The sequence below is a fragment of the Haliotis rubra genome, unplaced genomic scaffold (assembly GCF_003918875.1).
Source record: "Haliotis rubra isolate DU_JTF1 unplaced genomic scaffold, ASM391887v1 Scf651, whole genome shotgun sequence".
NCBI lineage: Eukaryota > Metazoa > Mollusca > Gastropoda > Lepetellida > Haliotidae > Haliotis > Haliotis rubra.
Genome location: NW_025767359.1, coordinates 318,921 through 607,278, shown reverse-complemented (window position 1 = coordinate 607,278; position 288,358 = coordinate 318,921). Strand labels below are relative to the sequence as shown.

The window sequence follows — 288,358 nt, the reverse complement described above, 5'->3', positions numbered from 1 at the left end:
GGCTTTGGTTTAGGTGGTACAGGCTTGGTCTTCTGAGAGTCGTCTGGCAAAGATCCGATGAGTAGAAGCAGATTTCGAGGTAGGGTCCGAGACCTTCGATCCCCTCGTTCTTTCTTCACAACAAACACCGGGATGTCCATGTTAGGCTGAGAAACAACGATGTACGGGTCCTCTTCCCACTTATCAGAAAGTTTGCAATGCTTGCCATCGAAAGCTAGGATCTTTACCAGAACATGCTCTCCAGGCTGTACTGTAGCTCCCCTGACCTTGACATCATAACCTGTCTTCTGATGCTCCAGTTTAGACATAAATTTAAACGAACATATATACTATGATTAAAAATGAGGTGAGATAACCTCTCAGGGGGACAATAAAATCACACTGTAATATATCAAATGCAATCAAACGATTCACCAATCTGCACACATGTCAACTCCACCCTTACTGTGCATGCCATGCTTAAACTATGCCAGCCTTTAATTGAAAACAAAGATATCCATGTAACAAATAAACTTACCTAGACTCCTGAATGGGCCAGCCTGAAGACTATGCTGTGACAGCTGTTTGGCAGGTATCCACGTGCTATTCATGCAGCATTGCCTTAGTGCGTTTATAGTCTGGGCATAGTTTGTGACATGACCTAGTTTTTGGAGTCACACAGCGAGTGTCGAGTATGATTATCCACGGCATACCCCATGTAACAGTGTTATCGCCATTGCCGAAAACGTTGTTTGTCACCGGAAGTACTAAACAACGTAATGTCTCGCGAAGTGCCGTGACCTACTTACAGGCTCTATTGGTTCCGATTCTGTTGCCCTTGTTTTGTCACCTAAACTAACCACCACGTATAAGCTGTCACAAAGATAATAATCATTTTAAAGGTCGATATTGCTTTAATTTGTTATGGTAATGGGGATTACAACATAAACTAAACTGACCCACAAAGAGTTCACATCCATTCCAGAAATTGCTTTGGGGTTATTTAAGGAAAGAAACGTGTTTAAGTCGCAAATATTGTGTACGTGCATGTGTTGCCCAAACAGACATCGCACCCAACAGAAACGTTGCCAGTGCCTTGAATCGGTTGCAAAGCGAGGACGATTCAGTCTCCGTTGCCGGGTAAACGAAATGCCAACAGCACTCAGTCGTCTCATCACTGTGTTTCTGTTGATGCACTGACTCAACACTGTTGGTGCTGATGACGTCACTGCGGGCTTCAGGCTAGCTATTCTCGAAACGTTCGTAGCCCTAAGAACTTCTTAAGCCCATTCTTAACACATTGGCTACGATCAAAATTAACAATTCTTATGGCTACGAACGTTTCGAGAATAAGGGCCCAGGTTGCGCACATGGATAATGCGATAGTCATCTTTGCGGGGTCGCCATTTCTGGGACAGTTTGGCTGACGTGTTTCATAAGTCTGGTGATGGTCTGCATGGTACAACCGAACGTACCACCATTATGGCTGTTTGAAGCCCCATTCTGAGACATTGCGATGACTCGTATTCCCTCTGTTAATGATAATCTTGGCATTTTAATTTTAAAGGTCAAGTTGGTTTTGAGGTTTTGGGGATGCCCTTTAAGCTCTTAACAGCAATTTGATGTTTAACTGGCTAACACTAAACGTCTCAACAAACATATCATGCACGTGTGATTGAACAGTTTCATGATTGTAAGCACAAAAATTGTAACTGATCTGATTTGTGTGTATTTCAGGTTAACAGATGAAGAGGTTCGTGGTGAGTGTGGGAAGGATATTACACATTCTTTACGAGCCAACATCATCTCAGACAAGCACCCAGTCGAGGTTAATGACGCTATGTTTGTCGTAAGACCCGGCTAATGGGGTGGGATGGACGCAGTCATTAATTTCCGGATTACCTGATCCAAATTATTTCTATTACGACATAAATCCCTCGGAATATCGCTGATTGAAGTGGCATTCAACATACACACATGTATTTAAACAATGCGACGTGGTTGTTTGACTTTTTTTTAACCATCTTAACAAATTATGAAATAATTTTGATAAGATGTCAGGGAGGAATGACTGTCATCATGACTTTACAATCCATATTGTGTTAGTACATCATCATAGAACACCTATTACCAAACAAAATGGGAGATCCGCAAAGAACGAGTGAGTTAATATCTATCGTCAAATCCGCAATATTTCAGCCATATCTTCAAAGAATAGAAAAATGACCCATCAAAGTTTTGGGTCGTCGTGTAGCATATATAAATAACCTGTAAGTCCTTCGTAAACCATGATAAAGTTGAGACTTTACTGCTTCGTTATTTGTTAACATGGAAAAAACGCCCTGTTTTACTCCACAGGTTGCGATGCTTGCCGGGGCATGAGTGAACGCAAGTATTCAATTCAAAATCATGTTGTAATCCACATTGATGTGGTAATGATGTTTGAAAGGAAAAAGATGGCTCGTCATCAAACAGATATAAGTGAGTACAGACGAGAAAAAAGAAGTGAAATGTCAAAGAAGGCCTCTGCTTTGAGAAACTCTGGAGGAGGAGCTATATTCTGCCACCTCAGTGGGAAAAACAAAATCAACAAATGCCTCGGACAATTCGATGACATGTTCTCAAATTCTCAGATCTTTTGCCTTGGTGAAGCGGAAATCTATTCTCATGAAATACAACGAGAGTGGTTTAAGGATACTGACTTTCTTGTCATTACAGTATCTCAGTGTATCTCAACGAGGGTATCTACAGCGAGTGTAGACAGTTACACTTCCACCCACAGATCTCTCGCTGCTGCTTCTCTTGCCCAGATAAAAACATTACTGTTCGGTAAACCCGGTGTAGGTCACAGACCCCCGGTTGTCAGAGGATTGGAGAATCTTCAGACAGGAGTAGATATTAAGCTGAGAAGTTTAAGACCCAAAGAACAGCTCACAATCAAAGCCAATATTTCTGAATCTTTGTACAATTATGGTTCACATAAGTATATTTCAGCATTTTCCAAAAACCCATCTGGTGGGTCTTTATATATTGGAGTTCTTGACGATGAAATCTGCCCAATCATGGAGGGTGTTCACATTACGTCTAAGGATCACAAAGCCTTTACAGAAGCGCTGAGTCACTTTGTTCGACTAAACCTGATGATCATACCAAACATTCACACTCACGAATCATATGACCTGGCAGACCTTGTGGATGTTACTTTTCATCAAGTCAGTAAAGACAAAAGCGTGATTGAATTCTCAGTCAGGCCAGTAAATGGATGTGTGTTCACAAATACAAGTGGACCGTCTGCTTACAAAATAGATGAAGGTTGTGTGCGTAGGATGACATGTCAGGAATGGATGCAGAAGATTCAGCCTGCAGAGTAGAGACCAAATGATGAAGGTGCATGATGGGGGAATGTCATAAAGGAAATCAGCAAGGTCTATAGTATAATGTTCATGGAGAAGTATTTGAGAAAGTTTTGTGTGGACGAAACTGAACTGTTAACGGGACTTGGGGTCTTGTGAAGACAGGAAACACAGGAAACACCCTGGTGGGTTTCTATACTGGTTTTGTCGTCCATAAACATTCTCGTTTAAACTCTGGATGCCAACAATGCATGGTCCTATCAACGTTCAAAGTCCATTCACTGTGGTTTGAACGTACCGTTACAAAATTTGTGTGTCATTGGGAAAAAAATAAGCAACAAACCATTAGCCTCACTGATTATATCATTTCTAATTAAGTATTGATTCATTAGCTCATAAGCAAGGAAATATGTGTTCTGAAATATTTTAATGGGGAACATGTACACCGACAGCACCTTGAGACTAAAGTATTCATCTTAAATGCAAGTGTAAGAACTTCATGGAAAGGTCATGGCCCCTGTGACAGGTTGCATTTTGCATATTTGTACACTGTATTGTATATTTTTATAATCGCAATACAGATCAGTACAACTGTGGTTTCATGCAACCAAACGTTGCATGGGCCTATGGCCTTTTCCCTGAATACACAGCTGTCTGTCTGTATAATTGTGGTTTGAGTTATATATGGACGTATTATTTATATTGAATTGTGTATCCTTATTTGTTGTTATTTGTCTCAAATGAGCTTCACGATCACTTAAGTATTTTGTCAGAAATTATTAGTCAGAGCTGTATGCCAGTAGTTAACTGGCTGGCTGGCTGTTTGAATCTGGGCGGTGGGGTAGCTTTGTTGTTAACGCATTCGCTCTGCACGCCAGAGTACTGGGTTCGATTCCCAGCATAGGATGATGTGTGAGGCCCATTTCGCATATCCTCAGCCGTGATATTGTTGGTATAGGGCTGAAGGTTGGGTAAAACCACATCCTCCACATTATCGCTCTGCTAGTGTAGGGTTTATTCATCTAGGCAAGCTGTATAACACTACTCTGGTAGCATTCCGCTTTAAATGTAAATGTGAGATGATTGATGATGATGATGAGGATAATATCATTCCGGTTTTAAATGTAAATGTGAGATGATTGGGTTGTTGAATATAATAGGATAGTGTTCGTGTCCAGTCGACTCTGTAGTGTTTGTCTGTTTTGTTTCTTTGTTATGAAGGTGATACTTTAATGTTCTGTAACTTGTTTGTAGTTCCGTCATCGCCCTGTCTATAGTTTAAGATGTATGGTACGTTATTAAGTTTTGAGTGTTTATTACAGACGACTGTTCAATGTAGAAATTGATTTTGTAGGTTACTTTGCCACTTTTGGGAGGTGTTTTTCTTTTGATATGCTTTTGATTTCGTTTTGAGATAATGGTATGTTTATGTTAACTTCTTGGAGTTTCTGCTTTTGGCGTGTTTAGGCGTGTTTATCTAATTAAAGACATATTTGTGGGTGGGCCCTTAGTGCCCACTTGTCCCTACCTAACCAAGCCGAGGTAACCCCTTCCACAGAGCTCGTTTACTCCAAGGTGATCAGTGGCCACAACCGACTTAACTGTTTGCCCATGCATCTGGGTCCCGATTGATTTTCGTAACATTACGACCTGTCGTAACTCTAAAGTTTATCATAGTCTTACGAATGTCGTAACGCTACCAAGGTTTTGTGGATGGTGACCCTGATCTATTGTCTTGTCGCCTGTCTTTAGTTACATTTAGCTGCTACTAATAAAAGGAAAAAGCCTTGTTGTCTTGCATTATTTTTGTTCATATTTAATGATTCTCTGATCTCCAGGACCTGTGAAGGTACAAGTTAGAAATGATCTTCAGTAACCTATGCTTGTCGTAAGAGGCGACAAACGGGATCGGGTGGTCAGGCTCGCTGACTGGGTTGACTCTTATCATCGTATCCCAATTGCGTAGATCGATGTTCATGCTGTTGATCACTGGATTGTCTGGTCCAGACTCGATTATTTACAGACCGTTGCCATATAGCTGGAATATTGCTGAGTGCGGCGTAATGCTAAACTCACTCACTCAGATCTTCAGCGGGTGGTGGGCTAGTCCAGTGATTAAAGCGTTCGCCCGTCACGCTGAAGCCCCCTACATAGATATAGTGTTTGAATCCCATTTCTGGTTTCCCCGACTGTCAGATTGCTGGAATATTGCGAAAAGTGTCGTGAAACTAAACTCACCACTCTAAAGACTTTAGTACAGCTTGTTGACATCAGAGAGCGCGAAAATGACGAAGGAGGGGCGTTTTGGACTATAGAGAACACCAGATTGCTTCACGTCGACCATACTAGCTTTCAGAGAGAAGTGTTGGACAAGGGTTTTACGAAAACGTCAGTAGCTCTAGTAAGTTCAACCCGGTGCTTTTAACCATTAGGCTACCCCACCACCCTCCAGACCCTTGGGGGTTAGAATTGGTCTTCAGCAACCCATACTTGTCGTAAGAGGCGATTAGTTGTTGCGTTGTGTTGTATCTTCGAGCTGAAAGTCGGTTAATATGCTGATCAGCTGCCTTGTTGAATATCATTGACAATACGTTCACTTTAGCGATACATACATGTGTACAACTGAATGAGTGAGTTATTATTTAACGTCACATCGGCAATATTGCAGCAATATCGTGACGAGAACATATTTGACATTGAAATGGAATATATGTAAATTATAAAAACCTGTAAGGACAGTAAAACAACTAGAATATCACAATTAAAATTAAAACTAGCGTGGAAAGTTAAAACTAATAGCACTATTTGGACAATACAATATAAAATCAGGCTATAGATCGCCAACAAGTGAAGGTAGATCACCTTACTAGGGACCGTGGGGACTAACAGTACCTTTGCTACCTGCATGGACCCTAGTTGGATTTACACCATCCCTTCAGCTGCTGGCGATTGTAAGAAATGTTAGCCACAATTAAAAATAACAAAAATACTACTTTTAAAAATCCTGGTAAGTTTAAAGTGACTTTGAAAATTTGGGGACTTACGTACCCTCTCAGGAGGACAATAATATTACAATACTTCAACCCCCCTTGAGGGTACAGCCACTACCAAGGGTTGCTATGGATTTCTTGCAACACCACAACGTTGACTGCCTTGGCCTGCAAATTCACCGGATGGCTCCCCGATAGAGCATGTTTGGGACGAGATGGATCGATGTCTACGCCGTCTTCCTCATCCGCCTGATAACGTCCTTGACCTTCAACAAAGCTTGAGAGAATCTGGCGTGACATCCCACAAGTCTTCCTTGCACGTTTGATAGGCTCTATGCGTCGTCGATGCACTGCTGTTCTCAATGCCGATGGTGGCCATACCCGTTATTGAGCTTATGACATGCTCATTTGTCCCCTGTCCCGCTTGTGGACTCGTGACGTCATTGTGGTTGACTTTTCAATTGAAATTCTCCCGACTTGTTATGGTCTCATGATCCCTCCATTAAAGTGTAGATGTATCTTTGACATTGTTATCGTACTTATCAACTGGGATAACATTTTGACAATGCACAGTTTCTTTATGTGGCTAGTATATTATCACATGGGGCTTTTGTCCGAGGGGCTTTTGTCTGTGGGGCTTCGGTCCTGTGGGGCTTTTGTCAGCCAACCTTTAAGCCGGATCGGTAAACTGCAGTGTATATACAGCAATTATGAAATGTATACCCCAACGTACTTGCCGCCTTCTCACCACGTGAACATACGTCACATAGCTTTTGAGAAATTGTGTGAAGCAGGTACTTTATATGCGTATTAAAGTATGCCAAGTATGATCGCCAGTTTGAACTAAACTTGTCAAAGTTGAATTTGGATTCAAGTTGGTGCTTAGATACTAATGCGCATGAGTATATAGTAAAGACGTCCATCTATATATCTTAGACGGACTCCAGCTTCAAAATTAGACTCGTAGTTCACCCGTGACGATCCGGGTTACAATTGACCTTTTGCAATCGGTATTCGGAAAAAAGGAAAAGAAAAAAAAGAAATGATTTTTGCTAGGAAAAAAAAGAAAAAGGAAAACAAGAAATACTTTTTCCATACTTTATTACGTGTGTATCTCATACTACATAATAATAAGCAAACTTTGGTAACTGATGTAGGACAATTTAGCACATTTTTCTGCTGAGTGACACACTGGCAAGTCATTTACTTAATTCTAAAAAGTCTGTTATTCTGGCCCACTGCAGTAAGGAAGTCTCGGATGGAAATGTCACTGCTGACCCATCTCTGGCACAGGTTCTTTCGTCTTTTGTGGGAGGCAACTGCTTTGGCATTGGTTCTGGAAAACTTAAATGTTAACTAATCCCTTGTTAGAAGTAACCACGATGAGAAGCCAATGTGAAGCCAATGAGAAGCCAGTGAGAAGCCAAGTTAACTCATTAGCTATTCAGCTACTCACCAATTACTTAAAAGTCTTATAATGTCTTGATTAACTGGTACATGTTGATACAAGAAACAGGTTCGCTTGTACAATACCTAACATCAAAGACCACAATCAAGGCTGGATACTCATGGTAATACCACTTCTTATACTCGTTAGACAAAATGTTGGTGAGATTTTTTTTGCCAATTATACTCTGACAACTTCACAACCAATTTCCCCATTTTTTTCTTTTTGTCCTTTTTCTTTTTTCCTTACTTTCTTTTTTTCCTTTTTCTTTTTTTCCTACATCTGCAATCTATGCTTGTCGTTAGAGGCGACTAAAAGGATCGGGTGGTCAGGCTTGCTGACTTGGTTGACACATGTCATCGTATCCCAACTGCGTAAATCGATGCTTATGATGTTGATCACTAGATTGTCTGGTCATGACTTAGTTATTTACAGACGGCACCATATAGCTGCAATATTGCTGAGAACACCGTTAAACAACAAACAAAAACAAACAACCCAGTTCAAGTTACCATTATTGTTTACTTATCCGCCCATAGGAATCCAATGCGGCATAAAATAGTCTTCTTTCACGAACTGACTTTCCAGCCTCCCTCCGGGTTTGGGATAATCTTTATAGTACACTGTGTGCCCATTGATCAGCCATGCCGCCCACCATCCAAACGTCCCAACCGTCATTACCATATGATCAGACAAAACCAGAGCCCCGAAGTCCACGAACGGGTTGGTGGTGGTCATCAAGATCATATCTTCAGAGTCCAGATTCCGCCGGCACCAGTCCTTATCATCCGTGGCTATCAAGAACACTGGATTACGAAACCTCTCCCTCATATGTTGAACAGCTTTGTATATGTACGAAACTGGGGCTTCGGTATAACCGTGTTCGTTTTGTACCGTCATATCAGTCCGACGTACATGCAGTCCTATCACTGTGCGATTTTTGTACGGGGATGTGTAAAGATGAAATATCTTTCTCCGTAGCATTTCATATAGATCTGAAAAACTGAACTCTTTAATAATTTTTCCTCTAAACGGTTCAAAATACTTCCAGGATTGGAGAAAGTGCCCCATGACATAATTTCCAGCTGGCAGATTTTCGAATTCAGGCGAATAGCCGGCATATTGTCTTTCAGAAATGTGAAGCCAATATTTCGTATCCCAATTTTCAACGAAAGACAGATTGAACACTGTGTTTAAGGTATTATCCGGGTTGATAAACGGCCTCTTCCCGTTACGGAAAGCTATACCGAGCAGAGAAGCATACTCAAACATCAGATTACCCAAGCGCCCAAAGGATTCAACCGTCAGCATGTCGCCATTCGGATCTCTTGTCCGCCATCTTGAAAAAGTACTTTCCACAAAACTGTCATTTACAGATCTGTTGTTTTCTGGTACGTTAATCCCAGTCTCGGATGAAACCAACTTTGGAGGAATTACCAATTGTGTATTTATATTTGACCGAAAACCCATAGGTTGAACATTAGGCTCCTTCGAAATAGTATGGTATGCAAAGATTAAAAAAATGTTAGTCAACAGAAGAGTTGCTACAATTCGCATATAGTTCATAGCGTTTGATTTTAGTGTTTGTATGTGCACGTTCATTAAGCTGTTTCATGTAACAATATACACATCTTCTGCCTTCACAATAAAGCGGTCAAAGCTGATGAATTTTCTTCAACGGAATTCCGCAGAAGAGCAGACTGAAACAGATAAAATAATCATTAAGTGTTGAGTGAGTTTAGCTTTGCGCCGCCTTTAGCAATATTCCAGTAATATCGTCGCGGGGGACATCAGAAATGGGCTTCACGAATTGTACCCATGTGGAGAATCGAACCCCGGGTCTTCTCATCGAGTGAACGCTTTAACAACTAGGGTACCCAACCGCCCAGAAATAACCATTAAACACACTGGAAGTGATTCTGTGTCCTAACAAAGCATTTTTTATACGTTTGTTTCCATTTCCCTTCTACAATAGACCAAGTCTATTCCCTACGTCTTCCTCACTGGCTGGTGTGTGTGTGTGTGTGTGTGTGTGTGTGTGTGTGTGTGTGTGTGTGTGTGTGTGTGTGTGTGTGTGTGTGTGTGTGTGTGTGTGTGTGTGTGTGTGTGTGTGTGTGTGTGTGTGTGTGTGTGTGTTAGCCTAGTGGAAAGCCCGGGTTCGATTCCCGACATACAATGTGTGAAGCCCATTTCTGGTGTATGCGAAGCGGCGTAAAAGCATACTCACTCACTCACTCACTCACTCAAAACCCACCCACCCTCTCTCCTACTTTGTCAATGAATTAGCAATGCAAATTGTAAATAATTGCTCTACACAGTGACTAAAAAGTGCAAACTTTACAGATAAACAAATATGCTCTGTGAAACGGCATATGGCTGAGTGTGAAAGGATTTTGAGCGAGTTAACGATCTGAATTTCCGATTCAAGGACATCAGCTTTAAAACCATGCTTGTCGTTGAAGGCGACTTGGTCAGGTCGTGTAGTCAGGAAAGGTTTCTTGGCTGAAGGCATCCCAGTTGCGTCTACGTGATCTCAGTCACTGGATTATGTGATCGACAATCGATTTTTTACAGCCAATCGTGATACAGTAAAAACTCCACGTCAGACCTATAAGCTGTGTTCCAGGAACAAAACATTATCTCAACGCCATGTTAATAGATTCGACACAATTTCGACATAAACGTAGATTTTCGGGCGACTTATTTGTCTGTTGCTACAATGTCAAACGGAAATTTCGTTAAGTTTATGGTAACACATGTTACATTTGGGATTGCATTTTCTCAATAAAGTACAGATTCTGGTACTTTCATTGGGCATTGTTGTATGTAATGGTAATAGTCCGCTAATATGGCTCTCATATCCATGCACGTTGTCTGCCCACGGCGCTACGTACATTACTTTATTACCCACGTGGTCAACGTATGGGTAGTTGCATACTAATCTCGTACGTCACACGGGTGTCGTATCACGTTGACCTTTGTCCTAACGACTTGACCTAAGCTTCTAACGATTTGATTGGATAACCGATGACCTCTCAATTAGGTCACATTCTGACGTAACTATTTTTTCATTCATAACAAACACGTGAATTCATTCATTCTACAACTTAAATGCATTGTGGGAAAGTAAACATTGCGAACGTTGCCGTGTCGCTGTTTAATTGTGAGTCGAACTGAGACATTATATCCGTCGAAAAACGTAAACGCAATGTTTCCACCAGTGATGTTAGCCGAATGAAGCAACTGCAAACCACGAAACGGGGTGCTACGGAGTAGTTTACTGTAGGAGGCTGTACGAGGCGATGACAACTGACATGCATCGTGACGTCGGTTACCAGGGCAGTGACGTCATTACAGTGTGACGTCATGCAGCTATTGTACTACAGTACAAAACTCTTCCGCAACCTCTTTATGAAACTGGTTTCGGTTTGAAACCATCAAAATATCAAAAATACGCTATTTTGTCAATTTAATGCATGTAAGACGTGGGTAATAAATAAAATACCACACTCGGTATCATTACATACGAATTATACGAAACTCGTGATACCATAGGAAGGACACTCGTTTCGTATTATTCGTATGTAATGAGACCTCGTGTTTTATTCTCTATATCCCCGGTCATAAGACACATATTTTAGTACTTGTGTTGGGATGAGTCCCATCTCGGATTCCAACTCACCCCTTTAGATTCAGGCACATAATTGCCAGCATAAATGGAGCTCAGTAGTGCATTGGTAAGGCGTCTGCCTATCACGCTGAAGGCCCGGGTTCGATCCCCGGTTGAGGCACCTATAGGTTCAGGTCCCGAGGTGGGCACATCTGCGAAGTATCCTTGGACAAGATACTTAGATCCACATTGTCTCAGTTCACCCAGCTGTAAAATGGGTACCTGTGAGGATGTGCTGGCAATGTGAGTGTTTAGTTCATTGTGCCTAACAGGCAGCATGGCTGTATGATCCCCAGGGAGTTGAAAAAGTATCGGAAAGTACGATAGTGTCCTATAGTAATGTACGTGGCGCCGTGAGCAGGCAGTGTGCCTGAATATGAGCGTCATATAAGCGGACTGATACTATACAAAGTCAGCCCTCTAGCCCACTCTGCCAGCACGACTACTACAAACAATGTTGGACAACTGGAAGTCTAGATCACAGACTTTGTGTACCCCTCTTACAAGTGGAAATTATGAATACACAATGCCGAACAAAAGTACCAGAATCTGTACTTTATTGAGAAAGTGTAATCTCAAATATAACATGCGTTACATTTGACCACTTTCAAAATGGCATTGTGTATTCGTGCTTAGGATACACTTAAAAAGACGCATGTGAAAAATATAACGTCAATGCCAGACAATAACCAGTCTCGGTTATCATCCGAAACACATCCAATAGGGCGCTCGGGTGTGCCTCTGCATGAACGGATTGGTAATGACAGCGGGTGTCCACCAAAAAGGTTAGCATGTTCTGTTATATCGAAAACAATGACTGCTCACAAAATTTGCATCAAAAAGGTAAGTGTGTCAGTCTTTGTTATCATCATGATGCTTGAGATACGCGTACAGCTTCGGAAACACGAGCACAATTATGCATGTAAGTCACAAAAATTTACTGAAGTCGTTTTGTATTTTAAAATAATCCTTTAAATATCTGCTAAGTATTTTCTTTTGTAACTAAACTTTTTTGACTCACTAAAAGCATTCTCTCATGAATGTATAATAACTTTGGGATGCTTTTTCAGCAGTTAATTCATACGTGTATTGTCAAAGTAACCCCTCCCACTCACTCACTCTATCTATCTATCTAAATATGGATAGATCAATCTACCTATATAACTCTCGCTCGCTCTCTCACTCTCACTAAAGTAACACAAACCCTCCCCTCCCTCTCTCGCTGTCTCTCTCTCTCTCTCACTCTTTGTCTCTCTCTCTCACTCACACACAAACACAAAAACGAAATACAAGCACCCTCACCCCCACCCCCACCCCCTCAATAATAGCGAGTGGTTGGTCCTTAGCATCAGGAACGTGTATAATGATACTCACAGTGTCTACAATCCATGTCCAACCGTTGCCATGGTACAGTGACTCACTGAAACTTATGAGCCTGCTATGTACCCATGCTCCGGCAGATGACAAAGACGCAGCTCTGACATACACGCAGCTGTCGATGATGCTGTCACGATGTTCACACAGCTGTTGATGCTGTCATGGTAGAAGTTCCTTTAGTTTCGAGTTATGGATTTATAGTCTAGTAACGTGTATTAAGTTTCATCACCTGGATGTGCCCGTGCCAAACTACATAGTCTGTGAAGGCCTTGGACACTTGAGTCCACATGCTGGTCCATAGACTAATCTCTGAATATATATTTGGATATAAAAAATAATTCCTTTTAAATGAAACTGAGCCCCAGTGAGATGAGAAATTCAGCCAAGTCTGAACCTGAGGAAAATCTAGACTCGCTTCATTTAGGTGAGGTGAGGTGAAATTGGGTTTAACGTCGTGCTTGAGAATATTTCGCTCCTATGACTACGTTCATGCGTGTGTATGTGCATGTGCGGCTGCTTGTACTAGCCCAGACTGAAGCTGGTTTTATAGTGCTAGCCCACTGAGACACCATGCCGCAGTGAAGCATGAATACCCCACTCAGACATTATACTGACTCCGAGCCGACCAGTCCTTGTTGTACCCATTAATGCCAAGCGCCAGGCAGGGACCAACAAGTAGCATATTTTAACGTCTTTTGGTATGACGCCGTCGGGGATCGAACCCACGACCTTCCGCTCTCCGGGCGGACGCTCTAACCACTACACCACGGATGCGGTCGCTTCATTTAGGGCTTTAGCATGGCAGATAGGGCTATGAAAATAATGCGGTTCCGGAATTGACTAACTGGTTGACATTGTTTTATAATATGTACTTCCCATCAAAGGTTTAGTCTCACTAGAGTAAATATAGCCACCTACCTCAGGCAGCTGTTCTAAACTAAATATTGCAAAATATTCCATACTGTTAAAAGGCACTGTTTACACTTGAACTGATGTATTGTAAAACAGATTCGTACAGTTCAAAAGATTAATGTCATGAGTTCAAGAAATGATAAAACTCGGTGAAAATTGGCGAAGTCTTAACAAAACTTTACACTAAAACGCAGCTGTTCACATGTATGATATTTGCACATGCTTTGAGCTATTTAATGATTGATCCTCGTGCAATTCATCTGCACAAGGTTTGCAGTTGATTCCTCCAAGTTAGAGGAGAAATTCATCTTCGATGCAACCATACATATATACATAACGTATAGTGAGTGTTTTCAGTGAATCTAAACCTTAGAGGGGAAGTTGAGAACACACCGTTATGGATAACAACTTCTTTTATTCGTGAGTGCGACGTTTCGATACAGATTCCTGCTTGACAACGGTACAAGAATCTGCTTGACAACGGTACAAGAATCTGCTTGACAACGGTACAAGAATCTGTATCGGAACGTCGCACTCACACTCACGAATAAAAGAAGTTGTCATCCATAACGTTTGTTCTGTACTTCCCCTCTAAAGTGTGTTCTATATTGTACTTCCCAACTTCTAAAATGCCACTCAAAGATATTCTTGTTTTTAAATATTTTTATTCGAATATATAAATATATTATTACAGAGAAGAGACCCATGCAAGGGTATCAGGGTTCTATGAAATAGTGAGTGAGTTTAGTTTTACGCCGCACTCAGCAATATTCTAGCTATATGGCGGCGGTCTGTAAATAATCGAGTCTGGACCAGACAATCCAGTGAGCATCATGCGCATCCATCTACGCAATTAGGATACGATGACATGTGTCAACCAAGTCAGCGAGCTTGACCACCGATCCCGTTGGTCGCCTCTTACGACAAGCATGGGTTACTGAAGATCAATTCTAACCCGGATCTTCTCGGGTAGACAAGCATGGGCTACTGAAGATCAATTCTAACCTGGGTCTTCACGGGTAGACAAGCATGGGCTACTGAAGATCAATTCTAACCCGGATCTTCACGGGGAGACAAGCATGGGTTACTGAAGATCAATTCTAACCTGGATCTTCACGGGTACTCACACTAAGCACCAGTACAGCTCACTGTTTGGATGTATGTTCGCAAATGTAAGAAGATTATGTTTCTAGAAATAAAAATATGATGAAACAGCTGAGAGGCGTAGTTTCTTTTGTCCCTCAGTTTTGTTCAGCGGTAGTTGGAGTGAGATCCCCAGCTAACAGGCGGCCATATGGATTGGGCTGTTTGCCGTGGCCGATATCCGCCTTTGAACTGTCTAACCCAGTCTTGATTATGAGTGAGTGAGTTTCGTTTTACGCCACACACAGCAATATTCCAGCTATATGGCGGCGGTCTGTAAATAATCGACTCTGGACCAGACAATCCAGTGACCAACAGCATGAGCATCAATCTGCACAATTGGGAACCGATGACATGTGTCAACCAAGTCAGCGAACCTGACCACCCGATCTCGTTAGTCGCCTCTTACGACAAGCATGGGTTACTGAAGGTTCATTCTAAGCCGGACCTTCACGGGTCCTGGATTATGAACAACAGATGATACATTGCTGCGAGCTGGTTTAAACAGCAATGAAACAAACAACATGACCTTGCATTTGTAAACACCAATGTGAGTGAGTGAGTGAGTTTGGTTTTACGCCGCTTTTAGCAATATTCCAGCAATAGCACTCCGGGGGACACCAGAAATGTATTTCACACATTGTACCCATGAGGGGAATCGAACCAAGGTCTTCGTCGAGACGAGAGTTAACCACAAGGCCACCCCACCGCATTGTAAATAAATCCTTCATTCATTTGTATGCCTCTTCGTCATCACTGTCGTCATCGTCAATGCCAAGACTGAAGTTCTGAACATGATTCAGCTTAATCAAATCCTTCAGTGTAACATCCACGGGGATGGTCTCTATCACAAAAGGCAATCTTGGTCCAAGTATAGTTCTGATCTTGAAACAGCAATGCTCCAACAAAGACCTTGGTTCTCTCCCTAATTTATCCCACCATCTCTTCCAGGTCTTCATCTAACCAATAAAGATCCCTCTCAACAAACGCGTCTTTTGCTATGACGTCATATCCGGCTTCTAGGAGGGTTTGAAGAGCAAGAAACTGTCCGCGAGCAATCAAATTATCAACAAAAGGTTTCTCCATATGATTTGTGTACAGCAAATCCAAAGAGGCATTTCTCTCAATCGCCAGATAATACACGATATCAACTTTACCATATAAGGATGCAGTGAAAAGAGGGGTTGCACCAGCCTTATTGCGCATGTTCAGATCGGCACCACGTGAGCAGACGAGACGAATGAGGTTGAGGAAATCTTCGGGATGTCTGTAATCGGGATAGCGTATGTCCTCTTCAGAAGAAAAAGCATCACGCCCAGGGGAATCAAGGACGAGGAGAAAAGGAGGACTTCTTCCATATTTGTCACGTGCATTGACGTCAGCACCACGTGACAGAAGAACGTCACACATGTCCATTTGACGAGGTCCTGGCGTCTTGACCGCAACATGGAGAAGTGAAAAATAGTCCAGCGACGAATGAGGCTTGTTCACGGACGCTCCCGCCTTGACAAGATAGTCCACGACGTCAACACGACCTCCGCGCACTGCAGCGTACAGTATAGTCTCGTTGTTGTTGTCACGTGATTCTACATCAACATGATGGACTTCCACCAGCGTTCTGACCACGTCCAGATGGCCACTGGCGCAGACTTCACGTATAGGCCATGGGCTGGAGGTGCTAAAGTTCAGGTCAAAGGCCTGGTGCCCAATGTCAAGGAGGGCGGTCATGATCTGGACATGGCCCGACATGGCTGCCATACAAACTGGTGACGTAAGAGACCCGATATGCGATCGCTGGGCGTCTGTCAGTTTACCTTGTTCCAGCTGAACCTTTTCAAACAGCTGAGGTGTGATTTTCATGCGACGAAAGTATTGGAGAACCTTTTCAAAACCGCCCTTCTGGATCAGCTCGTTGAGTCTTTTCCAGTTGTTGAGGAATGATCAGCTGATTGGCGATCCGAAAAAGGATAGGAAGGTAGCCATCTTGTATCGGTAACGGGAGGTGTGTCCAGCAGGTTGATGAAGTGTACGCCTATCACGTGCCTCGGTAAGACGATAGCATTATCTGACATTATCTGTTTGCGTATCACCTGATGTGTTATATAGAGCTGAAGTAGGTAGTGTTTGGCCTTGACAGTGTGGGTTGATGGTAGTGGGAGTAGATAACTTTGTGTGCGTATGTGTGTGCGTATGTGTGTGCGTATGTGTGTGTGTATGTTTTATATCATTATTATATTTTTCAGTACCGAAATATGTCTTATCTGTGTTTTGAACAAAGAAGTGTACAAATATACATACAAATGACGTGTGTTGTTCTTTTCCAGTACGACCCGTGAAGGTCCGGGTTATAATGAACCTTCAGTAACCCATGCTTGTCGTAAGAACGACAAACGGGATCAGGTGGTCAGGCTCGCTGGCTTGGTTGACACATGTCATCGGTTCCCAATTGCGCAGATCGATGGTCACGCTGTTGATCACTGGATTGTCTGGTCCTGACTCGATTCTTTACAGACCGCTGCCATACAGCTGGGATATTACTGAGTGCGGTGTAAAACTTAACTCACTCACTCACTCACTACCGATACTGGAAGGTTGAGAAAAGCAATATTTTACTGCGGAGACAGAAATTGTTCATTGCAGTGAAAATATCACTTTGTCGGAAGTACGTCATGGATTAAGTTTGTCCATCTTGTTACGCGGTGAGGTGAGGTGAAATTTGGTTTAACGTCGTGCTTGAAAATATTTCGCTCATATGACGACGTGCATGCGTGTGTATGTGTATGTGCAGCTGCTTGTACTAGCCCAGACTGAAGCTGGTTTTATACTGCTAGCCCACTGAGATACCATGCCGCAGTGAAGCATGAATACCCCACTCAGACACATTATACTGACTCCGAGCCGACCAGTCCTTGTTGTACCCATTAATGCCGAGCGCCAGGCAGGGACCAACACGTACCCTATTTTAACGTCTTTTGGGTATGACGCTGTCGGGGGTCATTCAGTACACCGAGTTGACATTTTATGTACAAGTGACTTTATTTCGCTCGATTAGCAACGGTCATTACCTGTATGTGTGTGTTCATTGACACTATAAATAGTTTTCACAAATGTTCAATCATTCTCTTCTCTTTCTCTCGGCGCGCCATGTTTGTTTGTGGTTGCTGGGTATTCGTGTTGCCAAAAGTATGTAATAACATTGTTATAATGATGGATATTCATAGAATGACAATAAGAAAATACATAGCAACTGATACAGGTGCGTGGTCTCGGTTTTGTATCATATTTTTCAGTATCGAAATACGCCTTATCCGTGTCTTTAGTTTACAGTTGGGAGAATTTTTATTTCGTTAATGAAAGTTTCTTGCATGAGTATTGTGAGGTGAGGTAAAATGGGGTTTAACGTCGCACTTAAGAATATTTCGCTCATATGACGACGTGCATGCGTGTCTATGTGTGGCTGCTTGTACTAGCGCAGACTTAAGAGCTAGTTCACTGAGACACCATGCCGCAGTTAAGCATGAACAACTCACTCAGACACTACTGACTCCGAGCCGACCAGTTCTTGTTTCACCCATTAATGCCGAGAGCCAGGCTGGGACCAACAAGTACCATATTTTAACGTCTTTTGGTATGACGCGGCCGGGGATCGAACCCGCGACCTTCCACACTCCGGGCGGACGCTCTAACCACTACACCACGAAGGCGGTGCTTCATTAATCGAAAACCTGGCGATAAATGATAAATAGACTATTCCATGTGTCTCGTGACATTTGACGTATCTGTCATCGAGTGACATTAAAAACGTAATATTATCCCAAGTGGCGTAGACACGTAAGCACGCACACACGCACTCGCGCGCATATTATGTCACATCGAACAATGAATAAGCCTGATCTATATGGACACATACGTGTGTGTGTGCGCGTGCGGGCGTGTTTTAAGATGCATATGTGAATGAATTGTGGCAATCTGACAATGAACGGGAAACTGACTAGCATCGCAAGTGATACATGCGTACGGGCATGCGCATAACACAATATTTGTCCATGCTTAAACAAAATTGTTTTTTGCGCTTAGATTTGCCATTTCATTATTCCATGAGGGTCAGTTTATCCAGATAAAAGTTAAATTGTTTCCCTTAGTATGGCTAATGGTTACATATTGATTCAATGAAAAAATATGGAGTGTAGCGGTATTTCATGCCATGTGCATAGTTAGAATACAGTGATTCAGTGGACTGGCATAGCCCTTTTCGAACATTAAACATTAATTCAGTGACCTATTTTGACCTCACAACCACACAGGAAGGGAAAGCCTTTTATTATAGAAATACAACCAGGTTGACAGGAACACGTGTCAGACCAAGGGGAGTTAACCCTGCTGTTTGGCTTGGGCTGCCTTGGCGAGTCTGGTGATTTCAGCGATCTCAGCCTGCAGAGCACACTTGAGGGCATCGGCTTGGTGTCCATTGGTGCAGGACTTGCAGGACTTGGTGATCTTGTTCTCGCATACTTCAGCCTTGCAACGTTCTTCGGCTATATCTAGGAAAAGGGTAGTATTTAAGAATTATGTAGGTGCCTAATTGCGTGACTGGCAGGCGCTAGGGCCGAATATGCTTACTCTTTTTGCGAGCACCTGGTGCCATCTCTGATTTTCAGTCGTCCATTCGTATACTTTTTCACACTTATTTTGACATTTGCACTAAATGGAACTTGTTTCTTAAAAAGTCAAGACTTGGGAACTTCCCGCTAACATCTGGTGTTCACACTGATTTTCCGTGGTCTATTCGTACAATGTTTCACAGGTATTTTGAAAATTGTAACACACGAAACCTGTATCAGAGAATACAGGAAACCGCCAACACATCGTGTCATCACTGATTTCCTATGGTTCATCCCTTTTTCACAGTTACTGCGACCTTTCCGTGAAATAGAATCTGACACGTCAAGACTGGGCATTTTATTGCACCAATATTTTATGCATACATGTGTCGCCAGATTCAATTAATCAACGCAAATATAGTATGACCAGAAATTATTGAGAATTTTAGGAATATGTTTAATTGGATTTCTGGTATAAACAACCTTGACCAGCTATCAAGTGCTTGGTTTCATTCAAGAGACACAACTCCGTTAATCCTTTTTCATTAGTTTGTGAAGAGTTATCCCCCTTTGTTTACTTGCTAGCAGACGACATGTCCAGTGATCCTCAGTATGGGTGATTTAGAGAAGAGGAAGTTGATTTTAGAGTATTATAACAAGGACATCAGATCAGCTAAAGTGATTTCAAGTAGAACAGGCATTCCTTTTTCCACTGTTTATCGTGTTTTGAAAAATATTGCAAATGGATATGGCATTGAGCACTAAGGAGGCGCAGGTAGGCCCAGAAAATTGACTGTCGGTGACAGAAGGCGGCTTGGTATTCTTGTTTCTAAAAACAAACGAAGGAGTTAAGACAACTTAAGGCTGGATATGATTGATAGAGGAACTGTGTCTGTATGTAAGGAGACAATTAGAACTGAGCTGCATGCAAGGGATTGGCAGAAAAGTCAAGGAATTCCATCACCGATCATGAAACCTGAACAAAAGGAGCGAAGGTGGAACTGGTGCTTACAGAACAGAAATTTTAACTGGGACAATATGATGTTCTCAGATGAAAGTTCTGTGTGGCTGTTTCCTAATATACTGAAATTCTGGACCAAACAAACTGAAAAAGTTTTGTATCAGCGCCGAAATTTAACGTGTGGGGTGGCATATCTGTGTTAGGGTCAACGCCCTTCTGTGTATTTAAAGGGAAGATGAGCAGTGAGTGGTACACACATATTCGCAAGGGACATTTACTTCCATCTGCTCACGTGTTCTAGGGAAATTTGTTGGATTTTCCAGCAGGACTACGACCCAAAACATCATTCAAACTATTCACAGGCCTGGTTTCGGATCCAAAATATGACATTTTTAGATTGGCCAAGCTATAGCCCTGACCTTAATCCAATAGAAAATGTTTGGGGACTTATGAAGGAAAGTGTCAATAAGAAAAATCTGACAAATATTGCTGAAATGAAAGAAGAGGTGGTCGGATATTGGGACAGCATGGACCACGACTTTCTAACTTCTTTGATCAGTAGTATGCCCCGCCGCATCGAAGCCTGCATTGCTGCCCATGGTAACTTGGCAAAATACTAACTGTTCACCTGTGTTTGAATCTGGAGTTATGTTCTGCTAATATTCACATTTAATACGTGAGTAATGAGTGAAAAATACAATCTTTAAATTCTCAATAATTTCTGGTTGTACTACATGTAAGTATATTATTACGGGTATATCAGTGATACTACTAAGTCCCTGTATAGATGTAAGTATCATTGGTTCATTTTTTATAACAAAACAATCTCAATATTTGTATGCAAATAATCCTCTAAAGTAAACGCAGTGAAAAGCATTATCTGATCATAAATAATCCTCTAAATAAACGCAGTGAAAAGCATTATCTGATCATAAATAATCCTCTAAGTAAACGCAGTGAAAAGCATTATCTGCATTATCTGATCATAAATAATCCTCTAAATAAACGCAGTAAAAGAATTATCTGATCATAAATAATCCTCTAAGTAAACGCAGTGAAAAACATTATCTGATCATAAATAATCCTCTAAGTAAATGCAGTGAAACATCATATCATAAAATCTAAGTTATCGACATCATATCATAAAATTTTTGACCTCGGTTTTAGTTTTCACGCAATTCACGAAGGCATTTGAAAAACGATTGTCCTACCTTGACTGTTTAGATTTGGACAGTTATACAGTACAGTCCTTGTGAAAATGGAATAACATAATAACATTCTGCGCGAATAGTATCTACATATTTACTCCCTTAGATTGCTCGTACACAATCTTATCTACTTTCCAAGTAAATCAGGCAACATAAATAATCCCCAAAAAGTTATAATATTCGTTCATCCGATGCTGACTAATCCTCAAAGCAAAAAGCATATCATTAAATAATTATTGACCGCGGTCGTAAGTTTTCCAGCAATTCACAAGTGCAATTGTGCAATGATTGCCTTACCTTGATTGTCCAGAATTTGAACGTCCTCACAGTCCTTGTGAAAGGAATAACATAAAATACACACCTTTCCTTAGAATGCTCGCACATAGTATTAATCTACTTTCCAAGAAGACCAGGCACCATAAATAATCCAGAAATTGACCTTCCCCTCTCTCCGGAACACCAGTGACTTCTCTAGCTTCCGATCAAAACTGAAAACTCACCTCTTCTGATGTCTTTCCATCTGTGCTGAACTCTTTGTATAGTGTAGCGCTTTAAGCATACTTCAGTATGGATATATGTGCGTAAGAAATGCCCTGTTATTATTATTAGTATTATTAATTTTAACATCCGTTCACACCTACACCAGGGAGGATAGAAGAGAGTATCCCTGCGTACATGAAGAGAGTCCGTGCTCTCACACAGTTCACAGTCCCGTAGGTTGGTAGTACATCACTACATGGTTATTCCAGTTAAGTTATTCACGTTTATCCACTGTTCCTTTGAAGTGTTTTTGTCTGTAGAGTGAGTATTATCCCTCTTTCCAAAATTCTTGTTTGTACACCGTCCTTCTGTCTCATCTCGTAGGCAATATTAGCGAGTTTTCCATTTTGCTTTTTTAAAGCAACTGGTAAGTCCGTTCGCACGGTGATTTTCTCCTGTCGAAGAACTTTTGATGATTTTATGGCTTCATGGTACAGTCGTTGTTTATTTTGTCCAAACACAAAGCGAATCAAATCACGATGTCAGCCCGGAAAGTAGTTGGGTCGCTACTCGGTCTTTTCAACCAATGTATTTTGTCGAGAATGATATCACTGGCGTTGTCAACCTGTAGAGTCATGGACAATAGTTCTTGATGTTGATCACTGGATTACCTGGTCCAGACTCGACTATTTACAGACCGCCGGCAAAAAAGCTGGAATATTGCTGAGTGCAGCATTAAGCAACAGATAAGCAAACATTTTGCAGTTTGTCTTCTTTTGTACCACATGAAACGGCCAATTATTGAAGCTTGTTGTCATTTTTAAATCTTGAAAGGATATTTGGAAAGACTTGAAAGACTGAGTCAGGGGTATGTATCTGTTGACCGGAACGGCTGTAGTCAAGCGACATAATGAAATTAGAACAATTACAAGGAACCAATACATCACTAGTTACAGAAAGGTACAGGACGTTTAATTATCTTCCGACATCACCTTGGCAAATAACATTGAACGGATGCATTTTGACTTTCTCACTTTTTTATGTCACCCCCGACTCCCAGTACAATGGATCCTGAGGGCATGCATATTCACAGTACAATGCATCCTGAGGGCATGCATATTCACAGTACACTACATCATGATGTATTGTACAGTGAAGCCTTTCGATGCAACTGTGATCCTACCATTATTAAAAAATGCTCGGGCTTACACATGCTTGTTGCTAAAAAAGATGGGCAAGCACTCCGTACTATCAAAATATATAGCTTTGCAACCTATCGGGCTTACACGAAAATATCTACGCGCCTGGTGGTATAAACAAGTTAATCTTTAATCCTCGCAAAGACACGAGGGTCTGTGATTTCTGTCAAAATTATTCCTAATGGAGTTGCCTCCCTTAGACAGTCCACCCATAGCACAGTGTCACTGTGAAACACGGAACACACCTGAGCAGTATACACAACAGGGGGTACGAGATCACTTCTGACAAAAGACTCTGTAAATCTTTATTTCATAAATAAAGCTTTTGTCAGGCCCTTATCTCTCTCCGCTAGTGTGCATACCACTTTTGAATCCACAGCCAACTTCCTGGTCACTACGACCGTGAATCGGCACTTTCCTGGTCACGCGGCCTATGACTCAAGCCAACACTTCCTGCACTATTGTGATCAGCCGACAGGGAGGTAAGTGTAGCAATAAATTTTCACATCAATAAACTATACAATGTTGATCTCAGCGAAACAATTTAATGTGAATCTCCTATGATTTCTTTGGTTTTCGTAATGAAAGCTTGTTGGGCTTGTTGTATCCCTTGTTCTATGTACTTTTTTTTCTCGTCTTCACTGATGGCAGTGCTTTTACGAGACTTGGACCGAATCTCTTTTTCATTCTGTGATATTTTGCGAGTTCAGAGAGGACCAAACGAAATTCTTCCTCTGAGATTTTATTGTCAGTGAGTGCGGTGGAAATATGGTGGTCTATTGTGTTTAACTTTGCTTCGGCCAGAATTCTGATTTCGTTGTGTTTCAATGCTTTACGATGTAATTTGCTGGATGCAAACTTAAACACCAACCCCACCAACCCTGACACCCCAGCTGTTATTTCAATGCCCAGCACTATGGTGCGGCTATGATGGTGGTCAACAAACCGTCACCTACTGCTCCTAATCCCTTGCTGGTTGCCATAAGGGTGGTATCAGACACATCCACGAAATTGAAAGCTTTATGGTATTTCTTACTTAATGACGCCCGTATATAGCGATCTTGTTCTAGTTGGCGTTTTACGTCACATAACTGCCTCAACCGAAACCCATCTACGGTTTCCAGTGTCTTCGCTACTTCTTCTACGACTGGGTACAGCCCCATCCTGTGTGTATAATATATTTTATAAGATATTTTTTAATTGGGTTTCATTTAATTTTTGCTCAGTGTATTTGAGGCTTATAAAGTTTAGATCCTCGTACAGGAAAATATGGGAAAGGCTAATAGGTAAATCTTGGTCTATACGAAACCTATGGGGGATTATTATTAAGGGTGGTATAAATCTCAGTAAGGGTTCCGATCCCAGTTGTATAACGATACGGCAACGTGTGGCCCCCTCTTTCCAATGTATTGTCACCCCAGGTAAAAGTTGTTGGTCTGAACCCCTCCAACTAGCAGCGTGTCCGAGAAAGACTTCTATGATCAGTGTGGAGCCTGGTTTCATAGTCATGAGATCTGATAGGTGATCGGGTAAGTCGAACCTTAAATTTGAATCCCCGTTTGATGCTGCTCGCGTGATGTGGTACTTGGTCAACCATTATATTATCAAAACTCAGAATGAAAGACGCGAGAAAGACACCGTTGTTCCTAATTTCTGAGACATACCTATTTTTGTTTAAAGAGATGTAAGGTGCGGTGAGGGTCACGTTGATCAACCATTCGGGCTCTTTAAAGTCTGCCAGCGGCACCCGCTCGTACACGTTGTCTTTCAAATGTAGGACGTACAATGTGTTTTCCTCACCAGGCAGATCGAACCCCTCCGTGTTTCCTAAATCATCGAGTGTGACGTTGGGATGATGATTGTTCATCGTCTATATAAAATGTTATAAAATAGTTTCCAATTGTTTTTCTGATAATTTCTCAGGTGTGCACTTCAACCCCATGAGATGTATGTTGTCGGGTAGGAAAACTTTGGTGAGTGATATCGTGTCTTCCACGGTCACAGTGACTCCCTGCAGACTGGTGTGGGAATCAATGTTCACCCGCACGTAAACAGAGCAAACGTGGTATTGTTGGTGTTTGGTCCACCGGAGTTTGATTCCTTTCACGATTTCGACTGGTGATGATGGTTCACAGAGGTAGACTTGGATGACCAGCGTGGAATTGTCCGGTAGATTTTCCAGGATGTTGACAACGCCGTTGAATTCAGACACTAATTGCAACCCCACGTTTTGCTCCCCTGGCTTACTCGATAGCATGTGGGCTGCCATACTTGAGACTGCGGTGATGATTACACTGCGCCTATGAGTCGGGATGTAAGCCACGAGCAGGGTTCCGTAGCTCACGACTTTGTTTAGTAGTGGTCTTTGTTTTCCGTGAACACGTAGGGAGAGCCGAGCGTGATGTTGAGAAACAGTCGACTCGAGATTGTGTTAAAATCCATTTGTTGTCATCGGTGAAGACGAGGTCATACTGCTTGTTTCGAACGACCATGGTCTCGACGTCATTTAAGTCAAACAGCTTTCCGCCGAACGCTGGATATATCATCCATTCATCCTCGTCATTGCGGACTAGGTCGTACCGAGTGTTGCTGACAGCTCTTGATGTATCAACGATATGGTCTAAGTTACTGCCAGATCCACCGACGGCGGGGACTTCAACGCGTTTGTAAATATTGTTTTCAGTTACAAGGCATACAGTTAACGGTCTATTCACAGAAAGTACAAGGGTTTACCTATTTATTATCAAATCAAAATACAAATTGATCACCGGTTTAGAAAACAAGGACATGTCAGTCATTTGTTTACATTAACGTTTACGATGATGTTCATGGGTGCACTAGAAGGTGTTGAAGTGGTCCTGCTCATGCTCGAGGTAGGGTTGCCCTGGAGAATGGTACTAATGTCCTTCTTCTGATTTTCTGCTGTGCGTTTGTAGTTCCGGACAGCTGAGGATCGGTGACCAGTTACTTCACAGGTCAACTGCTCGTCGACTCCTGCCTGGTAGAGTCGACTAGCTGCTGATGCCCGGAGAGAATGATTTGTGCGGTGTCCGGGCAGACCTGCAGTCTTGCATAGGCGTGAAACGACTGACGCAAGTTTATGTCTTCCCAATGGTTGATCCACATACCAGACATCCCCAGTAGGTTTATCCAGCGGATTTAAGTAAAATGCGTCAGTTTTGGTTGCTGAAGGGCAATGGGCTAGGTACTTTTCAAACAACGCCACCACGCACCTGTCAGGTTTCTCCACGTTTTCATACGCAACAACATATTTGTTCTGAACACGGCGGTGTTTAAGTCCTCCACTGTTAGATTTCGATGTGCGTTCCGTGTACAACAGGTATCTTCCACTGCTACTTTCACACACCTGAAGCTGCGACGCGTCCCCTCTACATAGATCTCTTTGCTCCTGCCCCACGCGTAAAGCAAAATGTAATCCAATCAGGTAGGCAAGGGTGTCCAACAGCTAAGCAGGCATGTTGCTGCCGAGACAGCATGCAGACCACAGTACATCCTCCTCCTCTAGTGTGATAACTTGAGCTTGTCTTTTAGTCTTGCACGTCCGACTGTTAGTCTTCATCACGTTATCCAGAGTGTTGCGAATCTGACTGAAAGAGTCGTCCGACAGAAGCTTGAAACACCTGTCCAGAGTGTCCATATACAGCTGGAGACAGATGACAAAACTGTACAAGGTATCCGGGGGATATTCACATCCGTCCACTTTCTTCACTTCACATATGAAACGTGAAATGGAATAATTCAGTTCATCGCAGGTCATGTCCTCTATGTCCACAAGAATGGGGCTAATGTTGCGCTGATCTGCAAGCCGATTTCTGTTATGTTGCCATTCCTTGAACGTTTTAACAGCCCATTGAATTTTGGTCATTGTGCTGTTGGCAAATCTGAAATAAGTAGGGTTGGTCTAAGTTAACCTCCTCACGTACCGCACGTGCATTTGTTTCACTGTTCCATCTACTGCGCTTACCCCCTTGTAATACAAACCAATTTGAAACTTTGATCTTTTGTTAAACAACTTTTATCCTAAGTTGAATAAAATTCTGAGATTGAAGTGTTCGATTGGCAAGGTAAAATTATGAGGATTCGCAATCTTAATATCGCTTTATTTGATTTACTTTTTTGTTTAAAGTGACATTCATCGGTACGTTTTCACTGCAAACAGACTATACTTGATATTAAAACCTGATAAAAATATGACGTTTAAAACGGAACCTTCTGCGACCGAGAGATGAAATTTCTGTATCCGTTTTCGGAGCCCTGAATCTCATGTTTGTAGGCTTCGATGTTGTTTTCACGACATCTTTTTCGACTATCTCGCATGTAGATATGAGTTCAGCGTCGCATATATCTCCAGCGAAGTCCAGCATGTCGTGGCCATTTTGGTGAAGGACATTTTGTTCCATGCGAGTCTCCAGCTGTTGGCATAATTCACAATCGCTTATGTCCGAAAATTCTTCAAAATAGGGTCTCGTATTTGAAGAGGTCTCAACAGTTTCTTGTACTGCGGTGGCGAAAACAATTAGGTTCTGCCATTGTTATACTTTTCCGTTTTCACCGGTACGGCTCTCAACAGCGTGGAAGGGTGTTCACCTTGAACGTTGTCCGTCATGCTCAGCTGATCGAGATGAATGCACAGTTCACGGTACTGAAAAAGATCAGGTAATTTCGTGCCGGTCACGGTGGTTTTTGGTGGAATGTCGTTCGAAGTAAACCTGAGTGTTTTAGTCAATGGCTTACTGAGTCTCAAGTCGTTTTTCCCGTTGTTGGCTAACACGACCGTGTCATTCGAGTCGTTCATTTTGAGTTCGGCTCCCACGGGTTTGAAGATTTCTTCGTTGAGAGAGCACACACTGTAGTAGCCATCCGTTATTTGGTTGTGTTTGCCGTTGACGAACAGCCTGTCGCTTTTGTTGTTGATGTTGGTCCATCGTGGGTAGAAGGTGATATCGCAGAGTGCGACTTCAAGCTGACTCGTGTTATCGATCCTGTGCAGCAGTTGAACGATCTCACCGCTCGTTATTCCCGGAAGCGTCACGTACATATTGAAAGTAAATATTATATATTATATAGCAATTCAACATGTACAAACTGGGAGTGTTTTATTCTAAAAGCAATACTTCCAATTTCACACACATGAAGATCGTGGTTGCAGATGGGTTGCATTTCAAAGCACCATTTATCGATGTGTTTAAAACTTACAGATTTTCGGTGACGAACGTTAAGATGGTACACGCTTGGTTTAACAACCCGATGCAGTTCTGGCAGAATCAATACAATTTGGCCGTGTGGTGCAGTACAACGGGGTGCGGTTTGGCATTGAGCGACACAGGACAAAGCATGGGATGCAGTAAACAATCCGTACGATCGACGTGCGTACGAACGAATTTGCAACGAATTTGAAATCCATCCAAAGACGGATTGGCGTTTGCCCGGTCCGAACCACGGTTTGGGCATTCCTTTTGTTCACAATATACCCCTCGTAGAAGCCAGCAAACAGCTGGTGAAAGATTGGGGTTACAAGTGAAATCATTACGTCAAGACGAACGAGTGGAATGACGATTACATGGCTTTCAAGGACAGCAAGGATTACCGCGTTGGGAGCTTTGAGCAGGGACCCATGGACGATTGGAAAATGTTCATGCTGGACACTTCGAAAGGGTTTACTTGTGCCGGTGTCATCAGATTGAACGATTCGATTCGAACGTACGTGTGGGCAGTGCTCGGCGCTCAGGCGCAAACGTGTTCCAGCATCATGGGTAAAGGGACGGCTTACGACGCGCAGAAACAGTTCGTGGTCAACCTTGAGGATGCTATCAATGCTCCAGTTGATCTACCGAGTGTTGGAATATGCCCCGGTCGAAAGTCGGAGTGGGACTGTACATGGCCCCGAGCGACATGCAACTGAGAATCCATAAAGTGGTGGGTTACAACAACGAAATAGTCATCGCCACCATCGATCAAAAGTTGAGTATCAACCCGGGTATCAATGTCTTAAACGTCACACCCATGGTGAATACTGGTGAAAGGGGTATAGTGACGTCATCCCCGGAGCCAAGGGTTCGACCCGCAACCCCACAGCCCCTTCCACCACACAAGGTAAAACAGCGCTAGTGGTTGGCAGGATCGCGTTTGGACTTTGCCTCATTTGGTTAAAAATTCCTTAGCGGCCACGTACACCAGCCCGTCCATGGCGATGATGAACGCCCATAGGTTTTGACCGAGCCACGTGACAGTTTTCGACAGCGTACTCAGTAGCCAAGAGACGATGCTTTACCCCCGAGTTTAGCGAGGGCTTCCCCGAGTTTTTTCACCCAGTCTCTGACGTCGCCACAACTTGGCGGGGTTGGGAGTGTGCCTCCACTGCCGCCGCCTGTCAGCTCTACGACCAGGGTTGATATGATGAAGCCCAATGCCGTAAGAACGCTGGCGATGGTGATCCTTTGCTCTCGGATCAAAATTAGGATCCTGTCGGCCATCAAGGTGTCTTCGTTCAGGACTCGATCGATGGTTTCCCTCAAGCGGCTGATCTGAGATCGGAGTCGTTCTCGATTCGAGGAAGCGGATTTCAATCGAGTTCATCTCTTGTCTTGTAAGTCGCGCAACCGTTTTTTGCGACTGAGTTCTAATTTCTCGCGAGCGATGTGCTCATCGATTTCCTTCAGTTTCCCCATATTGTTCACCAGTTCTCCACGAACGGTTCGCAATGCCCTGTATAGCCCTCGCAGTTCTCAAACAGGAAATTCGAAACCCGGCAAAGGCTTATTCCAGTACGTGTCTAACAGTTTTTCAATACTGTCCGACGTTTCTTTGGCGTCTCCGGCATTGCTGAGTTCGGCACTGACGTTTTGCAGATCATGAACTACTTTGGGTGGAAGTTGTTTGGGTCGTGCACCGCCGTTATCTCGCATGTTTAATTCATCACGGATCAGTTGCCCACCATGACGACTGTCTAGCATAGACAAGGCAAGCGGCTTTCTCGTGTGTTTGCTCATGAGATCGATCTCTGGATGAGCTTTCAATCACAGCGTCCCTTTGTTGTCAATATTGAACTTGGAATAGTCTCGTCCCAACGGTTCGACGTTAGTTTATCTCGCCTCAATATTCGTCTACGGTCCGCTTTAAACGTTCGTTGCTAACGGTGTCGCCCATGAATGAGGTGTCTTCAACATAATCCCCATCATCGAGCGCACCAGCACCCAAATCATCCATCGGAATGTCATCCATTATATTGATTATATTAAACTTCTATATTTCATGTATATAACAATATCCCAATACGAAAGAAAGTTAGATCCTTTCCGAAGATTAAGAGAGCCTCTCGGCATCAAAGCTGTGCGTCAGTCGGTGACCATCACCAATAATCCCAGCAAGATAGATCAAAATGAAACGCTGTTGGTTCGATTCCCCAACGTGGGCGAGAATGACCTTATCGTCCCCCGCACGGTTCGTCTGGCGTTTAACATCACGTTGACTTCAGACAACGATAAACGTGAGCTCGTGCGGAATGTCGGTCATGCCATTGTCAAGATAACCACCATCAAAATCAGCGGCAACGAGGTGTTGAGTATAGACAACAGTGATGTGTTTTACTGTTACATGGATCTCTGGAAAAGCAAGGGCGAACACGATAACGATGTGTACCCAGGCATCTGTTCACAGTGCTGTAAATCAACCCAGTTGCCCGTCAGGTACGGCTTCACACAAGACCAGCTCGACAAGATCCCGGCTGGTGAAAAAGCCATCGCTGAAGCCTAAGCAAACCGGTTTTGTGTGCCACTGAACTTCAAGCTGCTCACGGGACACGTGCCGTTTTACCAGGCATTGCTGGGCGATCGGCTGGAATACGAGCTGACGTTTAACGACTACAGCAAAGTCGTGCGTACGCCAAACGGCGATAAGGACAGTTACGCCATCGACAACATCTCTCTGGAGTTTGACATGGTAATGAGCCCGGAGCTGGCCCGGCAGATTCGAAACCAGTACTCGGGGAAGCTGTCCATCCTGTAGGATCGCATACTGCAGCATAGAACGATAGTACGGGACAAGAGCGACATGTTGTGGAACATCAACTTGAACGTGCCGGCGCGAGCGATGAAAGGCATCTTGATCATTCCACAGGAGGAATACATACCATTCGAAAGGGACAGCGAAAAGTTTTTCAACCCACGAAATCACGAAAGTGGAAGTGACCATCGAGGGTGTGCCCAACCAACTGTTCAGTCAAGGCAGGAGGGCATTCCAGCAATGGGACGAGATAAAAAAGCTACCACGACACCCACCGGAAGTCAACAACGTCGCCAAGGACCTGGATCTATCCTCCGTTCAGATCGGGGAATACCTGACCACCAAGTAGGCGCTGTGGTTGGACATGCGATCCACGGATAACGGCAGGCTACACAGCAACGGCCGCCGCGTCGACAATGGCAGCGAGGGGATCACCATCCAGATCACCAAGAAGGCTCAAACCGCAGGCAAATTAAAATTATATTTGTACATGATTATGGACACGCAACTTAATATAGACAATGGAAGATTCGTGCAGGCAGTTTATTGATCTACCTCGCGATCCACACTGTGCTATAGTGTGTGGGCAGACGGGTTGTGGGAAGACTGTTTTCGTGCTGAATATGCTGGAGGGATACTACCGGGATACCTTCGATAACATCGATTATCATGTGCCCTACTCTACACATCAACAAAACGTGCACGAAAGATCTTGGGTGATGACGGACCCGGACGTGCACAAAGTCGACCCGGGAACACGTCTGCAGGATTGGCTGAAAGCTTATCACAACAAATTTAAAGGGGAGTCGACGCTGTTTATCCTGGACGACTGCAGTGCAAATAAAGAGATAACAAAAAAGAGAGACATGCTATCGTATTTAGCGTTTTTTGGCCGACAGCTTTTGGGTGCTCACGCAGAAATTCAACTCGGTGTTGAAAGACCTCAGGGAACAGACGCGATGGGTTGCCTTATTTCACTGCAGGGATTCGTTCGAGGAATGTTTGAGAGAAAACGACGTTATGAGCAAACTAGAATGGGAACAAGTGAAAAAAAACGTGCGGTACGAAACCCACCAAACTCGTGCTGAAAACTGACCACCCCGTGGCTTATCGGGTATTTTAGTTAGCAAATGCTTTAATTTTTGGGTGGTTACATTGTGTCGTGAGGTATGATCAATAATTCCTCTCTGGCGAAATATCTCGGCTGCCCATCTTTCAAATAGTACAAGTTCGGCTCATCGGCCTTGATGTCCACTTTAAAGACGTTGTAAGTTTTGACCGACCATGTAGGATCGGTGGCTCGTTTCCGAGTGTCTCCTTCGTGTTCTCCTGGCTGATATAGGTACCTCACGAGAGCGCGGTCGGGTATTTGTTTCTCTTTCCCACGCGAGGGTGCAGCTGATTCAGCGTTCACTGATTTCAATTTAGTGGTGTTAGCTGTTTTTTTATCGGTGAGACGAGTGATTTCGTGATTGATAGCCGACACCACTTGAGGTAGTCCCGCGACCCATTCGGTGTTTATACTTATTTCCTGTGCGTACTGATGCCCGAATAAGCGCTCGGCCAAAGTCCTATTGAATCTCTCGATTATGGCTTGACTGCGATGAGCTCCGGCCGCTCCGTGCCTGACTTGGACGCTGTGCTTGGCTAGCAGTTGTGACACCGCACCCATGAACTCCCGTCCGGCATCGACTTGCAACATGGTGGGCCATGTCAGCGGACTGCGCTTGTATATGTGCTCGAACGCGTGAGCTACTTGTGTCGAATCTTTCGCATTTAAGGGCTCCGCTTCTTTGTAGCGGCTTGCCACATCAACAATGGTTAGGGCGCACTTGTATTTTTTGTCATGGGGTAGAAACAGGCGGTCGGCTTGGTGAACGCGATTCTGCGTTGACACATCAAATTTTCTTCTAGGTACGTAGCGGGGTGCCGGTAGGTAGATTTGCCACAGGGCTTGTTTTTCCAACCACGCTTTGGCTTCGGTTTGTGATACTCTTGCTATTTCGGCAAGCTTGTGTATGGCGGTCACGCCTTTCCAGTATCCACGTGGGCTGCAATAAATGTTTTCAAATTTGACATTGTCGTGACATTGTATATACATACATTATTTTAGTTCAATTTTCTTGCCCATACGCATACGTGTTGATTCCGTCGATGGTTATCCAACGTTTTGTGTCCATCGGCGACATGGACGTTTTGTTTATCGTCAGTCCGTATATCCTGTGTCCGTCGCTTCTCAGCGTATTCATTTGATGTTTGAAAGTGAACAGGGTTTCCTTGAATCTGGCGTGTTTGATGTGTTTTTCACCACATATTTTTTCACGCCTTTTGCTTTCCTGATTTCATTATCGTCTGCTTTCAGGATGGAATACATTTTGAGTCTCAAGCCGCTGTATTCTGCGATCCGTGTTCCGGCACATTCGTCCTTCATCTTGCGGAGCACTTTTTTATTCATAGTGTCATGCATCGGGTGGTCCTTGGGGTAGTCGCTGGTGTCGTACAAATCGATGTGTTTCTTCATGTCAATAGCTCGAATTTCCATCAGCAGGGAGTCCGTGTCCGTGTACAGCACTTGACACCGTTCGCCGTACTGTTTCTTCAGTTCATTGTAGTAAAAGTCATACATCAGGTGTTTGGATAAGTTGAGGATGCTCATCCTCACGTAAACAGGCTGGTTAAATTTGATGTGGCTTTTCCTCATGTGCAGGGCCACCAGATCGTCACTGAATATCTTGATCCGGTTGTATGCCGGGCTGACTATCAGTTTCCTATCTTCCTCTTTCGACCAGACTAGCTTGACGGTCATGCGTTTTCTCAAGTTCTCTTCTTACCGAACACCGAGTTGTTCATGAGCTTGTACAGGTTTTTCCTGAAATCACTGTTGGCCTGCTTTTGCAAGTCCGTGTTCATTCTAATGTAGGGCTCCATCCACGGACTCTAGTCGAACTTGAGCACTCTATGAATTTTCGTGAGATTCATTCCCAGTGACAAGTACAGTCGCAGGTTGCAATAGTGAACGATATATTTTTTCTTGTTCATCAAGTTGGGTACGAGTTTTTCGATGTTAGCCAGCATATTTTTCCCCAGCAAGTTTCATTGGTAGTCGGACATCCAATCTGGGTTAACTATCAATCGTTCGGGAAGTCCACTTCGAGTATGTAGCCTTTTTTCGAATCTGACACGATGCTCATGACGTCAATCGTCTCGTGTGTCCACTCCAATCCCCCGGTGGGTAGATACTGGCTCATGGCCCAGTAGTATATACAATGGGGGTTCTGGATCACTTTCAACAAAAGCCTCTGCAAAGCCTTATTTGTGAAATAGGGCTTTGGTAGGGCCCTTAGCTCTTGCTACCATTACCCCTACTATAAAAAAGTTTGGGACACTAGTCCGCACCACTGAGCTACCGGGGACATGGGTGAAGTAACGGATATTGCATCAAACAATACTGGGCTGCGTCTAACGTGCCGCTATGACACTATGCAATGTTTACCTCGATGAAACAGTTTAATGTGAATCGCCTATGATCTCTTTGGTGTTTGTAATAAAGGCTTGCTGGGCTTTTTTCACCCCTTGTTCTATGTACTTTTTTTTTTCTCATCCTCACTGATAGCAGCAGACTTACGAGACTTGGATCGAATATCTTGTTTCATTTTATTATATTTTGTGAGTTCAGAGAGGATTGAACTAAACTCCTCCTCTGAGATCTTACTGTCAGTGAGTGCAGTGGAAATACGCTCACTTACTGTGTTCAGCTTTGCTTCAGCCAGAACCCTGATCTCGTCGTGTTTCAATACCTTACGATGCAGTCTGCGTGATGCCAACTTAAGCGCCAACCCTAACACCCCTGCCACCCCAGCTGTTATTTCGATACCTAGTACTATAGGTGCAGCCACGATGGTAGCTAACAACCCAACACCTGCCGCTCCCAGCCCCATGCTGGTTGCCATAAGGGCAGTGTCAGCCCCGTCCACGATATTGAAAGCTCTATGGTACTTTTTACATAGGGCTTTCCCCGCGTGTCGCGGTCTTGTTCTAGTTGGCGTTTCACATCACATAACTGTCTCAAGCGGAACCCGTCTACGGTTTCCAGGGTCTTCGCTACTTCCTCTACGACTGGGTACAGCCCCATTCTGTGTGCCTATAATATATCTGATAAAATATCTTTTAATTGGGTATCAGTTAATAGCCGATCAACGTACTTGAAGTTTATAAGGCCTACATTCCCAGGTAGGTAAATAGTGGAAAGGTCAATAGGTAATGTTTGGTGCCTTACATCAAATACACAGGGGCTTGCTGAGTAATAGTCAGATAATATTAAGGGGGGCAGCAACCCTTCACCAGGCCCCGAGTCCCGTCGTATAACGATACTACAATAGCGGTCTTCATAGCCAATAAAACTTTGGGTTATTTGCACCCCAGATAAAAGGTCCCATGAGGAACTCCCATGGATGTTTTTTAAAAAGAGTATTATGATTAATGTGGAGCCTGGAGGCATAAACCTAGGAAATGGTAGGTCAGAGTATATCTTAAATGATAACTGTGCATTCCCGGGTGCATCTAACATGTAACCAGGGTGATTTGGGATTTGGGAAATTCTAATTTTTTTAGGGCCGTTGGATTGAAACCCCCCGAGTAAGATACCGCTGTTCTTAATTTCAGTGATATCCCTACCATTACGAAAGAGACGTAAGGTGTGGTGAGGGTTATGTTGAGCAACCATTTGGACTCCATAAAGTGGTTGTGCAGACTTCTCATAAAGTCGTCTGGCAGGAGCCTCAGCACGTACACACCACCTATTAATTGTAGGACGTACAAGGCGTCTTCCACACCAGGCTGATCGAATCCCTCTAGGTCCCTGAGTGTGGGTTTGGGTAGATGATCAACCATTGCTGCCCGCCTATACACGTTGTCTTTCAAGTGTAGGATGTATGAGCCACCTTCCTCACCAGGCTGATCGAATCCTTCCGTGTCCCCTAGGTCGTTAAGTGTAGTGTTGGGGCGATGACTGGTCATTGCTATAATACTATTACGAGATAATTTCCAACTGGTTTTCTGATAATAGGTCAGGGGTGCACTTCACCCCCATGAAGTGTATGTTGTCGGGTAGGAATATCTTGGTTAGTGATATCGTGTTTTCCACGACCACTGTGACTCCCTGCAGACTGGTTTTGGAGTCGACACCCACCCGCACGTAAACTGTGCAAACGTGATACTGGTGGCGTTTCACCCACCCTAATTTGACCCCCTTCACGATTTCAACATCACCCCGCGATGGTTCCCCTAGGTAGACTTTGATGATCAGTGTTGAGTTCGCCGGTAGACTCTCCAGTATCCTGACCACGCCTTCGAATTCAGACACCAACTGCAATGTCACGTTTTGCATGCCCGGTTTACTCGATAGCATGTGGGCTGCCATACTGGCGACTGGGCTGATGGCTACGCTACGTCTCTGAGTCGGGACGTAAGCCACGAGCAGGGTTCCGGTGTTCACGACTTTGTTTAGGTGGTTGTCTTTGTTATCCGTGAGCACGTAGGGGGAGCCGAGCCTAATATTGAGAAACCAGTCGTCTTTATCGGGTAACAACACCCACTTGTCATCGTCGGTGAAGACGAGCATATATGGTTTGTTTCTGGCGATGGTAGTGCTCTCAACATCGTCTAAGTCGAACAGTTTGCCCCCGAACGATGGGTATATTATCCATTTATCATCACCAGTGTTGACTAGGGTGTACTTAGTGTTGACGGTCGCTCCTGAGGTATCTACTATATCACCTAGTGTTCCACCGGAGGGGACTTCAACGCGTTTGTAAATGTTGTTTTTCAGTTGCAAGGCGTACAATTTACCATCTACTCCGGGAGCGTCGAATCCGCGTGTGTCCCCGAGGTCGGAGATGCCCACATTGATGCATTTTTTCACCCCGGGCCCTTGTGCGCTGGTCATTTTATGTGAAGGGTTAAGCTGAGGTATCCTATATTGACGGGATTATGATTTATATCTAACACCGATATTATCAGCTCAGGGATGTTGCCCTGGGTTAACCTCTTATACTGCCGCGGTGAAAACGACTCGGTTCTACCGTCGTTGTATTTCACCGTTTTAACCGGCACTGCTCTCAGTATAGTGGAAGGGTGACCCCCTTGAATGTTGTACGTTGTGCTCACCTGACTGAGATGAATGTACAGCTCTCGGTATGGTACTAGGTCGGGTAACTTCATGCCTGTGACGGTAGTTGTGGGTTTTATATCATCAGGCTGCATACCGAGTGTCCTCGCCAATGGTCGACCGAGCCTCAAGGATTTTCTTCCGTTGTTGATTAACACCACTGTGCCGTTTGAGTCGTTCATCTTGAGTTCGGCTCCCAGGGGTTTGAAGACCTCATCGCTTAGCGAGCACACGCTGTAGTAGCCGTCAGTTATCTGGCTGCGAGCTCCACTGACGAACAGCTTATTGTTGCTGGCGTTGATGTTAGTCCATTGCGGTAGGTAGGTGATATCGCAGAGTGCGACTTTGAGTTGACCCGACGTATTATCGATCGCGTGCGTCAGCTGAACGGCCTCACCGCTCGTTATTCCTGAAAGTGTTATGTACATGTTAGAGTATATATGCTCATTATATAATAGTTTTAAAATGTATTCCCAAGGAGTGTCTTACTCCCCTGGAGTGTTTTACCCTAAACTGGACGTAGATTTCTCACCCATGAAGATCGCGGTCGCTAATGGGATGTATTTCGACTCCCAGGTTTTAGATGTGTTCGGCATGTATAAGCTCAACTCAACTTCGCTGTGTGGTGCGCTACAACGGGGTGTGGTGTGACATTGGCCGACACTTGGCGTGGACCGCTGAGTCAGTCTGTGTTCACGTTCCACGTGTACTACCAGGTCAGGCGTATCCTCAAAGAGATCAGCGCTCCGCTCCCACAGGACAAAGCATATGCATGGGATGCAGTAAACAACCAGTACAATAGACGGGCCTACGAACGTATTTGCAACGAATTCGAACTAACCCGAGGACGGATTGGTGTTTGCCGGGGGCCGAACCATGGGTTGGGTATTCCATATGATGGGGCGTGACCCGTGAAAGAAGTCAGTGATGATTTACTAAAACGAGATGTACTGCGCCAGGACTTTGCTTTGTCGAGTAATGAATGGAGGGATGACCGTATGAACTTTAAAGGTGGTGTTGCTTTCAAAATTGGTTAAAAATTCCTTAGCCGCTACGTACACCATACCCACCACAGCGATGATGGCTACCCACAGGTTTTGACTGAGCCACGTGGCAGTTTTAGCCAGAGCGCCCAACAACCACGAGACGATGCTACCCAGGATGCCGGGTAGGGTTTCAGCAGCCTTACCAGCAAGTTTAGCCAGGGCCTCCCCTAGGGATTTCAGGTGTTTTTTTTATTCAGTCTTTGACCCCACCTGTGGGCGTACCAGCAGGTTAGGGGGTACCCTCACCACCGCCGCCGGCAGGCGTCAGTGACACCACCAGGGTTGATATGATAAAGCCCAATGCGGTCAGAATGCTGGCGATGGTGATGCCTTGCTCCCGGAACAGGATCCGAATCCTGTCAGCTAACGTGGTGTCTTCATTTAGGACTCGATCGATGGTTTCCCGTACGCGGCTGATCTGTGATCGGAGGGCTTCCTGGTTAGAGGAAGCGGATTCCAACCGAGTCCGTCTCTCGTCTTCCAAGTTTTTTATTCTCTCCTCAATACGCCGTTTAATATCATCGCCTTCAGTTTGGTGAGTTTTATTTTCTCATGCCGATGTGCTTGTCGATTTCGTTAAGTTTCCCCATGTTGTTCACGAGTTCTCCGCGTACATGTTTCAAGGGTTCGTCTAGGCCTCGCAGTTCCCTCAGAGGAAATTCGAGACCCGGCAAGGGGTTGTCATGGTACGTAGCCAATATTTTTTCGATACTGTCTGACGTTTCTTTAGCATGTTGGGGTTCATCGCCTTTGGGCCTGGCTGCTTGCAGATCTTGGACGACCTTCGGGGGAAGCTTAGATTGCGCGCCGCCGTAATCTATGAAGCCTAGTTCATCACGGATCAGTTGACCCCCACCAGGGCGACTGGTGAGTGTTGATAAAGCATACGGCTTCCCGTCTTTTTTTATGATATCGACCCCCGGGTGAGCCTTCAATCGCAGCGTGCCCTTCTTATCGACGGTAAACTTGGAATAGTCCCTCCCCAACGGCTTGATGTTGTCTCTATTTTCAACTGCGTTGTAATAATCGTCGACAGCCGGCTGTATAGGTTCAGTACTTAAGGGGGTAGTGAATGAGGTCTCCTGCTCGTCGAATGTCTGGGCACTATCATCCCACATATCATCCATAGGTATGTACTCGGCCATTATTTAGTATTAAAACTTATATATTTCATTTATATAACAATGTACGGTAGAAAACTAGATCCTTTCAGAAGATCGAGAGAGCCTCTAGGGGTCAGAGCCGTCCGCCAGTCGGTGACCATCACCAACAATCCCAGCAAGATAGACCAGAATCAAACTCTGCTGGTTAGATTCCCAAACCTTGGCGAGAATGACCTCATTGTACCAGGCACGGTTCGACTGGCGTTCAACCTCACGCTGACCTCCGCCAACGACAAACGTGAGCTAGTGCGGAACGTAGGTCGAGCTATTATCAAGAAAACCACTATCAAGATCAGTGGTAACGAGGTGTTGAGTATTGACGACAGCGACGTGTTTCACTGCTACGGGGACCTCTGGAAAAGTGAGGGAGAACGCGTCAATGACGTGTACCAGGGCATCAGCAAATCGACCCGGTCGCGCATAGGGTATGGCTTCACGGCAGACCAGCTAGACAAGCTATCGGACGGTGAAAAGGCCATCGTACGGGAACAGGTTCTGCGTGCCGCTCGACTTCGAGTTGCTCACGGGACACGCGCCGTTTTACCAGGCCGCGCTGGGTGAAAGGCTTGAATACGAGCTCACGTTTAACGACTACAGCAAAGTAGTGCGTACGCCGAACGGTGATGAGGACAGTTATGCCATAGACAATATCTCACTGGAGTTCCACATGGTCACTAGCCCGGAGCTGACCAGGCAGGTTCGAAGCCAGTACTCGGGGAAGATGGCCATCCTGTACGATCGCATACTTCGGCATAGATCAGTCATGCGAGATAAGAGCGACACTGTGTGGAATATCAACCTGAACGTGCCGGCGAGATCGATGAAAGGTATCCTGGTCATCCCCGTGGAGGATTACGAGGCGTTCCGGAGGGACAGCGAGAAGTTTTTCAACCCCGAGATTGAAAAGGTGGAAGTGACCATCGAGGGCGTGCCCAACCAGCTGTTCAGTCATGGTATGAGGCCATACCAACAGTGGGATGAGATAAAAAAAGCTACCGAGCAAACAACATTACATAACCAAGGACCTGGACCTATCCTCCGTGAAGATCGGTGAATACCTGACCACCAAGTACGCGCTGTGGTTGGACATGCGATCCACAGATGACGATAGACTACACGGTAGCGGGCGCCGTATAGACAATGGCAGTGAGGGGATTACTATCCAGATTACCAAGAAGGCTCAACCTGCTGGTAAGTTGAAATTATATCTGTACGTTATTATGGACGCGCAACTTAATATAGACAATGGGAGATTCGTGCAAGCCATCTACTGATTTGCCTGGCAGCAAGCCACTGCCTGCCAGCAAGCTATTCCTTCCCCGCGACCCACACTGCGCCATAGTGTGCGGGCAGACTGGTTGTGGGAAGACCGTTTTCGTGCTGGATATGTTGGAGAGTTACTACAAGGATGTGTTCGACAACATCGTTATCATGTGCCCTACTCTGAGCATGAATAAAACGTACACGGAAAGACCTTGGGTAATGACGGACCCGGACGTACACAAAGTCGACCCGGGAACACGCCTGCAGGACTGGTTGAAAGCTCTTCACGAGAAATTTAAAGGGGAGTCTACGCTGTTCATACTGGATGACTGCAGCTCTAATCGTGAGATAACAAAAAAGAGAGACATGCTATCGTACCTGGCCTTCTCTGGCCGACACGCAAATCACAGCGTCTGGGTACTGACGCAGAAGTTCAACTCGGTGTTGAAAGACCTAAGGGAGCAGACGCAATGGGTGGCCTTATTTCACTGCAAGGACAGGGATTCGTTTGAGGAGTGTTTGAGAGAGAACGATGTGATGAGTAAATTAGAACGGGAACGGGTGAAGAAACAGCTCGCTGAAACTAAACACGCTAAGCTCGAGCTCAAGACCGACCAACCAGTAGCCTATAGGGTGTTTTAGCTTAGCAAAGCTTAGCAAAGCTTAGCAATGCTTAGCAAAGCTTAGCAAATGCTTAGCAAATGCTTAGCAAAGCTTAGCAATGGTAAGTAAAACTTAGCACTTATAGCTATGGTATTTGAAGTGTTCGTCGTGTGCAACTTAACCTTCATTTCTCTGTGTTTCGCCTGCATAGGGTATTATATTGTTAAAACTAAAACTTACTTGTTACATTATAAGATGGAGTGTGAGGAATTGCTAGAGCAACTGTTGGTACCCCAATCACCACAGGTGGGCGATGATAAGCGAGAGAAACTGGTGGCGTTGGCTGTTGGTGGCAAAGCCAAACATTACTTTGGGGAGTACACGCCAGATAAAATTCACAAAATGTCAGCCGAAGAAATCGATAAGCTGTACGCTAGATACGAGTCCCGTCTCGGAGCAGAAATGACAAAAACAATAGGATCGGCTATGACCCAGATATACACTGGTATTGCGTCATACTTTCTTCCCATCCCCCAGGAACGCCGATTGTGGGAAGACCTCACGAAAGACCATTTTATTGAACACGCCTTGAGCTCTATTAGCTGCGAGCTGTATCACAAATACGGTATGTTGTTAGCCCCGGTGACGGCGGTGATTATCACGGCAAAGCATTGTCAAATTGAGAGGAAAAATAATAATAATAGTATAAAGGATGGATGCTGCACAGGAGACCCCACAACTGGAGGAGACCCCACCCCAACAACTGGGGGAAACCCCCACGTTGGGGAAACCCCAACTGGAGGTGAACCCAAGGTTGGGGGAACCCCAACCCCCTACAGTAACCAGGCAGAAGAATCCTAAGAGAGTAGCTGCTGGTTAAAAACGGTGGTGTAACCAACATAAAATTATCAGGGTGACTCACCTGGAGCGACTCTTGTTAGTTGTATGTGCAACTGCTGCCGTGGCTATCTCATGGTTATACACACGACCCAGGAATCCCAAGGATTCCGGGGAGGGAAACCCTCACAGTGAGGGAAACCCTCACCCACAATTAGAGGTCAACCCGCATATCATGTTATAATTTAATATTTTTATATCATATACATAATGTCTGAGGGGAAAACGTTCGTCAATGACGCATACCACGCCACCGTGGTCGCCAGTCTAGCCGTAGGGTACGCTCGGTTGACCAAAATGGTGCTTAAACAACCGACTATCAAGCTAGATTTCAACCTGCAGGATATGGGTATGCTTATAATGAACCTTGGTATGGCGATGGCTACAAAAGACATCCTAGTAAAACAAGGGATACTACCTGAAAATATTATGAAGTAAATATAGGATGGCCACGATTGCTATGATGGTTGGTGGGGCGTTAGTAAATGCCCTCGCATTTTCCGGGAGTAATTTCCTCTTCTCGAAACTACGAGAGTCACACGCGGCTGAAATACAGGAAGAGAGAAAACGGCATGATCTCGCTATTGAGAAATTACAGGCCGCACAATCCGAGTACGCTAAAAAAACGCCTCCAGAGGATCGATTACATTAACGAACAACTCAGGCATGAAAACCATGCCGTTCAAACATTCCACGATGTGGACGACGCAGCGAAAGAATACTACTTATTAACTGGTAAACAGTTGCAACCACTCAATAAACCCACACTCGCTCAGTACTACACACCATCCAAGGGGCAAATGGACCGTGAACTGGTCTTCATAGCGCTGGGTATAGCAGCTACTGCGTTGGTTGCGAAACAATTAGACTAAATACTCATATAAGTATGCTAAACATGAGACCTGCTCCATACCGATGCGAATATATACTTATGGGGAAGACCGAGACCTGTGGTAGGAAATGCAGGACTCAGGGGTACTGTTGTTTCCACATGGGAAGCCCTAACTACGCGTGTTCTGTGTGTGGTATCGGGTTAAAGGGCACTACTGTCTATGTAAAGCTCACGGGGCGAACGTAGTCAGACATCATCTCATCTACGAGAATAAAAAGGCCTACATAAAAGAACGTAGGCGACTTCTCAAGATAGCAGTGTAAGGCTGGTCCCTTTGACTGTGCCCAAATTAGAGATTATACACACCTACGTATAGCTATGTTTGTGGAAATTGACCCCAGGGAAGGTTGCCTGAGAAGCTGGCAGATGGATGTGGGGAAAAGTATAGATATTAGTGCCCTCAAACCCATGATTGTTAGTGAACTATATAAGGGGTGCTCGTTTACAATCATGGTAAAAGTAGGGTTTGATGTGCCATGGGCTGGGCACACTTGGAATTACTTTGATGGGGGACGAGTAGATGTGCATGGGGATATAGATATACTTGTTGACGACTCGTTGCAAGTAATACAAAACACCCTACTATGCTGCGCATATTCCGGGTGGGTTGAGGGAATAATCGATAAGGTGTATCTTGATTTTTTACCATACGGTGGCCCAATTAGACATTGGTTCTCTTAGGTGTGTACGCATTTATGACTACTGTTGGTGAACTTAAGCGGGTCGCCAGGCAGAGGGGTTTAATTGGGTATTCTCGAATGCCGAAACCAGCATTGTTGAAATTACTAGGTTTAGAAGCCCCTCCCACGGTAAAACAATTAAAAGCTCAAGCAAAACAGCTTGGGCTCACGGGTTATTCAAACCTGGGGAGAGCCGGGTTACTCGCATTGTTATCACATACCCCCGTAGCAAAACCTCCTACTGTAAAACAATTAAAAGCCGAGGTACGTGATTTGGTGTTAGGGGGATATTCCCGTATGAGGAAACCACAGCTTGTAGAACTGTTACGGCAGAATAGAGCGATTGACCTACAGTTCATACCCACTGAGCGCGCTGTAGGTAACTATTTGAGAGGCTGGCGCATGCATGTTGATAGGAACATAGATATCGCAGATATCAAACCTCTGATAGCTGATAAAATAAACCAGGAACTAAACAGTCTAGGAAGTATCAAATTTCAGATCACAGTTAAAATGTCGCTCGATAAGCAAGTGGGAGTGGGGGGAATCCCCACTGGGGTCACTGAGTACGTTCAGCCTTACTTCCGTGGTAAACAGCAGGTCGTGACCCATATAGAGACCATTGACGCATCAATCGATACCAGTTTTCAGCAGATACGAGAATACCTAGAACGCTTCACACACTTGGGGTCCGGGTGGACTGTAGATAAAATCGATAATGCCTATCTAGACATAGCTAACTACGTGCCATTCAGAGGCGGGTCATACCTAGACTTGCCCCCCTACTATAGGAAAAAACATGCCATGGTCAACGTCAGGAATAGAGGAGATGATTGCTTGAGGTTAGCTATCAGGTCAGCCTTGTTTCCAGCTGACACTAATTCGAACAGGCCTTCTAGTTATCCCAAAGACGATGGGCTCAACTGGGATGGTATAGATGAACCAACCCCCATATCCCAGATAACTAAAATAGAAAAACAGAATAATCTGGCTATAAATGTCTTCGGGCACAAAGGTAACACAACAATAGTGCACAGAGTAAGCTCAGCGTTGGGGAAACCCCAAACCCCCCCTCGCGTTATCAATATATTCATGATTCAGCGAGGTGACAAGTACCACTACACATGGATAAAACACTTTAGCAGGCTGTTGTATGACCAATCAGCACACAGAGAAAAGACCCACTTCTGCGAACGGTGCCTACATGGCTTCACACGAGCTGATTTATTAGAATCCCACCGGGAGGACTGCCAAGGTGTGGGGCAGACGGCTATACGGGTCGACATGCCTAAGGAAGGTGATAATATCCTAAAATTCGGTAACCACAAGAACCAAATGTCTGTGCCTTATATCATATACGCCGACTTTGAAGCCTTGGTCAAACCTGTTACAGGTGGGGTTGTTGGGGGTACTCCCAATGCTCTACCCACAGGCGGGGTTGTTGGGGGTACCCCCAATGCTCTACCTACAGGTGAGAGCTTCACACATAAAACACAAGAGCATGAAGCCTTTTGGTTTGGATACGTTGTCGTCCGTTGTGACGGGGAAACAAAAGCTCCCGTAGTGTATAGGGGTCCTGACGCGGCTGAAAGGTTTCTAAAGTGTTTGCAGGAGGAAGAAAAAATTATTAGGAACGCACTGTATAGAGTCGCTCCCATGCGTATGACCCAAGCCGACAGGCTAGCTCACGCCTGTAGCACTAATTGTCACGTGTGTGACTCACCACTTAACGGTGATTCCGTGAGAGATCACTGCCACACAACCGGTAAGTATAGAGGCGCGGCTCACAGGGCGTGTAACCTTAAGCTTAGAATCAACCCTAAGACAATAAACATTCCCGTTGTCTTTCACAACTTGAGAGGGTACGACTCTCACTTAATCATGCAGGCCATCGCGAAAATCGATGGTAATATAACGTGCATCCCCAACAACATGGAGAGATACATCTCCTTCAGCTTAAACGGCCTTAGGTTCATAGATTCAGTACAATTTCTATTGTCTTCATTAGACAGTCTGGTCAAGCCCAACGATACCTTCCCTATTACCGATCGATACACAGACGCCAAGACTAGACCCCTGCTTATGAGGAAGGGTGTGTACCCCTATGAGTACATGGATATTTGGGCCAAGTTCGCCGAGACCAGACTACCCCCATCAGAGAATTTTACAGCAATCTGACAGACTCGGAAATATCCCAAGATGATTACTCCCACGCTATTAATGTATGGAATAAACTAGGTTGTAAGAATCTGGGTGACTATCACGACCTGTATTTGAGGACAGATGTACTGCTGTTAGCCGACGTGTTTGAAACGTTTAGGCGGACATGTTTCAAGCAGTATAAACTCGACCCCGCATGGTATTACACCAGCCCAGGTCTGTCGTGGAGAACCTGAGGAAACGCGTGACCGTGAAGCTGGTTCGGTCGAATGAGGAAGACAAGCTCAGGAGACTGATAGCCAGTCCGGCATTCAACCGTAGCAAGATATTCACTGATGACCTGGTTGCCCTACACATGAAGAAAAGCCACATAAAATTCAACCAGCCTGTTTACGTGGGGATGAGCATCCTCGATTTATCCAAACACCTGATGTACGACTTTTACTACAACGAGCTTAAGAAACAGTACGACGACAGGTGTGAAGTGCTGTACCCTGACACGGATTCCCTGCTGATGGAGATTCGAACCGAGGATGTGTACGAGGACATGAAAAAACACCTTGATTTGTATGACACCAGCGACTACCCTAAGGACCATGCCATACACAGTACGGTAAATAAAAAGGTCCTAGGTAAGATGAAGGACGAGTGTGCTGGCACGCCCATAGCCGAGTACATAGGGTTGAGTCCTAAGATGTATTCCATACTGAAGGCCGACAATGGTGAGATCCGAAAAGGCTAAGGGTGTTAAGAAGTACGTGGTGAAACAACACATCAAACACGCCAGATTCAAGGAAGCCCTGTTCAAGACCCGCACCTTTAGGCATAAAATGAACACGCTTTTAGAAGTGATGGGCATAAGATATCGGACTGACTATAAACAAGACGTCCCTGTCGCCTATGGACACTAAACGTTGGATAGCTATTGATGGGATAAACACGACGCTGCATGCGGGCATGAGAAAAATTGAACCAAGAACATAGATATAAATATCGGACGACATGTCACGGAACCAAAGAAAGTTTGAGGCTATTTACTATAGCCCGCGTGGTACTGGAAAGGAGCTAAGCGCTGTAGATAAGCTAGCTAAAATGGCGCGAGTACCCCGGAGGAGGCCAAAGCGTGGCTTGAAAAACAAGCCCTGTGGCAGATCTATTTGCCGGCACCACGCCACGTGCCTAGAAGGAAGTTCGGTATTAACATACCTAATAGCCGCTCACCAGGCAGACCTACTGTTCCTACCCCACGACAAAATAGGTACAAGTATGCCTTAACTGTCGTGGATGTGGCTAGTCGTTACAAGGAAGCCGAACCCTTGACCACGAAAGATTCGGTCCCGGTAGCCCACGGATTCGAACGCATATACAAACGCAGTCCGCTGATGTGGCCAACAGAGCTGCAAGTTGACCCCGGGCGGGAGTTCATGGGTGCCGTGTCACACCTGCTGGATAAACACGATACAAGGGGCCAGTGGCGTGTTACGGCCGGATTCCATCGCAGCCAAGCCATAGTTGAGAGATTCAATAGGACTTTGGCTGAGCCCTTATTCGGACATCAGTATGCGAGGGAGATGGCCAACCCGGGGAAGCGATCGACTGAATGGGTCACGAGGTTACCTAAGGTGGTGTCGGCAATCAACCATGAAGTCAACCGCCTCACCGCAAGAAACCGCAGACGCTATCAAACTAAAAATCAATAGTGGCAGAATCGGCTGCTCCATTGCGTGGAAAAGAGAAACAGATACCAGATAGGGCCCTAGTGAGGTATCTATATCAGCCGGGGGAACACAAGGGTGATAGCCGTAAGCGAGCCACCGATCCTATATGGTCAGTCAAAACTTACAACATAGATAAAGTGGACATCAAAGCAGACGAGCCTAAGTTGTACTACTTGAGGGATGGGCCAGGTAGGGGGTTTGTAAGAGCGGAATTATTGATCGTACCGTACGGCACAGTGTTACCTCCAGTCAACACGGCATAGCGGCAATATCCGTTACTTCACCCATGTCCCCGGTAGCTCAGTGGCGCGGACTAGCGTCCCAAACTTTTTTATAGTAGGGGTAATGGTAGCAAGAGCTAAGGGCCCGACCAAAGCCTTATTTCACAAATAAGGCTTTGCAGAGGCTTTTGTTGAAAGTGATCCAGAACCCCCATTGTATATACTACTTGGCCCAGCCATACAGGTTGTTGGCGTCGAGATAGAGGATATGGGTGGTGGGTTGATTTGGATTATAACCCTTCACGTACTTGTTGTTGGCTTTCGCGTAACGTTTGGAAGCCAGGGGAAATCCCACCTCGCAAGCCTTTTTCGATGAACAGGTGCATGTCGTAATCAGTCAATAGTTTGAGTTTCACACCAGTCTTTTTCAACAAGGCATCCGAAGAGAGACCCGAGAAGGAGAAATACCATGCGGGGTCTAGGTTGTACTGTTTCGAGCACGTTTTTCTGAATATCTCGAACACATCGGCCAACAGGAGTATGTCTGTTTTCAAGTACAGGTCGTGGTAATCACCCAGATTCTTGCATCCTAGTTTATTCCATACGTTAATGGAGTGCGAGTAATCGTCCTGGGTGATGGTCGAGTCAGTCAAATTGCTGTAAAATCGGTTGATGGGAGGTAGTCGTGTCGCGTTGAACTTGGCCCAGCTGTCCATGTATTCATAGGGGTAAAAGCCCTTCCTCATTAACAGAGGTCGAATCTCGGCGTCGGTGTATCGATTGGTGATGTGGAAGTCGTTCGGGTCGTTGGCCTTGACCAAACTATCGAGAGACGACAGCAGGAATTGAACGCTGTCAATGAATCACAGACCGTTTAATGAGAAGGATATGTATTTCCATGTTGTTGGGGATGCACGTCAGGTTGCCGTCGACCTTCGCGATGGCCTGCATGATCAAGTGATGAGTCATACCCTCTCAAATTGTGAAACACGACGGGGCTTTGGATGGTTTTGGGATTGATTTTGAGTTTGAGGTTGCATGCCCTGTGGGTTGCGCCTCTGTACTCGACGGTGATGTGACAGTGATCTCTCACCGAATCGCCGTTCAGCAGTTCATCGTACACGTGGCATACGTGACTGCTATCGTGAGCTCGCCGGTCGTCAGGAGCATGGGAACGATAGTGTACAACCTTTTCCTGATGATTTTTGCTTCCCGTTGCAAACACATTAGAAACTTTTCAGCCGCGTTTGTTTTCCCATCGCATTGGACGACCACGTATCCGAATCCACAGGCCTCGTGCTCCTGCGTTTTATATGCGTTTTTGTCCATGGACGGCCCAATGTCAACGTGTTTAATTAAGGCTTCGAATTCTGCATAGATTATGTAAGGTACGCACCTTTGATTTTTGTGGTTGGTGAAGTTTAAGATGTTGTCGTTTTTGTTGGTCATGTCGATTCGTACGGCCGTCTGTCACACGCCTAGACAATCCTCTGTTCTACGCTCACGTGAAGCCATGCAAGGCACCATCGCAGAAGTGATTTTCTCTCTGTATTTCGAGTGGTCTTACAACAGCCTGCAGAGTCATTTCTTGCTGGGCAGTTTCGATCTTGTATACTATTATTATTATTTTTTCCCTCTTTAAATTGGCAATGCTTTGCTGTGATGATCGCCGCCGTCACCGGAGCTAAAAACATACCGTATATGTGGTACAACACACAGCTGACGGTGCTCAAAGCGTGTTCGATGAACAGACCTTTCTCGAGATCTTCCCACAGGTAAAGTCAACGTTCCGGGGGAATGGGAAGGAAGTACGACGCTAAACCGGTGTAGATCTGCGTCATGGTCGACCCTATAGTTTTTGTAATGTCGGCCCCGAGCCGGGTTTCGTATCTCGCGTACAGCTTATCAATCTCATCGGGAGGCATTTTCTGAATTTTATCGGGAGTGTGGTCGCCGCCCAAGCATTCTTTGGCTTTACCGCCAACCGCCAGCGCTACCAGTCTATCTCGCTTGTCTTCGCTCTTATCATCCGGCGACACCAACATTTGTTCGAGCCCTCCATCTTATAATGTAACAAGTGATTTTTAATTCTAATAATATAATACCTGATGCACACAAAAACATAGCGAGATAAAAGTTAAGTTACACATGATGAGGATTTCAAAAGTCAACATTTAATATAAAACCATATCAACATTATATAACTGACTTGAAAACAACATAACCGAGTGACCAGGAAAGTGCCGATTCGCGGTCATAGCGACCAGGAAGTTGGCTGGGGATTCAAAAGTAGTATGCACACTAGCGGAGAGAGATAAGGGCCTGACAAAAGCTTTATTGTGTAGACTACTCACCTGTTCATTGCCTATTCATAGCTATCAGAGCACACACTCATAAATAATTCGAGTGCGATTCGCTATGTTCAAATGAATGAGCCCCTGGGAATATTGGAGACTCGGTAGCTGAGGAAATTTTGACTTGCTTCATTTAATACCTTAACATTGCGGAAAGTACTGGGCGGAAGTACACGTGGTGAGACACACTACGGCGTCTGCGCAAAACAGTGACGTCACCGAAAGAGGCTGTTTCGATTCGATCCTGTTCTCTATATATAGTTCCTGGAACAGTGATCTTTAACACTAGACTGAACACTCTATCCGCCTTTTGTGACAGTCGGGAACTTCGTTCAAAGGTATGATGGAATACATACATCTTCTTATGTTACCAGTCTCATTGAAATGTTTTCGGGTTAAAACATGGCTGCGCAGTTACAGTTGTACATTGTTATGTCACTATGTACTGATACGATCGTGAAAACATCCAACAATTAACACGATGTGGCTTAGGTGTACACTTATATGAGAGTGATATACTCATTCAATAACAAGAATAATGAACTGACAACACACTTGGTTTATGGCTTTCGATTTGTGCTACCGCTGTTTATTCAAGTTACAACAAGAAAACCGGTATTTCCACTTCTTTCATATCTGTTACGTCACCGGTGTGGAGACATGTTGGTCCCTGTAACATTCAGACTATTTCAGTGTCGTCTTTTCTAGTGAAACGTATATCAGCGTACGTACACAAGACCGATCTTCATATACGTGTCGTAACTGGCGTTGGGGCGTTAGTAAACCCTACCACAGTTACCTACTACTTGTGGCCGTTCCAATTGTCAGGGGGAGATAGTAGCTCTGGCACTCCACTCGCTTGGTCCGTTGCAGGATGCTAAGTCCCGGAGTGAGAGGTTGGACGACCATGACTCCTAACTAACCACATGGCATTCATGTACTGGCACACATACATTCAAAGATAAACGCAGCACCAATTTTATACTCACATAGTTTACTCTGTCTCAGTCCATCTCTCTAATTACAACTTCATCAATAGACAGGGTAGTCTCGTACCACACGGGACACCTGAGTGGAGTGGACTGGCTTCCGTCACTTAAAAGTAGGGCTGTGCAATATTACCGGTAAACCGGTACATACCGATACAGTATCTCGCGATACGATTATCACGATATGGTTCAGATTCTGCAATATACTGGGTTATCCAGAGTTAGCCCTCTTTGAATTTTATGCCCTTGACTTCCATGGCAACAATACATACAAGTGCCAAATATACTTTTATTTCTGTTGGTTTCTTGTAACATTTTACTAGTGGAAGAACCTTTGTAAGTAGCTACCAAGTTTTGTGGGTTTGAATGGTTTCACATTTGACAGTTTGGAGGAATTCAGTGGCCTCAAATGGGCCGATGTTCTATTTGGCCTTATTAGTAGAGCCTCTGGCTCTGAGGGACCATTTCACAATTCAAAATATTTTATTATTTTTGTTTGTTTCATAATGGGACATATGTTATCAATTAATCATAAAGGCTTAAGTCTTATAGTGGGTAAGTTAATATTTAACGTCACATCGGCAATATTTCAGCCATATCGTGACGAGCTATCTTAAAATGAGGACTGTATTGACATTCTAGTCAAGGATCTAAGCACTGGAGGTTACATGAGTTTTTAAGCTCAAGTAGTTCACCTAAACCATGTTTTTGTTTCATTTTGCAGTAGTTCATGTTAACACATGTTTATATTGGAATTGAATCTAAATGAATCACTGACATACGAGGGGCGATCAAAAAGTATGCAGAATCACCAAGAAAACGATACAAATGCAGTTATATTTTTATGTTTTATTTTTCTACATATTATCTGTCAAGCTCAAGCAGTTTGGTTTTGCTATGTTCCAGTCTCACGATCCCCATTTTGTTTGACCTTTTATCTTGGTACCCTCAAAAACGCAAAGTCTACAATAAATGCATCAAAAACTTCAGGAAACAAAATATGCAAGAAATATTTTGTGTGTTTGAGATTGATAGAAGTCCCTTAGAATCACACTTAGATAGTAAACTTCATTAAAAAGCAATTTGAAATTACAATCGCTTGTTAAAGTGACTCCCCCTTTCATGTTGACTGAAAGAGCTTGTTTTGGAGACACTACCCACCCCCTTTCAGATGACGTAATCATAAGGGCATAACTTATTCTAATGTTTTCACTTATTCACACATGATTCCAAGGGTTCAAACTAAATACTGAATGGTCACACAAGTGCCAGCTCACAATATATTGTAAAGTGTGCCAGCTTGAATATCTGGACACAATGTTTTTGAAAGATTAAAATGGGGGTGTCCTTAACAAAATAGCCCCCGACTAAATATAAATCAGGCAATCCAAATCTTTGACTGTTGATCATGACGGGAAGTCATCCAATACTATACTGAACATATTTCATATGACATTATCTGAGGGCATACCATTATCCAAGAGGTACCAAAAGACAAATCGTTTTTCATTTTCTGCAATTTTGTTAGAAATATTACACACCAATGTGTTGTGATGACAAATATCTGGTAAACCACATTACCCACACATGTGAAAATTGGATATGGCTTTCCTAACGATTCCTTCAAAATGAAATGGAAGCTTTTCAAACATTGGACATCGAGAATATAGTTAGGCTACGTACTTTTTGATCGAACCTTGTACCCTTAACAATAAGTACATCCTGCATTGAAGTGCACTCCGTTGAAGAAAACAACACTGCCTTCGGCTAAACGCCATTCTCTCGAAACCTGTCTGCCTACCGTGCCTAACCATTATGACTCATGAGCACAACTGCAAATCTAAATACGGAATCTGATGTAATTCTCTCATGGTTTAGGACCCGTGAAGGTCCGAGTTAGAATGTGCCTTCAGTAACCCATGCTTGTCGAAAGAGGCGACTAACGGGATCGGGTGGTCAGGCTTGCTGACTTGGTTGACATATGTCATCGGTTCCCAATTGCGCAGATCGATGCTCATGCTGTTGATCACTGGATTGTCTGGTCCAGACTCGATTATTTACAGACTCCTGCCATATAGGTGAAATATTGCTGAGTGCGGCGTAAAGCTAAACTCACTCACTCACTCTCATGGTTTAGGGGTGCGTTTTTACCTTATAACAATAGCACAATCATGGATATTTGTTTGAAATGAGAGGCTTTCTCTTTCGGAATGTTATGATATTTTCTGCTTTTGTGACATGATTACGAAGGACAGTTATGGTGAAAATTGGAGCCGGTTTGCTTATTTTAAAACTTGTGATATGTATGGTTGCAGCATGGACGAAGACGTGGCAGAGGATAGGAGCTCAAGTCAAAGTATGTGTTTTTCGTCATGATAAATACAACTATCACCATATCCCGACTAATTCCCCTTATATTTCATTAAATGAAACAATAATTAGTACATACAACAAACACGCAAATATGACTCATATTCACGCGTAAAGACGAGTTAATGCAGCCCACACGTTGCTGATGCATATTTGACGTCGTCAACTTTATATTCTAATTTCTTGTCTCCTTGGCCGAACACCAATGTCGGACAATTGCGAACACTTTGCTTGGGCTATTCCGAAAACTCTTGTCGGGCTATTCCGAACGCTCTTGTGGGGCTTTTCCGAACACTGTTGTCGGGCTATTCCGAACGCTCTTGTGGGGCTATTCCGAACACTGTTGTCGAGCTATTCTGAACTCTCTTGTCGGGCTATTCCAAAACTCTCTTATTCTGAATACTCTTGTCGGGCTGTTCTTTACAATTTTACGGTGTGCTTTTCAAGTGTAGCAATGGCCTAAGTGTCAATACCTCGCCGGATTGTCGTCGTATTTGTCTACGTGTTAGGGAAGTTATAAACTCTTTCCTCATTCCTGCTACTGCAGTTTGAATAATAATGTCCGCGTATCTCGCGGTAATGTGCGATTTTTGACAAGGCGTCTATATATGCTAACACGCTCAGGAAGTATTTGAAAGGAATGTATGGCCAGCAATAAAATATGATTATAGTGAAAATAGAACTAACACAACATTCGGCACAGATATCGTTTGTTACAGCTGTTATCTGATAGTCACTCTAACCAATGGCCTGCAAGTGTGAGGCATACAATCTAAGGCTATTCAAAGGATGTTTATGTTAAGCTACAACGACGATTTGCACTTCATCAGTGTTTTGTGAATGAAAAGGATACGTTACAAGATTAATCTTATTCATGATATACTTGCAATACATTACTGACGATCGATTGACAAAGTGTGTAAACTTTTCAAAAGATACAAACATACGGCTTGTTCTGTTATATCAACATTTCTAGTAAACGTTTAAATACTTTTTGCATGGAAATATAAGGGTTTTCACGATTCATATCTACCCAGTTGCGGGTACAGCAACGTGCAGTAAACTTGGTCAAAGTACTATGACTATGTGTCCCAGTCCACCCAGCTGTGAATGGGCACCTCGTTAGGAGGAGAAAGCCACAATAACTCGGTTCGCCCAGTGGCAGCAAGAGTTGTATACTCCCCACGGAGTTGAGATTGATAATACGATGTGCCGTTGAGATTGACATCCAATGATCGAGGGGAAAATACCAGCGCCTTGAGCATGCACCAGTTGCGTGGATATGTGCGCTATATAAATATACTATAATAATATAATCTTACTGATAGATAATAATATCTTACTCTACGGATGAGGTAGTTATTACAAAATAGCAGTGCAAAATAGGGGTGGCAGTACACGGTCAGAGGAAGTATATTGCAAGAGCAGGGGTAACAGTAAATAGTCATATTCATCTCTCAGCAACAGTAAACTGTATGCCTAGGTAGGGTATATGGTCACCTCACAGAATGCTCGTCTCCTGCTAACTTCAGATGTAATGTTAGAGGATGGACAACATACAGCCTCCCTAAAACTTCTATACTATCCTGTGGGTCAGCCTCTGGATCTGAATATAGTGCAAGTCTAAATATAGCACACCACCGTAACGTACTGAACCCATAGGTACAATGTATAACAGTTGAAACCCTGAACAAACATTGCTTCATAACATCAGCACAAACCATCGTGGAGAAAAGATAACCTGTTTAATTCAGATGATGTAGTCAGGGCATGCATATTAACAAACAGTAAACCGAATGTTCTAACTCAACTTACAAAGTTGGTTCTTTAGTCCAACGTACAGAAACTAAGTTGTCTCTGCCTGTCGGTTCAACATATGATAAAGGAGCCGCATGGCTTGTAACACAGGTAGAACGCTCAGGTCAGTGCCTTTGGGTAGAATAGACAATCACAACACGAAACACCACACATGACATGCAAAATATGAAACACCACACATAACATACACAACATGAGACACAACACATGACATACAGAGCATTAGACACCACACATGACATACACAACATGAGACACCACACATGACATACACAACATGAGACACCACACATGACATACACAGCATGGGACACCACACATGACATACACAACATGAGACACCACACATGACATACACAACATGAGACACCACACATGACATACACAACATGAGACATCACACGTGACATACAGAACACAACGCCAGTTGAGAACACTCAAAGCATACACATTTACACCACAACATGCGACACCTCACTGACGAACACACATGGGACACTCACCATCCGACTCCACACTGCCGACCACACCACACAACAATATTGAGGAATACACCTCACCATCCGAAACATGAGAACACACTGCCGACCATAGCACAACAAAATAACCGCATCCACACCTCACCATCCGGACACCACACTGAGACACCACAGACATACACCACACACTCACACATCTGGACTCCACACAACGTCGACACACAACATCACCACAATAACCGCACCACCACTTCACCATCCGACTCCACACAGCATACACAACATGAGGACTACACGTCAATAACCACTCCACACAACATCACCATCCGACTCCTCACTGAGTCGACCACACCAAGGATACCACAATAACCACACCGCCACATGCGGATGTCACCATCGGACACCACACCTCAATTTCAGGGCCACACGTACACCACAATAACCACTCCACACCTCACCATCCGACTCCACACCGCCGATCAAACCACATCACAATAACCACACAACACCTCACCATCCGACACCACACTGCCGACCGCACCACACCACAATAACCACACCACACCATCCGACACCACACTGCGGACCACAACACACCACAATAACAACTCCACACCTCACAATTCGACACCACACTGCCGACCACACCACATCACAATAACCACACCACACAACACCATCCGACACCCCACGGCGGACAACAGCACATCACAATAACCACTCCACATCTCACAATCCGACACCACACTGCCGACCACAACACATCGCAGTAACTACTCTACACTTCTCTATCCGACACCACACTACCGACCACACCACACCACAATAACTACACCACACCTCACCATCCGACACCACACTGCCGCCCACACCACGCCACAATAACCACTCCATACATCACCATCCGACTCCACACTACCGACCACACCACACCACAATAACTACACCACACCTCACCATCCGACTCCACACTGCGGACAACACCACACCACAATATTGAGAACACAACTCACCATCCAAAACCACACTGCCGACCACACCACACCACAATAACCGCACCACACCTCACCATCCGACACCACACTGCCGACCACACCACACCACAATAACCAGACCACACCTCACCATCCGACACCACACTGCCGATCAAACCACACCACAATAACTACTCTACACCTCACTATCCGACACCCCACTGCCGACCACACCACACAATAATAACCACACCACACCTCACCATCCGACACCACATTGCCGGCAACAGCACATCACAGTAACCACTCCATACTTCACCATCAGACTCCACACTACGGACCACAGCACAACACAATAACCACTCCACACCTAACCATCCGACACCACACTGCCGACAACACCACACCACAATAACCAGCACATCGCAGGAACTACACCACACCATCCGACACCTCACTGCTGACCACACTCACACATCACAATAACCACTCCCACACCTCACCATCCGACTCCACACTGCCGACCACAGCACATCGCAGGAACTACACCATTAATCCCTCACCATCCGACACCACAATTGCTGGGACCACACCACACCACACCATAACTACACCACTCCTCACCATCCGACACCACACTGACCACACCACACCACACCACACCACACAACTACTCTTACAATTTCACCATCTCGACTCACATACTACCGACCACACTTCACACCAAAATAATGCATACCATTAATTTCACTATCCGACTCTAATACTCGCTGACCATGCTCACACTACAATATTGTAGAATACACTCTCTACTATATCTGAAACTACACTTTGCTGACCACAGTACAACATACAATAATAATTAATTATTAATTTCACTATCCGGGATACCACACTATCGACTACTACACACACTCACTATCTGACTTCCACACTGTCGACTAATACAATACACTACACACTGCAATTACAATCTGATTATTATTAAAGAATACGGTATTAATTCATTTTATTAATTTACTATCTTACTTTGCTGACCATAATTTTACTACATAACATACTACACTTTACTATTCATGCCTGTACAGTAATAATTATGGTAGTTAAATTCATTTCATAATTTCACTATCTGATTTACACTTTTGCTAATTAAACCATGGTCAAGGAATAGCTCATAATAAATAATTTTAACAGTCTGACAATTACATATATGGTCTGTTTCTACACTCTGCATTGTCTATCACAATGTTGACTATAGTATTATCGTAGTAGTCTGTATTTCTTATCTTGACAATTCTCATACTACTTACAATTACAATTCTGCAATAACTAAGCACTACTAATTTCACCATTTAAAACTACACTGCTGCCCACTCATACAATTATCATACTACCATTTCATCACACCATTTAATTATAATACCTATATTTACATTTCACTTTATTTGGATTCTTACATTGCTGACTAATACTATACTACAAATATTGAGAATTAGTTTCTAATGTTCAAAATTCATACACTAAGCGACTATGAATTATTACCATAATAATTGCATTATTTCCTTTACTATCTGGATACTACATTAAGCGCGACCATACTTCATACTACAGCGTACAATTATTCTCTGATTACAATACTGCTGACAATACCATACATATACTATTATTCCTACTATTCATTTCTACATATCTGACTATAGTATAACATAGTTAAATTTTACTCTAATAATTCTAAATTAAAACTTTCAGCTTGACAACAATTTCATTATCATTAAACGGTGTATTATTGTAAATCCATATTTCACAATGTCTGACAATTTCTACTGTCGACTGTATACTACAATAAATGTATTAATACCATTCCATCAGTTAATATCAGTAGAATGTATAATTTCATACTCTTGCCCATCCATACCACACTACTTTGGACTACATCACACTACATGCATACTATTAATTTCTCACTCTGTCTGATAATTTACATCATGACTTATACTCTAGCACTATTACCATAAGCAGTTCTAATTTCACTATCTGCAATACTGAATATACCACAATGGTAAATAATCTATAATTTACTTTGTACTTCTATCTGACTCTTACTAATGCTTTAATTCACAATTTCTATACTCATGGGTTAGATGGAGAAAACACAATTCATCTGTTCACTGCCAACAAGCAACAACTCCACACTTCTCACCTATCCATGTCTCATACTTGGCCTATTCACCATGTTCTACCATCCTCGACTCCACACTGTCATTCAAGCAACATACCACAATAAATCTAATTATACTTTAGTCTGGATCGCCCACATGAAGTTTGAATGTTTGGTAATAACTATCGACCACCTTTACCATCTGACTCTCACTGCCAGACCTTTCACACCACACCACAATAAATTCACACCACACCTCACCATTATCTGGATAATGTTTCTCAGGAAGCTATAGTACACTTAATAATCCATCACACTCTCACTATCTTGATCACACTTGCTAATCAAACTATACAATAACCACATAACAATTTCACTCATCTTTTATTGTCACATTGCTGACTACACCACACTACAATTACTTCTACCTATCAGACTCTCATGATCTGCTGACTACCACATTTGTACCATTTCTATCTGATACCATTACTACTGACTACACCACACCTGCATAACACTGGTCCAGATACCACATGCCAAGCACACAAACACCTCATTCTACCATCCACTCTACCACTTATTAATTATCAAGCACACCATAATTCATTAATTCTCACTATCTTGACTTAATATTGTTGATAAATACTCACACTTAAATATTAATATGTATTCTAAAACTAATTAAGGGACTACTAATTACAATTACATGAATTAAAATAATTCTCAATATTCTGATGTCACAATTTTGTTGACCATATGCCTTGAAGAATTAGACTATTAATCTCTTTTACTTTCTCTGGATACTGGAGATAGCATTACATAGTGAATGGTACTTTTGCATTCTTGATTGTATTATCTGACATAATTTCCATTATTAATTACTTCATACTCTGCAATTATCTGGATTTCATACTGCTGATCATACCACAATAATTACTTTACTATTCAGGCTCATGGGACTATTACTCATACATGAACAGATTTTATACTATCTGGATACCACATTGCTGACTACATAGGACATAGTAGCTATTTTAATACTCCTAACTATCTAGTTCCATGTCAATAAATAATGCACAATATCACAGTAACTATTTACCAATGGGTCTACATGCCCTACTGCTGGGATCACACCACACCACAATAACGCATGGAGTTTTCATCTGACTCTCACACTGCTGACTACAGTATTTCAGGGAATTAATTTACATTTTCAAATATCTGGGATATTTATTTGCTGGGATTGCTAATAATAATAATTACATTATGTATTCTATAACATACTTTGTTAGATACTGGCCATACCTGAAGTAGCCTGGCACTTACTACTTGACTACAACACACTGTATTAATTCATAATTTACACTTCACATCCTATTCTACATGTTTAGAAGGTCATTTAGCATAGAAGGCTTTATTTAAACAATGCTTGGTTTCATACAGAAACACATGGGGTCTGTGTTTCTTGCACTATCTGAGTTATTCATATTTATCACATACTACAGCCTTACCATTTCCCCACATTTAGTTAGACTACAACATACTCAAGCAATAAATTGTACACATTTCAATGCCATCTTGACTGTAGAAAGAATGCATGTCAATAACTACTCTACACTCTCACTCTGTCATGAGTCCCTCACTGCTTAATTACAGCTCTACAATAACCTACCACACCATCTAGGAATTCACAGGACCACAACACACTACAATACCTACTCTAATTTCTACACTGCACAGTCAGCACTGCTGGACTAGCACTTCATGTCAAGCAATGCCACTATACCTTCCTGAGACACTCTACTTATGGGATTAAGTACTTCCACACCCACCAATATCTCACAACTGATAACACGTTGGCCTACAACATCTTCAATAACTAGTCTACACTCTCACTATTCCATATCATACTAACAACACTACACTACATGCACCATACTAGATTCTCACCATCCATACCACACTGCTAAACACAGAATATCACAAAGGATCCACCCCACCCTTCATCCATCTGTCTGACAATTACTGCAACATTAGAGGTTGCCCACTGTCCGAAACCACACACTGCCATGTCTCAGCACAGCCACCACAACAACTGTACCACATTTTCAAACACCATCCAGACACCACACTGCTTGTAATTACACTACACCAAAATGACAAGTGCCCTGGCCCCTCAGAGACCCACTACACTGCTGACTACACTACACCACAATATTGAGAACACACTCACCATCCGAAACCACACTGCCGACCACACCACACCACACTAACCGCACCACATCTCACCATCCGACACCACACTGCCGACCACACCACACCAAAATATTCACACCACACCTCTACATCCCACACTACACTGCCGACCACACCACACCACAATAACCAGACCACACCTCACCCTCCGACTCCATACTACCGACCACACCACACCACAATAACTACTCCACACCTCACCATCCGACACCACACTGCCGCCCACACCACACCACAATAACCACTCCATACCTCACCATCCGACTCCACACTACCGACCACACCACACCACACATAACCACACCACACCTCACCATCCGACTCCACACTGCCGACCACACCACACCACAATATTGAGAACACACCTCACCATCCAAAACCACACTGCCGACCACACCACACCACAATAATGCACTACACCTCACCATCCGACACCACACTGCCGACCACACCACACCACAATAACTACACCACACCTCACCATCCGACTCCACAGATCCGACCACACCACACGTCAATAACCACTCCACACCTCACCATCCGACTCCACACTACCGACCACACCACACCACAATAACTACACCACATCTCACCATCCGACTCCACACATGCGACCACACCACACGTCAATAACCACTCCACACCTCACAATCCGACTCCACACTACCGACCACACCTCACCACAATAACTACACCACACCTCACCATCCGACTCCACACTACCGACCACACCACACCACAATAACTACACCACACCTCACCATCCGACTCCACACTACCGACCACACCACAATGACCACTCTACACCTCAACATCCGACATCACATTGCCGACCACAGCACACCACAATAACCACTCGACACCTCTCTATCCGACAGCATACTGCCGACCACACCACACCATAATTACCACACCACACCTCACTATCCGACACCACACAGCCGACCACACCACACCATAATAACGAGACCACACCTCACTATCCGAGACAACACTGCCGACCACACCACAATAACCAGACCACACATCACTATCCGACACCACACTGCCGAAAATCCCACATCACAATATCCACACCACACCTCACCATCCGACATCACACTGCCGACCACAGCACACCACAATAACCACTGGACACCTCTCTATCCGACACCATACTGCCGACCACACCACACCACAATAACCACACAACACATTACTATCCAACACCACACTGCCGACCACACTACACCACAATAACCACACCACACCTCACCATCCGATACCACACTGCGGACCACAGTGCACGAGTTTATACCACGCCACACCAGATTGCACAAAACATCAAACGCACACCAACCAGGACACGCTACGCCGCGGCACACCGCAGCACGGCACGCCACGCCACTTCACGCCACGCCACGCCTTATAAAACAGCAAACACACACCATACCACACACACACCAGTGTGTAATTGTCCCCATAATGCCATAAACATTGTTTGTCTTTAAGTTACACTCCTGATAAAAACTTTCATGTTTCAGGGTCGAACGTCAATACTACCGTGGTAAAGCACGGACAGGCCGTGGCAACCATAGCATTCGGCAGTTTTAACACTGGAAGCCTTAACGTTTCAAGTATTGATGTTATTGCTTTCATATATTAAATGAACCTTCAGTATTCATTACATGACTAATTATATTCACATTACTTTGAGATAGAATCAGAGAATATTATGGATGTGTAGAGTGAGTGAGTGAATATGGTTTTACGCCGCTATTAGCAATATATTCCAGCAATTGCTATTTCAGACATGTCAACAGAACATATACTCATGCCAATAATGGTTGTCAACCCCCCCCCCCCCACACACACACACACACACCACACCACAATAACAACATAACACCTCACCATCCAACACCATACTGCCGACCACACCACACCACAATAACAACACCACACCTCACCAACCGACACCACACTGCCGACCACACCACATCACTATAACCACTCCAAACCTCATCATCCGACACTATACTGCCGACCACATCACACTACAATAACCACTCAACACCTCATCATCCGACACCTCACTGCCGACCACACCACATCACTATAACCACTCCAAACCTCATCATCCAACACCACACTGCCGACCACAGCAAATCACAATAACCACACCAAATCTCATCGTCCGACACCTCACTGCCGACAACAGCACATCGCAATAACCACTCCACACCTCACCATACGACACGACAGTGCCGAACACACCACACGACAATAACCATTCCACACCTCACCTTCCGACACCACACTGCCGAACACACCACACGACAATAACCATTCCACACCTCTCCACATCACTTGAATATAACCACTCTACACCTCACCATCCGATACCACACTGCGGACCACAGCGCACGAGTTGATACCACGCCACACCAGATTGCACAAAACATCAAACGCACACCAACCAGGACATGCTACGCCGCGGCACGCCGCAGCACGCCACGCCTTCCACTCCACGCCACGCCTTATAAAACAGGAAACACACGTCACACACCGCAAATAAGGCCACAGACAGCAGTAGACAAAACAGCAAACACACACCATACCACACACACACCAGTGTGTAATTGTCCCCATAATGCCATAAACATTGTTTGTCATTACGTTACACTCCTGATAAAAACTTTCATGTTTCAGGGTCGACCGTCAATTTGACCGCGGTAAAGGACCGACAGGCCGTGGCGCCGATAACATTTGGCAGTGCTAACATTGGAAGCCTTTCAAGTATTGATGTTATTGCTTTCATATGTTAAATGAACCTTCAGTATTCATTAAATGACTAATTATATTCACATTACTTTGAGATAGAATCAGAGAATATTATGGTTGTGTAGAGTGAGTGAGTGAATATGGTTTTACGCCGCTATTAGCAATATATTCCAGCAATATCGCTGCGGGGGACACTGGAAATGGGCTTCAAACATTGTACCCATGTGAGGAATCGAACCCTGGTCTTCGGCGTGACGAGCGAACGCTTTAACAACTAGGCTACACCAGCGTCCCTATGTATGTGTAGATGTAACATTGTAATAATTCATTGTCAAGATGTACGTATGACAACAATGTGTAGCACTGTCAGCCTGACGATTTAGTGAATCAGTGACTTCCGTTAACCTTTGAACATTATTGCATGCTATTTCAGACATGTCAACAGAACATATACTCATGCCAATAATGGTTGTCACCGAAGCCGATCTTAATGAGTTTGTAACTTGAAGTAATACAAGTATAATGTGTGTACCTTCTTGGTTATATCCACAAGCACAGTGAAGATGACATACTATGAAGCATAATCACGGCTGGTCTCTATTTGGGCCCTACGGTCATAGCTTCCTGACATGCCTAAGGGGCGCAACTCTGCATAACGAAACGCGCCACTATACACCACAGGGCCATACGTGCCACAAACAGTAACAGTTATTTATTAACGGAATAATGAAGCAACTAAACCCTTCCACTTGAATCAGATATTTCTCTTAAAAGCAGAGTCTTTGTAGGAAGTACACTTCATATGGTTCTCTTACAAAGTATATCTTGAAAATAGGTGCTCGTGAAAAGGTGAGCGTTTCCTGTCTCATCGGTGGCACCTGTCATAAACACATGTAAAAGCAAGCCTGAAATGTGCAAGGGAAGATAGAGCCAATGTCGGGAATTGTATCAGACGTGGAACTGATGAGTCTAAGGAGACGTACTTTTACCCTTTCTCAAAGCTTGACGTACCCGTACCTTCAAGCAGATCATATTAGAGTGAGTGAATTTAGTTTTACCCCGCTTTTAGCATTATTCCAGCAATATCACGGTGGGGAACACCAGAAATGGGCTTCACACATCGTACCCATGTGGGGAATCGAATCCGTGCCTTCGGCGTAACGAGCGAACGCTTTAACCACTAGGCTACCCCACCGCCCACAAATCATATTGGAACCAATAATATAAGTGAAGACTACATATGTGATATCAGTGTTACCATGGAATGTAAATTAAAATAGTTGCATCTTGTTTTTAGTTTACCCTGCTCAACCAGGATCAGTGGGATCTGGACACTCCAGACAAGTGCCAGAGAATCCAGAAAGAGGTAAATCTTATACCGCATCATCACTATCTACGCCATATCACAACTCACCACATCTCTCTCCACACCACAGCACAGCACCCCTCACCACACCTCTCTCCACACCACATCTTGCCACATCCTCTCCACACCACATCTCACCTCAGCATGCCATACACATTTATCATCCAAAACTGGGTTCCACAGGAGATTTCGTATTGTCAATAGATTTTGTACAATGCCCTGACAATGCTATGACGTCATGAACTTGATGACGTTATAATGATATGACATCGCTGCACTGAAAGTCTAATGGTAGTACCGTGTTCAGAGTTGTATATTTTTCATTGAAAACCAATGAACAGTGATTTTTGATGATAAATAGTATCTCATCCTCGAGTCTTCTGATATCAGTTATATCAACACTCGTTGATAAAAGTCAAAATATACTCGGCAATCCTCGGATATTTGTAACTTTATCAACTCGTGTTGATATAATTGATATCAGTAGACACGTGGGTGAGATTCTCTATATACCACCGCAACACCTCACCTCACCTCGCCTCGCCTCGCCTCGCCTCGCCTCGCCTTATGTCACATCACCTCACATATCATCACATCACCTCACATATCATCACATCACATCACACAACTCACCTCAACTCACCTCAACTCACCTCAACTCACCTCCACACCACATCACATCACATCACACCTCACCTCAGCATACCATACACATATACCACCACAACACATCACCTCATATTTGTAAGCCATGGCTCTATATATCTCTGATGGAACATACTAGAACATGCTGGTTTACGCTGGATTATTTCGGTTGGTCAAAAGTCTAAAGAAAGCCATGTTAGTCTAAATCCACTGATCAAAATAAGAAACTTCACACTTGGAGAAATCAAATATTGAAATATAATTTATAACACACATCACTGCTCTCTATTACATCAGATCAGAGTCTTACAAATATGGATAACACACATCTCTGCTCTCTATTAGATCAGATCAGAGTCTTACAAATATGGACAGGATATAAGTATTTATATAAGGCTTCTGACATATATCTGTTATTTGTCATGCGTTTATACCGCAAGAATACTGATATCATTTAATAAGCATTGCTTGAAAATTGAGTTATGACTGTTAAAAATGAATGAGCTGATTTTGCCTCATTATTCCTGTTACATCACGTCGTGTCGTAGAGGTGAAACCAGCAGGCACGGCCGTGATGCAGAAACACCAAGCCTAAGGGACGCAACTCTGGTTTATTACAATTATAATACCTTTCTTCATACAGATGAATACAGGAATGCAGTCCAAGTCACTTCAAGAGGGGACACCCTGACCACAATCACAATTCCGGAGACGATCCCAGGTAAATACAACTGACAAAATCCTTTTTTAAAATCTCTTCTAAGAGCAGAGACCATTGTTCAATTTCGAAACTATCATGTGCCTACTTCAATGAAACCCATGTATGTAAGGGGTGAATATAACCCATTTAGCAAAAGCTATACATGGCGACAACCCAGGTCGTGGAAACATGCCCGTCTGGACTACTTTTTAATTTCCGATAATAGGTTGCCCACTATTATGAAAACGGAAATAGATGAAACAAAACAGCAGTATGAAAATGAAGATAACAATCGACGTTTTGGGAAATAAGATTAATCTCCAGAGCATTCGAGGACTTAAGGGATCTTAACGGGATACAAATAGTCACTTAAGAAATAGAAGAAGAAACAAATCTCAAATACAAACGCTAATTTTACACGAAAAACACAATGGATAGTGTAAAGGGTAACGCAAAAGTCTGGAATCAAGAAACTGTAAACCCATGAACAGGTAGATGGCAGAACAATTGAATCACACGATGATATACTAAAAGACCTGTGCCATCTACTAGAATGTTATTTCAGTGCTGAGTTCGAAGAAATGATTGGCTTGAATTATAAGAGTGCATTTGCACATTCTGAAACACTTACATATTTGGAGTCGTGAAGAAACGGAACCCCTATGGGACAATACAACCATATATTCCCATTCTACCACATCCATCAGATATTAAGCTTAAACGTTAAAGAAAGGGTCGAGGTAAAGCCCAAAATGTGAAGAGAGGTAAAAATATATTTGATACGTCAACTGGATGTATAAATGTCCCATTATAATAAAAACCTGCACAAAACACATTGATGATACACACAACTTCAAAATACAATGTCAGAGTGTGGAACATGATTTAAAGAATAACCCAAGTGATTACGGGAACTATGCCCTCGTTGAAATAATGTTCACAGTGCCGAGCCTTCGCCTTGGCGAGGCACTGAACATCATTTTAACGAGGGTATATTCCCCGTAATCACTCGTACCGAGTTGGTTATTCTATTTATTACCCATGATGTAATTTAAAAAGAAGAACCACTAAATAAAAACAACTAAGACTTGTGACGTCAAACAGCTGATTCGTATTCATGCGCGTATTAAACCTTACTTTTCCAGCGGTAATAACATAACTACGCTGTAGAAAATAGTACCTAGCAAAGTCGCTTTAAAATACAACAACAATATCTTTATGGAATAAGTTATTAACATATGTTAATATGATAAAAATGATCTTTTAATTGCAATATTATTTAACTTAATAACAGCTAAAACGTTATTTGATCAAGTTAGTACGCCGGAACATCGTTCATTCACGACTGACGTGTGTCTAGTGATGGGTGACGGTGTAGTGTTGAAACACACTTTGGCAAAAACCTGTCAAATTTTGGGAAAGTCAACGGTTAAAAGTTGGTAAATCTAAAAGACAACCATCCCACGAATACATCCAGAAAAGTCTTCTGTCAAGAAACTCAACAAGTTTGAAGATTAAACAACATTTTGTTATGTGGAAGGCGTGTTACAGTCACGTCACTGGTCACAGTAGAGTACAGCAGTTCCAAGAAGGATAACTCTAGTAGGAATCCGAGTAAATGGGAAGAATAAGCCTCTTTGGAGCAGATTAGGATTTCGGATTGATTAGGAATGCATAGATCAAAAAGGTAATCTTGAAGAGATCATTTAGCACTGATTCCGGTAAGAAAGCTGTTTTCTGGTTCGATGGCATTAGACGCCGTAGCAGACTCACTTGACACACTTTCAGGTAGCACCTTTAGTCGGTATCTTGCTGCTTCTATTTCCCCGAATTCAGTTTTAACAACAAACAGGTTGAAGGAATTCAAGGGCTGTAAAATTCTTATCACTCTTCCTATTAGATCGCCTTCCACTTTAACTAGGTCACTGACCTTGATCGGGATTTGCGTAATAGCGGCCATGTTTGTTTACAAACAATGCAAACAATAGTTTTTGTGTTTTTTAAAGGTTATTTATTTTAAAAAGACTATTATTTATGACGCAATTTTATTGCAAATTAATAATGTCTAAAAAAAGAGTATTCATATTCTTTAACCTTTATATTTTTCTTTTTGAAATCTCGGAATGTGTGAGTACAGCACGTTCTAATTATCAATGAAAGTTGTCAATGAACCTAGATCAAGAAAGGTAGTTCCGTCAACCAATCATATTTCTTCTCTGCTTAGCTGACCAATAAACGATGAGAATCACTGAAAAGCACGTGTGCGGTTATCACAAAAATAATCACCTGTGTATCCTACCCTATATGGGGAATACTCTCTTTTTAATACTTCCATTTCTGGACCCTTTGATGTTTTCACAATTATTTGCAAGATGTTAAGATTACAAATGATTACCGAGAAGAGTTTTGTCCACTATAAGGATTTACGAAGGGTCGGTGGAAATTCACACATAAACAATCCATCTGGAATATATAAATAAAAAGGGTATCCTTGTACAAAATATATGATAGTCTAGTTTCTTAGTACATGTTTTATGACTCATAAAACTATTTTGCACACAATGCAACCATTCCTGTCATTCGAAACGTTTAAAACTGTTGAAACTATCTTTTAACCTACACAGGAGTTCTTCACGCAATTATACAGCAGTTATCAACAGTCATGAACATTTGACTTATCCTTCAGCCTCCAGTTTTACCATTTCATGTATATCATGTGAACAAATATAATAAATTAATAATAAATATTTGAAACGTGGCCAGGTAATTAATGTTGGATCTTATGGAAGATCAGGACTACACCCATCTTGGAATGCAAGTTCGAGACAAGATCCAGAATGCCCAAATTCCCGACAAACTTCAGGCCGAGTATAAATGATGCTTAAATAAAAACTGGAGCTCAGAGCTAAATGCTCGAAACAAGATCAAAGCCACCAATACTTTTGCTGTGCCACTTTTTCTTTCCTTTGGAGTAGTTCATTGGACTAAACAAGATATCCAGAGTCTTGACCACCTGACCAGAAGGATAATGTCTGATAACAGAGCCCACCACCCTCGGTCCTCTCTTAATCGTTATATGCCAACCTATTCTGGAGAGCGGGGTTTGATTCATGTGGAACCTCTTCATGACAGAATTCAACAACTATTTTAAGCGTGTCATGGTTGTTGGTCATGTTCTGAAATTTGCGGTTGATTTTGTTGATGTCGATGTATCCCATCACTAGACGGTACAGTGATGGGAGCCGGTCATTTGGGGAGAAGATTTCTGAGGAATCACTTCATTGTGTGTACATGCAGTGTGTTGAACAGAACAGTAATCTACTCCTTCATCTGGATGAAGTCGGGTGGTCTAAACGTGAAACTGAGGGCTTTCCTACTCGCAATCTCCAAAATGTTCTGCTTCTAATGCGGCCTTCGCCATGCCTGTGGCTTTGAAATCGAGGTCCATCCATGGTACGACCCTGAACATGTCCAGTGCTTTCAAACGTCTTTGGAATAGGCCCACATACAGACAAAGAAAAAATCCAGCCAATAAACCTGATGTCGTCCTTTTTGATAAAGCCAATGAATCTTTTATTTCATTGAATTGTTTGTCCCTTTAGACAGTAACGTGATTGGCAAGGTTCAGGAAAAGCATGCTATGCACGAAATATCTCGCTTGCATCCAAAGTACACTGTCGTCAGACTCCCCATTGTTCTTGGTGCCCTTCGTTTGGTACCTCCTGATCTCTTGGTCACATTAGGAGAGTGCCCGGGTTCTCCACCAGGAGCACAAGCCTTCTGACACTCCGGGTAATTCAGAAGGCTGCAGTGATGGGGAGCCAACATATTCTCCGGAAAGTTCTTGGTGGGTTCGGCTAGGCAGCGCTTCCTAGAAGTCCCATTCGCTGTCTGTGAAGCTGTACGGGTTCAAGTATCAGATGTTACATCTGTTGTTGGCCGCAAACTTCTCAATAAATGGGAGTTGTAGACACTTCAAATTTAATTAAACAAAAAATGTTGTGTATTTGATCAGGGAATGCAACAAACTCATCTACATCTGGCGACATACGGAATCTTGGACATTGCATAATCTCCCTTAAACCTTATCATTATTATAAAACAAATAATTTTCGCCAATATCATAATAATAACAACAATTCTCCAACACTCCAGTTTGTACAGAAGGAACTTACTGATTTATATGAGCATACTTCCACCTATAATGGTAACAGAGATTCTTCCCTATAACATTAAATTAGACAATACCTATGACATTCCAATCAATAGTCTGTCAATTGTCGACAGAACAGATAAATGGTCTTGTATGTCTGTAAACCCAATGGTCTTTTCAAATCATGGTTACAATGGTTATGATATATGGTAATGACTTAGAATGTTACTGATGTGTTTAGTAACTATCACAAATGTCTTTATATATCAGTACACAATGGCAAGGTGTCGATACTTGGAGACTACGATGACCAGAATGTCAAGACGACAGGTAAATTGTTTAATATCACTTTTTCACATATATTAATATGTCATTTTAATTAGCATAAGCAACATTTTAATATTGAATGTGAAGATGTTTATTTACCATGTTAATTTCGTTCTTTTTGTGTATAGTTCTCTGCAAAATCAATAATATATTTCTACATTTGTTTTTCATAAAAAGCTACATGCGAACATGGAAAGATCGTGCATCTTGAAGCAATCTGTGGGAGACAACTAACTACAAATGCCGCCTGTCGAACAAAGTGGAGGCTGTCTAACATTGCGATAGGTGCTTTGTCTAAGTTGATGGTATTTTGTTTTAAAGGACTGAAAGACATAACGTGCGCCTTCATAAACAAATTCGGCGTGCTTTGGATGCATGCAGAAGAAGGAAGCTTAGTTTTAGAGTTCGGACATGGTACCAAACAAGATGCTGAGGAAATGGTCTCTAATAAGGATGAAGTGACCCATCTGCTTAAGCGGTTGCTTGGAAATTACAACATTCATGACGCATTCATTGTGGATAATGTTGAGGTCATGGACGAATGTGATGATGTCACTGGATTGCCAAGTACTTCCACAGGCAAAGGATGGAAAAGGCAAGATCTTAGTTTTGTCTCTTTGTTTATCTGTTTTCATCCACATTAATCCGGCATTTGACAACAGTCTGGAACTGAGGAAGTGTGGCAAACTATTGACTGAAAGCATGAGCATTGTACAAAGCCCTCATGGCAAGATGAGAAACATTAGGCAGTGAAACTGAGTAACCAAAGCAAAAGCAATAAAGTACCGTGGACATATTCTAATGCGAATCTCCACCGTTCATTGATATTAATACAGATCACAGTCTCTAGAGTAATAATGATAAAAGGCAATGCTATGTGATGTGGAAGAATATGATTTATAGCAAACTTCGGCTTTTCTTTGTTGTCTGGATGTTTTAGGGTTTTGTCTTACAGGCCCACGGGATATCATCATGCCACTTCACAAAGTGACTCGGGAATTTACTCAGCGTCATCTGGAGGAGCACATGCTAAAGCAGATCATCAAGAGGATCCTGATTCAGTGTTTGGGAAACTGTAAGTATATAATCATTAATTATGAATTAGGGTTTGAAGCGTCAACTTTATCAGAAAGTCTTTGTACTAAAAAAGCTTCTAGTGAAGTACAAAGGGCAAGACATATTGAGTAAAGTCATAACTTGTCGTAAGATTGCAAGGTGACCCAACAACAGTTACTAATGTTGCCAATGTATCCAATTACACAATGTTCGCCAAAGGACCGTTAACCCCAAGACTGTTGAGTGGGACGACCCTGCGCATTCCTCCAACAATTAACACAACAACAATACCGCTACAGTATCTCGCGATACGATTATCACGATATGGTTCAGATTCTACAATGTAATGGGTCATCCAGAGTTAGCCCCCTTTGAATTGTATTCCCTTCACTTCCATGGCAACAATATATCTTCTAAAAGTGCCAAATATACTTTTATTTCTGTTGGTTTCATATAACATTTTACAAGTGGAAGAATCTTTATAAGGAGCTCCAAAAGTGCCAAATATTCTACCAATATTTGTGGGTTTGAATGGTTTCATATGTGACAGTTTGGAGGAATTAAGTGGCCTCAAATGGGCCAATGTTCTATTTGGCCTTATTAGTAGAGCCTCTGGCTCTGAGGGACCATTTCATAATTCAAAATATATTATTATTTTTGTTTGTTTCATAATTGGACATATGTTATCAATTAATCATAAAGGCTTTAGTCTTATACATTTTGTAGGACTGTATAATGACATGAGTTTGTAAGCTCAAGTAGTTCACCTAAATCATGTTTTTGTTTCATTTTGCAGTTTTTCATGTTAACACATGTTTATATTAGAATTGAATCTGAATGAATCAATCACTGACATACGAGGGGCGATCAAAAAAGTATGCAGAATCACCAAGAAAACGATACAAATGCAGTTATTTTTATGTTTTATTTTTCTACATATTATCTGGCAAACTCAAGCAATTTGGTTTTGCTATGTTCCAGTCTCACGATCCCTATTTTGTTTGACCTTTTATCTTGGTACCCTCAAAAACGCAAAGTCTACAATAAATGCATCAAAAACTTCAGGAAACAAAATATGCAAGAAATATTGTGTGTGTTTGAGATTGACAGAAGTCCCTTAGAATCATACTTAGATATTAAACTTCATAAAAAAGCAATTTGAAATTACAATCGCTTGTTAAAGTGACTCCCCCTTTCATGTTGACTGAAAGAGCTTGTTTTGGAGACACTACCCACCCCGCTTTCAGATGACGTAATCATAAGGGCATAGCTTATTCTAATGTTTTCACTTATGCATACATGATTCCAAGGGTTCAAACTAAATACTGAATGGTCACACAAGTGCCAGCTCACAATATATAGTAAACTGTGCCAACTTGAATATCTGGACACAATGTTATTGAAAGATTAAAATGGGGGTGTCCTTAACAAAATAGCCCCAGACTAAATATAAATACTAAATAAATGTGTTGTGATGACAAATATCTGGTAAACCACATTACCCACACATGTGAAATTTTGGATATGGCTTTGCTAACGATTCCTTCAAAATGAAATGGAAGCTTTTCAAACATTGGACATCGAGAACATAGTTAGGCTACGTACTTTTTGATCGTACATATATAATCATTAATTATGAATTAGGGTTTGAAGCGTCAACTTTATCAGAAAGTCTTTGTACTAAAAAGCTTCTAGTGAAGTACAAAGGGCAAGACATATTGAGTAAAGTCATAACTTGTCGTAAGATTGCAAGGTGACCCAACAACAGTTACTAATGTTGCCAATGTATCCAATTACACAATGTTCGCCTAAGGACCGTTAACCCCAAGACTGTTGAGTGGGACGACCCTGCGCATTCCTCCAACAATTAACACAACAACAATACCGCTACAGTATCTCGCGATACGATTATCACGATATGGTTCAGATTCTACAATGTAATGGGTCATCCAGAGTTAGCCCCCTTTGAATTGTATTCCCTTCACTTCCATGGCAACAATATATCTTCTAAAAGTGCCAAATATACTTTTATTTCTGTTGGTTTCATATAACATTTTACAAGTGGAAGAATCTTTATAAGGAGCTCCAAAAGTGCCAAATATTCTACCAATATTTGTGGGTTTGAATGGTTTCATATGTGACAGTTTGGAGGAATTAAGTGGCCTCAAATGGGCCAATGTTCTATTTGGCCTTATTAGTAGAGCCTCTGGCTCTGAGGGACCATTTCATAATTCAAAATATATTATTATTTTTGTTTGTTTCATAATTGGACATATGTTATCAATTAATCATAAAGGCTTTAGTCTTATACATTTTGTAGGACTGTATAATGACATGAGTTTGTAAGCTCAAGTAGTTCACCTAAATCATGTTTTTGTTTCATTTTGCAGTTTTCATGTTAACACATGTTTATATTAGAATTGAATCTGAATGAATCAATCACTGACATACGAGGGGCGATCAAAAAGTATGCAGAATCACCAAGAAAACGATACAAATGCAGTTATTTTTATGTTTTATTTTTCTACATATTATCTGGCAAACTCAAGCAATTTGGTTTTGCTATGTTCCAGTCTCACGATCCCTATTTTGTTTGACCTTTTATCTTGGTACCCTCAAAAACGCAAAGTCTACAATAAATGCATCAAAAACTTCAGGAAACAAAATATGCAAGAAATATTTTGTGTGTTTGAGATTGACAGAAGTCCCTTAGAATCATACTTAGATATTAAACTTCATAAAAAAGCAATTTGAAATTACAATCGCTTGTTAAAGTGACTCCCCCTTTCATGTTGACTGAAAGAGCTTGTTTTGGAGACACTACCCACCCCGCTTTCAGATGACGTAATCATAAGGGCATAGCTTATTCTAATGTTTTCACTTATGCATACATGATTCCAAGGGTTCAAACTAAATACTGAATGGTCACACAAGTGCCAGCTCACAATATATAGTAAACTGTGCCAACTTGAATATCTGGACACAATGTTATTGAAAGATTAAAATGGGGGTGTCCTTAACAAAATAGCCCCAGACTAAATATAAATACTAAATAAATGTGTTGTGATGACAAATATCTGGTAAACCACATTACCCACACATGTGAAATTTTGGATATGGCTTTGCTAACGATTCCTTCAAAATGAAATGGAAGCTTTTCAAACATTGGACATCGAGAACATAGTTAGGCTACGTACTTTTGATCGTACATATATAATCATTAATTATGAATTAGGGTTTGAAGCGTCAACTTTATCAGAAAGTCTTTGTACTAAAAGCTTCTAGTGAAGTACAAAGGGCAAGACATATTGAGTAAAGTCATAACTTGTCGTAAGATTGCAAGGTGACCCAACAACAGTTACTAATGTTGCCAATGTATCCAATTACACAATGTTCGCCTAAGGACCGTTAACCCCAAGACTGTTGAGTGGGACGACCCTGCGCATTCCTCCAACAATTAACACAACAACAATACTGCTACAGTATCTCGCGATACGATTATCACGATATGGTTCAGATTCTACAATGTAATGGGTCATCCAGAGTTAGCCCCTTTGAATTGTATTCCCTTCACTTCCATGGCAACAATATATCTTCTAAAAGTGCCAAATATACTTTTATTTCTGTTGGTTTCATATAACATTTTACAAGTGGAAGAATCTTTATAAGGAGCTCCAAAAGTGCCAAATATTCTACCAATATTTGTGGGTTTGAATGGTTTCATATGTGACAGTTTGGAGGAATTAAGTGGCCTCAAATGGGCCAATGTTCTATTTGGCCTTATTAGTAGAGCCTCTGGCTCTGAGGGACCATTTCATAATTCAAAATATATTATTATTTTTGTTTGTTTCATAATTGGACATATGTTATCAATTAATCATAAAGGCTTTAGTCTTATACATTTTGTAGGACTGTATAATGACATGAGTTTGTAAGCTCAAGTAGTTCACCTAAATCATGTTTTTGTTTCATTTTGCAGTTTTTCATGTTAACACATGTTTATATTAGAATTGAATCTGAATGAATCAATCACTGACATACGAGGGGCGATCAAAAAGTATGCAGAATCACCAAGAAAACGATACAAATGCAGTTATTTTTATGTTTTATTTTTCTACATATTATCTGGCAAACTCAAGCAATTTGGTTTTGCTATGTTCCAGTCTCACGATCCCTATTTTGTTTGACCTTTTATCTTGGTACCCTCAAAAACGCAAAGTCTACAATAAATGCATCAAAAACTTCAGGAAACAAAATATGCAAGAAATATTTTGTGTGTTTGAGATTGACAGAAGTCCCTTAGAATCATACTTAGATATTAAACTTCATAAAAAAGCAATTTGAAATTACAATCGCTTGTTAAAGTGACTCCCCCTTTCATGTTGACTGAAAGAGCTTGTTTTGGAGACACTACCCACCCTGCTTTCAGATGACGTAATCATAAGGGCATAGCTTATTCTAATGTTTTCACTTATGCATACATGATTCCAAGGGTTCAAACTAAATACTGAATGGTCACACAAGTGCCAGCTCACAATATATAGTAAACTGTGCCAACTTGAATATCTGGACACAATGTTATTGAAAGATTAAAATGGGGGTGTCCTTAACAAAATAGCCCCAGACTAAATATAAATACTAAATAAATGTGTTGTGATGACAAATATCTGGTAAACCACATTACCCACACATGTGAAATTTTGGATATGGCTTTGCTAACGATTCCTTCAAAATGAAATGGAAGCTTTTCAAACATTGGACATCGAGAACATAGTTAGGCTACGTACTTTTTGATCGTACATATATAATCATTAATTATGAATTAGGGTTTGAAGCGTCAACTTTATCAGAAAGTCTTTGTACTAAAAAGCTTCTAGTGAAGTACAAAGGGCAAGACATATTGAGTAAAGTCATAACTTGTCGTAAGATTGCAAGGTGACCCAACAACAGTTACTAATGTTGCCAATGTATCCAATTACACAATGTTCGCCTAAGGACCGTTAACCCCAAGACTGTTGAGTGGGACGACCCTGCGCATTCCTCCAACAATTAACACAACAACAATACCGCTACAGTATCTCGCGATACGATTATCACGATATGGTTCAGATTCTACAATGTAATGGGTCATCCAGAGTTAGCCCCCTTTGAATTGTATTCCCTTCACTTCCATGGCAACAATATATCTTCTAAAAGTGCCAAATATACTTTTATTTCTGTTGGTTTCATATAACATTTTACAAGTGGAAGAATCTTTATAAGGAGCTCCAAAGTGCCAAATATTCTACCAATATTTGTGGGTTTGAATGGTTTCATATGTGACAGTTTGGAGGAATTAAGTGGCCTCAAATGGGCCAATGTTCTATTTGGCCTTATTAGTAGAGCCTCTGGCTCTGAGGGACCATTTCATAATTCAAAATATATTATTATTTTTGTTTGTTTCATAATTGGACATATGTTATCAATTAATCATAAAGGCTTTAGTCTTATACATTTTGTAGGACTGTATAATGACATGAGTTTGTAAGCTCAAGTAGTTCACCTAAATCATGTTTTTGTTTCATTTTGCAGTTTTTCATGTTAACACATGTTTATATTAGAATTGAATCTGAATGAATCAATCACTGACATACGAGGGGCGATCAAAAAGTATGCAGAATCACCAAGAAAACGATACAAATGCAGTTATTTTATGTTTTATTTTTCTACATATTATCTGGCAAACTCAAGCAATTTGGTTTTGCTATGTTCCAGTCTCACGATCCCTATTTTGTTTGACCTTTTATCTTGGTACCCTCAAAAACGCAAAGTCTACAATAAATGCATCAAAAACTTCAGGAAACAAAATATGCAAGAAATATTTTGTGTGTTTGAGATTGACAGAAGTCCCTTAGAATCATACTTAGATATTAAACTTCATAAAAAAGCAATTTGAAATTACAATCGCTTGTTAAAGTGACTCCCCCTTTCATGTTGACTGAAAGAGCTTGTTTTGGAGACACTACCCACCCTGCTTTCAGATGACGTAATCATAAGGGCATAGCTTATTCTAATGTTTTCACTTATGCATACATGATTCCAAGGGTTCAAACTAAATACTGAATGGTCACACAAGTGCCAGCTCACAATATATAGTAAACTGTGCCAACTTGAATATCTGGACACAATGTTATTGAAAGATTAAAATGGGGTGTCCTTAACAAAATAGCCCCAGACTAAATATAAATACTAAATAAATGTGTTGTGATGACAAATATCTGGTAAACCACATTACCCACACATGTGAAATTTTGATATGGCTTTGCTAACGATTCCTTCAAAATGAAATGGAAGCTTTTCAAACATTGGACATCGAGAACATAGTTAGGCTACGTACTTTTGATCGTACATATATAATCATTAATTATGAATTAGGGTTTGAAGCGTCAACTTTATCAGAAAGTCTTTGTACTAAAAGCTTCTAGTGAAGTACAAAGGGCAAGACATATTGAGTAAAGTCATAACTTGTCGTAAGATTGCAAGGTGACCCAACAACAGTTACTAATGTTGCCAATGTATCCAATTACACAATGTTCGCCTAAGGACCGTTAACCCCAAGACTGTTGAGTGGGACGACCCTGCGCATTCCTCCAACAATTAACACAACAACAATACCGCTACAGTATCTCGCGATACGATTATCACGATATGGTTCAGATTCTACAATGTAATGGGTCATCCAGAGTTAGCCCCTTTGAATTGTATTCCCTTCACTTCCATGGCAACAATATATCTTCTAAAAGTGCCAAATATACTTTTATTTCTGTTGGTTTCATATAACATTTTACAAGTGGAAGAATCTTTATAAGGAGCTCCAAAAGTGCCAAATATTCTACCAATATTTGTGGGTTAGAATGGTTTCATATGTGACAGTTTGGAGGAATTAAGTGGCCTCAAATGGGCCAATGTTCTATTTGGCCTTATTAGTAGAGCCTCTGGCTCTGAGGGACCATTTCATAATTCAAAATATATTATTATTTTTGTTTGTTTCATAATTGGACATATGTTATCAATTAATCATAAAGGCTTTAGTCTTATACATTTTGTAGGACTGTATAATGACATGAGTTTGTAAGCTCAAGTAGTTCACCTAAATCATGTTTTTGTTTCATTTTGCAGTTTTTCATGTTAACACATGTTTATATTAGAATTGAATCTGAATGAATCAATCACTGACATACGAGGGGCGATCAAAAAGTATGCAGAATCACCAAGAAAACGATACAAATGCAGTTATTTTTATGTTTTATTTTTCTACATATTATCTGGCAAACTCAAGCAATTTGGTTTTGCTATGTTCCAGTCTCACGATCCCTATTTTGTTTGACCTTTTATCTTGGTACCCTCAAAAACGCAAAGTCTACAATAAATGCATCAAAAACTTCAGGAAACAAAATATGCAAGAAATATTTTGTGTGTTTGAGATTGACAGAAGTCCCTTAGAATCATACTTAGATATTAAACTTCATAAAAAAGCAATTTGAAATTACAATCGCTTGTTAAAGTGACTCCCCCTTTCATGTTGACTGAAAGAGCTTGTTTTGGAGACACTACCCACCCCGCTTTCAGATGACGTAATCATAAGGGCATAGCTTATTCTAATGTTTTCACTTATGCATACATGATTCCAAGGGTTCAAACTAAATACTGAATGGTCACACAAGTGCCAGCTCACAATATATAGTAAACTGTGCCAACTTGAATATCTGGACACAATGTTATTGAAAGATTAAAATGGGGGTGTCCTTAACAAAATAGCCCCAGACTAAATATAAATACTAAATAAATGTGTTGTGATGACAAATATCTGGTAAACCACATTACCCACACATGTGAAATTTTGGATATGGCTTTGCTAACGATTCCTTCAAAATGAAATGGAAGCTTTTCAAACATTGGACATCGAGAACATAGTTAGGCTACGTACTTTTTGATCGTACATATATAATCATTAATTATGAATTAGGGTTTGAAGCGTCAACTTTATCAGAAAGTCTTTGTACTAAAAAGCTTCTAGTGAAGTACAAAGGGCAAGACATATTGAGTAAAGTCATAACTTGTCGTAAGATTGCAAGGTGACCCAACAACAGTTACTAATGTTGCCAATGTATCCAATTACACAATGTTCGCCTAAGGACCGTTAACCCCAAGACTGTTGAGTGGGACGACCCTGCGCATTCCTCCAACAATTAACACAACAACAATACCGCTACAGTATCTCGCGATACGATTATCACGATATGGTTCAGATTCTACAATGTAATGGGTCATCCAGAGTTAGCCCCCTTTGAATTGTATTCCCTTCACTTCCATGGCAACAATATATCTTCTAAAAGTGCCAAATATACTTTTATTTCTGTTGGTTTCATATAACATTTTACAAGTGGAAGAATCTTTATAAGGAGCTCCAAAGTGCCAAATATTCTACCAATATTTGTGGGTTTGAATGGTTTCATATGTGACAGTTTGGAGGAATTAAGTGGCCTCAAATGGGCCAATGTTCTATTTGGCCTTATTAGTAGAGCCTCTGGCTCTGAGGGACCATTTCATAATTCAAAATATATTATTATTTTTGTTTGTTTCATAATTGGACATATGTTATCAATTAATCATAAAGGCTTTAGTCTTATACATTTTGTAGGACTGTATAATGACATGAGTTTGTAAGCTCAAGTAGTTCACCTAAATCATGTTTTTGTTTCATTTTGCAGTTTTTCATGTTAACACATGTTTATATTAGAATTGAATCTGAATGAATCAATCACTGACATACGAGGGGCGATCAAAAAAGTATGCAGAATCACCAAGAAAACGATACAAATGCAGTTATTTTTATGTTTTATTTTTCTACATATTATCTGGCAAACTCAAGCAATTTGGTTTTGCTATGTTCCAGTCTCACGATCCCTATTTTGTTTGACCTTTTATCTTGGTACCCTCAAAAACGCAAAGTCTACAATAAATGCATCAAAAACTTCAGGAAACAAAATATGCAAGAAATATTTTGTGTGTTTGAGATTGACAGAAGTCCCTTAGAATCATACTTAGATATTAAACTTCATAAAAAAGCAATTTGAAATTACAATCGCTTGTTAAAGTGACTCCCCCCTTTCATGTTGACTGAAAGAGCTTGTTTTGGAGACACTACCCACCCCGCTTTCAGATGACGTAATCATAAGGGCATAGCTTATTCTAATGTTTTCACTTATGCATACATGATTCCAAGGGTTCAAACTAAATACTGAATGGTCACACAAGTGCCAGCTCACAATATATAGTAAACTGTGCCAACTTGAATATCTGGACACAATGTTATTGAAAGATTAAAATGGGGGTGTCCTTAACAAAATAGCCCCAGACTAAATATAAATACTAAATAAATGTGTTGTGATGACAAATATCTGGTAAACCACATTACCCACACATGTGAAATTTTGGATATGGCTTTGCTAACGATTCCTTCAAAATGAAATGGAAGCTTTTCAAACATTGGACATCGAGAACATAGTTAGGCTACGTACTTTTTGATCGTACATATATAATCATTAATTATGAATTAGGGTTTGAAGCGTCAACTTTATCAGAAAGTCTTTGTACTAAAAAGCTTCTAGTGAAGTACAAAGGGCAAGACATATTGAGTAAAGTCATAACTTGTCGTAAGATTGCAAGGTGACCCAACAACAGTTACTAATGTTGCCAATGTATCCAATTACACAATGTTCGCCTAAGGACCGTTAACCCCAAGACTGTTGAGTGGGACGACCCTGCGCATTCCTCCAACAATTAACACAACAACAATACCGCTACAGTATCTCGCGATACGATTATCACGATATGGTTCAGATTCTACAATGTAATGGGTCATCCAGAGTTAGCCCCTTGAATTGTATTCCCTTCACTTCCATGGCAACAATATATCTTCTAAAAGTGCCAAATATACTTTTATTTCTGTTGGTTTCATATAACATTTTACAAGTGGAAGAATCTTTATAAGGAGCTCCAAAAGTGCCAAATATTCTACCAATATTTGTGGGTTTGAATGGTTTCATATGTGACAGTTTGGAGGAATTAAGTGGCCTCAAATGGGCCAATGTTCTATTTGGCCTTATTAGTAGAGCCTCTGGCTCTGAGGGACCATTTCATAATTCAAAATATATTATTATTTTTGTTTGTTTCATAATTGGACATATGTTATCAATTAATCATAAAGGCTTTAGTCTTATACATTTTGTAGGACTGTATAATGACATGAGTTTGTAAGCTCAAGTAGTTCACCTAAATCATGTTTTTGTTTCATTTTGCAGTTTTTCATGTTAACACATGTTTATATTAGAATTGAATCTGAATGAATCAATCACTGACATACGAGGGGCGATCAAAAAGTATGCAGAATCACCAAGAAAACGATACAAATGCAGTTATTTTTATGTTTTATTTTTCTACATATTATCTGGCAAACTCAAGCAATTTGGTTTTGCTATGTTCCAGTCTCACGATCCCTATTTTGTTTGACCTTTTATCTTGGTACCCTCAAAAACGCAAAGTCTACAATAAATGCATCAAAAACTTCAGGAAACAAAATATGCAAGAAATATTTTGTGTGTTTGAGATTGACAGAAGTCCCTTAGAATCATACTTAGATATTAAACTTCATAAAAAAGCAATTTGAAATTACAATCGCTTGTTAAAGTGACTCCCCCTTTCATGTTGACTGAAAGAGCTTGTTTTGGAGACACTACCCACCCCGCTTTCAGATGACGTAATCATAAGGGCATAGCTTATTCTAATGTTTTCACTTATGCATACATGATTCCAAGGGTTCAAATTAAATACTGAATGGCCACACAAGTGCCAGCTCACAATATATAGTAAACTGTGCCAACTTGAATATCTGGACACAATGTTATTGAAAGATTAAAATGGGGGTGTCCTTAACAAAATAGCCCCAGACTAAATATAAATACTAAATAAATGTGTTGTGATGACAAATATCTGGTAAACCACATTACCCACACATGTGAAATTTTGGATATGGCTTTGCTAACGATTCCTTCAAAATGAAATGGAAGCTTTTCAAACATTGGACATCGAGAACATAGTTAGGCTACGTACTTTTTTGATCGACCCTTGTACCTTAACAATAAGTACTCCTGCATTGAAGTGCACTCCGTTGAAGAAAACAACACTGCCTTCGGCTAAACGCCATTCTCTCGAATCTCTGTCTGCCTACCGTGCCTAACCATTATGACTCATGAGCAAAACTGCAAATCTAAATACGGAATCTGATGTAATTCTCTCATGGTTTAGGAGCCGTGAAGGTCCGGGTTAGAATGCGCCTTCAGTAACCCATGCTTGTCGAAAGAGGCGACTAACGGGATCGGGTGGTCAGGCTCGTTGACTTGGTTGACATATGTCATCGGTTCCCAATTGCGCAGATCGATGCTCATGCTGTTGATCACTGGATTGTCTGGTCCAGACTCGATTATTTACAGACTGCTGCCATATAGGTGGAATATTGCTGAGTGTGGGGTAAAGCTAAACTCACTCACTCACTCTCATGGTTTAGGGGGTGCATTTTTACCTTATAACAATAGCATTAGCATGGATATTTGTTTGAAATGAGAGGCTTTCTCTTTCAGAATGTTATTATATCTTCTGCTTTTGTGATATGATTACGAAGGACAGTTATTGTGAAAATTGGAGCCGGTTTGCTTATTTTAAAACTTGTGATATGTATGGTTGCAGCATGAACGAAGACGGGGCAGAGGAGGGAAGCTCAAGTCAAAGTATGTGTTTTTCGTCATGATAAATACAACTATCACCATATCCCGACTAATTCCCCTTATATTTCATTAAATGAAACAATAATTAGTACATACAACCAACACGCCAATATGACTCATATTCACACGTAAAGACGAGTAAATGCAGCCCGAGCTCTTTGCGGGCTATTCCGAACACTCTTGTGGGGCTATTCCGAACACTCTTGTGGGGCTATTCCGAACGTTCTTGTGGGGCTATTCCGAACACTCTTGTCGGGCTACTCCGAACACTCTTGTCAGGCTATTCCGAACACTCTTGTCGGGCTACTCTGAACACTCTTGTCGGGCTATTCCGAACACTCTTGTCGGGCTATTCTGAACCCTCTTGTCGGGCTATTCCAAAACTCTCTTATTCTGAACACTTATTTTTTGAGGGGGTGAGGTAGTTATTACAAAATAGCAGTACAAAATAGGGTGGAAGTACACGTTCAGAGGTAGTATATTGCAAGAGCAGGGGTTACAGGAAATAATTACATTCATCTCTCAGCAACAGTAAACTGTATGCCTAGGCAGGGTACATGGTCACCTCACAAAATGCTCGTCTCCTGCTAACTTCAGAAATGATGTTAGAGGATGGACAACATACAGCCTTCCTAAAAATTCTATACTATTCTGTGGGTCAGCCTCTGGATCTGAATACAGTGCAAGTTTAAATATAGCACACCACCGTAACGTACTGAACTCATAGGTACAATGTATAACAGTTGAACCACTGCACAACATACAACACTGCTTCATAACATCAGCACAAATCATCGTGGAGAAAAGATAACCTGTTTAATTCAGATGATGTAGTGAGGGCATGCACGTGAACACAGTAAACCGAATGTTCTAACTCAACTTACAAAGTTGGTTCTTTAGTCCAACGTACATAAACTAAGTTGTCTCTGACTGTCGGTTCAACATATGATAAAGGAGCCGCATGGCTTATAACACAGGTAGAACGCTCAGGTCAGTGTCTTTGGGTAGAATAGACAATCACAACACGAAACACCACACACATGACATACACAACATGAGACACCACTCATGACATACACAACATGAGACACCACACATGACATACACAAAATGAGACAATACACTTGACATTCACAACATGAGACACCACAGATGACATACACAAAATCAGACACAACACATGACATACACAACATGAGACACCACACATGACAAACACAACATGAGACACCACACATGACAAACACAACATTAGACACCACACATGACATACACAGCATGGGACACCACACATGACATACAGAACATGAGACACCACAGATGCATACACAACATCAGACACCACACGTGAGGTACACAAGATGAGACACCACACGTGAGGTACACAACATGTGACACCACACATGACATACACAACATGAGACATCACACATGACATACACAACATGAGACACCACACAGGACATACTCAACATGAGACACACCACATGACATACACAAAATGGGACACCACACGTGACATACACAACATGAGACACCACACATGACATACACAACATTAGACACCACACATGACATACACAACATGCGACACCACACATGACATATACAACATAAGACACCACACATGACATACACAACATGAGACACCACGCGTGACATACACAACATGGGACACCACACGTGACTTACGAAACATGAGACACCACAGTTGACATACACAACATGAGACACCACAGATGACATACACAACATGAGACACCACACATGACATGCAAAACATGAAACACAACACATGACATACACAACATGAGGCACCACACATGACATACACAGCATGAGACACCACACATGACATACACAACATGAGACACCACACATGACATACACAACATGAGACACAACACATGACATACACAACATGAGACACCACACATGACATACACAACATAAGACACCATTCAGTGGTGAGTCACACACGTGGCAGTTAAGTTGCACACGACGAACACTTCAAATACCATAGCTACTAATGCTAAATCTTTACTTAACATTGCTTAGCTTTTGTTTAACTTTACTTAGCTTTGCTTAGCATTTGCTTAGCTTTACTTAGCATTGCTTAGCATTTTCTTAGCTTTACTTAGCATTGCTTAGCATTTGCTTAGCTTTACTTAGCAATGCTTAGCTAAAACACCCTATAAGCCACGGGTTGATCGGTCTTCAGCACGAGCTTAGCGTGTTTAGTTTCAGCGAGCTATTTCTTCACACATTCCCTATCATGTTTGCTCATCACATCGTCCTCTCTCAAACACTCCTCGAACGAATCCCTGTCCTTGCAGTGTGAAATAAGGCCACCCATCGCGTCTGCTCCCTGAGGTCTTTCAACACTGAGTTGAACTTCTGCGTTAGCACCCAGACGCTGTGATTTGCGTGTCGGCCAGAGAAGGCAAGGTACTATAGCATATCTCTCTTTTTTGTTATCTCGCGATTAGCGCTGCAGTCATCCAGTATGAACAGTGTAGACTCCCCTTTAAATTTCTCGTGAAGAGCTTTCAACCAGTCCTGCAGGCGTGTTCCCGGGTCGACTTTGTGTACGTCCGGGTCCGTCATCACCCAAGGTCTTTCCGTGTACGTTTTCTTCATGCTCAGAGTAGGGCACTTCCACCTTTTCAATCTCGGGGTTGAAAAACTTCTCGCTGTCCCTCCGGAACGGCTCGTAATCCTCCACTTGGACGACCAGGATACCTTTCATCGATCGCGCCGGCACGTTCAGGTTGATATTCCACACAGTGTCGCTCTTATCGCGCACGACTGATCTATGCCTCAGTATGCGGTCGTACAGGATGGCCACCTCCCCCGAGTACTGGCTTCGAACCTGCCTTGCCAGCTCCGGGCTAGTGACCATGTCGAACTCCAGAGAGATGTTGTCGATGGTATAACTGGCCTCATCACTGTTCGGCGTATGCACTACTTTACTGTAGTTGTTAAACGTTAGCTCTTATTCAAGCCTATCACCCAGCGCGGCCTGGTAATACGGCGCGTGTGACGTGAGCAACTCGAAGCCGAGCGGCACGCAGAACCTGTTCCCGTACGCTTGAGCGATGGCCTTTTACCGTCCGATATCTTGTCTAACTGCTCTTGCGTGAAGCCATACCCTATGCGCAATCGGGTTGATTTGCTGATACCCTGGTACACGTCATTGACGCGTTCTCCCTCGCTTTTCCAGAGGTCCCCGTAGCAGTGAAACACGTCGCTGTCGTCAATACTCAACACCTCATTACCACTGATCTTGATGGTGGTTTTCTTGATAATGGCTCGACCTATGTTCCGCACTAGCTCGCGTTTGTCGTTGGTGGAGGTCATTCTCGCCAAGGTTTGGGAATCTAACCAGCAGCGTTTGATTCTGGTCTATCTTGCTGGGATTGTTTGTGAAGGTCACCGACTGGCGCACGGCTCTGGGCCCTAGAGGCTCTCTTGATCTTCTGAAAGGATCTAGTTTTCTACCGTACATTGTTATATAAATGAAATATATAAGTTTTAACACTAAATACATACCTATACATACCTATGGATGATATGTGGGATGATAGTGCCCAGGCATTCGAAGATGATGAAACCTAATTCCAGAATGAAGCCTCATTCTCGCAAGGTAACGAACTCGTGCAGCAGGCCGTCAACGGGTTTTACGATGGTTTAAAAGAGGATAAAAATTACGTAGAGCCGTGGGGGCGAGATTATTCCAAGTTTTTTGTTGATGACAATGGCACGCTGCGACTGACGGGTCACCCAGAAATCGACCTCATGAATAAGCGCACTAGAGAACCGCTTGCCTTATCAACACTCGGCAGTCGCCATGGGAGTGACTTTATCCGCGATGAACTAGGCTTCATAGATTACGGTGGCGCATGGCCTAAGCTTCCCAAGGAGGCCGTTCAAGATCTGCAAGACGTCAGGGGCGCCACATCGGATCAAGACATGACCGATAACATTGAAAAGCTGTTGGCCACCTACCATAACAAACCCTTACCCGGATTCGAATTTACTGTTCAGGAACTACGGGGACTGGACATGGCCATGCAAACCATTCGCGGACATCTCGTGAACAACACGGCCAAACTGGACGCGATCGACGACCACATCGCCCATGAAAAGGTCAAACTCGGTGAAACGGAGGACGAGTCTCTGAAAGCCACCATTGAGGAACGAATGCGTAATTTGGAAGAGGAAAGGAAGACCCGGCTGGAAACGGCATCCTCCTTCCGAGACCAGCTTCGATCCCAGGTCAGCCGTGCGCGGGAAACCGTTGATCAAGTCCTCTACCAGGACACCACACTAGCTGACAGGATTCGGATACTGTTCCGGGAGCAAGGGATCACCATCGCCAGCATTCTGACTGCATTGGGCTTCATTATATCAACCCTGGTGGTGTCATTGAGTGGGGGTACCCCCACACCCCCAAGTGGCGGCACACCACCAAGTGCTCGAACCTCCAGACTCGGTAATCCTTGCTGTTGTTGAAAGCCATGTAACGGTCATCCCACTCGTTGGTTGTGAGGTGATGCCAATCCGTCTTCGGGTTTAGTTCGAATTCGTTGCAAATACGTTCATAGGCCCGTCTATCGTACTTGTTGTTTACTGCGTTCAATGCGTTGTCCTGTGGGAGCGGGGCGCTGATTTCTTTAAGGATACGCCTGACCTGGTAGTACACGTGGAACGTGAACACAGACTGACTCAGCGGTCCACGCCAAGTGTCAGTCAATGTCACACCACACCCCGTTGTAGCGCGCCACACGGCGAAGTTGAGTTGATTCTGCCAGAACTGCATCGAGTTGTTGAACCAAGCATGAACTACCTTAACGTTAGTCACCGAAAATGTATACAGGCTGAACACATCTATGAACTGGGCGTCGAAATACAACCCAGCAGCGACCACGATCTTCATGTGGGGGAAATCTACGTCCAGTTTAGGGTAAAACACTCTAGGGGAGTACATTTCAAAACTATTATATAATGAGCATATATACTCTAACATGTACATAACACTTCCAGGAATAACGAGCGGTGAGGCCGTTCAGCTGACACACGCGATCGATAACACGTCGGGTCAACTCGAAGTCGCACTCTGCAATATCACCTACCTACCGCAATGGACTAACATCAACGCCAGCAACAATAAGCTGTTCGTCAGTGGAGCTCGCAGCCAGATAACTGACGGCTACTACAGCGTGTGCTCGCTAAGCGACGAAGTCTTCAAACCCCTAGGAGCCGAATTCAAGATTAACGACTCAAACGGCACAGTGGTGTTTCAACAACGGAAGAAACTCCTTGAGGCTCGGTCGGCCATTGGCGAGGACACTCGGTATGTCGCCTGACGAGGTAAAACCAACAACTACCGTCACAGGCACGAAGTTACCCGACCTAGTACCGTACCGAGAGTTGTAGATTCATCTCAGCCAGGTTAGCACAACGTACAACATTCAAGGGGGTCACCCTTCCACTATACTGAGAAATACGGAGAAATACAACGACGGTAGAACCGAGTCGTTTTCACCGCGGCAGTATAAGAGGTTGACTCAGGGCAACATACCTGAGCTATTAATATCGGTGTTAGATATAAATCATAGTCCCGTGAATATAGGATACCTCAGCATAACGCTGCACATAAAATGACCAGCGCACAAGGACCTGGGGTGAAAAAATGCATCAATGTGGGGATCTCCGACCTTGGGGACACACGCGGTTTCGACGCTCCCGGAGTAGATGGTAAATTGTACGCCTTGCAACTGAAAAACAACATTTACAAATGCGTTGAAGTCCCCTCCGGTGGAGCCCTAGGTGATATAATAGATACCTCAAGAGCGGTCGTCAACACTAAGTACACCCTAGTAAACACCGGTGATGATAAATGGATAATATACCCATCGTTGGGGGTAAACTGTTCGATTTAGACGATGTTGAGAGCACTACCGTCGCCCGAAACAAACCATATATGCTCGTCTTCACCGAAGATGACTGGTTTCTCAATATTAGGCTCGGCTCCCCATACGTGTTCAAGGATAACAAAGACAACCACCTAGACAAAGTCGTGAACAACGGAACCCTGCTAGTGGCTTACGTCCCGACTCAGAGACGTAGTGTAGTCATCAGCCCAGTCGCCAGTATGGCAGCCCACATGCTATCGAGTAAACTGGGAATGCAAAACGTGACATTGCAGTTGGTGTCTGAATTCGAAGGCGTGGTCACCATCCTGGAGAGTCTAACGGCGAACTCAACACTGATTATCAAAGTCTACCTAGGGGAACCATCACGGGGTGATGTCGAGATCGTGAAGGGGATCAAACTCGGGTGGGCGAAACGACACCAGTATCACGTTTGCACAGTTTACGTGCGGGTGGGTGTCGGCTCCAACACCAGTCTGCAGGGTGTCACCGTGATCGTGGAAAACACGATATCACTAACCAAGATATTCCTACCTGACAACATACACTTCATGGGGGTGAAGTTCACCCCTGAACTATTGTCAGAAAACCAGTTGGAAACTATATCGTAGTAGTATTATAGCAATGACCAGTCATCGGCCCAACACTACGCTTAACGACCTAGGGGACACGGAGGGATTCGATCAGCCTGGTGAGGAAGACGCCTTATACATCCTGCACTTCAAAGACAACGTGTATAGGCGGGTGCCGTTATCAGATTTTAAAGAGCCTGAATGGTTACTCAACTTAACCCTCACCGCACCTTATATCACCTTGAAACAAGATGGTACTATCTCCGAGATTAAGAACAACGGCATCATTATAGGAGCGTTCATTCCAGAATCTAGTGTATATATCTCCCCAATACCAAACCACTCGGGTAACATGTTAACTTCCAGTATCGAGGTGAGGACAGAGATCAAATTACTTGATCACCAAGAGGTCTTTAGAAATGTCGCGGAAAACTACACATTCATCATAGACGTCTATCTTGGGGATTATAATGTGATTGATAATTTTGTCCGCGTTATAGACGATATGATTATGCGTTGGGAAGACAGATGTAATAACCAAAGTTGTCGTATTATTAAGGTATCGGGAAACAGACCTTTAGCAAGTCTTGAGGGGGTTCGTATCTTTAATGGAAGTAAAGCTAAGACCCCACTTTTTTACACGAGCATTGATCTAAGTATTATCGGCTTTGAGTACATTAATCGAAGGTTAAATGAAGCTCAATTGAAATATATGGGGCTATACACCTGAACTATTATCAAAAATCGAAGATAGCCCCGAAAGATTCACCAGTACCACTTTTACCCGGGGTGGCAATATACTGGCGCGCCGAACACATATACCAAAATTGTCGTATTGTTATACAACCGGATGCCTTAATGGATCCTATTAACCCCTTAGTAAACCCCGTGAGGTTTATGTTAGAGCAGAGATGCCTATTAGCCTCTCACCTATTACCCAGCATGATGGTATGGAACTTGTAAGCTTCAAATACACTACACAAGTTTTAAATAGCACACAATTAGAAAATATCTCGTAAAATATATTATATGCACACAGAATGGGTCTGTACCCAGTCGTAGAGGAAGTAGCTAAGACACTGGAAACCGTAGACGGGTTCCGCTTGAGATAGTTATGTGATGTAAAACGCCGACTAGAACAAGACCGCGACACGCGGAAAGCACTATGTAAAAAGTACCATAGAGCTTTCAATATCGTAGACGGGGCTGATACCACCCTTATGGCAACCAGAATTGGACTAGGGGCGGCAGGTGTTGGGTTGATAGCTACCATTGTGGCTACCCCCGTAGTGCTAGGCATTGAAATAACAGCTGGGGTGGCAGGGGTGTTAGGGTTGGCGCTTAAGTTTGCATCCTGCAGACTGCATCGTAAGGCATTGAAACACGACAAGCTGAACACAGTAAGTGAGCGTATTTCCACGGCACTCACTGACAGTAAGATCTCAGAGGAGGAGTTTCGTTCAATCCTCTCTGAACTCACAAAATATAACAAAATGAAACAAGAGATTCGATCCAAGTCTCGTAAGTCTGCTATCAGTGAGGATGAGAAAAAAAAGTACATAGAACAAGGGGTGAAAAAAGCCCAGCAAGCCTTTATTACAAACACCAAAGAGATCATAGGCGATTCACATTAAACTGTTTCATCGAGGTAAACATGGCATAGCGGCACATTAGACACAGCCCAGTATTAGATAATACAATCCCAGGATAGACCCGTTAAACCAACATATTTCAGCCAAGTCCCCGGTAGCTCAGTCGGCTAAGAGGCGCGGTTGTGAGGTATACATGTGGCGTTCGTATACCGCTGGCAAATCAAACTTTTTTATAGTAGGGGTAATGGCAGCAAGAGCTAAGGGTCCGACCAGAGCCTTATTTGGGAAATAAGGCTTTGCAGAGGCTTTTGTTGGACCTGGACAAAACCCCCCATTTCAATACTACTACATGAGACACCACAGATGACATACACAACATGAGACAATACACATGATATATACAACATGATACACCACACATGACATACACAACATGAGACACTACATATGACATACTCAACATGAGACACCACACGTGACATACACAGCATGAGACACCACAGATGACATACACAACATGAGGCACCACACATAACATACTCACTATGGGACACCACACATGACATACTCAACATGAGACACCACACGTGATATACGCAACACGGGACACCACACGTGACATACACAACATGGGACACCACACATGACATACACAAAGTCAGACACCACACATGACATATACAACATGAGACACCACACATGAGATACGCAACATGAGACACCACACATAACATACACAGCATGAGACACTGCACATAAAATACACAACATGAGACACCCCAGATGACATACACAACATGAGACACCACACATGAAATACACAACATGAGACACCACACATGACATACACAACATGAGACACCACACATGAAATACACAACATGAGACACCACACATGGCATACACAACATGAGACACTGCATATGACATACTCAACATGAGATACCACACATGACATACACAACATAAGACACCACATCTAACATATACAACATGACACACCACACATGACATACACAACATGAGACACCACACATGACATACACAGCATGATACACCACACATGACATACACAACATGAGACACCACACGTGGCATACACAACATGCGACACCACACATGACATACACAACATGCGACACCACACGTCACGTACTCAACATGAGACACCTCACATGACATACACAGCATGGGACACCACACATGACATACACAACATGAGACACAATACATGACATACACAAAATGAGACACCACACCTGACATGGACAACATGAGACACCACACAGGACATACTCAACATGAGACACCACACATGACATACACAACAAGAGACACCACAGATGATATACTCAACATGAGACACCACACGTGACATACACTACATAACACACCACAGATGACATACACGACATGAGACACCACACATGACATACACAACATGAGACACCGCACATGAAGTACACAAAATCAGACACCACACATGACATACACAACATGAAACACCACACATAACATACACAAAATCAGACACCACACATGACATACTCAACATTAGACACCACTGGTGACATACGCAGGATGAGAATCCACACATGACATATACAACATAAGACACCACACAAGACACACAACATGATACACCACACATGGCATACACAACATGAGACACCACACATGACATACACAACATGAGACACCACGGATGTCATACTCAACATGAGACACCATACGTGACATACACAACATGAGACACCACACATGACATACACAGCATGAGATACCACACATGACATACACAACATGAAACACCACACATGACATACACAAATTCAGACACCACACATGACATACTCAACATTAGACACCACAGGTGACATGCACTACATAACACACCACAGATGACATACACAACATGAGACATCATACGTGACATACACAACATGGGACACCACACTTGACATACACAACATGAGACACCACAGAAGACTTACTCAACATGAGACACCACACATAACATACACAACATGAGACACCACGGATGACATACTCAACATGAGACACCATACGTGACATACACAACATGAGACACAACACATGACATACACAACATGAGACACCATACGAGAGATACACAACATGAGACATCGTACATGACATACACACCATGAGACACCACACATAACATACTCAACATGAGACACCATACATGAAATACACAACATGAGACACCACACATGAAATACACAACATTAGAATGCACACATGACATACACAGGATGAGACACCACACATGGCATACACAGCATGATACACCACACATGACATATACAATATGAGACACCCCAGATGACATTCCCGAGATGGGACACCACACGTGACTTACACAACAAGAGACACCACACTTGACATACACAACATGAGACACCACACGAGAGATACACAACATGAGACACAACACATGACATACACAGCATGATACACCACACATGGCATACACAACATGAGACACTACATATCACATACTCAACATGAGATACCACACATGACATACACAACATAAGACACCACAGCTAACATATACAACATGAGACACTATACATGACATACACATCATGAGACACCACACATGAAATACACAACATTAGAATGCACACATGACATAAACAGGATGAGACACCACATTTGACACACACAGCATGAGACACCACACGTTGCATACACAACATGCGACACCACACGTGACATACAGTACATGAGACACCTCACATGATATAGACAACATGTGACACCACACATGACATACACAACATGAGACACCACACATGGCATACTCAACATGAGACACCACAGATGACATACACAACATGAGACACCATACGTGACATACAGTACATGAGACACCTCACATGACATACACAACATGTTACACCACACATGACATATACAACATGAGACACCACACGTGACATACACAACATGAGACACCAGACATGACATATACAACATGAGACACCACACATGCCATACACAGCATGAGACACCACACATGACATATACAACATGAGACACCCCAAATGACATTCCCGAGATGGGACACCACACGTGACTTACACAACAAGAGACACCACACTTGACATACACAACATGAGACACCACACGAGAGATACACAACATGAGATTACACAACACATGACATACACAGCATGATACACCACACATGGCATACACAACATGAGACACTACATATCACATACTCAACATAAGATACCACACATGACATACACAACATAAGACACCACAGCTAACATACACAACATGAGACACCACACGTGACATACAGTACATGAGACACCTCACATGATAAAGACAACATGTGACACCACACATGACATACCCAACATGAGACAACACACATGACATACTCAACATGAGACACCACAGATGACATACACAATATGAGACACCACACGTGACATACAGTACATGAGACACCTCACATGATATAGACAACATGTGACACCACACATGGCATACACAACATGAGACACCACACATGACATACACAACATGAGACACCACAGATGACATACCCAACATGAGACACCACACGTGACATATACAACATGAGACACCACACGTGACATACACAACATGAGACACCACAGTAGTAGAGGGAATGATAGTCCGGGACCAGTTCCAACAAAAGCCTCTGCAAAGCCTTATTTCATAAATAAGGCTTTGGTCGGACCCTTAGCTCTTGCTACATTACCCCTACTGCTTTCCCAACCTATAAAAATTTCAAGCGCAAAAATAGTAAAATGTCCCCGGCAGCCACAATTCCCAAAGGGAGAAATAGAAATGTATTGCGCTTCCTCCCTTGGGAATTGTGTCTCTCACCGTGAGAGAACCTCACATCACACAAAGTTGTGACGGCGGGATACGAACCCCACATGTACAGCTTGCGCAGACTACACATAATGGGGTCGCATCACTCAACCGACTGAGCTACCGCGGACTAGCTGAAGTAGGTCAGTTTAACGGGTAGATCACGGTAGATCACGCGCACCCACGCATCACGTGACACTAGGTGGTTGTCTTTGTTATCCGTGAACACGTAGGGGGAGCCGAGCTTAATATTGAGAAGCCAGTCGGCTTTATCGGGGAACAACACCCACTTGTCATCGCCGGTGAAGACGAATGTATATGGCTTATTTCGGGCGACGGTAGTGCTCTCAACATCGTCTAAGTCGAACAGTTTGCCACCGAACGATGGGTATATTATCCAGTTATCATCACCGGTGTTGACAAGGGTGTACTTAGTGTTGGCTGCCGCTCTTGTGGTATCTACTATATCACTTAGGCTGCTAGTACCACCGGAGGGGACTTCAACGCGTTTGTAAATGCTGATTTTCAGTTGCAAGGCGTACAATTTACCATCCACTCCGGGGTCGTCGAATCCGCGTGTGTCCCCGAGGTCGGAGATCCCCACATTGGTGCATTTTTTCAGCTTCATTCCAGGACCTTGTGCGCTGGTCATTTTATGTGCAGCGTTATGCTGAGGTATCCTATATTCACGAGATTATGATTTATATCTAACACCGATATTATCAGCTCAGGGATGTTGCCCTGGGTTAACCTCTTATACTGCCGCGGTGAAAACGACTCGGTTCTACCGTCGTTGTATTTCTCCGTTTTCACCGGTACGGCTCTCAGTATAGTGGAAGGGTGACCCCCTTGAATGTTGTCCGTTGTGCTAACCTGGCTGAGATGAATGCACAGCTCTCGGTACGGTACTAGGTCGGGTAACTTCGTGCCTGTGATGGTAGTTGTTGGTTTTACCTCGTCAGGCTGCATACCGAGTGTCCTCGCCAATGGTCGGCCGAGCCTCAAGGAGTTTCTTCCATTGTTGATTAACACCACTGTACCGTTTGAGTCGTTCATCTTGAGTTCGGCTCCCAGGGGTTTGAAGACCTCGTCGCTTAGAGAGCACACGCTGTAGTAGCCGTCAGTTATCTGGTTGCGAGCTCCACCTATGAACAGTTTATTGTTGCTAGCGTTGATGTTAGTCCATCGTGGTAGGTAGGTGCGACTTCGAGTTGACCCGACGTGTTATCGATCGTGTGCGTCAGCTGACGGGCCTCACCGCTCGTTATTCCTGGAAGTGTTATGTACATGTTAGAGTATATAAACTCATTATATAATAGTTTTAAAATGTACTCCACTGGTGTGTTTTACCCTAAACTGGACGTAGATTTCCCCCACATGAAGATCGTGGTCGCTGCTGGGTTGTATTTCGACGCCCAGTTCATAGATGTGTTCGACCAGTATAAGTTTCCGGTGACTAACTCTAAGGTAGTTCATGCTTGGTTCAACAAACCGATGCAGTTCTGGCAGAATCAACTCAACTTCGCTGTGTGGTGCGCTACAACGGGGTGTGGTGTGACATTGACCGACACTCGGCGTGGACCGCTGAGTCAGTCTGTGTTCACGTTCCACGTGTACTACCAGGTCAGGTGTATCCTCAAAGAGATCAGCGCTCCGCTCCCACAGGAAAAGGCATGGAATGCAGTAAACAACCAGTACGACAGACGCACCTACGAACGTATTTGCAACTAATTCGAACTAAACACGAAGACAGATTGGCGTTTGCCGGGACCGAACCACGGGTTGGGTATCCCCATCGTTCAAAACATGCACCTCGTTGATGCCAGCGAGAAATTGAAGGAATGGGGATACAAGTCGTATCATCACCTCACAACAAACGAGTGGGATGATCGTTACATGGCTTTCGACAACAGTAAGGATTACAGAGTCTGGAGGTTCGAGCATGGGGCAGCGGATGACTGGAAAAAGTTCATGCTGGACACGTCGAGAGGGTTTACTCGTGCCGGGGTAATCAGGTTGAACGACTCGATTCGAACGTACGTGTGGGCGCTGTTGGGTGCGCAGACGCAAACGCGTTCCAACATCCTCGGTAAGGGGACTGCTTACGACGCTCAGAAACAGTTCGTTGTTAACGTTGAGGATGCTATCAATGCTCCAGTTGATCTCCCGAGTGCCATCAAACGCTACCAAGACGTGTTGGAATATGCCAGGTCGAAAGTCGACTACGTGTTCAACGTGGGGTTGTACATGGCTCCGAGCGATATGCAACTGAGAGTAAAAAAACTGGTGGGCTACAACAACGAAATAGTCATAGCCACGGCGGACCAAAAGTTGGGCGTCAACCTCGATGTCAACATCCCCCACGTCCCACCACCCACGACCGGTGAAACGGGTATAGTGACGCCACCCCCGGAGCCTAGGGCTCAACCAACACCCCCTGTGGGGTCACAGCACATCGATCGTAAAACAGCCATGGTGGTTGGTGGGGTAGCTTTGGGACTTATTTGGTTAAAAATTCCTTAGCCGCTACGTACACCAAACCCACCACACCGACGATGGCTGCCCACAGGTTTTGACTAAGCCACGTGGCAGTTTTAGCCAGAGCACCCAACAACCACGAGACGATGCTACCCAGGATGCCGGGCAGGGCTTCGGCGGCCTTACCAGCCAGTTTAGCCAGGGCCACCCCGAGTTTTTTTATCCAGGCTTTGACGCCCCCACCACTTGGTTTGCCACTGCCACCGGCAGGCGTACCCCCACTCAATGACACCACCAGGGTTGATACGATGAAGCCCAATGCAGTCAGAATGCTGGCGATGGTGATCCCTTGCTCCTGGAACAGTATCCGAATCCTGTCAGCTAACGTGGTGTCTTGGTGGAGGACTCAATCAACGGTTTCCCGCACACGGCTGACCTGGGATCGAAGCTGGTCTCGGAAGGAGGATGCCGTTATCAGCCGGGGTCTTCCTTTCCTCTTCCAAATTACGTATTCGTTCCTCAATGGTGGCTTTCAGAGACTCGTCCTATGTTTCACCGAGTTTGACCTTTTCATGGGCGATGTGGTCGTCTATCGCGTCCAGTTTGGCCGTGTTGTTCACGAGATGTCCGCGAATGGTTTGCATGGCCATGTCCAGTCCCCGCAGTTCCCGAAAGGTAAATTCGAACCCGGGTAAGGGTTTGTCGTGGTAGGTGGCCAACAGCTTTTCAATGTTATCGGTCATGTCTTGATCCGATGTGGCGCCCCTGACGTCTTGCAGATCTTGAATGGGAATCTTAGGCCATGCGCCCCTGTAATCTATGAAGCCTAGTTCATCGCGGATAAAGTCACCCCCATGGCGACTGCCGAGTGTTGATAAAGCAAGCGGTTCAGTGCGCTTATTCATGAGGTCGATCTCCGGGTGAGCCCTTAATCGCAGCGTGCCCTTGCCATCGACAAAAAACTTGTCATAGTCTCGCCCCCACGGCTCTACGTAATTTCTATCCTCTTTTAAACCATCGTAAAACCCGTTGACGGCCTGCTTCACGAGTTCGTTGCCTTGCGAGAATGAGGTTTCATCCTCCCCAAATGTTAGGGCACTATCATCCCACATATCATCCATAGGTATGTCTTCAGCCATTATTTAGTATTAAAACTTATATATTTCATTTATATAACAATGTACGGTAGAAAACTAGATCCTTTCAGAAGATCAAGAGAGCCCCTAGGCATCAAAGCCTTGCGCCAGTCGGTGACCATCACCAACAATCCCAGCAAGATAGACCAGAATCAAACACTGCTGGTTAGATTTCCAAACCTTGGCGCAAATGACCTCATTGTACCAGGCACTGTTCGACATCACGTTGACCTCCACCAACGACAAACGCGAGCTAGTGCGGAACGTAGGCTGAGCCATCATCAAGAAAACCACAATCAAGATCACCGGCAACGAGGTGCTGAGCATCGACGACAGTGACGTGTTTCACTGCTACAAGGACCTCTGGAAAAAGCGAGGGAGAACGCGTCAATGATGTGTATCAGTGCATCAGCAAATCGACCCGGTTGCGCATTGGATATGGCTTCACGCAAGAGCAGTTAGACAATATCACGGACGGTGAAAACTCCATCGCTCAAGCGTACGGTAACAGATTCTGCGTGCCGCTCGACTTCGAGTTGCTCACGGAACACGCGCCGTTTTACCAGGCAGCGCTGGGTGATAGGCTTGAATACGAGCTCACGTTTAACGACTACAGCAAAGTAGTGCGTACGCCAAACAGCGATGAAGCCAGTTACACCATAGACAACATCTCTCTGGAGTTCGACATGGTCACTAACCCGGAGCTGGCCAGGCAGGTTCGAAGCCAGTACTCGGGGAACGTGGCCATCCTGTACGATCGCATACTGAGGCATAGATCAGTCGTGCGGGATAAGAGCGACACTGTGTGGAATATCAACCTGAACGTGCCGGCGCGATCGATGAAAGGCATCCTGGTCGTCCCCGTGGAGGATTATGAGCCGTTCCGGAGGGACAGCGAGAAGTTTTTCAACCCAGAGATTGAAAAGGTGGAAGTGACCATCGAGGGCGTGCCCAACCAGCTGTTCAGTCATGGTATGAGGGCATACCAACAATGGGATGAGATAAAAAAGCTACCGGCCATCAAACAACACCCATACATAACCAAAGACCTGGACCTATCCTCCGTGCATATCGGTGAATACTTGACCAACAAGTACGCCCTATGGTTGGACATGCGATCCACGGATGACGATAAACTACACGGTAGCGGCCGTCGCATAGATAACGGAAGTGAGGGGATTACTATCCAGATTACCAAGAAGGCTCAACCTGCTGGCAAGTTGAAATTATATCTGTACGTTATTATGGACGCGCAACTTAATATAGACAATTGGAGATTCGTGCAAGCCATCTATTGATGGTGGTAAGCCATCATCTAGTAGGCAGTTGCCTACTGATTTACCCCGCGACCCACACTGCGCCATAGTGTGCGGGCAGACTGGCTGTGGGAAGACCGTTTTCGTGTTAGATATGTTGAAGGGGTACTACAGGGATGTTTTCGACCACATCGTTATCATGTGCCCTACTCTGAGCATGAATAAAACGTACACAGAAAGACCTTGGGTGATGACGGACCCGGACGTACACAGAGTCGACCCGGGAACACGTCTGCAGGACTGGTTGAAAGCTCTTCACGAGAAATTTAAAGGGGAGTCGACGCTGTTCATACTGGATGACTGCAGCGCTAATCGCGAGATAACGAAAAAGAGAGACATGCTATCGTACCTGGCCTTCTCCGGCCGACACGCAAATCACAGCGTCTGGGTGCTAACGCAGAAGTTCAACTCGGTGTTGAAAGACCTAAGGGAGCAGACGCGATGGATGGCCTTATTTCACTGCAAGGACAGGGATTCGTTCGAGGAGTGTTTGAGAGAGAACGATGTGATGAGTAAATTAGAACGGGAACGTGTGAAGAAACAGCTCGCTGAAACTAAACACGCTAAGCTCGTGCTCAAGACCGACCAACCTGTGGCCTATAGGGTGTTTTAGCTTAGCAATGCTAAGCAATGCTTAGCAAATGCTTAGCAAATGCTTAGCAATGTTAAGTTATAGCTATGGTATTTGAAGTGTTCGTCGTGTGCAACTTAACCTTCATTTCTCTGTGTTTCGCTTATATCGTATATTATATAGTTAAAACTAAAACTTACTTATCACATTATAAGATGGAGTGTGAGGAACTGCTCGAACAGTTGTTGGTGCCAGTGGACGATGATAAGCGAGAGAAACTGGTGGCGTTGGCAGTTGGTGGCAAAGCCAAACATTACTTTGGGGAGTACACTCCAGATAAAATTCACAAAATGTCAGCCGAAGAAATCAATAAGCTGTACGCTAGATACGAGTCCCGTATCGGAGCAGAAATGACAAAAACAATAGGATCGGCTATGACTCAGATATACACTGGTATTGCATCGTACTTCCTTCCCATCCTCCAGGAACGCCGACTTCACTTGTGGGAAGGCCTCGAGAAAGACCCTTTTATCGAACACGCCTTGAGCTCTATCAGCTGCGAGCTGTACCACAAATACGGTATGTTGTTAGCCCCGGTGACGGCGGCGATTATCACAGCAAAGCATTGCCAATTTGAGAGGAAAAATAATAATAATAGTATAGATGGATGCTGTACAGGAGACCCCACAACTTGCGGAAACCCCACCCCAAACCCCTTCAGAGGTGACGGTGGAGACCCCTCCCACAGTAACCAGGCAGAAGAATCCTAAGAGAGTAGCTGCCGGTAAAAAACGGTGGTGTAACCAACATAAAATTATCACGGTGACCCACCCGTCTCGACTCTTGTTGGTTGTATGCACAACTGCTGCCGTGGCTATCTCATGGTTATATACACGACGCAGTGAGGGAAACCCACACAGTGAGGGAAACCCACATGGGGATCCGGTCCCACAATTAGAGGTCAACCCACATATCATGTTATAATTTAATATTTTATATCATATACATAATGTCTGAGGGGAAAACGTTCGTCAACGACGCATACCACGCCACAGTGGTCTAGCCGTAGGGTATGCTCGGTTGACCAAAATGGTGCTTAAACAACCCACTATCAAGCTGGATTTCAACCTGCAGGATATGGGTATGCTCATAATGAACCTTGGTATGGCGATGGCTACAAAAGACATCCTAGTACAACAAGGGATAATACCTGAAAATATTATGAAGTAAATATAGGATGGCCACGATAGCTATGATGGTCGGTGGTGTGTTAGTGAATGCCCTGGCATTTTCCGGGAGTAATTTCCTCTTCTCGAAACTACGAGAGTCACACGCGGCTGAAATACAGGAAGAGAGAAAGCGCCATAATCTCGCTATTGAGAAATTACAGGCCGCACAATCCGAGTACGCTAAAAAACGCCTCCAGAGGATCGATTACATTAACGAACAACTCAGGCGTGAAAACCATGCCGTTCAAACATTCCACGATGTCGGCGACGCAGCGAGACAATACTACTTATTAACAGGTAAACAGCTGGAACCACTCAATAAACCCACACTCGCTCAGTACTACACACCATCCAAGGGACAAATGGACCATGAACTGGTCTTCATAGCGCTGGGTATAGCGGCGACTGCATTGGTTGCGAAACAATTAGATTAAGTACTCATATAAGTATACCAAAGATGAGACCTGCCCCGTACCGATGCCAGTATATACTGAGGGGGAAGCCTGGGCCCTGTGGTAGGAAATGCAGGATGGAGGGGTATTGCTGTTTTCATAGAAAATGTTTTGTGAACTACACGTGTTCAGTGTGCGGTATTGGAGTGAGATGCCACTACTGTTTATGTAAAGACCACGGGGCAAATGTAGTCAGGCACCATCTTATCTATGAGAAGAAAAAGGCCTACATAAACGAATGTATCCGCCTCCTTAGCATGGACCCCAATACATAGGTTTAACAATGTTTGTGGAAATTGAGCCCAGGCAGATGGATGTATAGATATCAGTGTCCTCAAACCCATGATTATATAAGGGGTGAAAGTAGGGTTTGGGCGGGGCACACTTGGAATTACTTTGATGTGCATTGGGAGATAGATATACTTGTTGCAAGTAATACTATGCTGCGCATGTTGAGGGAATAATCGATATTTACTAAAGTTGGAAGAGTTACCTCCCTTGCCGGTGGTCCATTTAGAGATTGTATACGCTTTGGTATAACAATGACTACTATTCGTGAGCTTAAGCATATCGCGAGACAGAGGGGGGTGATCGGGTATTCTCGAATGACCAAGCCAGCATTGTTGAGACTACTCAACATACAAGCCCCTCCCACGGTAAAACAATTAAAAGCTCAAGCAAAACAGCTTGGGCTCACGGGTTATTCAAACCTGGGGAGAGCCGGGTTAATTGCATTGTTATCACATGCCCCCGTAGCAAAACCTCCCACTGTAAAACAATTAAAAGCCCAAGTACGCGATTTGGGTTTAGGTGGGTATTCCCGTATGAGGAAACCACAGCTTGTAGAACTATTACGGCAGAATAGAGCTATTGACCTACAGTTCGTGCGCACTGAGCGTGCTGTAGGTAATTATTTAAGAGGCTGGCACATGCATGTTGATAGGAACATAGATATCACAGATATCAAGCCTCTGATAGCTGATAAGGTGAACCAGGAACTAAACGATCTTGGAAGTATCAAGTTTCAGATCACAGTTAAAATGTCGCTCGATAAGAACGTGGGGGAAGGGGTCACTGAGTACGTTCAGCCTTACTTCCGAGGTAGGCAAGAGGTTGTTACGCATATAGAGACCATAGACGCATCAATCGATACCAGTTTTCAGCAGATACGAGAATACCTAGAACGCTACACACACTTGGGGTCCGGGTGGGCTGTAGATAAATGTCTATCTAGACATAGCTAACTACGTGCCGTTCAGAGGCGGGTCATACCTAGACTTGCCCCCCCTACTATAGGAAAAAACAGGCCATGGTAAACGTTAAGAATAGAGGAGACGATTGCCTGAGGGTAGCTACCAGGTCAGCCTTGTTTCCAGCTGACACTCATTCAGACAGGCTTTCTAGCTATCCCCAGGACGATGGGCTCAACTGGGATGGTATAGATGAACCAACCCCCATATCCCAGATCACTAAAGTAGAAAAACAGAATAATCTAGCTTATAACGTCTTTGGGCACGAAGGCAACACAACAATAGTACACAGGGTCAGCCCAGTGTTGGGGGAGGAGGGTCGCCAAGTTATCAATATATTCATGATCCAACGAGGTGAAAAGTATCACTACACGTGGATAAAACATCTCAGCCGGTTGTTGCACGACCAGTCGAAACACGTTGGGAAAAAACACGTTTGTGTGCGATGCCTGCACGGTTTCAGCCGAGCTGATTTATTAGAATCCCACCGGGAGGATTGCCAAGGTGTGGGGCAGACGGCCATACGAGTCGACATGCCTAAGGAAGGTGAAAATATCCTAAAATTCGACAACCACAAGAACCAAATGTCTGTGCCTTATATCATATACGCCGACTTTGAAGCCTTGGTCAAACCTGTTACAGGTGGGGCTGTTGGGGATACTCCCAATGCTCTACCCACAGGCGGGGTTGTTGGGGGGACTCCAACCACACTCAAAACACAGGAGCATGAAGCCTGTGGGTTTGGATACATTGTTGTCCGTTGTGATTGGGAAACGAAAGCTCCCGTAGTGTATAGGGGTCCTGACGCGGCTGAAAGGTTTCTTAAGTTTTTGCAGGAGGAAGAAAAAATTATTAGGAACGCACTGTATAGAGTCGCTCCCATGCGTATGACCCAAGCAGACAGGCTAGCTCACGCCTGTAGCACTAATTGTCACGTGTGTGACTCACCACTTAACGGTGATTCGGTGAGAGATCACTGCCACGTAACCGGTAAGTATAGAGGTGCCGCTCACAGCGCGTGTAACCTCAAGCTTAGAATCATCCCTAAGACAATAAACATCCCCGTGGTCTTTCACAACTTGAGAGGGTACGACTCTCACTTAATCATGCAGACCATCGCGAAAATCGATGGTAATATAACGTGTATCCCCAACAACATGGAGAGATACATCTCCTTCAGCTTAAACGGCCTTAGGTTCTTAGATTCAGTACAATTCTTATTGTCGTCATTAGACAGTCTGGTCAAGGCCAACGATACCTTCCCTATTACCGATCGATACACAGACGCCGAGACTAGACCCCTGCTTATGAGGAAGGGTGTGTACCCCTATGAGTACATGGATAGTTGGCCCAAGTTCGCCGAGACCAGACTACCCCCCCATCAGAGAATTTAACAGCAATCTGACAGACTCGGAAATATCCCAAGACGATTACTCGCACGCTATTAATGTATGGAATAAACTGGGTTGTAAGAACCTGGGTGACTACCACGACCTGTATTTGAGGACAGATGTACTGCTGTTAGCCGACGTGTTTGAGACGTTTAGGCGGACATGTTTCAAGCAGTATAAATTAGACCCCGCATGGTATTACACCAGCCCAGGTCTGTCGTGGGATGCCTTGCTTAAAAAGACCGGAGTTAAGTTGGAATTGCTTACAGATTACGACATGCACCTATTCATTGAGAAAGGCTTGCCAGGTGGGATCTCCATGGCAACCAAACGATACGCGAAAGCAAATAATCAATACGTGAAGGGCTACGATCCGAGCAAGCCAACCAATCACATTCTCTACCTCGACGCCAACAACCTGTATGGCTGGGCTATGAGCCAGTATCTACCCACAGGGGGGATTCGAATGGGCATCACCCACTGATGTTATGAGCATTGCACCGGATTCGAACAACGGTTATATCCTCGAGGTTGACTTGGAATACCCCAAGGCATTACACACATCACACAACAGCTACCCCCTAGCGCCCGAACGTATGAGGGTTAACCCAGACTGGATGTCTGAGTACCAACATAACTTGTTAGGTGGGCGTGTGACAGACGTTGAAAAACTCGTGCCCAACTTAATGAATAAGACCAAGTACATCGTTCACTATCGCAACCTACAGCTGTACCTGTCGTTGGGTATGAGGCTGACCAAAATACACAGGGTGTTCATGTTCAACCAGAGCCCATGGATGGAGCCCTACATCAGAATGAACACAGACCTCCGAAAGCTGGCCACCAGTGACTTTGAGAAAAATCTCTATAAGCTCATGAACAACTCGGTGTTTGGTAAGACTATGGAGAACCTGAGGAAACGCGTGACTGTGAAGCTGGTTCGGTCGAATGAGGAAGACAAGCTCAGGAGACTGATAGCCAGTCCGGCATTCAACCGTAGCAAGATATTCACCGATGACCTTGTTGCCCTACACATGAAGAAAAGTCACATAAAATTCAACCGGCCTGTTTACGTGGGGATGAGCATCCTCGATTTATCCAAACACCTGATGTACGACTTTTACTACAACGAGCTCAAGAAACAGTACGACGACAGGTGTGAAGTGCTGTACACTGATACGGATTCCCTGCTGATGGAGATTCAAACCGAGGACGTGTACGATGACATGAAAAACACCTCGATTTGTATGACACCAGCGACTACCCCAAGGCCCATGCCATACACAGCACGGTAAATAAAAAGGTCCTAGGTAAGATGAAGGACGAGTGTGCCGGCACGCCCATAGCCAAGTACATAAGGTTGAGGCCTAAGATGTTCTCCATACTGAAAGCCGACAATAGTGAGATCCGGAAGGCTAAGGGTGTTAAGAAGTACGTGGTGAAACAACACATTAAACACGCCAGAAGTGATGGGCATAAGATATACGGACTGACTTTAAACAAGACGTCCCTGTCGCCGATGGACACTAAACGTTGGATAGCTATTGATGGGATAAACACGTACGCGTACGGGCATGAGAAAATTGAACCAAGAACGGAACCAGAGAAAGTTTGAGGCTATTTACTATAGCCCGCGTGGGTACTGGAAAGGAGCTAGCGCTGTAGATAAGCTGGCTAAAATGGCGCGAGTACCGCCGGAGGAGGCCAAAGCGTGGCTTGAAAAAACAAGCCCTGTGGCAGATCTATTTGCCGCCACCATGCTACGTGCCTAGAAGGAAGTTCGGTATTAACATACCTAATAGCGTTCACCAGGCAGACCTACTGTTCCTACCCCACCACGACAACAGGTACAAGTATGCCTTAACTGTCGTGGATGTGGCTAGTCGTTACAAGGAACCCGAACCCTTGACAACGAAAGATTCTACCCAGGTAGCCAGAGGATTCGAACGCATATACAAACGCAGTCGGCTGACGTGGCCAACAGAGCTGCAAGTTGACCCCGGACGTGAGTTTATGGGAGTTGTGTCGCAGTTGCTGGCTAAGCACAAAGTACGAGTGAGACAAGGTGTGGTAGGAGCTCATCGCAGCCAAGCCATAGTTGAGAGATTTAATAGGACTTTGGCTGAGCGCTTATTCGGCCATCAGTATGCGAGGGAGATGGCCAACCCGGGAAAACGATCGACGGAATGGGTCGCGAGGTTACCCAAGGTGGTGTCAGAAATCAACCATGAAGCCACCCGTCTCACCGTCAAGAAACCGGCAGACGCTATCAAACTAAAATCAATAGTGGCAGAGCCGGCTGCTCCATTGCATGGGAAAGAGAAACAGATACCAGATAGGGCCCTAGTGAGGTATCTATACCAGCCGGGGGAACACAAGGGTGATAGCCGTAAGCGAGCCACCGATCCTATATGGTCAGTCAAAACTTACAACATAGATAAAGTGGACATAAAAGCAGACGAGCCTAACTTGTACTACTTGAGGGATTGGCCAGGCAGAGGGTTTGTAAGAGCGGAATTATAGATCGTACCGTACGGCACAGTGTTACCTCCAGTCAACACGGCATAGATGAACTTCAGCCATGTAGGTTAAGCAGTCCCGCTGGCTCTTGAAATTTTTATAGGTTGGGAAAGTAGTAGGGGTAATGGTAGCAAGAGCTAAGGGTCCGACCAAAGCCTTATTTGGGAAATAAAGCTTTGCAGAGGCTTTTGTTGGAACTGGTCCCGGACTATCATTCCCTCTACTACTCACCACAGATGACATTCACAGCATGAGACACCACACGTGACATACACAACACACCACAGATGACATACTCAACATGAGACACCACACGTGACATACACAACACACCACAGATGACATACTCAACATGAGACACCACACGTGACATACACAACATGAGACACCACACATGGCATACACAACATGAGACACTGCATATGGCATGCCCAACATGAGACAACACACATGAGAAACACAACATGAGACACCACACATAACATACTCAACATGAGACACACGAGACACCATACATAACTTACTAAACATGAGACACCACACATGACATACAAAACATGAGACACCACCGATGACAAACACAACATGAGACACCACGCATGACATACACAACATGAGACAGAAAACGTGGCATACACAACATTAGACACCACACATGACATACCAAACATGGGAAACATGACATGAGATACACAACATGAGACACCACACATGACATACACAAAATCAGACATCACACATGACATGCACAGCATGAGACACCACAGATGACATACTCAAGATGAGACACCACACATGACATACACAACATAAGACACCACACATAACATATACAACATAAGACACCATACGTGACATACAGAACAAGAGACAACACACATGAAATGCACAACATTAGAATGCACACATGACATACAGAGGATGAGACACCACACATGACATATACAACATGAGACACCACACATGACAAACTCAAAATCAGAAACCACACATGACATATTCAACATTAGACACCACAGGTGACATACACAGCATGAGACACCACACATGACATACACAACATGAGACAGAACACATGACATATACAACATGAGACACCACAGATGACATACTCAACATGAAACACCACAGATGACATACTCAACATGGGACACGAAACGTGACATACAGAACATGAGACACCACAGATGACATACACAACATGAGACACCAAACATGACATACACAATATGAGACACCACACGTGACATACACAACATTGGACACCACACGTGACATACACAACATGAGACACCCCAGATGACATACTCAACATGAGACACCACACGTGATATACACAACATGAGACACCACACATGAGATACATAACATGAGACACCACACATGACACATACAACATGAGACACCACACATGAAATACACAACATGAGACAACACACATGACATACACAACATGAGACACCACATATGAAATACACAACATGAGACACCACAGGTGACATACACAAAATCAGACACCACACATGACATACTCAACATTGGACACCACAGGTGACATAGAGAACAGAACGCCACTTGTGGACACTAAAACACACACATTGCCTAACCACGCGACACCTCCCTACCGACCACACCACACCACACCACAATAACCACTCCACACCTCACCATCCGTCACCACACTGCCGACCACACCACTTCACAATAACCACTCCACACCTCACGATCCGACACTACACTGCCGACCACACCACATTACAATAACCACTCCACACCTCACCATCTGACACCACACTGCCGACAACGCCACACCAAAATAACCACTCCACACCTCACTGCCGATACCACACTGCCCACCACAGCACATCACAATAACCACTCCACACCTCACTGCCGACGACAGGACACGGGTTCACACCACGCCACACCAAACCGCATAAAACATCAAACGCACACCAGCCACGACACGCCGCGACACATAAAACAGCAAACACACGTCACACACCGCAAATAAGGCCACTGACCGCACCAGACAAAACAGCAAACACACACCATACCACACACACACACCAGTGTGTAATTGTCCCCATAATGCCATAAACATTGTTTGTCATTACGTTACACTCCTGATAAAAAACGTTCATGTTTCAGGGTCGAACGTCAATACTACCGGTGTAAAGGGCGGACAGTCCGGGGCAACGATATCAATTGGCATTGCTTACATTGGAAGCCTTTCAAGTATTGATGTTATTGCTTTCATACGTTAAATGAACCTTCAGTATTCATTAAATGACTAATTATATTCACATTATTTTGAGATAGAATCAGAGAATATTATGGTTGTGTAGAGTGAGTGAGTGAATATGGTTTTACGCCGCTATTAGCAATACATTCCAGCAATATCGCGGCGGAGGACACTGGAAATTGGCTTCAAACATTGTACCCATGTGAGGAATCGAACCCTGGTCTTCGGCGTGACGAGCGAACGCTTTAACCACTAGGCTACACCAGGGTCCCGATGTATGTGCAGATGTAAAATTCCATTGTCAAGATGTACGTATTACAACAATGTGTAGCACAATCAGCCTGAAGATTTAGTGGATGAGCGAGTTCCGTTCAGCTTTGAACATTATTACAAGCTATTTCAGACATGTCAACAGAACATATACTCATGCCAATAATGGTTGGGCCCTACAGTCATAGTTTCCTGACATGCCTAAGGGGCGCAACTCTGCATAGCGAAACGCGCCACTATACACCACAGGGCCATACGTGCCACAAACAGTAACAGTTATTTATTAACGGAATAATGAAGCAACCAAACCCTTCCACTTCAATCAGATATTTCTCTTAAAAGCAGAGTCATTGTAGGAAGTACACTTCATATGGTTCTCTTACAAATAGTTATCTTGAAAATAGGTGCTCGTGAAAAGGTGAGCGTATCCTGTCTCACCGGTGGCACCTGTCAAAAACGCATGTAAAAGCAAGCCTGAAAAGTCCAAGGGAAGATAGAGCCAATGTCGGGAATTGTATCAGACTTGGAACTGATGCGTCAAAGGAGACGTACTTTTACCCTTTCTCAAAGCTTGACGTACTCGTACCTTCAAGCAAATCATATTAGAGTGAGTGAATTTAGTTTTACGCCGCTTTTAGCAATATTCCAGCAATATCACGGTGGGGAACACCAGAAATGGGCTTCACACATTGTGCTCATGTGGGGAATCGAACCCGTGCCTTCGGCGTAACGAGCGAACTCTTTAATCACTAGGCTACCCCACCGCCCCCAAATCATATTGGAACCAATAATAGAAGTGAAGACTTCATATGTTATATCAATATTAACGTGGAATGCAAATTAAAATAGTTGCATTGTGTTTTTAGTTAACGCTGCTCTACAAGGATCAGTGGGATCTGGACACTCCAGACAAGTGCCAGAGAATCCAGAAAGAGGTAAATCCTATACCGCATCATCACTATCTACGCCATATCACAACTCACCACATCTCTCTCAACACCACACCACATATTGCCACATCTCTCTCCACACCACAGCACAGCACCCCTCACCACACCTCTCTCCACACCACACCACATCTTGCCACATCTCTCTCCACACCACAGCACAGCGCCCCTCACCACACCTCTCTCCACACAACACCACATCTTGCCACATCTCTCTCCACACCACACATCACCTCTCTCAACACTTCACATCTCATCACATCATCTCACCCCCACAACACATTAAATCACACCTCACCTCACCGCAACACGCATCTCATCTCATCATACCACACCACACCACACCACACCACACCACACCACACCACACCACACCACACCACACCACACCACACCACACCACACCACACCACACCACACCACACCACACCACACCACACCACACCACACCACACCACACCACACCACACCACACCACACCACACCACACCACACCACACCACACCACACCATACCATACCATACCATACAATTATATCACCGCAACATGCAGTACCTTACGTCACCTTACTTCACCTAACCTCCACACCACATCTCACCTCAGCATGCCATACACATTTATCATCCAAAACTGTGTTCCACAGGAGATATTGCTTGTGTGAGATCATACGATATCTCCTAGGAGATATCGTTTTATCTCCTAGGAGATATCGTTTTGACAACAGATTTTGTACAATGCCCTGACAATGCTATGACGTCATGAACTTGATGACGTCATAATGCTATGACATCGCTGCACTGCAAGTCTAATGGTAGTACCGTGTTCAGAGATGTAAATTTTTCATTGAAAACCAATGAACAGTGATTTTTTTATGATAAATAGTATATCACGTCGGATATTTGTAACTTTATCAACTCGTGTTGATATAATTGATATCAGTAGACACGTGGGTGAGATTCTCTATATACCACCGCAACACCTCACCTCACCTTGCCTCGCCTCGCATTATGTCACATCACCTCACATATCATCACATCACCTCACCTCACCACAACTCACCTCACCTCACATCCACACCACACCACACCACATCACATCACATCTCACCTCAGCATACCATACACATATATCACCACAACACATCGCCTCATATTTGTAAACCATGGCTCTTTATATATCTCTGATGGAACATACTAGAACATGCTGGTTTACGCTGGGTTATTTCGGTTGGTCAAAAGTCTAAAGAAAGCCATGTTAGTCTTAATCTACTGATCAAAATAAGAAACTTCACATTTGGAGAAATCAAATATTGAAATATAATTTATAACACACATCACTGCTCTCTATTACATCAGATCAGAGTCTTACAAATATGGATAACACACATCTCTGCTCTCTATTAGATCAGATCAGAGTCTTACAAATATGGACAGGACATAAGTATTTATATACGGCTTCTGACATGTATCTGTTATTTGTCATGCGTTTATACCGCAAGAATACTGATATCATTTAATAAGCATTGCTTGAAAATTGAGTTATGACTGTTAAAAACGAATGAGCTGATTTTGCCTCATTTTTCCTGTTACATCACGTCGTGTCGGAGAGGTGAAACCAGCAGGCACGGCCGTGATGCAGAAACACCAAGACTAAGGGACGCAACTCTGGTTTATTACAATTATGATACCTTTCTTGATACAGATGAATACAGGAATGCAGTCCAAGTCACTTTAAGAGGGGACACCCTGAGCGCAATCACAATTCCAGAGACGATCCCAGGTAAAGACAACTGACAAAATCCTTTTCTAAAATCTCCATTGTTCAATTTCGAAACTATCATGTGCCTACTTCAATGAAACCCATGTATGTAAGGGGTGAATATAACCCATTAACAAGAGCTATACATGGCGACAACCCAGGTCGTGGAAACATGCCCATCTGGACTACTTTTTAATTTCCGATAATAGGTTACCCACTATTATGAACACGGAAATAGATGAAACAAAACAGTAGTATGAAAATGAAGATAACAATCAACGTTTTGGGAAATAAGATTAATCTCCAGAGCATTCAAGGACTTAAGGGATCTTAACGGAGATACAAATAGTCACTTAAAAATAGAAGAAGAGATAAATCTCAAATACAAACGTAAATTTTACACGAAAATCACAATGGATAGTGTAAAGGGTAACGCAAAAGTCTGGAATCAATAAACCGTAAACACATGAACAGGTAGATGGCAGAACAAGTGAATCACACGATGATATACTAAAAGACCTGTGCCATCTTCTAGAATGTTATTTCAGTGCTGAGTTCGAAGAAATGATTGGCTTGAATTATAAGAATTGAACAGTAATCTACTCCTTCATCTGGAAGAAGTCGGGTGGTCTAAACGTGAATCTGAGGGCTTTCCTTTTGGTGCTCAAGACCAGTCACTTCCTACTCGCAATCTCCAAATTGTTCTGCTTCTACAACGGCCTTCGCCATGTCTGTGGCTTTGACACCGAGGTCCATCCATGGTACGACCCTGAACATGTCCAGGGTGTCATGGAAAATTATGCTTTCAAACTTCTTTGGTATAGGCCCATATACAGACAAAGAAAATATCCAGCCAATAAACCTGATCTCGTCCTTTTTGATAAAGCCAATGAATTTATTTATATCATTGAATTTTACGTCCCTTTAGACAGTAACGTGATTGACAAGATTCAGGAAAAGCATGCTAAACATGCACGAAATATCTCGCTTGCATCCCAAGTACACTGTCGTCAGACTCCCCATTGTTCTTGGTGCCCTTCGTTTGGTACCTCCTGATCTCTTGGTCACATTAGGAAAGTGCCCGGGTTCTTCACCAGGAGCACAGCCCTTCTGACACTCTGAGTAATTCAGAAGGCTGCAGTGATGGGGAGCCAACATATTCTCCGGAAAGTTCTTGATGGGTTCGGCTAGGCAGCGCTTCCTAGAAGTCCAATTCGCTCTCTGGGAAGCTGTACGGGTTCAAGTACCAGATGTTACATCTGTTGTTGGCCGCAAACTTCTCAATAAATGGGAGTTGTAGACACTTCAAATTTAATTAAACAAAACATGTTGTGTATTTGATCAGGGAATGCAACAAACTCATCTACATCTGGCAACATACGGAATCTTGGACATTGCATAATCTCCCTTAAACCGTATCATTATCATAAAACAAATAATTTTCGCCAATATCATAATAATAACAACAATTCTCCAACACTCCAGTTTGTGTAGAAGGAACTTACTGATTTATATAAGCATACTTCCACCTATAACGGTAACAGAGATTCTTCACTTTTGGAATTGGTCATAGGTATTGTGTAATTTATATTATCATATTCGTCTTAAACATTCCAATCAGTAGTTTGTCAATAGTCGACAGAACAGATAAATGGTCTTGTATGTCTGTAAACCCAATGGTCTTATCAAATCATGGTTACAATGGTTATGATATATGGTAATGACTTATAATGTTACTGATGTGTGTAGTAACTATGACCGATGTCTTTATATATCAGTACACAATGGCAAGGTGTGGATACTTGGAAACTACGATGACCAGGATGTCGAGACGACAGGTAAATTGTTTAATATCACTTTTTCACATATATTAATATTTCATTTTAACTAGCATATGCAACATTTTAATATTGAAAGTGAAGATGTTTATTTTCCATGTTAATTTCGTTCTTTTTGTGTGTAGTTCTCGCCAAAGTCATTAATATATTTCTATATTTGTTTTTCATAAAAAGCTACATGTGAAGGAGGAAAGATCGTGCATCTTAAATTGAGCTGTGGGAGACAGCAAAGTACAGATGCCGCCTGTCGAACAAAGTGGACGCTCTCTAACATTGCGGAAAGTGCTTTGTCTAAGTTGATGAAATGTCATTTTAAAGGACTGAGAGACATAACGTGCGCCTTCAAAAACACATTTGGCGTGCTTTGGACGCTTGCCATATCAGGAAACTTAGTTTTAGAGTTTGGACATGGTACCAAACAAGATGCTGAGGAAATGGTCTCCAATAAGGATGCAGTGACCGATCTGCTTACGCAGTGTCTGGGAAAATGCAATATCCATGATGCATCCACGGTGGATAATGTTGAGGTCATGGACGAATGTGATGATGTCACTGAATTGCCAAGTACTTCCACAGGCAAAGGATGGAAAAGGCAAGATCTTAGTTTTGTCTCTTTGTTTATCTGTTTTCCTCCACATTGTTCGGGCATTAGGCAACAGTCTGGAACTGAGGAAGTGTGGCAAACCAATGACTGAAAGCATGAACATTGTACAAAGCCCTCATGACAAGATGACACACATTAGGCAGTGAGACTGAGTAACCCTATTCAATGTTGCGTCCTCTTACCAAAAGCAATAAAGTACAGTGGACATATTCAAATGCGAATCTCCACCGTTCATTGATATTAATACAGATCACAGTCTCTAGAGTAATAATGATAAAAGGCAATACTATGTGATGTAGAAGAATATGATTTATAGCAACCTTCGGCTTTTCCTTGTTGTCTGGATGTTTTAGGGTTTTGTCTTACAGGCCCACGGGATATCATTATGCCCCTTCACAAAGTGACTCGGGAATTTACTCAGCGTCATCTGGAGGAGCACATGCTCAAGCAGATCATCAAGTGGATCCTGATTCAGTGTTTGGGAAACCGTAAGTATATAATCATTAATTATGCATTAGGGTTTGAAGCGTCAACTTTATCAGAAAATCTTTGTGCTAAAAAGCTTCTAGTGAAGTACAAAGGGCAAGACATATTGAGTAAAGTCATAACTTGTCGTAAGATTGTAAGGTGACCCAACAACAGTTACTAATGTGTATTGCGGCTCCATGTTGTCATTGCCAATGTATCCAATTACACAATATTCGCCTAAGGGCCGTTAACCCCAAGACTGTTGAGTGGGACGACCCTGCCCATTCCTCCAACACTTAACGCAACAACAGGTTTTGTACTAACATACGTTTACTTACATCACTCGATGTCTACTACACAAGACAGAACAGGCATGTCACAGAGTTGGAAAACGGTGTGAGGACGATTTGCCCTCACCACTCTGCTAGTGTTAAAAGCATCAGTTTAAATTGTCGGATCCTGATTGCTCTTTATCACATGCCTTAATATACTAGTATCAATTTGATTCTTGCACAGTTCAATTAGACTCAAATCACATGTTTGTCATGATCGGAAACGGCAATCCATGTGACCATGCCAACATCTCTATATTGATTTCTTTGTCATCTCTCTATTGGTTCTGTTTCTGGTGTCCTTGTTTTTCACCTAAACTGACATCGCACCCAAAAGAAACGTTGCCAGTGCCTTGAATCGGTTGCCAAGCGAGGACGATTCTATCTCCGTTGCCGGGTAAACGAGATGCCAACAGCACTCAGTCGTCTCATCACTGTGTTTCTGCTGATGCACTGACTCAACACTGTTGGTGCTGATGACGTCACTGCGGGCTTCAGGCTAGCTATTCTTGAAACGTTCGCAGACCTACGAACTTCTTAAGCCCATTCTTAACACATTGGCTTCGATCAAAATTAAGAATTCTTATGGTTACGAACGTTTCGAGAATAAGGGCCCAGGTTGCGCACATGGATAATGCGATAGTCATCTTTGCGGGGTCGCCATTTCTGGGACAGTTTGGCTGACGTGTTTCATAAGTCTGGTGATGGTCTGCCTGGTACAACCGAACGTACCACCATTATGGCTATTTGAAGCCCCATTCTGAGACATTCCGATGACTCGTATTCCCTCTGTTAACGATAATCTTGGCATTTTAATTTTAAAGGTCAAGTTGGTTTTGAGGTTTTGGGGATGCTCTTTTACCTCGTAACAGCAATTTGGCGTTTAACAGGCTAACACTAAAAGTCTCAACAAACATATCATGCACGTGTGATTGAACAGTTTCATGATTGTAAGCCCAAAAATTGTAACTGATCTGATGTGTGTGTATTTCAGGTTAACAGATGAAAAGGTTCGTGGTGAGTGTGGGAAGGATATTACACATTCTTTACGAGAAAACATCATCGCAGACAAGCACCCAGTCGAGGATAATGATGCTATGTTTGTCGTAAGACCCGGTTAATGGGATGGGATGGACGCAGTCGTTAATTCCCGGATCCAAATTATTTCTATTACGATATAAATCCCTTGGAATATCGCTGATTGAAGTGGCATTCAACATACACATATGTATTCAAACAATGCGACGTGATTGTTTGACTTTTTTTTTAACCATCTTACCAAATTATGAAATAATTTTGATAAGATGTCAGGGAGGAATGACTGTCATCATGAATTTACAATCCATATTGTGTTAGTACATCATCATAGAACACCTATTACCAAACAAAATGGGAGATCCTCAAAGAATGAGTGAGTTAATATCTAGCGTCAAATCCGCAATATTTCAGCCATATCTTCAAAGAATCGAAAAATGACCCATCAAAGTTTTGGGTTGTCGTGTAGCATATTTAAATAACCTGTAAGTTCTTCGTAAACCATGATAAAGTTGAGACTTTACTGCTTCGTTATTTTGTTAACATGGTCAAGTTACAGGAAAACATGCCCTGTTTTACTCCACAGGGTGCGATGCTTGCCGGGACATGAATGAACACAAGTATTCATTTCAAAAGCATGTTGTAATCCACATGGATGTGGTAAGGATGTTTGAAAGGAAAACGATGCCTCGTCATCCAAAAGTTCAAAGAGAGTACGGACGAGAAAAACGAATTGAAATGTCAATGAAGGCCTCTGCTTTGCGAAACTCTGGAGGAGGAGTTATATTCTGCCACCTCAGTGGGAAAAACAAAATCAACAAATGCCTCGGACAATTCGATGACATGTTCTCAAATTCTCAAATCTTTTGCCTTGGTGAAGGGGAAATCTATTCTCATGAAATACAACGAGAGTGGTTTGAGAATACTGACTTTCTTGTCATTACAGTATCTCAGTGTATCTCAACGAGGGTATCTACAGCAAATGTAAACAGTTACACTTCCAACCACGGATCTCTCGTTGTTGCTTCTCTTGCCGAGATAAAAACATTACTGTTCGGTAAACGCGATGTAGGTCACAGACGTCCAGTTGTCAGAGGATTGGAGAATCTTCAGAAAGGAGTAGATATTAGGCTGACACATTTAATACCCCAAGAACACCTCACGATCAATGCCAATATGTAGGTCACAGACGTCCAGTTGTCAGAGGATTGGAGAATCTTCAGAAAGGAGTAGATATTAGGCTGACACATTTAATACCCCAAGAACACCTCACGATCAATGCCAATATTTCTGAATCTTTGTACAGTTATGGCTTACATATGTTTATTTCGGCATTTTCCAAAAACCGATTTGGTGGGTCTTTTTACATTGGAGTTCGTGACGATGAAATCGGTCCAATCATGGAGGGTGTTGACATTACGTCTAAGGATCACACAGCCTTTACAGAAGCGCTGAGACACTTTGTTCGACAAAATCTGATGATCATACCAAACATTCACACTCACAAATCATATGACCTGACAGACCTTGTGGAAGTTACTTTTCATCCAGTCAAAGAAGACAAAAGCGTGATTGAATTCTCAGTCAGGCCAGTAAATGGAAGTGTGTTCAGAGATAGAGGTGGACCCTCTGCCTACAAACTAGATGAAAAGGGTGGTCTGCGTAGGATGACATGTCAGGAATGGATGCAGAAGATTCAGCCTGCAGAGTAGAGACCAAATGATGAAGATGCATGATGGGGAATGTCATAAATGAAAACAGCATGGTCTATAGTATAATGTTCATGGAGAAGTGTTTGAGAAACTTTTGTGTGGACGAATCTGAACTGTTAACGGGACTTGGGGTCTTGTGAAGACAGGAAACACCCTAGTGAGTTTCTATACTGACTTTGTCGTCCATAAACATTCTTGTTTAAACTCTGGATGCCAACAACGCATGGTCCTACCAACGTTCAAAGTCCATTCACTGTGGTTTGAACGTACCGTTACAAAATTTGTGTGTCATTTGGAACAAAATCATTTTCAGTAAATGATTATTTACAAACAGCTCAAAACCATCATCTTTAGCCTCGCTGATTATATCATTTTTAATTAAGTATTTTTCTATTAGCTCATAAGCAAGAAAATATGTGTTCTGAAACATTTTAATGGGGAACATTTACACAGAGAGCACCTTGAGACTAAAGAGTTCATCTTAAATGCAAGTGTAAGAACTTCATGGAAAGGTCATGGCACCTGTGAACATTTAGTGATAAGTTGCATTTTGTATATTTGTACACTGTATTGTATATTTTTATAATCGCGATACAGATCAGTACAATTGTGGTTTCATGCAACCAAACGTTGCAAGGGCCTATGGCCTTTTCCCTGAATACACAGCTGTCTGTCTGTATAAATGTGGTTTGAACTATATAGGGACATATCATTTATATTGATTTGTGTATCCTTACTTGTTGGCTCAAATGAGCTTCACGATCACTAAAGTATTTTGTCAGAAATTATTACTCAGAACTGTATACCAGTAGTTAACTCGCTGGCTGGCTGTTTGAATATGGGCGGTGGGGTAGCTTTGTTGTTAACGCATTCGCTCGGCATGCCAGAGTACTTGGTTCGATTCCCAGCATAGGATGATGTGTGAGGCCCATTTCTCATATCCTCCGCCGTGATATTGTTGGTAAAACTACATCCCCCACATTATCGCTCTGCTGCTGTAGAGTTTATTCATTTACGCAAGCTGTATAACACTACTCTGGTAGCATTCCGCTTTAAATGTAAATGTGAGATGATTGATGATGATGATGATGATGATGACGATGATGATGATGATGATGTTCCGCTTTACATTTAAATGTGAGATGATGGATGATGGTGACGATGATATCATGCCGGTTTCAAATGTAAATGTGAGATGATTGGGGTGTTGAATATAATAGGATTGTGTTCGTGTCCAGTCGACTCTGTAGTGTCTGTTTTGTTGGGTCGTTTTGTTTCTTTGTTATAAAAGTGATACTTTAATGTTCTATAATCCCTAGTATGGTGATCTACCTTCAGTTGTTGGCGATGTCTAGCCCATTTTTACATTGTATTGTCAAAAAATAGTTTTCTACTTTTAAAGTTATATGCTAGCTAGTTTTAACTCATTTTGTGATAATCTCGTGGTTTTACTGTCCTTCGTTGACAGGGTTTTATATATAATCTGTATGTATTAGAAAGTTAGAACTAGTTTTAGTCACGATATGGCTGAAATATTGCCGATGTGACTTTAAATTTTAACTCGCTCACTCACTAATGTTCTATAACTTGTTTGTAGTTCCGTTATTGCCCTGTCTATATTTTAAGATGTATGGTACGTTATTAGGTTTTGAGTGTTTTTTCCAGAAGACTTTTCAATGTAGAAATTGATTTTGTTGGTTACTTTGCCACTTTTGGGAGGTGTTTTTGTTTTGATAGGCTTTTGATTTCGTTTTGAGATAAGGGTATGTTTATGTTAACTTCTTGGAGTTTCTGCTTTTGGCGTGTTTAGGCGTGTTTACTTAATTAAAGACATATTTAGTGCCCACTTGTCCCAGCCTAACCAAGCCGAGGTAACCCCTTCCACAGAACTAGTTAACTCCAAGGTGATCAGTGGCCACAACCGACTTAACTGTTTGCCCATGCATCTGGGTCCCGATTGATTTTCGTAACATTACGACCTGTCATAACTCTAAAGTTTATCATATTCTTACGAATGTCGTAGCGCTACCAAGGTTTTGTGGATCGTGACCCTGATCTATTGTCTTGTCGCCTGTCTTTAGTTACATTTAGCTGCTAATAATAAAAGGAAAAAGCCTTGTTGTCTTGCATGATTTTTGTTCATATTTAATGATTCTCTGATCACCAGGACCTGTGAAGGTACGGGTTAGAAATGATTTTCAGTAACCTATGTTTGTCGTAAGAGGCGACAAACGGGATCGGGTGGTCAGGCTCGCTGATTGGGTTGACTCTTGTCATCGTATCCCAATTGCGTAGATCGATGTTCATGCTGTTGATCACTCGATTATTTACAGACCGCTGCCATATAGCTGGAATATTGCTGAGTGCGGCGTAATGCTAAACTCACTCACTCAGATCTTCGGGGGTAGTCCAGTGATTAAAGCGTTCGCCCGTCACGCCGAAGCCCCCTACATAGATATAGTGTGTGAATCCCATTTCTAGTTTCCCCCACTGTCAGATTGCTGGAATATTGCGAAAAGTGTCGTGAAACTAAACTCACCACTCTAAAGACTTTAGTCCAGCTTGTTGACATCAGAGAGCTGGAAAATGACGAAGGAGGGACGTTTTGGACTATAGAGAATACCAGATTGCTTCACGTCGACCATACTAGCTTTCAGAGAGAAGTGTTGGACAAGGAGAAAACGTCAGTAGCTCTAGTAAGTTCATATTGCTTGTGACCCGGGTTAGAATTCGTCTTCAGCAACCAATACTTGTCGTAAGAGGCGATTAGTTGTTGCGTTGTGTTGTAGTTCCGAGCTGAGAAGTCGGTTAATATGCTTATCAGCTGCCTTTTTGATGATATCATTGACAAAACGTTCACTTTAGCGATACATACATGTGTGCAATTGAATGAGTGAGTAAATATTTAACGTCACATCGGCAATATTGCAGCCATATCGTGACGAGAACATATTTGACATTGAAATGGAATATATGTAAATTATAAAAACCTGTCAACGAAGGACAGTAGAATATCACAATTAAAATTAAAACTAGCGTGGAAAGTTAAAATTAATAGCACTATTTGGACAATACAATATAAAAACAGGCTATAGATCGCCAACAACTGAAGGTAGATCACCTTACTAGGGACCATTGGGACTCACAGTACCTTTGCTACTTGCATGGATCCTAGTTGGATTTACACCATCCCTTCAGCTGCTGGCGATTGTAAGAAATGTTAGCCACAATTAAAATAACAAGAATACTACGTTTAAAAATCCTGGTAAGTTTAAAGTGACTTTGAAAATTTGGGGACTTACGTACCCTCTCAGGAGGACAATAAATTTACAATACTTCACTCCCCCCCTTGAGGGTACAGCCTCTAACAATCTGAGTTATTAATTTAAACTTCCAATCATAAAATATTTATCCATTTTCAAATCACTTAACAAATCTAATTCTTTTAAAAATGCAATAATCAAATGAGAACTTATATTATTAAAAAGATCCTCCATAGTTCGTGATTTGAAATAGATATCCCTTGTGATGGAATATTCAACACAGTCAAGCAGGACATGCTTGACCATGATTCTTTCACCACGAGGGATACAAAACGGAGGATCCTCACCTTTCAATAGGTACTCATGAGTATATCTTGTGTGGCCAACACGACATCGTCGTATGATGACATCTTCAAATCTGGACTGACAACCCAAGAAGGTGTAACCAATATAGGGTTTTATTTCATGCAATTTATTGATACCTACCTGGGTGTCCCACTTCTTCTGCATCAGATCACGGATGTAGGTTCTAATGCTAGCATTGTAATCAGTGTATGGGATAAGAAGTGGTGTCACAGATTTGTTGATGAGTGCTGCCTTAGCAGCAAGATCATCCATTGTGTTCCCAGAAATGCCAACATGGCTGGGTAACCAACAAAAGATGATGTCGCATTAGCCAGTAGCAAGTTCATTATACCATTCAATTATTTCTATTAAAAGTGGATGTTTACAAGAAATATTTTTAATAGCCTGAAGGCAAGAAAAGAATCGGAAAAGATTATGTATTGCTTATATTTAGTGCGTCTTTGAATATATTTAAGAGCCGTTCATATGGCGTTGGATTCTGCTGTAAAGATAGAGCTGTTATCTGGTATTCTAGAGGATATTGTTCTGGATCCCAATAACAGTGGCTCATGCCACCGCGCCACCATCCTTGGACCCATCTGTAAATAAGGATGTGTATGTATTATAATTGATTATATTCTGTCTATATTGTAATTCATGAGTTTCTGATTTTTAAATGTTGTCAGTGTTAGGTCGACTTGTGGCCTAACCAACTGCCAAGGAGAAGAAGAAAGAAGACGGGAAGGAGCTATATTTTCCAGCTCAATGCCGGCAGCAGAAATGAATGGTTTAATTCTTAGCCCAAGAGGCGGAACAATACAAGATTTCTTGTTGTATAAATCCTCACAGCTGGGACTGAAGACACAGTTATATGCAGTGTTTGATTCGTTAGAGTATAGCTTTGTAATATATTGTAAGGATAATTAAATATGACGTTGTGTAAGAGATGGCTCATCTGCCTCGACGACGTAGAGACTGCCATCAGGAGAAGTTCTAAAAGTCTTAGACCTTGGTGATGGACTGAATATAATAGTTTTAGGTTGCTTTTGCAGGCTCCACCATATACTTTCAGGCATTTAGTCTTTTTCTTTTTTATAAGCGGTAGACAATGGTCAAGTGTTGATCAAACACAATACCAAGAAACTTGGCCTCTTTTGCAACTTTGATAGGAGCTCCATCCAGTACTAAATCTGGGTCCTTATGTGTCACCTTAAGTCCGGTGATCTTGAGGGCCAGGGGAGCACATTGATGTTGTGGTTCTGGAGGAAGTCTCTAGTGTGACGTGCTGTATGGGGCCTGTCCTGTTGAAACAACTCCCTCTGGCGATCAATGATCGGAAGGATGTGGGCGTAGGATTTCGTCACTGTACCGTTGAGCTGTCAGGTTGCCCTGGATCATCACCAAATCACTTCTCCTACGGCAGGTGATCGCTCCTCACATCATAACACTGTCCCGGCCGAATCTGTCCACCTGGGGAACGCAAGCATCGGCGAAACGTTCACGTCGACGTCTGTACACCCGCATTATTCCATCCCGTCGTTACAATAGAAAGTGTGATTCATCACTGAACCAGATTCTACACCAATTCGGTAGGTTCCAGGCCTGAACGTTTGTGCACCATTGAACTCGATGTCGACGATGTTGTTGTCGAAGCACAGGGCCAATATAAGGTCTTCTGGCACGTAAACCAGCCTCTCTCAACCTGTTCCTGACGGTCTGTGCAGAAAGCCTCCTCAATCCGGGTATTTGTCGAGCGGTACTGGTCGCCGTAGCTGTTCGATGACACAGGTGATGTACCCGGATGTAGCGATCCTGCGCCGCAGTGGTCGCTCGAGGTCGCCCACTATGAGGGGCATCTGTTACCGCATTCTGCCGGCGATATCTCTCCCAGAGCCGTGAAATGGTGCTTTGGTGAACATTCATGCGTCGGGCAACTGCACGTTGAAACTGGCCAGCTTCAAGCAAACCAATGGCGATATGACGGTTGGCTTCACTTAGATGTTGCATTTTGCGTTCTTCAACAATATTCCAAATACAGTGAATAATCGACCGACAGCGATCAACATTTTATACCCATCATTGAGACTATCTGATCCCCAACTTTCACGTGCATTGCATGTGAATTGTGTATTCTGTGACACTACACGCCGAAATTGAAAATCATGCTGTTAAATACGGGTATTTTACGGATGGTGCGTTTTGTTGTGATGTTTCAAACATAAACACCATAGGACTCATAAACAGAGCAAAACCTTTTGTAAAATGAATCACGTTTTAAATCATTGCTACATGAAATTGCTATTTTCATGATGCGTTTGGGATCTTGTTTGGGAGAGTATATTATCAAAGATATTCAACAATGTTTCTAAAGACGATTCTGGTAAATGTTTAAGGGGCTGATAATGTATGTTATCAGGCCCTGAAGCAGTGTCATGGGCTTGCCCAAGGGCATTATGGAGCTCATGAGTGGAAAAAAAATCATAGTCCTCCCCGTTTTCTGATTTAAGTTTAAATTTTTTAGCTTCATGGTCTTTAAATTTCTTAAAGGCAGGTAAATAATTAGACGAAGAGGAATGTTTAGCAAACGTTTCATCAATTTTATTGGCAATATCAGATGTTTCAGTTAAAAAGGTGTCACCTTCCTTGAGATGGTGAACAGTACACTTTGATGCTTTACTGTACCATAATCCAAACCTTAGAAATTGGTGTTTGGGAGTTGATTTTAGAAAAATAGTTTTGCCATGACTCGTTTATGTTGCTTAAATGTGCGAGGAGCCTTGGTATTAGAAATTTTAAATTGATTCAAATTATGGACAGTTGGATGGCGACGAAAATATTTTTCCGTCTTTTTTCTACCCCTTCTAGCTTGCTTGCAATCAATGTTAAACCAGGGTTTACGAATGTGTTAGATTGTAGAGGATTTTGGAATACATTCATCAGCAATGATATTTAATTCATCAGAAACGGTTTGAATAGGATCAATAACATTTAGGAATAAGTTGGGTTGAAATCTTTCAGTGCATAATCCATGAAATAGAGACCAATCGGCTTTTGTAAAGTTCCACCTTGATGATGGTGGAGTGTCACTTGGATGTACAGTTGAACAGACACCATCTTTCTTAAAGGTGAATCGCTTTGCTTCAACTAGTCTCTGCATTCGTAACTGACTAACAATTTGGGCTGTGCAATATTCCCGGTAAACCGGTATATACCGGTACAGTATCTCGCGATAGGATTATCGCTATATGGTTCAGATTCTGCAATATACTGGGTTATCCAGAGTTAGCCCCCTTGGATTATATGCCCTTGACTTCCATGGCAACAATATGTGCTCTAAAAGTGCCAAATATACTTTTATTTCTGTTGGTTTTATGTAACATTTTACAAGTGGAAGAATCTTTATAAGTGGCTCCAAAACAGTCAAAAGTGCCAAATATTCTACCAATATTTGTGGGTTTGAATGGTTTCATATGTGACAGTTTGGAGGAATTAAGTGGCCTCAAATGGGCCAATGTTCTATTTGGCCTTATTAGTAGAGCCTCTGGCTCTGAGGGACCATTTCACAATTCAAAATCTGTCTAAATACAATTTTATATTTTATTATTTTTGTTTGTTCCATAATGGGACATATATATGTTATCAATTAATCATAAAGGCTTATGTCTTATACATTTTGTAGGACTGTATAATGACATTCTAGTCAAGGATCTCAGCATTGGAGGTTACATGAGTTTTTAAGCTCAAGTAGTTCACCTAAATCATGATTTTGTTTCATTTTGCAGTAGTTCATGTTAACACATGTTTATATTGGAGTTGAATCTGAATGAATCACTGACATACGAGGGGCGATTAAAAAGTATGTAGAATCACCAAGAAAACGATACAAATGCAATTATATTTTTATGTTTTATTTTTCTACATATTCAATCAATTTTATTTTGCTATGTTCATGATCCCCATTTGTTTGACATTTTATCTTGGTACCTTCAAAAAACGCAAAAATCTACAATAAATGCATGAAAAACTTATGCAAGAAATATTTTGTGTGTTTGAGATTGATATAAGTCCCCTAGAATCACACTTAGTTCATAAAAGAAACAATTTGAAATTAAAATCACTTGTTAAAGTGACTCCCCACTTCATGTTGACTGAAAGAGCATATTTTGGAGACACTACCCATCCCCCTTTCAGATGATGTAATCATAAGGGCATAGCTTATTCTAATGTTTTCACTTATGCATAAATGATGCCAAGGGTTCAAACTAAATACTGAATGGTCACACAAGTGTCAGTTCACAATATATTGTTAACCGTGCCAGCTTGAATATCTGGACACAATGTTTTTGAAAGATGAAAATAGGGGTGTCCTTAAAAAATAGCCCCGACTAAATATAAATCAGGCAATCCAAATCTTTGACTGTTGATCATGACGGGAAGTCATCCAATACTATACTGAACATATTTCATATGACATTATCTGAGGGCATACCATTATCCAAGAGGTACCAAAAGACAAATCGTTTTTCATTTTCTGCAATTTTGTTAGAAATATTATACCCCAATGTGTTGTGATGACATATATCTGGTTAACCACATTGCCCACATTTGTTATACTATTACGTTTATTGTTCGCAAAACTTTGTTGCAATACTTCAATTAAATATTCCACATAAAAGCTCTATATCATTTTATTTATCTGTAAACCATTGGCATACATAAATACACAATGGGTACGGGGAGCCTGAAAGTATGGTGTAACAGCAACTAAGAAGGTGATGTCGCACACTGAGAGCTATTATGAATTTATTACATACGCACTTGTGCAGAAACCTCCAGTCATTATATCACAATATATATTGCAATATCTCTGATGTTATTGTAATATATCGCAATATGAAAATCAGAGCAATATCCAGCCCTACTTACAATGTCATCGGTGGAGAGATCAGCAAGACTTCTGTCTCTGTCACGAATAATACCTTTGCTGAAGTTCAGTGTTTTGTGTGGATAACATTGACAGGAACATTTGCTAAGGATTTTGCTTCCATGAGATTAGCAGCTTGATCCCTCTTCATACATTCTATTAGAAGTGAGCCAGATCTAGTTTTGGTCACATTTTAACGGTTCCAGCAATACCGTGGATAGCTTTTTCCAACAGAAAAGGAGAACAAGAAGTTATTTTTTTTCTAAACTAGATTCTGCAATAATGAAGCGGGGACAGGTTTCACGTTCAGAATAACACAATCTGGTAATCGTGTCTTCCTCATCATCAGAGTCACCTACATGATAATTTTTAGTCTTTTTTAATATTTTGGTTAGCCAGGGTAGTATATTTGTTTTTCACCCTCCTGGCTCCCCATCCACCATGTAGTGTCAACCAGGACGACGCCTAATGCCAGTGGGCCTCCAACTAACGGCACCAAAGATACCAAGAGGGTATACTGAAGCAGTAGTATTACAGAGAATGTACCATCAGATTGGCTCATGAGCCATCGCCTTTTGGGCATAAACTCTAGGCAGTTTAGAAATCAACAAGTTTTGAAATCAAGTGAAAAGCCGATTGATTGAACCGGGCCCATTCAACAACCCTTCTAGGTGAAGTCAGGGGCGAAGTGGTGTGTTGGGCAAAGGAACACTGTTCGTGGAACCTGTGCCCTCAACCACCAGACTCCCTTCCTCTACCGTCACAGGGGCGGAACCCACGGCAAACAGGTTGCCCAATTCAGTCTAAAGTCCGGCAATGGGGTGCTGTGGACCACTATGCCCCCGGGTCCACACGGAGGTTGAAGAGCGCTTAGCGTTATCCAGCACCCACCACGAGGAGGAGGCTCTTCACGGGTGCCTGTGCTTTCATGACAGAGCGATATATCATAACGTGTATACACAAGAGAAATGAAGAGGTACTGTTTAGATGTATCACGCAACACAGACATTGGATGATTGTCGGATACACTGCAGTTGTTGTGCCAGTGAACATTGTTGCAATACACAGTTTGAAAAAAGGATGAAAGTTTCCATAAATAACCTGCTTCAAATGTACTCGAGTATCCAGGGTATCATATCTGCTAGAGCCTTACAGATCCCCTATAACAATGTTCTACTGAGCATGTCAGAACAGAAACGGTCCAATAGCGGATCAATATAGTCGGGAGATATACACTAAACGCCAAAGATACGTTACCCTCCTACCTTTATGAATTACTTAAAAACTATCAAAGCTATCTTAGACGGTATTAGTTTACAAGAAAGCTTAACAACACAGCTTTATGCAAATCACGAAAAAAAGAATTCTCAAATGCATTCATATTTAGGTGAAATGCTTCTTTTCAGAAGAGTTAAATTGTCCTATTTTCGTCCATGCCGAAATAAACCAATAACAGTTGAAATAAAATTCTGGTTTGAGACAAAGATAAACCATTTAAAGTCAGCATTTTCAACTATTAAAACAAGAAACAAGAGTGTGTAAAATTGTAAAATCGTCATTCCTATGATTTCTGTCTTTAAAACATTTTCTGCTGATTTGCATTAGTGAAAACAAGTAAAACTAGTAAAACGTGTCTTTGATATTGTGAAAATATGTTTAGGAACATCTAAAATTATCTTGCTTGCAAAGTAACATTTTTCCATTTTCTGTTTACACATAGCAATATCAATCGCCAAAACAAACCAATATTCAAGCAGTATTTGCATCCATTTCACTTGTAGAATGATTCTATAGGGTATGAAGAAAGCCTAGAATGCATGATATGATACACAAGAACGAGAAATATGCCACGATTAACAGCTGAAGAGAGAGAAAGAGCCATTGGGATGGTGCAGATGGGGTCGACATACAATGCTGTTGGCAACGCTCTCGGATGCTACCGTATCACGGTTATAAGACTTATTCAGGGCTTCAGACAGACTGGGGTCACCGCAGACAGGCCAAGAAGGGGACGTCCACGCATCACAACGCCAGCTGAAGATAGGTACCTCCGTCATTAAGGGAGGAGGGTAACGTTTCTTTTTGGCGTTTAGTGTAGTCGTGTATGTAAGCATTATTATGCAGCATTCTCATGACTTTCCTAAACGTTAACAGAAATTCACTGCACCTGCCAGGAGACAAGCCAGCTTGATAAATTCGGAACATACCCCGATCATGTTCCCAATAGATAATACATAGAGATTATTACACGAGTAAATGTGTCATACGACTTATACGAAACGAGAGTGTGTTGCCCGAGCGAGAGCGTGTGTGTAGTTATTTATGTATTATCCATTTTATTCATGTACATTTGTGCAGTAAAATCACGGTAAGCAAGTGTGACGGCTCTCTCTTCATTTACGTCAAGTTCAGTTGTTTAATGACGTCACAGACGACGAAATACAGAAACAATCACACTCCGGCACAGCGATGACTTAACATAACATCACTGCCAAAGGCTAATTTGCATATCACGTGACCGGACTTTTCTCTTGTTTGTAATCAAACGCGCATATTCAAAATAAGAAGAGACTGGACTCACGAAAGCTTTTCGGCGCTCTCTTCATAATGTTTTACATTGTTACATATATATTCTTCCACAACTGCGACAGTAAGGTCTATGACAGTACATATTTAAATATCAAACTGGCTGTATCGTTTGCTCTCCATCAGCTTCGATGACAGCACGTGGAGCCGTACAACCTATGTAAACAAAGGATCGCTACGCAAATCGAAATAATGTTACATGTTTTTGGAAATTTTCTCAGTGAAACTAAACCATTCTATTAAGGATGTTTAGTTAGATGTGTAGACTCGTCAAAAATAAAAGAGTAAAAGAAATCTGTACATTATATTGAATGGACATTGCAAGATGTGAAGAATCGTCATATTTTTCTGGCCTGTGGCAGAGGTACTATGCTGGCTTGCCGCATGGAACTCTGGGTAGGAGAGTGAGGAACAATGTATGCTCGGCAAAAGTGATATGTGCACATGTGCACAGTATGATATATATGACACTAGCTATGTTTCACCACGTGGGTAATTAATGTTGGTTTGATAATAGCTTGAATATATATGAAGTATTTGGGCTTAGATACTTTAAAGGAATGACACGTCAAAGGAAAATTAGCAACAGAAAGAAGAGTATGTAACTCGAGATCAGAGAATTAATGTAAACTGTCGTTGATAATCTCAATCATGATAAATATAATTTGTTTACCCATGATTGTAAGCAACGTGTATATGAAACTGAGGGAATCAGAGAGTTCTGTCTAGCAGAGATCTTTTATGAAGAATGGAAAGGATTGTGCCTCGTGCGTTTATTGAAACTTTTAATTAATTTATGGACATTTGCTGTCATTGTTACAACTGTCAGTTGTGATTGCCCCTGTATTTAAGAAGGCTGCAGATTGTGATCCCAAAGATGGGTGATCTTTTCGTTCTGAAGGATGATAACTCACCTTTTAAAATGACATAAGCGATTGCCCATCTCGCTTCCGATCTGGTTACCTACTCAATGTGCGCAGCGATAATTTTATTCGTTACCAACTCGTGTTATTTTGGGACAAGCCGAATACAGACTCGTGACCTTCTGGAAGGATTTCATATTGGCGCACGAACATCAGAACTACTTCCATCAAGAACGATAACTCTACTCCTCTTTGATTCCAATGGTCCTTACTATTACTCTTTTTATATTAAATGAAATATTCATACATTCCTTTTAAAGAATTAAACCGTATGATACAACTTAAAGAAGGAAAATATTATATCTGTTCAACACATATTCTAGCTTAATTATTACCAATTGTTCACCTTATATTTCCAAGTGTATATTTCTGAATATAGTTTAAGAATCACAAATTGTATATATTTACTAAAGTACTCGGGATTATTTTTATCAGAGTTCCGTAATCATTACGCACGTTCTGACTGGTTTGTCGTATTTTCGTTTATATCATCATATTAGAAGTACAAAGAGTATAGCTATCAAACTTCGGTTGCCTCATGTGTCATGAACGGTGAGAGAGATTCAAATACACGCACGTGCGTTTGTTTAAATGACGGCTTTCATGGGCCCAGCTGAGTCTATTTCTGACGAATATGTGGGCTGTTTTGGTGATTTTATGTGCGCTTTCCGATCTTTGTAGGAATTAAAAAACAATAGATTCATATATAACTAATCAACTTTAATCTGTAACATTGGGCTTACATGTCTCATAACTAGGGATATTTTAAGGAGCACAGCTGGAAATTATTACGTGAGAATGTTTGTTTAGCAAATATTATGTCCATCCTTTAGTTGTATGAAAGAACCCTATATCTTTAAAAGAAATAAACCACACACAAAATTGCAATACAATATAAGAGTGCTTCTGTAATATAAAGTCCATGGGGATCAAAGAGGAATAGAGTTCTTGTTTGACGTAGTTCTGATATTCACACGCCAATATGAAATCCCCTCCAGAGGGGACAAGTCGTCATTTGGCTCGTCCCAGAATAACACGAGTTGGTCACGAATGGGGAACGAGTCTGCTAAGAGGTTACGGAAAGGGGCGAGTGGGGACGAATGCGATAACTTGCCACACGTAAAAGATACAGAGCCCATTTGTTTGGCCCCGTTGCACCGTAAATGACACACGTTCGTTTTTGGTTGTTAGTTTAGAACAGTATCCGTTGTTTAATCTTCCAGTTAAATACGAATTGACACACTGGGAGATGACGGGAAAAACGCCGTGAAGAATCAGTATAATGTTACGGTTTTTGCAACGTCATCACATGCGGTTGAAGTTTCGGGGAATAAAGCATCGAGGAAATAATGAAACTTGCAGTTATCCTATTTCCAAGTCCTTAACTATCGCCGCATAGTTCTCAGACTATCACTGACCGCTTTGAAATAAAATCGAATATACACGGATTATTACGGATTACTAATTATATAGTATGACCAGAAATTATTGAGAATTTAATTGGATTTCTAGTATAAACAGCCTTGACCAGCTGTCAAGTGCTTGGTTTCATTCAAGAGAGACAACTCCGTTAATCCTTTTTCATTAGTTTGTGAAGTTTATCCCCCTTTGTTTACTTGCTAACAGACGACATTTCAGTGATCCTCAGTATAGATGATTTAGAGAAGAGGAAGTTGATTTTAGAGTATTATAACAAGGACATCAGATCAGCTAAAGTGATTTCAAGTAGAACAGGCATCCCTTTGTCCACTGTTTATCGTGTTTTGAAAAATATTGCAAATGGATATGGCATTGAGCACCAGGGAGGCGCAGGTAGGCCGAGAAAATTGACTGTTGGTGACAGGAGGCGGCTTGGTATTCTTGTTTCTAAGAACAAACGAAGGAGTTTAGAAAAGTTTATGATTGATATGGATATGATTGATAGAGGAACTGTGGCTGTCTGTAAGGAGACAATTAGAGCTGAGCTGCATGCAATGGGTTGGCAGAAAAGTCGAGGAATTCCATCACCGATCATGAAACCTGAACAAAAGGAGCGAAGGTTGAGCTGGTGCTTACAGCATAGAAATTTTAACTGGGAATTTCTAAGATGAAAGTTCTGTGTGGCTGTTTCCTAATACACTAAAATTCTGGACCAAACAAACTGAAAAACGTTTGTATCAGCGCCCAAAGTACAGTCCGAAATTTAACGTGTGGGGTGGCATATCTGTGTTAGGGGCAACACCCCTCTGTGTATTTGAAGGGAATATGAACAGTGAGCGGTACACAGATATTCTCAAGGGACATTTACATCCATCTGCTCACGTGTTCTATGGTAATGTTTGGATTTTCCAGCAGGACAACGACCCAAAACATCGTTCAAAGCATTCACAGGCCTGGTTTCGGACCCAAAATATGACACTATTAGATTGGCCCTGACCTAAATCCAATAGAATATGTTTGGGGACTTATGAAGGAAAGTGTCAATAAGAATATTGCTGAAATGAAAGAAGAGGTGGTCGGATATTGGGACAGCATGGACCACGACTTTCTAACTTCTTTAATCAGTAGTATGCCCCGCCGCATTGAAGCCTGCATTGCTGCCCATGGTAACTTGACAAAATACTAACTGTTCACCTGTCTTTGAATCTGGAGTTATGTTCTGCTAATATTCACATTTAATACGTGAGTAATGAGTTAAAAATACAATCTTTAAATTCTCAATAATTTCTGGTTGTACTACATGTAAGTATATTATTACGGGTATATCAGTGATACTACTAAGTCCCTGAATAGATGTAAGTATCATTGGTTCATTTTTTATAACAAAACAATATCAGTATTTGTATGCACGAGCTTGATGGTAAAATATAAATATTCTTGTTTTATCATGCAGCTTTTGTTAGATATATCTGTAATATTGTAATTAATGGTTATTATTTAACATTATATTATTTTATTTGCTGGCTTACCGATAGCATATATTAGTTTACGAACATTCCTCCCAAAAATCCTTTAGGAAAAGGCCTGAAACATCTAGTACAACATGTATGAAGTATAGCATGGGCAAGAGCTATATATAAGTCTATTGGTACGGGTATATTAGTGTTACTACTATATCCACAAATAGGTTTAAGTATATCAGTGATACTACAGGGATACTGTGAAAATGGAATAACATAAAAAACACAATCGCCTGCTCAAATAATATCTACATAATGCAGGCATTGTCAATATTTACTCCCTTAGAATGCTCGTACACAATCTTATCTACTTTCCAAGTAGATCAAGCAACATAAATAATCCAAACATTATAATATGAATAATTCTCTAAGTAAACGCAGTGAAAAGCATTATCTGATCATAAATAATCCTCTGAGTAACCGCAGTGAAAAGGATTATCTGATCAAAAATAATCCTCTAAATAAACGCAGTGAAAAGCATTTTCTGATCATGAATAATCCTCTAAGTAAACGCAATGAAAAGCATTATCTGATCATACATAATTTTCTAAGTAAACGCAGTGAAAGGGATTATCTGATCATACATAATTCTCTAAGTAAACGAAGTGAAAAGCATTATCTGATCATGAATAATCCTCTATAAAAACGCCGTAAAAAGCATTACCTTTTCATGATAAATCCTCTAAGTAAACACAGTGAAAAATATTGTCTGATCATAAATAATCCTCTAAGTAAACACAGTGAAAAGCATTATCTGATCACAAATAATCCTCTAAATAAACGCAGTGAAAAGCATTACCTTTTCATGAATAATCCTCTAAGTAAACGCAGTAAAAAAACATTATCTGATCATAAATAATCCTCTAAGTAAACGCAGTGAAACATCATATCATAAAATAATTATCGACCTAGGATTTAAGTTTTCACGCAATTCACGAAGGCATTTGAAAAACGATTGTCCCACATTGACTGTTTAGATTTGGACAGTTCTACAGTACAGTCCTTGTGAAAATGGAATAACATAAAATACACAATCTTCTGCACGAATAGTATCTACATATTTACTCCCTTAGATTGCTCATACACAATCATATCTACTTTGCAAGTAGATCAGGCAACATAAATAATAATATGTTATAATATCCGTTCATCCGATGCTGACTAATCCTCAAAGCAAACACAGTGAAAAGCACATCATTAAATAATTATTTACCGCAGTCGTAAGTTTTCCAGCAATTCACAAGTGCAATTGTACAATGATTGCCTTACCTTGATTATCCAGACTTGGAACGTCCTCACAGTCACTGTCAAAGGGAATAACATAAAGTACACAACTTTCCTTAGAATGCTCGCACATAGCATTAATCTACCTTCCAAGAAGACCAGGCACCATAAATAATCCAGAAATTAATCTTCCCCTCTCTCTCCGGAACACCAGTGACTTCTCTAGCTTCCGATCAAAACTGAAAACTCACCTCTTCTGATGTCTTTCCAACTGTGCTGAACTCCTTGTATAGTATGGCGCTTTGAGCATACTTCAGTATGGGTATATGAGCGTAAGAAATGCCCTATTATTATTATTATTATTATTATGTTTTACAGATTAAAGATAATAAGCAGCAGAGAGGGTTCGGGTGATCAGTCAGGCTGGTAAGACTCATCATCAGCTCAGGGCCCTTGCCCCCTTTACACGCAGCCCAGACAGCGAATGGGACTTCCCCCAGGAAACGCTGCTTAGTCGAACCCACCAAGAACTTTCCGGAGAATATGATTATTATTATTATTTATTATAACATCCGTTCACACGTACACCAGGGATGATAGAAGAGAGTATCCCTGCGTATATGAAGAGAGTCCGTGCTCTCACACAGTTCACAGTCCCGTAGATTGGTAGTACATGTACATCACTACATGGTTATTCCGGTTCAGTTATTCACGTTTATCCACTGTTCCTTTGAAGTTTTTTTGTCTGTAGAGTGAGTATTATCCCTCTTTCCAAAATTCTTGTTTGTACACCGTCCTTCTGTCTCATCTCGTAGGCAATATTAGCGAGTTTTCCATTTTGCTTTTTTAAAACAACTGGTAAGTCCGTTCGCACGGTGATTTTCTTCTGTCGAAGAACTTTTGATGAGTTTATGGCAGCATCGTACACTCGTTGTTTATCTTGTCCCAACACAAAGAGAATCACGATGGGTTTCGGCATGTCAGCCCGGAAAGTAGTTGGGTCGCTACTCGGTCTTTTCAGTCAATGTATTTTGTCGAAAATTATATCACTGGCGTTGTCAACCTGTAGAGTCATGGGCAATAGTTCTTGATGTTGATCACTGGATGACATGGTCCAGACTCGACTATTTACAGACCGCCGGCAAAAAGCTGGAATATTGCTGAGTGCAGCGTTAAGCAACAGATAAGCAAACAATTTGCAGTTTGTCTTCTTTTGTACCACATGAAACGGCCAATTATTGAAGCTTGTTGTCATTTTTAAATCTTGAAAGGACATTTGGCAAGACTTAAAAGAATGAGTGAGGGGTGTGTATCTGTTGACCGCAACGGCTGTAGTCAAACGACATAATGAAATTAGAACAATTACAAGGAACCAATACAGCACTAGTTACAGAGAGGTACAAGACGTTTAATCATCTTCCGACATCACTTTGGCAAAATTGCATTGAACGGATGCATTCTGACTTTCTCACTTTTTTATGTCACCCCCCGACTAGAAATGCTTCACAGTACAATTCACCCTGAGGGCATGCATATTCACAGTACAATGCATCCTGAGGGCATGCATATTCACAGTACAATGCACCACACAAAATGTCTGTATGACCCAAATGGTCAGGAAATACTCGTTTCATCCGGCGACCATATGAACAACGTTTGAAATCTACGTATCATCTGGCCGTCAGATTTACACACGTTTAAAGGGGTGTTAAAATAAACGAACATTCAACTCTGCATTTACATGTATTTCACAGGTGTGTAAATCTGGCCATTGTGTTCATGTGTTTCCTAACATGTGTAACATATGTAAATGCTGTGATTGTAGGACATGCATTTCAATACATTTGAAATCTCGTATGACCAGCGTTAGGTTTGTCATATATTTAGTACACGCGTAAATGGTTGGTAACGGGTAAATATAGTGTTACAAGATTAACACTACTTTAACATGTATTTCAATGGTTCTGTAATGTAACTGTCACATCGGGTTCGTTAGCGCGTCGGACCACGCCATAATGCACGGAGATCATTAGAAACACATGGCGAAGTGATACCCATGACTGAGCACCACTATTAACGTGCCTGCCTTTCTTGACAAACACATGATGTCTGTTTAAAAGGTTGCAATATTGGGTCTATGGGCCGGAGCGATATGCATGTTAAGGAGTGTGTGTGTGTGCGAGGGCGCGGGTGTGGCATGGGGTAGGCCTAGGGTGGGGTTGTGGCGGTGGGTCGGTGTTGGGGTACTGATAAGTCTTTCTGACCAATAGGTAATATCGTTTATACTTTTTGTAATGGAAAATACATAACAGTTTAAATAACTGACCTTAGGTACACTTCTTATATATGCTATACAAGGAGACACTGCTAATTACAATAAAACACAGACAGATGTGTTCACACAGACATGAACCGGTAGGTCCCTAATTTTTGTGCTCACTTGTATGAGTTATCCGACTGATCATAACTGAACAAATTTCATTTTCTATACTTTCATAAAAGATGATTACAATGTATTAATGATTCCCGGTGTAAATTCTTGTTGTAAATGTGTGAACATGCACATGCTTGGTGTGACCTCTTTTTGATTCGGAATACAGGTATTATCCCATACGGACGTTTTCTCAAATTTCAGTTTGTTTCCATCTCTTGGGTAGACTATAGAAAATTGTAGTGATTGCAATTAGCTCATAACTAAGCAGTTTCGATAATTATTGAAAGCTTACTACCTGACATCATTTATGTTGCTCATGCGTTTTCTTTTTCGCTGTCTAATTTGTTATACATTATATAAATATGTTAATCATTTTGGTATCTCAATTTCATGGAATATAATGTGTACTTATTAATCTATCAAAGTACCGAAACCTATTATGTGTATGCTTTACTGTTATTAGGTGAACCTGTTGAAAGTACCTTCGTACAGAATTTCCAGGAAATAGAAACTGAAAATTACTAGATAAATGGAAAACTAAATTGGATAAAGATTGCAAATAATCATTATTTATATTCCTCTTTTAAATTATCAGTGTGCAGATCATGTCACTAAAATAAAAACTGAAGGATCTATGGTGACAAAACTTGAATGTATAATAAATGTACCAATGTATATTCTTTAACAGTATCAAGGAATGATGGGGTATGCTCGTGGTTAAAGCATTCGCCTGTCAGGTCAAAAACCGGTGTTAAAATTTAGGGGGGGATACTGACAGAAGTCTTACCACCATGTAATATGTCTGGACATCATTTACACATGTCTGCTGCATTGATACGGTGTTTTTTCTAAAAATAAATGATAAACAAATGAAAAATAAACAACTGCATTTCAGTTATGATTCACATATAATCATAACTGTAACAAAACATCCACACATGCATGTCGATGCAAAAACAATCATCACTGAAAGTTATGATATGAAGAATATCCTGTTTACTGTACATAGTAATGCTTTAATCGAAAAATACTGTAGTCAGTATGATTCATAGAGGGATTTCCACTTTTTAAATGGAACGTGTTTGTAGGTATTTTTGGCAAGAATTAGAAGAGCTGTTTTTATAATGGTAGCTACGCCCCTGTTCGCATGTGTTGTTGACGGATGGACGCCTCGTAACATCACTATTTGATTATGAGTCACAAACACATGCCCATGATATGGTCGGAATCGTTCCAAGGATTAGCAGATATTTATCATGAAAACATTTTTTTTATTTAGGTGGCTTGAAACTCGCTTTTACAAAGGCCTAAAGGTTGATCACAATACATTTCGTTTTACAGCTTCTTTTTTCTTAACATGCTCACGTCAAAACTGATTTAAATTCTAATCGCAGATTAAAGAATGACACAATGAATAGTATGCCAAATTATCGTTACCATGACAACCCTGTGATATTTCACCTTATGTTAGAGAGTAATGCAGATGATACTGTCGGCCGTAAGTTTTGATAAGTTGCTTCATGGCTATCAATAATCACTGGGTATCTATACAATTATATTTGTGAGCAAAGGCCATGTGATAGATTATATGTTCTCTGGTGTGATGGAGGAGAACTTGCGTCGCTAGTTTTCTCGATAATCTGAACACATGTATGTAGCATGACACCGACAGATACCTTTAGAAGAAAGTGTTTGCCCTACCTGTAACAACGATGTCCCGTCTATAAAAGGGATATAATGCGGGGATGAATCGCCTGTACTTTTATCTTTGCCCGTTTATGATGATACATACTGCGATCTTTCACAATAATCCCTCTGGCTATCAGATTGAGGGTACGTTTTAAACATTACCGGTATTTCTATTATTGTATTTATAAAGTTCTTCGAACGTTCTCCATATACGTCCTTCAGATACATCGCGCACTACCCTTTTCTTTTTTGATCTTCTCAAACGACTGTTACAAGTTCGAAGAATCCTGGTCAAAGTAGAAAAGTCTTAAGACTATTCCCTTCAATTCTGTAACTTACACATTGTACCCTAAATGGGTAGAGCTTCCGTTCGGGGGAATATCAGAAGGACAACGATACAGTTATCTCCAATGTTGTAGAAAGATCTCCACTTACTTAGGAAGACAATAACCCACTGAGATATTGTATTCATTTCGGAATGATATTTTCAGCCCCTGTCAGATCTGAACTTGAACATGCGAGGTCTGCGTCTCTGTCAGACTAAAGGCCTACAAGATGTTTAGCAACACTGGGGAGTAATAGCCATAGACCTTCTCCAAACAAGGGAATATATATCTTGTGAGAATGACTTCTCCGACAAGGAAATTTACAGCAATGCCACATCACAATTGCTTACGTGATATTTACTCCCAATCTGAATTTATGGATCGTCAATTTAAACGGGACAATCAAGACGAATTTCACAAAAGGCACGGAGATCCAACATGCCTATGATATACTCAGAGAACGCACCCGCCTGTGCTATCCGGTCATAATCGCTACACAATAAAAAAGATTTTTCATGTCTCACGGAATATATAATTTGATATGGCAATGTTTGTTATCGTATACTGTTGCGTTAGTGAAACAAATGCGGAGAACTTTAAAGTTTTTGTATGGCGTTATTACAACAAAGGCTGAGCGAATGGAGAAATTACATTGTTCAGGCACTGTGAGACTATTAAGGAAGGTCCCATGCAGTGCAATAATATTCCAATTATGTACTGTGAAAAGAACGTTACAGTAGTAATGCGCTAGCTGAACAGACTTAAGAAATAACGAGCTGGTTCGTGTAGCATATTTGGCTGTGATCCAAGAGAGACAAAGTGCTATTCTATTGGGACAGCTGGGACACTTGCGAAGACAAAGGAGCAACGCAACGCCCTTTGTTCACCACTGAACCTTTTAATCCCTCGAAACATGCACCTCACAAGATTTGCCAACACCACACACAAGGCGTAATTAATACTGGTAGCAAGATCGAGTGCAGCTTGATAAGGCGAGTTAGCTTGCGTAATACTGCTTTCTTTGTCAGGCTATTTTGGTGATAAGAATATTGAGGGCATGTGAACGCTGATTTCAAACATACTAAAATGTGTGAAAATGAAATTACATAAAATGAACCAAGTAATTCACATGATGGAAACATATGATCATCTTGCTTGAGCACAGGTAACATGAACTTGTATGAACCGTTCATATACATACCCCTGAAATCCGGTATGATACATAAATATCTAAGGTGTGTAAATATTTGCAAATTTGAAAATTTGCATGTGTTTCCCCACCTAAGTAAATTCACATGTTTCCAATCCGAGTAAACTTAGAACTAAATCGGAAATTTCAGCACCCATTGAAATTCAAAGGAATACATTGGAAATACTGTATGATCATGTATTTACCGGGGTATCTGTTTTGCAAGTCATGTTTGGAAATCCCTGACAATCCGGTCAGGGCATGCATGAACGAGGTGCTCGTGCATACGAAAATGTGCGATGAGCATATGTTTCAAAGGTAGAGATTCATACGAAATATATGCCCGAAGTTAGGAAATATCTGAAAACATACGTAAATCCGGTCACGGCATGTATTTACTACTGCATTTACGTTTATTTCAATGGTTTACCATCCGGCTTTTGGTCCTGTAATGGATCCTGAGGGCATGCATATTCACAGTACAATGCATCCTGAGGGCATGCATATTCACAGTACAATGCATCCTGAGGGCAGGCATATTCACAGTACAATGCATCCTGAGGGCATGCATATTCACAGTACAATGCATCCTGAGGGCAGGCATATTCACAGTACACTACATCATGATGTATTGTACTGTGAAGCATTTCGATGCGGCGGTGATCCTGGGTGTAGCTACCATTATTGAAAAAGTTCGGGCTTACACATGCTGTTGCCAAACACGTTGGGCAAGCACTCCGTACTATCAAAATATATAGCTTTGCAACCTATCGGGCTTACACGAAAAAATCTACGCGCCTGGTGGTATAAACAAGTTAATCTTTAATCCTCGCAAAGACACGAGGGTCTGTGATTTCTGTCAAAATTATTCCTAATGGAGTTGCTTCCCTTCGACCGTCCACCCATAGCACAGCCTCACTGTGAAACACGGAACACACCTGTTCATTGCCTACTTGTAGCCGTGTGCTAAAACAAAGTGGGATATTTTGTATATAGTTGGGTATATGTTAGTTCACATTTTATTTTATTAGAAAAGATAAAAAAATTATAAAATAAATAAACCAAAAACAAACTACCTTGTTATTAAATATTGAAATTACTTGTAGAAATTACCTGTAGTGCCATGTGGGTGCTGTAACAGCAGCCATGTACTGTCATATCATTGTTTGTTTACTAACACTGGTCACCATCTTGGTTCCTCAGTTCTTCTAATTTTCAGCCTCTTCTTTTCTGAATTAGGAATCATCCCAATTCAGCTCAATCTTTTTCATGAAATAATAGACTCACCTGATTGCCACTTACACTGCCACTGATTGGTTCTTGTGCCAAACAATTCTCTTCTTGGCTGTGATTGGCCCTATTGGTTTGCCATAGTTTTCTTGTTGCTCACCTGTAGATTGTTTCTCAGTGTGTGCCTGTCCTCCTTGAGGAGGACTTTCTCATTTCTTGTATGCAGGTGGAGTCAACTTTTCACAGTTTCAGTTAGAGATAAGTTAGGCATAGGTTTATTAAATTTATTAGAACAGGTTAAAACATTTATTACATTTATCAATTATCAACTATTAACTGTTAACTATTAACGAGAGGAACATAATTTAAATTAAAGTAACATTTATATATCTAGGCTGTTTATAAGCTTACCATTATGGCCATGTGCTTGTTAGCGTCGGCCATGACAGTTTTCATTTGATTAGGTAAAGTCATAATTGGCACATGTATTGGTACAATTTACAGTGCATTGATGTGATACTATAATATTTGTATACAATGTATGATTGGCCTAAATTGTATTGTACATGTTTTAAATGTGCGAGTGTGTACCTGTCACTCCTTGAGACTTTCTCATTTCTTGTATGCAGGTACACCGTCACTTCATCCATCCACACAAATAAAGTTGTTATAGTTGGCCCTGGTCATTCTTTTGTCTATCTCGCATCGTCCAGAGACCGAACTATATACCCCTGGACCACGGTCTCATTTGGCGCCCGAACAGGGACGACGCTTGTCGGCAGGATGTCCAAGCAGCCAACAGTGGGTGGTGAATTCTCATTGACATTTTAATTCAACTGTGATTGTCAACATGCTGTGATATACCACGTCATTTCTTTTGCTTGCTGCAATGTAGTATTTGTGATTTTCCACCTGTGATGTAGTCCTTGATGCTTCGAGATTCTGAATTGTTTCTGCAAGGGACCTGTGATAGAATGACTATATATTAATGCGCTGTGATACCTGTGATATTTGACAATAGCATTTCCAGATGCAATAGACTGATTGACAGGAACTCACGTGGACGAAATGAATGCATGTTGGGAATCATCAATGTATTGTCTCTTTGGGTGATGATTATTTTGGGTTTCAGTTGTCATGTGTGGTGTATAAATTGTTATATAGTTGAACTTCATTCTGTTTGAATGTTTGTGTAGCCACTTCGCGTGCGGTAATATTGACACTTCGCGTCCGGTAAAACATCGCAGCTCGCTACTTCGCGTCTTGTATACATCGATGCTATGTCTCCTATAATACTGTTTCCAAACATGTGCTTGCTAAGCAATTGTCTTCGATAGCTTGCCATTACTGTTTGTTGCTTGTATTTAGCTGTTTACCTTTGATATTTATCGTTGAGGTTGTTCTTGCACTGTGACCTCACTGTGCCACGCAGCACGTGGTGGTTCTATTGCCCTACGGTAGTTACGTCCCTTTATTGGAAATAGTTATAAAAAACTAGGCAAAGGCTAACTAAAATGGAAAGTAAGTTATAAATTCTGGATTTTGTGAAACAAAACTGAAATAGGATTTAAACTAGGTCATTAGTATAAATAACAGTGTTTTATTGAATTGAATTAAATTAAATTTGATTTAAATTCAGTTAAAACTAAACTTAATAGAATATAAAAGCAATTACAGTTCTTTATCTTTATTCTTTAACTTTACCTTTACAGCTATCCACTTTGTCTATCCTTTAAAATAATACTAACCTTTGTTGTTGTGTTGTAACTTTCATCATCATCATCTTTAGTAGTAAAAAAAAAAAAAAATAGAATATAAAAATTTGGTAAGTTATTGGTTGCATTTGTCTTATTTGTACATTTGGGTTTTCACACTGAATTTTTCATTTCAGAATAACTGTGGTTGGTTGAATTGTATTTTTGGTTCACACTGAATTTATTTCAGTTTGAATAACTTAGTTGGTTTGAATTGTATTTGGGTTCACACTGAACATTTCAGTTTGAACAATTTGGGATTTTGTCTTGAATTTTTGTCTAGAAGTTGTCTCTAGGGCTTTGCTTGCTTTGGATTTTGTATTTTGAAGTGTGAAGTTGTTAGGCTTGGTCGGCAGTTCTTCTGCTTACTTTGTATTGTAGTGTTTGTTGTTAGTCATGGCTTCTGGTGGATTTGATATGACTACTTCACCTCCAAAGGGGAGTGGAAGATCAGGTTGTGGATTTTATTCAGGGTTTGGAAGCGTCTATGCGTGCTCGTGTTATGCATCGTGTTACTGTGGATTACTCTGCTTGAGGGAGTTGGTAGGTCGCCGCCTCGTCCTTATCCCGGTTGAGTTGGAAACGGAGGGAAGGTATTCACTCCCTAGACCTCAGTCTCCGAGGCCTCCACATGAGACATTTTATACTCCAGTTTTCCAGATACTTTGGGGGTAGTAGGTCATAGTTACACAGACACATGATATTCCACTACAGTCAAACTTGGTGTCATCCTGTACACAAACTAGGTCATTTCCTTTGGATGATTATCCCTCTCAGTTTAGTGGTCTGAACCAGACAGGTTAGAACCACCCTTCCTGCCTACACCACTTTGGGGTGTGGAAATTGTCTACCTTTTCGGGTGATGGTCTGAAGGGTGATGTGAGAATACTCTCTCAATAGGCGGAGGAGATTAAAAGGTTTACAAAATGAAGGATTATACTCTGATGTGTCAGTCCTTAATGCTATCGCCCGTGGCATGGAGGAACAACACTAGATCTTTGAGTCAATTACCTCTGAATGTTACTCCTGGTTGTGCTTTGGAACGGTTAGATCTGGTTTTCGGAGATGTTATGACTGGTGAAGCATTGATGGAAAGTTTCTATTCGGCTAGGCAGAATGCAACCGAGTCTGTGGCAAGTTGGAGTTGCGGGTTAAGTCACCTTATTACCGAAGTTGTTCAAAAGAAAAGCTTTGACTTAGAAACAGCATCTAGACTTTTGGCGTAACCCCGGTTTTGGATGGGTCTATATCAGCAAGAGATCTAAAAACAGCAACTCGACACTATTATGATTCAGCAATGGGATTTAATGATCTCCTTGTTTTCAGTTCGAAAGGTCGAAGGAGAATTGCCCTCTGGTGGCTAAGGTGGAATCACAACCACTTGTTTCCAAAGAGGATGGTAGTGTTGAAATTCTAGACAGACTTAAGGAGTTGACTAGTTGTATCAAAGAGTCTGGAGGTCGGTTGGCTCACAGCTGGAGAGAAAGAAGGTTAGTGTTCCGTCTCCTCCATCAGTTACTGTTCCACCACCTTTTTGTTCCATCAGGTTCGGGTTCCCCCTAAACAGAATGTTTCAAGGGTCTGCTCCTGCTGAAAATGCTTTTTGCACAAACGCCTTCTCAGAATCAATGCGGGTCAGGCTATGGAGGTCCAGTCAAGTGTTTTGATTGTGGTGAGTTGGGACAGAAACGGGAGTCATCCGCAGTGCTCTTTAAACAAGTAAGAATCACGTGTTGAGGAGCTGACGTTGGATTAGGAGACAAGCTCCATTCATGTACCACATGGATTAGTAGAGTGAGATACAATGAGTCCATAGTAGATATTGAAGATCATGCATGTAGAGTTTTGGTTTGACACAGGCTCAGGTGTTTCAACTTTGTCAAAATCCTATTATGAGGAACATTTATCTCATTGCCTGAACTCAAACCCCTGCTGAATAACATTTTGCAAATCAGTGGAGCTACTGGACATGCTTTGCCGTATTTGGGTTACATTGAAGCAAATGTTAGCATTCCACAAGAGTTTTGGGAGAAAAGGTTATTTATTTCCTCTCTGATTTTGGTTGTTCCCCAACTGGGTTTAACACTCGTGTTCCTATGGTGTTGGGTACTAATGTTCTCAAGGCTGCTGCTATCAATCTTTGACGCTTCACTCAAGGATGTTTCTTGTCAGTCGTTGGCTTGGGCGTTAGCTCGCCAGTGGTTTGTAAACAGATCTGAGGCTCTGGGTAGGGTTGAAAATGTTCAATCTACAAAGTCAATCATCGTGGAAGCTGGTTGTAATCAACTCATTACTGGTCTATGTCGTGTTGGGACTAAACCTCAACCTGGGATGCAATATTGTGTGCTTTTCCCTCTACATCATTACCAGAGCTCTCTTAATTTAGTTTGTGGAGTTGTTGATGTACCAGTGGAAGTCCAGTCTACTTCAAGGGTTAAGATTGAGGTCACCAATCCATCGAATAGGGCGATCACTATCCCAGGTCATACAATGCTTTGTCACTTAGAGCAAGTTGAAGTTATGGATCAACTCTCTATACCTGATGAACAGTCTTCAACCTCAAAAGATCTTTTGATTTTTGGGAAACTTAGTCAGACTTATACAGAGGAGGAGAGTTGCTGAGTTCAAATTCTCTAATCAATGAGTTTGATGATTTGTTTAGCAAGTCTGATTTAGACATGGTGTCAGACAGATTTAGTGCAACATCGAATTGACCTTACTGATGCCACACCTTTTAGAGAGAGACATCGAAGAATTCCTCCATCAATGTACCAGGAGGTAAGAAATCACATCAAAGACATGCTTAGTGCTGATGTCATTCGTCCTTCTTCAAGTCCACTTTTACTTCTCCTATTGTACTAGTTAAGTAAGGAGGACTCTGGACTTAGGTTTTGTGTGGATTATACGGTTGAATCGTACACAACAGTTAAGTGACTCTTACAGTCTGCCTCAGATAGAGGAGACACTTGATGCTTTGCATGGGGCTAAGTACTTTAATTGTCTTGATTTGAAGTCAGGTTATTGGCAAGTTAGGGTTGCCGAGGAACATATAAAGCCAGACCACGGCCTTCACTGTAGGACCATTAGGCTTTTATGAGTTCAACTGTATGCGTTAAAGCCTTACTAATGCTCCTGCAACTTTTCAACGTCTCATGGAGAGGTGTATGGGGGATCTTCACCTTTTACAGTGTTTGATCTATCTGGATGATATCAGTGTTTTCTCTCAGCAAGACCTTCAAAGAACATATCAGTAGACTCAGAGCAGTTTTGAAAGGTTAAAGAAACATGGTCTCAAATTAAAGCCCTCAAGTGTCAGTTTCTCCAGGCGTCAGTTAAGTACTTGGGACATGAAATTTCAGAGACTAGGTGTTCGTACTGATCCTGCAAAAATTGAGGTACTTAAGCAATAAGCCAGTTCCCCAGAATGTTGATCAGGCACTGCAGTTTTCTTGGTTTCACGGGTATTATCGCCCGATTTGTCAAGGACTATGCTAAAATTGCCAGACCTTTGAATGATTTACTAGCCCGGTACTTCTGGGAAAGAAATGGGGATCCAGTTTGTTTGGGAAGAAGCACAACAAGCTGCTTTTGATACTCTGATTGATCTCTTGACACACAGCACCAGTCTTGGCATATGCCGATTTCACTCAAGCCTTTTGAGCTGCATATTGATGCCAGTGGAAGTGGTCTTGTGTGCCATTCTTTATCAACAACAGGACAATGAGCGTAGAGTTATTGCAAAATTATGCTAATAGTACGTGGATTGTCTCGAGCAGAACAGCTATCCCGCATACAAAAGGGAATTCCTTGCATTTGGTCAGTGGTGAAAAAGTTTCATGATTATCTCTATGGAAACCAGTTTGTAGTCAAAACAGACAATAATCCGCTGACGTATATGTGTTGTCTAAGGCTAAACTAGATGCAGTGGGACACCGTTGGTTGGCTCGTTAGCCACATAGTTTTTCCATGGAATATGTACCTGGGTCCAAGAACATTGATGCTGATGCATTGTCAAGGTTGCCACGGGAAATTGTTGACATTGAAAGTGTCACTGCTATCTGTCAAGGTCATATGGTCTCGACCCCTGTTGTCGAAACCCTCTCTTTGAATGTAGATGTTTGTGATGCATTGACTGTCAGTGAATCTACATCATTGGGTCACTCTTCTCGAGGTATGAAAGAACATCAGAATGATGACGATTCTATTAAGTTCTATTTTAGAACTTGTGCGGTTGGGTGTTCGTCCTTCGCAAGAGACATTGCGGACAATGGATAAGGACACAGCTACAATCCTACGTCAATGGGATAATCTTGTTGTCAAAGATAGTACCCTTCAACGTAAACAGATTTCCACAGATGGTGAGGTATATTATCAGTTGGTAGTTCCAAAATCTCAGCGTACGGAAGTTGTCACTAGTCTTCATGATGACATGGGTCACCTTGGGCGAGATCGTACCATTGCTCTTCTTAGATGCTAGGTTTTATTGGCCAGAATGTTCCAGGATGTAGAAAGGAAGGTCAGTAGTTGTAGGAATTGTATTTTGGAGAAAGCTCTAATCAAGGAGAGCGTGCACCACTTGTCAACATTCATTCTTGTCAACCCGATGGAGCTAGTATGCATTGACTATCTCTCGTTGGAACCTTGTTCTGGAGGGTATGAGAATGTTTTGGTGATTACTGATCATTTTACCAAGTATGCTCTTGCAATTCCCACCAGGAATCAGACGGCCAAAACAACGGCTAAGGTTCTCTTTAATCACCTCATTGTGCACTATGGTGTTCCTGAAAAGCTACATTCTGATCAGGGTAGGAATTTTGAGAGTACGACAATCAAGGAGTTATTAATGGCATACTTGGTATTCAGAAGACTAGAACCACTCCTTATCACCCCATGGGGAATGGTCTTTGTGAAAGGTTCAATCGTACGCTTCTAGGGATGCTGGGAACTTTGGAAAGTCGGGAAAAGGTAAAATGGAAGGATCATTTGGCACCTTTGGTTCATGCTTATAACTGTACTGTCCATGATTCCACTGGATTTACTCCCTATTATCTTATGTTTGGACGTCACCCTCGGTTACCTATTGACGTTGCGTATGGTACAACATCCAACAATGTATCTTCAGAGACTCATACTCAGTTTGCTTCAGATATGCAGAGAAAGCTTTCCATTGCCTTTGATCTTGCGAGGAGAAATATTGAAAGCTCAGGAAAACAACGAACTGCATATGACCTCAAAGCACGTGGAGCTACTGTTAAAGTTGGTGATATAGTTCTAGTTCGGAATGTTGGTGTTCGTGGTATGCAGAAATTAACCAATCGTTGGGAGGAGGACTTTTATGTTGTAGAGCTCAGCCTAATCCAGGTTTACCAGTGTTTCGGGTTTGTAAGCAGGGATCACAATTAAGAAAAGTTCTTCAGAAATCTGCTTCTTCCTATTGGGACGAATGGTAGACCTATTCCTAGACCAAGGTTGTCCACTTTTACAGACAGTGCTCATGATCCTGAGACTTCAGCACTCGACCTGAATGCTAGTAATGTCTCATTGGGGCCTGTTGAAAGTCTACGAAATCATTCAAGTGATGAGTCTTTGCCTCTGGATTCTTCCACTCCATCACCTGCACCACGGTTGGCAGCGTGTTCATTTAAAACCTGCATGGATGTCAGATGAACAGTGGATTGTTAATCACACAATTTGGGTTTGACTTGTATCTCCAGTCTGAGTATTGGTGTCGAGGACGCCACTTTCCTAAAAGGGGGTGTGTATTGCGTCGTGTGCTAAAACAAAGTGGGATATTTTGTATATAGTTGGGTATATGTTAGTTCACATTTTATTTTATTAGAAAAGATAAAAATTATAAAATAAATAAAACCAAAACAAACTACCTTGTTATTAAATATTGAAATTACTTGTAAAATTACCTGTAGTGCCATGTGGGTGCTGTAACAGCAGCCATGTACTGTCATATCATTGTTTGTTTACTAACACTGGTCACCATCTTGGTTCCTCAGTTCTTCTAATTTTTTCAACCTCTTCTTTTTTTTTTCTGAATTGGGAATCATCCCAATTCACTTCAATTCTTCTTTTTCATAAATAATAGACTCACCTGATTGCCACTTACCTGCCACTGATTGGTTTCTTGTGCCAAACAATTCTCTTCTTGGCTGTGATTGGCCCTATTGGTTTGCCATAGTTTTCTTGTTGCTCACCTGTAGATTGTTTCTCAGTGTGTACCTGTCACTCCTTGAGAGACTTTCTCATTTCTTGTATGCAGGTGAGTCAACTTTTCACAGTTTCAGTTAGAGATAAGTTAGGCATAGGTTTATTAAATTTATTAAACAGGTTAAAACATTTATTACAATTATCAATTATCAACTATTAACTATTAACTATTAACGAGAACATAATTTAAATTAAAGTAACATTTATATATCTAGGCTGTTTATAAACTTACCAGCAATGGCCATGTGCTTGTTAGCGTCGGCCATGACAGTTTTTCATTTGGATTAGGTAAAGTCATAATTGGCACATGTATTGGTACAGTACAGTGCATTGATGTAGTACTATAATATTTATACAATGTTATGATTGGCCTAAATTGTATTGTACATGTTTTTAAATGTGCGAGTGTGTACCTGTCACTCCTTGAGAGACTTTCTCATTTCTTGTATGCAGGTACACCGTCACTTCATCCATCACACAAATAAAGATTGTTATAGTTGGCCCTGGTCATTCTTTGTCTATCTCGCATCGTCCAGAGACCGAACTATATACCCCTGGACCACGGTCTCATACTCATAGTGAGACACACCACGGCGTCTGTGCAAAACACCGAAAACACCGAAAGAGGCTGTTTCGATTCGGCCCCCCTCTCTATTTATAACTCCTGGAACCGTTATCTTTAACACCTGACTCTTTCTGCTTTTTGTGTGACAGTCGGGAACTTCGTTCAAAGGTATGATAAAATACATACATCTTCTTATGTTACCTACAACTTCACGTCTCGATGAAATGTTTCCGGGTTAAAACATGGCTGCGCAGTTGCAGGTGTACATTGTTATATCACTATGTACTGAAACGATCGTGAAAACATCTAACAATTAACACGATGTATCTTAGGTGTACACTTATATGCGAGTGATATACTCTTTCAATAACAAGAATAATGAACTGACAGCACACCGTGTTTATGGCTTTCGATTTGTGCTACCGCTGTTTATTCAAGTTACAACAAGAAAACAGGTGTTTCCCCTCGTTTCATATCTGTTACGTCACCAGTGTGGAGAAATATTGGTCCCTGTAACATTCAGACTATTTCGGTGTTGTCTGTTCTTGTGAAACGTATATCAGCGTACGTACACAGGACCGATCTTCATATACGTGTCGTAACTGGTGTTGGGGCGTTAGTAAACCCTACCACATTTACCTACTATTTGTGGCCGTTCCCATTGTCTGGGGGGAGATAGTAGCTCTGGCGCTCCACTCGCTTGGTCCATTGCAGGATGCTGCTAAGTCTCGGAGTGAGGGGTTGGACGGCCGTGACTCCTAACTAACCACATGGCATTCAAGTACTGGCACACATACATTCAAAGATAAACTCAACACCAATTTATACTCACATAGTTTACTCTGTCTCAGTCCATCTCTCTAACTACAACTTCATCAACAGACAGGGTAGGCTCGTACCACACGGGGCACCTGAGTGGTGGGGACTGGCTTCCATCACTTAAAAGTAGGGCTGTGCACTATTGCCTGTAAACCGGTACATACCGATACAGTATCTCGCGATACGATTATCACGATATGGTTCAGATTCTGCAATATACTGGGTTATCCAGAGTTAGCCCTCTTTGAATTTTATGCCCTTGACTTCCATGGCAACAATATATACAAGTGCCAAATATACTTTTATTTCAGTCGAAACATTTTACAAGTGGAAGCATCTTTATAAGTAGCTCCAAAAGAGCCAAATATTCTACCAAGTTTTGTGGGTTTCAATGGTTTCATATGTGACAGTTTGGAGGAATTAAGTGGCCTCAAATGGGCCAATGTTTTATTTGGCCTTATTAGTAGAGCATATGGCTCTGAGAGACCATTTCACAAATCAAAATATTTTATTATTTTTGTTTGTTTCATAATGGGATATATGTTATCAATTTATCATAGAGGCTTAAGTCTTATAAATTTTGTAGGACTGTATAATGACATTCTAGTCAAGGATCTCAGCATTGAAGGTTGAATGAGTAATCATGTTTTGTTTCATTTTGCAGTAGTTCATGTTAACACATGTTTATATTGGAATTGAATCTGAATGAATCACTGACATACGAGGGGCGATCAAAACGTATGTGTAATCACCAAGAAAACGATACAAATGCAGTTATTTCTATGTTTTATTTTTCTACATATTACCTGTCAAACTCAAGCAATTTGGTTTTGCTATGTTCCAGTCTCACGATCCCCATTTTGTTTGACCTTTTATCTTGGTACCCTCAAAAACGCAAAGTCTACAATAAATGCATAAAAAACTTCAGGAAACAAAATATGCAAGAAATATTTTGTGTGTTTGAGATTGATAGAAGTCCCCTAGAATCACACTTAGATATTAAACTTCATAAAAAAGCAATTTGAAATAACAATCGCTTGTTAAAGTGACTCCCCCCCTTCATGTTGACTGAAAGAGCTTGTTTTGGAGCATAGCTTATTCTACTGTTTTCACTTATGCATACATGATGCCAAGGGTTCAAACTGAATGGTCACACAAGTGTCAGCTCACAATATATTGTAAACTGTGCCAGCTTGAATATCTGGACACAATGTTGTTGAAAGATGTAAAAGGGTGTGTCCTTAAAAAAATAGCCCCTGACTAAAAATAAATCAGGCAATCCAAGTCTTTGACTGTTCATCACGACGGGAAGTCATCCAATACTATACTGAACATATTTTATATGACAATATCTTAGGGCATACCATTATCCAAGAGGTACCAAAAGACAAATCGTTTTTCATTTTCTGCAAATTTGTTAGAAATATATGATACCTCAATGTGTTGTAATGACAAATATCTGGTTAACCACATTACCCACACATGTGAAATTTTGGATATGGCTTTGCTAACGATTCCTGTATAATGAAATGGAAGCTTTTCAAACATTGGACATCGAGAATATAGTTAGGCTACGTACTTTTTGATCGACCCTTGTACCCTTAACAATAAGTACATCCTGCATTGAAGTGCACTCCGTTGAAAAAAACAACACTGCCTTCGGCTAAACGCCATTCGCTCGAATCTCTCCGCCTACCGTGCCTAACCATTATGACTCATGAGCAAAACTGCAAATCTACAATACGGAACCTGATGTAATTCTCTCATGGTTTAGGACCCGTGAAAGTCCGGGTTAGAATGTGCCTTCAGTAACCCATGCTTGTCGAAAGAGGCGACTAACGGGATCGGGTGGTCAGGCTCGCTGACTTAGTTGACATATGTCGTCGCTTCCAAATTGCTCATGCTGTTGATCACAGGATTGTCTGGTCCAGACTCGATTATTTACAGACCGCCGCCATTAAGGTGGAATATTGATGAGTGTGGCGTAAAGCTAAACTCACTCACTCACTCTCATGGTTTAAGGGTGCATTTTTACCTTGTAACAATAGCATTACCATGGATATTTGTTTGAAATGAGAGGCTTTCTCAATGTTATGATATTTTCTGCTTTTGTGACATGATTACGAAGGACAGTTATGGTGAAAATTGGAGCCGGTTTACTTATTTTAAAGCTTGTGATATGTATGGTTGCAGCATGAACGAAGACGGGGCAGAGGATGGGAACTCAAGTCAAAGTATGTGTTTTTTTGGTCACGATAAATACAACTATCACCATATCCCGACTAATTCCCCTTATATTTCATTAAATGAAACAATAATTATAGTTTGGCATGAAATGCATGTGGACCCGTTTTTTTATAAATATCTCTTCATCCAATGACCCAATCGATCTCAAACTGTGCAAGTGGATGTTTTGTCAGACAACCTAATCACATTGTAAATCACCGATTTGATGCATTTGTATTAAAGAATCTGTCTATGTAACTGTCAACAAAATAAACAGCAGAACGCAGACTGTTGTCAGAGGGAGGGAGCCAATGACCTGTACCTGTTTAAATCAGACACCACACATGACACACACAACATGAGACACCACACGTGACACACACAACATGAAAAACCACACATGACATACACAACATGAGACACCACACATGACACACACAACATGAGACACCACACATGACATACACAACATGAGACACCACACATGACATACACAACATGAGACACCACACATGACATACACAACATGAGACACCACAGATGACATACACAACATGAGACACCACACATGACATACACAACATGAGACACCACACATGACATACACAACATGAGACTCCACACATGACACACACACCATGAGGCACCACACGTGACATACTCAACATGAGACTCCACACATGACAGACACAACATGAGACACAACACATGACACACACACCATGAGGCACCACACATGACATACTCAACATGAGACACCACATATGACATACACAACATGAGACACCACACATGACATACACAACATGAGACACCACACATGACAGACACAACATGTGACACCACACATGACATACACAACATGAGACTCCACACATGACACACACACCATGAGGCACCACACATGACATACACAACATGAGACACCACACATGACATACACAACATGAGACACCACACATGACAGACACAACATGTGACATCACACATGACAGACACAACATGAGACACCACACATGACACACACAACATGAGACACCTCACATGACATACACAACATGAGACACCAAAGATCACATACACAAAATCAGACACCACACATGAGACACACAACATGAGACACCACACATGACATACACAAAATGAGACACCACACATGACAGACACAACATGAGACACCGCAGATGACATACACAACATGTGACACCACACATGACAGACACAACATGTGACACCACACATGACATACACAACATTAGACTCCACACATGACACACACACCATGAGGCACCACACATGACATACACAACATGAGACACCACACATGACATACACAACATGAGACACCACACATGACAGACACAATATGTGACATCACACATGACATACACAACATGAGACACCACACATGACACACACAACATGAGACACCACACATGACATACACAAAATGAGACACCACACATGACAGACACAACATGAGACACCGCAGATGACATACACAAAATCAGACACCACACATGACATACACAACATGACACACCACACATTACATACACAACATGAGACGCCACTTGTGGACACCAAAGCACACACTCTGCCTAACCACGCGACACCTCACTGCCGACCACACCACACCACACCACAATAACCACTCCACACCTCACCATCAGACACCACACTGCCGACCACACCACTTTTCAATAACCACTCCACACCTCACCATCCGACACCACACTGCCGACCACACCACTTCTCAATAACCGCTCCACACCTCACCATCCGACACCACACTGCCGACCACAGCACATCACAATAACCACTTCACACCTCACTGCCGACCAGAGGACACGAGTTCACACCACGCCACACCACACCAAACCGCATAAAACATCAAACGCACACCAGCCACGACACGCCACGACATAAAACAGCAAACACACATCACACACCGCGCCACACCGCACCGCAAATAAGGCCACAGACCGCACCAGACAAAACAGCAAACACACACCATAACCCCCCCCCCCCCACACACACACACACACCACACACACACACACCAGTGTGTAATTGTCCCCATAATGCCATAGACATTGTTTGTCATTACGTTACACTCCTGATAAAAAACTTTCATGTTTCAGGGTCGAACGTCAATACTACCGCCGTAAAGGACGGACAGGCCGGGACAGCGATAGCATTTGTCAATGCTAACATTGGAAGCCTTTCAAGTATTGATGTTATTGCTTTCATGTGTTAAATCAACCTTCAGTATTAATTAAATGACTAATTATATTCACATTACTTTGAGATAGAATCAGAGAATATTATGGTTGTGTAGAGTGAGTGAGTGAATATGGTTTTACGTCGCGATTAGCAATATATTCCAGCAATATCGCGGCGAGGGACACTGGAAATTTGGATTCAAACATTGTACCCTTGTCAGGAATCGAACCCTGGTCTTCGGCGTGACGAGCTAACGCTTTAACCACTAGACTACACCAGCGTCCCTATGTATGTGTAGATGTAAAATTGCAATATTCCATTCTCAAGATGTACGTATGACAACAATGTGTAGCACTGTCAGCCTGAAGATTTAGTGAATGAGCAAGTTCCGTTCACCTTTGAACATTATTACATGCTATTTCAGACATGTCAACAGAACATATACTCATGCCAATAATGGTTGTGATCCCCGCCCCACCCCAACCCCCACCCCACACCCCTCTCCAATTAAAACATTGAAGGGAGTGACAACCATTATTGGCATGAGTATATGAGTTGAGATCAATTAAGTGTGTTGGTTTGATTGCTTGTTCAACGCAGCACACTGCAGTCTTCAAGCTATACGACAGTGGTCTGCAAATAATCGAATCTTAAACAGACAAGCCTGTGATTGCTAACATGAGCACTGATCTACTAAAAGGGATATGATGCCATGTATCAATCTGCTCAGCGAGTCAGACGACCGGTACAGTTACTCGCCTCCTGCGACAAGCCGATCTTCATGGGTTTGTCACTTGTAGTGATACAAGTATAGTGTGTCTACCTTCTTGGTTATATCCACAAGCACAGTGAAGATGACATGCTATGAAACATAATCACGGCAGGTCTCTATTTGGGCCCTACAATCATAGCTTCCTGACATGCCTAAGGGGCGCACTTCTGTATAGCGAAACGTACCACCTTAAACCACAGGGCAATCCGTGCCACAAACAGTAACAGTTATTTATTATCGGAATAATGAAGCAACCAAACCCTTCCACTTGAATCAGAAATTTCTCTTAAAAGCAGAGTCTTTGCAGGAAGTACACTTCATATGGTTCTCTTACAAATAGAAAGAAAGAAACTTCACAAAATGTAATTTGAAAAATAATGAATACTTTTTCTCTGATAATACATCTATGTATCCGAAATGGGATCCCTATCTTCCGACTCTAGCTAAACGTTAGCAAAATCCACTCAAACCCATCCATTCATCGTGCAAATGACGTTAAGTGGCAAATTAGGTTTTGCACGTGCAGTCGATCACGTGATCTTCGCATCAAAGTTTTCTTCATATGCACGTGTTTGCAATGTCCTCAAAAATTGAAAAAACTCTTTTAAACCACAGTTCTAACGGTACTTGAAATGCGACGATTGTCAAATGTGCAACGTGAATGTGCCGTTGGCATGTTGCAAACAGGAAGATCAGTTATTGACGTCGCAAGATCAATGGGATGCACTCGTCGTACTGTGTATGACTCGCGAGGTCGTCTACAAGAAACTGGCACCACTTCTGATCGCCCAAGGTCGGGTCGTCCACGTGTGACGTCACGAGCAGAAGACCGTCAAATCGTCCTACGTCACCTACGTGACAGATTTCTGCCGGCTACACGAACCAAGGCTGAGATGTTCAGAGGTCGACTGTCCTCACAGACCATTCGAAATTGGTTGCGGGCTGCCAATCTCCATTCTCGAGGTCCATATCGTGGGCCAATATTGACGCCGTTTCATCAACGTCAACGTCTGCTGTTGGCCCAAAGTCACCTCCGATGGACCCAGAGAGACGGGAATCGAGTCGTCTTTGGCGATGAATCCATGTTTACCCTCAGATTCACAGATGGCAGGCATAGAGTCTGGAGAGGACGCCGTGAACGGTATGCCCAATGTTGTGTACAGGAAGTCGACAGATTCGGGGGCGGAAGTTGCATAGTGTGGGGTGCTTTCTGTGGGAATAACCGTTCCCGACTTCTGGTCATCCGTGGAAACCTCACAGCTGCTGCTTACCGCGACCAGGTGCTCACCCCTGAACTCGTTCCTTTCATGGCGGCTCATGGCCTAGGTCTACAGTTCCAGCATGATAATACTCGGCCGCATACCACGATGTTGACACAAAATTTCCTTCAAAATGCTGGAATCAACGTCATGGACTGGCCATCGAGGTCCCCTGACCTTAATCCAATAGAACACGTTTGGGATGCACTTGGGAGAAGGCTTCGTGGTCTGAAGGAACCAACCTCAGTATCTGCAGGAACTTGGCGCTGCCTTGCAAGAGTAATGGCGCAGAATCCCCAACCACATGTTCCCAAGCATCAGGCAGTCGATGAGGAGACGGTGTTTGGCAGAGGTGAATGCGCGGGGCAGCCATACACGATATTGAACTGAGAAAGTTTGCATTTTTATTTTTGTGACTTGACATTCTGTATACCCATGTTTTTGAACGGCGGTGTAGCCTAGTGGAACTGATTATGGCACTGTCAGTGTATCTAGTACATCACACAGATCTCAGCAATGAAATATTAACAATTTAACCATGTTACTATCTCTTGTTCTTTTATAGTGCCCTGAAGAAAGAATGTGAAGTTTCTCTTTTGACTCAGTATATTCATCTTGAAACTAGGTGCTCGTATCCTGTCTCACCGGTGGCACCTGTCATAAACGCATGTAAATGCAAGCCTGAAATGTGCAAGGGAAAATAGAGCCAATGTCGGGAATTGTATCAGACGTGGACCTGATGCGTCAAAGTAGACGTACTCTTACCCGTTCTTAAAGCTTGACGTACTCGTACCTTTAAGCAAATCATATTAGAGTGAGTGAGTTTAGCTTTACGCCGCTTTTAGCAATATTCCAGTAATATCACGGTGGGGACACCAGAAATGGGCTTCACACATTGTGCCCATGTGGGGAATCGAACCCGTGCCTTCGGCGTAACGAGCGAATTCTTTAACCACCAGGCTACCCACCGCCCACAAATCATATTAGAAGCAATAATAGAAGTGAAGACTTCATATGTTATATCAATTTTAACGTGGAATGCAAATTAAAATAGTTGCATCTTTTTTTTAGTTAACACTGCTCAACAAGGATCAGTCGTATCTGGACCCTCCAGACAAGTGCCAGAGAATCCAGAAAGAAGTAAATCTTACACCGTATCGCCACTATCTACGCCATATCACAATTCATCACATCTCTCTCCAAACCACATCACAGCACCCCTCACCACACCTCTCTCCATAACACAACCACATCTTGCCAGATCTCTCTCCACACCTCACATCACCTCTCTCCACACCTCACATCTCATCACATCATCCCACCCCCACACCACATTAAATCACACCTCACCTCACCATACCACTCACATATAACTCCGCAACACGCATCTCATCTCATCTCATCTCACCACACCACACCACACCACACCACACCACACCACACCACACCACACCACACCATACAAATATATCACCGCAACATGAAATACCTTACGTCACCTTACCTCACCTAACCCCCACACCACATCTCACCTCAGCATGCCATACACATTTATCATCCAAAACTGTGTTCCACAGGAGATATTGCTTGTGTGAGATCAGACGATATCTCCTAGGAGATATCGTTTTGACAATAGATTTTGTACAATGCCCTGACAATGCTATGACGTCATGGACTTGATGACGTCATGATGCTAAGAAATCGCTGCACTGTCTAATGGTAATACAGTGTTCAGAGATGTATATTTTTCATTGAAAACCAATGAACAGTGATTTTTGATGATAAATAGTATCTCACCCTCGAGTCTTCTGATATCAGATATATAAACACTCGTTGATAAAAGTCAAAATATCCTCGGCAATCCTCGGATATTTGTAACTTTATCAACTCGTTTTTGATATAATTGATATCAGTAGACGCGTGGGTGAGATTCTTTATATACCAGCACAACACCTCACCTCGCCTCGCCTTATATCACATCACCTCACATATCATCACCTCACCTCACCTCACCTCCACACCACACCACATCACATCGCACCTCATCGCAGCATACCATTCACATATACCATCACAACACATCACCTCATATTTGTAATCCATGGCTCTTTATATATCTATGATGGAACATACTAGAACATGCTGGTTTACGCTGGGTTATTTCGGTTGGTCAAAAGTCTAAAGAAATCCATGTAAGTCTAAATCTACTGATCAAAATAAGAAACTTCTCACTTGGAGAAATCAAATATTGAAATATAATTTATAACACACATCTCTGCTCTCTATTACATCAGATCAGAGTCTCACAAATATGGATAACACACATCTCTGTTCTCTATTACATCAGATCAGTGTCTTACAAATATGGATAACACACATCTCTGCTCTCTATTAGATCAGATCAGAGTCTTACAATGTGGACAGGACATAAGTATTCATACAAGGCTTCTGACTTATATCTGTTATTTGTCATGCGTTTATACCGCAAGGATACTGATATCATTTAATAGGCATTGCTTGAAAATTGACTTATGACTGTTGAAAATGAATGAGCTGATTTTGCCTCATTATTCCTGTTACATGCAGAAACACCAAGCCTAAGGGACGCAACTCTGGTTTATTACAATTATAATACCTTTCTTGATACAGATGAATATAGGAATGCAGTCCAAGTCACTTTAAGAGGGGACACCCTGAGCACAATCACAATTCCGGAGACGATCCCAGGTAAATACAACTGACAAAATCCTTTTCTAAAATCTCTTCTAAGAACAGAGTCCATTGTTCAATTTCGAAACTATCATGTGCCTACTTCAATGAAACCCATGTATGTAAAGGGTGTATACAATATTGAAGAGTATGTATTCATCAGTTAAAGCTTGTATAAAATCTGAAGAGGGCATCACTCAACACTTTGAAACTTCATGTGGTGTTCGCCAAGGTTGTGTCTTAAGCCTTGTGCTATTTATATTCTTTATAAATGAACTTGTAACTGATATGTATAACAAATGTGATCATGGAATATTTATAAGCCAAACTATTGAAGATATAATGATGCTATTGTTTGCAGATGATGTAACAATGTTTTCATTTACAGTAGCAGGTGTACAAAGACAACTGAATGTACTAGATGGTTTTTGTAGAAAATGGAGTCTTGAGGTGAATACAGAAAAGACAAATATAATAGTTTTTAGAAACGGTGGTATACTGCAAAGAAATGAGAAATGGTACTTTGGTGATAAACAGCTAAAAGGTGTTACTTACTATAAGTACTAAGGGTTAATATTCTCCTCAAGGCTCTTATGGTCAAACGATTGTAAGACTCTTGCTGCACAGGCAACTAAAGCAATGTTCTCTGTATTCCATTTATTTAGGAAGAATAGCTTTATCTCATTTACTACAGCCTGCCAAATATTTGATACGAAAATTGCTCCTGTTTTATTATACGCAAGTGAAATTAGGGGCAATAATTATCATCATGAAATAGAGAAAGTGCAAACTACATATTTTAAACGATATTTAAGGGTGGGAATGTTTGCATCCAATAATGCCATACTTGGTGAAAGTGGTTGGTATGATATGTTTATATTAACTCAAATACGATGTATTAAGTATTGGATTAAGTTGTTGCAAATGAATGTAAAGCGTTACCCATATCAATGTTATGTATTACTTAAAAATTTATATGAAAATGGAAAGTGTAATTAGGTGTCCAACATTAGAACAATCCTGTTTAGAACAAAGGTGGTGATGCAAGTGTGTTCATAGTGAAGTTTAGAGAAAGATTGATTGACATATACAAACAAACTTGGCATGATTCTATTTGTAACTCGCATTATTTAACGAACTACTGTAAGCTGAAAGCAGTTCTGGAGCCTGAATGTGATATTTTACAACTGAATGATTAGTCTCTTCTAAGAGCAGTTTGTAAATTTAGAATATCCCTACATAATTTTAGAATTGTTACTTACAGGAGAAATAAAGACAGTGGGAAAATTAGTTGTATCTGTAAAAATTGTAATCTTGGAGCGATTGAAGATGAATACCATGTTTTTGTGCAATGTACAAAATGTAATGAAATTCGGAAAAAGTACTTGCCACAGCTGAATGCCATGCCCCAATGTGAACAAAGCATGATAAATGTATTACACTCCAAGGATTCTAATGTTATTAAATCAGTTGCTCTGTTTTTTAAAAATCTGTTTAAACATTATATATGAAACTATCACGTGGCAGTGTAAAATATTGTAAGTTTCAATTGTATTATAGGCCGTTAGGCCCACATTACTGAATAAATATGTCTATCTGTCATGTATGTAAGGGGTGAATTTAACCCATTTAGCAAAAGCTATACATGGCGACAACCCAGGTCGTGGAAACATGCCCGTCTGGACTACTTTTTAATTTCCGATAATTGGTTGCCCACTATTATGAAAACGGAAATAGATGAAACAAAACAGCAGTATGAAAATGAAGATAACAATCAACGTTTTGGAAAATAAGATTAATCTCCAGAGCATTCAAGGACTTAAGGGATCTTAACGGAGATACAAATAGTCACTTAAGAAATAGAAGAAGAAATAAATCTCAAATACAAACCTAAATTTTACACGAAATGCACAATGCTAGTGTAAAGGGTAACGCAAAAGTCTGGAATCAAGAAACCGTAAACCAATGGACAAGTAGATGGCAGAACAATTGAATTACACGATGATATACAAAAAGGCCTGTGCCATCTACTAGAATGTTATTTCAGTGCTGAGTTCGAAGAAATGATTGGCTTAAATTATAAGAGTGCATTTGCACATTGTGAAACACTTACATATTTGGAGTAGTGAAGAAACGGAACCCCTATGGGACAATGCAACCATATATTCCCATTCTACCACATCCATCAGATATTAAGCTTAAACGTTAAAAAAGGGTCGAGGTAAAGCCCAAAATGTGAAGAGAGGTCAAAATATATTTGATACGTCAACTGGATGTATAAATGTCCCATTATAATAAAAACCTGCACAAAACACATTGATGATACACACAACTTCAAAATACAATGTCAGAGTGTGGTACATGATTTCGAGAATAACCCAAATGATTACGGGAACTATGCTCGCGTTGAGATAACGTTCACAGTGCCGGGCCTTGGCGAGACACTGAACATCATTTTAACGAGGGCATATTGCCATGATGTAATTTAAAAAGAAGAACCACTAAATAAAAACCACTAGGACTTGTGACCTCAAACAGCTGATTCGTATTCATGCACGTATTAAACTTAACTTCTCCAGCGGTAATAACATAACTACGCTGTAGAAAATAGTACCTCGTAAAATCACTTTAAAATATAACAAAACTATTTTTATTGAATAAGTTATTAACATATGTTAATATGATAAAAATGATCTTTTGATTGCAGTATTATTTAACTTGCTAACAGCTAAAACGTTATTTGATGAAGTTAGTACGCCGGAACATCCTTCATTCACGACTGACGTGTGTCTAGTGACGGGTGACGGTGTAGTGTTGAAACACACTTTGGCAAAAACCAGTCAAATTATGGGAAAGTCAACGGTTAAAAGTTGCTAAATCCAAAAGACAACCATCCCACGAATACATCTAGAAAAAGTCTTCTGTCAAGAAACTCAACAAGTTTGAAGATTAAACAACATTTTGTTATGTGGAAGGCGTGTTACAGTCTGGTCACTGGTCACAGTAGAGTACAGCAGTTCCAAGAAGGATAACTTTAGTAGGAATCCGAGTAAATGGGTAGAATAAGCTCCTTTGGAGCAGATTAGGATTTCGGATTGATTAGGAATGCATAGATCAAAAAGGTAATCTTCAAGAAGATCATCTAGCACTGATTCCGATAAGAAAGCTGTTTTCTGGTTCGGTGGCATTAGACGCCGTAGCAGACTCACTTGACACACTTTCAGGTAGCACCTTTAGTCGGTATCTTGCTGCTTCTTTTTCCCCGAATTCAGTTTTAACAACAAACAGGTTGAAGAAATTCAAGGGCTGTAAAATTCTTATCACTCTTCCTATTAGATCGCCGTTCACTTTAACTAGGTCATTGACCTTGATCGGGGTTTGCCTAAAAGCGGCCATGTTTGTTTACAAACAATGCAAACGATAGTTTTTGTGTTTTTAAAGGTTATTTATATTAAAAGGACTATTATTTATAACGCAATTTTATTGCAAAAGAAATATGTCCAAAAAGAGTATTCATATTCTTTAACCTTTATGTTTTCTTGTTTAAATCTCGGAATGTGTGAGTAGAGCACGTTCTAATTATCATTGAAACGGTAAAAGTTATCAAGAAAAGTAGTTCCGTCAACCAATCATAATTCGTCTCTGCTTAGCTTACCAATCAACGTTGAGAATCACTGAAAAGCACATGTGCGATTATCACAAAAATAATCACCTGTGTATCCTAGCCTGTATGGGTAATAATCTCTTTTTAACGCTTCCATTTATGGACTTTACAATGCTTTGAAAATTATTTGCAAGATGTTAAGATTGCAAATGATTACCGAGAAGAGTTCTGTCCACTATAAGGATTTACAAAGGGGCGGTGGAAATTCACACATAAAAAATCCATCTGGAATATATATATAAAAAGGGTACCCTTGTACAAAATATAAGGTAGTCTAGTTTCTAAGTACATGTTTTATGACTCATAAAACTATTTTGCACATAACGCAACCATTCCTGTCATTCGAAATTTTCAAAACAGTTAAAACTAACTTTTAACCTACACAGGTGTTCTTCGCGCAATTATACAGCAGTCATTAAAACTGTTAGTCAACAGTCATGAAAATTTGACTTATCCTTCAGCTTCCAGTTTTACCATTTCATGCATATCATGTAAATAAATATAATAAATTAAAAATAAATATTTGAAACGTGGCAAGGTAATTAATGATGCATCAGTCAAGTTATAAGAGGAGGAGTTTTTCTTGTGGAAGATCAGGCCAACACCAATCCTGGAATGCAAGTTCGGGACAAGCTCCAGAATGCCCAAATTCCTGACAAACGTCAATCATGAAAATTTGACTTATCCTTTTAGCTTCCAGTTTTATCATGTTAACAAAAATAATAAATTAATGATAAATATTTGAAACGTGGCACGGTAATTAATGATGGATCTTGTGGAAGATCATGCCTACACCCATCATGGAATGCAAGTTTAAGACAAGGGCCTAGATTTTCGAAGCTCTCTTAGCGCTAAGATAGTCGTATATGCCATAGATTAACATTACCTTACGACTATCTTAGTGCTAAGAGAACTTTGAAAATATAGGCCAAGATCCAGAATGCCCAAACTTCAGGCCGAGTATAAATGATGCTCAAATAAAAAACTGGAGCTCAGAACTAAATGCTCGAAACAAGAGCACCAATACGTTTGCTGTGCCAGTCCTTTCCTATTCATTTGGGGTAGTTGATTGGACTTAACAAGATATCCAAAGTTTTGACCACCTGGCCAGAAGGATAATGTCTGATAACAGAGCCCACCACCCTCGGTCCTCTCTTATTCGTTATATGCCAACCAATTCTGGAGATCGGGGTTTGAATCACGTGGAGCCTCTTCATGACAGAATTGTTTTTGTGTACTTCACAGATGTATTTATCGGATGGTTACTCTGGTGATGCATGTCAAGACTCATGATAAAAGCAAGGAATTCCACAACTATTTTAAGCATGTCATGGTTGTTAGATAGAATCTGAAATTTGAGGTTGATTTTATTGATGGCGATGTCTCCCATCACTAGACGGTACAGTGATAGGAGCCAGTCATTTGTGGAGAAGATTTCTGAGGACTCACTGCATTGTGTGTACATGCAGTGTACGGAACAGAACAGTAATCTACTCTTTCATCTGGAAGAAGTCGGCTGGTCTCAATGTGAAACTGAGGGCTTTCCTTTTGGTGCTCAAGACCAGTCACTGCCTACTCGCAATCGCCAAGATGTTCTGCTTCTACCACGGTCTTCGCCATGCCTGTGGCTTTGACTCCGAGGTCCAACGATAAAGGACCGCAAAATTGAAAACAGAGTAGCTTTATCTTCTAATTAAACTAAACATGTTGTGTATTTTATCAGGGAATGCAACAAACTCATCTACATCTGGCGACAAACGGACTCTTGGACATTGCATAATCTCCCTTAAACCTTATCATTATTATCCAACAAATAAGTTTCGCCAATATCATAATAATAACAACAATTCTCCAACACTCCAATTTGTACAGAAGGAACTTACTGATTTATGTAAGCATACTTCCACCTATAATCATAACAGAGATTCTTGGTCATAGGTATTGTGTAATGTATTGTATCATATTCGTCTTAAGCATTCCAGATGTCAAGAGTCGACAGAACAGATAAATGGTCTTGTATATCTGTAAACCCAAGGGTCTTATCAAGTCATGGTTACAGTGGTTATGATATATGGTAATGACTTATAATGTTACTGATGTGTGTAGTAACTATGACAAATGTCTTTATATATCAGTACACAACGGCAAGGTGTCGATACGTGGAAACTACGATGACCAGAATATCAAGACGAAAGGTAAATTATTTAATTGTGAAAATGTATATTTACCAAGTTAATTTCGTTTTTTTTGTGTGTATAGTACTCGCCAAAGTTAATCATATGTTTCTACATTTCTTTTTTTCATAAAAAGTTACATGCGAACATGGAAAAATTGTGCGTCTTAAAGCGATCTGTGGGAAACAACAAACTAAAAATGCCGCCTGTCGATCAAAGTGGACGCTCTCTGACATTGAGATAGGTGCTTTGCCTAAGTTGATGGCATCTTGTTCTAAAGGACTGAGAGACATAACGCTCGCCTTCAAAAACAAATTCCGCGTGCTTTGGATGCGTGCAGAAGAAGGAAGCTTAGTTTTGGAGTTCGGACATGATACCAAACAAGATGCTGAGGAAATGGTCTCCAATAAGGTTGAAGTGATCCATCTGCTTAAGAAGCTGCTTGGAAATTACAATATTCATGACGCATTCATTGTGGATAATGTTGAGGTCATGGACGAGTGTGATGATGTCACTGAATTGCCAAGTACTTCCACAGACCAAGGATGGAAAAGGCAAGGTCTTAGTTTTGTCTGTTTGTGTATCTGTTTTCCTCCACATTATTCCGTTATTTGGCAACAGTCTGGAACTGAGGAAGTGTGGCAAACCAATGACTGAAAGCATGAACATTGTACAAAGCCCTCATGGCAAGATGACACACATTAGGCAGTGAGACTGAGTAACCCGATCCAGTGTTGCGTCCTTTTACCAAAAGCAATATAGTACCGTGGACATATTCTAATGCGAATCTCCACCGTTCATTGATATTAATACAGATCACAGTCTCTAGAGTTATAATGATAAAAGGCAATACTATGTGATGTGGAAGAATATGATTTATAGCAAACTTCTGCTTTTCTTTGTTGTCTGGATGTTTTAGTGTTTTGTCTTACAGGCTCACGGGACATCATTATGCCACTTCACAAAGTGACTCGGGAATTTACTCAGTGTCATCTGGAGGAGCACATGCTCAGGCAGATCATCAAGTGCATCTTGAATCAGAGTTGGGGAAACTGTAAGTATATAATCAATTATGAATTAGGGTTTGAAGCGTCAACCTTATCAGAAAGTATTTGTACTAAAAAGCTTCTAGTGAAGTACAAAGGGCAAGACATGTTGAGTAAACTTGTCGTAAGATTGTAAGGTGACCCAACAACAGTTACTAATGTGTATTGCGGCTTCATGTTGTCATTGCCAATGTATCCAATTACACAATATTCGCCTAAGGGCCGTTAACCACAAGACTGTTGAGTGGGACGACCTTGCCCATTTCTCCAACAATTAACGCAACAACAGGTTTGTACTAACATACGTTTACTTACATCACTCGATGTCTACTACACAAGACAGAACAGGCATGTCACAGAGTGGGAAAACGGTGTGAGGACGATTTGCCCTCACCACTCTGCTAGTATTAAAAGTGTCGTTTTAAATTGTCGGATACTGATTGCTCAGTATCACATGCCTTTATATATCAATATGATTCCTTCACAATTCAATCAGATTCAGAACACATGTTTGTCATGATCGAAAACGGCAACCCACGTGACCATGTCAGCATCTCTTTATTGATTTCCTGTCATCCCTCTATACGTCTCGTTAGTCTCGCGAGGCGTTACTTCCGTTACTAAATTTCCGGTGACAAACGAATATTCAAGAACCAGTTCTGGTGCCAAATTGCACGACCGCCAAATATCACCTTACTAGGCCGGACCAAGTGAACTACCATGCTTGGCTGTCACAGCTGGTGACAGTCGGAGTAATTGGTTCATTTTGGGACGATAAGATCGAAAATTTATTTTATTTCTTCAAGGATTATCGGTTCCTTATTGACAACCGACAACCATGAGTCAATTCGAAAACATATGAGTACCTTTCTTTAGCTATAATAATTTTTTAATAACCAGCTAGTGCAGTTTTAATCGCTGAACGTGTTTTGTTTCAGTATCGCGGACAGTGTTTGTCAGAAAATATATTTCGGGAATCAATGACATGGTAAACGTAAAATGTATTTGAGTAAACTTTATTTATTGAATTAATAAAACTATATTTTAATATTCTGCTATTCATAAAAGAGTCAAGTGTTACCAACTTTATCAAGCTGATGTTCTATTTATATTTGGCCACATTGACTCATTTCCATTTTCAATTAAAGTATGTAATTTCCAAATTAGAATATTTTTGTTTGTTTAGTTTGTTATTTATTTTCTAAATACATTTGTTATGCTGCAGTAATATTTTCAGTAACCATTCTAAATTAAAAACCATTTTTACATATCAATATTTATATTTGTTAGGATCTATTTAATAGATGTAATCAATGGAGACAATTGGCTTTATGCAATGTACACTGCATGTGTAAACTAGTTGGTAGGCTTAACATATAATTTTACTCTCTTCCACGTCTAAGGGATGGCTGTATGAAAGTTCAGGTGACAGAATGATAAAAGAAGAAATAAATTGTTTGTTGTTTTGCAAATGTGAAAGAAAATGCATTATAAATTTTTCTTTGGATAGATGATAGGGATCTGCATGTGGCAGATTGTTACTTTGTCATGCTGTAAATATATTGATGATGACATATTGAATAAATAGCAGTTCTTGTAACATTATTTTTAAAAAAATATATAAATATATGAACTTTGCCATTTTTGGTGACGTTTTTATTCACACAAGAAGTCATAGTGTCACAAATCAATCAACAGCTCGACAAAATAACCTTGATAATATGGTTACAATGATTTCGGTTACTACTGTCAGATATTCAAAACAAAAATGTGAAAACCTTCAGCCATATTGATATTCATCACGAAACAATTATTTATCAAATTATGTAAACATTATTTTAGTGGGGTGATATATAAAAACTGGTTGTTGGACAATATTAATTACACTTTATACTAGATGTCTTGGATGTTGTGAATTATGTACTATGATCTACAGTACATGCGTGTTACTTAGTTCTTGGTTATGCAGGGGTGAGGTTCTTCTGTGCTGTAAGCAAAATATGAAGCAGCACACAGCACCTTCAAGTCACAGTTGGCAAAAAGGCAAGACCATTTTTAGTAACTTATATATTCCAAATATTCTGCCAATGAGGCCAAGGTTGGTAACTGGCATTCCATATTTTCCACTATACAGCTACACCAATATGTTTTAAAATAATGGAAAAGAATAATGTGTACTGGTTATTGTGCTATGAACCAATGTTGTAATCTTACAGCAATCTAAACAAAGAATTTCATATTTCAGCAAAAGTTCCATGGCATGTAGAAATACATGCGTATGCCATTGATTAAGTTTAATTTTCATTGGTAAGCTTGTTTTCATGGAAACTGGGGTAGTAGGGTAACCCAGTGGTTAAACTGTTGACTTGTCACACTGAAGGCCTGGGTTCGATTCCCCACATGGGTGCAAAGTTGGAAGCCCATTTCTGCTCTCCCCAGCATGATGTTGCTGGAATATTGCTAAAAGCGGCTTAAAACCCAACTCTCTTTCACTTGGAAACGTTTGCTATATACACTGAAAATCTAATCTCATACATTCATCATTATATATTTAATGTCAAATCAATATCATGGCTAAAGCAGAAATCTTCCAAACCATTCAATTTGTGCTTGCTTTATCCACACTTAAAAAACAATAAACAAGTTTTAGAACTATTCTGCAATTTTATTCAAAAGACATAATTACTTATAACATATCAAACATTCTTTGCATTTGCCAGATGCTAAACTTGAAAAAAATACTGGAATATTTTCATGGTCACTCATCTAAATTCTCACAGAATTATCTGAGAGTCTCAAGATGTCACAAGAAGTTCCACAACACCATGCTGATGACAAGCATTTCCTGTTCAAGCATGTGTCCAAAGGATGATGTGTTGGGCTTTAATATGTATATAGAACACTTCAATGACTTGCTGTTTCTTCATTGGCAATGTATTGCTTGAACACCAGATGTTAAAAGAAATCTGAAGATCTGTTTCAGTATGTGTTGCTCTTGATGTCAATGGTAATTGTGGTGATCTATTCCTCCTTCTTTTCCTCTTAAAGATGTGCATATGTTGCAACTGAACAAATACATAACACATGTGAGACCAAGTATGATATACTTAAAAGATGTAAACAGTTCCTTACAGTGTTGATATCAAGATATTATTGATAAAATAAGCATGTGGATGTTATGTTTACCTGAACATGTTGCACCATAAACAAATGCTAAATGGGTTTGTAATAATCAAGCTCATATTGCAGAATACATTTGTGAGAGACACCTACTCAGAGCTATTGGCATCAATCAAAGTGTGGATATAATCATAATGGTTTACACTCTATTAAATCATTCTTTAATTCATTACATTTATTTTTTTAGAATTACACCTGGAATTCCATTGCGCATAAACTTATCTCCTGGATAATTCCAACTGCAAGATACTTTATTTATTAACAAAGTTCCCGATAAAATGTTTTATGCAAAACTTTACAAATATTGATCAAAATTTTTATATTTTTGTGAGATTCCAAAATAACTTTACATTGTTATGGATAAACTTAATTGTTATTTGCCATGATGAATTACGTAAGTTTTAATAAATGTAAAAACTGCAAAATCCAATTGTAGTGAGTGGGTGAGTTAATATTTATCGTCACATTGGCATTATTTTTCAGCTATATCGTGATGAGAACAATTTATTATTATATAGATCAATGCAATTAGAAATTAAAAGTCTGTTGTCGAAGAACAGTAAAACTGCTAGTATATCACATGTATTAAAGTAAAATTAGCACGCTATCATAAAACGATATTATTAAACAGAACAATACAATATAAACATGGGCTATAGGTTGTCAACAACTGAAGGTAGATGGGGACGGGAACTTACAGTACTTTTGCTACCTGCATGGACCCAAGCGGATTTACATCATCCCCTCAGTTGTAGCAGCGTCAGGATGTAGTTATTGTAGCGACAAGAACCACAAAGCCACTGGGGTGTGAGGCGGATGGACTTTTATTACAACGAATGTAATAAACAAAAGCTTTAGCCTGAAACATGTTAAAATGACCATAAAAGGTTATAATCAATAATTGACAGGAATCACATTACTACATAAGTGAATTAACTTATCCAAATATTTAATCAAACACACACGTACATGTATATACATAACTAATCATAACTACTGTTGCCAGCACGTTACCGTGACAACTCCACAGATATATAAATGAATAATATCATGGTAATACACATGATTTGCTGATGGACATGAATGATACACATGTATTAATTATATTGCATGGCATTGATACTATAAACATTTACAAAGATGATAGACCTGAGCTCCTGCATTTAATGCATAGGTGATACTGCTGGTGTTTACGTCATCTGCAGGATGAATAAATACCATGTGCACATGATATTTAAAACAAATGATTAAAAGAGTAATTACGGTAAAAGCTACATACAACCACATCTAACCACACATACGCACATACATCCACACACGCACTCCATTTATGGTAGCTATAATAATGCTAATAGTAATAATGCCTTAATGTGATAGGAATATGGAAAATAAGATTATTGCTAAATATTATACTTTAATGAAATATAATTAATGGTTATATGTAATGTTATAAATATATAATATAACACTTACACAACTTACTGTTCTGTGAGTCAAAACGTAACATTAACCTAACTCACTGGACTGTGAGCTAAACTTAAACTATAAAAACAGTATGATAACTCACTCTAATGCGAGTTATAACCTACACTAATAGCAATGTCATAACTCACTATACTGTGAGTTACCACCACATAAAATATTTACACATGGTAGAAAGTGGATACTGAGATTAAACATACTTTAAACTACAGCCAATATAACCATCAACTATCACACACAAAACCACAATAAATATATACACAGGACTTGAGATTACTAACCTTATATACAGGGGAAAAACACAGTCCAGATCACCATGATCTCGATCCTAGAGACAAAACCGCAACATGCGCGATGACAACCACATAAGATACTGACGAAGAGACTAGATGAAAATAGCCTTTAAATACATAATACCTTATACGCTTGGCTGAACAGATAACAATAGAACCTACACACTAGCCTGAGCAAGGGACATGCTTTAGAAGGGATTGCAGGGGAGAAAAGCATGCAGTGCAAATGAGTATTGCTGAAATAGATTACATTTAAGATTAGATTGATGTTTAGAAGGGCTAAGGGTGTGATATAAAATATTGAATATAAAATTATTGATAAAATGATTAGACTTAGGTTATTTAAAGAGATTGTTTTCTCATCATAATGACACACAACTTTAAAAGATTCACGTGTTTATTATATTTACAATTATATACAATACAAAGTTGAATCTGCCACATACTTCCCCCCACCACACAAATGACGTCTTCATTTACTTGAGTGAAGAAGGTTCACAACAAACTGCTCGAACACAACTGCTGAGGCCAAGCGCTCTACTAGGTCGGATCTATCGTCCAGTCGTTGATTGTCGTCTGGCTCATGACGTAATCCCCCGAGCGCTGCCATTCCTGTGGTCTCCTCTCACGACGTGAAGTCCTTGTTGGTGGTTAGGTCTGGTTCGGACTAGAGGCGAGTCAGGAGCTCTGGCTTCTCCTGCTAGGTCCTCTGGATTCGGCTCTGAGGTTCTGCTTCATCCTCAAGCATTTCTTCCTTGACAGATACATCCTCTGTGCTGGGATCCTCGCTAGTCCCCGGCTGATGGCCGTCACCATGATGTACATCGCTGCGCTGCCCATCTCCTCAGTCTTCAGATCGTCACCATCCAACTGGGAGATGGAATCCTCTCCCATAGATTCTGCGCTGACAACTGTGGAATCATCAGGCTCTGTAGGAAGTTCTACTAGAAGGCTTGAAATTGACCTTCTTTCGTCCTCCTCCAACACATTAGTTTCTGTTGGTTCTGTGACTGTCCTGGCTGACCTTTTTCTTGGCTTTGGTTTAGGTGGTACAGGCTTGGTCTTCTGAGAGTCGTCTGGCAAAGATCCGATGGGTAGAAGCAGGTTCCGAGGTAGGGTCCGAGACCTTCCTTCCTCTCGTTCTTTCTTCACAACAAACACCGGGATGTCCGTGTTAGGCTGAGAAACAACGATGTACGGGTCTTCTTCCCACTTATCAGAAAGTTTGTGCTTGCCATCGAAAGCTATGATCTTCACCAGAACATGCTCTACAGGCTGTAATGTAGCTCCCCCCTGACCTTGACATCATAACCAGCCTTCTGATGCTCCAGTTTAGACATTAATTTAAACGAACGTATATACTATGATTAAAAATGAGGTGAGATAACCTCTCAGGCGGACAATAAAACCACACTGTAATATATCAAATGCAATCGAACGATTCACCAATCTGCACACATGTCAACTCCACCCTTACTGTGTGTGCCATGCTTAAACTATGCCAGCCTTTAATTGAAAACAAAGATATCCATGTAACAAATAAACTTACCTAGACTCCTGAATGGGCCAGCCTGAAGACGACACTGTGACAGCCGTTTGGCAGGTATCAACGTGCTATTCATGCAGCATTGCCTTAGTGCGTTTATAGTCTGGGCATAGTTTGTGACATGACATAGTTTTCGGAGTCACACAGCGAGTGTCGAGTATGATTATCCACGGCATTCCCCATGTAACAGTGTTATCGCTATTGCCGAAAACGTTGTTTGTCATTGGAAGTACTCAACAACGTAATGTCTCGCGAAGTGCCGTGACCTACTTACAGACTCTATAGGTTCCGATTCTGTTGCCCTTGTGTTGTCACCTAAACCAACCACCACGTATAAGCTGTCACAAAGATAATAATCATTTTAAAGGTCGATATTGCTACAATTTGTTATGGTAATGGGGATTACAACATAAACTAAACTGACCCACAAAAAGTTCACATCCATTCCAGAAATTGCTTTGGGGTTATTTAAGGAAATAAACGTTTAAGTCACAAATATTGTGTACGTGCATGTGTTGCCCAAACAGACATCGCACCCAACAGAAACGTTGCCAGTGCCTTGAATCGATTGCAAAGCGAGGACGATTCAGTCTCCGTTGCCGGGTAAACGAAATGCCAACAGCACTCAGTCGTTTAATCACTGTGTTTCTGTTGATGTACTGACTCAACACTGTTGGTGCTGATGACGTCACTGCGGGCTTCAGGCTAGCTATTCTCGAAACGTTCGTAGCTCTACGAACTTCTTAAGCCCATTCTTAACACATTGGCTACGATCAAAATTAAGAATTCTTATGGCTACGAACGTTTCGAGAATAAGGGCCCAGGTTGCGCACATGGATAATGCGATAGTCATCTTTGCGGGGTCGCCATTTCTGGGACAGTTTGGCTGACTTGTTTCATAAGTCTGGTGATGGTCTGCATGGTACAACCGAACGTACCACCATTATGGCTGTTTGAAGCCCCAATCTGAGACATTCCGATGACTCGTATTCCCTCTGTTAAAGATAATCCTGGCATTTTATTTTTAAAGGTCAAGTTGGTTTTGAGGTTTTGGGGATGCCCCTTTACCTCTTAACAGCAATTTGATGTTTAACAGGCTAACACTAAAAGTCTCAACAAACATATCATGCACGTGTGATTGAACAGTTTCCTGATTGTAAGCACAAAAATTGTAACTGATCTGATTTGTGTGTATTTCAGGTTAACAGATGAAGAGGTTCGTGGTGAGTGTGGGAAGGATATTATACATTCTTTACGAGCCAACATCATCTCAGACAAGCACCCAATCGAGGATAATGACGCTATGTTTGTCGTAAGACCCGGCTAATGGGATGGGATGGACGCAGTCGTAAATTTCCGGATCCAAATTATTTCTATTACGACATAAATCCCTTGGAATATCGCTGATTGAAGTGGCATGCAATATACACACATGTATTTAAACAATGCGACGTGGTTGTTCGACTTTTTTTTAACCATTTTACCAAATTATGAAATAATTTTGATAAGATGTCAGGGAGGAATGACTGTCATCATGACTTTACAATCCATATTGTGTTAGTACATCATCATAGAACACCTATTACCAAACAAAATGGGAGATCCTCAAAGAACGAGTTAATATCTAGCGTCAAATCCGCAATATCTAGCCATATCTTCAAAGAATAGGAAAATGACCCATCAAAGTTTTGGGTCGTCGTGTAGCATATTTAAATAACCTGTAAGTCCTTCGTAAATAATGATAAAGTTGAGACTTTACTGCTTCGTTATTTGTTAACATGGAAAAAACGCCCTGTTTTACTCCACAGGTTGCGATGCTTGCCGGGGCATGAGTGAACGCAAGTATTCAATTCAAAATCATGTTGTAATCCACATGGATGGGGTAATGATGTTTCAAAGGAAAAAGAAAGCTCGTCATCAAACAGATATAAGTGAGTACAGACGAGAAAAAAGAAGTGAAATTTCAAAGAAGGCCTCTGCTTTGAGAAACTCTGGAGGAGGAGCTATATTCTGCCACCTCAGTGGGAAAAACAAAATCAACAAATGCCTCGGACAATTCGATGACATGTTCTTAAATTCTCAGATCTTTTGCCTTGATGAAGGGGAAATCTATTCTCATGAAATACAACGAGAGTGGTTTAAGGATACTGACTTTCTTGTCATTACAGTATCTCAGTGTATCTCAACGAGGGTATCTACAGCGAGTGTAGATAGTTACACTTCCAACCACAGATCTCTCGCTGCTGCTTCTCTTGCCCAAATAAAAACATTACTGTTCGTTAAACGCGATGTAGGTCACAGACCCCCGGTTGTCAGAGGATTGGGGAATCTTCAGACAGGAGTAGATATTAAGCTGAAAAGTTTAAGGCCCCAAGAACACCTCACGACCAAAGCCAATATTTTTGAATCTTTGTACCGTTGTCGCTTACATAAGTTTATTTCAGCATTTTCCAAAAACCCATCTGGTGGGTCTTTATACATTGGAGTTCTTGACGATGAAATCTGCCCAATCATGGAGGGTGTTCACATTACGTCAAAGGATCACAAAGCCTTTACAGAAGCGCTGAGTCACTTTGTTCGACTAAACCTGATGATCATACCAAACATTCACACTCACGAATCATATGACCTGGCAGGCCTTGTGGATGTTACTTTTCATCAAGTCAGTGAAGACAAAAGCGTGATTGAATTCTCAGTCAGGCCAGTAAATGGATGTGTGTTCACAAATACAAGTGGACCGTCTGCTTACAAAATAGATGAAGGTTGTGTGCGTAGGATGACATGTCAGGAATGGATGCAGAAGGTTCAGCCTGCAGAGTAGAGACCAAATGATGAAGGTGCATGATGGGGGAATGTCATAAAGGAAATCAGCAAGGTCTATAGTATAATGTTCATGGAGAAGTCTTTGAGAAAGTTTTGTGTGGACGAAACTGAACTGTTAAAGGGACTTGGGGTCTTGTGAAGACAGGAAACACAGGAAACACCCTAGTGAGTTTCTATACTGACTTTGTCGTCCATAAACATTCTCGTTCAAACTCTGGATGCCAACAACGCATGGTCCTATCAACGTTCAAAGTCCATTCACTGTGGTTTGAACGTACCGTTACAAAATTTGTGTGTCATTTGGAACAAAATAAGCAACAAACCATTAGCCTCACTGATTATATCATTTCTAATTAAGTATTGATTCATTAGCTCATAAGCAAGGAAATATGTGTTCTGAAATATTTTCATGGGGAACATGTACACAGACAGCACCTTGAGACTAAAGTATTCATCTTAAATGCAAGTGTAAGAACTTCATGGAAAGGCCATGACCCCTGTGAACATTTAGTGACAGGTTGCATTTTGTATATTTGTACACTGTATTGTATAGTTTTATAATCGCGATACAGATAGGTACAATTGTGGTTTCATGCAACCAAAAGTTTTTTCTGAATACACAGCTGTCTGCCTGTATAATTGTGGTTTGAGGTATATAGGGACATATTATTTATATTGATTTGTGTATCCTTATTTGTTTTATCCCGGGCTGGTATAATTGTGGTTTGAGCTATATAGGGACATATTATTTATATTGATTTGTGTATCCTTATTTGTTGTATCCCGGGCTGGTATAATTGTGGTTTGAACTATATAGGGACATATGATATATATTGATTTGTGTATCCTTATTTGTTGTCTCAAATGAGCTTCACGATCACTAAAGTATTTTGTCAGAAATTATTACTCAAAACTGTATGCCAGTAGTTAACTGGCTGGCTGGCTGTTTGAATCTGGGCGGTGGGGTAGCTTTGTTGTTAACGCATTCGCTCGGCACGCCAGAGTACTGGGTTTGATTCCCAGCATAGGATGATGTGTGAGGCCCATTTCTCATATCCTCAGCCGTGATATTGTTGGTATAGGACTAAAGCCGGGTTAAAACCACATCCTCCACGTTATCACTCTGCTACTGTAGAGTTCATTCATCTAGGCAAGCTGTATAACACTACTCTGGTAGCATTCCGCTTTAAATGTAAATGTGAGATGATTGATGATGATGATGATGATATCATTCCGGTTTAAAATGTAAATGTGAGATGATGATGGTGATATCGCTCCGGTTTTAAATGTAAATGTGAGATGATGATGATGATGATGATGATGATGATGATGATGATGATGATGATGATATCATTCTGGTTTTAAATGTAAATGTGAAATGATTGATGATGATGATGATGATATAATTCCGGTTTTAAATATAAATGTGAGATGATTGGGCTGTTGAATATAATAGGATTGTGTTCGTGTCCAGTCGACTCTGTAGTGTGTGTCTGTTTTGTTGGGTCGTTTTGTTTCTTTGTTATACAGGTGATACTTTAATGTTCTATAACTTGTTTGTAGTTCCGTTATCGCCCTGTCTATATTTTAAGATGTATGGTACGTTATTAGGTTTTGAGTGTTTATTACAGAAGACTTTTCAGTGTAGAAATTGATTTTGTAGGTTACTTTGCCACTTTTGGGAGGTGTTTTTCTTTTGATATGCTTTTGATTTCATTTGAGATAATGGTATGTTTATGCTAACTTCTCGGGGTTTCTGCTTTTGGCGTGTTTAGGCGTGTTTATCTAATTAAAGACATATTTGTGGTTGGGCCCTTAGTGCCCACTTGTCCCTGTCTAACCAAGACGAGGTAAACCCTTCCACAGAGCTAGTTAACTCCAAGGTGATAAGTGGCCACAACCGACTTAACTGTTTGCCCATGCATCTGGGTCCCGATTGATTTTCGTAACATTACGACCTGTCGTAACTCATAGTTTATCATAGTCTTACGAATGTCGTAATGCTACCAAGGTTTTGTAGATGGTGAACCTGATCTATTGTCTTGTCGCCTGTCTTTAGTTACATTTAGCTGCTAATAATAAAAGGAAAAAGCCTTGTTGTCTTGCATTATTTTTGTTCATATTTAATGATTCTCTGATCTCCAGGACCTGTGAAGGTACGGGTTAGAAATGGTCTTCAGTAACCCATGCTTGTCGTAAGAGGCGACAAAACGGGATCGGGTGGTCAGGCTCACTGACTGAGTTCACTCTTGTCATCGTATCCCAATTGCGTAGATCGATGTTCATGCTGTTGATCCCTGGATTGTCTGGTCCAGACTCGATTATTTACAGACCGCTGCCATATAGCTGGAATATTGCTGAGTGCGGCATAAAACTAAACTCACTCACTGAGATCTCCAGCGGGTGGTGGGCTAGTCCAGGGATTAAAGCGTTCGCACGTCACGCTGAAGCCCCCTACATAGACATAGTGTGTGAATCCCATTTCTGGTTTCCTCCACTGTCAGATTGCTGGAATATTGTGAAAAGCGTCGTGAAACTAAACTCACCCACTCTAAAGACTTTAGTTCAGCTTGTTGACATCAGAGAGCGCGAAAATGACGAAGGAGGGACGTTTTGGACTATAGAGAACACTACATTGCTTTCAGAGAGAAGTGTTGGACAAGGAGAAAACGTCAGTAGCTCTAGTAAGTACATATCCCTTTTGACCCGGGTTGGAATTGGTCTTCAGCCACCCATACTTGTCGTAAGAGGCGATTAGTTGTTGCGTTGTGTTGTATCTCCGAGCTGAGAAGTCGGTTAATCTGCTGATCAGCTGCCGTGTTGAATATCATTGACAAAACGTTCACTTTAGCGATACATACATGTGTACAATTGAATGAGTGAGTTAATATTTAACGTCACATCGGCAATATTGCAGCCATATCGTGACTAGAACATATTTGACATTGAAATGGAATATATGTAAATTATAAAAACCTGTCGACGAAGGACAGTAAAAGAACTAGAATATCACAATTAAAATTAAAACTAGCGTGGAAAGTTAAAATTAATAGCACTATTTGGACAATACAATATAAAAACAGGCTATAGATCTGAAGGTAAATCACCATACCAGGGACTATGGGGACTTACAGTCCCTTTGCTACCTGCATGGATCCTAGTTGGATTTACACCATCCCTTCAGCTGCTGGCGATTGGCAGAAATGTTAGCCACAATTAAAATATGAATACTACGTTTAAAAATCCTGATAAGCTTTAAGTGATTTTGAAAATTGGGGGACTTACGTACCCTCTCAGGAGGACCATAATATTACAATACTTCAACCCCCCTTGAGGGTACAGCCACTAACAAGGGTTGCTATGGATTTCTTGCAACACCATAATGTTGACTTACTGCCTTGGCCTGCAAATTCACTGGATCTCTCCCCGATAGAGCATGTTTGGGACGAGATGGATCGATGTCTACGCCGTCTTCCTCATCCGCCAGACAACGTCCCTGACCTTCAACAGAACTTGAGAGAATCTGGCGTGACATTCCGCAAGCCTTCCTTGTTTGATAGGCTCTCTGCGTCGTCGATGCACTGCTGTTCTCAATGCCGATGGTGGCCATACCCGTTATTGAGCTTGTGATATGGTCGTTTAACCCCTGTCCCGCTTGTGGACTCGTGACGTCATTGTGATTGACTTTCAATTGAAATTCTCCCGACTTGTTATGGTCTGATGATCCCTCCATTAAAGTTTATATGTACCTTTGACATTGTTATCGTACTTATCAACTGGGATAATATTTTGACAATGCACAGTTTCTTTATGTGGCTAGTATATTATCATATGGGGCTTTTGTCTGTGGGGCTTCGGTCCTGTGGGGATTTTGGCATGCAATCTTTAAGCCGGATCGGTAAACTGCAGTGTATATACAGCAATTATGAAATGTATACCCCGACGTGCTTGGCGCCTTCTCACCACGTGAACATACGTCCCATAGCTTTTGAGAAATTGTGTGAAGTAGGTACTTTATATGCGTATTAAAGTATGCCAAATATGATCGCCAGTTTGAACTAAACTTGACAAAGCTGAATTTTGATTCAAGTTGGTGCTTAGATACTAATGCTCATGAGTATATAGTAAAGACATCCATCTATATATCTTAGACGGACTCCAGCTTCAAAATTACTCTCGTAGTTCACACGTGACGATCCGGGTTAGAATTGGCCTTCTGCAAACGGTATTCGGAAAAAAAGAAAAGGAAAAAAAGAAATTATTTTTGCTAGGAAAAAATGAAAAATGAAAAAATACTTTTTCCATACTTTATTACGTGTGTATCTCATACTACATGATAATAAGCAAACTTTAGTAACAGATGATGGTTTTAAATGTTAGCTAATCCCTTGTTAGTGGTACCCACAATGAGAAGCCAGTGAGAAGCCAATGAGAAGCCAAGGTAACTCATTAGCTATTCAGCTACTCACCAATTACTTAAAAGTCTTATAATGTCTTGATTAACTGGTACATGTTGATACAAGAAACAGGTTCCCTTGTACAATACCTAACATCAAAGACCCCAATCCAAGCTGGATACTCATGGTAATACCACTTCTTATACTCGTTAGACAAAATGTTGGTGAGTTTTTTTTGCCAATTATACTCACAACTTCATAAAAATATGTTACCTACACCAATTTCCCCCATTTTTTTTCTTTTTGTCCTTTTTCTTTTTTTCCCTTACTTTTTTCTGCTTTCTTTTTTCCTTTTTCTGTTTTTCCTACATCTGCAATCTATGCTTGTCGTTAGAGGTGACTATAAGGATCGGGTGGTCAGGCTCGCTGACCTGGTTGACAGACGTAATCGTATCCCAACTGCATAAATCGATGCTCATGATGTTGATCACTAGATTGTCTGGTCATGACTTTGTTATTTACAGACGGCACCATATAGCTGGAGTATTGCTGAGAGCACCGTTAAACAACAAACAAAAACAAACAACCCAGTTCAAGTTACCATTATTGTTTACTTATCCGCCCATAGGAATCCAATGCGGCATAAAATAATCTTCTTTCACGAACTGACTTTCCAGCCTCCCTCCGGGTTTGGGATAATCTTTATAGTACACCGTGTGCCCATTTATCAGCCATGCCGCCCACCATCCAAACGTCCCAACCGTCATTATCATATGATCAGACAAAACCAGAGTCCCGAAGTCCACGAACGGGTTCGTGGTGGTCATCAAGATCATATCTTCAGAGTCCAGATTCCGCCGGCACCAGTCCTTATCATCCGTGGCTATCAAGAACACTGGATTACGAAACCTCTCCCTCATATGTTGAACAGCTTTGTATATGTACGAAACTGGGGCTTCGGTATAACCGTGTTCGTTTTGTGCCGTCATATCAGTCCGACGTACATGCAGTCCTATCACTGTGCGATTCTTGAACGGGGATGTGTAAAGATGAAATATCTTTCTCCGTAGCATTTCATATAGATCTGAAAAACTGAACTCTTTAATAATTTGTTCTCTAAACGGTTCAAAATACTTCCAGGATTGGAGAAAGTGCCCCATGACATAATTTCCAGCTGGCAGATTTTCGAATTCAGGCGAATAGCCGGCATATTTTCTTTCAGAAATGTGAAGCCAATATTTCGTATCCCAATTTTCAACGAAAGACAGATTGAACACTGTGTTTAAGGTATTATCCGGGTTGATAAACGGCCTCTTCCCGTTACGGAAAGCTATACCGAGCAGAGAAGCATACTCAAACATGAGATTACCCAAGCGCCCAAAGGATTCAACCGTCAGCATGTCGCCATTCGGATCTCTTGTCCGCCATCTTGAAAAAGTACTGTCCACAAAACTGTCATTTACAGATATGTTGTTTTCTGGTACGTTAATCCCAGTCTCGGATGAAACCAACTTTGGAGGAATTGCCAATTGTGTATTCATCTTTGACCGAAAACCCATAGGTTGAACATTAGTCTCCTTCGAAATAGTATGGTATGCAAAGATTAAAAATATGGTAGTCAACAGAAGAGTTGCTACCATTCGCATATAGTTCATGGCGTTGGATTTTATTGTTTCTAGGTGCACGTTCATTAAGCTGTTTCATGTAACAATATACACATCATCTGGCTTTACACTAAAGGGGTCAGTGCTGATCAATTTTCTTCAACGGAATTCCGCAGAAGAGCTGACTGAAACAGATAAAGTAATCATTAGGCGTTGAGTGAGTTTAGCTTTGCGCCGCCTTTAGCACAATTCCGGTAATATCGTGGCGGGGGACATCAGGAATGGGCTTCACACATTGTACCCATGTGGAGAATCGATCCCCGGGTCTTCTGAACGAGTGAACGCTTTAACCACTAGGTTCCCCGCCGCCCCGAAATAACCATTAAACACATTGGAAGTGATTCTGTGTCCTAACAAAGCATTTTTTATACGTTTGTTTCCATTTCCCTTCTACAATAGACCAAGTCCATTCCCTACGTCTTCCTCACTGGCTGGTGTGTGTGTGTGTGTGTGTGTGTGTGTGTGTGTGTGTGTGTGTGTGTGTGTGTGTGTGTGTGTGTGTGTGTGTGTGTGTGTGTGTGTGTGTGTGTGTGTGTGTGTGTGTGTGTGTGTGTGTTAGCCTAGTGGAAAGCCCGGGTTCGATTCCCGACATACAATGTGTGAAGCCCATTTCTGGTGTATGCGAAGCGGCGTAAAAGCATACTCACTCACTCACTCACTCACTCAAAACCCACCCACCCACTCTCCTACTTTGTCAATGAATTAGCAATGCAAATTGTAAATAATTGCTCTACACAGTAACTAAAAAGCGCAAACTTTACAGATAAACAAATATGCTCTGTGAAACGGCATATGGCTGAGTGTGAAAGGATTTTGAGCGAGTTAACGATCTTAATTTCCGATTCAAGGACATCAGCTTTAAAACCATGCTTGTCGTTGAAGGCGACTTGGTCAGGTCGTGTAGTCAGGAACGGTTTCTTGGCTGAAGGCATCCCAGTTGCGTCTACGTGATCTCAGTCACTGGATTATGTGATCGACAATCGATTTTTTACAGCCAATCGTGATACAGTAAAAACTCCACATCAGACCTATAAGCTGTGTTCCAGGAACAAAACATTATCTCAACGCCATGTTAATAGATTCGACACAATTTCGACATAAACGTAGATTTTCGGGCGACTTATTTGTCTGTTGCTACAATGTCAAACGGAAATTTCGTTAAGTTTATGGTAACACATGTTATATTTGGGATTGCATTTTCTCAATAAAGTACAGATTCTGGTACTTTCATTGGGCATTGTTGTATGTAATGGTAATAGTCCGCTAATATGGCGCTCATATCCATGCACGTTGTCTGCCCACGGCGCTACGTACATTACTTTATTACCCACGTGGTCAACGTATGGGTAGTTGCATACTAATCTCGTACGTCACACGGGTGTCGTATCACGTTGACCTTTGTCCTAACGACTTGACCTAAGCTTCTAACGATTTGATTGGATAACCGATGACCTCTCAATTAGGTCACATTCTGACGTAACTATTCTTTCATTCATAACAAACACGTGATGAATTCATTCTACAACTTAAATGCATTGTGGGAAAGTAAACATTGCGAACGTTGCCGTGTCGCTGTTTAATTGTGAGTCGAACTGAGACATTATATCCGTCGAAAAACGTAAAGGCAATGTTTCCACCAGTGATGTTAGCCGAATGAAGCAACTGCAAACCAAGAAACGGGGTGCTACGGAGTAGTTTACTGTAGGAGGCTGTACGAGGCGATGACAACTGACATGCATCGTGACGTCGGTTACCAGGGCAGTGACGTCATTACAGTGTGACGTCATGCAGCTATTGTACTACAGTACAAAACTCTTCCGCAACCTCTTTATGAAACTGGTTTCGGTTTGAAACCATCAAAATATCAAAAATAAGCTATTTTGTCAATTTAATGCATGTAAGACGTAGGTAATAAATAAAATACCACACTCGGTATCATTACATACGAATTATACGAAACTCGTGATACCATAGGAAGGACACTCGTTTCGTATTATTCGTATGTAATGAGACCTCGTGTTTTATTCTCTATATCCCCGGTCATAAGACACATATTTTAGTACTTGTGTTGGGATGAGTCCCATCTCGGATTCCAACTCACCCCTTTAGATTCAGGCACATAATTGCCAGCATAAATGGAGCTCAGTAGTGCATTGGTAAGGCGTCTGCCTATCACGCTGAAGGCCCGGGTTCGATCCCCGGTTGAGGCACCTATAGGTTCAGGTTCCGAGGTGGGCACATCTGCGAAGTATGCTTGGACAAGATACTTAGATCCACATTGTCTCAGTTCACCCAGCTGTAAAATGGGTACCTGTGAGGATGTGCTGGCAATGTGAGTGTTTAGTTCATTGTGCCTAACAGGCAGCATGGCTGTATGATCCCCAGGGAGTTGAAAAAAGTATCGGAAAGTACGATAGTGTCCTATAGTAATGTACGTGGCGCCGTGAGCAAGGAATGTGCCTGAATATGAGCGTCATAAAAGCGGACTAATACTATTACATACAAAGTCAGCCCTCTAGCCCACTCTGCCAGCACGACTACTACAAACAATGTTGGACAACTGGAAGTCTAGATCACAGACTTTGTGTACCCCTCTTACAAGTGGAAATTATGAATACACAATGCCAAACAAAAGTACCAGAATCTGTACTTAATTGAGAAAGTGTAATCTCAAATATAACATGCGTTACATTTGACCACTTTCTAAATGACATTGTGTATTCTTGCTTAGGATACATTAAAAAAAGACGCATGTGAAAAATATAACGTCAATGCCAGACAATAACCAGTCTCGGTTATCATCCGAAACAGATCCAATAGGGCGCTCGGGTGTGCCTCTGCATGAACGGATTGGTAATGACAGCGGGTGTCATCCAAAGAGGTTAGCATGTTCTGTTATATCGAAAACAATGACTGCTCACAAAATTTGCATCAAAAAGGTAAGTGTGTCGGTCTTTGTTATCATCATGATCCTTGAGATAAGCGTACAGCTTCGGAAACACGTGCACAATTATGCATGTAAGTCACAAAAAATTACTTAAGTCGTTTTGTATTTTTAAAACAATCCTCTAAATATCTGCTATGTATTTTCTTTTGTAACTAAGATTTTTAGACTCACTAAAAACATTCTCTCATGAATGTATAATAACTTTGGGATGCTTTTTCAGCAGTTAATTCATACGTGTATTGTCAAAGTAACCCCTCCCACTCACTCACTCTATCTATCTATCTAAATATGGATAGATCAATCTACCTATATAACTCTCGCTCGCTCTCTCACTCTCACTAAAGTAACACAAACCCTCCCCCCTCTCTCGCTCTCTCTCTCTCTCTCTCACTCTTTGTCTCTCTCTCTCTCACTCACACACAAACACAAAAATAAAACACAAGCACCCCCACCCCCTCTAAAATAGCAAGTGGTTGGTCCTTAGCACCAGGAACGTGTATAATGATACTCACAGTGTCTACAGTCCATGTCCAACCGTTGCCAAGGTACAGTGACTCACTGAAACTTATGAGCCTGCTATGTACCCATGCTCCGGCAGATGACAAAGACGCAGCTCTGACATACACGCAGCTGTCGATGATGCTGTCACGATGTTCACGCAGCTGTTGATGCTGTGATGGTAGAAGTGCCTTTAGTTTAGAGTTATGGATTTATAGTCTAGTAACGTGTATTAAGTTTCATCACCTGGATGTGCCCGTGTCAAACTACATAGTCTGTGAAGGCCTTGGACACTTGAATCCACATGCTGGTCCATAGACTAACCTCTGAATATATATTTGGATATAAAAAATAATTCATTTTAAATTGAAACTGAGCCCCAGTGAGATGAGAAATTCTGCCAAGTCTGAACCTGAGGAAAATCTAGACTCGCTTCATTTAGGTGAGGTGAGGTGAAATTTGGTTTAACGTCGTGCTTGAGAATATTTCGCTCATATGACGACGTGCATGTGTGTATGTGTATGTGCGGCTGCTTGTACTAGCCCAGACTGAAGCTGGTTTTATACTGCTAGCCCACTGAGATACCATGCCGCAGTGAAGAATGAATACCCCACTCACACACATTATACTGACTCCGAGCCGACCAGTCCTTGTTGTACCCATTAATGCCGAGCGCCAGGCAGGGACCAACAAGTACCCTATTTTAACGTCTTTTGGTATGACTCGGTCGGGGATCGAACTCGCGACCTTCCGCTCTCCGGGCGGACGCTCTAACCACTACACCACGGAGGCGGTCGCTTCATTTAGGGCTTTAGCATGGCAGATAGGGCTATGAAAATAATGCGGTTCAGGAATTGACTAACTGGTTAACATTGTTTTATAATATGTACTTCCCATCAAAGGTTTAGAGTCACTAGAGTAAATATAGCCACTTACCTCAGGCAGGTGTTCTAAACTATATGTTGCAAAATATTCCATACTGTTTAAAGGCACTGTTTACACTTGAACTGATGTATTGTAAAACAAATTCGTGCAGTTCAAAAGATTAATGTCTTGAGTTTAAGAAATGATAAAACTCGGTGAAAATTGGCGAATTCTTAACAAAACTTAACACTAAAACGCAGCTGTTCACATGCATGATATTCGCACATGCTTTCAGCAATTTGATGATTGATCATCGTGCAATTTATCTGCATAAGGTTTGCAGTTGGTTACTCCAAGTTAGTGGAGAAATTCATCTTCGATGTAAACATGCATTTATACATAACATATAGTGGGTGTTTTCAGTGAGTCCAAACCTCAAAGGGGGAGTACAGAACAAACGTTATGGATAACAACTTCATTTATTCGTGAGTGTGAGTGCAACGTTTCGATACAGATTCTTGTACCGTTGTCAAGCAGATTCTTGTACCGTTGTCAAGCAGGAATCTGTATCGAACCGTCGCACTCACGAATAAAAAAAGTTGTTGTCCATAAAGTTTGTTCTATATTGTACTTCCCAACTTCTAGAATGCCACTCAAAGAAATTGTTGTTTTTAAATATTTGTATTCGAATATATAAATATATTATTACAGGGAAGAGACCCAGGCCAAGGTATCAGGGGTCTATGAAATAGTGAGTGAGTTTAGTTTTACGCCGCACTCAGCAATATTCCAGCTATATGGCGGCTCTCTGTAAATAATAGAGTCTGGACAAGACAATACAGTGAGCATCATGCGCATCCATCTACGCAATTAGGATACGATGACATGTGTTAACCAAGTCAGCGAGCTTGACCACCGATCCCGTTAGTCGCCTCTTACGACAAGCATGGGTTACTGAAGACCAATTCTAACCCGGACCTTCATGGGGAGACAAGCATGGGTTACTGAAGACCAATTCAAACCCGGACCTTCACGGGGAGACAAGCATGGGTTACTGAAGACCAATTCAAACCCGGACCTTCACGGGGAGACAAGCATTGGTTACTGAAGACCAATTCTAACCCGGACCTTCATGGATAGACAAGCATGGGTTACTGAAGATAAATTCTAACCCGGATCTTCACGGGGAGACAAGCATGGGTTACTGAAGACCAATTCTAACCCCGATCTTCACGGGGAGACAACCATGGGCTACTGAAGATCAATTCTAACCCGGACCTTCACGGGTGCTCACACTAAGCACCAGTACAGCTCACTGTTTGGATGTATGTTCGCAAATGTAAGAAGATTATGTTTCTAGAAATAAAAATATGATGAAACAGCTGAGAGGCGTAGTTTCTTTTGTCCCTCAGTTTTGTTCAGCGGTAGTTAGAGTGAGGTCCCCAGCTAACAGGCGGTCATATGGATTGGGCTGCTTGCCGTGGCTGATATCTGCCTTTGAACTGTTTAACCCATTCAGGATTATGAACAACAGATGATACATCGCTGCGAGCTGGTTTAAACAGCAATGAAACAAACAACATGACCTTGAATTTGTAAACACCAATGTGAGTGAGTGAGTATGGTTTTACGCCACTATTAGCAATATTCCAGCAATAGCACTCCGGGGGACACCAGAAATGTGTTTCACACATTGTACCCATGTGGGGAATCGAACACAAGTCTTCGTCGAGACGAGCGTTAACCACTAGGCCACCCCACCGCATTGTAAATAAATCCTTCATTCATGTGTGTGCCTCTTCGCCATCACGGTCGTCATCGTCAACGTCAAGACTGAAGTTCTGAACATGACTCAGTTTAATCAAATCCTTCAGTGTAACATCCACGGGGATGGTCTCTATCACAAAAGGCAATCTTGGTCCAAGTAAAGTTCTGATCTTGAAACAGCAAAGCTCCAACAAAGACCTTGGTTCCGAAAATCTCTCTCTAATTAATCCCACCATCCCTTCCAGGTCTTCATCTAACCAATACAGATCCCTCTCAACAAACGAGTCTTTTGCTATGACGTCATATCCGGCTTCTATGAGGGTTTGAAGAGCAAGAAACTGTCCGCGAGCAATCAAATTATCAACGAAAGGTTTCTCCATATGATTTGTGTACAGCAAATCCAAAGAGGCATTTCTCTCAATCGCCAGATAATACACGATATCAACTTTACCATATAAGGATGCAGTGAAAAGAGGGGTTGCACCAGACGTATTGCGCATGTTCAGATCAGCACCACGTGAGCAGACGAGACGAATGAGGTTGAGGAAATCTTCGGGATGTCTGTAATCGGGATAGCGTATGTCTTCTTCAGAAGAAAAAGCATCACGCCCAGGGAAATCAAGGACGAGGAGAAAAAGAGGACTTCTTCCATATTTGTCACGTGCATTGACGTCAGCACCACGTGACAGAAGAACGTCACACATGTCCATTTGACGAGGTCCTGGCGCCTTGACCGCAACATGGAGAAGTGAAAACTAGTCAAGCGACGAATGAGGCATGTTCACGGACGCTCCCGCCTTGACAAGATAGTCCACGACGTCAACACGACCTCCGCGCACTGCAGCGTACAGTATAGTCTCGTTGTTGTTGTCACGTGATTCTACATCGACGTGATAGACTTCAACCAGCGTTCTGACCGCGTCCAGATGTCCACTGGCGCAGACTTCACGTATAGGCCATGGGCTGGAGGTGCTCAAGTTCAGGTAAAAGGCCTGGTGCCCCATGTCAAGGAGGGCGGTCATGATCTGGACATGGCCCGACCTGGCTGCCATACAAACTGGTGACGTCAGAGATCCGATATGCGATCGCTGGGCGACTGTCAGTTTACCTTGTTCCAGCTGAACCTTTTCAAACAGCTGAATTGTGATTTTCATGCGACGAATGTATTGGAGAACCTTTTCAACATCGCCCTTGTGAATCAGCTCGTTGAGTCTTTTCCAGTTGTTGAGGTATGATGAGCTGATTGGCGATCCGAAAAAGGATAGGAAGGTAGCCATCTTGTATCGGTAACGGGAGGTGTGTCCAGCTGGTGCCTCCGTAAGGCGATAGCATTATCTGATATTATCTGTTTGCGTATCACCTGATGTCACCTGAGCTAAAGTAGGTAGTGTTTGGCCTTGACAGTCTGGGTTGATGGTAGTGGGAGTAGTGAACTTTGTGTGCGTATGTGTGTGTGTATGTTTTATATCATTATTATACTTTTCAGTACCGAAATATGTCTTATCTGTGTTTTGAACAAAGAAGTGTACATATATACATACAAATGACGTGTTGTTTTTTTCCAGTACGACCCGTGAAGGTCCGGGTTAGAATGAACCTTCAGTAACCCATGCTTGTCGTAAGAGGCGACAAAAGGGATCGGGTGGTCATTCTCGCTGGCTTGGTTGACACATGTCATCTGTTCCCAATTGTGCAGATCGATGGTCACGCTGTTGATCACTGGATTGTCTGGTCCTGACTCGATTCTTTACAGACCGCCGCCATACAGCGGGAATATTACTGAGTGCGGCGTAAAACTTAACTCACTCACTCACTCACTAACGAAACTTAAATTTGGAAGGTTGAGAAAAGCGATATCTTACTGCGGAGACAGAAATTGTTCATTGCAGTGAAAATATCACTTTGTCGGAAGTACGTCATGGATTAAGTTTGGTCCATCTTGTTACGCAACACAATAAAGGCAATGTAACCATATGCATTTCACGAAATGCCCTTGGTCATCGGATGACCATCCAGCGAAGAAGGGACGTTAGGGTAGCCTAGTGGTTAAAGCGTTCACTTGTCACGTCGAAGACCCGGGTTCAATTCTCCACTTGGATACAATGTGTGAAGCCAATTCCTGGTGTCCCCCACCGTGATATTGCTGGAATATTGCTGAAAGCTGCGTAAAACTAAAACTCACTCACTCACTCACTCCAGCGAAGAAAACTTGCACCGATCAGCTAATCGCCGGGTCATTCAGTGAAGCATGAATACCCCACTAGACACATTATACTGACTCCGAGCCGACCAGTCCTTGTTGTACCCCATTAATGCCGAGCGCCAGACAGGGACCAACAAGTACCATATTTTAACGTCTTTTGGGTATGACGCTGTCGGGGTCATTCAGTACACCGAGTAGACATTTTATGTACAATTGACTTTATTTCGCCCGATTAGCAACGGTCATTACCTGTATGTGTGTGTTCATTGACACTATAAATAGTTTTCACAAATGTTCAATCATTCTCTTCTCTTTCTCTCGGCGCGCCATGTTTGTTTGTGGTTGCTAGGTATTCGTGTTGGAGTTTTGCCAAAAGTATGGAATAACATTGTTATAATGATGGATATTCATAGAATAACAATAAAAAAATAGATAGCAACTGATACAGGTGCGTGGTCTCGGTTTTGTATCATATTTTTCAGTATCGAAATACGCCTTGTCTGTGGTTTTAGTTTACAGTTGGGAGAATTTTGATTTCGTTAATGAAAGTTTCTTGCATGTGTATTGTGAGGTGAGGTGAAATGGGGTTTAACGTCGCACTTAAGAATATTTCGCTCTTATGGCGACGTGCATGCGTGTGTATGTGTGGCTGCTTGTACTAGCGCAGACTTAAGTGCTAGCTCACTGAGATACCATGCCGCAGTTAAGCATGAATATCCCACTCAGACACATTATGCTGACTCTAAGCCGACCAGTCCTTGTTGTACCCATTAATGCCGAGCGCCAGGCTGGGGCCAACAAGTACCATATTTTAACGTCTTTTGGTATGACGCGGCCGGGGATCGAACCCGCGACCTTCCACTCTCCGGGCGGACGCTCTAACCACTACACCACGGAGGCGACGCTTCATTAATCGAAAACCTGGCGGTAAATGATAAAGAGACTTTTCCATGTGTCTCGTGACATTTGAGTGAGTGAGAGTTATTCGTCATGTGTCTCGTGACGAGAACATTTGATATTGTATCTGTCATCGCCGACGTGACATTAAAAAAACGTGAATAAAACATTTTATCCCGGTGGCGTAGACACATGGGGACTTACATTACTTTTGCTACCTGCATGGATCCTAGCTGGATTTACACGCCCTTCAGCTGCTGCGCAACAGTATATTTTAAAATGTCACATCGAACAACATTAATAAGCCTGATCTATATGGACACATACACATCGAACAATGAATGGACACACGTGTGTACGTGTGTGTGTGCGTGCGTGCGCGCGCACACGTTTTAAGATGCATATATGAATGAATTATGGCAATCTGACAATGGACGGGAAACTGACTTGCATCGCAAGGGATACATGCGTACGGGCATGCGCATAACACAATATTTTGCCATGCTTAAACCAAATTGTTTTTTGCACTTAGATTTGTCATTTCATTATTCCATGAGTGTCAGTTTATCCAGATAAAAGTTAAATTGTGGTTCCCTTATTATGGCTAATGATTACATATTGATTCAATGAAAAATATGGAGTGTAGCGGTATTTTATGCCATGTGCATAGTTAGAATACAATGATTCAGTGCACTGGCATAGCCCTTTTCGAACATAAAACATTAATTCAGTGACCTATTTTGACCTCACAACCACACAGGAAGGGAAAGCCTTTTATTATAGAAATACAACCAGGTTGACAGGAAACACGTGTCAGACCAAGGGGAGTTAACCCTGTTTGGCTTGGGCTGCCTTGGCGAGTCTGGTGATTTCAGCGATCTCAGCCTGCAGAGCACACTTGAGGGCATCGGCTTGGTGTCCATTGGTGCAGGACTTGCAGGACTTGGTGATCTTGTTCTCGCATACTTCAGCCTTGCAACGTTCTTCGGCAATGTCTAGGAAAAGGGTAGTATTTAAGAATTATGTAGGTGCCTAATTGCGTGACTGGCAGGCGCTAGGGCCGAATATGCTTACTCTTTTGCGAGCACCTGGTGTCATCTCTGATTTTCAGTCGTCCATTCGCATACTTTTCACACTTATTTTGACATCTCTGATTTTCTAGAAAAGTCCATTCCCGCTAACATCTTTTCACTCTTATTTCTGACATTTGCACGAAATGGAACTTGTTTCTTAAAAAAGTCAAGACTGCGACCTTTGCATCAAATAGAATCTGACACGTCAAGACTGGGCATTTTATTGCACCAATATTTTATGCATACGTGTCGCCAGATTCAATTAATCAACGCAAATATAGTAAGACCAGAAATTATTGAGAATTTTAGGAATATGTTTAATTGGATTTCTAGTATAAACAACCTTGACCAGCTGTAAGTGCTTGGTTTCATTCAAGAGAGACAACTCTGTTAATCATTTTTCATTAGTTATCCCCCTTTGTTTACTTGCTAGCAGACGACATTTTCAGTGATCCTCAGTATAGATGATTTAGAGAAGAGGAAGTTGATTTTAGAGTATTATAACAAGGACAACGGACCAGCTAAATTGATTTCAAGCAGAACAGGCATCCCCTTGTCCACTGTTTATCGTGTTCTGAAAATATTGCAAATGGATATGGCCCAGAAAATTGACTGTCGGTGACAGGAGGCGGCTTTCTAAAAACAAACGAAGGAGTTTAGAAAACTTAAGGCTGGATATGATTGATAGAGGAACTGTGGCTGTCTGTATGGAGACAATTAGAATTGAGCTGCATGCAATGGGTTGGCAGAAACGTCGAGGAATTCCATCACCGATCATGAAACCTGAACAAAAAAGAGCGATGGTGCTTACAGCATAGAAATTGTAACTGGGACAATGTGATTTTCTCAGATGAAAGTTCTATGTGGCTGTTTCCTAATACACTGAAATTCTGGACCAAACAAAATGAAAAATCTTTGTATCAGCGCCCAAAGTACAGTCCGAAATTTAAGGTATGGGGTGGCATATCTGTGTTAGGGGCAACGCCCCTCTGTGTATTTGAAGGGAATATGAACAGTGAGCGGTACACAGATATACTTGAGGGACATTTATTTCCATCTGCTCACGTGTTCTATGGAAATTGTTGGATTTTCCAGCAGGACAAGGACCCAAACCATCGTTCAAAGCATTCACAGGCCTGGTTTCGGGCCCAAAATAGGACATTATTAGATTGGTCAAGCTATAGCCCTGACCTTAATCCAATAGAAAATGTTTGGGGACTTATGAAGGAAAGTGTCAATACGAAAAATCTGACAAATACTGCTGAAATGAAAGAAGAGGTGGTCCGATATTGGGACAGCATGGACCACGACTTTCTATCTTCTTTGATGAGTAGTATGCCCCGCCGCACTGAAGCCTGCATTGCTGCCCATGGTGACTTGACAAAATAGTAACTGTTCACCTGTCTTTGAATCTGGAGTTATGTTCTGCTAATATTCACATTTAATACGTGAGTAATGAGTGAAAAAAAATAAATTAAATTCTCAATAATGTCTGGTTATTGTTTGGTACTGGTATATGGTTGATGACATAGAGCTATGGAGAGTGAGTGAGTTTTTACGCCATTTTTAGCAATCTTCAAGCAATATCACGGCAGGGTACATCAGAAATGGTCTTCACGCATGCTACTAATACGGGGAATCGAACCCGGGTATTCAGCGAACGCTTTAACCACAAGGCTACCTCACCGCCCCATAATCACCTTACAAAGATCAACATTGCATGGCCTTAAACCCCGATTTCATTTCCCAGTAGTACTGTGTTCACGGCAGTTACATACAAGAACATCAGACTCCAGATGTCAGACACTAGACGCCAGAGGTCAGATGTCAGACACCAGATGTCAGACACTAGACGTCAGATGTCAGACACCAGACGCCAGATGTCAGACACTAGACGCCAGATGTCAGACCCCACACCTCAGATATCAGACACCAAACGCCAGATGTCAGCCAGTAGACGCCAGATGTTAGACACCAGACGCTAGATGTCAGACACCAGACGCCAGGTGTCAAACAGAAGACAACAGATGTAACACACAAGACGTCAGATGTCAGACACTAGAAGCCAGATGTCAGACACTAGACGCCAGATGTCAGACACCAGACGCCAGATGTCAGACACTAGACGTCAGATGTCAGACACCAGCCGCCAGACAGCAGACGCCAGATGTAAGACACAAGACGTCAGATCTCAGACAGCAGACGCCAGATGTCAGACACCAGACGTCATATGTCAGACACCAGACGTCAGATGTCAGACACCAGACGCCAGATGTCAGACCCCAGACCCCAGATGTCAGACACCAGATGCTAGATGTCAGACACTAGACGCCAGATGTTAGACAGCAGACGCCAAATGTCATACACATAACGCCAGATTTCAGACACTAGACCCCATTTGTCATACATTAGACGCCAGATGTCAGACACCTGACGCTAGATGTCAGACACCAGACGCCAGATGTTAAACAGCAGACGCCAGATGTAAGACACAAGACGTCAGATGTCAGACACTAGAAGCCAGATGTCAGACACTAGACGTCAGATGTCAGACAGCAGACGCCAGATGTCAGACACTAGACGCCAGATGTCAGACACAGGCGCCAGACAACAGACGCCAGATATCAGATGTCAGACGCCAGATGTCAGACACCAGACGCCAGATGTCAAGCAGCAGACTCCAAGTGTAAGACACAAGACGTCAGATGTAAGACACAAGACGCCAGATGTCACACACCAGACGTCATATGTCAGACAGCAGACGCCAGATGTTAGATGTCAGATGTCACACACAATTTGTCAGATGTCAGACACCAGACGCCAGATGTCAGGCAGCAGACGCCAGATGTCAGACACAAGACATCAGATGTCAGACAACAGACGCCAGATGTCACACACCAGACGTCAGATGTCAGACACCAGACGCCAGATGTAAGACACAAGACGTCAGATGTCAGACACTAGAAGCCAGATGTCAGACACTAGACGTCAGATGTCAGACAGCAGACGCCAGATGTCAGACACTAGACGCCAGATGTCAGACACAGGCGCCAGACAGCAGACGCCAGATGTCAGACACTAGACGCCAGATGTCAGACACCAGACGCCAGATGTCAAGCAGCAGACGCCAGATGTAAGACACAAGACGTCAGATGTCAGGTACCAGACGCCAGATGTCAGACACTGGACGCCAGATGTCAGACACGGAGTGCCAGATGCCAGACACAAGACGCCAGATGTCAGACACTAGACGGTGGATGCCAGACACTGGACGCCAGATGCCAGACGCCGGACGTCAGACACCGCAAGCTGGAAACGCTGTCACACATGGGCTTTGGTGATTCGAGCCCGGGCCACTGGCGTGACGAGCGAATGCTGTAACTACTGGGCTACCTGGTCTGTCAACAGGGGCGTCTGAGAGTGTTGTACTTACGCTTGATGAGGAATCTCTTTCCAAAGTGCAGGCTGCACTTGTGCATGTTGTAGTTTAACACAAGCTGTGTTCCATCAAGAGGGATCTGAAAACACACACAAAAATAACAGTACTCAGCAGGTGACGACCCGTGAACATCCGGGTTAGAATTGATCTTCAGCAACCCATGCTTGTCGCAAGAGTGAGTGAGTGAGTGAGTTTAGTTTTACGCCGCACTCAGCATTATTCCAGCCATGTGGCTGCGGTCTGTAGCTTGATTATTTACAGACCACTTCCCTAACGCTAACGCGTACGGTTTTTAAATTACATTTAGCGGTCTTAAATCAACGATAAAGGACCGCAAAATTGAAAACAGAGTAGCTTTATCTTCTAATTACGACGGAGGACACCACAAATGGTCTTCACACATTGTGCCCATGCGGAGGACCATTTCTGGGGTCCCTCGCTGTGATATTGCTGGAATATTGCAAAAATATTGCGGCGTAAAACCATACTCACTCACTAATAAGCTGTGACAGCGCAGTTCAAGACAGCGTCAAACTAGTTTGTGATTTCCACCCAAAAGGGTTAGAAAGCAGAAGAATTCCAATTATTTTAGGTAATCCTGCCTAGATTCGAGATAACTAATGGCCTTTAAATATGGCACTTGTTTTAATTCAGGAGAAATAGAGGAAGTCATCGAACGACAACTGAAGTGGAAGACCTGAAATAACACGTGACATAAATACGTCTGGATCGAACTATTGTCCTATATAGGACATTACCACTTTGAAACCTTTACGTCAAAATACAACTCAGAAATATGCTCTTTTTATTAAGCAGCGTTCCCTGACTACCTCTAATTTAAGTACTCTTCGTTGACTTACTCATTATTACTACCTAGATTCAATGCATTCGTGTTACTTACTGTGCCAGTCTTGCCATTGAAGAAAGCAGCCACGTTTCCGATAAACTTGCCGATGAGTTTGTCGACACCAAGTTTGTCCAGCAACAACTTGGACAAGATAGGCTCAGCGGCGGCCAGGGCAGCCACAATTTGTCTCTTGGCCTGCTCGCCATGAGCAACCACCAACATGGACAGGATCAGGGTAACTGGAAAAGGGAAAGAAAGGAATCAACTGACGTGACCCACTGGGTGTGGACATCGACACAATCAGGGCAACTGGGGAATGGAAAGAATCGAATCAACTGACATAAACCACTGACATGGACATCGACACAAGCAGGACAACCTGGGAAAGAGAAAGAATGGAATGAACTGACGTGACCCACTAGTTGTGGACATCGACACAACCAGGGCATCTGGGAAAGAGAAAGAATGGAATCAACTGACGTGACCCACTAGTTGTGGACATCGACACAATCAGGGCAACTTGGGAGAGAGAAAGAATGGAATCGACCAACAAGTCGAGGACATCGACAGAATCAGGGCATCTGGCTTAACAGTAAGGTGAGGAACCTTTGACACCACGAAAGTTATCACTGACACCATTGACAGAATGTTTGTATAACTTATAAGTCTCAATCAAAACAGTTTTCAAAATATTTACGTTGTTTTTCCCTTAATCAATCATTAATTCCCAAACCACAGGAGTGTACTGTTTGTGCACGTCAGTTACGATGCCCTTTGAAGATGAAGACTAGAATCATTTTAGCGACCCGTCCGGGTTTGAACTTCGAAGTAAGAACTGGTTTTCAGCAGCAAATTCTTGCATCTATTAAACCTCCTAGTAAAGTCTGGTTTCTGGCAACAAATGCTTGCCTTTATTAAACCTTCTAGTAAGAACTGGTTTTCAGCAAAAATTCTTGCCTCTATTAAACCTCTTGGTAAAATCTGGTTTTTAAAACAAATCCTTGCCTCTAGTAAACCTCCTAGTAAAATCGGTTGTTTAGCAACTAATTCTTGCCTCTATTAAACTTCTTAGTAAGATCTGGTTTTCAGCAACTAATGCTTGCCTCTATTAAACCTCCCAGTAAGAACTTGGTTTCAGCAACATGTGCTTGCCTCTAGTAAACTTCCTAGTAAGAACTTGGTTTCAGCAACATGTGCTTGCCTCTAGTAAACCTCCTAGTAAGAACTTGGTTTCAGCAACTAATGCTTGCCTCTATTAAACCTCCTAGTAAGAACTTGGTTTCAGCAACTAATGCTTGCCTCTGTTAAACCTCCTAGTAAAACTTGGTTTCAGCAACTCCTAGTAAGAACTTGGTTTCAGCAACATGTGCTTGCCTCTAGTAAACCTCCTAGTAAGAACTTGGTTTCAGCAACTAATGCTTGCCTCTATTAAACCTCCTAGTAAGAACTTGGTTTCAGCAACTAATGCTTGCCTCTATTAAACCTCCTAGTAAGAACTTGGTTTCAGCAACTAATGCTTGCCTCTATTAAACCTCCTAGTAAGGACTGGTTTTCAGCAATCCATGTTTGTCTACCGCGGAGATTTGGTTCAAAACTGGTCGTAAAAAGCCCCAACGGGATATGGGTGGTGACGCTCTCTGACTTAGTTGTGCCTGCCATTGTGTCCCTGTTGGGTGGATCGTTGCTTATAATGATGATATTAGCTTGTCCCCACCATTATTTACAGACCGCCGTCAAATAGCACGAATACTGCTGAATATTGCTGAATTCGACGTTAAACAAAAAACAGTCTACACACATCAAACTGGTCGATAAACCATTGTATCAGAATCCATGGAAAGAAGCAACCGATAATCTACGCTATTCCTCCGACAGATTAAAAATATGGTCAGTTCTCCACGGGATTGTATACAACACGTTTATGCCTTAGTATTGGGATCCATTGCAAATAAACCGGAATGATTAGGCCACAATAAATGTTTGTTTGTAGGTTTGTGTTTTTAACGCCGCAGTTTCCCAGCTACTTCAAGTCGGTCTGCAAATCACCGACAATTTGGACCAGACAATCCAGTTATTGAAATGATGAGTATCGATCTACGTAACTGATCGTGTACCTGAACCAAGTAATCGATCCTGACCAACCGATCCCGATATTCGCCTCTTTCGACTAAATCTAGCCATGACCTTCACAAGAGAGTCTCAAGGTCGCTGTAGGCTTATTCTAACCGGAACTTCACGTGAGACCAGTTGTAACCAGTAGGGGTGGGTATTGCAGAGAATTTTCATATTGCGATATATTGCGATGCGAAAGCATGTATTGCGATATGTATTGCAATATATTGCATGAAGTATTTTTAAACAAAAACTACTTATAATCGAGTTACTTCTTGGTTTATAGAGCAAAAATACAACAAATCACTAGGCTTGATTAAGCTTTAAAAACAACTTTTAATGATGAAAAAGTAAAAATATGAATAATATTTGGCACAAATGAAACAAGGACGTATCCGAACATTTCCGAGTGTTACGAAGTTTTCCGAATGTAAGTAAAAATACCGGTTTTCGATCAGCGTATCGCAATACGTATCGTTTTCATGTCTGAACAGGTAAATACCGGTAAACCGGTTATATTGCGCAGCCCTAGTAACCAGTATGTTCACGTGAGACGAGCAACGTTTGCTGAGGACCCGTATCTTCACTGTATGCCAAGAAGGGGAGGACAGTGGAGCAAGTTCTGATTTGCAATATTCGAATATTTTAGGCCGAATCATACAATTAAAAAGCAACAACTTGCGGCTCAAAGCAACACCCATTCACATATTTTAAATATTTTAGGACCTTAACTTACCTGCGATCTTCATCGTGTCAAATAGAAGGGTAACCTTATCGAACACATGTTGAGTTTCTTTATATAAGGTGGTCTGGGGTTAAAATGGGATCGTCTTCTTTATCTACCGTGTGTTTTTCTCTCACACATTTCCCAGTGTGTGTAGCACGAAGTCAAATTAGGCCATGTTTCATAAAGAGATTCCGGTCATGGAAAATCTTGATAAACACGGATTCTTGATTCGTTGAAATGAAAATGAATGGGGTAAAATTAGGTCAAGTAATGTTTTTTTATAACGGTCATTATTTCTGCGTCAAACCCAGTCTCCAAGGTTCCAAGCAAGCCGTGAATCGCTTAGAGTAAGCAAAGTAATTGCTTATACCGGGCTTGTGACTGCCCAAAGCTGCTATCCACTCTTCCAAAATGGAGGAGCGATTACCGTCTGCTCGCCTGGCCCTAGTGAAAGACGTATTAGAAGATTCCCGATGACGAGAGATGAATCTATGATTGTTGATGAGTACATGGAAGATGTGGACAAGCTCAGGATGTTGGGATGTAAGCTGTATTTGTCCGTTTCCCAGCTGATCCTGTGAAAACTGTCCTGTTCAGCTGTCGAATTTAAATTTCATTCAGCCGCCATTTTGGTTCGAGAAAGAAACGACCTCACAGGGGTGGATACAGCTTTTTGAGAAAGGAGTGTGCACACTTTTGAGAAAGGAGGGTGTTGTCATTTAATAAACTTTCAGGACAGACAAAAGGGTGATGGTGCGCACGCTCACACACGCGCACACACACACACACACACAGGGGATCCGTCTATGCCTCAGCATACGATTTGTGCGATTGCAAGCGGCTGAAAATTAGTGCGTTGTAAGGTAAATCGCTGTGAAGTGCTTGCCATCGGTTGGCTGTGTGCAAGGCAAGTGTATGCTTCCAGATACCCAGCATTCTATATGAGGAGAGGCTGAAGGTACAGATTGCAATTTGTATTGGTTGTTTTCATTAAAAGAAACCTATTTATATCTCTTCTTTGATGAAAAATATAGTTGGGTCTATTGATATGATTTCTTAAGTATAAATACTTAATGCATACTAATCATAACGTGATATTCATCCCACACCTGAAATTGTCCTGTATTGCGTCCAGTCTGAATTCTTAATGTACTACTGTTCCTGCCTATTTCAGGTATCTATGCGACCTACTTCAGAGTGTGATAAGGATACGCTTTACATTGGTAAAAATATTATCATATTATATGGGTATCTATATAGCACTATAGTCCACTCCATCTACATGCATGCTCAATGCACCTTGATTTTCCCTCGATCACTGGATGTCAATCTTAACGGCACATCGTATTATCAATCTCAACTCCCTGGGGATCATGCAACTTAGAACCAAGTTAATGTTGTTTACCCATCCGTACGAGGTACCCATTCACAGCTGGGTGAGGTGAGGTGAAATTGGGTTTAACGTTGTGCTTGAGAATAATTCGCTCATATGACGACGTGCATGCGTGTGTATGTGTATGTGCGGCTGCTTGTACTGGCCAAGATGGTTTTATAGTGCTAGCTCACTGAGATACCATGCCGCAGTGGAGCATGAATACCCCACTCAGACACATTATACTGACTCCGAGCAAACTAGTCCTTGTTGTACCCATTAATGCCGAGCGCCAGGCAGGGACCAACAAGTACCATATTTTAACGTCTTTTGGTATGATGCGGTCGGGGATCGAACCCGCGACCTTCCGATCTCCGGGCGGACGCTCTAACCACTACACCACGGAGGCGGTCTTCACAGCTGGGTGGACTGGGACAAATAGTCACAGTACTTTGTCCAAGTTTACTGCGCGTTGATGTACCCGCAACTAGGTGTTTGCGCGTATTCATGTGGCCACCATTTTAGAAAGGATTGCAGAAGTCGTCGGGTTTTTGCTTGGGGAATTCTTCGTCATTCCTCCTGAAACGCGTCGTCAAGTTCAGCAATTCACCATTCCTCCTGCAACACATTGTTAAAGGAGAATACGAACGATAATAAAACTTTTGATATATTTTAAAGGATATTCTAAAAGTCACCTTCCGTGATTAAAATTGAACATGTGTTTTAAAAACAAAATAAGTATGCTTCAGACGGGGGCAAATAGAAATTATCTGCTACAACAATTACACTGGAGTTATTTTGTTGAAAAAAAATTGGGATCCTAGTTCTCATTAATAACGTATCAAGTCTCCATGCAAGATCCAACAGCCTGGTCTAGCAGAGATAACATTCGCAACGCTGATAAGTTATTCCCCGAAAACTGGTGAATCATAAAATACTAGTCAGGACAATGTATGTTTCCCCAGCGTTTGGTTATGGAAATAGTTATGGTACTCGGTCATAGCCTTAGAATGACATCTTGTCAGCCAATGAAAACACAGAACTTTCACGGCACACACTACTGACAAATACCGAGTCTGATGCCGACGTGCGTAATTGGACAACATGGAAAACAATGAAAGCAACAGCAAATTTGGTCATTCATTCTAATTTGGTCAAATTTATTTAAACTGATTAAATATATGCCGTAAAGGCATGGTTTTTGTCAACTTTGATGTTATGTTCTTCATATAAAAGTTATTAGGAAGTAATATTTCTGATAAATGTTCCATTATTGAACTCATAACTATGTATGTACTTTTATATGAAGAACATAATTTCAAAGTTGACAAAACTATGCATTTATGGCCTATATTTTAAATCATTTTAAATAAATTGGGGCATTTTGACTACACCCACTGGGGCAATTAGACGAAAACTCCTGTGGCCGTATGCATATGTCGGGCGTAAATTCTAGTCCGGGCGTAAGTAAAATGTGCGCCCGGACGTAACGTTAACCGGTATGCACATAGTAGACGTAGTTAAAGTTACGCCAGTCGTAGCGCTCTATATTTACGCCACCTACCCAGCAGGCGTAAGCCAGGCGTAGCCTTGTAATGGCGGCACTGGATGCCGAGTTTTTTTATCAGGCGCACATTTTCAAAAGTTTTTAAAAGTGAACGTTGTGCGAGAACTGCGCTCGCGTGGTCCTGGATCTGCGTACGGCTATAAAATTACACAGAAATGTAAAATATTTAATTTCATATCCGTTGGTATAAATATAAGTGCGACTACCTCGGCGGTTTGAGAAATAGACACTGCTAAATGTTGTTTAAAATTTTGTTACGCGTTAAGAAACTGTCAATTTCTCCGCTTTTTGTCGTGCACCGATAAAAGCACTCTGCTACGATTTTTTTAATTTGGCATCTTTACAGAAAGTGTGAGCGAAGAAAATACAGCCTGATATCTGAACGACATAAGTGTATATGAATTGGGTTTATGTGCTAATGCATAACGTTAGACGCTCAACATTAAAAATGACTCGCAATAAGTGTCAAAAAGGGATTTTCTTCTATGACGTCAACTGACGACAGAGAGGTCATACACGTATAAAAGATAAGGGGGCATAACTGAGTTATGCTTACCACTAGGTCAATGTTACTCAGATCACTTGGAGAAAAGTTGTTGTGGATACTTACGCTATATTTTCGTTATGTTGTGTTCACGGTGAACCAACCTATTCCATTACAAAGTTCCCCAATGTGAGCGGATACGTTTTGGTAGTTTCACAATTTATAAGAAAAGATGGCAATGTACTACTTGAGATAGCAGAATAGCGATTTGGATGACCCTATCCGATATGTAAGTTAGTTCTTAGATTCCCATATTCTCCTGTTTGTGTAGATGTATAGATGCATCATTATTAACGGTGTACTAGTCATATCTTCATATGTACTGAAATTACTGATAATAATACAACATTTTAGTTGACGTCATGGCTTGTTTTATGCATTTTGCGACGTCGGAAAAAGACGACATTGGTTTGCTGATTAGTATATATCTTACCTAAATTCCATTAATTGTATGAAAGGTCTCGGCTTCTATGTCTGAATTTAACACTCTTTAGACCAAACATCAAATAAATGATTTTACCAATTAAATAGTGTCCTGAATATATCAACAATTAGACGGTTTGACTGCGTATCTTATTGTGAGCAACACGGGCACCTGTTTGGCATCAATTTAACGTAAATGAAAAATAATATTTCACAACACCCATATATTTTGCAGTTATGGCTACGTGTGCCAATATCTTATGTAAATATTATTCAAAACAATCAAAAACTTTCAAAGAATAAAACACGCCTACCCTATATCCAGGTATAATATGGTATTGAGTAAGGCTAAATGTATATACTGAAAATAGTTTGATGAAAAAATATCTGAACGATACGCAAAGTATACATCATAATACTGAAAGTGTAATCGGAAGGATAGGGCGATTGGGTTTACACTTGTTCAACCGACCTTCACCTCAAAGAAATTGTCTAACATGTACAACAATGTTGACGTATGACATCACTACCACCGACCGATTACTTATAAAATGGCGGCCACGCTGACAAGGGTACACAGGATTTTGCGAGGACCCTTCCCTTGATTCAGGGATCGTTTGTACATAAATATGAGATGTAAGTAATCAGAATGATTCTGACTATATGTGTATTGTTATATGTTTTATCGTTTTCATTGTAAGTAAGGGAAGAAGCCAGAAATGCTGATAAAAACCTTTGTCGTTCTGCCTCAGTCATGGCGTCACGCTGCACGGACACTTCGACAATTTCTTATGAAATATCAAATGATTGCATTGCTTCTTTTTTTAATTTCGCATTTCTTGCTACGCTACTCTTTCCATGCATATTCTTAAGCTATAGAGCCATTGCAAGCAATGAATAGACGGCTGCATGTCGGAAAATTTCAGAAAATGCTACGTGGTATAAAATCGGAATTTTTCTTTCTTTACAAGCGCAGCCTTTCGAGCACAGCGTTCGTTTGGACTTTTGACACTCAATATCTTTCGTTTCATTTTATCCAGACAGTTGATATTGGTGACAAAAGACCATTAGTAATTTGATTCTAAAATGTATGGGGAATTCAGTGATGCATTTGTCGCAGGTACATGTGATATACACGTGATGTAATTGGCGTCTCATTACCGTCCTCCGCGAAACTTGATTTTGTAAACACTATCCAATATGACGGAAAGCGCACTTCGGCGTTCGTGTTTACAAGTGTATTTTCAGAATTATCATTAGTGATTTCTTGAAAACCTGATATCAGTGATCATTAATATGCTATTTTTGAAATTCAATACATCTGAGTAGTAATTATCCGATTTGAACATTTGAAAACATACACCAAATAACGCTGTGAATCGTGATTTCGTAATGTGTCAAATATGGCGACATTTATGGTGAAGCCCATTTTGAAAGTCCATGTTATTTCTCCATCAGGATCCATCGGTAAAGTTGGGTTTTCTCGGTTTTCTTTGGCTTTCCATGATTACGGCTGCAAGGGATGTACCGCGAAGTTGTTTCGCGCCTTTTACCGGTGGTTTAAAAACGTTCGAAAATCTAAAAATAGCACACCGCGCCTTGACGTAAATCCGTTAAGCCGGGCGTAGTAACGCCTAGGCTTAACCGACGTTGTGCATGACGTGTAAGAGGAGGGCGCTGCTAAGCCCGACGTAGTGTGTTACGCCTGACGTTAGCTACGCCCAACATGTGCATACGGCCACTGGGTAATTTGACCAAATTTGCTGGGGCATTTTGTAGCGGGGGGAAATTCGACTGGCAATCGGACTTAATTTAATTTATGTTAAAAATACCACTGACAGTAAGTTGTAACAGGGAATGATGGAGTATAAATGAATCTCGTGGGTACTTCTTCCTTCTTCAGCCTAGCTTTGGGGTTTTTCATGCCCTGTCTCTTTCATATGCGTCCGACTCGGAATGATCGGAGCATTTCCCCTGCCTAAATCTGTCTCTTTACTTGGAAAACGGAAGAAATGGTGGCTCTTTCCATTGTTCGATGATTCCGTGCATCCCCAGGCAACGGGATACACCATCATACCATTTACAAAAAACGACAGAAACAGCACGATTTGTATTACTGTAGCGCTTGTTCTTTGGCAATATCGCGGACGCTTGTCACATTTGACGTCAAGAGCGGAAAGGTCACGTGAGTTCCAGCGGAAAATGCATAATGGCCGTTGCTCAGAAAACAGAAACTGTTTTCGCGATAAAAACATAATAAAACAACCCGAGTGTCTTTTGATATCAAATATATCACCACGAGTTGATAAGGTTACACATATCCGAGGCTTGCAGAGGATATTTTTACTTTTATGAACGAGCGTTGATATTTTTTATATCAGAAGACATGAGGGCGAGATTCTATTTATCTTCCAAAATCACTCTTCGTTAGTTTTCAATGAAAGGTGTTCATCTCTGAACACGATACTACCATTAGACTTGCAGTGCAGCAATGTCATAGCATTGTGACGTCACCAGATATTTGACGTCATAACATTGTGAGTAAATGATGATGTCAGGGTATTGTGCAAAATCTTCTGTCAAAACTATGGTGTCCTCCCATAAGAACTACAGCTTAAAACAACACATGTCATGGTCCAGTGCACAGATTAACTACATGCTGTCACCTGCATCTGCTTAATGGATTTGCCCAACAGAAAACAAATAAAACATATATAACATTTTTGCTGCGGCAGTTCATGTTGGTTTTGATAGTAAAAAGTTTGCCTTCACAAAGTGTAAATTTGCAGTCTTCAGTTATGATTGAACAAGTCCCACATCGAGGTGTTTGGCATTTTGTTACACGGAGTGATAAACCTTTTTTCATAGTATCACTTTTATACAAAATTGGAAGATTTGCTTTTATAATGGGCATAATGGTACAGTTATTAGGATTGTGGGTACAAACAAATGGAAGAATGTCCATCTCTGTATGTGTTTCTTTTGTTTTCATAAGTGTCTCTCTTGGGACTTTTACTGCTTTATGAACACTATTTTCAACTACCTAGGAAGATATGGCTTATACATCTATTACATATTACCTATTGTCACTAACTGTAACGTCATACGCATGATGACGACATAGCTACTACCGTTTTGCGTCGCCTATGACAAGACTTAGTTTTCATTGTACACATGAAGAGCCGTTGAACGGCGAAAGATTTTGTGCAGATAAAGTCTGGAGTTTTATATATAGATGTATAGATAGTTCATCTATAGATTGGCTTATGTATTTAGTGTGATAATTTAGCGTCACTTTCATCCTCAGTGTTCAATCTGATCCACGTAGAACTAGTTTAGCCCAGCTTCAATAAGTACCAACTGCATCGAGGTCCTAGATTGCAGTCTGCAGGGTTTTACATGACGCGTGATTCCTGCGTATTTGACGCGACAATTTTGGAAACGACTCTCAAAATATTATCATACGAGTCAAGCTTGACGCAAGTTTTATGGGTGGCCCTCACAATTCAGTTCAATAAAATCAATTTGATAAGCAAAAAAAGATATTGTTCGATGATAGTTTGACTTTTACAGAGCTGTCAGATTGTTCCAGAGCACTCAGAGGAGACAGTAATCCTGGCTGTTTGAATTGAACAATGCTGTGGTTTCGTTTGGTGGAGTGACATACATAGTTACATACTGAGAATGTTTAACATAAAGAAATATTAAAATTTTCATGCTTCCAAATACTGAAAATGACTCCAAAAAATAAACATTGTGAGTCACCATTTTTAAAAGTCTGTGTAAAACCCTGAGTCTATAGCAATATTATTTTAACTTAAAAACTCATTCGTTTGTATTTTACCTTTTCTCCAATATACTAAGCTTGGCTTGTTTTTTTTCATTATATGAATACAAGAACATTCACTAACTACAACATACCCTTACTTTCTGGTTATTAGATTACCTTTACAACAACATAATTACTGGTCAATAGGATTTGAAGCATGGAGTTCTTCTGGGAGAGCTGATGGGCTATGCTCATTACATGCCATGGGGGTGCCTCTACTCAGATAATTAATCCATGTAGTTAATTTGGGATGTAGTTCAAGTGGGATGTAGTTCTTATGGTAGTAAACCATGAAGTGTGACAAGTAAGTCTGCCACGGCGTCCAGGCCATATAAATAGGCATAATATTCCGGGCACAAAAAATGTTCAAACAAAAGTTACTCTTCAGGTAATGAGAAACAACATCAGTCCATCAGTAAATTGTTGTCAAAACCTTGTAACTCCACCACTCTCCCCACTCATCCTCAGCCTCCGACTGCCACCATGAAGTCACAGTCTTTGTCGCATATCGTAAATCATCATTCTGTACATACACTATTCTCAGGTCCAATTTATGGTGGTGTATTCCACCTCAACATCTCGAATGACCCCTCTTTGACTCGGATTCCGACTAGAGTTATCTTTCTTGGAACTGCTGTACTCCACTGGGACCAATGACGTGACTGTAACACGCCTTCCACAGAACATAAGGTTGTTTAATCTTCAGACTTGTTGAGTTTCTTGACAGAAAACTTTTTCTAGATGTATTCGTGGGATGGTTGTCTTTTAGATTTCCCAACTTTTAACCGTTGACTTTCCCCAAAATTGACAGGTTTCTATTTCCCAAAGTGTGTTTCAACACTACACCGTCACCCGTCACTAGACACACGTCAGTCGTGAATGCATGCCAAGGCTCGGCAGTGTGGATTTTCTGTAGGATAGAACCATAATAATAAAAGATTTTCTGCAGGATAGAACCATAATAATAAAAGATTTTCTGCAGGATAGAACCATAATAATAAAAGATTTTCTGTAGGATAGAACCATAATAATAAAAGATTTTCTGTAGGATAGAACCATAATAATAAAAGATTTTCTGCAGGATAGAACCATAATAATAAAAGATTTTCTGCAGGATAGAACCATAATAATAAAAGATTTTCTGCAGGATAGAACCATAATAATAAAAGATTTTCTGTAGGATAGAACCATAATATACTACCCATCAAAAGTTTAGACTCACTAGTGTAAATGTAGCCACTTACTTGTCCACTGTTCTAAACTAGCTTTTTGCAAAATATTCCATACTGTTTAAAGGTACTGTTTAGTTATGAACTGGTGTATTGTAAAACATATTCGTAACATTGAAAAGATTATTGTCATGAGTTCAGTAAATGATTAAAATCTATGAAAATTGGCGAATTCTTAACAAAACTTTACACCAAAACGCATCTGTTCACATGCACGACATTTGCTCATGCCTTTCGCAATTTGAAGCATCATCCTTGTGCAATTCATCTGCATAAGGTTTTCAGTTGGTTCCCCCAAGTTGGTGGAGAAATTCATCTTCGATGTAACCATATACATATACATAACATATAGTGAGTGCTTTAAGTGAGTCTAAACTTTTGATGGGTAGTATAATAAAAGATTTTCTGCAGGATAGAACCATAATAATAAAACATTTTCTGCAGGATAGAACCATAATAATAAAACATTTTCTGTAGGATAGAACCATAATAATAAAAGATTTTCTGCAGGATAGAACCATAATAATAAAAGATTTTCTGTAGGATAGAACCATAATAATAAAAGATTTTCTGTAGGATAGAACCATAACAATAGAGGATTTTCTGCAGGATAGAACCATAATAATAAAAGATTTTCTGTAGGATAGAACCATAATAATAGAGGATTTTCTGTAGGATAGAACCATAACAATAGAGGATTTTCTGCAGGATAGAACCATAATAATAAAAGATTTTCTGTAGGATAGAACCATAACAATAGAGAATCTTCTGCAGGATAGAACCATAATAATAAAAGATTTTCTGCAGGATAGAACCATAACAATAGATAATTTTCTGTAGGATAGAACCATAACAATAGAGAATCTTCTGCAGGATAGAACCATAATAATAGAGGATTTTCTGTAGGATAGAACCATAACAATAGAGAATCTTGTGCAGGATAGAACCATAATAATAAAAGATTTTCTGCAGGATAGAACCATAACAATAGAGGATTTTCTGTAGGACAGAACCATAACAATAGAGAATCTTCTGCAGGATAGAACCATAATAATAGAGGATTTTCTGCAGGATAGAACCATAACAATAGATAATTTTCTGCAGGATAGAACCATAATAATAAAAGATTTTCTGCAGGATAGAACCATAACAATAGATAATTTTCTGTAGGATAGAACCATAACAATAGAGAATCTTCTGCAGGATAGAACCATAAATAATAGAGATTTTCTGTAGGATAGAACCATAACAATAGAGAATCTTCTGTAGGATAGAACCATAATAATAGAGGATTTTCTGCAGGATAGAACCATAACAATAGATAATTTTCTGTAGGATAGAACCATAACAATAGAGAATCTTCTGCAGGATAGAACCATAATAATAAAAGATTTTCTGTAGGATAGAACCATAACAATAGAGGATTTTCTGTAGGACAGAACCATAACAATAGAGAATCTTCTGCAGGATAGAACCATAATAATAAAGTTTTCTGGCAGATTTTCTGCAGGATAGAACCATAACAATAGAGAATCTTCTGTAGGATAGAACCATAATAATAAAGAGATTTTCTGCAGGATAGAACCATAATAATAGAGGATTTTCTGTAGGATAGAACCATAACAATAGAGAATCTTCTGCAGGATAGAACCATAATAATAAAAGATTTTCTGTAGGATAGAACCATAACAATAGAGGATTTTCTGTAGGACAGAACCATAACAATAGAGAATCTTCTGCAGGATAGAACCATAATAATAAAAGATTTTCTGCAGGATAGAACCATAACAATAGAGAATCTTCTGCAGGATAGAACCATAATAATAAAAGATTTTCTGCAGGATAGAACCATAATAATAGAGGATTTTCTGTAGGATAGAACCATAACAATAGAGAATCTTCTGCAGGATAGAACCATAATAATAAAAGATTTTCTGTAGGATAGAACCATAACAATAGAGAATCTTCTGCAGGATAGAACCATAATAATAAAAGATTTTCTGTAGGATAGAACCATAACAATAGATAATTTTCTGTAGGATAGAACCATAACAATAGAGAATCTTCTGCAGGATAGAACCATAATAATAAAAGATTTTCTGTAGGATAGAACCATAACAATAGAGGATTTTCTGTAGGACAGAACCATAACAATAGAGAATCTTCTGCAGGATAGAACCATAATAATAAAAGATTTTCTGCAGGATAGAACCATAACAATAGAGAATCTTCTGCAGGATAGAACCATAATAATAAAGAATTTTCTGCAGGATAGAACCATAATAATAGAGGATTTTCTGTAGGATAGAACCATAACAATAGAGAATCTTCTGCAGGATAGAACCATAATAATAAAAGATTTTCTGCAGGATAGAACCATAACAATAGAGAATCTTCTGCAGGATAGAACCATAATAATAAAAGATTTTCTGTAGGATAGAACCATAACAATAGAGGATTTTCTGTAGGACAGAACCATAACAATAGAGAATCTTCTGCAGGATAGAACCATAATAATAGAGGATTTTCTGTAGGATAGAACCATAACAATAGAGGATTTTCTGTAGGATAGAACCATAACAATAGAGGATTTTCTGTAGGATAGAATCATAATAGTTACGTGACTTAGCCATACTGATAATTATTCATGTCGGCTATCATTCCAGAGCTGAGCTACAAAGCTGCTAGATAAAGGCCAAACAGCTGCCAACCTCCACGCCTTTACTCTTCACTCATGCCAATGTGCCTATCTATCAACTGTTTAACAATTTCTAACAAGTTTTCGTGTACACAACAATGCTTGCTGTTCTTTTTACTGCGTGTGCCGCGTTGCAGTGTGCAGGTAAGTTGTGTCCTGATTTAACCCCCGGGATTCGCTATGTTCTTCCCTAGATGCAGGGAGCTGGGGGGTAGCCTAGTGGATAAAGCATTTGCTCGTCAAGCCGAAGACCCTGGTTCGATTCCCCATATGGGTACAACGTGCGGAGGTAATTGCTGGTGTCCCCGCCGTGATGTTGCTGGAATATTGCTAAAATTACACTCTACCTAAATGAGTGATTGAATGATCCGTTGTTAAAATTCCAAATTACCCTGATTCTATTTGTCATCACGTACGTGCTCGTTTGTTTGACAATAGCGGATCTACGTTTTGTTTCTCAAGGCGTAATTCACTGCATCATGGAAAGACGTGTTCCTGCTAACTCCCATAGAGAAATGGGCTTGGGGTTGCACTGAGAGGTTGCACCTGTCACATGCTCCTGAGATATTTTGAGTTTTTTGCAATTTATAAGACCTGTCTGAGTGAGAAAGTCTGCATGAAGATCCATTGAAGCACAGAGATCAGAATGGGCTAATTGTGAAAGCTAAATTTTGCCCAAAAATGTACATGTAAAAGGAAATCCATGTACCTTGTTGAGAAACAAACAAGGTGAAGATATACATGGACTGGAATCTGTTGTTCTCCAATCAAGGCCGGGTATATGGCTGGATGAACATTTCCCCATACAGTGGCTTGGACTTCGTCTCCAATCAGTCTCTGTGCATTAAACAATGGGGATCTTCACCTACTCTGCTTCTGAACTCATCAATCTGAGGTTGAGAGGCTCAAATATCAGCCAAATAAGGCGTTATATTGACCCCTCAGTCGCAGAGGTCCTTGTTAATGCCATGGTAACATCTCGGCTAGACTACTGCAATAGCGTGTTGTACGGGATCCAACAAAACCAGCTTGACAGCGTGTCCAGAATGCCGCAGCCAGGCTTTTGACACATGTGTCAAAATATGAACACACAACACCGGTTCTAAAGAGGCACCATTGGCTACCTATCAAACAGCGGATCAATTACAAGCTCCTGACCTTTGACTTCAGGTCACTGCAACAAACGGCTCCAGTTTATCTGCAAAGTCTAATTGCTTTGCACGTCCCCAAAAGATGTCTCCGTTCAGCTCATATTATGCAGCTCGGTGTTCCCAAAACAACAAAACATATGGCGATAGAGCGTTTGAGAAAGCAGGGCCAGTACTGTGGAACTCTCTCCCTCTGGACATTTGTAACAGCAAAACGCATCTCTTTGCCAAGTATACCAGTGATCAGCGCTCTTGAGCAATCATTTTTGGAAAGGGCGCTATACAATTAATTAATTTATTTATTTATTTATGTATTTATGTATGTATGTATGTATGTATGTATGTATGTATGTATGTATGTATGTATGTATGTATGTATGTATGTATGTATGTATGTATGTATGTATGTATGTATTTATGTATTTATGTAATTATTTATTTATTTATTTAATGTGACCCGTGAAGATCAGGGCGAGAATTGGTCTTCAGCAACCTATGCTCGCCGACTTCGTTGACACTTGTCATCGTATCACAATTAGGTACACTGTCAATAAAACGTTGTCAATTTGACAACTAAAAAGTTGTCAAACGGGGGTGCCTTAGATAACAACTTGAGTTGTCAATTTGACAATGGGCAACTTTTTGACAATGCATTTGGGTTGTCATTCACGTGGTTGTATATTCAAATTGTTGTCAAGAGATATTCAATTTGAATATGTTATATATTCAAAATTGGCAATAGAAAAGATGTCAATTTTAATGCATTTCGATTGTCACAATTGGACAAGGGCATAATATAAACACACAGCCAATGGCAAACAATATAAGTATCATACGGAAAGTATGACTACAATTTCAAAATACAATTCATGCATTTAAGAATAAGCATTATCTTGTGAAACCAAAAATGAACACTTGTGTGGAGAACAATATCTTTTATTTCTAAACAATCAATCAGGTGTACAGTTTTTCATTAGTATATGAACAATGTGTGTGTGTGTGTGTGTGTGTGTATGGTTGTAACCCACATATATAAATGTGTGAGTGTGTATGTATGTATGTATGTATGTATGTATGTATGTATGTATGTATTCTGTCTAGTGTGAGTATGGAACATATTTCAAGATATCACAGCATTTCTCAACTTCTACACAAAGAATGTCTAAAATTACTTTAAAATTAATTATTTAAAAAACTCATATCTGAAACTCTCGTAATTACAATTTCCCAATGTTACAATTGAATCCATTCTGCTCTAGTCAGCACATTCAATTTCCTGCATTTAGTTTCGAGATCATGGAATTGATTGATTTTTCAACATTCTTGGTTTTCAAGGTTTTTTTACCCATAAATTTATTGTTGATTTTCAGCAAAATTTTGTCCAAGAAAAAATGGGATTTCAAGAGACCTTGGGCACATTGCAAATTATAGATGTAAAAAATCTGCAACGTAAACCTTGACGGCATCAATAACATTGTCCGTAGTGTACACTTTCTGTCCCTCAGCAAACACATGGAAAACGCAAACGTCCGTGAAGGCTTCTTCTGCAACTCCATCGCAGAGAATGAAGGATGTAATTGCAACCAAAAACTGAAATGAAATACTTGTTCTAGGCGGTGCAAAAGGTGTGCCCTTAGCCACTTAAATTATAGGAATAAACATATGTAAAACATACTTATATAAATATTTATCTACTTCTAAATATTCATACCATAAATGGGGCGGTGGGGTACCTAGTGGTTAAAGCGTTGGCTCGTCACGCCGAAGACCTCGGTTCGAATCCCCACATGGGTACAATTTGTGAAGCCCATTTCTGGTGTCCCCCGCCGTGATGTTGCTGGAATATTGCTTAAAGCAGCGTAAAAAAAAATTCCGTCAGTCAGTCATACCATAAATACTTATTTTCGTTTTGGATAAAAAGTACTTGAACACAAAATACTTTCTTTACAAACTTATATGATGTAGAATGAATTATGGATTAACATCAACTCATATTTGCTCCTATTTTTAACAATATAACAATATCCAGTGTAACTCACTTGACAGTCCTTTACAATGAAGGTCTTCGGCTCTTCTCTTTGGAGTCCGGGAAGACCCAGGATCACTGTGGCCAGTGCTGTATCGATACAAAGAACAGAGCATAACAGGGGTGGAAATAACTTTAAAATTGCTAGTGTACTCCGGTACAGTTGCACATGTAAAATCACTTGCCCTGATAATTTTTCCACTATACGGGCCATTTTCTTGTTGATTTTTTAAATAAACAACATAATTAACATTGGAATATCAACTGGACACCGGTACAGTGTGATATACAAATTTGCTTGCCCGGCAGACAAAAACACTGGACTCGGGCGTCGGGCAATGGGTTATTTCCACCCTGCGTAACATAATTGCCACTATTACCATAACTAACTGTAGGCATAACTGAACACATGCCTACACAAGGAGACAGTTGTGTCACCCAATGAAAAATATATCAGCTTTTCAGAAAGCTAAAATCTTTCCATTCATTGTCCAAATTACCTGGAGCTTAAAATTATCCGTTCAACAAATAAAAACGTGTTTTAGGTTATATTTTCAGGGACCAACCATTCACTGGGTGTACAGCTACATTTACGCAATAGCGACTGAAACAGGAAAAACATGCTTACACATTTTCTGTGTCATCAGTTCTTGTATCCACATCTTTCATCAAAGCTTTGACATAATCCTGGACTTTCGATGAATTTCTGATACGGTAATAGATTCTTTCAGACACCTTTCCCAGTCCGGAGTTCATTGTCTGCGATGTTAGTCTCTGTGAGTAGAGAGTATTCTGCACAGATCTGAAATCATAAACTATTTTGTGACAACATAACAAAAAAAACCACACCTTTATTTATTTATTTTAAATTTTGAGTGACTGTTACAAATTATACAATATGAGAGAAAACATGACTAAATATTAGATTAAAAGTTATCGACTTCATGGAATATATTCATTTTTAAACAAACAAAATCTGACAAACTTACTCTCGTGCTGCTACCTTATAAATCAACTTCAGTCGCTAAATGAGTCCATCTTTGAAATAAGACGTCAATGATATCATTATACTGATAAGACAGAGGATATCAGGAAACAAAAGACCTAGTTCTTATTAATGGTATTATTGGCTTTACAGATACATTACAATTTGAAATTTATCATTGAATAGGAAGTTCTTACATTAAATTGTACAAGTTAAACATACATAACCAATTTAATGCCGATATCTTACACATAAGGGACGTTACTCTAATGGTATGACTGAGCTAGGGGAGGTAACTCTAATATATAGTCAATATGTTGTTAATGTGACAATGAAGGTTGTCAAATTTAAACCGTGTTCCTGAAAATAATTGAATAGAGAATCTATGCGATTAAACTGAACATCTTGACATTCTCAAGCACACGTAAGTACTTAATGTTATTACTCGACAGATATTTGTGTTATATCTGATGCTATTTGGCCAGTTATTCTTCGGAATGTGTGCACAAATTTGTGTGGTGACCCGTTGAGACATTTCTTCATGATTTTCCGTTAATATGGACAATGCGAGAATCAAAAACACTGTATTCGTACTCTATAGTTATCTAATGAAAGGAAATTGTAAAAGTGTTTTGCATATACTTACTGTAACCACCTTTCCCCGCTCACTTTGACGCTGCTGACGTGTTGCAACTCATTTACTGTGACCTTCGCTGTGAAGGACATTGGAACTGCGCATGCGCTCAATCCGTCAAGTTTGACAACCTTGTATTGTCAAAGTTTGAGAAAACTCACAATATGACAATGCTTTGACAATAAACTATTGTCAACACATATCCTGTGTAAAACACGTGGTTAAACTATAAACATGATCGTCAACACTATCTAAATATCATATCTAATGAAAGTTTGTTTTAAAGCAGTCAGTATAAGACTCGCAATGTTGTCACAATAACAACATTGGTTGTCATACTGACAACTCTCAATGTTCAAACTGACAACTTATAATTGTCAAATCAATAATGACAACGCTAAAATTGTCAAATTGACAACATTTTATTTACAGTGTATGCTCATGCTGTTGAGCACTGGATTGTCTGGTCCAGACTCGATTATTTACAGACATGTCGCCACATTGTTGGAGTATTGCTGAGTGCGGCGTTAAAACTCAACCTTCAAACCTATTGTATGTTGTCTGCACGTTTGGCTTTATGACCTGAATACTTGAGAAAACCCAGCCTGTCTGTCTGTTTAGCTATCTACTCACATATTCATCCAATTTAATATTTTTCTATTTTTTCATCATACAATTGTTTCACCTCGAGAGCAGCGAATGATCTTCTGTTAATATATACTGTACATTCCTTGACCAGTATAAATATACACAAAGACGATCGAATGAGCCCCGATCTTAGCCCTAAGGAGCATACCTGGGACATGATTGGTTGTACATGATTGGTTGTATGATTGGTTGTACAGAACCTAGCCCAATGTTGGAAGCTGCTTGTACAGAACCTAGCCCAAGTGGAAGCTGCTTTACATGGAATAAACTGCCCTTCAGAGGATCAGGAGGCTGACAAGGGGTATAGGGAGGAGAGAGCTGGCTGTCATACAGTCACATGGAGGTTACGCTCGGTATTGACCTTGAATCGTGTAAGACACGCAAAATGATATTTTGAATGTTCACATTCACCAACAAATTCAACATGTGCAGACATGGTTTTGTATGGAAATCGGTGTTTTTTTAAAACGAGCAATTATCACCATAAGATCAACATGGATTCCAAACATTATGTCGGTTTTTTTATAAGTCACAGGATCATTGGGGTCAGAAAAACTCATGTTTTTCCATCGTGGTCACCATGAGACGTTTTATGTACCTATTGAAAACCTATCATTGCAAAAATACAAGGGGTGCTAAGTTCTCCTTTCACTAAACACTAAGGTGATCGTAAGTCACTAAGGTAACCTTAGTGCAATGTTAAAGAATCGGAGTTAAGGTTAATCTTAGTAAAGGTTGCTTCGTGAAAGGAGCCCCTGGACTCTATTGTTTATACCAAGAATAGAAGACGCTGCACATTATCCCTGTTTATACATGCAACGCCAAAGCACGTGAAGAAATTAATTGGTATGAAAGGCAGGATACTTTTGGATGACAACTTATTTTTTATATTATGATGCGACGTTTCGGTGAAGATTCTTATAGCACTGTAAGGCCAGAGTAAAGTAATACAGATTTGGAGATTTAACATACGCTTCCCGACATAAGGCGTACTTCACACATGGTATGATCAGTGTGCGAAATAGGTTCCAAATGTTGCTAGCCAGTCGGGCTAGCTATGCCTGAAAGTTACTAGCCTACAGAATAATTCACTAGCCCGAAATTGGAATGTTGACACGGGTTTCATCATTAAGCTGCTAATATGATGAACATCTTTATCATGCCAAAATTGCATGATTTAAAAGTGTATTATAACTTAAAATGTCCGGTAGAATGATATGTTTACAAAATGACCCCATGAAAATTCATTAGCCAGTCGGGCAAGTGACTGTGGAGATTTACTGGCCCGACTGGATTTTTACTAGCCACGGGTTAGCGGGCAAGTGGCTATTTCGAACACTGGGTATGATACAGCACAGAACAGATTCATATACATCTGGGATGTATCAGGGATTACGTAAGGCAGAATGGGGGGTATGTATCAAAGGGATTAACAACAATTTATGTTGATAATAGGGCTGTATTGAGCGTATTGGCAAATAAATTGTACTGCAATATATTCCGATTCAGGTACCCGTATTGCGCTTGCGAACTTGACAATGAGTGACACTAATTGTGCATGCCAATCCTGTTTCTACATTATAAGTCCCTAAACATGGTTCTGATAACAGCAATCTCTTTTTATACTGACTGACTGAGTTTGGTTTTTACGCCGTTTTTAGCAATATTCCAGCAACATCACGGCGGGGGACACCAGAAATGGGCTTCGCACATTGTACCCATGTTGGGATTCGAACCCGCTTTAACCACTAGGCTACCCCACCGCCCCTCTTTTTATACAATTTATAGTATTACAGTATGCTGTTTTGTCATTGAATAACGAAGGAAAACATTTGTTGTGAATGCAAGTCTGTGTAGATTTTGATTTAGGCCATAAATATAATAATTAAACGTCATTTATATTGTTTACCCAATATACCGGTTGTCAGAAAAATACCATTGGAAAACGTATCTTTTGAAAAAATGTATTGCGATATACAGGTATACCGGTTATACCGTGCAGTCCTAATTGGTAATAATGCAGTAACAAAGCCGACGGTTCAAACAGTCCACAATTTCGTAAAACCCTATTTACTGCGTTACTGCTCCCGGTTAACTCTAAAACTTAAAGCGATCTATGCGCGGAATATGATTTAGTTTGTTTGGGGTTTTTTGTGGGGAAGCACTGAAAATGATCATTTACATATTTCCATATTCTTTTGCAAATACGTAACTCATATTTAATTCTTCAATATAATTTGGAAGCACCTTAAGAGTTTCTAATTATTTTTGTATTCGTCAGTTAACTCGTCTCCTTTCTAGATGTTCGTAACCAGCATCCCAACAACAAGATCGAGATGAGTGTCCACACAGAGCCAACCGCAATCCGAGAACCAAAGCTGGCATAATCTCCACCCCCAATTTAATATAGAAATTGTCATCCATAAAGTATCATGTCTTTCTTATTATTCCTCAGAATCTAAAATGCCAATCAAACAGAGAAATTGCTTGAATATATATGGATATATATATGTGTATGATTATAACACAATACTTTATCGATATTTATCAGCTGGGGGCTCGTCACTACCCGGACATCTCGACATGATTTCCGGTCTAGCAGCGAGCAGACGACACCCGGGCATTTTGTACGCAATCCAAGACAACGAAGGTGATGGGGACGTGTATATACTGGATGCCACCGACGGCAGCGTCAAAGGTAAAAAATATATTGCAATTGTTACATATTGAGTTCCAAGCTGAATCAACAAGTGAGTGAGTGAGTTTAGTTTTACGCCGCACTCACCAATATTCAAGCTATATGGCGGCGGTCTTTAAGTGTTCGAATCTGGAGCAGACAATCTAGTGATCAACAGCATGAGCATCGATCTACGCAATTTGGATACGATGACATGTGTCTGTTTATAAGTGTTAAAATCAGCGAGTGAGGTTTTACGCCACTTCTAGCAATATTCCAGCAATATCATGGTGGGGGACACCAGAAATGGGCTCTAAAAGAAGAGTGGTGGGTAACCTAGCGGTTAAAAAGTGTTCACTCATTACGCTGAAGACCCGGGTTTGATTCCCCACATGGGTGCAATGTGTTAAGCTCATTCCTGGTGCCCGCTGCCATGATATTGTTGGAGTGAGCGAGTTTATTTTACGGCGCACTAACCAATATTCCAGCTATATGGCGGCGGTCTGTAAATAATCGAGTCTGGACCAGTCAATCCAGTGATCAGCAGCATGAGCATCGATCTACGCAATTTCGATACGATGACATGTGTCAACCAAGTCAACGAGCCTGACCACCCGATCCCGTTAGTTGCCTCTTCCAAGCATGGGTTACTGAAGATCAATTCTGACCCGGATGAGGACGACACACTAAATAATCGACGAGGCTTTGTTACAGGAGTTTTAATTGTCCAGCATGGCGAGGAGACTGACTGGGAAGACATTGCTGTCGGACCCTGCCCCGACGGCGACAGTTGCATCTACATAGCCGACTCAGGAAACACTAACCAGAAGTCCAGCAACGTCGTCTACAGAGTGAAAGAGCCGGACTACACATACACCCAAGACATTCCCCTGACCGGCAGATACCACTACACGTAATAATAACTGAGTTAATAATGATAATAATTCATTTATGTAGCGTCAGTACACATCTTACTGACTGGACGCTGTAATCAGAATCTGAATATTATTACCCCGGATAACCCAAGCTGCCTGTGATGCGCTAGGAGGTTAATAGACACATGGCTTATCTCACAGGGTACCCATTTTCTGTTGGGTGAACAGAGGGAATTTTGAACTTTGAGACAAAATGTTCTCTCTCTCTCTCTGGGTAGCCTGGTGGTAAGCTCTCTCTCTCTCTCTCTCTCTCTCTCTCTCTCTCTCTCTCTCTCTCTCTCTCTCTCTCTCTCTGGGTAGCCTAGTGGTTAAAGCTCTCTCTCTCTCTCTCTCTCTCTCTCTGGGTAGCCCTGGTTAAAGGTGGTTAAAGCTCTCTCTCTCTCTGGGTAGCCTGGGTTAAATCTCTCTCTCTCTCTCTCTCTCTCTCTCTCTCTCTCTCTGGGTAGCCTGGTGGTTAAAGCTCTCTCTCTCTCTCTGGGTAGGTGGTTAAAGCTCTCTCTCTCTCTCCTCTCTCTCTCTCTCCTCTCTCTCTCTGGGTAGCCTAGTGGTTAAAGCTCTCTCTCTCTGTCCACAGTGGTTAAAGCTCTCTCTCTCTCTCTCTCTCTCTCTCTCTCCTCTGGGTAGCCCAGTGGTGGTTAAAGCGTTCGCTCGCCGGTTAAGCTCTCTCTCTCTCTGGGTAGCCTCGTGGTTAAGGGGAGACTCTCTCTCTGGGTAGCCTAGTGGTTAAAGCTCTCTCTCTCTGTCTGTACCCTAAACATATAAATTCATTTTAGTCTTCTCGTTACTTCAGATGGAATCATCCCGTGTCCGAAGCACTTATTGTTGATGCTTCAGGAAATGTTTACGTCCTGTCCGAAGCATCCGGAACCGGAAGTACTCTTGGACAACTGCCGTCGAGCGGATGGACAAGCGGAAGTCCGACCGCTGTCAAGACAGTTTTGACCTTACCCATCTCAACCGCCAACAAAGGCCCCCTGGCGGCAGATATCTCACCAGATGGGAAACAACTCTTGATAAAGTCACTGCACCACATATATGAATGGTCGATGCCCGATAAGGACGTGAAGAAAGCGCTGAATCATCCGGGCAAGACTATCCAAGGGTACAAGCCAGAGAACCGAGGGGAATCTATCGCATGGTCATCTGATGGGCGTGGTTTCTACACAGTCGGTCAAGGCTCAAATGAAAAGTTGCATTTTCACTCTTTTCCATGAGAATTAAACCAAACATTATTCGTCGATTTCACATCGTTTTTACGTCACGATTTTCCCTCTGCGAAATCATAAATTTATTCTCATAATAATATATTATCCATCAAAAATAGGGTAGTGGGGTAGCCTAGTGGTTATAAGTGTCATGTCGCGGGACACCAGAAATGAGCGAGTGAATGAGTTTAGTTTTATGCCGCACTCAGCAATATTGCAGCCATATGGCGGCGGTCTGTAAATAATCAAGTCTGGACCAGACAATCCACTAATCAACAGCATGAGCATCGATCTGCGAAATTGGAAACCGATGACATGTGTCAACCAAGTCAGCGAGCCCTGACCACCCGATCCCGTTAGTCGCCTCTTACGACAACCATGGGTTACTGAAGGTTCATTCTAACCCGGACCTTCACGTGTCACACCAGAAATGGGCTTCACACATTGGGGAATAGAGCCCGGGTCTTCGGCGTGACGAGCGAACGCTTTAACCACTAGGCTACCCCACCGCCCCCAGTCCGAAGACCCGGGTTAGATTCCCTGCAATGTGTGTAGCCCATTTGTGGTGTCTCCCGCCGCGATATTGCTGGAATATTGTCAAAAGCAGCGTAAAACCATACTCATTCACACACTCGATCATATGAGCCTGTGATTTCACAGGAATCTGTAATGTGCGCTATGCTACTAATAAGTCATGTACATTTTAGTAAACATCAATAATAATGTTTCTAATCAATTTGGGAACGAAACCCCGCGAATTTGTATTCACATAAAAGAGCGAAAACTGTTTTAGATTCTTGTATTCTGAAGATTCTGATCGGGACAACACATTATCCTTTTACAGAACTTTCAACATATTTCGGAATTTGTTAAATTGTTTAGTTGAAGAAATGTTGTATCGCACTGAGCAATATTCCAGCTATATGGGGGAGATCTGTAAATAATGGAATCTGGACCAGACAATAAAATAACAACATCATGAGCATCGATCTACGCAATTTGGATACGATGACATGTGTGAACCAAGTCAACGAGCCTGACCACCCGATCCCGTTAGTTGCCTCTTACGACAAGCATGGGCTGCTGAAGGCCAATTCTAAACCCATCTCCATGGATCTTAATGTGATGAACATCAAAGAAATAACAAATAATTGCATGATTGGTGTTCGATGCAATCATTAAGAAGTCTCCGTTCGTTAAGCCGTTCGACCCCGGTCTACTTCAGGCCGGGGCTCGAACCAGCGTTCTTCCAAGCAGCCGCTCTATCCACTGCGCCAAGGAGGCGATCAGTCACAACAACCGAAATGTTGGCGGTTCGACTTTCAGTGTAGCGACTGTAATACCTTCCAGTTTATAATCACGCCGAACACCCGGGTTCGAATCCCCACATGGGAACAATGTGTGATGCCCATTTCTGGTGTACCCCGCCGTGATGTTGCTGGAATATTGCTAAAAGCGGCGTAAAACCAAACTCAGTCAGTCCAGTTTATAACAGGTGACAATAAGGTGGAGAAACGGTTGCCAATGAAAGCGCACCACTTAACTTCTGACAAGCGATTTCGTTAAGGAGCCAAAGTGATTTTGATAAAAGGACCATATTTTCAGCTTCTTTCACTGTTCATCCAATTAACACTTATCAGAGGGGTAGACGAAGTCCGCAGTCTAGACTACCAGTTGTCCGACTTCCATTTTTGTGGAAGCCGCGGTGGCTGAGTGGTCTAGGCGTCTGACTTTGTGTGCTGGCGATTAAGTGCCTGACTCTGAGGGTGTGGGTTCGAATTCCGGATGGGACTCAACCCAAAAAGTACTAGAATCTGTACTTTACTAAGAAAGTGTAATCCCAAATATAACATATGTTTTCATTCACTGTTATCTTTATTTGAAATAGTATTGAAATAGTAAACCCCAAACAGTGACAGTGTAATGGCCCACCCCTCCGCTAGATACCACCAGAAGTACATATAATTCATGGCGAAGAAAGGCATCACTTCGCCAGAATGCTTGTCTTCAGGTCCAGGACCGCTATTAAGTCAAGAAGAAGAGGCTCGTCTTGTCAGTCATTTGAAACTTATGGCGTCTGTCGGATATGGCTACACCAGGGCACAAGTTATCTCCCTTGGGACAGAGTATGCTATAACTTTGCATAAAAAGAACCAAGCAAGACAATAATCTGTCTTTGCAGTGGTTTTATAGCTTCATGGGCAGATGGCCAGAACTGAAACTGAGACGTCCTCGTTCCCTCACACAGCTTCGAGCTACAACAACATCAGAGGCAAATGTAGAGAAGTATTTCTCGCAGCTGGAAGAAGTCCTTGACAAGTACCAGTTAAAGTCAAGCCCAGAGATGATCTACAACGTTGACGAGAAGGGGATAAATTTAACACACTCAGCACCCCAAGTCGTTGGATCGTCTACTGAGGTTCCCATCGAGATCTGTCCTGAAAAATCGGCTACTGTAACAGTTCCTGGGTGCGGTAACGTTATCGGCCAGAAGATCCCACCCTTCTTCATTTTTCCTGGGACTCGTATGCGGGATGACTTGCTCGAAGGATCCAGCGTTGGAACATCTGGAACAGTTAGTGAGAGTGTTGGTCCAATTCCGATATTTTCCAACGTTGGATGGTTGAACACTTCTCAAGATACGCCAATATCGGAAACGAGAAGAAAGTCCTGCTACTCTATGATGGACACCGTTCACTTATAACACCAGCACTCATTGATTTTGCTGTGCCAAAGGGGATTATCTTATTTGTGTTGCCACCGCACATAAATCATGTACTTCAACCCATGGATGTTCGTTGTTTTGGACCATTTACCAAGATTTTCAGCGCCGAATGCAGGAAGTATCAACGTTTGAATTCCGGAACCGTCAATAGGTACAGCGTTTGTGGACTTGCATGCAAAGCATATGAACTCTCTCTCTCATCATTCAACTTGCAGAGCTCATTTCGGAAATGTGGGATATTTCCTTTCAATCCAGCGTCTATTGACAGATCTTTCCTCAAGCCATCGACCTATGCTAAGGAACAAGCGGAAAAAAACATCAGAGGAATCATGAACTGGAAGTGCAGAAGGGACAACACGATCAGAGACCTGGGAGGGAGCATGCTCGGTTTCATCAAATATATCTCGATTAAATGGCACAATCCCAGTACACCGAAATCCAGAGATTACATTATTAGGTGTAGTAGCTTGAGGAAGAGATTCTCGGAGAATCTCGGGGATGTTGTAAATGGTCATTGTCTGACCAGGATGATTCAACATCCAGGAATCACAACATCTACTTGTAGCTTTTTTCCAGGGCCCAAAGACAGTTCTGTCGAAAGGTTGCAGTTTATGGGATGTGTGAGGCGGTAGTGACAGAAGAATAATGCCCATATCCTTGCAAAAATCCAAATCCTCGCCGATCCCAATTTCTTTGATGAACATCTTCCCGTGGTCACTCTTAAGAAGTCTCAGAAACCACGTCGGTCCACACACAAGATCGTCGGCGGTCAAGCTATCACAGAGCCTGCTATATCTACACAGGTCATGGAATATGTAAATCAGACTAAAAAGCCATCTGCGACTCGTGTGAAATCTTCAGCTGCCCGAAACGAAGAAAACATCAAACAGAAGAAATCTACTGCCGGGAAAAAACAACAGAAATCAGGTCGCTCATCAGTCGCCAATAAGTCTCATTCTTCCCCGAGCCTGGACCCTCTGGTATTGACAAGCTGCTTATATCCAGCGACGATGACCGCTCTGATTCAGATGTAACTGACAGCGAAGAAGAGAAGTGTTGTGTTTGTGGTAAATTTCAGCCCGAAGAATTGCGTCGTTGTCCACACGTGGAATTCACCAAGTGGGGTCAGTGCACGTTTCGTGACTGTGAGCATTGGGTGCATCTCAAGTATTGTTGTACCACCTCATTCCTTCGCCGTCACGACGAATTTTACTGTCCATGTCATAATGAAGAATAATCACAGTGTTAATTGTGCAACCCTCATGAAGAATTCATTTTACGTATTCCATTGTTCAACAGTACATATTTGGAGAACAGGGTGCCCTTCCACTAACCGATCTTACCTAAGATCAATCTTAGCAAGTTACGCCAATTTTACAATCGTCTTAGCTAAAAGTTACACCCGTTCCACTACACGATCTTAGGCCGGTCGTAGCAGGTCCCGATCTTACGATCCGATCCAAGCTTAGATCGAGACTCTTTCGTGCGAGTTATCTCCCTTTGCATAGTCTAGCAAATGATGGAAGTAGTTTACGAACCAACTGAGTGAGTGAGTGAGTTTAGATTTACGCCGCACTCATCAATAGTCCAGCTATATGGCGGCAGTCTGTAAATAATCTAGCTAAGATGCATAGCGTTCACTAACATGAGCGTTCATGTTAGTGAACGCTATGTATCTTAGCTATAAATAATCGAGTCTGGACCAGACAATCCAGTGATCAACAGCATGAGCATCGATCTGCGCAGTTGGGAACCGATGCCATGTGTCAACCAAGTCAGCGAGCCTGACCACCCGATCCCGTTAGTGGCCTCTTACGACAAGCATGGGTTATTGAAGTTCAATATTCTAACCCGGGCCTTCATGGGTATTTTTCCAACCAAGTGTAAACGTGGAGAAAAAACCTAGAGCAAAATATTAGGGTAGTGAGCACCTTGGTTTCAGGTGCAAGTGCGTGTGAACGCTGGGTATCAGGCATAACATAATAATAATAAATGCATATTTATAGTGCGCCTATTCCACATCCTGGGGCATGCTCAAAGCGCTATGTACAGATAATTTACACGAGAGTATTTACAGCCGAGATTATAAGTTATATACTGAGAACAGGTTTTAAGTCTGGACTTTAAAATGTCATTTATGTCAGAGCTTTCAATCAGAATGTGAGGAGGCATCCTCTATATACTGTCAGTGGTCTTGCGGCCCTGCCATGAGAATCCCCCACCAAATAAGCGCACGTGAAATCAAACATATTTGTATCTTTTTTTTAAGAACATTGTTCACTTCACGGCTGTCCCTATTCTTAACCATGACGTTGCAATATTGTTGTACAGACGTGTTACACCGACTCGCTCGGTTGTGTTCCCATGACGACAGTGGTCAGACTGGCCTGACATTTGTAAGGTTTCAGTGCAGTGTTTGTTTACATCACGGAAATATACAAATTCATTTCATGGGGGATTTTAGGGGACGCTCACGGTGAAATGCTCGCTCTTATTTTTCACATAGAATAGGAAAGCAACCATTTTGGTTTCTCTACGATTGATTTTAGCAATCCTAAGTTGGTCATGAGCAACTTAGACTTTGAATCTTAACTTTACGATTGACTTGGGTAAGATTGGTTAGTGGAACGGTATCCCGATCGTAACGTCACGCTAAGATTGGGATTTTAGGGGTTTACGATTGGCATAGGGCTAAGATCGGTTAGTGGAACGGCACCTAGGAAATTAAGGCTGAAGAAACGTGACTATTGTGTTAATTCTTTAAAATTGGTGACTGTGTTACAATTTTCCAACTTCGTTTATTACTGTAAACCTACACTGACTCTTCTGGATTGGATGTCGCCAACACATGAGATTGTAGCATGTGCTCTGCGCCCGTAGTTTCATCTGTGAGGAATACCACGGAAACAATGACGTCACCGGAAATTGTGCACAATGGCCGCCTGTCGTCTGATACGGTTTACAATGAAATTCAGAATGACACAAGGGTTTTATTGAGATTAAATGATACAACACTATATTTTATCTTACCTTCATGTAAAATACTTTACTTTCATTGGTCAATGACGGTTTAACAAGTTTCCGTGTCACCCTCCCAGGAGGGTAGATTTAGCAACTGGAAAAATATTACCCGCTGTCACGGTAACCGCCAAGCTCTCCGCCGAGAAGCTGAAGCGCTGACGCATGCGGTACCCGGAGTTCGAAAACCGTTCGCTCAGCTGTTTTTGTGTTCACTTTGTACAGATTTATTTTACCGACTTTCACTGCTTGATTTGAAAATTGGCGAATTCTTAACAAAACTTTACACCCAAACGCAGCTGTTCACATGCACGATATTTGCACATGCTTTTCAGCAAATTGATGCATGATCCTCGTGCAATTCATCTTTGTAAGGTTTGCAGTTGGTTCCCCAAGTTAGTGGAGAAATTCATCTTCAATGTAACCAACCACATATATATACATAACATATAGTGAGTGCTTTAAGTGGATCTAAACTTTTGATGGGTAGTATAATCAAAAGATTATATCTGCAAAATATAAAAATCCAGAATAATGCTCAAGTTCCTTAAGGTGAGGCAATATTAGACTTGCTAAATCATTCAAGATTTTTGGTTGGGTTGTTTCTATAACTATAACTATTATAGTGCGTGTGAGTAGAGAGGCACGTAACGGACGTTTGACGGGCGTAGCAACATTGGTAAATACTTACTGGCAAACAAGGAGAAGTTGGGCCGGCGCAGAGAACGCGTTTACGATAAGTAGTAGAATGAGCAAACCCAGTTGGTTTGTGAAAAGGAGAGCAGATGTAGGCTAGTGCACCTGCAGTGCATGACGATGAAATTGATTCCGAGCACAGGTGCACACGCCTTGCTCATAAGACTCGCGTGGTCGGTGTAGCACTACACTTGATCAGGGACAACCCGAGGCCCCTTCGCTCACAATGGCAAGCGCCAGTGGGCGGTACTCTTACATGCTAATACGGCCAATTGTCAGGTTGGTGCTCAACTTATCCTTGTTTGCCAGTAAGTACTATCACTGACAAATGCACTGGACACAGTATCAATGATGAACATTTCTTGTTGAGGTGAGGTGAAATTGAGTTTAACGTCGTGCTTGAGAATATTTCGCTCATATGACGACGTGCATGCGTGTGTATGTGTAGCTGCTTGTACTAGCCCAGACTTAAGCTGGTTTTATAGTGTAGCCCACTGAGATACCATCCCGCAGTGAAGCATGAATACCCCACTCAGACACATTATACTGACCAAGCCGACCAGTCCTTGTTGTACCCATTAATGCTGAGCGCCAGGCAGGTACCAACAAGTACCATATTTTAACGTCTTTTGGTATGACGCGGTCGGAGATTGAACCCGCGACCTGCCGCTCTCTGGGCTGACGCTCTAACCACTACACCACGGAGGCTAGTAATTTGTTTGTTGTTTACGGTCACGCTCAGCAATATTCCAGCTATATGGCGCCGGTCTGTAAAAATATAATCCATCCAGTGACTAACATCATGAGTATCGATCTACGCAGCTGGGGTACGATGACACGTGTAAAGCAAGACAGGGAGCCTCGACAAGCATGTGTTGCTGAAATCCAATTCTAACCCATATCAGTCACATCTTGTTCATTATCAAAAGTGACAATAAACATGATATCAGCAAAGTTTGAACAGAAAAAGTCAAAATAGTACAAAAAATATATTTATTATTTTTCCTCTAAAAAAAAATCTGACTTACAGGTACAAAGAAAAAGGTATGGAATGGCTTGTCATACTTGAAAAATAGCTGTATGAAATAAAAATTCAGATTCAAATTTCAATGGTCTTGTGAGAGGTTTGAAAATAATGGATATATTTAATGTTTCAGCTGTTATTAGAGTTTTTAGTCCGTGTGCACTACAAGTGCAGATAAAACAACACGTGAAACAAGGATAAGTTCTCGTGATTAAAAAAAGCAAAAATACAAACAAAACAAACCATCATTTTCAATTATAGGGGAGACAACTTGTACCGACATTACAACAATCACAAGGTTGCCTATTTCTGTCAAGTCTTGGTAAACGAAATGCACAACAGTGTAAGCAGGGCTCGATTTAAGAGATGTTAACCCACTTGCACCAGGTGCAACGTAAGAAAAAATCCTAGTTGCACCAGTCAAATTCAACTTGCACTGTTTTTATTGCAACTATTTAGATGTTTTATTCAGAATTTTACCCACTCAAAATTGACTTGCGCCTGGTGCAAGTTAGACTAATAACTAGGTTGCACTTTGTAATATTGGGTTGCACCAGTGCAAGTAAGAAAGCACTAAATCGAGCCCTGGTAAGCATAATTAATGTAATGCCAACTCATGTAGTTTCGGGAGAAGGCGAACAGTGGTCTTCTTGCAGATGACGTGAAGAGGCGAGCAATGACATCATGATGACATCACAATGATTTTACAGATCAGACATCCACATTGTATAAGAAGAGATTTACACTGAGATAGAAATGTAATGTTACACAATCAGTAAAGATGCCTATAAAATCAGGCTATGTAAAGACTCGAGCGGTGACGTCATGATGACATCATGTTTTTACAGATCGAACAGACGAGTTGTGTTAGAAGAGACAGGCACTAGCAAGGTGTCTCGATCAGTAAAATTTGTAAAAAGCTTCAAGCAAATTAAAATTTGGATTATGAAAGCTGCTATGTTGCTATGGTGACAGCGTCTTATTTACAGGTTTAAGATCCTGTAGTTGAGGACTGGGTGGAATGCTGCGTCACCGGTTATGTTCTGAAATATAGAACAACTTGCATAGAACTGCGGTAGAAACTTGTATGATTTCAGTGTGAATGAGTGAGTGAGTTTAGTTATACGCTGCACTCAGCAATATTCCAGCTTAATGGCTGCGGTCTGTAAATAATCGAGTCTGGACCAGACAATCCAGTGATCAACAGCAGGAGCATCGATCTGCAGAATTGGGAATCGATACCATGTGTCAACCAAGTCAGCGAGTCTGACCACGTGATCCCGTTAGTCGCCTCTTCCGACAAGCATTGGTAACTGAAGATCAATTATTATTATTTCAGGGTGAAAATTTCAGTACAACTTTTCTGAAGTATTGGAGCAAGATGAAGTTTTGAAAACCATAATCTGTTTCCGGTTCTATCCTCCAAAACAATTGTTAGGTTCAAACTTACACATAAAAAAGCCTTATGAAGCAAGGGTAGATGCTTGAATAAACACATTTTATTCATTTTCTCAGGCATAAAGTGATAAAAAGTGAAATCTGGGAACGTTGTCAAGGTTACCTGTTTACAGAAGGCGGGAGGGTTGAAGACCGAGGGGTCTTTGATCCCAGGGGTGATGCCGAAGTACCCCATCGACATGACCAGCTTGACTGTAACCATGGAGAAAAGAAACGAGTGTTATACCTGCTCTAGTTAAATTAAACTATATAATAGTTCGAGAATATGGTCGAGTCTATAGTTACACTGAACAATAAAATCATGTTTCTTGTTCGATAAAGTAGCCAGGAGTAATGTTTTGTGCTGCATTTAGCAATATTCCAGCATATCATGGCGGGGACACCAGAAATGTAAAAATAATCCAAGTAACAAGAACTTCAAAATTTCGAAAAAGATAAAGTAATTGCAACCACAAGAAATTTTGGTTACAAAAATAAACAGTTTGCTACCAATGTAGCCGCATTAAAGGTCACGTGCAACCAAAAAAACAAACATAATTATAACACAATTATCACTTATTCATGACATGTAATATACATTGCTGATTGTGAAGAAACAAATAAACAAAATTATAAGCGTACAATCGCAAATCAAAAGAGCAATATTTGGTACTTGGGTTTACTTCCCTCGAAACGAAGCACCCGGAGACCGAACCCAGTCAGAGGGGATGGGGGTGCACTCAAGTGTAACAAAGGCTTTCATTGGCTGGTTCATTTGCCGATACGCTCATTGTGTGTGTATATAGAGATGTTAGGTTTTGTAAATACATGCTCATTTTTTCTGCATTTGCTTCCGATCCAATCAAAAATACTGAGATGGTAAACTACTGCGTGGCTGGAAACTGTCGTTTGATCAAGTACAAAGCAGGTCTTGAAACTGACAATCTGAGTTTGCACCGGTTTCCGTCCGATCCAGTTATCCGAGAATAATTAATGCTGTTTGTTTGCAACCCACAGACATAATAACATATCATGTGTACAAGTATCACACCTGCCTGTCTGTGTAATTACATAATGTGACAGAGACCGAACTCAGGTGCACGAGCCATAAATCAATGTATTTTGTTTATGGTGTATAGCCTGATACGTTTCAAGTTCAAATTGCAATTGGTCAATGGTTGAAGTTGTGTATTGCATATTGTCATTAGCAGACAAGCAGGCAGGCAGGCAGGCAGGCACGTTGATGTCAATAAAACAGACATTGAGTTTTGTCTGTGACAGAGTCTGGACCAGACAATCCAGTGACCAACTGCAAGAGCGTCGATCTGCACAATTGGGAACAGATGACATGTGTCAACTAAGTCAGCGAGCCTGACCTCCCGATCCCGATAGTCGCCTCTTACAACAAGCATAGTCGCCTTTTGTGGCAAGCATGGCTTGCTGAAGACCTATTCTAACCCGGATCTTCACGGGTCGACAAGTGAAAACGGACAGGACATTGTAATATTGGTGTCATCTGGGAACTGGTTTAAATCTCATCACTGATGATGCGAACACATTACTAACAATCATCGGTTTAAATTAAATTTTCCTCATCCCCACTGATGATGCGAACACATCTTTAAAGGATGACTAGTATGTTAGGAACATAAATTTCCTGGAGTCTTTAAGATAAATTCAGTCATGATTTGGAATGAGCTTGTAGTGCTTATGAAATGTAACCGACAAAACCAACCTTGTGAGTATGGTTTTATGTTGATTTGAGCAAAATTCCAGCAAACTCACGTCCGGGGACACCAGAAATGGGTTTCACACATTGTAACCAATAAAGGAATCGAACCTGGGTCTTCGGCGTGACGAGCAATCGCTTAAACCATTAGGCTACCCCACCACCCCGATAGTCAGACTGACACAGACCCCCACACACACACCTGCACCCACTGCCAGTCATAGTTACAGGTACAGACACTTGGTCAGAAACACACACATACACACACAGCTTCAGCAGCTCACCGTTGTTAACCGATCCGACCCAGTTCTCCCCGACAGGGACACATTGTTTCTCCGTGACACTTAGGGTGATGTCCAAGAGCGTCGACGCCTGCTGCAGTCGCATTGAGTAGATCTTCGCCTGCAGTGTCTCGCTCCCAGCTCCCAATTGTCATATCAAACACCTGCTTGGCGTCATCTGAAACATATACCAACACAATATTGCAGATTTACGGACGCAAGCAGGTAAACAATGCATATTACGTAGGATACATACAATAACACTACCGATATCATTGTGTAAGTGAACTTTAAGACATGCCTGAGTGGTTTGTTGCCTCCTTGATCGTGGTGTGTAAGCAACCGAGTCTGGACCCTATCTGGTTGAGGAGGATGAAGGAATGAAGAGGATGAAGGACTGAAGAGGACAAGGGTATGCAGGAGTGAAGAGGACAAGGATAAGATGGATGAAGAGAACAAATGAATTGGAGAGTGAAGGACTGAAGACAGTGAAGACTCAGAAGAGATAATGAAGATGAAGATATGAGGGGATGAAGAGGACAAGGTATGAAGGATTGAAGAGGACATGGGTATGAAGTGATGAAGGATTGAAGAGGAGGAGGGTATGAAGGGATTTAGAGGACAAGGGTATGACGGATTGAAGAGGACAAAGGGATGAAGGATTGAAGAGGACATGGGTATGAAGAGATGAAGGACTGAATAGGACAAGGATACGAAGGGATGAAGGATTGAAGACAAGGGTATGAAGAGATGAAGGATTGAAGAGGACAAGGGTATGAAGGGGAATAGAGTGGGGACGAAGTAAGGATGACGATGAAGGAATCAAGAGTATGAATGGATGAAGAAATGAAGGAAGGTTGGGTGTTTTGTTGCACTCTGCATCATTACAGCTAACCAACAGGAAGGATTTAGGGGAATGAAAGAACAAAGAAATAAATGAAGGAATGAAGATGATGAAGAAATTAAAGGATGGAGAAATGAAGATGGTGAATGAATGAACGGAATAAAGGAAAGAAGCTATGAGTACATGAAGAAATGAAGCAATGAAGGATTGAAGACATCAAGGAACCAAACGGGAGACTCACCAGGCACACATCCATTGTTGAAAGGCAAATTAGTCTTTGTCTTCTTGCACGTCCTTTTCAACACATCAATAACATACATGGTATTCTGTAACAGAGTGAGTGAGTCAGGTTTACTGTCAATGTTTACAAGTGTGGGCATGGAATAGTTGTGTACAAACCCATGAAAATATTTAATCAGTCACTTCCTAAGGATGTCCAAAACCTTTTGTCTGAACTGAGGAACTGCTAAACTGCTGAACAAGACATATTTAAGAAACACCATATTTTAATAAAATTTTCAACATTAGAGTGAATTACATTCAAAATATTTTTTTAAATTATGTACAAAAAAACACCCAGCTCATTATAACACTGTCAGTCACAAGGCGATCAAAAAACAGTTTTTAATTCCAATAATTTTCCACTTTACAATGTCCCAAATTTGTGTGCAATGTCATTCTAACTGAACAATATTCTATGGTGGGTTTCTGACCGTATTGTAGTCTTGAATCAGCTTTGTGGAGGACATTCCTGCCGCCGTGGTACTGTTGGAGTAGGCGTACACCCGACGGCCGATTGCGTCAAAGCTTAGCTTGGCTATAGTCTACAACAGAAGACAGATGAATTTCACACCTATTAGTGTTCGGAATTGGTTAAAATCTCATAATTGCTGATTGGTTCATTACAACTGATCAATCATCGAAAAAAATTGTTTAGCGTCATTAATGAAATTTGTGTTGGATTTTTGGGCAAAATTTCACATCTTTAAAGGATGACTAGTATGTTAGGATTGGAGTCTTAAGATCAATTCAATCATGACTTGAAACGAGCTTGTAGCTTATGAAATGTAACAGACAAAACCAACCTTGTGAAAAAAACTGTTAAAGAAAACAAGTGTTCCAGAATTGTTTGTGTTCGATTATGAGGAAACATGATCGATTGCTTGGTCGTTTAGTCACTGTGACCAATCTTCGATATCATTTCAATTAATCGGACCACCACTAACACCTATGACATACAGTAACAGCATTTCACACCTATGGGGTTCGAATCCCCACATGCACACAATGTGTGAAGCCCATTTCTGGTGTCCCCCGCCGTGAAGTTGCTGGAATATTGCTTAAAGCGGCGTAAAACCAAACTCAGTCAGTCGGTCACACCTATGACATACAGTACCACCATGTCACACCTTTGACATACAGTACCACCATGTCACACCTATGACATACAGTACCACCATGTCACACCCATGACATACAGTACCACCATGTCACACCTATGACACAGCATTTCACACCTATGTAATACGGTAACAGTACTTCACACCTATGTAAAACGGTAACTGTGCTTCACACCTATGGATTACGGGAACAGTTCTTCAAGCGTACGTAATACGGTAACAATGCTTCGAAACCTATTTAATACGGTAACAGTATTTCACACCTTTGTAATACGGTAACTGTGCTTCACACCTATGAAATATGGTAACAGTACTTCACTTATATGTAATACGGTAACTGTGCTTCACACCTATGAAATATGGTAACAGTACTTCACACCTGTGAAATATGGTAACAGTACTTCACACTTATGTAATACGGTAACAGTAGTTCACACCTATGCAATACAGTTACAATTACTTCACACCTATGTAATATGGTAACAGGACTTCACACCTATGTAATACAGTAACAGTACTTCACACCTACTTAACACCTACGTAATACGGTAACAGTACTTCATACCTCTGTAATATGGTAACAATGCATCACATCTGTAATATGGTAACAATGCATCACACCTAGCTATGTAATGTGTGTTCCACACCTATGTAACACTGTCACCATGCCTTACACCTATGTAATAGTGGTGAGTGAGTTTGGTTTTACGCCGCTTTTAGCAATATTCCAGCAATATCACGGCAGGGGACACCAGAAATGGGCTTAACACATTGTGCCCATGTGGGGAATAGAACCCGGGCCTTCGGCGTGACGAGCCAACGCTTTAACCACTAGGCTACCCCACCTATGTAATAACATAACAGGGCATGACTCCTATGTGATAACATAACAGGGCATGACACCTATGTAATAACAAAACAGGGCATGACACGTATGAAGCCCGGTCACAAACAATCTATTTCAGTGTGGAGGCAGTTTTTCACCAGAATGCTTCACCTCCACAACCCATATCAAGCAAATTGCCATTACTAAATCTTATCATGCGGAAATGAAACCAGACTGTGTAAATACATGTCACCTGATTCACCAGGATGTAAATCAACAGTAATTTCGCAAGTAACATCAACAACACAAGTCATGTCGACTTGACCTAGATTACCACTCCATGCCATATATTGATTGTACAGTTATATCACAATAAATACAGTGTATGGTATAAGTGCTCAGTGGCAGACTGGGGGTTGGTTTGTGTTACACATTATCTGAAACAGGATTTCTTTACCTTCTACCAAAAGAAGAGAAGTGAGGGGTTGTGGTGAGCCAGGGGAAGAGAGGGGCCGCAGGGTCTGTGCTGTAAGGAGATTGGATATTTGTAACCAGTTGCAAAACAACCAATGTTTTTGTAAAATAAGTTATATTTGGAATTACACTTTCTTAGTAATATAACTTATGTTATATTTGACCACTTTCTAAAATGGCATTGTGTAATTCAAAGCCATGTTTTTGGTTGTTGCTTTCAAAATCAATAATATGAGACCAAATATTACCGCACAGCAACATATTTTAGTGACAAACTTATTTTTGACATCAGGAATGAAGTAAGATAAACATTTTTCAAAATATTTCTGGAAACATCAAGTGTTGTTTGATATTGTCCCACCAATAAGGGTTACAAGCGAGTCCGGTAATTCCTCGCGTCCGGTAATTCTGCGCAGCTGCAATATTATTATCGGTATCGAAGGTAAACATCGTCTGCTACGACATTTAAGCTTGAAATCGGGACATTTCTACAAGGGACTGGGTTTTAATCACTAAAGGTAAGTAAATAACATTAATTGACTGATAAATTAACAGTTTTATGAAAAATTCGTTTTCTTCAGATTTTAAACCTAGCTTTTCTTCATTATTCATAATTGGATTTTATATGAAACACCTCTTCCTTACATTGTTGAAGTGATTTTGAAAATAATCTGGCTCTAATACGCTTCCATACTTCGGATGTCCTGCTGGATGTTTTGCGCATCAGTTGCTGCACAGAATTACCAGACAGCAAGCGATATGCCGTCAGAACGCCGATAAGGTCAACCGTATGGCATAATGCAAATGCAACTTTAGAATCTTATAGTCGTCAATAAAACTTATATTTCTAGGGAAATATGATACATACAAGCATGTTTAGTCAAGTAAACCACAAAAATAAGACACGTTAGGTGTTGCGATCGATGTGCTTAGTTGCGCGGAATTACCGGGCGGCATTATATGTAAAAGGGTCGGTCTTGTGTTTTTATTGATGTTTTCAAAAGGCGCAAGGATATGATGACATGTTTCAACCAAATCTGGTCCAGAAAAACTCCACAGTTCAGATCGAGAGTGTCGATCGAGGGCAATTGGGATACAATAGGTGAGGTGAGGTGAAATTGGGTTTAATGCCGTGCTTGAGAATATTTCCCTCATATGACGACGTGCATGCGTGTGTATGTGTATGTGCGGCTGCTTGTACTAGCCCAGACTGAAGCTGGTTTTATAGTGCTAGCCCACTGAGATACCATGCCGCAGTGAAGCATGAATACCCCACTCAGACACATTATACTGACTCCGAACCGACCAGTCCTTGTTGTACCCATTAATGCCGAGCGCCAGACAGGAACCAACAAGTACCATATTTTAACGTCTTTGGTATGACGCAGTCGTGGATCGAACCCGCGACCTTCCGCTCTCCGGGCGGACGCTCTAAACCACTACACCACGGAGGCGGTCTAGGATACAATAACAAGCACCCTAGAGATCTTCGAGCGTGACCACCTGATCCCATATTTCGCCTTGTGCAGCAAGCTTTACAGCTGAACATCAAACCTTACCCGGATATTTACGTGTCGGTCTGTTATGACAGTAATCAAAATCATTATAAAAGTGACAGCAACATCTCACAGCCTCAATTCAGATTAAAACCTGCAAAGACGGGAAAGCACATTACGCATTTTGTTACACTTATATAAATACATGTGTGAAAATTTACCCGCATTCCAATCGGACATACCTGCACCGCTTGTCCCTCCTTTGTCTGTCTCGACACCGCCGAGTCCATTCCCGAAAACCTTCCCACTGTTTGGGAAGGCAGCAGTTCTTCGCTGTCCGTAGCCGGGCCAAGGCCCGGGGGTAGTAGAGCACTACGGCTAGGGTACAGATGAGGGCGAGGCGAGACACCATGATGTTTTCGTCTGCTGGTTACCTGATCGAATGAAGGAAGGGTTCTCCTCATGTCATGTGCTTATGGAGTTAACGTCACGCGCTGAAGGAGAAGGGCGTTTTCGGTTAGATGGTTGGTTTCAGATAACTCGAGCATGTGTTGGTTGAATATTTTTCTATCGTTAGATTGAAATTAGGATACATATTTGACTGTCCATGCTTATTTATTGCAGCCGCTGCCAAGCTGAATTGATAAAACTAAGCCCTGATGTACGATGCCGACTTGGACAGTGTGGCACTTGTTGGGGTAACTATTGATGCTTGCAATCTAACCGGAACAAACACCGAGTCACGAGTATATCCGTCAGAGCAATAACGAATAGGGACCCTCAGAGGAGGACGGGGTACGTCTTCAACCCGGCAGTCCACCATGAGACAAATCTGAGCGTGAAACGAGACTGATTTACTACCTGCAAAGATAGCGTTCGAAAAACTGAGACAATGAGACAACCGAAAGTTAGGTGATAAGTTAGTTGTTTACCTAATGGTTTTGGTTCAATGAATAAACAGATAAGCAAATTGAATCTGAACAAAACCATTAGGTAAAACTAACTATAATTCAGCATGTGGCCTCCGGCCTGTATACAGATGATACAACCAGCAGGTTGGAACTTGCATGTTACAAACTTTGACGTTTCAGACGTAGTGCATAGCGAACATAAAGTTGTAGCTTTTAGTAATAACGTTTGTATCATTAGTTGACGATAGGTTGATGAAAACCAGTTTTTATATATATAGGATGTACAGACAAACGTACATACATACATATATACTAACATTTGTATGGCGCCGATATCCCTCAGCTCAGCTGCTCAAAGGCACTTTGTTTTTCCCTCTTTCACTGGATGTCAATCTCAACGGCACATCGTATTGTCAATCTCAACTCCCTGGGGACCATACAACTCTTGCAGCCACTAGGCGCACCGAGTTAATGTGACATTCCCATCCTTATGAGGTACCCATTTACACAGCTGGGTGGACTGGGACACATAGTCACAGTACTTTGTCCGAAGTTACTGCACGTTGCTGTACCCGCAACTGGGTGTTTGCACGTATTCATGTGGCCACCATCTGGTCATATACAAACGGATTCGTGGGTTCTTTTAAATTGCACAGGGTTGTGTACTGTACACTAGGGGTTGTGACAACACTGAAAGAGTCTGCACACAAAGTTGACAACAAGGTCACAGGTGGGATCGATCCCGTCACCTCAAGCTCGCTGGATCACTAGCCTGGCGCTTTAGCCAGTTCGCCCACCGCACCCCAAAAACAGTAGGTATTTAGTTCTTAAGCTTTCATATGCTGGACATATAACAAAATGAAATTCGTCTTCAATCATTTCTAACTTACACTCTTAACACACCACAGTCGCAGTGTTCTTAATACGTTATAATATCGCCCAAGTTCAACTTACAATCTCACCATGACAATACGCAGTTTCGTCAAGTCACGACGATATAGGGAACAGTCACCATGAGTTTAAATACAATTCCGGTTGTAAATTCAAATTGAACGAAGAATAAGAGTCACGTCTGCTACTACATTTGCAAGCTAGGTGTCCATTCCCAAGTTGATATATTAGTAACGCGTTGCTTATATTCTGACAAAATACTTCAACACTGCCAACACCCTGTAACACCCAAACGTAACAGATCCGTATCTAAATACAACTTGATTAACCGATGATTGAGTGAGTTTGCTTTTTTACGCCGCTTTTAGCAATATTCCAGCAATATCAAGGCGGGGACACCAGAAATGGGCTTCACACATTATGCCCATGTGGGGAATCGAACCCGGGTCTTCGGCGTGACGAGCGAACGTTTTAACCACTAGGCTACCTCACCGCCCCAATTAACCGATGAAGCCCCATGTATGGAGATCATCATTATCCAATGAGTACATTCCATGCGAGTAACTCTAAGCCAAAATTTAACACATCTTAACAAGGAAGACAAATAAACTGGGAATCTGCTACATTCGCCCGTAGCTAAAACATTCGGAGCCCGTGTACTAAAGTTAAGAAACCGTTTAATCGCTAAATGTTGTATTCTCTCTATACACTCAAGACGCTGAAAGCCCAACTCGGAACTGTATAACATTGGCATAATCTGAGACTCAAATATTGTAAAGAGAGGTGAGGGTGAAATTTGGTTTAACGTCGTGCTTGAGAATATTTCGCTCATATGAAGACGTGCATGCGTGTGTATGTGTATGTGCGGCTGCTTGTACTAGCCCAGACTTAAGCTGGTTTTATAGTACTAACCAACTGAGATACCATGCCGCAGTGAAGCATGAATACCCCACTCAGACACATTATACTGACTCCGAGCCGACCAGTCCTTGTTGTACTCATTAATGCCGAGCGCCAGGCAGAGACCAACAAAATTACCATAATTTAACGTCTTTTTGGTATGACGCGGTCGGGGATCGAACCCGCGACCTTCCGCTCTCTCGGGCGGACGCTCTAACCACTACACCACGGTGGCGGTCAAATATTGTAAAGAAAACCTTATAGGTAAACTGCCCAGAAGAATACATCATTCTTAAAACTCAAAATAAGGCTTTCTTGGCCTTTATAGCAACAAAATTGCAGCTCTGCGAAAACCTTAATTGGCTTGTAAAGAACTAGACACAGATAGTTATATAGTTAGAAACTACAACCACATTATGTCCACCACTGCAGGTCCACCTTTCAAAACGTGATATTTTTCCACCATTTCTGAAAACCATTATTTTAGTTTTAGACATATTAAACGTCAAATCCCATGCTTCACAATAACTTTGGAGAATATCAAGAATGTTTATGTTGGTTTGTTTTTAACGCCGCACTATACTCCAGCAATATGAGGGGCGGTGGGGTAGCCTAGTGGTTAAAGCGTTGGCTCGTCACGCCGTAGACCCGGGTTCGATTAAAGCTTTTTAACGATTTTAGATGCATCATTACTGGCTGTGACACCTTGCTGATTGTGTGTCTTTCTAACACAACCGGACGCTGGTCACGCCGAAAGCTAAAAGCGGCGTAAAACCAAACTCAGTCAGTCAGTCAGTCCAGCAATATGACGGCGGCCTGAAAATATTTGAGTCTGGACCAGACAATCCAGTGATCAACATCATGAGAATCGACCTACAAATTGGAATACGATGGCATGTGTCAACCTTCAGCGAGCCTGACCACCCGATCCCGTTATAGTCACCTCGTATGACAAGTATTGGTTGTAGACTAACGCTTTGCCTCTGACTATATGTACCTGTGTCAGTATGACATGAACCCATTTGAATTGAGATGGGAAATTCTGAACCTGAGCACTTGCTTCATTTGAGGCTTTAGGGGAAAGAATGTGGTTCAAGGACTCCAGAAACAGACTAGTGAGTGAGTTTAGTTTTACGTCGCATGCAGCAATGTTCTTGCTATATGTCGGCGGTCTGTAAAATCGAGTCTGGACCAGACAATCCGATGATTAACAGCATGAGCATCGATCTGCGCAATTGGGAACCGATAAGTAGCATTGGTTGCTGAGACCACTTCTTTACAAGCAGACACAGAGAGCGGGATATCCCCACAGATGCCCTTATTTGGAAATATTGGTGATGACTTTAGTCTGATTTAAATACCTATCCCAGCAGTGCAAATATTTTTGGATTTCTGATTTCTGGATGGTATGACGACTGATCGAATGATGGATTCAATTTCTGTGTTTTGGAATGTGATATATTTAATCAAAAACAAAAAACAACAACAAATCAAATGTAATGTTAAAAACAAGCATTTGATTTATTTGATGACGTAAACTAAATTATCCCAATTTTGTTATTGCTATATTTTAGAAAACCACTTAGGTAAATATGTAAAAACAGTGCGGTGAACGTGTGTACATAGTATGAATGCAGCAATGGAGTTCCGTTCAGCGACGACCCTTCAGTCTTTTGGGGCAACCGAATTGAATGCAACACAATACTATTCCCTTGTTGTCCTCCATGTTTGGTCGTGAAGGTCGGGTTAGAATTGATCTTCAGTAAGCCATGCTTGTCGTAAGGGGCAACTAACGGGTAGTCAGGCTCGCTGACTGGGTTGACACATGTCATCGTATCCCAATTGCGTAGATCGATGTTCATGCAGTTGATCCCTGGATTGTCTGGTACACCGTCGGTTTTTTACAGACGGCCGCCATATAGCTGGAATATTGCTGAATACGGCGTAAAACTAAACTCACTCACTCCATGTCTGGTGGTATAGACCTACACCCGTGTAGGGACGGTGGGGTAGCGTAGTGGTTAAAACTTTCGATCGAAACGCCGAAGCCCCAGGTTTTCAAGCTACACCACGGCGGGGGACATCAGAAATGGGCTTCACACAATGTACCCATGTGGCCGGGGACTCGTCGAACCCGGGTCTTCGGCGTGACGACCGACCGCGTTATCCACTAGGCTATCCCACCGCCCCCCAATAAATAAATCCTTTCTTCTGTATCAATTAATGCAAGACTGACTGACTGAGTTGGGTTTTACGCCGCTTTTAGCAATATTCCAGCAACATCACGGCGGGGGACACCAGAAATGGGCTTCACACATTGTACCCATGTGGGGATTCGAACCCGGGTCTTCGGCGTCAATTAATGCAAGATGCTACGATGATGATTGATACTACACATTTGACAGGGGTGGAAATTTACCCCTCAACCTTTGGACTTCATGATCTACCTCAAATGTATCATAATTTCAAAGAAAAGAAAAACCGAGTTAACAATTAGTTGGTGTTTTGCTCCCGATGCATAAAACGTAAAACAATAAATGTTCACCATATCCTTATTATGTCAGTCCGAGGTACAGATAACTTTTTGGGTCATTGAGTTATGTACTCGCTTGTGTTCATATCAATTGGGTATCCTAATGTTCCTTTGAGTAACCAAATAAATTGTACCCACCTCACTCAAACACATTTGGGTATTTTGCCATCTTCCATTGATCGTACAAAATATAATAAAATATAAATGTTGGTTTACGTGTTTATCATATATTATATATTTGATCTGTAATATGAGAAACGATAAGAAAGACTGCAAGTTGCCTAGTTCATGTGCTGAAATAGTACCTCTCAATATACCTCAGTTATTTTATCTATTTTGTGAGTACGCATGTAAAATCAAATTTATTGAGCATTTACAAAACTTCAAGCGTACTTGTACGCAATAGCCTTAATAGAAATAGAGTTTTCACATAAATATTTGCGTAATTTACGCAGATACGCAGCTTATCTGTACCTCTGATTACGTCTGTGAGATATAGTCGGACACTGTTGCTATTTTGTCCTGTACTGGAAGAAACAAAATAAGAAGGGCAGACATGCAATCAACACTTATCTTTAAGTGACTCACTCGTCGCGCTGATAACCCGGGTCCGATTTCCCACATGTGTACAACATGTGAAGCCTATTTCTTGTGTCCACCGCCGTGATGTTGCTGGAATATTGCTAAAAGCGGCGTGAAACTAAACTCACTCTCTATCTTAAGGTCCCTATGGTCCCTAGTATGGTGATCTACCTTCAGTTGTTGGCGATCTATAGCAACTTTTTGTATTGTACTGTTTTTCATAGGTAAGGTATTTTAGATTTTCATACAATTTTTACAATTACATCTGTGATATTCTAGTTATTTTTTACTCTCCTTCGCCGACAGGTTTGTATAGTGATTTATTATGACATTATAACTTGTTAATTATAACGGTCACGATATGGCTGAAATATTGCCGATGTGACTTAAAATCTTAACGCACTCACTCACTCACTATTGATTGAAACTCTATTGGTTTGGGTTTTTATCACCATGTGTTTTCATGAATCAGAACTGTGTTCTGAGATTTACTCAATCTCTGTGCAATATATGTTAGACCAGTTTGCCCTGTGGATTGAGTGTTAGTCACAGCCTGTCATGGATCAGACGAGCTACAAACACGATTTGCACGTCCTCAGTATTTTGTGAAAGAGAACAATACATGTACATGTATGTTGAAAAAATATATGTTTTCAGATTGGTTCTCAGGAATAAACGATGATATATTTCCTGATTTATAATATTACATTAAGGACGATCGTTCGATCGACTTCTCGTCATTTCACATTCAAAAGATAAAACGTACAGTGACGAGGTACACTGGTGGAAAACTGACTGACTGACTGAGTTTGGTTTTACGCCGCTTTTAGCAATATTCCAGCAACATCACGGCGGGGACACCAGAAATGGGCTTCACACATTGTGCCAATGTGGGGATTCGAACCCGGTCTTCGGCGTGACGAGCCAACGCTTTACCAACTAGGCTACCCCACCGCCCCTCTATGAAGTTTGAACAGAAAAGAACAAAATAGTACCAAAATATATTTATTATTATTTTTGTCTAGAAACATCTCTGATATACAGGTACAAATGAATAGGCATGGAATGGCTTGTCATACATGAAAAATTCAAGTATGTCATAAAATCCATATTCCCATTCCAATGGGTTTTGTGAGATTCGAAAATAATAGAGATATAGTTTTAATTCGCTAAAGGGTTTTTTTTTTACAATGTACAGGCTTTTATGTGACTATACTTTATCTGCAAAGGTCTTGAACAAAACTTAATACTTTCTTTAACTTCGTTGTGTAGCATATCTAATTTTCACTGAGAAGACACTATTTGTTACAGTAGTGAATGTTTTTTATAGTAAAATTGGAGTTTTTGGTACAATATTACCAAGTGTAGATAAAAATGAATATGCGAAATAGTATAAAGAACTTGATTAATATAAACATCAACATAGAAAATACAATTGCATTCAATATGAGCGGAGAGAAAGTAGGACGTCAAGTCTTGGTAAACATTAAGAATAACGTAATGCCAGCTCGTGGTCTTCTTGCAGGTGACGTAAAGAGACGAGCGATGACGTCATGATGACATCACAATGACGTCATGATGACATCACAATGACGTCATGATGACATCACAATGACGACATGATGACATCACAATGATTTACAGATCAGACAGTCGGGTTGTGTTAGAGTGAGTGTATGAATATGGTTTTACGCCGCTTTCAGCAATATTCCAGCAACATCTCGGGACACCAGAAAAGGGCTTCACACATTGTACCCATGTGGGGAATCGAACCCGGGCCTTCGGCGTGACGAGCGTCCGGTTGTGTTAGAAACACACACAATCAGCAAGGTGTCACAGCCAGTAATGATGCACCTAACATCGTTAAAAAAGCTTGATGCTAAATAATATTCGGATAATGAAAGCTGCTATGTTGCTATGGTGACAGCGTCTCATTTACAGGTTTAAGATCCTGTAGTTGAGGACTGGGTGGAATGCTGCGTCACCTGTTATGTTCTGAAATATAGAACAACTTGCATAGAACTGTGATAGAAACTTACGTATGATTTCAGTGTGACTGACTGACTGACTGAGTTTAGTTTTACGCCGCACTCAGCAATATTCCAGCTTAATGGCTGCGGTCTGTAAATAATCGAGCCTGGACCAGACAATCCAGTGATCAACAGCAGGAGCATCGATCTGCGCAATTGGGAATCGATGCCATGTGTCAACCATGTCAGCAACCCTGACCACGTGATCCCGTTAGTCGATTTCCTGTGAAAATTACAAAACAACTTTTGTGAAGTATTGAATAACCTGCATGGAACAATTAAGATGAAGTTTTGTAAAACGTTATTTGTTTCAGAAAATCACAAGAAAAAGATGTTATCGGGTTCTATCCTAAAAAAAAAAAATCAAAAAGTTTCAACCATACACAGAAAAAACATAACATTTGGAAAGTGTAAACGGACACAGCAATGGTAGACACTCGGATAAATACATTTTATCAACTGTCATGCATTAAGTGATAAAAAGTGAAATCTAGGAACATTGTCAAGATTACCTGTTTACAGAAGGCGGGAGGGGTGAAGACAGAAGGGTCTTTGATCCCCAGGGTAATGTCGAAGTACTGCATCGACATGACCGTCTTGACTGTAACCATGGAGAAAAGAAACAATTGCTATAGTTACAATAAACTATAAAAGAATGTTTATAGTTAGTGAAAATATTCTTCTATCATGTCATCATCTTATGGGGTGATGTTAATCACCATAGGCGGATCCAGATGGGGGGTGCAGGGTGGGCATCCCCCCTCCCCCTTTTGTCCTGAACGTTTATTAAATAACCATTGAATTTCTCGTGAAAACGGGTGAAAATTAACTGTGCACCCCCTTTCTGAACTGTGCACCCCCTTTCTGAACTGTGCACCCCCTTTCTCAAAAAGCTGTATCCACCCCTGATCACTGGATTGCCTGGTGCAAAAGGGAATATGTACAGACCGCGGTCATTCAGCTGGAATATTACGGTACGTGACGCAACACACGTACTGAAAAGTCGTTGGTATCAATTGTGTATATCGATTGCATAGGTCATTTCTCATGATGTCATGATGATGTAAACTTGACCTTGAAAGGCCACCACAATATAGCTGGAATATTGCCGATAGCGGCGTTTAACAACAACACCAAACTCTCTCTCTCAGTTAAAGACAGTTGTCATAGACACACCCATGTAGACGTCAAACACACGCAAGTACACAGAGAGAGTTTCAGCAGCTCACCGTTGTTAACCGATCCGACCCAGTACTCCCCGACAGGGACACACTGTTTCTCCGTGACACTTAGGGTGATGTTCAACAGGGTCGACGCCTGCTGCAGTCGCATTGTGTAGATCTTCGCCTGCAGTGTCTCGCTCCCAGCTCCAATTGTCATATCAAACACCTGCTTGGCTGCATCTGAAACATATACCAACAAGAGTGAGTGAGTGAGTTTGGTTTTATGCCGCTTTTAGCAATATTCCAGCAACATCACGGCGGGGGACACCAGAAATGGCCTTCACGCATTGTACCCATGTGGGGAGTCGAACCCCGGTCTTCAGCGTGACGAGTGGATGGTTTAAACACTGGGTTACCCTACCGCGCCATCAACAGAGGAGCCCAGTCTGGTTGGTCTCCTTGCATGACAAATTTAGGATTCATTCTTATCCAGTGAGTTCTTCATGATCAGCCCGGGTTCGAATCCCCACATGGGTACAATGTGTAAAGCCCATTTCTGGTGTCCCCCGCCGTGATGTTGTTCGAATATTGCTAAAAGCGGCGTAAAACCAAAACTCAGTCAGTCAGTCAGTCATGATCAGAAATGGGCGTTTGTGTGAGTGAGCTGGTCGCTTTGTCAGTATATATAAGGGCGAGATTAAGAAACAGATAAATGAAAGAACAGGATGAAGGAACGAAAGAGGAAGGGAGACTGAAGAGAGGATGGAACAATGAAGAAGATGAAGAAATGAAGCGGCCGAAAGAGATGATAGAATAATATAAGAAAAGAAATAAAGCGGGTGAAGAAATGAGTGAGTGAGTTGGGTTTAACGCCGCTTTATGCAACATTACAGCAATATAACGGCGGGGAACACCAGAAATGGGCTCCACACATTGTACCCACGTGGGGAATCGAACCCGGGTCTTCGGCGTGACAAGCAAACGCTTAAACCACTAGACTACCCCACCGCCCCGGTGAAGAAATGAAGGGAAAAACAGGTGAAGGATTAAAGAACATGAAGGAATGAAGAGAATAGAGGAATGACGAAACGAAAGGATGATGCAATAAAGGGATGAATGAAAGAAGAGTTAAATAAATATGGAGGCTGAAAGTTTGAAGAAAGTGAATACTTAATTGATTGATTGAGTTTAGTATTACGCCGCACTCAGCAATATTACAGCTACGGCGGCGGTCTGTAAATTATACATTGAGTCTGGACCAGACAATCCAGTGATCAACAACATGAGCATCGATCTACACAATGGGGATACGATGATATGTGTCAACCAGGTCAATGAGCCTGACCATCCGATCCCGTTAGTAGCCTCTTACAGAAGATGAATAACTAAGAAGGGTGTACAAATGAAGTGGACAAAGGGAGGAAAAAATGAAGGAATGAACAGAGTGAAGGAATATATAGTTGAAGGAATGAAGAGGATGAAAGAGAAATGAGGGCGAAGAATTGAAGAAATGAAGAATGTAACAGGACAAAGGGCACGAAGGAATGAAGAAGACCTACCAGGCACACATCCATTGTTGAAAAGCGCAGTAGGTTTAGTCTTCTGGCAAATCCTTTTCAACACATCAATAACATACATGGTATTCTGTAACAGAGTGAGTGAGTTAGGTTCACGACCATGTTTGCAGCACTGTTTGCATGTGATAGTTTTGTATATACTCACAAACACATTTAATCGGTTAAAAAAATGTTTGACTTTTTAGAAAATTATATTTGTTCAAATTATGTCCAAGCAAAAAGCTCAACTCCTTTTTTCAAACTGTCAGTCCCAAGGAGTTCATAAAACATTTCTAATTCCGTTAATTTTCAAATTTACTGTTTAACAAATGTGTATGTGTAATGCCATTTTAACTGAAGAATATTTTATGGTGGGTTTCTGACCGTATTGAAGTCTCGAATCAGCTTGGTGGAGGACATTCCTGCCGCCGTGGTACTGTTGGTGTAGGTGAATACTCGACGGCCGACGGCGTCGAAGGCTATCTTGGTTACAATCTGAAACAGAAGGTAGATGAATTTGAGGGTTCTGGCTTATGGTAAGACTGCTTTACACCCAGTTGGTGAAATAGCCACTGGCCCGCTAGCCCATGGCTAGTAAATATCCAGTCGGACCAGTAAATCTCCACAGTCAGTCGCTCAACTGGCTAGTGAATTTTCATGGGATCATTTTGTAAATACATCACTCTCTCCGACTTGTTAAGTTATAATTGACTTTTAAATCATGCAAGATTATGGCCAAACAAAAAATGTTCATCACATTAGCAGCCTAATGATGAAACCCCGTGCCATGCTATCTTATTCTCATCTATTTTTGTAATCTTTTGCTAAGGTTCCGCCCTCAAATTTCTTTCTAGTGATATATTATGTGGGCTAGTAACTTTCAAGCATAGCTAGCCCGACTGGCTAGCAAAATTTGGAAACTATTTCGTTCACTGTTCACGCCTATGTAATATGGTAACTGTGCAAGCGTAAGTTCTTGTAGGAAACCTGCTCCACAGTGCTTAATAACCCAGTAATACGGTAACAATGCTTCCTACACATGTAATACGGTAACATTGCTTCACACCTATGAGTTAGTGAGTTTAGTTTCACGCCGCTTTTAGCAATATTCTAGCAATGTCTCGGCGGGGGACATCAGAAATGGGCTTCACGCTTTAACCACTAATTCTACCCCACTTATGACATACGGTAACAATGTTTCACGCCTATGGGTAAGGGACCGATCATAATTTATGGATAGAGGGGGTGATGATGATTTTTATGGAGAAGCAAGTACAATTTGAATGACCCCCCCCCCCCCTCCGCCTAATATTTTGTTAAAAGTAAGTGAACCCCCTGCATGTCATGTACAAAATCAATGACCACCCCACCCCTCCCTTCCAATAATTTCTAAGTATGTCTTTGTAATATTTCTATGTACAAAACTGCTAAACCCTCTAGTACTTGTGCAAAAATTGATGACCCCTCCACCTCCCCACAACAATATGGGTACCCCGCGCGCGCGCTTAAAATCATCCCCCCAACCATAAATTATGAACGGTTCCTAACAGCGCCATACACCTATGTAATACGGTCACAGCGCATCGTGTCTATGCAATACGGTAACAGCACATCGTGGCTATGTAAAACGGTAACAGTACTTCCTCACGTATGTAATACGGTAACAGAGCATCACACCTATGCAATACGGTAACAGCGCATCGTGGTTATGTAATACGGTAACAGTGCTTCACACCTATGTATTACGGTAACAGCGCATCGTGGCTATATAATACGGTAACAGTACTTCGCACGTATGTAATACGGTAACAGTGCATCACACCTATGTAATACGGTAACAGCGCATCGTGGCTATGTAATACGGTAACAGTGCTTCACACCTATGTAATACGGTAACAGCGCATCGTGGCTATGTAATACGGTAACAGTGCTTCACACCTATGTAATGGTACCAGCGCATCGTGGCTATGTAATACGGTAACAGGGCATCGTGGCTATGCAATGCGGTAACAGCGCATCGTGGCTATGTAAGGCGGTAACAAACGATCCATATCAACGTTGAGGCAGTATTTCACAAGAATGTAATACTTCAACAGTCAACACATTTCAACCCAACTGCCATTACTACAGGTTTTCACGTGATCAACCAGGGCATGAATCAACACTGGAAATTTCGCAAATGCGATGAATAGAATTGAAGTCCCCATTTCCGTAACCTTGGCCTAGATTTCCAAGCCACGCGATATCATGACTGTGCAGTTAGACCCGTATAACAGCAGTGTATGGTGTAAGAGCTTATAGGTTTGGATTACGCATTGTCACAACGAAATCATTTGTGACTCGGAGAACTTGTGTCAGAACTGGGTTGGTGTGCGTATGTATTGTGCGTGTGCGCGCGCGTGCGCGCGCGTGTGTGTGTGTGTGTTGTGTGTGTGTGGGTGGGTGGGTGCTTAGAAGCGTTTTTTTTGTATGGGGTAGCTAGATATTAATGAGCTACAGTTGCAAAACAAGATTTATTTGAATTGAACTATGATATTGAGTGAGTGAGTGAGTTTTTAGTTTTACGCCGCTTTTAGCAATATTCCAGCAATATCACGGCGGGGGACACCAGAAATGGGCTTAACACATTGTGCCCATGTGGGGAATCGAACCCTGGTCTTCGGCGTGACGAGCCAACGCTTTAACCACTAGGCTACCCCACCGCCCCGAACTATGATATTGGACAAAATACATGTATGAACCCAAAATTATACCTTTTACATCTTCACACAAGAAAACATGCATCAATGAAGTCAACGAGTTTTACCACCCGATCCCGTCTGTCACATCTTACATGCATGGGTGGGTGAAGATCGATTCCATCCCGGGTTCTGTCGGTCAGTAACAGTAATCATAATAATCATAAACTGACTACAACATATCAGAGCTTCTCTTCAAATCAAAACCTGCACACACAGACATCTACATTATGAATCACGTTTCACTTATTTAGTACACTTAAATATACGAATATTTACGGAACTACCCGAAGCATGTCGGACATATACCTGCACCGCTTGTCCTTGGCCGCCTGCGTTGACACCGCCGATTCCACCCTGAAAACCTTCCCACTGTTTGGGAAAGCAGCAGTTCTTCGCTGTCCGTAGCTGGGCCAAGGCCCTGGGGTGGTAGAGCACTACGGCTAGGGTACAGATGAGGGCGAGGCGAGACACCATGATGTTTTCGTCTGCTCGTTACCGATCGAATGAAGGAAGGGGTCTACTGTCACGTGTTTGTTTAGTTTACCTCACGGGTGTTTTCGGTTAGATGATTGGATTCGGGTAATACGAGCTTCTAGTGCTTTGAATATTTTTCCTTGTGTTCAGTTGAAACCATGACATATTTTAGAATATCTGTGTTCATTATTGCAGCATTATAATACTAAACGTTTGATTGCGTTCTTTCAAATGTAACTGTGCTCTAGTACCGATTGAGAATTTGTGTCAGTTGTCAGGTAACCGTTGTTGTTGTAATCTAACCTAACAATCCACGAGTCACAAGTTGACCCGTCAGAGCTCCGAATAGGTTTAACCTGTCTACTCCCATTTGTGAGAACTCCCAATTGTGAGACTCCCAGTTATGAGACAGGGGAGTAGGTAATTAACAAAGAAAACACACCATACTCCCCTGTCTGATAGAATGGATTAACCCTAGCTAATTACTGATTTGCGATGTAAATGAATCTTGTGGAGGTAACTAAATGAAACTTACTTTATTTATATGTACTTAAAAATATATCTTATGCAAAAGTAAATATCGATGACGTCACATCCTCCATTTCATTTTGTATTTTATGTTGTATGGGAGCGGTGTTAACATAAGCAGTAATGCTTGTTCACCAATCCCAATTTATTTTCATAAATAATAAAATATGTTTAAACAAAAATGACTTTCAAACTTCATAATAGTCAATAAAAATGTGTTATCATAATTAAATATTCTTCTGAATAAATAAAATATTCAATGAACTATTTCTTCTGTGTAAATATAATCTTTGATAATCTATTTCATTAATCAATGATCTATGAACTATGCCTACTGTGTGTACTGGGTTAACTGGGCTGATCCCACTTTCATTGTAGGGATGTGGTAACACCACCTATGTGCACTGAACCATTAATTAATGTGTCTCACAACTGGGAGTTCTCACAAATGGGAGGACACTGGTTTAACCTGCCCCGCACAGAAAAGAGTCTGATGGGACATATATTTAAGATGTTTTAGTTGTACATGCTAGTTTTATATTAATATCTGTGATCCAGCTAGGGTCCATGCAGGAACCAAATGTACTCTAAGTCCCCATGGTCCCTAGTATGGGGATCTACCTTCAGTTGTTGGCAATCTATAGCCTTTCATTTTTAGTTAAAATGTTTCAGATTTAATTACTAGTTTTAAATGGATATGTGTCATACACTAGTAGTTTTACTGGTCTTCGTCAACAGGCTTTGAATTTCTAAAGTTACTGATCTATAATTAACTCATTTATTGTTCTCGTCACGATATGGCGGAAATATTGCCGATGTGACGATACATATTAACTCACTCACTCACTTTGATAGTAAGAGTATGTATTACTTGTCTTGGTTTTTCACAACACCGGAATTTGGTTATTGTTAACCATTACCATACATAACAGGGTGGACTACACGTGCCTGTAAACAATTGGTTATTCAACCGAGCACCTTGTCGTAATAGGGATAACTGTACTCATATGGAAATTGCCATCCATTCAATTATCACCTTTTGTATCACTTCAAAACGCCTTTGAGACCCGTGAAGGTCCGGGTTAGAATGTGCCTTCAGTAACCCATGCTTGTCGTAAGAGGGGACTAACGGGATCGGGTGGTCAGGCTCGCTGACTTGGTTGACACATGGCATCGGTTCCCAATTACGCAGATCGCTGCTCATGCTGTTGATCACTGGATTGTCTGGTCCAGACTCGATTATTACAGACCACCGCCATATAGCTGGAATATTGCTGTGTGCGGCGTAAAACTAAACTCATTCACTCACTCAAAACGCCTTTGGAAGAACCGTCACTGAATCATTGCTGTACTGCGTTCGCTCGTCACGCCGAAGACCCGGGTTCAATTCCTCACATGGGTTCAATGTGTTTAGAGACCATTTCCGGTGTCCCCCGCCGTAATATTGCTGGAATATTGCTAAATGCGGCGTAAAACTAAACTCAATCAGAATCATATGTTGGGATGGGGTGGTCAGGCTCGCTGACTTTGTTGATACACGTCATCGGTTCCAAATAGCGTAGATCGATGCTCATGCTGTTGATCAGCGGATTGTCTGGCCCAGACTCGAATATTTACCTACCGCCGCCATATAGCTGGAATACTGGTGAGTGCGGCGTAAAACAAAACTTACTCACTTTAGCATTGCCGGAGGGCAGAGCGGAAAGGAAATTGATACAGTTCTGAGACTATAAGACAGACTAGGGTATAGTCCTCGCAAACAAACATAAGCAGGACATACTGGGATTCGAACCCTCGATCACAGGTTTCCGTCTTTCCGAGACAAGCGTGTCCATTCATTTCTTGGTTCAATCGTGACGCCATTTCAAGTAGTATACGAGCTGCACCCCTTCTGATCCAAACGTGATATCCAATCAGATCTTGGTTTCGTCATGATGGCTGCCAGGGTAAACAGGAAATGATTTGCGTGTCGTCCCTGACAGACAAACAAAACATATTATCCTCACAACCATTTCCAAGACAACGACGCGCTGTCAATTCCGAAGGTAAAAACAAGGTGTTGTTTCTGCTGATACGTCAGAAAATGCTGAACAAGATCATCTTGCTAATGAATATGTGTAAATGTATGTCATAGGTCACAATATTTATTGATTCGACAAGCGAACCCACGCAACGGACATCGGGTATTATGAGGGGAGCTAACTCTGCTTGGCTTGAGCCGCTTGGGCGGCCTTGGCGAGTCTGGTGATTTCAGCGACCTCCGCCTGAAGAGCACATTTCAGGGCATCGTCTTGGTGGCCCTCTTCGCACGACTTGCAGGATTTGGTAACCGTGTTTTCGCAGACTTCAGCCTTGCAACGCTCCTCGGCAATGTCTGGAAATGAGATTGTTGTTGAGACGTATGTGGACGAGTGTCCCCTTCACATTCAGTTGGGTGCCAATAAATGGTACGGGCGTGGCCATCGACGTCGTAATAGCGTCAAGATCGTGTTTGGATTGTACCCTGATTTCATAATGGACCGGGGCGGTGGGGTAGCCTAATGGTTAAAGCGTTTGCTGGTCACGCCGAGAACCCGGGTACAATTCCTCACATGGGTACAATGTGTGAAGCCCATTTCCAGTTTTCACCCGCCATGATATTGCTGGAATATTGCTAAAAGCGGGGTAAAGCCATACTCACTCACTCACTCATAATGGCCCTCCGGTGGAGACATACTAGGACACTCTGGCTCCTCACGTGTAGGTTTACACCGCTTATACCCACATTCCAGCAAAATCACGGCGTGGAACTAGGAGAATGGGTTTTACAAACTGTACCCAAGAGGGGAATCGAACCCGGACCATAAATCGGAAGAGTGAATGCTGTAAGTAAGTGGTTTATCGCCGATATTCCAGGCGCCTCTTACGACAAGCACGTGTTGCTGAAGACCAGTTATAAGCCACATACCAAAGAACTGGGATCGATTCCTCACAAGGGTAAGATATATGAGGCCATACATCCATAAATTATCTTACCTTTCTTTTATGATTCCAGGGCGATGGGGTAGCCTAGTGGTTAAAGCGTTCGCTCGCCACGCCGAAGACCCTTGTTCGATTTCCCACATGGGTACAATGTGTGAAGCCCATTTCTGGTCCCCCACCAGGGTACTGTTGGAATATTGCTGAAAGCGGCGTAAAACCATACTCATTCATACTCTGAAGGATGTTTGAGGGTGGGTGACTTACGTTTGATGAGGAATCTCTTTCCAAAGTGTAGACTGCATTTGTGAATGTTGTAATTAAGAACAAGCGGTGTTCCATCAAGCGGTATCTGAAACATACACACAGAATCAAATTTGGTCAATATTTGTTATTCCATACACGAAAAAGAGCCTGCACATGAGATGGCTGTCGATTTCAGTTCTACCGTTGTTATGATTAATAAACTGCCACAGTACTGTTATGTCCGCCTTTAGAGCGTGAGGTTGGGTGCGAACCTCTGGTCATGTTACACAAGAAATGGTGTGTATTTCTGATCCTAAATTCAAAGAATGTTTTTGATTGCTGATACTCACTTCCGGACCAGACAATCCAGTTATCAACAGCACGAGTATCGATCTACGGAAATAGGATACGATGACATTTGACCACTCGATCCCCTTAGTCGTCTCTTACGACAAGCATGGGTTACTGAAGATCAATTCTAACCCGGATCTTCACGAGTACACTGATTAAGCACCAGTACAGCTCATTGTACGAGTACAAAAGGTGTATGGTACACGCGCCTATGTGCATGTATTAAGTTCAATACTTTCTAAGCTTACACGCTGCATTTGGAACATGTACAATTTAGCAGCGTTTAGAATAACCAATCGATTTTACCTTGAATTGCCGGTAATTTCCTTTGACGTAGTAAATATACACCTCCATAGAATGCATTTGTCGTACTTACAGTGCCAGACTTGCCATTGAAGAAAGCAGCCACGTTTCCAACGAACGAGCTGATGAGTTTGTCGAGGCCGAGTTTGTCCACCAGAAGACTGGACAAGGCTGGTTCAACAGCGGCCAGCACATTCGAGAGCTGTCTCTTGGCGTGCTCGCCGTGGACAACCACCAACACGGACAGGATCAGGGCAACTAGGGAAGGGAAGGAATTATGGAATCAACAGACGTAAGCCACTTATAAGTCGTCGACATCGACACAATCAGGGCATCTGGGAAAGGGAAAGAATGGAAACAACTGACGTGACCCACTAGTTGTGGACATCGACGCAATCAGGGCATCTGGGAAAGGGAAAGAATGGAAACAACTGACGAAACCCACTAGTTGTGGACATCGACGCAATCAGGGCATCTGGGAAAGGGAAAGAATGGAATCAGCTGATGTAACCCACCAACAAGTGGACATCGACGCAATCAGGGCATCTGGGAAAGGGAAAGAATGGAATCAGCTGATGTAACCCACCAACAAGTGGACATCGACGCAATCAGAGCATCTGGGAAAGGGAAAGAATGGAATCAGCTGACGTGACCCACTAATTGTGGACATCGACGCAATCAGGGCATCTGGGAAAGGGAAAGAATGGAATCAGCTGACGTAACCCACCAACAAGTCGACATCGACGCAATCAGGGCCGACCGGAGATAATATAATCAACATAAAATAAACTGGGAAAGAATTTAATCAACAAAGTAGTCGTGATGTAATCAACACAGACAATCAACACACTAATAGTTTACATCGTCGACACAATAGTAGTCCAGAGATAATGTAATCAACACAGACAATCAACACACTAATAGTTTACATCGTCGACACAATAAGGGCCGACCAGAGATAAATGTAATCAACAGAATAATACAAAAAACTAGTCATGGACATCAACACAATCAGGGAAAGCTGGAGATATTGTAATCAAAAGACATAATCAAGAAACTAGTTATGGACATTGATACAATGAGGGTATCCTGGAGATAACGTAATCAACACAGATAATCAACAAGCTAGACATGGACATCGACACAATCATTGAAACTTGGAGATAATGTAATCAACAGAGATAATTAACACACTGGTCGTGGACATCGACACAATCATTGAAACTTGGAGATAATGTAATCAACAGAGATAATTAACACACTGGTCGTGGACATCGACACAATCATTGAAACTTGGAGATAATGTAATCAACAGAGATAATTAACACACTGGTCGTGGACATCGACACAATCATTGAAACCTGAAGATAATGTAATCAACAGAGATAATTAACACACTGGTCGTGGACATCGACACAATCATTGAAACCTGAAGATAATGTAATCAACAGAGATAATTAACACACTGGTCGTGGACATCAAGGCAATCATTGAAACCTGAAGATAATGTAATCAACAGAGATTATTAACACACTGGTCGTGGACATCGACACACTCATTGAAACCTGAAGATAATGTAATCAACAGAGATAATTAACACACTGGTCGTGGACATCAACACAATCATTGAAACCTGAAGATAATGTAATCAACAGAGATAATTAACACACTGGCCATGGGCATCGATACAATCACTGAAACCTGAAGATAATTTCTAAGATGCCTAGCGGTTAGAACAATTGAAAAAAACAAACATTCTCAGACAATAAAGGTATAGTTTTTTGATGACGTAACAATTGAATGACGTTATCTCGTCACTGCGCCATTCTAGTGTGCCCCCTCGTAATCGAACCATTTTACATTACGTCACAATGTAAGCGACGTCACGATGCATGTCAGTTGTCATCGCCTCGTACGGCCTCCTACAGTAAACTACACCGTTGCATCCAGTTTCTTGGTTTGCTGTTGCTTCACGCAGCTAACATCACTGGTGGAAACATTACGTTTATGTTTTACGACGGTTAAAATGTGTCATTTCGACTCACAAGTTTTCAGCGACACGGTAACGTTCGTAATGTTTACATTCCCACAATGCAATTGTGGAATGTCGCTTGACTACTCAACTTCCTCTGGATGTACTGATCTAAACTTACGCTGGTAGTAGAAATGCAACGTTCATATTGCCCCTATATGGTTTATGTTAATGACAGATGTAATTAAAATAATTCAGAGAAGATATTTAATCCGAACGTAAACCGTCATCAAACTGTTATCATTTGTTTTTTTCTGGTAACGTTCGTCTTAACGTAGGGGGCAGACACATCAATAGAACAGCGTGCCAGTTAGCCCTGTGCGAGGATTCTTAATTTAGGTCACCGACACCGTCGTTTGTTTTCTGCCTTAAATTAATCGTAATTATCTTTAGAAAGTAAATTAAATTTTAGGCATCTTAGAAAAAACACACTTTCGAATATACAGCACTTCCTCGTGCTTTAACTATAATAGTTCAGGGCAAAGTACACTATACATGGTGGTAGAGCGAAGTGTATTTCTTAGTAATAACAACACACTTTTCGCCCTGAACTATTATATCGTTAAAGCACTCGTGGACGCAAGCGTCCTCGTGCTTTAACTATAATAGTTCAGGGCAAAAGTGTGTTTTTATTACACTATACATGGTGGTAGAGCGAAGTGTATTTCACTCGCCTCCCACGACCAGCAGAATTGTTTCTGTGGAATTCCAATCGGGGACCCTGGGGGCCCAAAATGCAGTGAATCAGAATCTCAGAGTATATCCATGGAAGTATCCCCCTTGACAAAGAATAACGATTCATGTAATGGTCTGGTACTTACCTGCAATCTTCATTGTGTCAGAGGAGGTGCAACCTAGCGCTGCAGCTCGATACGGCCTTATATACAGACCTTCCCCACTCCCAGTTTAACCACTCGCCATCTGCGGAGTTCCCATTGCAGTAGCATGCCAAACTCTGGAATTAGAACCGATAAAATCTTTTTTTTTCTACCAGCACAATAACAGCGACAAAACCACAATACAATTCCAACTATATCCTGAACTTGTTCCTGAGAATCCGCATGGGATGAAGTATCTTGACCTCTGTTAATAATTGTAGCAGATGCATCAGTAGAATAACTGATGCATTGTTTGCATTGTTACTAGGTAAAGAAACAGTGACAATCAACAGACTTGAGGCATGGGATTCAGTGGCTTGAGCTCTGTTATCAATTTTAGTAGAATAACTGATGCATTGTTAGCATTGCTAGTAAATAAAGAAACAGTGACAATCAACAGACTTGAGGCATGGGATTCAGTGGCTTGAGCTCTGTTATCAATTTTAGTAGAATAACTGATGCATTGCTAGCATTGCTAGTAAGTAAAGAAACAGTGACAATCAACAGACTTGAGGTATGGGATTCAGTGGTTTGAGCTCTGTTAACAGTTTTAGTAGAATAACTGATGCATTGTTAGCATTGCTAGTAGGTAAAGAAACAGTGACAATCAACAGACTTGAGGTATGGGATTCAGTGGCTTGAGCTCTGTTAACAATTTTAGTAGAATAACTGATGCATTGTTAGCATTGCTAGTAAGTAAAGAAACAGTGACAATCAACAGACTTGAGGCATGGGATTCAGTGGTTTGAGCTCTGTTAAAAAATTTAGTAGAATAACTAATGCATTGTTAGCATTGTTAGTAGGTCAAGAAACAGTGACAATCAACAAACTTGAGGCATGGGATTCAGTGGTTTGAGCTCTGTTAAAACTTTTAGTAGAATAACTAAAGCATTGTTAGCATTGTTAGTAGGTAAAGAAACAGTGACAATCAACATACTTGAGGTATGGGAGGCAGTGGCTTGGCCTTTGTCAACAATGTTTACTTATGATAGCTAAAATGGATAGAATTTTTAATAAAATAAAAACAAACAACGATTAACTGCTAACAGAAACGACGGAGGTCACTTACCCACTTTTTACAAATATGGAAAACTGATGACTTCACTATTGAGCGTGACGATATTCGACCTTGACCTTTGCCCATACTACAAGCCTCCGTCAGTGCTCAACAACGTCAGAGTTCCAGTCGATGTTTTCATTGCTGCATGTTGTAAATAATGGTATAATTGTTATAATTGACACCGGCAAGAAAGTGCATAAAGGCACAGGTACATAGGACGAATGTGAGTCAGAAATATCGTCAATATTGAACCCAAGTTTAAACGAGCCGTAGGTGATTGAACATCAAGAGTTGAGTTCTTTATGACGTCACCTAACAACGGGCTTGATAATGGCCCGCTGTCATGCTATATGCGAGCATTACCAAGTTACAGTGGCACACTCATTTCTGATAACATGCGGGCGTTTTAATGATAATTCTATCCATTTTAGCTTTAAGAATCTATTATTTACGCACAGCCGCCATATTGCTTGATGCGATGTTAAAACAATAAACAAACATTAAGCAGCCAAATGCTATCAAACCAGACTTTGTGAAGTGTGGACATATCTTATCTCCTATTTGCACAAACCTCCACACAGGAACTGTGAAAGCTGGGAAAGACAGAGTGCACTCAGATAGGCTGGCCTGGTTGTGAGATACAGAGATTGTTATACTAACATGAGTGTCATATAGATTTTAAAGCTTAGATGCAACCAACAAAATAAACATAATCAAAACACAATTATCATTTATTCATGACACATAATATACATTGCTGATTATGAAAAAACAAATATACAAAATTATAAGCGTGCAATCGCAAATCAAAAGTGCAATATTTTGTACTTGGGTTTACTACCCTCGAAACGAAGCACCCGGGATACCGAACCCAGTCAGAGCGGGTGGGCGTGCACTTAAGTGTAACGAAGTCTTTCATTGGCTGGATCATTTGCCGATACGCTCAGGGCCCTTTATGTGTGTGTGTGTGTGTATAGGTATTACCTATTCACTGCTCTTGGGCTATGTGCGCAGCGCAGCGCAGCACAGCTGTTGAAATCACTTTTCACCCGCTTGTTTAGTGAATCGTTTGAACTCCGATTTCGCAGGATTTTTTCATCGCGTTATTTTTCAACTTTATAAGTTGAATTTGCATTTTTGATAATCTGTTACTGTAAGTCCAGACCGAAAGGTATCAAAATCCGCAAAGTTGTGTTTTGCGTTGCATGTAAGCTCGACAAGAGTTCGAGCGAGGAACACATATAACACCTTATAAAACACGGACTGCTGAAAATCAATTCTAAAGCGGATCTTCACGGTTTCAGATGAATTGTACATCTGGCCTGTGATCACCAGTTAGTGAGTGAGTTGAGTTTTACGCCACTTTTAGCAACATTCCAGAATATCACCGCGGGGGACACCAGAAATGGGCTTTACACACTGTACCCATGTGGGTCGGCGTGACCAGGGAACGCTTTAACCACTAGGCTACGCACCAGCCCGATCACCAGTGAACATTGTGGAGATAAGGCGATAGTGTCTAATAGTGTCACTTGTCTGTCACCCATGATTGGCTGTTGTCTTAACTCAAATATGACAAGGAAGCCAATTATGCATGGAACGTTGAGTTAATAAATTCCTATGTAAAACGACGTGCGTGACGATGAGGTAGGAACCGGCCAAAATGAAAACAGACAAAATGAAATGTTATTTTCAAAATTAGGCCACTGTAATGTTTTATCCCAATAATTCCAGGCAAGCTTCGGTCAAAGGTGGTGAAATGTAGAATAACTGGAAAAGATAACATAACATGTCTGCGACAAGTTTTTTTTCCATTTCTCCTTAAAGTCCATGTCGGATATTTGAAATACTCTGTTGGCAAGTCCATAGGACTATGGTTAGTAGTGAGTGAGTGAGTTTAATTTTACGACGCATTCAGCAATATTCCAGCTATATGGCGGTGGTCTGTAAATAATCGAGTCGGGACCAGACAATCCAGTGATCAACAGCATGAGCATCGATCTACGCAACCAAGGCAGCGAGGCTGACCACCCGATCCCGTTAGTCGCCTCTTACGACAAGCATGGGTTACTGAAGATCAACATTCTAACCCGGACCTTCACGGGTGCTATGGTTAGTAGAATAGTAAGTACATGCATGCATTTATGTTTTCAAAGAATTATTTTATAACATGTCACATTCGGTCTACTTTATCTTATAATAGCGTTTTGTCGTTAGTTGCACATAGTATAGATGTACAGTATGGCGTCTGTTGGAAGTCGCGTGACCGATAAAATAAATAAAATAATAAGTTTCATGAAAAAAGAAAAGCAAAAAAACCCAATCCCTTTGAGATACCAGGTTTCGTTCAGTATATAGTTCCGAGATATTTTGGGTTTGGTTTAAACGTAATGATGTATTTTTATTGTTATTTTGATAACAGTTTTAGAAAGTAGAATGTTTGCAACAGTTGTGGGCTTGTTGATAACTGACATTGTTTCTACGATTTATTTATTTATTTATTTTTACATTTATTTTATTAAAAATTCTATCCATTTTAGGTATCATAAGTAAACATTGTTCACAAAGGCCAAACCACTGCCTCCCATACCTCAAATATGTTGATTGGCACTGTTTCTTTACCTACTAACAATGCTAACAATGCATCAGTTATTCTACTAAAACTGTTAACAGAGCTCAAGCCACTGCCTCCCATACCTCAAGTCTGTTGATTGTCACTGTTTCCTTACCTACTAACAATTTCTGTACAACATGATATGAACTAATGGACTATAAATGTGTGTGAGTGAGTGAATTGGGTTTTATGCCGCTTTTAGCAATGTTCCAGCAACATCACGGCGGGGGACACCAGAAATGGGCTTCACACATTGTACTCATATGGGGAATCGAACCCGGGCCTTCGGCGTGACGGGCAAATGCTTTAACAACCAGGCTACCCCACCGCGCTATAAATGTGAAGTTTTAGTTACATTAGACGATTTCTAAAAATAACGTGCATTTCAAACATTTAAATTTGATATATATTGTAATCAAAAAGAAGGAAACGAAAGTTTAAAGGCTTTTCGAAAGTGATCTGTTTGATTGACATCTTAGAAGTTGATGAATAATAACAAGGGCATGATACTTTATGGATAACAACTTCTTTATTATATTATGCTAAAAAAGAAGTTGTTATCCATAAAGTATCATAGGTTCTTATTTTTTCGCGGACAGTCCTCGGATTGGTGATCGTGTTTGGCAGCTTGACCCCTGAAAGTTTCTATGACTTCAGTCCTGCCCCACAACGAAGCACATGTGACGCATGTTGTCTCACCTTAGGCAAGTGAGTTTGTTCAAACTTGCCTCTGTCCACCCAGCAGTAAAATTGGGTACCTGGTATGATACGATGGTAGTCTGAATTTGAACCTTGAGCGCCTGACAGGCGACCGGTTGTATTCTCCACAGGGAGTGTTCTGTACTCGTTGACCAGGGGTAATATGTCAGCGCTTTGAGCATGCAATGTGCATGGATAAACGCGCAATATAAATGGACTATTATATTATTATTATTATTATTATTATTTTCGAAAAGTGTCCATTGTTTCCCCTTTTGTTCATTACACATTGTTTCAGAAAGTGGTTGAAAATACTTCAGTTGTTCAGTTGTGGTAAGCGTTCGTAAAATATCGGTCTTCCTCTCAGTCAAGTAATGTCTTACAAATCACTTATGTTTAGGTACTGCGAAATATACTCAGCGCAAGTATTGAAGGGTCACCTATATTACATGAATCTGCAAAGAAATGAAAACAAATATGAGAGGCATAGTGATTTATAATGATTGTATTGAGTTTTATTTCAACAGTGATATCAAAAGAAATCGCATAAATGCAAAAGGGCCCTTGCGAATAGCACAGTTTAAAGGGTACCCTTCATAAACAAGTTCACACACTGTAGTCAAAACTCCTGGTTGCAGTACAGAGTCAGTATCTGGTGTAACCGCCCCTGCTGGTTATCCCTTCTGTGCACCTTGCCCTCATACTCCTTACCAGGTTCATTATGAAGGCTTGGGGTATGGCATCCCACTCCTGGAGCAGAACGCTCTGCAGTGTCCTCAGATCATGTGGCGAAGGTGTCTTCGGTAAACGTGGCGCCCCAGCTCATCCCATAAATGTTCAATGGTGTTAAAGTCGGGGGAGCAAGAAGGCCAGTCCATTCTCCTAACGCCCTGTTGCTGAATGAAGTCGTTGACGATGTGTCCACGGTGTGGTCGAGCATTATCATCCTGGAGGATTGGGGGACCTCTGTAGTGACGCATGGTCCCCATGAATGGTGCCACAATTGGAGCCACTATCTCATCTCTGTAGCCCAGAGCAGTGAGATTTCCCACAATAACGTGTAATCGTGTCCTTGCTGTTGTAATTCCACCCCAGACCATTATGGAACCACCACCGAATCGATTATGGGCCACAACAGCAGCATCTGCAAAACGTTCCCGACGTCGTCTGTAGATTCTCCTACGCCCATCATGAAATGAAACATTAAACCGGCTTTCGTCAGTAAACAACACTGACGACCACCGACGTTGATTCCAGCGCTGATGACGTGTGCACCATAGTAAACGTGCTTGGCGGTGACGTGCTGTCAGTGGTGGACGAACAGCTGGACGTCGAGAACGGAGACCAGCTGAACGTAACCTGCTTCTTACTGTTGTCTGACTAATGGGGAAGTTGGTGGCGTAAAAAAGTTCACCTCTCAACTGGCGTGACGTCAGAAATCGGTTGCGTAGAGCAAGGTTGACGAGGTAACGGTCCTGTCTCTGTGTGGTAACCCTAGGACGCCCAGGTCTTTGGGCATAAGCAACAGTTACAGTCGACTGATGCCGCTGCCAGAGTCTCCCAATCACACTCTGAGTGACGTTAAAAGTGCAGCAACCTGACGTTGGCTACTACCCGCCTGGAGCATACCAATAGCTCGACCTCGATTTTCAATACTCAAAAAACGTCGCATTCTTTCAAGTGGTGCTTTTCTGTCAACGAGGCCTGAAAGCATGTGCTTCTCCCCCGATTTGCACGTGACCATACCCCGATTTGCACGTGCAAATCGTGTGATAGGTTTGCGTTCGACAGTAACGATCTGTGTTCATGCATGAAAATCGTCAATTGTTGGAATAATTATCACTGTTTGCTTACTTTTTTTCATTATTTTCTGAGGTTTAAATGCCATAATCATTAATCATGATTGTAACCTCTAACAACTAAAGTTTGTCTTAATGCTAACTCTAAATATGATTACTTACAGCAGCTTTAATTTCCACCAGTCATTCATATGGGTGACCCTTCAATAATTGCGTTGAGTATATGTAATTGTCCAAATCACTCTCGAAGAAAACCGTTAGAGTGTGTCCACATATATTCCAAAAGATATACTTGTGAATATCCGGGTTAGAATTGGCACTCAGTAATCCATGTTTGTCGTAACGGGATCAGGCGATCAGGCTAATATACTTGGTAATGTGCATATCACGTCTCTCATAGTGACTATCAGGTCAGGCCGTCGCGTAGCGGACAGTTTGCTGAGTGCGAAGTTGAACACACAAAAAAACAAAACCGAACACCAACCAAGCAAACACGTCGCGACCTGCAGATACTTCGTATCTCTATTGATCGATGCTCTACCCGTGGAGGTCCGGGTTAGCATATTGATCTTCAGTAACCCATGCCTGTCGTAAGAGGCGACTAACGGGATCGGGTGGTCAGGCTCGCTGACTTGGTTGACACATGTCATGGTTTCAATTCTCATGCTGTTGATCACTGGATTGTCTGATCCAGACTCGATTATTTACAGACCGCCGCCATATAACTGGAATGCTGAGTGCGGCATTAACCAACCAACCAACAAAGGGCCGGTGGGGTAGCCTAGTGGTTAAAGCGTTCGCTCATCACGCCGAAGACCCGGGTTCGATTCCTTACATAGGTACAATGTGTGAAGCCCATTTCTGGTGTCCCCCGCCGTGATAGTGCTGGAAAATTGCTAAAATGGCGTAAAACTAAACTCACTCACTCACTCTACACGCCTAAGGGACACAACTCTCCACAGCGACAGGGGCGCCATACACGACAGGGCCCCGTCGCCTCATAGTGGACATTTTGAGAGTATCAGCAATTTATTACCTCGCCAAAACAGCGTACATATCATGTGATACAGAGCAGCTTAGCAATTCACAGAATCACAATTGATTGGATGTTTGATTGCATTATTTATTCAATACAAATTAACCCAAACATGTCAGCAGGGTGACGGCTACGAGGACGGTCAAGGTCACAGACGGGAACGTTGATGGCGACGTGTCAGAGATGAAGGGGTCCATCACAAAGCGTTGAGGTGGGATGAACTTTGGCTTGGCCACCACCGCCACTCCAACGCTGCGCCCAGCTGGCGTCGTCGGGCAGTCTGGTGACGCAATTGAGACAATAATTAATTAACATAATTAACAGAACATTGTTACAGCCTCTTCTAAAATACAGCAACAGCAACGTCAAGAAACATCTTGTGAGTGAGTGAGTATGGTTTTACGCCGCTTACAGCAATATTCCAGCAATATTACGGCGAGGGACACCAGAAATGGCTTTCACGACTTCTGCACCTTTTGGGAATGGAAGCCGGTTGTTCTCTGTGAAGACTGACTGACTGAGTTTGGTGTTACGCCGCTGTTAGCAATATGCCAGCAATATCACGGCGGGGGACACCAGAAATGGCCTTCACTCATTGTACCAATGTGGGGATTCGAACCCGGGTCTTCGGCGTGACGAGCGAACGCTTTAACCATTAAGCTACCCAACCGCCCCGAAGAAACATCTAACTAAGTAACTGACACATATTTTATTACCTAGTATTCTTTTGATCAATTCATGAAATACCCCATCGATCTAATTCAATCTGGTTGGAGTTTTCACGATTAGGCATCGGGTCCTCGTTGATTTAAACCATTGCTGTTTTCTTGTGACAAGGTTAAACAGATGTAAAGTTCCGTCACTGCAAAGTGGTGTTTAACCAACAACTCAGTTCAAAGACATATTATCTCAAGCACCCATCAAACCATCCACCAGTCCACTTACCAACACACTCACTCCAAACCCCATCCACCCACCCATCCACATACTCGTAAAACAAGTCACCTACGCTATAACTACTTCACCCAGTCACCCGTCCACTCCCCCACTACCCCGTCCGTCACTCGCTCACCCTACCGTCCGTGCAAAAACCTCACTCACTCATTGCACGATAGCTCTTAAAGTGCCTTCAACACTGCATTCACCAAGGTAAACCTCACTCACTCACTCACTCAGTAACCCACTCATTGCACAATAGCTCTTGAAGTCCCTTCAACACTACATTCATCAAGGCGATCCGTGAAGGTCTGGGTTAGAATATTGATCTTCAGTAACCCATGCTTGTCGTAAGAGGCGACAAACGGGATCGGGTGGTGAGCCTCGCTGACTGGTTGACACGTCATCGGTTTCCAATTGCGCAGATCAATGCTCATGCTTTTGATCACTGGATTGTCTGGACCAGACTCTATTATTTACAGACCGCCGCCATATAGCTGGAATATTGCTGAGTGCGGCGTAAAACTAAACTCACTCACTCACTCACTCGACTGTACCTTTTGACACATCAACGCCACATTCATTGGTGTCCGTGGGGTCAAGCCAAAACGTCACGTCCGTCTTCAGGATGTAGCCAGTCCGGCAGACACATCCAGCTGAGCGGCTACACACAGCGTTGGGGTCAGCGCAGGGGTTCTTCACCCCACAGTATTGACCCACGACCCTCTGGAACCAGAACACGCACCCCGTACTGGACTTGCTGGTCCAGGGGAAGCAGGTACACACGCCCCCCAGCACACCAGGACTTGGGGTCAGTGCACTCTGAGGACTTTGTGCAGGCTTCACCAATTTTGGATGCTGAAAATATATTTCATTGTAAAGGGCGAGAGTTTGCCATATAAATGGCTCTAGGGATGTTAAACACCATGCATGTTGCTTTACTTTCCCCCACGTGTATATATTCAGTTACACGATGAAGGAATTTGTTTACATATAGTCTGGATCTACAAGAAACTATATTTCAGAACATCCAACGATTGCTTTGTGTATAAACACATGTTTTCAAGTTATTTGGTAACACAGCAAAGTAATATAATTCAAGACCCCAAACCAATCCCACCCAAATCAGACCCAATATCAAACGGTCCATCAAACTATATTTCAGAACATCCAAGGATTGCTTTGTGTATAAACACATGTTTTCAAGTTATTTGTTAACAAAGCAAAGTAATATAATTCAAGACCCCAAACCTATTCCACCCAAATCAGACCCAATATCAAACGGTCCACCACCTTTCTTGTTACCTCAACTTGACAATGTATCATCAACACACCCACTACGACAACAGCGACAACTACCACTGCATGGGATTCCGCAACTACGTCGACAGAGTCTTCACTGTGTTGATGTCGTGTTGAATCCTGGTGAGAAGTAGTTCCCAAGGTGCCGTTGTACAAAGCGATCTTAGCACTAAGGTGGCCGTAACTTCCATAACTTAACACTGACTAAGGTAGCCTTAGCGCTAAGGTTATTTTGAACAACGGCACCCAGATATGCATGCTTGTTACAACAGTTCGCTCGTCACGCCGAAGACCCTGGTCCGATTCCCTACATGGATACAATGTGTGAAGATCATTTCTGGTGTCCTCCGCCGTGATATTGCTGAAATATTGCTCAAATCGGCGTAAAACCAAATTCACTCACTCACTGTTACAACAGGTTTACGGAACCTTGGAGTGAGTGAGTGAGTTGGGTTTTACACCGCTTTTAGTGCAATATTCCACCAATATGACGGCGGGCACACATTGTACCCATGTGGGAATCTAACCAGGGTCTTCGGCGTGACGAGCGGACGTCGGAACCCTGGACATGCGGACATACCTGCGACACACGCCGTCTTGTCCGAGCTGGATCTGAATCGTCTCTGACACCTGCATACCGGCTGGCTACACCCCACCTTCAGACAAGTCGAGTTGAGGGGACACTGCTCTCTCACCTCGCAGACCTGACCTAACTTTTTATCTGAGAAAGAAAACCCATTGGTGTCAAAACCAATAACGATTGTTTTTTTCGCCCATGTTGGATAAAGATAGTGTATATTGCTGCGCGTCAAGCAACGAAGGTATACATTTAAATGCAAATCGTGTGAGAGAGTGAGTCTAGTTTTACGTCGCTTGTAGCAATATTTCAGTAATATTACGGCGGGGAACACCAGAAATGGGCTCCACACATTGTACCCATGTGGGGAATCGAACCCGGGTCTTAGACGTTACGAGCGGACGCTTTAACCACTAGGCTACCCCACCGCCCCAAATTGTGTGAGAGGTGGATGCTGCCAAGACAGATTGGCATGTTCTTATCGAGAACACCTGGTGTCATCACTGATTTGCATGCTTCCCTTCACAACATTTTAATTTTTAACGATGTGAAATGCTGGAGGATCGAGCAGGGTTATTCTCTGGCGTTATTGTAGTTGTTGTATTTAAAATATTTACAATTAGGAGATAAAAATCATGTGTTGACCAATTTCCGGGTGTTACTGAGTATTTGAAGCACGGGAATTCATTTGGAACCGACGGCGTAAGCCGATATTTAGGCACCAGTGTTGTTTTAGAGTCACTGAGTATAGTTTTACGCCGCTTTCAGCAAAAGTCTAGCAATATCACGGCGGGGACACCACAAATGGGCTTCACACATTCTACTCATGTGGGGAATCGAACCCGGGTCTTCAGCGTGACGAGGGGACGCTTTAACCATTAGGCTACCACACCGCCCTTGCTAGTTTTAGGAGTAATTATGATACTACTGTCTGGATTTGAATTTTGGCAGCATGCGTCTTGACGCTCGTTTGAGTTGAAAATAAGTCATATTTACGTACCCCTTGCTATCGTTGTTGTTGGTGTTTGTGTCGTTGTAGATGTCACGCATTCTGCTGTTAAACGTGAAAAGAAAAACAATATGAATAGTCTTTCTTCAAGGATTATTTTGAAGAAACCTAAGAAAAATGTATATAGACGACATGAATACCCTCCAACAAATAATGTGCTTTCAGGGTTTAAGCCGAAAGTAATCGCTCACCAGATATGCTTGGTATGCTGTTTGTTTAAAGATATACTAAGTGTTCTGGGTAGAATGGTTGGTTTGTTGATAAAAGTCGCACTCAGCAGTATTCCAGCTATATGGCGGTGGTCTGTAACTAATCGAGTCTGGACCAGACAATCCAGTAATCAACATCATGAACATCGTTCGACGCAATTGGGATACGGTGACATGCGACGGCGGCCAGAAAATAAACCAGACAATAAAATGACTGATGGACTGGAAAATCCATTTAGATAATTTTGAGTACTGAGATTCTGAAGCTTATATGTAAAGAAAAACTTTTGGTAAATAGATTTGAATAACAGGTTTAATGTCTCGGACTAAACACTTCTTTCATAGCTAATTCAGCATACTACGTAAATATACTAATGGGCTTATGATGAATATCGGGGAATTCAGTCCACCAGCAGAAACACTGAGCCAGTTGATTTAGATATAGAGCATACTTGACTACACTTCAGGAGCAAATTCCTTTGGTGTAATGGGAAAAATAGTTTTGACAATTAAAAACATATGTATGTGAAAGGTTGGTGGGTTGTTTTGTTGTTTAACGCCACATTCTGCAATATTCCAAGAATATGGCGGAGGTCTGTAAATAATAGAGTCTGGACCAGACAATCCAGTATTCAACAGCATGGGTAATTGGAATACGTTGACATGATTTTGTCAACCAAGTCAGCGATCCTGATCACCCGATCCCGTTAGTAGCCTCTTACGACAAGCATGGGTTACTGAAGATCAATTCTAACCCGGATCTTCACGGTTGAAATAAAAAGGAATAGCAAGACGCACTGAGTAAGAAGTTCCCCTTGACGCAGTCAGTCCTGTCATACGGGTTGTCCCAGAATTCCTCCTCCGTCTTGTTTCTGTACCCACTCTTGCACTGGCACGTCCCATCCCTCGCGCAGAGGGCGTTGGTGTCGAGGCAGTCACTTGTAGCACCACAAGGCTCCCCGATTACCCAGAACCCCCTAATTGCGCAAGTGTTCCGGTTGGTTTTTCGGACGAAGCTTGAACATTGACATTTTCCGTCACAGTATGACAGAAAGGGGACGCACTCGGACACGTCGGCACATGTGTCGTCGATGAGCTTGCCTGTAATATATCAATGAGTCATCAACATTCAAGAAGCCCTCATTCATGTTCTCATGAAGCCCATGTTGTTCTCGACCTTATATAGACATGAGGCCTGGGACGATTAGTCATTTGAACCCGTCTGTAGAGCGTTCGCTCGCCACGCCAGGGCCAAAAACACCCCCCCAAAAACAATAAATAAAATAAATAAAATACAAATAAAATAAATAAAATAAAAAATAATAAAAAAATATATATATACAAACAGATCCCCCCAAAACAACAACACCAATAAACACACACACAAGAGAAAAATAAAAATGGGGTCAATATTAAATTTTGCTACAATTTAAACTCCATCTAGAATAGGAACCGATTTTTTTGGTATTTCAGTTTTGAAATGGCTAAACAATTCTAATTAGGATCGTTTGTGCATGGGGTCATGAAACAGGGGCGTAGGAACAGGGGATGGGGTTGGCTTTGGGGGCCTCCCCACGACCTCCCCACCCCCAACCCCACCCCCGGACATTTTTCAAGAGGAAACCACATCTACCTTACCATAACTGAAACATCATTTTGATTTTCAATACTTACCTCAAATTAGCTCCCGCTCTGAAAACCGTACCTACGCCCCTGTGAAATCAATGTATGCAAGGATCGTTTAGCAAATCTAGGGCCTGGTTTCACCGTGACAGTGACCATGGAATATGCCCAAACTTTTGTATTTCGTCGACTGTATATACATGGCTGTAATAGTGCCCATGCGGTTTGAAATTTAAACACAACCTTACAAGTGATGTTCGAAATGTCAGCAGATGTACCAACACCATGTAAAAGTTGAGAATGCCTTAGAAGCAAGCTGTTTTGTCCCTCGTCGCCATGAAGCCCGTTTTCCAAACGGAAACAGACCTTGACACTGGAGTTAGTGAGTGAGCCGGTATGGTTTTATGACGCTTTTAGCAATATTCTAGCAACACCACGGCGGGGAACACCTAAATGGGCTTCACAGACTGTACCCATATGGGGATTCGAACCCGGGACTTCAGGGTAACGCTTTAACCATCAGGCTACCCCGCCGTCCTATTGACATTGGAAGATGGAAATACCTCTAAAACAAGCTGGTTAGTTTTTTGTAATCACGAAAACCGTGCAAATAGATTCTGGTGAGATGCTAACGCTTTGTATGTACATGTACTTATATGAGCAGGTGAAGGTCGACGTCAAATACCTTTAAAGCAAGCTGTTTTATCTCTGGTCGCCACGAAGCCCGTGTTGCACATACAAACAGATCCTGCACATCCTCTGACTCTGCAAGAAGAGTCGGCGGGACAATCAGCATCCTCGGCACATGCATCGAACACCTTGACCACTGCTGCAAGACAGGTACATCATATGCATTACACACGTGTACACTGAACTGGCCGGCAAGAAACGAATACACCCATGTCTGATTGTGAACAAACAAGAAAGAGTTCATGGAGAAGAGCAGTTGCTTGCAAACTATATCATTTTGTGAGAATGTGCCAAATGTATTCTTTTGTGTGTGTGTGTGTGTGTGTGTGTATATGTATATATACATGTGTGTGTATTTGTGTGTATATGTATATATACATGTGTGTGTATTTGTGTGTGTATATGTATATATACATGTGTGTGTATTTGTGTGTGTATCTGTGTGAGAGAAAACATCCCAACACATTCAATGCCGATAGACCTAGTCAATAAGTAACCTTTTAGAACTTTAATTCTGAACCAAGTGGTGTCGCAGTGAGAACTTTATGACGATACTTTAAAGTTTCTAATGACATCTCACTCACTCAGCCACCCTAAACCCACTCACTCACTCACTCAACCACTCAACCACCCACCTTAAACCAACTCACTCACTCACTCACTCACCCACCCTAAACCCACTCACTCACTCATTTACTCAGTATTTGTCACCTGTGGTTGCTGTCTCAGCGGTTGTAGCCGTTGCTCCAGTGGTATCTGTAGCAGACGTAGTGGCTGTAGTATCCGTGGTTTCAGTTGCAGCTGTAGTAGCTGCAGTTGCAGTCGTGTCCGTACTTGAGCTGGTCGTGTCAGACGTACTTGTGGTCGTAGCAGGTGTCGTAGAAGTTGTGGACTGAGTTGTTGTTACCGGGCAAAGTGTCGGGTTTTCTGAGAAACAAAAATGCAATACCATTCCTATCATTGATTATACCATTAAGAGATCCAATGACCACATATAAAACTACGTACTACGTCACATGTACAATTACAGCAATAAATCACCGCATCTACAACTACTGAATTCTCCAATCTCTCGTCACATATACCATTTCTCCAACCACTCGTCACATATACCATTTCTCCAATCACTCGTCACATGTACCATTTCTACATTCACTCGCCACATGTACCATTTCTCCAATCTCTCGCCACATGTACCATTTCTCCAATCTCTCGCCACACGTACCATTTCTCCAATCACTCGTCACATGTACCATTTCTCCAATCACTCGTCACATGTACCATTTCTCCAATCACTCGTCACATGTACCATTTCTCCAATCACTCGTCACATGTACCATTTCTCCAATCTCTCGTCATATGTACCATTTCTCCATTCACTCGCCACATGTACCATTTCTCCAATCTCTCGTCACATGTACCATGTCTCCAACCACTCGTCACATGTACCATGTCTCCAACCACTCGTCACATGTACCATGTCTCCAACCACTCGTCACATATACCATTTTTCCATTCACTCACCACATGTACCATTTCTCCATTCACTCGCCACATGTACCATTTCTCCAATCTCTCGTCACATGTACAATTTCTCCAATCTCTCGCCACACGTACAATTTCTCCAATCAGTCGTCACATGTACAATTTCTCCTACCACTCGTCACATGTAACATTTCTCCAACCACTCGTCACATGTACCATTTCTCCAATCACTCGTCACATGTACCATTTCTCCAATCACTCGTCACATGTACCATTTCTCCAATCTCTCGTCACATGTACCATTTCTTCAATCTCTCGTCACATGTACCATTTCTCCAATCACTCGTCACATGTACCATTTCTCCAATCACTCGTCACATGTACCATTTCTCCATTCACTCGTCACATGTACCATTTCTCCAATCACTCGTCACATGTACCATTTCTCCAATCACTCGTCACATGTACCATTTCTCCAATCAGTCGTCACATATACTATTTCTCCAATCAGACGTCACATGTACCATTTCTCCAATCACTCGTCACATAAACAATTTCTCAAATCAGTCGTCACATATACTATTTCTCTAATCAGTCGTCACATATACTATTTCTCCAATCAGTCGTCACATAAACTATTTCTCCAACCAGTCGTCACATATACTATGTTTCCAATCATTCGTCACATGTACCATTTGTCCAATGACTCGTCACATGTACCATTTGTCCAATGACTCGTCACATGTACCATTTCTCCAATCAGTCGTCACATATACCATTTCTCCAATCAATCGTCCGGATACAATATTTCCAATCAGTCGTCACATATACAATATCTTCAATCAGTCGTCACATGTACCATTTCTCCAATCAGTCGTCACATATACCATTTCTCCAATCAGTCGTCCAGATAAAATATTTCCAATCAGTCGTCACATATACTATGTTTCCAATCATTCGTCACATGAACCATTTCTCCATTTTCTCGTCACATGCACCATTTGTCCAATCACTCGTCACATGTACCATTTGTCCAATGACTCGTCACATGTACCATTTCTCCAATCAGTCGTCACATATACCATTTCTCCAATCAGTCGTCCGGATACAATATTTCCAATCAGTCGTCACATATACAATATCTTCAATCAGTCGTCACATGCACCATTTTCACAATCACTCGTCACATGTACAATTTCTCCAATCACTCGTCACGTGTACCATTTCTCCAACCACTCGTCACATGTACCATTTCTCCAATCACACGTCATATGTATTATTTCTCCAACCAGTTGTCACATGTACCGTTTCTCCATTCACTCGTCACATGTACCATTTCTCCAATCAGTCGTCACATGTATCATTTCTCCATTGTCTCGTCACATGTACCCTTTCTTAAATCAATCGTCACATGTACCATTTCTCCAATCACTCGTCACATATACACTATCACCAATCGGTCGTCACATATACAATATCTCCTATCAGTCGTCACATAAACTATTTCTCCAATCAGTCGTCACATATACTATTTCTCTAATCAGTCGTCACATATACTATTTCTCCAATCAGTAGTCACATATACCATTTTTCCAATCGGTCGTCACATGTACCATTTCTCCAATCTCTCGTCACATGTACCATTTCTCCAATCAGTCGTCACATGTACTATTTCTCCAATCACTCGTCACATGTACCATTTCTCCAATCTCTCGTCACATATACAATATCTCCAATCAGTCGTCACATCTACAATATCTCCAATCAGTCGTGATATATACAATATCTCCAATCAGTCGTGACATATACAATATCTAAATTCAGTCGTCACATATACAATATATCCAATCAGTCGTCACATATACAATATCTCCAATCAGTCGTCACATATACAATATCTCCAATCAGTCGTCACATATACAATATCTCAAATCAGTCGTCACATATACAATATCTCCAATCAGTCGTCACATATACAATATCTCCAATCAGTCGTCACATGTACAATATCTCCAATCAATCCAGTCGTCAATCATATACATGTATATCTCCAATCAGTCGTCACATATACAATATCTCCAATCAGTCGTCACATATACAATATCTCCAATCAGTCGTCACATGTACAATATCTCCAATCAGTCGTCACAAGTACAATATCTCTAATCAGTCGTCACATGCACAATATCTCCAATCAGTCGTCACATGTACCATGTCTCCAACCACTCGTCACATGTACCATGTCTCCAACCACTCGTCACATGTACCATTTCTCCAATCTCTCGTCACATGTACCCTTTTTTCAATCTATCGTCAAACGTACCATTTCTTAAATCAACCGTCACATGTACCATTTCTCCAATCACTCGTCACATATACACTATCACCAATCGGTCGTCACATATACAATATCTCCAATCAGTCGACACATATACAATATCTCAATTCAGTCGTCACATATACTATTTCTCTAATCAGTCGTCACATAAACTATTTCTCTAATCATTCGTCACATGTACCATTTCTCCAATCAGTCGTCACATGTACCATTTCTCCAATCAGTCGTCACATATACAATATCTCCAATGACTCGTCACATATACAATATCTCCAATCAGTCGTGATATATACAATATCTCCAATCAGTCGTGACATATACAATATCTAAATTCAGTCGTCACATATACAATATCTCCAATCAGTCGTCACATATACAACATCTCCAATCAGTCGTCACATATACAATATCTCCAATCGGTCGTCACATGTACAATATCTCCAATCGGTCGTGACATGGCGGTAAACATGTATCACCTGCATCACTCCGTGCTATCAAGCTGACAGTAGGTGACATAACTGGAAAACTGTCCAAACTCACTCACACACTCACTCACCCACCGAAACCCACTCACTCACTCGCCCACCACTCACTCTTTTACTCACTCACGCACCTACTCACTCACTCACACATTCACTTACTCACTCACTCACTCACTCACTCACTCACCGAAACACACTCACTCACCCACCAAACTCACCCACCCACCCACTCACTCACCGAGATACACTCACTCACTCTTCAACTCACCGAGCACAAACGTCTCCACAGTACAGCCGACGATACTGTCAGGCTCAGCCCAAAACTCGGCCTCATCCTTGAGTCTGAAGCCGTCGCGACATCCACAAAGGTTGCTGCTGTTGCACACCCCCAAGACGTCGAAGCACACAGCGCTTGTGTTACACTTTTCCCCATTGGCTAGCGTGCCCTGGAAGACACAGGCGTCCTCATTGGCTGAGAGTCGGTGGTACACCTGACACTCACAGACGTTGGTGTCTGGGTTGCAGTAGGTGAGGGTGTTCACGCACTTGGTGCTGGCGTTGCACGCCTCCCCCAGCCTCGAGGCTGAAACATAGGACACAAAGATGATGTTTTACCCACAGGTTAGGACATTATATTGATCCCTGTTAGGGGCATTGTCGTCATTACAAACACACTACCCGTGAAGATCCGGGTTAGAATTGGTCTTCAGCAATCCATGCTTGTCGTAAGAGGCGACTAACGGGATCGAGTGGTCAGCCCTCGCTTACTTGGACAACACATGTCATCGTATCCCATTTGCGTAGGTCGATGCTCATGTTTTTGATCACTGGATTGTGTGGTCCAGATTCGAATATTTACAGACCACCGCCATATAGCAGGAGTATTGCTGAGTGCGGCGTAACAAACACTCTATTCAAAGTAAAACATAACCATGTAACAAAGCCTGTTTGACATTTTGACGCATTGACGCGTCATACCATACATCTGTGCTACCTTTCAGTGAGCACGGGACTATGGTCGCATAGCCTACGCCTGTCACAAACAAATCTCAGTATACTCACAATATGTTTCCCTTTTAGTACAGGAAACTTTAATACTAAGTAATTACTGAGGAATTTTATACAACGCCAAACCTGCTAATAACAACTGTGTCCTCCCGCAAGCGTTATTCTATGCAGAAAGTCGTTTCTGAGCGCAACGGCATTTGCATCAACAACTGTTTACAATCGAAAGTAATTCTGTGGGGTTTATTTGGAAATTGCTCGATCGAATTGGTTAAAAAACTGTAACGAAGTTGAATGGTTCACACTTCGACCTTGGACTGCCTCAAGAACCACGCAGCATCTGGACGACAGCATGGTTTCACACGGTTTCTGATTTCACAGTCACGTTTCTGTCCGAGGTAACAAAACCAGGGGAATATACCCGAATTAATCCGAATGATCCCAGTGGCACAATAATTCGTCACAAGCCCCGCCATTCTAACCATGAACCAATTCAGATTCAGCAGTTCGCGCCAATATATTTATTATTTTTGAGACATGGAATCATATTCCTTTGTTTGACAATCACATACTACTGGATTACTTGTAATGTGTTTACCGATGATGCATTCATGTCCCGACTTGGAGACCACGTAACCCGGGTCACACAAGCACTGGTAGCCGTAGTCGCCGTTACACCGGCAGGTAGTCGTCGCCGGGCAGTCGCTGGCAGAGGTGCAGTTGTCGTAGGCGCTGTGTGCTGTTACAGGACAAAGAACGATGTTTAGCAATTCGTGAAGATTCGGGTTAGAATTGATCTTGAGTAACCCATGCTTGTTGTAAGAGGCGACTAACGGGATTGGGTGGGCAGGCTCGCTGACTTGGTTGACACTCATCTTATCCCAGAGTGCGGCATAAAACAAGAAACAAAACAAACAATCATAGCCGTCGAAAAGTGGATTGTATTGTACTTCTCGTACTGTGGATCGGGCGGTCAAGCGGGTTGGCTGTGTCTAACAATATCAATCTTTATTTTCAGTACTTAAACAGGCCACAGACCTGTAGTACATTTAAAGTTTACATGAGTATAACATATGGTATATTTGGGATTACACTTTCTCAGTAAAGTACAAATTCTAGTACTTTTTGAGTTGAGCCCTATCCGGGATTCGAACTCACACCCTCAGAGTCAGGCACCTAATCGCCAGCACACAAAGTCAGCCGCCTAACCCGTTCAGCTACCGCGACTTCCAATATGGCACTTGTCCAAGGTATCCATGTAATAATCCCAAATATAACATATGTTACATTTGACCACTTCTAAATGGCATTGTGTAATCATTTACATGAATAGTTACAAGTCATCTACAAATGCTTTTCTATAACAATCTGCTTTCTTAAACTCACAACGAAATAGATATACAGTCCCAGAGTCTGTAATAATAATGTGGAAGTGTCTGTTAAAAGTGAAATTATTTTTTTTACACTTGGATGCTTAAAATAGTATGGCTTTGGGTATTTCGTTCGTAGAGTCGTATAAACAGGACAGATTAGAAGGAAATGTAGTTCATCCTCAAATTACATAATTGACATATTCTGTATTGGGTGTCATCATAATAAGGGTTGCTTACAATACAACCCACGACTATTTACTGGCCGCGTCATAGTCTGGTATATTTAAAAAATAACAAGCATGATCTCCCAGCGACATTAGTCCTTTTTTAAATATTAAATTTCAGTTTGTTTAGGTGACTATTTCTTTACACGACATAAGGGTATGGGGGTTCAGTGTACAGACGCTGAGGCTGACGGAAATCAAGTTCCATGTAATGTGAAACTCCCACCCCAGTAGGAGGTCTAGGACAAAAGCCACCCGACAAAAACCACCTGGACAAAATCCTACGGGACAAAAGCCACATTGGACACATGCCACCTTGGACAAGTGCCACCCCGTTCAGATGTGGCCTTTTATCCTAGGTGGCTAGTGTCCAGGTGGATTTTGTCCGGGTGGCTTTTGTCCAGGTGGATTTTGTCTGGGTGGCTTTTGTCCTGCTCCCCCAGTAGACGTATATAGCTATTCCAAAATGGGAGTGAGTAGGCTTTACGCCGCTCGTAGCAATATTCTGGCAATATCACTGTGGGGGGACACCAGTAATGGGCTCCACACATTGGACCTAACATGATGAAAAACAACATCCGTGATATGACCAGACAATACGTGAGAACGGGGCTAAACTGCAAACACATTATATGTGAGTCTTACCTGTTGTAGAAGACAAAAGCGCCAAGCAAATAAAGACAAGTAGGTTAAAACTCTGCTTCATCTGAAACATACAAGATAATGTGAGGTAGAAACTTGGTTAAAGACACCAAAATGCTTATATACTCAAAAATAAAACATACGCTCCATACATTAGTGACAAATTAATACTCATTTATAAATGTAGTTTTACACTGTTCAAGTCTTGAGGTGAAGTGATACCGTCACGTTCAAGATTAGTGCTGTTGTCTATCTTTATTGCTCAATGGGGACAACCCTCCTTGTCGTAAGGGACGACTAACGGGATCGGGTGGTCAGGTTCGCTGACTTGGTTGGCATATGTCATCGTATCTCAATTGCATAGATCATGCTGTTGATCACTGGATTATGTGTTCAGCAATCGATTATTTACAGACGACCGCCATATAGCTGGAATAATGCTGAGTGCGGCGTCAACCAACAAACAAGAGTGACTGAAATTGCAGGGGCGACCATGAGTGGGGTGCAGGGGAGCGCACCTCCTGCCCCTCTCCCCCGAAAAAATTCCCTGAGGAGCATTCCTAACCTTTGGACTTATGTGCTTATGTGATTTATGCACACACCCCAAACCCTCTATCCAAAATGCACCCCTGAAGTGTCATAAATTCTAACTATTGACATCGACGTTTTTTCACTTTACAAGTATTAATCTGTAGTATCGTACTAACTTCAAGTGAAACTGGAGTGCCTGTACAGGAGTCACACTGACACAACAAACAGGAATCATAAGGATGAGTGAGTGAGTTTAGTTTTACGCTACTTTTAGCAATATTCCAGCACTATCACGGCGGGGGACACCAAAAAATGGGCTTCACACATTATACCCATGTGGGGAATCGAACCCGGGTCTTCGGCGTGACGAGCGAACGCTTTAACCACTAGGTTACAACATCACCCTGGAATCAGAAAGGTAAGATACTTTATGGGGGACAACTTATTTATATTATGATGCGACATTTATATTATCATAGCTTGGCAACGGTATGAGAATCTATACCGAAACGTTGGCTGTTGATCACCTGATTGTCTGGTCCAGACTCGGTTAATTATTTACAGACCACTGCCACATAGCTGCAATATTGCTGAGTGCGGCGTTAAACAAAAACAAACCAACCGAAACGTTGCATCATAATATAATCCTTACGTTGTCATCTATGGAGTATCTTACCTTTCATTTTTTCACCAACTTTTAAAAGGCCAGTCAAAAATATGAAGGAATCATGCTTAGATCACACGATTTACTTTTCCGTTTACATTTTCCGCGTTGGCTATCTGTACAAGTGTAAGCATATCGCCGAAAACCCATGTATAAAACATCAAAACTGTAAAAGCATAAGTCTTTTATCCTTCTAATAAATTCTATTCAAAATTATTAGTTGAACACGTACCTTGGAATTGTTCTAATATACTGCAGGTATATCCCAAGACGGCCATTCATTGACTGCCACATATATTTTGAATGATCGGGCAAGGAAAAATGTTCTCACTTCCATGCCCACTGTCAGAATTTTTTCAAATGAATTGCAAACAAATCTTTCTCTGAAAACCTCACGTCCCATATCAATATCATTCGTATCATGAAAAACTAAGAAAGATTTTACACTGCTTTCCCAGTACCTCACAGTGGCAGAGAGCAGGCTGTAATTACAATAGAGCGGTGTAAGGCGCGTATCATTGTTTATCCAGAGTCGGATATCTGCTTTACAATTTCTAGGAATGCTCATCTTCTATTTGAAATACGAATAAAGTATTCCGGCTGTTCTGTCGTATTGATGAAACAAAATATCTGCTTTGGATAGAAAGCCGCACGTCTTCAGTATTTGCTTTAGGCAAATACTGTGAAAAGAATAGGGGACAAAACACGCACCTGTCCAATGCCTATTTCGTTTTCTTCCTGGGTCACTTGATTAGGTGAATGTTTTTCATTTGTTTTTCAAAATATCCGTTATGATAAAGCTATTTTAAAATTATAACTGTTGTGGCATTGTTTTCTTTGCTAGATTCCAAATGTATTTGGTCGCTGTCATCCACATAATGAAGACTCTATCATAAAGACTTTGACGTGTGGAGATGGTGTTTACAGTTGTAAAAAGTTTTAGTTCATGCAGTTATTCTATAATACCTTGCTTTCCGGATTATCGGCTCCGATTAATAGTCGATTATATAATTCCCCCTATCGGTAATGTTCCACAAGATTGAATTAGCTCACCCCTTCAAAACCTGTATGAGACCCCATGCAATAGACCATCCCCTCAATAGTTCAAATTGCACCAACTGTCATAAATCTTCATTCAGCCATGTGTGACAGGGGCGGTTGGGTAGTCTCGTGGTTAAAGCGTCCGTTCGTCACGCTGAAGACCCGAGTTCGATTCCCCACATGGGTACAATGTGTGAAGCCCATTTCTAGTGCTCCCCACCGTGCTATTACTGGAATATTGCCAAACGCGGCGTAAAACCATACTCGCTCACTCATATGTGACATTCTTCCAACGAGTGTCATTTTTCCAAATATATTTTCCCTTTCACAAATATCGTTCGTACTCGGTTACAATACATCATTATCGTTCATACAACGTAGTGGTTATCAGCGAGACCTTCAGGTCTTGAACGTGCCTCAAGCAGTTGGTGACACTATCACGCCAGGGTTTACGCTCATATGTGATCTGGGTGCGACTTTGTGAAGCTGGAGTTGCTCACGCCCTAACAATCCTCAGCGGACACGTCGTCCACGTGGGAATAGTTAATGGGTAGAATATGTCCAACAAATGATCGTAAAACGCAACTCTACTGGATCGTGTAGTTTTGACTGGGCGCCTGTCTGGTCGATGTTTTGTTGGCTGCGATTGGCCGAGCGATATCATCACATTTAGATATTCATTCGTAACTACTCGCTTCTTTCCGTGACCTACAAGAAGACTCGTACCCCTATCGTACGCCATTATTGCCAAGAATCGTGGCAAATTAATCAAATCGCGCGTAGTAAAAGGCATTTCGAAGCATGAAAATGGCGGCACCGTTGAAGTTTGAAACTTCGCTAAACTATGAAAAGCACAATTTAAACATAAACTTTGAGCTAAAGGATCAGAAACCTTAAACTTTAAACACTGAAACATATTTACAAAGAAAATGACTATATTGCTGTTTTGCCCACGGGATATTGGGTATTCTAGGAGCCATGTTTAGAAATTCAGAGTTATCTTTCCTTGGTAATTGTACTAGACTGTTTTCATCTCCATATCCGTTTGCGCTTAGACAGGGCCCAGTCGTAAACATGGCCACGAGAGGGGTACGAGACGCCATCCGGCTTGCCGGAATGACAGGAGTAGTTACGAATGTTAGATATTCAATGGTCGTCGATGTCACGTGTGCAAAATACGCATCATGGGCAACCCTTTTAATCATCATCATCATCATCATCATCATCATCATCATCATCATCATCATCATCATCATCATCATCATCATCATCATCACCATCATCATCATCATCATCATCATCACCATCGTCACCATCATTGTGGTCATCATCATCATCATCATCATCATCATCATCATCATCAGGGGCGGTGGGGTAGCCTAGTGGTTAAAGCGTTGGCTCGTCAAGCCGAAGACCTGGGTTTGATTCCTCACATGGGCATAATGTGTGAAGCCCATTTCTGGTGTCCCCCGCCGTGATATTGCTGGAATATTGCTAAAAGCGGGGTAAAATCAAACTCACTCACTCACTCATCATCATCATCATCATCATCACCACCATCATCACCATCATCGTCGTCGTCGTCGTCGATATCGAATGAAAACAAACAGCGTAAGATGGAGATTATTATCGAGGGGATGTTTCTGACTCATAACATTGGAGAGTTATGCCATTCTGTATCGTAGTATACCGCTTATATACTGCTTGAACATTGTCTCACTCACTTAGACACTAGTCACTAGGGCTGTGTATTGGCAAATAAAATTGTATTGCAATACATTGCGATTCAGGTACCCATATTGAGATATGTATTGCGATATATTGGGAACTTAAGTGTTTGGAAGTAAACGACACTCATTGCACTTGTCGATCCTAGTTTCTACATTATAAGTCCCTAAACATACATGTTATGCTTCTGATAACAAAATTCTCAAAATTAGGTCGCATAGTCATGGATTATATTTTCTTTTTATACAATTTATTGTATTACAGCATGCCGTTTTGTAATTGGGGGCGGTGGGGTAGCCGAGTGCTTAAGGCGTTCGCTCGTCACGCCAAAGACCCGGGTTCGATTCCCCACATAGGTACAATGTGTTAAGCCCATTTCTGATGTTCCCCGCCGTGATATTGCTGGAATATTGCTAAAAGCGGCGTAAAACCAAACTCACTCACTCACTCACGTTTTGTAATTGAATAACGAAGGAAAACATTTGTTGTCAATGAAAATGTGTAAATTTTAAGTTAAACCATGAAGATAAACACAAAAACTTCATATATGTTCTTTACCCAATATACCGGTTCTCGGAAAATATATTGCAATGCGTATCGTTTCAAAAGCGTATTGCGATAAACCGGTATATCGGTAAAACCGTGCGGTCCTACTTAGTCATACACCTTATTGATGGATTAGTGATGGGTGAGTGAGTTGCTGTTCACTCTGTGGTGTGTGGTCCTGTGCATAGAGCTCAGGACACAAATCAGTTGAAGTTAAACAACGTTGGGCGCGGAGAGTCCTTGGATGGGTGACCGTGTTTGGCATCTTGACTCCTGATAGTTTCTGGGATTTCTGTCCTGCTCCACTACGAAGCACATGTGTTATAACCTTAGGCAAATGGGTTCGTTCAAACTTGCCTCTGTTCACTCAGCAGAAAATGGGTACCCGGTGGGATAAGTCATGTGACTATTAACATTCTAATAATACACATATTGTTTGGCTGCTTTGAGCAAGCATTATGCGTGGAGAAATGCACATGATAAATGGACTATTACTATATTATTATTCACTCCACATTGAAGAAGATTTTTCTCATATAGGGCCTGGGGTGGGGGATGGGGAATCCTGAAGTGATGGAGATCTAAACTGACGTGTAAAAGAAAGTATACACCCATGTTTGATCGCGACTTAAATGGAGAAATGAAACAAACCTGAAGTGATAACTATTGTGACTTCCGGAGATAAATCCCCACATAGGCACAACATGTGAAGCCCATTTCTGGAGTTTACCTCCCAGATATTGCTGGAATAGTGCTAAACGCGGCGTAAAACCATACTCACCCCACCTCAGAGATACGTTTCTGCCTCCTGACAAACAACACAGGTGAACAAAATGACTCGCTTGAAAAAGGTAAAACGTATGATCTGGTCTTCATACATTCTCTTCCAACAGAGGTGACTCAAGTCATATCTTGTTCGTAGGAAGATATGACTTGAGTAACCTCTGTGGGAAGAGAATGGTCTTCATAGTAAACTTAAGGTAACAAGTCAAAACATTGATTACACAATGTTCAGTTTCGTTTCCTGCTGACTGGGTACCGACCTATTGCGCAACTTAGTATAATAACCAGTCCAGAATTTTAAGGCCGATTTATATAACTGGATACATAAATATTAATCAGTATTATTTGATACATCTAATCACTTGTATATTGCAACACTACGTTCCATCTAATCCTTGCAAACGTGCAGCGAGCTCTGTCGTACAGCGAGCTTTGACAAACAGAAAGCTGGAAATCGTGGAAATTTCAAAACGAGGCTCTGCCGCTAGAAATGTTTGGCGGTCTGGTACGAAATTGATATTATTTTTAATCACGTGCGTTACAGAACTATTAGGAATAAGCGCAAAAAACACATAACAGATGTAACCAAAGAACCAGATGCCCTGTGTATCATTTTACGACCTCATCAAACAGGGGCAGTCTGTGACATCTTAGTTAAGGTCATGCTGCCTACACCTCTCCATAAAATATAGAAATACGATGTTATTAAAGTTTAAAATTAAAATTCATTTGTAAATACCATTTTCTTATGAAACAAGAAATTGGAATACAGTATAACCATAGTTGTTTGTGATATCTATTTCCATTTTCACATTGGACAATTCGGATCGGCTGAAAAGTAGGTCATTGTCTGAATAGGTTAATGAGACTCATGTTTCGGTTTGTACGAGCGACACAACCTTTTCCACACCCATAAGAAAGTCGAGCCAAGACATTCACGATTTCCACTAAATCATATTTAGGACACCAGTGTTTGCAGAGGCATTTTATTATTTGCGAGAAAGGTTTTGCAGGTTACCTGACCAATGAAAAGATATGGTTTCCAAAGAGAATAGACGGGTGGGTAGTTGTGTTGCCTGCGCATGTTAAATCAAGGAGCGGTATACTGTGTCTCAGTCCTGTACCCATCATAAAATGCTGTTATCTCACTGTGATGGCGACCAGTGAAGATCCGGGGTAGAATAGGTCTTCAGCAACCCATGTGCTTGCCATAAAAAGGCGACTATCTTGTCGTAAGAGGCGACTAACGGGATCGGGTGGTCAGTTTCGCTGACTTGGTTGACACATGTCATCGGTTCCCAATCGCGCAGATCGATGCTCATGCTGTTGATCACTGGATTGTCTGGTCCAGACTCGATTATTTACAGACCGCCGCCATATAGCGGGAATATTGCTGAGTGCGGCGTAAAACTAAACTCACTCACTCACTCACTCACTGTGATGGCATGTCAACTTGATGTGTGACAAGTGCCTGAACTAATCCGGGTCTTATCAATTTACCGCTTCGGTGAAACCCACAATCACGGGTGACAAGCCTCAAGTCTAGGAGGTGGGTGACAGAAAAGAAACGCGATCGAAGGTTCTAGCATGCCTATGTATTGCAATTTTCTGTGACATTAATTAAAGGTAAATTAATTAAAGTGTACACGAAAAAAAATCGCGTTTTTTCTTATGTGAACCAAAATGGAATTGTTTAAGTACTTAATATCAATATTTGAAAATTTACACTAAATTCTTACAGTGAAAGAATAACCCGCACTATTAGTGCTGAAATATTATACCATTATGAGGCCTCTGTTTGCCCATCTAAACAGGCCAGATCTAGAGTT

At 41.7% G+C, this 288,358-nt stretch overlaps 11 protein-coding genes and 3 long non-coding RNA genes across 15 annotated transcripts in view; 7 read left to right on the top strand and 7 right to left on the bottom strand.

The window, feature by feature from the left end:
• Window positions 1-4,507, top strand: part of LOC124257202 — a 17,013-nt gene extending 12,506 nt beyond the window's left edge. The window contains exons 5-6 of the mRNA XM_046691223.1: window positions 1,717-1,807; window positions 2,338-4,507. Coding sequence (XP_046547179.1) covers window positions 1,717-1,807; window positions 2,338-2,361 — 115 coding nt within the window. The 3' untranslated portion in view covers window positions 2,362-4,507. The remainder of the gene's footprint in view (window positions 1-1,716; window positions 1,808-2,337) is intronic.
• Window positions 4,508-15,801: 11,294 nt separating this feature from the next.
• On the bottom strand, window positions 15,802-16,731 carry LOC124257213 (putative ankyrin repeat protein RF_0381). The gene has a single exon (XM_046691230.1). The coding sequence runs from the start codon at window positions 16,729-16,731 to the stop codon at window positions 15,802-15,804; it is 930 nt and encodes a 309-aa protein (XP_046547186.1).
• A 47,533-nt stretch (window positions 16,732-64,264) lies between these two features.
• On the top strand, window positions 64,265-177,708 carry LOC124257212. Its single transcript, XM_046691229.1, has 10 exons — window positions 64,265-64,327; window positions 65,610-65,678; window positions 112,094-112,162; window positions 113,877-113,954; window positions 115,712-115,771; window positions 115,946-116,363; window positions 168,316-168,435; window positions 176,129-176,151; window positions 176,737-176,859; window positions 177,704-177,708. The coding sequence occupies exons 6-10, from the start codon at window positions 116,071-116,073 to the stop codon at window positions 177,706-177,708; spliced, it is 564 nt and encodes a 187-aa protein (XP_046547185.1). The 5' UTR covers window positions 64,265-64,327; window positions 65,610-65,678; window positions 112,094-112,162; window positions 113,877-113,954; window positions 115,712-115,771; window positions 115,946-116,070.
• On the top strand, window positions 118,539-120,881 carry LOC124257201. The gene is made up of 2 exons (XM_046691221.1): window positions 118,539-119,282; window positions 119,393-120,881. Exons 1-2 carry the CDS (start codon window positions 118,817-118,819, stop codon window positions 119,920-119,922), a joined length of 996 nt encoding a protein of 331 aa, XP_046547177.1. The 5' UTR covers window positions 118,539-118,816; the 3' UTR covers window positions 119,923-120,881.
• On the top strand, window positions 151,611-167,405 carry LOC124257204. Its single transcript, XR_006893202.1, has 5 exons — window positions 151,611-151,700; window positions 156,722-156,808; window positions 159,906-159,974; window positions 161,484-161,561; window positions 167,343-167,405. It is a non-coding gene; the product is annotated as an uncharacterized LOC124257204 (long non-coding RNA).
• Window positions 177,709-177,717: 9 nt separating the features above from the next.
• Window positions 177,718-178,539, top strand: LOC124257203. The gene is made up of 2 exons (XR_006893201.1): window positions 177,718-178,402; window positions 178,482-178,539. It is a non-coding gene; the product is annotated as an uncharacterized LOC124257203 (long non-coding RNA).
• A 4,223-nt stretch (window positions 178,540-182,762) lies between these two features.
• Window positions 182,763-183,689, bottom strand: LOC124257211 (galactoside alpha-(1,2)-fucosyltransferase 1-like). The gene has a single exon (XM_046691228.1). The coding sequence runs from the start codon at window positions 183,687-183,689 to the stop codon at window positions 182,763-182,765; it is 927 nt and encodes a 308-aa protein (XP_046547184.1).
• Window positions 183,690-190,643: 6,954 nt separating this feature from the next.
• LOC124257210 (protein fem-1 homolog C-like) lies at window positions 190,644-191,165 on the bottom strand. Its single transcript, XM_046691227.1, has one exon. It carries the CDS (start codon window positions 191,163-191,165, stop codon window positions 190,644-190,646), a length of 522 nt encoding a protein of 173 aa, XP_046547183.1.
• Window positions 191,166-196,172: 5,007 nt separating this feature from the next.
• Window positions 196,173-197,311, top strand: LOC124257209. The gene is given in 4 exon segments (XM_046691226.1): window positions 196,173-196,248; window positions 196,251-196,307; window positions 196,572-196,768; window positions 197,165-197,311. Coding segments are annotated over 4 exon segments (477 nt in total).
• Window positions 197,312-212,853: 15,542 nt separating this feature from the next.
• LOC124257196 lies at window positions 212,854-223,146 on the top strand. Its single transcript, XM_046691215.1, has 4 exons — window positions 212,854-212,992; window positions 220,841-220,987; window positions 221,681-221,879; window positions 222,692-223,146. Exons 1-4 carry the CDS (start codon window positions 212,947-212,949, stop codon window positions 223,113-223,115), a joined length of 816 nt encoding a protein of 271 aa, XP_046547171.1. The 5' UTR covers window positions 212,854-212,946; the 3' UTR covers window positions 223,116-223,146.
• Window positions 223,147-231,378: 8,232 nt separating this feature from the next.
• LOC124257199 (mammalian ependymin-related protein 1-like) lies at window positions 231,379-253,240 on the bottom strand. 2 transcript variants are annotated; one of them, XM_046691218.1, is made up of 6 exons: window positions 252,670-253,234; window positions 250,007-250,117; window positions 249,626-249,710; window positions 248,133-248,306; window positions 232,131-232,219; window positions 231,379-231,612 (listed from the first exon to the last, which is right to left on the bottom strand). In XM_046691218.1, exons 1-6 carry the CDS (start codon window positions 252,835-252,837, stop codon window positions 231,553-231,555), a joined length of 687 nt encoding a protein of 228 aa, XP_046547174.1. In that variant the 5' UTR covers window positions 252,838-253,234; the 3' UTR covers window positions 231,379-231,552. The 2 variants fall into 2 exon arrangements, with proteins under 2 accessions (XP_046547174.1, XP_046547175.1); XM_046691219.1 differs by lacking the exons at window positions 231,379-231,612; window positions 232,131-232,219 and adding exons at window positions 245,870-246,868; window positions 247,416-247,504 and having other exon boundaries at window positions 252,670-253,240.
• Window positions 253,241-255,493: 2,253 nt separating this feature from the next.
• On the bottom strand, window positions 255,494-260,191 carry LOC124257200. Its single transcript, XM_046691220.1, has 4 exons — window positions 260,077-260,191; window positions 257,297-257,481; window positions 256,591-256,675; window positions 255,494-255,739 (listed from the first exon to the last, which is right to left on the bottom strand). The coding sequence occupies exons 1-4, from the start codon at window positions 260,087-260,089 to the stop codon at window positions 255,564-255,566; spliced, it is 459 nt and encodes a 152-aa protein (XP_046547176.1). The 5' UTR covers window positions 260,090-260,191; the 3' UTR covers window positions 255,494-255,563.
• Window positions 260,192-268,854: 8,663 nt separating this feature from the next.
• LOC124257215 lies at window positions 268,855-274,558 on the bottom strand. Its single transcript, XM_046691231.1, has 6 exons — window positions 274,399-274,558; window positions 273,683-273,826; window positions 272,173-272,475; window positions 271,157-271,210; window positions 270,160-270,300; window positions 268,855-269,135 (listed from the first exon to the last, which is right to left on the bottom strand). The coding sequence occupies exons 2-6, from the start codon at window positions 273,732-273,734 to the stop codon at window positions 268,960-268,962; spliced, it is 726 nt and encodes a 241-aa protein (XP_046547187.1). The 5' UTR covers window positions 273,735-273,826; window positions 274,399-274,558; the 3' UTR covers window positions 268,855-268,959.
• Window positions 274,559-274,577: 19 nt separating this feature from the next.
• On the bottom strand, window positions 274,578-279,732 carry LOC124257214. Its single transcript, XR_006893204.1, has 3 exons — window positions 279,596-279,732; window positions 278,261-278,575; window positions 274,578-274,614 (listed from the first exon to the last, which is right to left on the bottom strand). It is a non-coding gene; the product is annotated as an uncharacterized LOC124257214 (long non-coding RNA).
• Between the last annotated feature and the right edge of the window lie 8,626 nt (window positions 279,733-288,358).

Coding starts and splice junctions, on each gene's coding strand:
- LOC124257213 (XM_046691230.1), bottom strand. CDS start 16,731: ATGAAAATCACACCTCAGCTGTTTGAAAAGGTTCAGCTGGAACAAGGT.
- LOC124257212 (XM_046691229.1), top strand. CDS start 116,071: ATGAAATGTCATTTTAAAGGACTGAGAGACATAACGTGCGCCTTCAAA. Junction 116,364..168,315: donor ACAGGCAAAGGATGGAAAAG/GCAAGATCTTAG, acceptor TTTGTCTTACAG/GCTCACGGGACATCATTATG. Junction 176,152..176,736: donor AACAGATGAAGAGGTTCGTG/GTGAGTGTGGGA, acceptor TTTACTCCACAG/GTTGCGATGCTTGCCGGGGC.
- LOC124257201 (XM_046691221.1), top strand. CDS start 118,817: ATGAATGAACACAAGTATTCATTTCAAAAGCATGTTGTAATCCACATG. Junction 119,283..119,392: donor GTTCGGTAAACGCGATGTAG/GTCACAGACGTC, acceptor GCCAATATGTAG/GTCACAGACGTCCAGTTGTC.
- LOC124257211 (XM_046691228.1), bottom strand. CDS start 183,689: ATGAATACACAATTGGCAATTCCTCCAAAGTTGGTTTCATCCGAGACT.
- LOC124257210 (XM_046691227.1), bottom strand. CDS start 191,165: ATGGCTACCTTCCTATCCTTTTTCGGATCGCCAATCAGCTCATCATAC.
- LOC124257196 (XM_046691215.1), top strand. CDS start 212,947: ATGCTTGCTGTTCTTTTTACTGCGTGTGCCGCGTTGCAGTGTGCAG. Junction 212,993..220,840: donor TGCCGCGTTGCAGTGTGCAG/GTAAGTTGTGTC, acceptor GATATTTATCAG/CTGGGGGCTCGTCACTACCC. Junction 220,988..221,680: donor CACCGACGGCAGCGTCAAAG/GTAAAAAATATA, acceptor GCTTTGTTACAG/GAGTTTTAATTGTCCAGCAT.
- LOC124257199 (XM_046691219.1), bottom strand. CDS start 252,837: ATGGTGTCTCGCCTCGCCCTCATCTGTACCCTAGCCGTAGTGCTCTAC. Junction 249,711..250,006: donor TGATTCGAGACTTCAATACG/GTCAGAAACCCA, acceptor ACTCTGTTACAG/AATACCATGTATGTTATTGA. Junction 246,869..247,415: donor CTCCCGCCTTCTGTAAACAG/GTAATCTTGACA, acceptor TCTATATTTCAG/AACATAACAGGTGACGCAGC.
- LOC124257200 (XM_046691220.1), bottom strand. Junction 256,676..257,296: donor TCAATGGCAAGTCTGGCACT/GTAAGTACGACA, acceptor TGTATGTTTCAG/ATACCGCTTGATGGAACACC. Junction 255,740..256,590: donor AAAGAGATTCCTCATCAAAC/GTAAGTCACCCA, acceptor TCTCATTTCCAG/ACATTGCCGAGGAGCGTTGC.
- LOC124257215 (XM_046691231.1), bottom strand. CDS start 273,734: ATGTGCAACACGGGCTTCGTGGCGACCAGAGATAAAACAGCTTGCTTT. Junction 270,301..271,156: donor AACAACAACGATAGCAAGGG/GTACGTAAATAT, acceptor TTTCTTTCTCAG/ATAAAAAGTTAGGTCAGGTC. Junction 269,136..270,159: donor CAAGACGGCGTGTGTCGCAG/GTATGTCCGCAT, acceptor ATATATTTTCAG/CATCCAAAATTGGTGAAGCC.